The 288,358-nt window shown below is 43.7% G+C and overlaps 2 protein-coding genes and 1 long non-coding RNA gene across 6 annotated transcripts; 2 read left to right on the top strand and 1 right to left on the bottom strand.

The window, feature by feature from the left end:
• Nucleotides 1–45,569: 45,569 nt before the first annotated feature.
• Nucleotides 45,570–46,308, top strand: LOC120396723. The gene is made up of 3 exons (XR_005593324.1): nt 45,570–45,635; nt 45,963–46,110; nt 46,290–46,308. It is a non-coding gene; the product is annotated as an uncharacterized LOC120396723 (long non-coding RNA).
• A 26,146-nt stretch (nt 46,309–72,454) lies between these two features.
• COLEC12 (collectin subfamily member 12) lies at nt 72,455–214,841 on the bottom strand. Its single transcript, XM_039527330.1, has 10 exons — nt 214,463–214,841; nt 201,293–201,343; nt 104,191–104,313; nt 94,118–94,216; nt 88,570–89,616; nt 83,414–83,893; nt 82,860–82,996; nt 81,246–81,355; nt 79,409–79,554; nt 72,455–77,243 (listed from the first exon to the last, which is right to left on the bottom strand). The coding sequence occupies exons 1-10, from the start codon at nt 214,467–214,469 to the stop codon at nt 77,239–77,241; spliced, it is 2,205 nt and encodes a 734-aa protein (XP_039383264.1). The 5' UTR covers nt 214,470–214,841; the 3' UTR covers nt 72,455–77,238.
• A 47,328-nt stretch (nt 214,842–262,169) lies between these two features.
• CLUL1 (clusterin like 1) lies at nt 262,170–288,035 on the top strand. 4 transcript variants are annotated; one of them, XM_039525422.1, is made up of 11 exons: nt 262,170–262,228; nt 262,461–262,629; nt 266,433–266,479; nt 272,755–272,864; nt 274,131–274,279; nt 277,058–277,225; nt 278,871–279,309; nt 281,618–281,755; nt 283,381–283,595; nt 284,968–285,152; nt 287,200–288,035. In XM_039525422.1, exons 3-10 carry the CDS (start codon nt 266,451–266,453, stop codon nt 285,145–285,147), a joined length of 1,428 nt encoding a protein of 475 aa, XP_039381356.1. In that variant the 5' UTR covers nt 262,170–262,228; nt 262,461–262,629; nt 266,433–266,450; the 3' UTR covers nt 285,148–285,152; nt 287,200–288,035. The 4 variants fall into 4 exon arrangements, with proteins under 4 accessions (XP_039381356.1, XP_039381355.1, XP_039381358.1 ...); XM_039525421.1 differs by lacking the exon at nt 266,433–266,479 and having other exon boundaries at nt 262,176–262,629; XM_039525424.1 differs by lacking the exons at nt 262,170–262,228; nt 262,461–262,629; nt 266,433–266,479 and adding an exon at nt 265,689–265,722.
• Nucleotides 288,036–288,358: the final 323 nt, after the last annotated feature.

The raw sequence follows: 288,358 nt of genomic DNA, 5'->3' as shown, positions 1-288,358 counted from the left end.
GCTGCATGGTTTCAACGCAGAATTGGAAAAGCGGAACCTCCAGCCAACTCTCCACAGAGTTTTGGGGGTACATCCTCTCCCCAGAAGATGTTATGATTGATCCAAATAAGGTGGAAGCCATTGATAAATGGGGCGAAGTTGGAAGTCCTCAAGAAGTGCAGCGCTTCCTAGACTTCACTCATCCTGTGAAATCGAGACATGCTGGCTCTCAGTGAAGCTTAGATGGAAAACCACGCACCCCACACAGAGGTTGGAACCACCCACTCCCAGGTTGTCCTGAGGAGCCATGATTTCTCCAGGAGCTGGGTAAAGGGACAAATTTCCAATCTAAGGCTCGTTTGGGCAAGGGACAAATGGAAGACAGATTTCAAAACACACGATGGACATTTTAACGGTCTGATATGCTATTTGAGCTAACTAACGGTCCCCTGACCTTGAAACACTTCATCAGTGATGTATTTGGGGACAGTGTCATCTATTGGGGTGACATACGTCTCTTTTTGGAGAACCCAGAGCAGCACGCGCAGCACATCCGAACCTGGAGAGGTTTCGGCTGCATGGTTTCAATGCAGAATTGGAAAAGCGGAACCTCCAGCCAACTCTCCACAGAGTTTTGGGGGTACATCCTCTCCCCAGAAGATGTTATGATTGATCCAAATAAGGTGGAAGCCATTGATAAATCGGGTGAAGTTGGAAGTCCTCAAGAAGTGCAGCGCTTCCTAGAATTCACTCTTCCTGTGAAATCGAGACATGCTGGCTCTCACTGAAGCTTAGATGGAAAACCACGCACCCCACAAAGAGGTTGGAACCACCCATTCCCAGGTTTACCTGAGGAGCCATGATTTCTCCAGGAGCTGGGTAAAGGGAAAAATTTCTAATCTAAGGCTCGTTTGGGCAAGGGACAAATGGAAGACAGATTTCAAAACACACGATGGACATTTTAACGGTCTGATATGCTATTTGAGCTAACTAACGGTCCCCTGACCTTGAAACACTTAATCAGTGATGTATTTGGGGACAGTGTCATCTATTGGGGTGACATACGTCTCTTTTGGAGAACCCAGAGCAGCACGCGCAGCACATCCGAACCTGGAGAGGTTTCGCTGCATGGTTTCAACGCAGAATTGGAAAAGCAGAACCTCCAGCCAACTCTCCACAGAGTTTTGGGGTACATCCTCTCCCAGAAGATGTTATGATTGATCCAAATAAGGTGGAAGCCATTGATAAATGGGGCGAATTTGGAAGTCCTCAAGAAGTGCAGCGCTTCCTAGACTTCACTCATCCTGTGAAATCGAGACATGCTGGCACTCAGTGAAGCTTAGATGGAAAACCACGCACCCCACACAGAGGTTGGAACCACCCACTCCCAGGTTGTCCTGAGGAGCCATGATTTCTCCAGGAGCTGGGTAAAGGGACAAATTTCCAATCTAAGGCTCGTTTGGGCAAGGGACAAATGGAAGACAGATTTCAAAACACACGATGGACATTTTAACGGTCTGATATGCTATTTGAGCTAACTAACGGTCCCCTGACCTTGAAACACTTCATCAGTGATGTATTTGGGGACAGTGTCATCTATTGGGGTGACATACGATTCTTTTTTGGAGAACCCAGAGCAGCACGCAGCACATCCGAACCTGGAGAGGTTTCGGCTGCATGGTTTCAACACAGAATTGGAAAAGCGGAACCTCCAGCCAACTCTCCACAGAGTTTTGGGGGTACATCCTCTCCCCAGAAGATGTTATGATTGATCCAAATAAGGTGGAAGCCATTGATAAATGGGGCGAAGTTGGAAGTCCTCAAGAAGTGCAGCGCTTCCTAGACTTCACTCATCCTGTGAAATCGAGACCTGCTGGCTCTCAGTGAAGCTTAGACGGAAAACCACGCACCCCACACAGAGGTTGGAACCACCCACTCCCAGCTTTTCCTGAGGAGCCATGATTTCTCCAGGAGCTGGGTAAAGGGACAAATTTCCAATCTAAGGCTCGTTTGGGCAAGGGACAAATGGAAGACAGATTTCAAAACACACGATGGACATTTTAACGGTCTGATATGCTATTTGAGCTAACTAACAGTCCCCTGACCTTGAAACACTTCATCAGTGATGTATTTGGGGACAGTGTCATCTATTGGGGTGACATATGTCTGATTTTGGAGAACCCAGAGCAGCACGCGCAGCACATCCGAACCTGGAGAGGTTTCCGCTGCATGGTTTCAACGCAGAATTGGAAAAGCGGAACCTCCAGCCAACTCTCCACAGAGTTTTGGGGGTACATCCTCTCCCCAGAAGATGTTATGATTGATCCAAATAAGGTGGAAGCCATTGATAAATGGGGTGAAGTTGGAAGTCCTCAAGAAGTGCAGCGCTTCCTAGACTTCACTCATCCTGTGAAATCGAGACATGCTGGCTCTCAGTGAAGCTTAGACGGAAAACCACGCACCCCACACAGAGGTTGGAACCACCCACTCCCAGCTTTTCCTGAGGAGCCATGATTTCTCCAGGAGCTGGGTAAAGGGACAAATTTCCAATCTAAGGCTCGTTTGGGCAAGGGACAAATGGAAGACAGATTTCAAAACACACGATGGACATTTTAACTGTCTGATATGCTATTTGAGCTAACTAACGGTCCCCTGACCTTGAAACACTTCATCAGTGATGTATTTGGGGACAGTGTCATCTATTGGGGTGACATACGTCTCTTTTTGGAGAACCCAGAGCAGCACGCGCAGCACATCCGAACCTGGAGGTTTCGGCTGCATGGTTTCAACGCAGAATTGGAAAAGTGGAACCTCCAGCCAAGTCTCCACAGAGTTTTGGGGGTACATCCTCTCCCCAGAAGATGTTATGATTGATCCAAATAAGGTGGAAGCCATTGATAAATGGGGTGAAGTTGGAAGTCCTCAAGAAGTGCAGCGCTTCCTAGACTTCACTCATCCTGTGAAATCGAGACCTGCTGGCTCTCAGTGAAGCTTAGACGGAAAACCACGCACCCCACACAGAGGTTGGAACCACCCACTCCCAGCTTTTCCTGAGGAGCCATGATTTCTCCAGGAGCTGGGTAAAGGGACAAATTTCCAATCTAAGGCTCGTTTGGGCAAGGGACAAATGGAAGACAGATTTCAAAACACACGATGGACATTTTAACTGTCTGATATGCTATTTGAGCTAACTAACGGTCCTCTGACCTTGAAATACTTCATCAGTGATGTATTTGGGGACAGTGTCATCTATTGGGGTGACATACGTCTTTTTTTGGAGAACCCAGAGCAGCACGCGCAGCACATCCGAACCTGGAGAGGTTTCGGCTGCATGGTTTCAACGCAGAATTGGAAAAGCGGAACCTCCAGCCAACTCTCCACAGAGTTTTGGGGGTACATCCTCTCCCCAGAAGATGTTATGATTGATCCAAATAAGGTGGAAGCCATTGATAAATGGGGCGAAGTTGGAAGTCCTCAAGAAGTGCAGCGCTTCCTAGACTTCACTCATCCTGTGAAATCGAGACATGCTGGCTCTCAGTGAAGCTTAGATGGAAAACCACGCACCCCACACAGAGGTTGGAACCACCCACTCCCAGCTTTTCCTGAGGAGCCATGATTTCTCCAGGAGCTGGGTAAAGGGACAAATTTCCAATCTAAGGCTCGTTTGGGCAAGGGACAAATGGAAGACAGATTTCAAAACACACGATGGACATTTTAACTGTCTGATATGCTATTTTAGCTAACTAACGGTCCCCTGACCTTGAAATACTTCATCAGTGATGTATTTGGGGACAGTGTCATCTATTGGGGTGACATACGTCTTTTTTTGGAGAACCCAGAGCAGCACGCGCAGCACATCCGAACCTGGAGGTTTCGCTGCATGGTTTCAACACAGAATTGGAAAAGCGGAACCTCCAGCCAACTCTCCACAGAGTTTTGGGGGTACATCCTCTCCCCAGAAGATGTTATGATTGATCCAAATAAGGTGGAAGCCATTGATAAATGGGGCGAAGTTGGAAGTCCTCAAGAAGTGCAGCGCTTCCTAGACTTCACTCATCCTGTGAAATCGAGACCTGCTGGCTCTCAGTGAAGCTTAGACGGAAAACCACGCACCCCACACAGAGGTTGGAACCACCCACTCCCAGCTTTTCCTGAGGAGCCATGATTTCTCCAGGAGCTGGGTAAAGGGACAAATTTCCAATCTAAGGCTCGTTTGGGCAAGGGACAAATGGAAGACAGATTTCAAAACACACGATGGACATTTTAACTGTCTGATATGCTATTTTAGCTAACTAACGGTCCCCTGACCTTGAAATACTTCATCAGTGATGTATTTGGGGACAGTGTCATCTATTGGGGTGACATACCTCTTTTTTTGGAGAACCCAGAGCAGCACGCGTAGCACATCCGAACCTGGAGATGTTTCGGCTGCATGGTTTCAACGCAGAATTGGAAAAGCGGAACCTCCAGCCAACTCTCCACAGAGTTTTGGGGGTACATCCTCTCCCCAGAAGATGTTATGATTGATCCAAATAAGGTGGAAGCCATTGATAAATGGGGCGAAGTTGGAAGTCCTCAAGAAGTGCAGCGCTTCCTAGACTTCACTCATCCTGTGAAATCGAGACATGCTGGCTCTCAGTGAAGCTTAGATGGAAAACCACGCACCCCACACAGAGGTTGGAACCACCCACTCCCAGGTTGTCCTGAGGAGCCATGATTTCTCCAGGAGCTGGGTAAAGGGACAAATGTCCAATCTAAGGCTCGTTTGGGCAAGGGACATATGGAAGACAGAAAAACACACAATGGACATTTTAACGGTCTGATATGCTATTTGAGCTAACTAACGGTCCCCTGACCTTGAAACACTTCATCAGTGATGTATTTGGGGACAGTGTCATCTATTGGGGTGACATACGTCTTTTTTTGGAGAACCCAGAGCAGCACGCGCAGCACATCCGAACCTGGAGAGGTTTCGGCTGCATGGTTTCAACGCAGAATTGGAAAAGCGGAACCTCCAGCCAACTCTCCACAGAGTTTTGGGGGTACATCCTCTCCCCAGAAGATGTTATGATTGATCCAAATAAGGTGGAAGCCATTGATAAATGGGGCGAAGTTGGAAGTCCTCAAGAAGTGCAGCGCTTCCTAGACTTCACTCATCCTGTGAAATCGAGACATGCTGGCTCTCAGTGAAGCTTAGACGGAAAACCACGCACCCCACACAGAGGTTGGAACCACCCACTCCCAGATTGTCCTGAGGAGCCATGATTTCTCCAGGAGCTGGGTAAAGGGACAAATTTCCAATCTAAGGCTCGTTTGGGCAAGGGACAAATGGAAGACAGATTTCAAAACACACGATGGACATTTTAACTGTCTGATATGCTATTTGAGCTAACTAACGGTCCTCTGACCTTGAAATACTTCATCAGTGATGTATTTGGGGACAGTGTCATCTATTGGGGTGACATACGTCTTTTTTTGGAGAACCCAGAGCAGCACGCGCAGCACATCCGAACCTGGAGGTTTCGCTGCATGGTTTCAACGCAGAATTGTAAAATCTGAACCTCCAGACAACTCTCCACAGAGTTTTGGTGGTACATCCTCTCCACATAATTTGTTATGATTGATCCAAATAATGTTATATCCATTGATAAATGGGGCTAAGTTGGAAGTCCTCAAGAAGTGCAGCGCTTCCCAGACTTCACTCATCCTGTGAAATCGAGACCTGCTGGCTCTCAGTGAAGCTTAGACGGAAAACCACGCACCCCACACAGAGGTTTGAACGACCCTCTCCCAGATTGTCCTGAGGAGCCATGATTTCTCCAGGAGCTGGGTAAAGGGACAAATGTCCAATCTAAGGCTCGTTTGGGCAAGGGACAAATGGAAGACAGATTTCAAAACACACGATGGACATTTTAACGGTCTGATATGCTATTTGAGCTAACTAACGGTCCCCTGACCTTGAAACACTTCATCAGTGATGTATTTGGGGACAGTGTCATCTATTGGGGTGACATACGTCTTTTTTTGGAGAACCCAGAGCAGCACGCGCAGCACATCCGAACCTGGAGAGGTTTCGCTGTATGGTTTCAACGCAGAATTGGAAAAGTGGAAGCTCCAGCCAACTCTCCACAGAGTTTTGGGGGTACATCCTCTCCCCAGAAGATGTTATGATTGATCCAAATAAGGTGGAAGCCATTGATAAATGGGGTGAAGTTGGAAGTCCTCAAGAAGTGCAGCGCTTCCTAGACTTCACTCATCCTGTGAAATCGAGACATGCTGGCTCTCAGTGAAGCTTAGACGGAAAACCACGCACCCCACACAGAGGTTGAAACCACCCACTCCCAGCTTGTCCTGAGGAGCCATGATTTCTCCAGGAGCTGGGTAAAGGGACAAATTTCCAATCTAAGGCTCGTTTGGGCAAGGGACAAATGGAAGACAGATTTCAAAACACACGATGGACATTTTAACTGTCTGATATGCTATTTTATCTAACTAACGGTCCCCTGACCTTGAAATACTTCATCAGTGATGTATTTGGGGACAGTGTCATCTATTGGGGTGACATACGTCTCTTTTGGAGAACCCAGAGCAGCACGCGTAGCACATCCGAACCTGGAGGTTTCGCTGTATGGTTTCAACGCAGAATTGGAAAAGCGGAACCTCCAGCCAACTCTCCACAGAGTTTTGGGGGTACATCCTCTCCCCAGAAGATGTTATGATTGATCCAAATAAGGTGGAAGCCATTGATAAATGGGGCGAAGTTGGAAGTCCTCAAGAAGTGCAGCGCTTCCTAGACTTCACTCATCCTGTGAAATCGAGACCTGCTGGCTCTCAGTGAAGCTTAGATGGAAAACCACGCACCCCACACAGAGGTTGGAACCACCCACTCCCAGGTTGTCCTGAGGAGCCATGATTTCTCCAGGAGCTGGGTAAAGGGACAAATGTCCAATCTAAGGCTCGTTTGGGCAAGGGACAAATGGAAGACAGATTTCACCCGGCTTCGACCTCCGGCCTGGACATGGACGCTGGCTCCCGTTCTGCCTGCAAACACTCAACACCCGGCAGCAGTAGACAGGCCCCACCATTAATCAAAGCCTAACCCCGCCCCATGACCCCTTAGTCCCTCCCACCTGTCTCCGGAAGTCCCGCCCCATGGGGGTATTACTTCGTGGTCAAGGCAGCCACACGACTGGAAGCCAGGTGTGTCATGTGACCCCTCTAAGAACTCCTCCCACCACCCTCTACCAATCAGGATGGGTTTCCTCCCGGAAGGACCACCCCAAGAGGAGACTTGACCAATCAGGGCGAGCTCTGGGGTAGGAGGGTGACCTATCCCGACGTGTGTCTTGTGACCCCTCTAAGAACTCCTCTCACTGCCCTCAACCAATTAGGATCGGTTTTGTCCTGACAGGACCACCCCCAGAGGGGATCCTGACCAATCAGGGCGAGTTCTGGGGCAGAGTGACCCGTCCGGGAGTGGGCTGTTTGACCCCACTAAGAACTCCTCCCAGGACCCTCTGCCAATCAGGGTGCAGCACCATCACCTCATAACTCCCAGTGCTGGTCGGACGAGGCCATCTCTCGCCAAGGACACATGGTTTAGAAATCGTGGGAAGGCTGCTGAGAGGAAACCTGGACTCCTTCGCCACCCCCGTGAGAACTTCAGACTCTGTCTTCACCCCGAGGGTCTTTGACCATCTGTGGAGTAAGCGCTACATCAGCGACAGTCCCGAGCAGGAGGAGGGAGCGACCGAGGGGAGCCCTTTGGCCCAGCTGTTGATGGATACGCCGGAACCCGAACCCAAAACCCAACGAGCACCCCAACGAGCATGGTGGCCTCTCTTTGTTCACCTCCTTAGAGGTGGAATGCGACTGCGGCTAGGGGGAGTCACCGGCGCACAAGGTGAACACAGGTAAAGGAATGATTAAGTCAGGGGTGAAAGTAACTTCCAGGACTTACCGGTACTGCCGGAGTCCTGAGGGGGCGTGGCCTCAACCCGAAGGAGCAGGGCCTCTCAAGATTTAAAGATCCTGGAGCATCGGCTGTGGCTGGGAGCCCCACGGCATTTAAATTCCCCCCGCAGCTCTGGCAGCCAGGTTCGAGCGTGGATTTAATGGGCCTGGAGCTCCTGCCGCTGCAGAAAGCTCTCAGCCCTTTAATTCCCTGCCCCAGCCTGGGTGCTGGAGCTGTGGGGGGGGGCAATTAAAGGGCTCTGGGATCTACGCAGCCATGGGGAGCGCTGAACCCATTAAATGCTGGCTCCAGACAAGCTGCTGGAGCTGCGGGGGGGTGGGGGGCGAGATTTAATGGGCTCTGGGTTCCCAGCAACTGCCAGAGCTCTGAGCCCTTTAATTCCCGGCCCCAGCTTGGCAATGCTCTGGCTCCCTGCAGCCGTGGGAGCTCCACGCCCTTTAAATCCACATCTGAACCCAGCTGCCAGAACTGCGGGGGAATTTAAAGGGCTCTGGGCTCCCCGTAGCCGTGGGATCTCTGAAGCAGAGATTAAAATAAGCCATTACAGTCCAATACGGCATACCAGGAAGAGACAATATGCCGTGCTGGACCGCTCCGGCTTCCTCTGCAGGGATTTGAATGGCTCAGAGCTCTGGCGGCTGCAGAGAGCTGAGAGCCCTTTAATTTTCCCCCGCAGCTCTGGCAGCCGGGCTGGGGCCAGATTTAAAGGGCTTGGTGCTCCCTGCAGTCATGGGAGCTCCGGGCCCTTTAAATCCACACCCGAATCCGGCTGCCGGAGCTGCGGGGGGGGGGGGGGAATTTAAAGGGCTTGGGGCTCTACGGCGGCCTGAGCCCTGGGCCCTTTAATTTGCCCCTGAGCCCAGGGTTGATTTAAAGGCCCTGGGGCTCCCAGCCGCAGCCGATGCTCCAGGACCTTTAAATCTTGAGGCCCCACCTCTTCCGGTTTAGGCCACGCCCCCTTAGTATTCATGCAGTACCAGTAAATCCTGGAAGTTACTTTCACCCCTGCTGTGAGCCCATTAATTCCCGGCCCCAGCCCAGCTCCTGGAGTTGCGGGGGGAATTTAAAAGGCTCTGGGCTCCCCGCAGCCGTAGGAGTTCTGAGCCAGAGGTGAAAGTAAGCCGGTACGGGCCAGTACAGCGTAGCGGCAAGAGCCAGTACGCTGTGCCGGACCACATCAGCTTCCTCAGCGGGGATTTAAAGGGTTCAGAGCTCCGGCGGCTGCGGGGAGCCCAGAGCCCTTTAAATCCCTCCTCCCCTCCCACCGCAGCTCCGGCAGCCAGGCTGGGGCTGGGAATTAAAAAGCTCGGTGCTCCCCGCAGCGGCAGGAGCTCCAGGCCCTTCAAATCCCGGCCCCAGCCCAGAAATGCTCTGGCTCCCTGCAGCCGTGGGAGCTCTGGTCCCTTTAAATCCACATCTGAACCCGGCTGCCAGAGCTGCGGGGGTATTTAAAGGGCTCTGGGCTCCCTGTAGCTGCGGGAGCTCTAAGCCCTTTAATTCCCAGCCCCAGCCTGGCTTCCGGAGCTGCGGGGGGTATTTAAAGGTTTCTGGGCTTCCCGCAGCCGCGGGATCTCTGAGCCCTTTAAATCCTGGCCCCAGCTCAGCTGCCGGAGCTGCGGGGGGAAATTAAAGGGCTCTGGGCTCCCCGCAGCCGTGGGATCTCTGAAGCAGAGATGAAAATAAGCCATTACAGTCCAGTACGGCGTACCAGGAAGAGCCAATACGCCGTGCTGGACCGCACTGTCTTCCTGGGCAGGGATTTGAATGGCTCAGAGCTCCAGCAGCTGCAGGGAGTCCAGAGCCCTTTAATTTTCTCCCGCAGCACTGGCAGCCGGGCTGGGTCCAGGATTTAAAGGGCTCAGAGCTCCCGCAGCTGCGGGAAGCCCAGAGCCCTTTAAATCCCTCCTCCCCTCCCACCGCAGCTCCAGCAGCCGGGCTGGGAATTAAAAAGCTCTGTGCTCCCTGCAGCGGCAGGAGCTCCGGGCCCTTCAAATCCCGGCCCCAGCCCGGCCAATGCTCTGGCTCCCTGCAGCCGTGGGAGCTCCGGTCCCTTTAAATCCACACCCGAACCCGGCTGCCAGAGCTGCGGGGGAATTTAAAGGGCTCGGGGCTCCGTGGCGGCCTGAGCCCTGGGCCCTTTAATTTGCCCCGGAGCCCAGGGTTGATTTAAAGGCCCTGGGGCTCCCAGCCACAGCCGATGCTCCAGGACCTTTAAATCTTGAGGCCCCCGCCTCTTCCAGTTGAGGCCACGCCCCCTCAGGACTCCAGCAGTACCGGTAAGTCCTGGAAGTTACTTTCACCCCTGCTGTGCAGGGCCGCCCAGAGGGGGGGGCAAGAGGGGCAATTTTCCCCAGGCCCCGGGCCGCACAGGGGCCCCCACAAGAGATTTTCGGGGCCTCTGCAGCGGGGTCCTTCACTCGCTCTGGGGGGCTCGGAAAACTGTTGCAGGGCCGGGCCCAGGAGCTTCTTCCACTCCCGGTCTTCGCCGGCGGGGGGTCCTTCCGAAGCGTCAGATTTTTCCCAACTCTCTTTAGAATGCCGTTCTTTTACCGCCCCCCACCCCCCTGGGGACACAGCGTCCATCAGTTTTCTGAATGAACCATCAAACTGTTCCCAAATACTAGAATATAGGGGAGCGGTGACGAGCTTATGGTTTTGGGAGAATGGTTTGTCAGTCCTTGGTGTTTTATTCACAACCCCTAGAGCGCATGCTCCGGGTTTGTGAATGTGTGTGGTTCTGCGCATGTTCAGAGCCCCTCGAGCGCAAGCTCCAGGTTTGTGAATGTGTGTGTTTCTGCGCATGTTCAGAGCCCCTCGAGCGCATGCTCCGGGTTTGTGAATGTGTGTGGTTCTGCGCATGTTCAGAGCCCCTCGAGCGCAGGTTCCGGGTTTGTGAATGTGGGTGTTTACTCAGGGTTTGCTGTGGCAGTGGCCACTGAGGAACTGGAGTTGTGGTTCTTGTTTACCACAGTCTTCTTTTGCCCTTGGGTTTGACGGATATGAGGTTTGGACTGCCTGGGTGCTTCATCTGCACTCTTGTGCTGGTTTGCGTTGTTAAAGGTCTCCAAGCAGATTCCTGGCTCTTTGGTGGTTCTGGAGGAGGTGTCCTTGTAGCGCGGACTAAGCGTTGTCAGAAAAGTTGCCCAGGCCTATGGGGGGTGGGGGGAACCATTTTACAAAACTGAACTTTACATTCTTTCTCACCGACACCTATGTATTCACTTCAAATACAAAACCTCACAGAACAACCCAACCAATAAGCAAAATATATTTACTGGGCTTCATCCATCCATCATCAGTCACTGATGCTGGTGAATTTTCCCTTTCAGCTGTCTCGTTCCCTTTTCTTCTGAGCTTGTTTTCCCTCTGCTCTAAGGATCTCTCATGTTTCCACCGTACTGTGGAGCAAACAGCATTATTATAAAACACAGGAAACCGTCTGGTAAACTTCAAAACTAAATATTCATTAGGGGAGTTTTCTGTTTAAAAAGTCACAGCTTTAAAACAAATCATCCAGTTCAGGCTGTACAACAAACACCGGTTTTGAGTTTATTTCTACCACTTAAAACATAAACCAAAAAACAACAAACAAACAAACAACAACAAAAACCTCAAAAACATTTTTTTAAAATGCATCTCATTTTGCAGAATAAAAACCAAACTGCTTTTAAAATCCATTTTAAACCACATTTTGCACAGGAAAAAAACCCTGTTGGTTTGAAACAAACCAAGTACTTTTAAAACCCTACACCTATGCCTTGCCCAGACCCCTCTCACACACAAATCAGCAGCTTTAGAAACACACCAAACCAAGTTTGCCTCCCTATACTGTTCAATAACACCCCTTACCATCTTAGCCCATTGTTCAAACAGACTTCAGCAGAGTAGCTAGCAGGTTAATTTAATCCCCACAGCTCTGAACTAATAGATCCTGAAGGACTTTAGGCACCCCTCCCGCAGCACCCCCTGTGGTGATCTGGGGTGGGGGGACCAAGCTGTCTGCACAACAGGGCTTTTTTTTTTCTTTTTTCTTTTTTTCTGTAAGTTAAAATAAATGTTTCTCTGGGGCCTTCTTAGAGTATTGAACAGTCCCCATTTCCAAGCGGGGGGCCCTTTGCAGAGATCAATGAATGTCTTGGGGCTTGAGGTTGTTTTTTTTTAAACACGTTTCTTTCATGCTTAAAGTTTGGGGTGGGGGTGTTTTCTAGAAAGAACGACCCAGAGCATTCAACCAACTCCAGGGCCATATTTAATCTGTCCAATAGTGTTCCACCAACTCCTGGGGTCATATTGAAACTGTCCAATTGAGTTCTGCCAACTCCAGCAGTTATATTGAAACTGTCCAATGGCATCTGCGAATTCCTGAGGTTTTATTTCATTTCATATTAATCAGAACTCACCATCCACCCCCACCCACCCCCATCAAATTTAACCCTATGGCAGCAAGGGTAAGTAATCAGTCACCTTGGCTATTCAGTGAGGGGGGGTTGGGTTTAAAACCACTCAGTTCAACAGGTTAAGTCAAGTCTATTGTACACAAACACAGGTCTGAACAGCCTGTTTGTTTTACTGTAAGCACATTTCTTAGGATTTCCCCCCCCCCAACATACATTTCAGCTTTTTGCTGTAAATGGGTCACTTTTACACACAAAACCCACAAGCACTAGGTTCTCACAAACAATTGATTTTTGATTGAAAAGACATACAGCTCCTTGAAACCAAACCAAGACGCTTCATTAACACTTCTAGCTCACTTAAGGGCCAAAGGCCTTCGAACAGAAACACAGATAGTCACAAAGCCCTTTTCAATAGGGTTTTTTATTTTTAATTTACAGCTACCAAGTTTTCTATCGCGTGTTTGTCCCCTCCCCATTTTCTAGCTGAATCCTTTTAGATTTCTTACAAATAGTCTTTTCCTTAAGCAGGGATCTGTAACTTTTTGTGCAGACTAGACGGCCAATATCACGCCGTGTCGTGGAAAAACGACCCCGCGTTGTATTTGGATCAGAATCACCCGAGGCCCCTTTATTACGAGCATGCCGGGGGGGGGGGGGGGCAGCAAACTGTCATCCCCCTGAATAGAGATTTTTCAACAGGTTTTATAGCAAAAAACCCACAATTCGTGATACACACGTCCTTGTTCACATGATTGCCATAACTGGAGAAATGCTGTGCAAGTGAGTGGAGACCCTGACTGTGTTTTAAAGAAAATGAACCAGAAGGTGCCTGCAATTTTTCCACCCCAGCTGTAAGCAGGTTATTTTCTTTAAAACACAGTCAGGGGCTCCACTCAATTGCACAGCATTGAACAAGGTCCCCCCTTGCGCTAAATGTTCTTGGCTTAGGCACAGACATTGCACAGCAGAACCTCTGGCAATAATGGTGTTTAATCAGCTTTCCCTACCCAGCTCAGCACATAGGCCCCGGAGATTGCAGTTGATATCCACTGAAGTCCAAGTCACCCAGTCATGGGCCGTTGACCTGGCAAATCTATGACACGTCCCTCACATTCTTTACAAAGCTTTTCCCTCAGGCAGTGCTTAAGGGCAGCATAAACAGCAACACGTACAATAGTCCACGTGACTTTTTTACGCTCACGACGTGGCACTGGCTCAGTTAGTTCTATGCCAAGCCTCCTCTGAAACACCTCATGGCCATCATCCTCAGAGTCCTCTCCAACAACTTGTATCGGTGTTGAGCAAAACCAAGGTGGGCCCGGTTATCTTCCCTGCTTGATGCAACGCTGTCCAGGGTTTCTAGGCCGTCTAGAAAGGCATCATTGAGCTGTTGATTTTCATAACAGAAACAGTGTAAGCAGCCCACTGCTTGTTTTTAGATTTACACAACCCCCGGTTCCTTACCCATTAAGAAGCGATTGCTTCTTAATCATTCATTTACCTGTGTGACGTCTTTTCTGTTCACCTTCTCCACCGGTGACACCCCTGAGCCTCAATCGCATTCCACCTCTAAGCGGGTGGACAAAGAGAGGCCACCATGCTCGTTGGGCTGTCTCACAAGCAGTTGGGTTTGGGGTTCCGGTTCCGGTTTATCCATCAATGGCTGGGCCGAAGGGCTCCCCTCGGTCGCTCCCTCCTCCTGCTCGGGACTGTCGCTGATGTAGCGCTTTCTCCGCGGATGGTCAAAGACCCTTGGGGCGAAGACAGAGTCTGAAGTTCTCACGGGGGTGGTGAAGGAGTCCAGGTTTCCTCTCAGCAGCCTTCCCACGATTTCTAAACCATGTGTCCTTGGTAAGAGATGCCCTCATCTCTCCGGTGCTGGGCCTTATGGGGTAATGGTGCTGCACCCTGATTGGCAGAGGGCCTTGAGAGGAGTTCTTAGTGGGGTGATACGGCCCACTTCCGGATGGGTCACCCTGCCCCAGAACTCGCCCTGATTGGTCAAAATCTCCTCTTAGGGTAGTCCTATCGGGTCAAACCCATCCTAATTGGTAGATGGCGGTCGGAGGAGTTCTTAGAGGGGTCACACGACCCACTTCTGGATGGGTCACCCCACCTCAGAACTCACCCTGACTGGTCAAATCTCCACTCAGGGAGGTCCGTCTGGGATGAAACCCATCCTGATTGGTAGAGAGTGGTGGGAGGAGTTCTTAGAGGGGTCACATGACACACCTTGCTTCCAGTCATGTGGCCACCTTGACCCCGGAGTTAAAACCCATCATGGGGCGGGACTTCCGGTGACAGGTGGAAGGGAATAAGGGGTCAACGGGTAGGGCTTGGGAGGGTCAAGGGGAGGGGTTAGGGTTTGATTGATGGTGGCGTTCCTGATAAATACCAAGATTACATGGATACCGGAGAAAGAAATGTGGACTCGTTACCTCCGGACTGGGACTATGACTGCCCTGTTGACCTACCACCTTGGCTGAAAGCTGCTTTTCCCGGTATTTACGCATTGTTGGGGCCAGAATTAGTGGATCTCCCTGCGTACAGTCATGAGAACCAGTCCTAAGAGCAGGCCCTTTTGGGGAAGAAGAAATGTGGGACTCTGCTAAGCCTCTATTTAGACAATCAGCTCTTGAACAAAGTGATCATTTGAAACCATTACCCTCTGCTGTGAATCCCACACTTGTTGGCTCACAGGAAATCTGCAAAGGGTTTCATCAAACTTCCTCTGCAAGGATTTCAAATCTAAGGCTCGTTTGGGCAAGGGACAAATGGAAGACAGATTTCAAAACACACGATGGACATTTTAACGGTCTGATATGCTATTTGAGCTATCTAACGGTCCCCTGACCTTGAAACACTTCATCAGTGATGTATTTGGGGACAGTGTCATCTATTGGGGTGACATACGTCTCTTTTTGGAGAACCCAGAGCAGCACGCGCAGCACATCCGAACCTGGAGAGGTTTCGGCTGCATGGTTTCAACGCAGAATTGGAAAAGCGGAACCTCCAGCCAACTCTCCACAGAGTTTTGAGTGTACATCCTCTCCCCAGAAGATGTTATGATTGATCCAAATAAGGTGGAAGCCATTGATAAATGGGGCGAAGTTGGAAGTCCTCAAGAAGTGCAGCGCTTCCTAGACTTCACTCATCCTGTGAAATCGAGACATGCTGGCTCTCAGTGAAGCTTAGATGGAAAACCACGCACCCCACACAGAGGTTGGAACCACCCACTCCCAGGTTGTCCTGAGGAGCCATGATTTCTCCAGGAGCTGGGTAAAGGGACAAATTTCCAATCTAAGGCTCGTTTGGGCAAGGGACAAATGGAAGACAGATTTCAAAACACACGATGGACATTTTAACGGTCTGATATGCTATTTGAGCTAACTAACGGTCCCCTGACCTTGAAACACTTAATCAGTGATGTATTTGGGGACAGTGTCATCTATTGGGGTGACATACGTCTCTTTTGGAGAACCCAGAGCAGCACGCGCAGCACATCCGAACCTGGAGAGGTTTCGGCTGCATGGTTTCAATGCAGAATTGGAAAAGCGGAACCTCCAGCCAACTCTCCACAGAGTTTTGGGGGTACATCCTCTCCCCAGAAGATGCTATGATTGATCCAAATAAGGTGGAAGCCATTGATAAATGGGGCGAAGTTGGAAGTCCTCAAGAAGTGCAGCGCTTCCTAGACTTCACTCATCATGTGAAATCGAGACATGCTGGCTCTCAGTGAAGCTTAGATGGAAAACCACGCACCCCACACAGAGGTTGGAACCACCCACTCCCAGGTTGTCCTGAGGAGCCATGATTTCTCCAGGAGCTGGGTAAAGGGACAAATTTCCAATCTAAGGCTCGTTTGGGCAAGGGACAAATGGAAGACAGATTTCAAAACACATGATGGACATTTTAACGGTCTGATATGCTATTTGAGCTAACTAACGGTCCCCTGACCTTGAAACACTTAATCAGTGATGTATTTGGGGACAGTGTCATCTATTGGGGTGACATACGTCTCTTTTTGGAGAACCCAGAGCAGCACGCGCAGCACATCCGAACCTGGAGAGGTTTCGGCTGCATGGTTTCAACGCAGAATTGGAAAAGCGGAACCTCCAGCCAACTCTCCACAGAGTTTTGGGGGTACATCCTCTCCCCAGAAGATGTTATGATTGATCCAAATAAGGTGGAAGCCATTGATAAATGGGGCGAAGTTGGAAGTCCTCAAGAAGTGCAGCGCTTCCTAGACTTCACTCATCCTGTGAAATCGACACATGCTGGCTCTCAGTGAAGCATAGACGGAAAACCACGCACCCCACACAGAGGTTGGAACCACCCACTCCCAGATTGTCCTGAGGAGCCATGATTTCTCCAGGAGCTGGGTAAAGGGACAAATGTCCAATCTAAGGCTGGTTTGGGCAAGGTTCAAATGGAAGACAGATTTCAAAACACACGATGGACATTTTAACGGTCTGATATGCTATTTGAGCTAACTAACGGTCCCCTGACCTTGAAACACTTCATCAGTGATGTATTTGGGGACAGTGTCATCTATTGGGGTGACATATGTCTCTTTTTATAGAACCCAGAGCAGCACGCGCAGCACATCCGAACCTGGAGAGGTTTCGGCTGCATGGTTTCAATGCAGATTGGAAAAGCGGAACCTCCAGCCAACTCTCCACAGAGTCTTGGGGGTACATTCTCTCCCCAGAAGATGTTATGATTGATCCAAATAAGGTGGAAGCCATTGATAAATGGGGCGAAGTTGGAAGTCCTCAAGAAGTGCAGCGCTTCCTAGACTTCACTCATCCTGTGAAATCGAGACCTGCTGGCTCTCAGTGAAGCTTAGACGGAAAACCACGCACCCCACACAGAGGTTGGAACCACCCACTCCCAGGTTGTCCTGAGGAGCCATGATTTCTCCAGGAGCTGGGTAAAGGGACAAATTTCCAATCTAAGGCTCGTTTGGGCAAGGGACAAATGGAAGACAGATTTCAAAACACACGATGGACATTTTAACTGTCTGATATGCTATTTTAGCTAACTAACGGTCCCCTGACCTTGAAATACTTCATCAGTGATGTATTTGGGGACAGTGTCATCTATTGGGGTGACATACGTCTTTTTTTGGAGAACCCAGAGCAGCACGCGCAGCACATCCGAACCTGGAGAGGTTTCGGCTGCATGGTTTCAACGCAGAATTGGAAAAGCGGAACCTCCAGCCAACTCTCCACAGAGTTTTGGGGGTACATCCTCTCCCCAGAAGATGTTATGATTGATCCAAATAAGGTGGAAGCCATTGATAAATGGGGTGAAGTTGGAAGTCCTCAAGAAGTGCAGCGCTTCCTAGACTTCACTCATCCTGTGAAATCGAGACATGCTGGCTCTCAGTGAAGCTTAGACGGAAAACCACGCACCCCACACAGAGGTTGAAACCACCCACTCCCAGCTTGTCCTGAGGAGCCATGATTTCTCCAGGAGCTGGGTAAAGGGAAAAATTTCTAATCTAAGGCTCGTTTGGGCAAGGGACAAATGGAAGACAGATTTTAAAACACACGATGGACATTTTAACGGTCTGATATGCTATTTGAGCTATCTAACGGTCCCCTGACCTTGAAACACTTCATCAGTGATGTATTTGGGGACAGTGTCATCTATTGGGGTGACATACGTCTCTTTTTGGAGAACCCAGAGCAGCACGCGCAGCACATCCGAACCTGGAGAGGTTTCGGCTGCATGGTTTCAACGCAGAATTGGAAAAGCGGAACCTCCAGCCAACTCTCCACAGAGTTTTGGGGGTACATCCTCTCCCCAGAAGATGTTATGATTGATCCAAATAAGGTGGAAGCCATTGATAAATGGGGTGAAGTTGGAAGTCCTCAAGAAGTGCAGCGCTTCCTAGACTTCACTCATCCTGTGAAATCGAGACATGCTGGCTCTCAGTGAAGCTTAGATGGAAAACCACGCACCCCACACAGAGGTTGGAACCACCCACTCCCAGGTTGTCCTGAGGAGCCATGATTTCTCCAGGAGCTGGGTAAAGACACAAATTTCCAATCTAAGGCTCGTTTGGGCAAGGGACAAATGGAAGACAGATTTCAAAACACACGATGGACATTTTAACGGTCTGATATGCTATTTGAGCTAACTAACGGTCCCCTGACCTTGAAACACTTAATCAGTGATGTATTTGGGGACAGTGTCATCTATTGGGGTGACATACGTCTCTTTTTGGAGAACCCAGAGCAGCACTCGCAGCACATCCGAACCTGGAGAGGTTTCGGCTGCATGGTTTCAACGCAGAATTGGAAAAGCGGAATCTCCAGCCAACTCTCCACAGAGTTTTGGGGGTACATCCTCTCCCCAGAAGATGTTATGATTGATCCAAATAAGGTGGAAGCCATTGATAAATGGGGCGAAGTTGGAAGTCCTCAAGAAGTGCAGCGCTTCCTAGACTTCACTCATCCTGTGAAATCGAGACATGCTGGCTCTCAGTGAAGCTTAGATGGAAAACCACGCACCCCACACAGAGGTTGGAACCACCCACTCCAAGATTGTCCTGAGGAGCCATGATTTCTCCAGGAGCTGGGTAAAGGGACAAATGTCCAATCTAAGGCTGGTTTGGGCAAGGGACAAATGGAAGACAGATTTCAAAACACACGATGGACATTTTAATGGTCTGATATGCTATTTGAGCTAACTAACGGTCCCCTGACCTTGAAACACTTCATCAGTGATGTATTTGGGGACAGTGTCATCTATTGGGGTGTCATATGTCTCTTTTTGGAGAACCCAGAGCAGCACGCGCAGCACATCCGAACCTGGAGAGGTTTCAGCTGCATGGTTTCAATGCAGAATTGGAAAAGCGGAACCTCCAGCCAACTCTCCACAGAGTTTTGGGGGTACATCCTCTCCCCAGAAGATGTTATGATTGATCCAAATAAGGTGGAAGCCATTGATAAATGGGGCGAAGTTGGAAGTCCTCAAGAAGTGCAGCGCTTCCTAGACTTCACTCATCCTGTGAAATCGAGACCTGCTGGCTCTCAGTGAAGCTTAGACGGAAAACCACGCACCCCACACAGAGGTTGGAACCACCCACTCCCAGCTTTTCCTGAGGAGCCATGATTTCTCCAGGAGCTGGGTAAAGGGACAAATCTCCAATCTAAGGCTCGTTTGGGCAAGGGACAAATGGAAGACAGATTTCAAAACACACGATGGACATTTTAACGGTCTGATATGCTATTTGAGCTAACTAACGGTCCCCTGACCTTGAAACACTTCATCAGTGATGTATTTGGGGACAGTGTCATCTATTGGGGTGACATACGTCTCTTTTTGGAGAACCCAGAGCAGCACGCGCAGCACATCCGAACCTGGAGAGGTTTCGGATGCATGGTTTCAACGCAGAATTGGAAAAGCGGAACCTCCAGCCAACTCTCCACAGAGTTTTGGGGGTACATCCTCTCCCCAGAAGATGTTATGATTGATCCAAATAAGGTGGAAGCCATTGATAAATGGGGCGAAGTTGGAAGTCCTCAAGAAGTGCAGCGCTTCCTAGACTTCACTCATCATGTGAAATCGAGACATGCTGGCTCTCAGTGAAGCTTAGATGGAAAACCACGCACCCACACAGAGGTTGGAACCACCCACTCCAAGGTTGTCCTGAGGAGCCATGATTTCTCCAGGAGCTGGGTAAAGGGACAAATTTCCAATCTAAGGCTCGTTTGGGCAAGGGACAAATGGAAGACAGATTTCAAAACACACGATGGACATTTTAACTGTTTGATATGCTATTTTAGCTAACTAACGGTCCCCTGACCTTGAAACACTTAATCAGTGATGTATTTGGGGACAGTGTCATGTATTGGGGTGACATACGTCTCTTTTTGGAGAACCCAGAACAGCACGCGCAGCACATCCGAACCTGGAGAGGTTTCGTCTGCATGGTTTCAACGCAGAATTGGAAAAGCGGAACCTCCAGCCAACTCTCCACAGAGTTTTGGGGGTACATCCTCTCCCCAGAAGATGTTATGATTGATCCATATAAGGTGGAAGCCATTGATAAATGGGGCGAAGTTGGAAGTCCTCAAGAAGTGCAGCGCTTCCTAGACTTCACTCATCCTGTGAAATCGAGACATGCTGGCTCTCAGTGAAGCTTAGACGGAAAACCACGCACCCCACACCGAGGTTGGAACCACCCACTCCCAGATTGTCCTGAGGAGCCATGATTTCTCCAGGAGCTGGGTAAAGGGACAAATGTCCAATCTAAGGCTCGTTTGGGCAAGGGACAAATGGAAGACAGATTTCAAAACACACGATGGACATTTTAACGGTCTGATATGCTATTTGAGCTAACTAACGGTCCCCTGACCTTGAAACACTTCATCAGTGATGTATTTGGGGACAGTGTCATCTATTGGGGTGACATATGTCTCTTTTTGGAGAACCCAGAGCAGCACGCGCAGCACATCCGAACCTGGAGAGGTTTCAGCTGCATGGTTTCAACGCAGAATTGGAAAAGCGGAACCTCCAGCCAACTCTCCACAGAGTTTTGGGGGTACATCCTCTCCCCAGAAGATGTTATGATTGATCCAAATAAGGTGGAAGCCATTGATAAATGGGGCGAAGTTGGAAGTCCTCAAGAAGTGCAGCGCTTCCTAGACTTCACTCATCCTGTGAAATCGAGACCTGCTGGCTCTCAGTGAAGCTTAGACGGAAAACCACGCACCCCACACAGAGGTTGGAACCACCCACTCCCAGCTTTTCCTGAGGAGCCATGATTTCTCCAGGAGCTGGGTAAAGGGACAAATTTCCAATCTAAGGCTCGTTTGGGCAAGGGACAAATGGAAGACAGATTTCAAAACACACGATGGACATTTTAACGGTCTGATATGCTATTTGAGCTAACTAACGGTCCCCTGACCTTGAAACACTTAATCAGTGATGTATTTGGGGACAGTGTCATCTATTGGGGTGACATACGTCTCATTTTGGAGAACCCAGAGCAGCACTCGCAGCACATCCGAACCTGGAGAGGTTTCGGCTGCATGGTTTCAACGCAGAATTGGAAAAGCGGAATCTCCAGCCAACTCTCCACAGAATTTTGGGGGTACATCCTCTCCCCAGAAGATGTTATGATTGATCCAAATAAGGTGGAAGCCATTGATAAATGGGGCGAAGTTGGAAGTCCTCAAGAAGTGCAGCGCTTCCTAGACTTCACTCATCCTGTGAAATCGAGACATGCTGGCTCTCAGTGAAGCTTAGATGGAAAACCACGCACCCCACACAGAGGTTGGAACCACCCACTCCAAAATTGTCCTGAGGAGCCATGATTTCTCCAGGAGCTGGGTAAAGGGACAAATGTCCAATCTAAGGCTGGTTTGGGCAAGGGACAAATGGAAGACAGATTTCAAAACACACGATGGACATTTTAACGGTCTGATATGCTATTTGAGCTAACTAACGGTCCCCTGACCTTGAAACACTTAATCAGTGATGTATTTGGGGACAGTGTCATCTATTGGGGTGACATACATCTCTTTTTGGAGAACCCAGAGCAGCACGCGCAGCACATCCGAACCTGGAGAGGTTTCGGCTGCATGGTTTCAACGCAGAATTGGAAAAGCGGAACCTCCAGCCAACTCTCCACAGAGTTTTGGGGGTACATCCTCTCCCCAGAAGATGTTATGATTGATCCAAATAAGGTGGAAGCCATTGATAAATGGGGCGAAGTTGGAAGTCCTCAAGAAGTGCAGCGCTTCCTAGACTTCACTCATCCTGTGAAATCGAGACATGCTGGCTCTCAGTGAAGCTTAGATGGAAAACCACGCACCCCACACAGAGGTTGGAACCACCCACTCCCAGGTTGTCCTGAGGAGCCATGATTTCTCCAGGAGCTGGGTAAAGGGACAAATGTCCAATCTAAGGCTCGTTTGGGCAAGGGACAAATGGAAGACAGATTTCAAAACACACGATGGACATTTTAACGGTCTGATATGCTATTTGAGCTAACTAACGGTCCCCTGACCTTGAAACACTTCATCAGTGATGTATTTGGGGACAGTGTCATCTATTGGGGTGACATATGTCTCTTTTTGGAGAACCCAGAGCAGCACGCGCAGCACATCCGAACCTGGAGAGGTTTCAGCTGCATGGTTTCAACGCAGAATTGGAAAAGCGGAACCTCCAGCCAACTCTCCACAGAGTTTTGGGGGTACATCCTCTCCCCAGAAGATGTTATGATTGATCCAAATAAGGTGGAAGCCATTGATAAATGGGGCGAAGTTGGAAGTCCTCAAGAAGTGCAGCGCTTCCTAGACTTCACTCATCCTGTGAAATCGAGACCTGCTGGCTCTCAGTGAAGCTTAGACGGAAAACCACGCACCCCACACAGAGGTTGGAACCACCCACTCCCAGCTTTTCCTGAGGAGCCATGATTTCTCCAGGAGCTGGGTAAAGGGACAAATTTCCAATCTAAGGCTCGTTTGGGCAAGGGACAAATGGAAGACAGATTTCAAAACACACGATGGACATTTTAACGGTCTGATATGCTATTTGAGCTATCTAACGGTCCCCTGACCTTGAAACACTTCATCAGTGATGTATTTGGGGACAGTGTCATCTATTGGGGTGACATACGTCTCTTTTTGGAGAACCCAGAGCAGCATGCGCAGCACATCCGAACCTGGAGAGGTTTCGGCTGCATGGTTTCAACGCAGAATTGGAAAAGCGGAACCTCCAGCCAACTCTCCACAGAGTTTTGAGTGTACATCCTCTCCCCAGAAGATTTTATGATTGATCCAAATAAGGTGGAAGCCATTGATAAATGGGGCGAAGTTGGAAGTCTTCAAGAAGTGCAGCGCTTCCTAGACTTCACTCATCCTGTGAAATCGAGACATGCTGGCTCTCAGTAAAGCTTAGATGGAAAACCACGCACCCCACACAGAGGTTGGAACCACCCACTCCCAGGTTGTCCTGAGGAGCCATGATTTTTCCAGGAGCTGGGTAAAGGGACAAATTTCCAATCTAAGGCTCGTTTGGGCAAGGGACAAATGGAAGACAGATTTCAAAACACAATGGACATTTTAACGGTCTGATATGCTATTTGAGCTAACTAACGGTCCCCTGACCTTGAAACACTTAATCAGTGATGTATTTGAGGACAGTGTCATGTATTGGGGTGACATACGTCTCTTTTTGGAGAACCCAGAGCAGCACGCGCAGCACATCCGAACCTGGAGAGGTTTCGGCTGCATGGTTTCAACGCAGAATTGGAAAAGCGGAACCTCCAGCCAACTCTCCACAGAGTTTTGGGGGTACATCCTCTCCCCAGAAGATGTTATGATTGATCCAAATAAGGTGGAAGCCATTGATAAATGGGGCAAAGTTGGAAGTCCTCAAGAAGTGCAGCGCTTCCTAGACTTCACTCATCCTGTGAAATCGAGACATGCTGGCTCTCAGTGAAGCTTAGATGGAAAACCACGCACCCCACACAGAGGTTGAAACCACCCACTCCCAGGTTGTCCTGAGGAGCCATGATTTCTCCAGGAGCTGTGTAAAGGGACAAATGTCCAATCTAAGGCTCGTTTGGGCAAGGGACAAATGGAAGACAGATTTCAAAACACACGATGGACATTTTAACGGTCTGATATGCTATTTGAGCTAACTAACGGTCCCCTGACCTTGAAACACTTCATCAGTGATGTATTTGGGGACAGTGTCATCTATTGGGGTGACATATGTCTCTTTTTGGAGAACCCAGAGCAGCACGCGCAGCACATCCGAACCTGGAGAGGTTTCAGCTGCATGGTTTCAACGCAGAATTGGAAAAGCGGAACCTCCAGCCAACTCTCCACAGAGTTTTGGGGGTACATCCTCTCCCAGAAGATGTTATGATTGATCCAAATAAGGTGGAAGCCATTGATAAATGGGGCGAAGTTGGAAGTCCTCAAGAAGTGCAGCGCTTCCTAGACTTCACTCATCCTGTGAAATCGAGACCTGCTGGCTCTCAGTGAAGCTTAGACGGAAAACCACGCACCCCACACAGAGGTTGGAACCACCCACTCCCAGCTTTTCCTGAGGAGCCATGATTTCTCCAGGAGCTGGGTAAAGGGACAAATTTCCAATCTAAGGCTCGTTTGGGCAAGGGACAAATGGAAGACAGATTTCAAAACACACGATGGACATTTTAACGGTCTGATATGCTATTTGAGCTATCTAACGGTCCCCTGACCTTGAAACACTTCATCAGTGATGTATTTGGGGACAGTGTCATCTATTGGGGTGACATACGTCTCTTTTTGGAGAACCCAGAGCAGCATGCGCAGCACATCCGAACCTGGAGAGGTTTCGGCTGCATGGTTTCAACGCAGAATTGGAAAAGCGGAACCTCCAGCCAACTCTCCACAGAGTTTTGAGTGTACATCCTCTCCCCAGAAGATGTTATGATTGATCCAAATAAGGTGGAAGCCATTGATAAATGGGGCGAAGTTGGAAGTCTTCAAGAAGTGCAGCGCTTCCTAGACTTCACTCATCCTGTGAAATCGAGACATGCTGGCTCTCAGTAAAGCTTAGATGGAAAACCACGCACCCCACACAGAGGTTGGAACCACTCACTCCCAGGTTGTCCTGAGGAGCCATGATTTTTCCAGGAGCTGGGTAAAGGGACAAATTTCCAATCTAAGGCTCGTTTGGGCAAGGGACAAATGGAAGACAGATTTCAAAACACACAATGGACATTTTAACGGTCTGATATGCTATTTGAGCTAACTAACGGTCCCCAGACCTTGAAACACTTAATCAGTGATGTATTTGAGGACAGTGTCATGTATTGGGGTGACATACGTCTCTTTTTGGAGAACCCAGAGCAGCACGCGCAGCACATCCGAACCTGGAGAGGTTTCGGCTGCATGGTTTCAACGCAGAATTGGAAAAGCGGAACCTCCAGCCAACTCTCCACAGAGTTTTGGGGGTACATCCTCTCCCCAGAAGATGTTATGATTGATCCAAATAAGGTGGAAGCCATTGATAAATGGGGCGAAGTTGGAAGTCCTCAAGAAGTGCAGCACTTCCTAGACTTCACTCATCCTGTGAAATCGAGACATGCTGGCTCTCAGTGAAGCTTAGATGGAAAACCACGCACCCCACACAGAGGTTGGAACCACCCACTCCCAGGTTGTCCTGAGGAGCCATGATTTCTCCAGGAGCTGGGTAAAGGGACAAATGTCCAATCTAAGGCTCATTTGGGCAAGGGACAAATGGAAGACAGATTTCAAAACACACGATGGACATTTTAACGGTCTGATATGCTATTTGAGCTAACTAACGGTCCCCTGACCTTGAAACACTTCATCAGTGATGTATTTGGGGACAGTGTCATCTATTGGGGTGACATATGTCTCTTTTTGGAGAACCCAGAGCAGCACGCGCAGCACATCCGAACCTGGAGAGGTTTCGGCTGCATGGTTTCAACGCAGAATTGGACAAGCGGAACCTCCAGCCAACTCTCCACAGAGTTTTGGGGGTACATCCTCTCCCCAGAAGATGTTATGATTGATCCAAATAAGGTGGAAGCCATTGATAAATGGGGCGAAGTTGGAAGTCCTCAAGAAGTGCAGCGCTTCCTAGACTTCACTCATCCTGTGAAATCGAGACATGCTGGCTCTCAGTGAAGCTTAGACGGAAAACCACGCACCCCACACAGAGGTTGGAACCACCCACTCCCAGCTTTTCCTGAGGAGCCATGATTTCTCCAGGAGCTGGGTAAAGGGACAAATGTCCAATCTAAGGCTCGTTTGGGCAAGGGACAAATGGAAGACAGATTTCAAAACACACGATGGACATTTTAACGGTCTGATATGCTATTTGAGCTATCTAACGGTCCCCTGACCTTGAAACACTTCATCAGTGATGTATTTGGGGACAGTGTCATCTATTGGGGTGACATACGTCTCTTTTGGAGAACCCAGAGCAGCATGCGCACATCCGAACCTGGAGAGGTTTCGGCTGCATGGTTTCAACGCAGAATTGGAAAAGCGGAACCTCCAGCCAACTCTCCACAGAGTTTTGAGTGTACATCCTCTCCCCAGAAGATGTTATGATTGATCCAAATAAGGTGGAAGCCATTGATAAATGGGGCGAAGTTGGAAGTCTTCAAGAAGTGCAGCGCTTCCTAGACTTCACTCATCCTGTGAAATCGAGACATGCTGGCTCTCAGTAAAGCTTAGATGGAAAACCACGCACCCCACACAGAGGTTGGAACCACCCACTCCCAGGTTGTCCTGAGGAGCCATGATTTTTCCAGGAGCTGGGTAAAGGGACAAATTTCCAATCTAAGGCTCGTTTGGGCAAGGGACAAATGGAAGACAGATTTCAAAACACACAATGGACATTTTAACGGTCTGATATGCTATTTGAGCTAACTAACGGTCCCCTGACCTTGAAACACTTAATCAGTGATGTATTTGAGGACAGTGTCATGTATTGGGGTGACATACGTCTCTTTTTGGAGAACCCAGAGCAGCACGCGCAGCACATCCGAACCTGGAGAGGTTTCGGCTGCATGGTTTCAACGCAGAATTGGAAAAGCGGAACCTCCAGCCAACTCTCCACAGAGTTTTGGGGGTACATCCTCTCCCCAGAAGATGTTATGATTGATCCAAATAAGGTGGAAGCCATTGATAAATGGGGCAAAGTTGGAAGTCCTCAAGAAGTGCAGCGCTTCCTAGACTTCACTCATCCTGTGAAATCGAGACATGCTGGCTCTCAGTGAAGCTTAGATGGAAAACCACGCACCCCACACAGAGGTTGGAACCACCCACTCCCAGGTTGTCCTGAGGAGCCATGATTTCTCCAGGAGCTGGGTAAAGGGACAAATGTCCAATCTAAGGCTCATTTGGGCAAGGGACAAATGGAAGACAGATTTCAAAACACACGATGGACATTTTAACGGTCTGATATGCTATTTGAGCTAACTAACGGTCCCCTGACCTTGAAACACTTCATCAGTGATGTATTTGGGGACAGTGTCATCTATTGGGGTGACATATGTCTCTTTTTGGAGAACCCAGAGCAGCACGCGCAGCACATCCGAACCTGGAGAGGTTTCAGCTGCATGGTTTCAACGCAGAATTGGAGAAGCGGAACCTCCAGCCAACTCTCCACAGAGTTTTGGGGGTACATCCTCTCCCCAGAAGATGTTATGATTGATCCAAATAAGGTGGAAGCCATTGATAAATGGGGCGAAGTTGGAAGTCCTCAAGAAGTGCAGCGCTTCCTAGACTTCACTCATCCTGTGAAATCGAGACCTGCTGGCTCTCAGTGAAGCTTAGACGGAAAACCACGCACCCCACACAGAGGTTGGAACCACCCACTCCCAGCTTTTCCTGAGGAGCCATGATTTCTCCAGGAGCTGGGTAAAGGGACAAATGTCCAATCTAAGGCTCGTTTGGGCAAGGGACAAATGGAAGACAGATTTCAAAACACATGATGGACATTTTAACGGTCTGATATGCTATTTGAGCTATCTAACGGTCCCCTGACCTTGAAACACTTCATCAGTGATGTATTTGGGGACAGTGTCATCTATTGGGGTGACATACGTCTCTTTTTGGAGAACCCAGAGCAGCATGCGCAGCACATCCGAACCTGGAGAGGTTTCGGCTGCATGGTTTCAACGCAGAATTGGAAAAGCGGAACCTCCAGCCAACTCTCCACAGAGTTTTGAGTGTACATCCTCTCCCCAGAAGATGTTATGATTGATCCAAATAAGGTGGAAGCCATTGATAAATGGGGCGAAGTTGGAAGTCTTCAAGAAGTGCAGCGCTTCCTAGACTTCACTCATCCTGTGAAATCGAGACATGCTGGCTCTCAGTAAAGCTTAGATGGAAAACCACGCACCCCACACAGAGGTTGGAACCACCCACTCCCAGGTTGTCCTGAGGAGCCATGATTTTTCCAGGAGCTGGGTAAAGGGACAAATTTCCAATCTAAGGCTCGTTTGGGCAAGGGACAAATGGAAGACAGATTTCAAAACACACAATGGACATTTTAACGGTCTGATATGCTATTTGAGCTAACTAACGGTCCCCTGACCTTGAAACACTTAATCAGTGATGTATTTGAGGACAGTGTCATGTATTGGGGTGACATACGTCTCTTTTTGGAGAACCCAGAGCAGCACGCGCAGCACATCCGAACCTGGAGAGGTTTCGGCTGCATGGTTTCAACGCAGAATTGGAAAAGCGGAACCTCCAGCCAACTCTCCACAGAGTTTTGGGGGTACATCCTCTCCCCAGAAGATGTTATGATTGATCCAAATAAGGTGGAAGCCATTGATAAATGGGCAAAGTTGGAAGTCCTCAAGAAGTGCAGCGCTTCCTAGACTTCACTCATCCTGTGAAATCGAGACATGCTGGCTCTCAGTGAAGCTTAGATGGAAAACCACGCACCCCACACAGAGGTTGGAACCACCCACTCCCAGGTTGTCCTGAGGAGCCATGATTTCTCCAGGAGCTGGGTAAAGGGACAAATTTCCAATCTAAGGCTCGTTTGGGCAAGGGACAAATGGAAGACAGATTTCAAAACACACGATGGACATTTTAACGGTCTGATATGCTATTTGAGCTAACTAACGGTCCCCTGACCTTGAAACACTTCATCAGTGATGTATTTGGGGACAGTGTCATCTATTGGGGTGACATACGTCTCTTTTTGGAGAACCCAGAGCAGCACGCGCAGCACATCCGAACCTGGAGAGGTTTCGGCTGCATGGTTTCAACGCAGAATTGGAAAAGCGGAACCTCCAGCCAACTCTCCACAGAGTTTTGGGGGTACATCCTCTCCCCAGAAGATGTTATGATTGATCCAAATAAGGTGGAAGCCATTGATAAATGGGGTGAAGTTGGAAGTCCTCAAGAAGTACAGCGCTTCCTAGACTTCACTCATCCTGTGAAATCGAGACATGCTGGCTCTCAGTGAAGCTTAGACGGAAAACCACGCTCCCCACACAGAGGTTGAAACCACCCACTCCCAGCTTGTCCTGAGGAACCATGATTTCTCCAGGAGCTGGGTAAAGGGAAAAATTTCTAATCTAAGGCTCGTTTGGGCAAGGGACAAATGGAAGACAGATTTCACCCGGCTTCGACCTCCGGCCTGGACATGGACGCTGGCTCCCGTTCTGCCTGCAAACACTCAACACCCGGCAGCAGTAGACAGGCCCCACCATTAATCAAAGCCTAACCCCGCCCCATGACCCCTTAGTCCCTCCCACCTGTCTCCGGAAGTCCCGCCCCATGGGGATATTACTTCGTGGTCAAGGCAGCCACACGACTGGAAGCCAGGTGTGTCATGTGACCCCTCTAAGAACTCCTCCCACCACCCTCTACCAATCAGGATGGGTTTCCTCCCGGAAGGACCACCCCAAGAGGAGACTTGACCAATCAGGGCGAGCTCTGGGGTAGGAGGGTGACCTATCCCGACGTGTGTCTTGTGACCCCTCTAAGAACTCCTCTCACTGCCCTCAACCAATTAGGATCGGTTTTGTCCTGACAGGACCACCCCCAGAGGGGATCCTGACCAATCAGGGCAAGTTCTGGGGCAGAGTGACCCGTCCGGGAGTGGGCTGTTTGACCCCACTAAGAACTCCTCCCAGGACCCTCTGCCAATCAGGGTGCAGCACCATCACCTCATAACTCCCAGTGCTGGTCGGACGAGGCCATCTCTCGCCAAGGACACATGGTTTAGAAATCGTGGGACGGCTGCTGAGAGGAAACCTGGACTCCTTCGCCACCCCTGTGAGAACTTCAGACTCTGTCTTCACCCCGAGGGTCTTTGACCATCTGTGGAGTAAGCGCTATATCAGCGACAGTCCCGAGCAGGAGGAGGGAGCGACCGAGGGGAGCCCTTTGGCCCAGCCGTTGATGGATACGCCGGAACCCGAACCCAAAACCCAACGAGCACCCCAACGAGCATGGTGGCCTCTCTTTGTTCACCCCCTTAGAGGTGGAATGTGACTGCCGGTCGGGGGAGTCACCGGCGCACAAGGTGAACACAGGTAAAGGAATGATTAAGTCAGGGGTGAAAGTAACTTCCAGGACTTACCGGTACTGCCGGAGTCCTGAGGGGGCGTGGCCTCAACCCGAAGGAGCGGGGCCTCTCAAGATTTAAAGATCCTGGAGCATCGGCTGTGGCTGGGAGCCCCACGGCATTTAAATCCCCCCCGCAGCTCTGGCAGCCAGGTTCGAGTGTGGATTTAATGGGCCTGGAGCTCCTGCCGCTGCAGAAAGCTCTCAGCCCTTTAATTCCCTGCCCCAGCCTGGGTGCTGGATCTGTGGGGGGGGGCAATTAAAGGGCTCTGGGATCTACGCAGCCATGGGGAGCGCTGAACCCATTAAATCCTGGCTCCAGACAAGCTGCTGGAGCTGCGGGGGGGTGGGGGGCGAGATTTAATGGGCTCTGGGTTCCCAGCAACTGCCAGAGCTCTGAGCCCTTTAATTCCCGGCCCCAGCTTGGCAATGCTCTGGCTCCCTGCAGCCGTGGGAGCTCCACGCCCTTTAAATCCACATCTGAACCCAGCTGCCAGAACTGCGGGGGAATTTAAAGGGCCCTGGGCTCCCCGTAGCCGTGGGATCTCTGAAGCAGAGATTAAAATAAGCCATTACAGTCCAATACGGCGTACCAGGAAGAGCCAATATGCCGTGCTGGACCGCTCCGGCTTCCTCTGCAGGGATTTTAATGGCTCAGAGCTCTGGCGGCTGCAGAGAGCCGAGAGCCCTTTAATTTTCTCCCGCAGCTCTGGCAGCTGGGCTGGGGCCAGATTTAAAGGGCTTGGTGCTCCCTGCAGTCATGGGAGCTCCGGGCCCTTTAAATCCACACCCAAATCCGGCTGCCGGAGCTGCGGGAGGGGTGGGGGAATTTAAAGGGCTTGGGGCTCTACGGCGGCCTGAGCCCTGGGCCCTTTAATTTGCCCCTGAGCCCAGGGTTGATTTAAAGGCCCTGGGGCTCCCAGCCGCAGCCGATGCTCCAGGACCTTTAAATCTTGAGGCCCCGCCTCTTCCGGTTTAGGCCACGCCCCCTTAGTATTCATGCAGTACCAGTAAATCCTGGAAGTTACTTTCACCCCTGCTGTGAGCCCATTAATTCCCGGCCCCAGCCCAGCTCCTGGAGTTGCGGGGGGAATTTAAAAGGCTCTGGGCTCCCCGCAGCCGTAGGAGTTCTGAGCCAGAGGTGAAAGTAAGCCGGTACGGGCCAGTACAGCGTAGCGGCAAGAGCCAGTACGCTGTGCCGGACCACATCAGCTTCCTCAGCGGGGATTTAAAGGGTTCAGAGCTCCGGCGGCTGCGGGGAGCCCAGAGCCCTTTAAATCCCTCCTCCCCTCCCACCGCAGCTCCGGCAGCCAGGCTGGGGCTGGGAATTAAAAAGCTCGGTGCTCCCCGCAGCGGCAGGAGCTCCAGGCCCTTCAAATCCCGGCCCCAGCCCAGAAATGCTCTGGCTCCCTGCAGCCGTGGGAGCTCTGGTCCCTTTAAATCCACATCTGAACCCGGCTGCCAGAGCTGCGGGGGTATTTAAAGGGCTCTGGGCTCCCTGTAGCTGCGGGAGCTCTAAGCCCTTTAATTCCCAGCCCCAGCCTGGCTTCCGGAGCTGCGGGGGGTATTTAAAGGTCTCTGGGCTTCCCGCAGCCGCGGGATCTCTGAGCCCTTTAAATCCTGGCCCCAGCCCAGCTGCCGGAGCTGCGGGGGGAAATTAAAGGGCTCTGGGCTCCCGCAGCCGTGGGATCTCTGAAGCAGAGATGAAAATAAGCCATTACAGTCCAGTACGGCGTACCAGGAAGAGCCAATACGCCGTGCTGGACCGCACTGTCTTCCTGGGCAGGGATTTGAATGGCTCAGAGCTCCAGCAGCTGCAGGGAGTCCAGAGCCCTTTAATTTTCTCCCGCAGCACTGGCAGCCGGGCTGGGGCCAGGATTTAAAGGGCTCAGAGCTCCCGCAGCTGCGGGAAGCCCAGAGCCCTTTAAATCCCTCCTCCCCTCCCACCGCAGCTACGGCAGCCGGGCTGGGGCTGGGAATTAAAAAGCTCTGTGCTCCCTGCAGCGGCAGGAGCTCCGGGCCCTTCAAATCCCGGCCCCAGCCCGGCCAATGCTCTGGCTCCCTGCAGCCGTGGGAGCTCCGGTCCCTTTAAATCCACACCCGAACCCGGCTGCCGGAGCTGCGGGAGGGGTGGGGGAATTTAAAGGGCTCGGGGCTCCGTGGCGGCCTGAGCCCTGGGCCCTTTAATTTGCCCCGGAGCCCAGGGTTGATTTAAAGGCCCTGGGGCTCCCAGCCACAGCCGATGCTCCAGGACCTTTAAATCTTGAGGCCCCCGCCTCTTCCAGTTGAGGCCACGCCCCCTCAGGACTCCAGCAGTACCGGTAAGTCCTGGAAGTTACTTTCACCCCTGCTGTGCAGGGCCGCCCAGAGGGGGGGGCAAGAGGGGCAATTTGCCCCAGGCCCCGGGCCGCACAGGGGCCCCCACAAGAGATTTTCGGGGCCTCTGCAGCGGGGTCCTTCACTCGCTCTGGGGGGCTCGGAAAACTGTTGCAGGGCCGGGCCCAGGAGCTTCTTCCACTCCCGGTCTTCGCCGGCGGGGGGTCCTTCCGAAGCGTCAGATTTTTCCCAACTCTCTTTAGAATGCCGTTCTTTTACCGCCCCTCCCCACCCCCGTGGGGACACAGCGTCCATCAGTTTTCTGAATGAACCATCAAACTGTTCCCAAATACTAGAATATAGGGGAGCGGTGACGAGCTTATGATTTTGGGAGAATGGTTTGTCAGTCCTTGGTGTTTTATTCACAACCCCTAGAGCGCATGCTCCGGGTTTGTGAATGTGTGTGGTTCTGCGCATGTTCAGAGCCCCTCGAGCGCATGCTCCGGGTTTGTGAATGTGTGTGGTTCTGCGCATGTTCAGAGCCCCTCGAGCGCAAGCTCCAGGTTTGTGAATGTGTGTGGTTCTGCGCATGTTCAGAGCCCCTCGAGCGCAAGCTCCAGGTTTGTGAATGTGTGTGGTTCTGCGCACGTTCAGAGCCCCTCGAGCGCAAGCTCCAGGTTTGTGAATGTGTGTGTTTCTGCGCATGTTCAGAGCCCCTCGAGCGCATGCTCCGGGTTTGTGAATGTGTGTGGTTCTGCGCATGTTCAGAGCCCCTCGAGTGCAAGCTCCAGGTTTGTGAATGTGTGTGGTTCTGCGCATGTTCAGAGCCCCTCGAGCGCATGCTCCGGGTTTGTGAATGTGTGTGGTTCTGCGCATGTTCAGAGCCCCTCGAGCGCAGGTTCCGGGTTTGTGAATGTGGGTGTTTACTCAGGGTTTGCTGTGGCAGTGGCCGCTGAGGAACTGGAGTTGTGGTTCTTGTTTACCACAGTCTTCTTTTGCCCTTGGGTTTGACGGATATGAGGTTTGGACTGCCTGGGTGCTTCATCTGCACTCTTGTGCTGGTTTGCGTTGTTAAAGGTCTCCAAGCAGATTCCTGGCTCTTTGGTGGTTCTGGAGGAGGTGTCCTTGTAGCGCGGACTAAGCGTTGTCAGAAAAGTTGCCCAGGCCTATGGGGGGTGGGGGGAACCATTTTACAAAACTGAACTTTACATTCTTTCTCACCGACACCTATGTATTCACTTCAAATACAAAACCTCACAGAACAACCCAACCAATAAGCAAAATATATTTACTGGGCTTCATCCATCCATCATCAGTCACTGATGCTGGTGAATTTTCCCTTTCAGCTGTCTCGTTCCCTTTTCTTCTGAGCTTGTTTTCCTCTGCTCTAAGGATCTCTCATGTTTCCACCGTACTGTGGAGCAAACAGCATTATTATAAAACACAGGAAACCGTCTGGTAAACTTCAAAACTAAATATTCATTAGGGGAGTTTTCTGTTTAAAAAGTCACAGCTTTAAAACAAATCATCCAGTTCAGGCTGTACGACAAACACCGGTTTTGAGTTTATTTCTACCACTTAAAACATAAACCAAAAAACAACAAACAAACAAACAACAACAAAAACCTCAAAAACATTTTTTTAAAATGCATCTCATTTTGCAGAATAAAAACCAAACTGCTTTTAAAATCCATTTTAAACCACATTTTGCACAGGAAAAAAACCCTGTTGGTTTGAAACAAACCAAGTACTTTTAAAACCCTACACCTATGCCTTGCCCAGACCTCTCACACACAAATCAGCAGCTTTAGAAACACACCAAACCAAGTTTGCCTCCCTATACTGTTCAATAACACCCCTTACCATCTTAGCCCATTGTTCAAACAGACTTCAGCAGAGTAGCTAGCAGGTTAATTTAATCCCCACAGCTCTGAACTAATAGATCCTGAAGGATTTTAGGCACCCCTCCCGCAGCACCCCCTGTGGTGATCTGGGGTGGGGGGACCAAGCTGTCTGCACAACAGGGCTTTTTTTTTTCTTTTTTCTTTTTTTCTGTAAGTTAAAATAAATGTTTCTCTGGGGCCTTCTTAGAGTATTGAACAGTCCCCATTTCCAAGCGGGGGGCCCTTTGCAGAGATCAATGAATGTCTTGGGGCTTGAGGTTGTTTTTTTTTAAACACGTTTCTTTCATGCTTAAAGTTTGGGGTGGGGGTGTTTTCTAGAAAGAACGACCCAGAGCATTCAACCAACTCCAGGGCCATATTTAATCTGTCCAATAGTGTTCCACCAACTCCTGGGGTCATATTGAAACTGTCCAATTGAGTTCTGCCAACTCCAGCAGTTATATTGAAACTGTCCAATGGCATCTGCGAATTCCTGAGGTTTTATTTCATTTCATATTAATCAGAACTCACCATCCACCCCCACCCACCCCCATCAAATTTAACCCTATGGCAGCAAGGGTAAGTAATCGCAGTCACCTTGGCTATTCAGTGAGGGGGGGTGGGGGTTAAACCCACTCAGTTCAACAGGATAAGTCAAGTCTATTGTACACAAACACAGGTCTGAACAGCCTGTTTGTTTTACTGTAAGCACATTTCTTAGGATTTCCCCCCCCCCCCAACATACATTTCAGCTTTTTGCTGTAAATGGGTCACTTTTCCACACAAACCCCACCAGCACTACGTTCTCACAAACAATTGATTATTGATTGAAAAGACATACAGCTCCTTGAAACCAAACCAAGACGCTTCATTAACACTTCTAGCTCACTTAAGGGCCAAAGGCCTTCGAACAGAAACACAGATAGTCACAAAGCCCTTTTCAATAGGGTTTTTTATTTTTAATTTACAGCTACCAAGTTTTCTATCGCGTGTTTGTCCCCTCCCCATTTTCTAGCTGAATCCTTTTAGATTTCTTACAAATAGTCTTTTCCTTAAGCAGGATCTGTAACTTTTGTGCAGACTAGACGGCCAATAGCACGCCGTGTCGTGGAAAAACCACCCCGCGTTGTGTTTGGATCAGAATCACCCGAGGCCCCTTTATTACGAGCATGCCGGGGGGGGGGGCAGCAAACTGTCATCCCCCTGAATAGAGATTTTTCAACAGGTTTTATAGCAAAAAACCCACAATTCGTGATACACACGTCCTTGTTCACATGATTGCCATAACTGGAGAAATGCTGTGCAAGTGAGTGGAGACCCTGACTGTGTTTTAAAGAAAATGAACCAGAAGGTGCCTGCAATTTTTCCACCCCAGCTGTAAGCAGGTTATTTTCTTTAAAACACAGTCAGGGGCTCCACTCAATTGCACAGCATTGAACAAGGTCCCCCCTTGCGCTAAATGTTCTTGGCTTAGGCACAGACATTGCACAGCAGAACCTCTGGCAATAATGGTGTTTAATCAGCTTTCCCTACCCAGCTCAGCACATAGGCCCCGGAGATTGCAGTTGATATCCACTGAAGTCCAAGTCACCCAGTCATGGGCCGTTGACCTGGCAAATCTATGACACGTCCCTCGCATTCTTTACAAAGCTTTTCCCTCAGACAGTGCTTAAGGGCAGCATAAACAGCAACACGTACAATAGTCCACGTGACTTTTTTACGCTCACGACGTGGCACTGGCTCAGTTAGTTCTATGCCAAGCCTCCTCTGAAACACCTCATGGCCATCATCCTCAGAGTCCTCTCCAACAACTTGTATCGGTGTTGAGCAAAACCAAGGTGGGCCCGGTTATCTTCCCTGCTTGATGCAACGCTGTCCAGGGTTTCTAGGCCGTCTAGAAAGGCATCATTGAGCTGTTGATTTTCATAACAGAAACAGTGTAAGCAGCCCACTGCTTGTTTTAGATTTACACAACCCCCGGTTCCTTACCCATTAAGAAGCGATTGCTTCTTAATCATTCATTTACCTGTGTGACGTCTTTTCTGTTCACCTTCTCCACCGGTGACACCCCTGAGCCTCAATCGCATTCCACCTCTAAGCGGGTGGACAAAGAGAGGCCACCATGCTCGTTGGGCTGTCTCACAAGCAGTTGGGTTTGGGGTTCCGGTTCCGGTTTATCCATCAATGGCTGGGCCGAAGGGCTCCCCTCGGTCGCTCCCTCCTCCTGCTCGGGACTGTCGCTGATGTAGCGCTTTCTCCGCGGATGGTCAAAGACCCTTGGGGCGAAGACAGAGTCTGAAGTTCTCACGGGGGTGGTGAAGGAGTCCAGGTTTCCTCTCAGCAGCCTTCCCACGATTTCTAAACCATGTGTCCTTGGTAAGAGATGCCCTCATCTCTCCGGTGCTGAGCCTTATGGGGTAATGGTGCTGCACCCTGATTGGCAGAGGGCCTTGAGAGGAGTTCTTAGTGGGGTGATACGGCCCACTTCCGGATGGGTCACCCTGCCCCAGAACTCGCCCTGATTGGTCAAAATCTCCTCTTAGGGTAGTCCTATCGGGTCAAACCCATCCTAATTGGTAGATGGCGGTCGGAGGAGTTCTTAGAGGGGTCACACGACCCACTTCTGGATGGGTCACCCCACCTCAGAACTCACCCTGACTGGTCAAATCTCCTCTCAGGGTGGTCCTTCTGGGATGAAACCCATCCTGATTGGTAGAGAGTGGTGGGAGGAGTTCTTAGAGGGGTCACATGACACACCTTGCTTCCAGTCATGTGGCCACCTTGACCCCGGAGTTAAAACCCCCCATGGGGCGGGACTTCCGGTGACAGGTGGGAGGGAATAAGGGGTCAACGGGTAGGGCTTGGGAGGGTCAAGGGGAGGGGTTAGGGTTTGATTGATGGTGGCGTTCCTGATAAATACCAAGATTACATGGATACCGGAGAAAGAAATGTGGACTCGTTACCTCTGGACTGGGACTATGACTGCCCTGTTGACCTAACACCTTGGCTGAAAGCTGCTTTTCCCGGTATTTACGCATTGTTGGGGCCAGAATTAGTGGATCTCCCTGCGTACAGTCATGAGAACCAGTCCTAAGAGCAGGCCCTTTTGGGGAAGAAGAAATGTGGGACTCTGCTAAGCCTCTATTTAGACAATCAGCTCCTGAACAAAGTGATCATTTGAAACCATTACCCTCTGCTGTGAATCCCACACTTGTTGGCTCACAGGAAATCTGCAAAGGGTTTCATCAAACTTCCTCTGCAAGGATTTCCAATCTAAGGCTCGTTTGGGCAAGGGACAAATGGAAGACAGATTTCAAAACACACGATGGACATTTTAACGGTCTGATATGCTATTTGAGCTATCTAACGGTCCCCTGACCTTGAAACACTTCATCAGTGATGTATTTGGGGACAGTGTCATCTATTGGGGTGACATACGTCTCTTTTTGGAGAACCCAGAGCAGCACGCGCAGCACATCCGAACCTGGAGAGGTTTCGGCTGCATGGTTTCAACGCAGAATTGGAAAAGCGGAACCTCCAGCCAACTCTCCACAGAGTTTTGAGTGTACATCCTCTCCCCAGAAGATGTTATGATTGATCCAAATAAGGTGGAAGCCATTGATAAATGGGGCGAAGTTGGAAGTCCTCAAGAAGTGCAGCGCTTCCAAGACTTCACTCATCCTGTGAAATCGAGACATGCTGGCTCTCAGTGAAGCTTAGATGGAAAACCACGCACCCCACACAGAGGTTGGAACCACCCACTCCCAGGTTGTCCTGAGGAGCCATGATTTTTCCAGGAGCTGGGTAAAGGGACAAATTTCCAATCTAAGGCTCGTTTGGGCAAGGGACAAATGGAAGACAGATTTCAAAACACACGATGGACATTTTAACGGTCTGATATGCTATTTGAGCTAACTAACGGTCCCCTGACCTTGAAACACTTCATCAGTGATGTATTTGGGGACAGTGTCATCTATTGGGGTGACATATGTCTCTTTTTGGAGACCCCAGAGCAGCACGCGCAGCACATCTGAACCTGGAGAGGTTTCAGCTGCATGGTTTCAACGCAGAATTGGAAAAGCGGAACCTCCAGCCAACTCTCCACAGAGTTTTGGGGGTACATCCTCTCCCCAGAAGATGTTATGATTGATCCAAATAAGGTGGAAGCCATTGATAAATGGGGTGAAGTTGGAAGTCCTCAAGAAGTGCAGCGCTTCCTAGACTTCACTCATCCTGTGAAATCGAGACATGCTGGATCTCAGTGAAGCTTAGACGGAAAACGACGCACCCCACACAGAGGTTGAAACCACCCACTCCCAGCTTGTCCTGAGGAGCCATGATTTCTGCAGGAGCTGGGTAAAGGGAAAAATTTCTAATCTAAGGCTCGTTTGGGCAAGGGACAAATGGAAGACAGATTTTAAAACACACGATGGACATTTTAACGGTCTGATATGCTATTTGAGCTAACTAACGGTCCCCTGACCTTGAAACACTTAATCAGTGATGTATTTGGGGACAGTGTCATCTATTGGGGTGACATACGTCTCTTTTTGGAGAACCCAGAGCAGCACGCGCAGCACATCCGAACCTGGAGAGGTTTCGGCTGCATGGTTTCAACGCAGAATTGGAAAAGCGGAACCTCCAGCCAACTCTCCACAGAGTTATGGGGGTACATCCTCTCCCCAGAAGATGTTATGATTGATCCAAATAAGGTGGAAGCCATTGATAAATGGGGCGAAGGTGGAAGTCCTCAAGAAGTGCAGCGCTTCCTAGACTTCACTCATCCTGTGAAATCGAGACATGCTGGCTCTCAGTGAAGCTTAGACGGAAAACCACGCACCCCACACAGAGGTTGGAACCACCCACTCCCAGATTGTCCTGAGGAGCCATGATTTCTCCAGGAGCTGGGTACAGGTACAAATGTCCAATCTAAGGCTCGTTTGGGCAAGGGACAAATGGAAGACAGATTTCAAAACACACGATGGACATTTTAACAGTCTGATATGCTATTTGAGCTAACTAACGGTCCCCTGACCTTGAAACACTTCATCAGTGATGTATTTGGGGACAGTGTCATCTATTGGGGTGACATATGTCTCTTTTTGGAGAACCCAGAGCAGCACGCGCAGCACATCCGAACCTGGAGAGGTTTCAGCTGCATGGTTTCAACGCAGAATTGGAAAAGCGGAACCTCCAGCCAACTCTCCACAGAGTTTTGGGGGTACATCCTCTCCCCAGAAGATGTTATGATTGATCCAAATAAGGTGGAAGCCATTGATAAATGGGGCGAAGTTGGAAGTCCTCAAGAAGTGCAGCGCTTCCTAGACTTCACTCATCCTGTGAAATCGAGACCTGCTGGCTCTCAGTGAAGCTTAGACGGAAAACCACGCACCCCACACAGAGGTTGGAACCACCCACTCCCAGATTGTCCTGAGGAGCCATGATTTCTCCAGGAGCTGGGTACAGGTACAAATTTCCAATCTAAGGCTCGTTTGGGCAAGGGACAAATGGAAGACAGATTTCAAAACACACGATGGACATTTTAACTGTCTGATATGCTATTTGAGCTAACTAACGGTCCCCTGACCTTGAAACACTTCATCAGTGATGTATTTGGGGACAGTGTCATCTATTGGGGTGACATACGTCTTTTTTTGGAGAACCCAGAGCAGCACGCGCAGCACATCCGAACCTGGAGAGGTTTCGGCTGCATGGTTTCAACGCAGAATTGGAAAAGCGGAACCTCCAGCCAACTCTCCACAGAGTTTTGGGGGTACATCCTCTCCCCAGAAGATGTTATGATTGATCCAAATAAGGTGGAAGCCATTGATAAATGGGGCAAAGTTGGAAGTCCTCAAGAAGTGCAGCGCTTCCTAGACTTCACTCATCCTGTGAAATCGAGACATGCTGGCTCTCAGTGAAGCTGAGACGGAAAACCACGCACCCCACACAGAGGTTGAAACCACCCACTCCCAGCTTGTCCTGAGGAGCCATGATTTCTCCAGGAGCTGGGTAAAGGGAAAAATTTCTAATCTAAGGCTCGTTTGGGCAATGGACAAATGGAAGACAGATTTTAAAACACACGATGGACATTTTAACGGTCTGATATGCTATTTGAGCTATCTAACGGTCCCCTGACCTTGAAACACTTAATCAGTGATGTATTTGGGGACAGTGTCATCTATTGGGGTGACATACGTCTCTTTTTGGAGAACCCAGAGCAGCACGCGCAGCACATCCGAACCTGGAGAGGTTTCGGCTGCATGGTTTCAACGCAGAATTGGAAAAGCGGAACCTCCAGCCAACTCTCCACAGAGTTTTGGGGGTACATCCTCTCCCCAGAAGATGTTATGATTGATCCAAATAAGGTGGAAGCCATTGATAAATGGGGCAAAGTTGGAAGTCCTCAAGAAGTGCAGCGCTTCCTAGACTTCACTCATCCTGTGAAATCGAGACATGCTGGCTCTCAGTGAAGCTTAGACGGAAAACCACGCACCCCACACAAAGGTTGGAACCACCCACTCCCAGGTTGTCCTGAGGAGCCATGATTTCTCCAGGAGCTGGGTAAAGGGACAAATTTCCAATCTAAGGCTCGTTTGGGCAAGGGACAAATGGAAGACAGATTTCAAAACACACGATGGACATTTTAACGGTCTGATATGCTATTTGAGCTAACTAACGGTCCCCTGACCTTGAAACACTTAATCAGTGATGTATTTGGGGACAGTGTCATCTATTGGGGTGACATACGTCTCTTTTTGGAGAACCCAGAGCAGCACGCGCAGCACATCCGAACCTGGAGAGGTTTCGGCTGCATGGTTTCAACGCAGAATTGGAAAAGCGGAACCTCCAGCCAACTCTCCACAGAGTTTTGGGGGTACATCCTCTCCCCAGAAGATGTTATGATTGATCCAAATAAGGTGGAAGCCATTGATAAATGGGGCGAAGGTGGAAGTCCTCAAGAAGTGCAGCGCTTCCTAGACTTCACTCATCCTGTGAAATCGAGACATGCTGGCTCTCAGTGAAGCTTAGATGGAAAACCACGCACCCCGCACAAAGGTTGGAACCACCCACTCCCAGATTGTCCTGAGGAGCCATGATTTCTCCAGGAGCTGGGTACAGGTACAAATGTCCAATCTAAGGCTCGTTTGGGCAAGGGACAAATGGAAGACAGATTTCAAAACACACGATGGACATTTTAACAGTCTGATATGCTATTTGAGCTAACTAACGGTCCCCTGACCTTGAAACACTTCATCAGTGATGTATTTGGGGACAGTGTCATCTATTGGGGTGACATATGTCTCTTTTTGGAGAACCCAGAGCAGCACGCGCAGCACATCCGAACCTGGAGAGGTTTCAGCTGCATGGTTTCAACGCAGAATTGGAAAAGCGGAACCTCCAGCCAACTCTCCACAGAGTTTTGGGGGTACATCCTCTCCCCAGAAGATGTTATGATTGATCCAAATAAGGTGGAAGCCATTGATAAATGGGGCGAAGTTGGAAGTCCTCAAGTAGTGCAGCGCTTCCTAGACTTCACTCATCCTGTGAAATCGAGACCTGCTGGCTCTCAGTGAAGCTTAGACGGAAAACCACGCACCCCACACAGAGGTTGGAACCACCCACTCCCAGATTGTCCTGAGGAGCCATGATTTCTCCAGGAGCTGGGTACAGGTACAAATTTCCAATCTAAGGCTCGTTTGGGCAAGGGACAAATGGAAGACAGATTTCAAAACACACGATGGACATTTTAACTGTCTGATATGCTATTTTAGCTAACTAACGGTCCCCTGACCTTGAAATACTTCATCAGTGATGTATTTGGGGACAGTGTCATCTATTGGGGTGACATACGTCTTTTTTTGGAGAACCCAGAGCAGCACGCGCAGCACATCCGAACCTGGAGAGGTTTCGGCTGCATGGTTTCAACGCAGAATTGGAAAAGCGGAACCTCCAGCCAACTCTCCACAGAGTTTTGGGGGTACATCCTCTCCCCAGAAGATGTTATGATTGATCCAAATAAGGTGGAAGCCATTGATAAATGGGGTGAAGTTGGAAGTCCTCAAGAAGTGCAGCGCTTCCTAGACTTCACTCATCCTGTGAAATCGAGACATGCTGGCTCTCAGTGAAGCTTAGATGGAAAACCACGCACCCCAAACAGACGTTGAAACCACCCACTCCCAGCTTGTCCTGAGGAGCCATGATTTCTCCAGGATCTGGGTAAAGGGAAAAATTTCTAATCTGAGGCTCGTTTGGGCAAGAGACAAATGGAAGACAGATTTTAAAACACACGATGGACATTTTAACGGTCTGATATGCTATTTGAGCTATCTAACGGTCCCCTGACCTTGAAACACTTCATCAGTGATGTATTTGGGGACAGTGTCATCTATTGGGGTGACATACGTCTCTTTTTGGAGAACCCAGAGCAGCACACGCAGCACATCCGAACCTGGAGAGGTTTCGGCTGCATGGTTTCAACGCAGAATTGGAAAAGCGGAACCTCCAGCCAACTCTCCACAGAGTTTTGGGGGTACATCCTCTCCCCAGAAGATGTTATGATTGATCCAAATAAGGTGGAAGCCATTGATAAATGGGGCGAAGTTGGAAGTCCTCAAGAAGTGCAGCGCTTCCTAGACTTCACTCATCCTGTGAAATCGAGACATGCTGGCTCTCAGTGAAGCTTAGATGGAAAGCCACGCACCCCACACAGAGGTTGGAACCACCCACTCCCAGGTTGTCCTGAGGAGCCATGATTTCTCCAGGAGCTGGGTAAAGGGACAAATTTCCAATCTAAGGCTCGTTTGGGCAAGGGACAAATGGAAGACAGATTTCAAAACACACGATGGACATTTTAACGGTCTGATATGCTATTTGAGCTAACTAACGGTCCCCTGACCTTGAAACACTTAATCAGTGATGTATTTGGGGACAGTGTCATCTATTGGGGTGACATACGTCTCTTTTTGGAGAACCCAGAGCAGCACGCGCAGCACATCCGAACCTGGAGAGGTTTCGGCTGCATGGTTTCAACGCAGAATTGGAAAAGCGGAACCTCCAGCCAACTCTCCACAGAGTTTTGGGGTACATCCTCTCCCAGAAGATGTTATGATTGATCCAAATAAGGTGGAAGCCATTGATAAATGGGGCGGTGGAAGTCCTCAAGAAGTGCAGCGCTTCCTAGACTTCACTCATCCTGTGAAATCGAGACATGCTGGCTCTCAGTGAAGCTTAGACGGAAAACCACGCACCCCACACAGAGGTTGGAACCACCCACTCCCAGATTGTCCTGAGGAGCCATGATTTCTCCAGGAGCTGGGTACAGGTACAAATGTCCAATCTAAGGCTCGTTTGTGCAAGGGACAAATGGAAGACAGATTTCAAAACACACGATGGACATTTTAACAGTCTGATATGCTATTTGAGCTAACTAACGGTCCCCTGACCTTGAAACACTTCATCAGTGATGTATTTGGGGACAGTGTCATCTATTGGGGTGACATATGTCTCTTTTTGGAGAACCCAGAGCAGCACGCGCAGCACATCCGAACCTGGAGAGGTTTCAGCTGCATGGTTTCAACGCAGAATTGGAAAAGCGGAACCTCCAGCCAACTCTCCACAGAGTTTTGGGGGTACATCCTCTCCCCAGAAGATGTTATGATTGATCCAAATAAGGTGGAAGCCATTGATAAATGGGGCGAAGTTGGAAGTCCTCAAGAAGTGCAGCGCTTCCTAGACTTCACTCATCCTGTGAAATCGAGACCTGCTGGCTCTCAGTGAAGCTTAGACGGAAAACCACGCACCCCACACAGAGGTTGGAACCACCCACTCCCAGATTGTCCTGAGGAGCCATGATTTCTCCAGGAGCTGGGTACAGGTACAAATTTCCAATCTAAGGCTCGTTTGGGCAAGGGACAAATGGAAGACAGATTTCAAAACACACGATGGACATTTTAACGGTCTGATATGCTATTTGAGCTATCTAACGGTCCCCTGACCTTGAAACACTTAATCAGTGATGTATTTGGGGACAGTGTCATCTATTGGGGTGACATACGTCTCTTTTTGGAGAACCCAGAGCAGCACGCGCAGCACATCCGAACCTGGAGAGGTTTCGGCTGCATGGTTTCAACGCAGAATTGGAAAAGCGGAACCTCCAGCCAACTCACCACAGAGTTTTGGGGGTACATCCTCTCCCCAGAAGATGTTATGATTGATCCAAATAAGGTGGAAGCCATTGATAAATGGGGCGAAGTTGGAAGTCCTCAAGAAGTGCAGCGCTTCCTAGACTTCACTCATCCTGTGAAATCGAGACATGCTGGCTCTCAGTGAAGCTGAGACGGAAAACCACGCACCCCACACAAAGGTTGGAACCACCCACTCCCAGCTTGTCCTGAGGAGCCATGATTTCTCCAGGAGCTGGGTAAAGGGACAAATTTCCAATCTAAGGCTTGTTTGGGCAAGGGACAAATGGAAGACAGATTTCAAAACACACAATGGACATTTTAACGGTCTGATATGCTATTTGAGCTAACTAACGGTCCCCTGACCTTGAAACACTTAATCAGTGATGTATTTGGGGACAGTGTCATCTATTGGGGTGACATACGTCTCTTTTTGGAGAACCCAGAGCAGCACGCGCAGCACATCCGAACCTGGAGGTTCGGCTGCATGGTTTCAATGCAGAATTGGAAAAGCGGAACCTCCAGCCAACTCTCCACAGAGTTTTGGGGGTACATCCTCTCCCCAGAAGATGTTATGATTGATCCAAATAAGGTGGAAGCCATTGATAGATGGGGCGAAGTTGGAAGTCCTCAAGAAGTGCAGCGCTTCCTAGACTTCACTCATCCTGTGAAATCGAGACATGCTGGCTCTCAGTGAAGCTTAGACGGAAAACCACGCACCCCACACAGAGGTTGGAACCACCCACTCCCAGGTTGTCCTGAGGAGCCATGATTTCTCCAGGAGCTCGGTAAAGGGCACCGGGATCAGCCTCTCAAAGGTAGGGGAGGGTCGTGTGAGGAGAGGGTCTGAGAGGAGGAGCGTGGGCTAGGCTCTGTATTTGGGCTTGGCAGGGATCGAGAGAAGGGAGAGGGCTGTTAGAGGGCAATGCGAGGTGGGAGGGGGGTCGCAGATGGGGGCAAGGCCTGAAAAGTTCAGCTGCTTTAGATCAACTGTGCGAGAGAATCACTGGTTGAAGTGACTGAAAGCTCTGAGCTGGGGCTGGCCAAAATCCTCCCCCTCAGATGGGAACATCCCAAAAGTCTGCAGAAGCTCAGCCTCTGAGGTGAACGTTGTGGCCCAAACCTCTCTTCTCTGTACCTCACAGGATTCCAGCCGGCTGTTCCAATCCAGGAGGACACCTGTGCCACCGAAGTCTCCGAGCACCTGGGCAGTGAAGTGCCATTTAATCCCGCCGTGATGCACAGACCTTGCCCTGGCTGTCTGCACAGGGCTGAATTTCACCCCTTCCGAGTGTAAGGAAATAATTGGCTGAAGGCCTTTTTCTTTCTGGACGTCTGTCTAGTGGGAAAGAACCATGGGGATTTGTAACCTGTTTCGCTCCCATGCCTAGTGCTTCAGTGATGCAGAGAAGGGCTGATGCATTGGTTGATTTCCCCACCTTTTAATCTACTCTCTTCTTCTCCTTTAACAGTTATTCTAAGGGCCCCCCCATGCATCATATGGGCATTCTTCGGGGTGCAGATGGCATCAGACCTGCACCTGAATAAATAATAGGGACTGAAATATGCAGACACTAAAGTACTGCAGCCAAATTCTCAGGAACCTTCCTCTTCCATGTAGGATCAGGATTTTGTTTTGAATTGTTTTATTTTTTAAAAAAAGTGCTAAGCAGATGCTACCCTGTAAGAAGAGGAAACAGAAGCAAAAACTGAAAGACTGTTACTAAAACCAATGAACAGCTGCAGAGAGTGGAGACCCAGCAAAGCAGACAAATGAATACTGTGAATAAATAACCTGAAAGCAAATGGGGAAGAAAACCTCCTCTGGGTAATTGTGGCTCTTGGGACCAAAATCAGGTTCCTGGTACGTAGCCTGGCTGAGATCATCCCTTTTCCCTGGATCCCAGACCTGGGATTCAAATGTCATTCTCTGTGTGGTGTCCTTATTTTATTCCTAGGGAAAGGATCCCCAAAGGAGATGTAAGGATCCGGGACTCTAGTGTCTGCCAGAAGCTTCAGCCACCTTCACAGGTAGAAGTCACTGGCTTTCCTACAATGCCACTAGTGCTCTTCCTGCTCGCCAGATCTGCTCCCTCCAGCAGGACAGAGACACCCCTTAACTCCCTGAGTCCTGATTTCCTGCCATTCAAGGGGCTGAGGGTTTGCATTGCCCCCACCCCAACCATCAGAGACTTTTCCTATGGGAATCTCCCCAGAGCAGGGGAGAAATCTGTTCTTCCATTAGAACCAGTCTGCTCAGTAAATCAACCCACATTGACCTCTTCTCAGCTGCTTTGTTTATCCGACATTAGTCTTAGCGTGTTGGGGTGTGAGGTGGAGCAGGGGATGCAGGAGCTCCAGCAGATTCCCCTGAAGGACACCACCCTGTCTTTCTCTGGTCAGGTTAGAGCTCGCCCTCCATTGCGGAGGTGAAGACCGGATGGGAGCTGCTGGATTGACCTTGATGTGCCATGTCCTTGTGTGGATGAAGGACCTACATCTCAGGGGTGGCCAGCAGCAGATGTAACACACGTGTCCAGGAATGGGCTAAATAACCTACATTGAGAGGCAAGTAAAATCATGGCCACATGTAGACATCACAGGAATTGACCCAGGGTCCTTCAGCACAAGCCCCTCTCTCTCACTGTCAACAAATCCAGCTCCACCCGCTAGACCACACCCCATTCCAGAGCCCCAGAACCCAGGAGCCCTGATTCTCAGACTCAGGCCTCACATCACAAGGCCAAACCTCCTCCCGTTATGGGTGCTGCAGAAGGGACCATTGGCAAAATCCCCCTCTACATTCCCCCTGTCAGAGACTGCAGCCACGGGTGACAAGTGAATGAGCTGAGATCTCCCCTGTGGGAATCCAAGGGGCTGCACATTTGGGGTTTCACAGGGACGGCCTCTGGCAGCCATTGACAGAGTGTTCCTGGGAGGAGATTTTCCATCTCTAACAAAGGGTTTCTGTTCCCCCAGATCTCAGCCGCTCAGCAGAATGCGGGAGAGCCGAGTGCTGATGGGCTAGAGGGTCCCAGGAGTCGCTGTGCAGCAGGGGCAGGGTCTGCAGTCACCGTGGGCCACACCCTGCGCTCCAGACAACCCAGGCTGGTTCCCTGGATTGCAAAGGGGACTCTGGCTTGGGGAATCGGTGCTGGTGCCTGTGTCCACAGCTGGGATGTTTTCCTGAGACTACTCGATAGTCCAAGAATCGCCGTGAAAGCAAGAGGAGAATGGACATTAGAGAGCGAGGCCGGGACCTCTGCGGGGCTGCTGCAGTCAAACATCCACAGCCAGAAGAGAGACGATGGGAAACGCGCTTCGATGGCTGGCCACAGCCGCAGCAGCTGTCTCAAAAAGCTCTGCTCATGCTCCAGCCAACAGAGGCAGGACAAAGAGCCACACAGGGAGAGCCTGGGTTGCAATTAGCAAGTCGCGGTTTTTTCAGTGGATTATGCTGCCCTGACCGTCTATTTCCTGCAATGTGCACATCCAGCCTCCCTGGCTGACCTCAGTGGGAGTTAGGTTCTCCGTGCCCACAGGACAGGGCTGGCCTTACCATGAGGCGAACTGAGGCGGCTGCCACAGGTGCCAAACTGTGGCAGGGCACCACTAGGACCCAGAGAGTAGAAAATTGTCTGGTGCTGGTGCATATGTTTTCTCTCTGCTGTAGATGCACAGAGCTGGTGGAGTGCTGTGCTGGAGGAAGGGGGCACAAGAGACATAACAGGCAGGCAGGAGAAAAGGGGAGAGGGAATAACAGAAAGCAAGAGGAGGTGCAGGGAGAGAGAGGAGGAGAAGCCTCTAATGTACCTCTTGAGCACCCCCAGGAGTCTGGACTAACACCAGCTTGTCAGGGAGCTTCCTATTTCCTGCTGCTTCCCTGAACCCGCTTGAGGAGAACAGGCAGTCAACTGAAGTAGTAGGAGCCGAGTAGGCCCTTAAGACGCTGATCTCTTCCCTCGCTCAGACCCTGCTACCAGCCTGCTTATTTGTCCCCTGCCACTCTAGCTGGCACAGAACAGCAGTCATGAGTGAAAGAAGAAAACGCCCCTCTGGGGCAGCATTCAGAAAAAGCAAGAAAGCAAAGGAAGCTTTTCTGTCTAAGCAGGAAGGAGCTCTCCTGAGATACATAGACACAAATGTTCACGTTGAGCCTTCCGGCCCCAGTGAGGATGTGAGTGGTGAGGAGATGCCTGATCTTCCAGGTAGTCAGAGTGCAGGAGACCTGGCAGCTACTGCAGCATCCATATCTCCATCTCAGATGGATGGAACCATGCACATTCCTGGAGAAAAGTGTAGATCAGAGAAGAGTGTGGTGGAGGCACAAGAAACAGCTGCTGCTGAGTTCAGTTCCTGAAATCTAGATGATCCAGGACTGTGGACCCACTTGAGCAGTAGCCTGAGGACTTCCTCATACTGCCTGGGCCACAGCGAGTGAAAAACTTCATGTTCCCCAAAGACAATGAAAATAGAAGTTTCCATCCAACACATTCCTGGTGTGAAATCCCCAATGGTGACAAAGTGGAGGCCATGGCTTACGTACTGTGATAGACCCAGGCCAGTTGGGTACAGCAGAGTAGCAGAAGGCAGATATACTGGCCACTGGATTAACAGTTTTCTGTACCCTGACTGACCAGAGCAGGGGCTGCTCCAGGCTAATGAGAACACCTGTCTCTAATTAACCTGTAACGAGTCAGGTGAGGCCATTAAGCTAATGTGACCACCTGACTCTAATTAAGGCCCTGCTGATACTATACAAAGGGCTCACTCCAGTCAGGCAGAGGAGCCAGGGAGCCAGAGGAGAGGAAGTGCGGCTGAAGGGCTGGTTACTGAAGACACCCTCAAACCATTGTTAAGGGAGCCCTAAGCTAAGGGTGAAGAAGGGAGAAGCAGGAGAGCGGTGGGGAAGTGGCCCAGGGAAATGTAGCAACTCTGGCAGTGAAAGGCTGGCTGCCAACAACTGCTACCATTAGGGTCCCTGGGCTGGAACCCGAGTAGAGGGCGGGCCCGGGTTCCCCAACCCACCACTACAGGAACAGCTCCTGGGAGGGAAGTCAGGTCCCTGTCAGGACAGGAGGCTGAACAGAGACTGTGGGAGTTCTCTCACCAACCTCCTTGCAGCCTATGATTAAAAGGGCTCAGTAGACTGTAACCCTGACCCTGGAGAGAGAAGGGCTACGTGGAGGGTCACAGTGAGCCACTGAGGCAGCATAAACCGCCTAGACGTGCAGGACCCACGGGAGCAAGGGCAGAGCTCTGCCACAGTACTCAAAACCCCAGAATGCTGCATACTGTTTTGTTGCAAACTCTTCCAGTCTAATGTTCCAGCCACACTGAGTTCTGCAGGAACAAAGGACTGGATAAATCTGGCTAGGAATGGGGCATGCCACGAGAAGGCAGCCAATCAGCAGAGAGCATCCAGAGGTGGGAAGAGCTTGAGATGAGCCTAAGGTTAAAGGCCACCAGAGATGATGAGCATCAAGGGAAGATTGCATCAGAGTTCTGAAAAGGCTCTTTGCCATTGTGAGGGGGCTGGCTACCCAAAACCTAGCACCGCGGCACTTCAGACCAGCTGCATGTGGTTTGGACAGTACTTGCTTTTTAGGCAAAACAATGAATGATGCAATCTGAAGCTGGTATTGCGTCATACATGATATGCATTGCATCATGTTATTCCTAGAAGTCATGGATGATGCAATCGTAACGAAGCTTACATCACTCTGCTGAACAAATTGCCCTATATCAGCTCTAGAAATCATACAGTGTCGTGCTCTCTTATTTGTCAGTGTTTGATTTTGCAAAGGGACACATTTCTGTTTAGCCAAAGTGAGCAGAGATGCCTCGTACTTGTGTGAACAGTGCAGATAACTTCTGCTATGTTTGTGGTGAAGTGACTTTTGCATCACAAAAGCGCAGTATAACCACTATGGTTAAGAAAGCCTATCACCTTTATTTTGGCTGCAAAATTGGAGATCAGGACAAGAGGTGGGCCCCACATATATGCTGCAACACTTGTGCAACAAATCTTCACCAGTGGTTGAACAGGAAAAGGAAATCTATGCTTTTTGCAGTGCCAGTGATTTGGAGAGAGCCAACAGATCATACCAGCAATTGTTACTTCTGCATGGTGCCTCCAGTTGGGAAAGGTGTGTCAAAGAAGAAAAAGTGGACATTATCCAAACATTCCATGAGCTATACGCCCAGTACCCCACGGAGAAGGACTGCCGGTTCCTGATGCACCAGAATCATTCTCACTTGAGTCAGATGAGGAAGAGGAAGAGGATGAAACTTCTGGTCCTGAACCATCAATGTCACAGGACCCACATTTTCTCCCATCCTCCTCCTCTGAACCACACCTCATAACACAAGGTGAACTGAATGACCTTGTCAGGGATTTGGAACTACCCAAGAATAAGGCAGAGCTGTTGGGCTCCAGACTACAGCAGTGGAATCTCCTGGCAGGTGATGTTAGGGTTTCCATGTTCCGTGACAGTCAAAAGGCTCTTGTCCCATTCTTCTTCATGGAAGGTGATCTTGTAGCCTGCAACAACATCGATGGTGTGATGGCAGCCCTCAACATCGTTCACGATCCAGATGAGTGGAGACTGTTCATTGATTCATCGAAGACGAGTCTTAAAGCTGTTTTACTGCATAATGGCAATGTTTTGCCATCAATTCCAGTTGGTCATGCAGTCCATATGAAGGAAACCTATGACAACGTGAAACAACTTTTGAGGTGCATAAACTATGACCAACGTCAGTGGCAGCTTTGTGGCGTTTTGAAGGTTGATGCTCTCTTGCTTGGTCTGCAGACTGGATACACAAAGTACTGCTGTTTTCTCTGCGAATGGGATAGTCGTGCAAGAGATTCCTACTACATCAAGAAAGATTGGCCACTCCGACAGTCATTGGAGCCTGGGAGGAAAAGTGTTCAGCATCCACCACTTGTTGAATCAAGGAAGATTTTGTTACCACCCTTACACATCAAGCTGGGTCTGATGAAGAACTTTGTCAAGGCCATTGACAAAACACAAGCAGCTTTCAAGTACCTCCGTGGACAATTTCCAAGGTTAAGTGAAGCTAAGATAAAGGAAGGTGTCTTTGTTGGTCCTCAGATTCGTGAACTTCTTTGAGATGATGCATTTGACCATGCACTGCGTGGCAAGCAAAAGACGGCATGGAAAGCCTTCCAGTTAGTGGCAATAAATTTTCTTGGAAACAAGAAGGCAGACAACTACAGGTTGTTGGTGGAAAACCTCCTCAAGGCATACAAAAGCCTTGGTTGCAACATGTCACTAAAGATACATTTTTTGCACTCTCATCTAGATTTTTTTCCACCAAACTGCGGAGCAGTGAGTGACGAGCACGGCGAGAGATTTCACCATGACATTGCAACAATGGAGAAACGCTATCAGGGCAAATGGAGCCCATCAATGCTTGCAGACTATTGCTGGACAGTGACAAGAGATGCTCCATTTAATGAATACAAGAGACAAGCCAAGAAGCGCTGAGTAGACACTGAATAGGACTAAACTATGTACATAATAGTTTTTTGCCTTTTGTTTCATAATAAATTTTAGTTAGATAACCCTTTTGCTGATTTTTAAAGTGTTACATAAACAGGACAGGTGAAAAATTATCATGTAAAGCAATCATAAACACATGAGAAGACCTAGGTTTACAATTTATGATTAAAACTCTACTATCTACACAATATACATAGACATAAAATGTAAAAAATTAAATATCTAAGAAACAGTAGCCAATCAGTTGTTTTAATTGTCATATTTGAATTCAGCACATCAAAATACATAATAAATACCACATTTTATCTCTGAAGCTGACGACTTCTCAAAAATTGCAGACCAGTGTAATTCATAATAAATGACTATTCATCAGAAGAAAGAAAGAACGTCCTAGTTCTTACATCTCCTGCTTTCTTTGTATGTGTCAGTCTTCCTTAGATCATAGAGGCTTTGTATCAGGGAGTGTCCTTACTTTCTCTGTCTTGTAAAGTGCACACTAGTGACACTGACCAGATAAATAATGGAGACATCGCACACACAAAAAAATAACCAAGCCCTTTGTTATGGAGACTGTTCTCCTCAGTAAAGCAAGCTATAAACATTAGGAAATGCACAGAGGACTAAAAGGCTGCAAAGTAAAGCACTCTCAAGTTAGGAAATACCAGAATGAGCATTGCCTGTGCAACCTTAACTCTGCAAGAAATGAGGCAGGGATCCTACAGGCAACAGACTCCTTCAATACCCAGCCCCAGAGCAGAAACCACTGTGCACTGAATAAGGAAGGGGTCCTGTGGGAAAAAAATACTATGGGATCATGTCATTAAAGTCTGCATCATCCTGCAAATGCGCAATAAGACTGAATTGAGGGTGCCAGGGCAACACTTCTTTGGACAAGGCTACTGCTCAGGCAGCACCAGTGGGCAGCAAATGTGTGATGTGTGTGTGTTTGTGGCGGGGGGAGGCTTTCCCAGTGCTCCTCTTTTCACACATTTCCTAAAGAAGCCAACAACATAACTACCCAGAATACACAGTAATGGTGATTCCACCCGCATGGTAATTAGTCACTGAAATTTGATTCAAATCCCGCATGGCATGTTTAGAAACAAGGGTTCCAAAAAAGGAGAGACCTCGATAAACAGGAAATGTTGATGCTCTGGTGCACTTGTGGTTGTTAAAACTGAATACTGTGACTTTAAATGTTGGGCAGGGTTCCTGGGCGTGCTTGCATGCTGGGGAGCGCGGTAGGGCAGCACACAATCGGGGCGTAGCAGCAGCCAGTCAGCAGGTCCCCAGTGAGTTGTGCCTCTCTGTTATAGGCAGTAGCCTGCGTTCTCTCCCTCTGAGTTTTGGGTTCTTATGTGTTATTGTTCTGGCTCCTAAGAAACAAATTAAGGAGACCTTGCGAACGTCCAGCAAAAGTATTTTATGATGTTCTCAGTAACCAGCTCACAATCCCAGCACGATACCAGGTCCCATCCTTTTCACACACCAGGGGTCCCCCACTGTCACCCTAGAGACAGGGACAGAAATAGGGGTTTGGGGGTGGGGTCCAGGCTCCATAAGGGCAGTGGTGGGTTCTCTATCTCTCGATGGCTTCACATCCCCACTGGCTGCCTTTCTGGGAGATGCTTTACCCAGACGCAAGTCCCTGGGCTCAGTGAAGGGGTAACCGGGTCCAGTTATGGTCCGGGGTATCCAGGAGGTCAGACTGGATGGGCTGATGGATCCTGCTGACTTTATACTCTATGGCGCAGCCTCACGCTAAGAGGTGTCATGTCTGAACGCTGGGGAATGAACTCAGAGCTCAGCCCCTCCATCCAGGACCACGGTTTGGTGGGTCCCACTCAGAGGTGAAAACTTTCTGAGTTGCTGGGGGGGGGGGTGCTTGACCCCCCTTCCACCCCAGGCTCCACCCCCACTCTGCCCCTTCCCCCAAGCCCCCCATGCCTGCCCCACCTCTTCCTCTTCCCACCGCACTCTGCCCCCTCCCTTGCCTCTCTCTGCTCCCACCCCCTCCCCTCGCCCCTGCATCTTCTTCATGCCACTGAGCAGCTGATTGTGGTGGGCAGGAGGCGCTGGGAAGGTGGGGGAGGAGCTGATTGGTGGGGCTGCCAGTGGGTGGGAGGATTGGGGGGAAAGGGAGGGGGAGGAGCTGAGCCATGGGGCCCCGATGGTCCCATTGACACCCAACACCAAGTCAACAGGGACAATGGGCCAGGAGCAATGAGGTGGGGGGGTCCCTGCAGCACCCCACACAGAGAGGGGGTCTCCAGGTCTCCTTCTGAGAACCTCACCCAAGCAAAGTCTTTACAGCCTTGCATGGACCCGGCCCACATCATGTCCTCTGTGACGGGGCTGTAACTCGCAGGCTTTTTTAATGCTTCACGGAAGAGACTGTTGCAGCTCATGGAGCCTACAGCGAGCACCTCCACCTCCTGCAGCGGCGATGGGCGGGAAATACCCGCTGGAATGACGGGCCCGAGGGCAGAGTGACTCGGGTGGCGTGAGGGGCGGTCACACTACAAGTTGTCATATTAAGGATCTATAAGAAGTTCCCTGCTCTGGGAGGGGAGTGGGGTCCAGTGTATTAGAGCGGGGGTTGGGGCTCAGAGCCAGGACTCCTGGGTTCTAGCTCCACCTTTGGGAGGGGAGTGGTGTGTCTAGTAGATTGGAGAGAGAGAGAGAGGGTGTGTGGGTGGGTGGAGGGGGAGTTGACCAGTTTAACACGTGCTAAAGGCAACAACCCAGATTTTAAAGGTATTCTAGATATTGCTCTGCTCAGCCTTGCAGCCCTGAACTGATTTTGGAGCCTAAATCATAATACAGACACATGGGGCCAGATAGTCAAAGGGAGTTGGGCACCTATGGGTGCAGGAAGGTGCCAAGCGGGATTTTGAAAAGCTCCTAGGCACCTATAAAAGCTGGCACTTTCGAACCTAAGTATAATAGAGTCAATGGGAATTAGGCACTTAATCTGCACAGCTACCTTTGAATACCCTGTAAGGAGCACAGCTGCACCATTAAGTGCCTAAATCCCTTTGACGCTCAGGCCTGTGGGGCACGTTTGACAATTTTGAGCCCCGTCCACACACAATTTGCCCTGGTTTGGTTCAAGGGGGTTTAAATCTCTGAGCTGATGCTGCTCAGTTCCAGGTCAGGCCTAACACAGGGCCCTGAGGCTATAACTAGGTGTGTGATTTGATGCTGCTGGGTGCCATCTGCTGGCCGCCTCTGAGATTGCTTCCTGTTGGTCTGGAGCCGGCATGTGTGAATATACAGATGCAAACTCCACCAATAGGTGTGGTTTGTGTGACAGATTGTGTCACAGAGACCCCCTTGGGCCTGCCACCTGATGTGCTGAGACTGCCTCTGAGCCTGTTTTCCCTGCCAGCCTGGGACTCCAGAACCCTGCTAATATGAACCATCTTGGTAGAACTTTAACTCATCCTATCTTCATTCTGCCACTATGTGAGAAAGAAAGAAAGAAAGAAAGAAAACCCACAGATTCTGTAGCACCTCAGCCTTCATTTCACAAATTAATTCTCTAGCCCTCATGGCTGCAAAGAAAGCCATCTAACCGGTGTGACAAGCACCAGCATCTGCAGAGAGCCTGACACAACAGCTCTGAGCAGCGAGAACTGGCTGCATTTGCTCCATGGGTTCGTTCACACTTGAAACTAATGATGTCACTTGCTGGCACATCAGTGTACCTTGACCTACTGATTGCTTGGGTGGATGAGGCAAGAGAAGGGGATGGGGGTGATACCTATGTGGGGTGGGACAATTGGGAGTGGACATGGAGAGACCAAAAAAGGATTCATGTCTTTAGCTTAACTCCTGTTGATTCTGAAGCCTAATGATAACCCTTTAAATGTTAGTTTTTACCCTCTCATTGCTGGTGGTTTCAGCAGATGGGTGGGAGAACAGGGTGGAGAGTGGTGCCCATGTGGGGTGGGTGGCAACTGGGAGCTGACACAGGGAAGTGTCATATCTATCATATCCCCCACTGCTGACTCTGGAGTCTAATGATGACATATAACAATAACAGTTGTCACTATTCCCCGCCTGATCATGTTAGTGGGAGTGGAAGTGGACCCACTGGGGGAGGGGAACTGGGAGCTGCTACAGGGACGGGGTGGGGCAGATTCAGCCCCATAATTCAACCCAATTTAATTCTGCAGCCTAAGGAGGATGCTTGAAATCATGAGTGCCAGTAATTTTTTTAATTAGGGCAGCATGGAGACCCCAGCCACGATCAGGGTCCCCGCCAGGCCAGGCACTGCACAGACGCCTGCAGCAAGATCAGGGCACTAGCTCATCTTCTCTGCTCCACCCCATAGCCCAGGGCAGAGGATTCCCCTGGCTCCCCCTGTCCTGAGCCCAGGAACGGGTGTTTGGCTGAAGCAGCTGTTCTATCAGGCTGGAGGGGACCCCACTAAAGCCCTGAGCAGGACTATTTTTTAAATCCCTCCCTGCAATACCCACTCCCACTCGAGGGTTGCCAGCTCAGACCGGACACTATTTGCAGTAATGGTCTGACCGAGCTGGCAACCCAATTGCACTGCCAAGTGTTCCTTGCACTTGTATCCTGTTCTCACCCGCAAAAACCTGACATCGGGCAAATCCTGCAAGGGAGACAGATTTTCCCCTGCTGAAAAAGAAAGAAAGAAAGAAAGAGTTAATATATTATAAACACGATTCAGACACAATTTTTACCACTAAAAGAATAAAACAAATCTTGCTTAAATCATGTAAAAAAGTCCTGTTGGAATAGAAATCAAATCTCTTTTCTATCCCTTGCTTAAATGTAAGTATTAAACGCTTTATTTTTTAAAAAGGGGGAAACTTGCTTTACGTTGCTGAAATTCTGTTTGTGACACACGGCTGTCACGTGTAGCTCACACGGAATGTGACCCAAATTGCACCACAATTTTGCCGTAAAAGGTGCAGATGGTTTTTTAATGGTTATAAAAAGTAAGTTGTTTTTTTAAAAAACTGGATTATTTTTAACCTGCTTCAGCACCGTTTTTAGGCCTTTGAAACCTCCCAGTCCAGTTATGCGTATGTCGGGGTCATTCATGCTTTTTGAAAACCATTGGGTGGAAAAACTGCTCACAGCGTTGCGTGCAAACTGCCACACCTGTGCCTCTGATGAAGTGAGTTATAACCCACCAAAGCTTATGCCCAAATAAATGTGTTAATCTCTAAGGTGCCACAGGACTCCTCGTTGTTTTTACACCTGTACTGGAGCAACAAAATCTGGGAGTATGATCCTCTGATCTGACTTGAGCACGCAAACCGCAGATCCGGAGTAGGTGACCAGATGTCCCGATTTTGTAAGGACAGCCCCGATTCTGGGGTCTTTTTCTTATATAGGCTCCCATAACCCACCCCCCTCCTGATTTTTCGCATTTGCTGACTGGTCACCCTAATCCGGAGTGAGAGAGAGAAACATGCATGGGAAAGCCAAGCTCAAAGACACTAAGTAGCAACTTCCCAACTAGGTAAAACAATGAGGGGGTCCTTGTGGGATCGTAGAGACTAACACATTTATTGGGCATGAGCTTTCCTGAGTTTGAACCCACTTCATCAGCCGCTTGGAGTGAAAATGACAGCAGGCGGGTGTAAATAGACTAACACATGGAAAGATGGGCTCCTTTTGGTAAACCAGGATTTAGTATCTCCCAGCCAATTCCCAGAGTCTGGGTGGGTTTTTCCTCCACCTGATTAACACGATACACTGACTCCGCCTGCTCCTGCCAATAGGCCAGCTGGTCCTGTGGGGCCCACAGGCATAGGTGGCAGGTTCGTATAATTTTTGGTGGGGCCCAAAATGGTGGTGTTCCCCCCCCCCGCTCTTACCCTGTAAGCTGATATAAAATGAAGCTACAATGCGTCAGCACTACAAGATTACAAGGGTCAATTAAAAGTGGAAAGTCAGAAGCAGCACTTGCCTGCTTTAATATACAGTATTAAATTTTGTTGCACCTGTTGTGACAAAGTGGGAATGTTCTTAATGTTTTCTCTGAATACTGTGTGGGTGCCTCAGTTTCCCCTGCAAAGTGCCAACTGACGGTGTTGGGGACAAAGAGATCAGGTGGCCTCCTTGTCCGGAAGAGACACAAAGGCCAGATGAGGGAGTGTCAGTTTGGAGCTGGCTGGGGAAATCGGGAGAGGCCCAGAACTTGGGTCTGAGCTCCCCACCCCCCAAGATGGACCTGACTGAGGGGTCCTGTTTTCTGTACCTACAAGCTCTGTTTTAGACTGTGTTCCTGTCATCTAATAAACCTTCTGTTTTACTGTCTGGCTGCTGGCAGCCGAGGACCTGGAGAGCCCCCTGGACCTGCTGCTCTTCAGCCTCACGGTGCCCTGGCCCAGCCCCGGCAGGAGGGAAGGCAAGGATCTCCGGCTGCGGGGCTACCTGCTCAGCACCGACGAACCCAGCTGGCCGCTCACCTCCTCACACACTCCAGGAGCCCCTCGCCGCCATCGCAGCCCGGGCTCGGCTCCAGGGGACCCTGTTTCCGTCCCTCCCCAGCTCCTCACACACACTGGGTAGGGCCGCCCAGAGGATTCAGGGGGCCTGGGGCAAAGCAATTTTGGGGGCCCCTTCCATAAAAAAAAGTTGCAATACTATAGTAACATGTATTTGGAAATGTAAAAAATAACTAGTGAAAATTAATTTGTAATAATTTGAAAATACACCAAATACATTATTTAAAAACATTAAATGCTTTACTGGTCTGTCTACATTTGCAATTACATAATGGGCTGTTGCTGGGTGATGGTTGGTGCCAATGGGCTGTCACTGCCTGGAGGTGGTGCTGCTGTTGCCCAGGGCTGGGTGGGGAGCTGGGCTCTGGGGGGTGCCTGGCTCACAGGGGCTGGGCTCAGGACTGTGGGAGATGGGGTTGGAGGTTGTCTGGCTCAGAGGGGCTCGCCTCGGAGCTGGTGTCAGGGCTGTGGGGGGAATGAGTACAGGTGGATGTCCGGATCAGAGGGGCTGGGCTCGGAACTGGGGGTCAGGGCTGTGGGGGGAATGGGGTCAGGGGGGTGTCTGGATCAGAGGGGCTGGGCTCGGAGCTGGGGGTCAGGGCTGTGGGAGGAATGGGTACAGGGGATGTCCGGTTCAGAGGGGCTGGGCTCGGAGCTGGGGGTCAGGGCTGTGGGAGGAATGGGTACAGGGGTGTCCGGATCAGAGGGCTGGGCTCGGAGCTGGGGTCAGGGCTGTGGGGGGAATGGGTACAGGGGGATGTCCGGATCAGATGGGCTGGGCTCAGAGCTGGGGTCAGGGCTGTGAGGGGATGGGGCCGGGGTGTGCCCAGGTCCGAGGGGCTGAGCTTGGAGCTGGGGGTCAGGGCTGGGTGGGGCGGATGGGTTTGGGAGGGTGCCCACCTCAGAGTGGCTGGGCTTGGAGCTGGGGGACAGGGCTGGGGGGGGAGGCTGGGTTTGGGGGGGGTGCCCATCTCAGTGGGGCTGGGCTTGGAGCTGGGGTCAGGGCTGGGCCTGGGGGTAATGGGGTCGGGGTGCCTGACAACCACCTCCTGAGACCCCCAATCCAACCCCTTCCCTGGCCCCTGACCGCCCTCCCCACAGAACCTGTGCCCCTCCCTGCCCCTGAGTGTCCCGGGACTCCCTGCCCCTTAGCCACCCCCTGCCCGGCTGCTTACCCCGGCTCACCGCGCGCAGCCGCATGGCTCCAGAGGGCTGAGCTCTTCCCGCTCAGAGCCGCGTGGGGAGGCGGGGCCATGAGCTCCAGGCTGAGCTCAGCTGCCCCTGCTCGGCCCGGAGCTTGTAGCCCCGCCCCCTGACCACGCAGCTCTGAGCGGGGCGGAGCTTAGCCCCCCCCTCCCCCAGCCAAGCTGCTGCTGCTGCGCTGTGTAGGACCCGGGGAACAAGCGGAGGAGGAGCGGCCCGACCACTGCAGCCAGGCGGGGCCGCGCTACCGGTAAGGGGCCATCCCTCTCCCCCAAGCGGAGCCGGTAGCGCGGCCCTGCCCCGGCTGCAGGGGACGGGCCGCTCCTCGGCTCGCAGCGGCAGGATGAGCTGGGGCCCCAGCTCTAGGCACCAGCTTGTTTTGCTGGTGCCTAGAGCCGCCCCTGCCGGGCGGGGAGGGGGGAAGCTCCAGCCGTGGTGACGGTGGCGGCGGCGGCGGGGGGTGCGCTCCAAGCAGGGGAGAAAACATTGGTGGGGCAGAGCCCCTGCTTGGGAATATTCCTGGGGCTAAAGCCCCAGAGCCCCATATAAGTCGGCGCCTATGCCGAGCGAGTCAGTAAGCTTCGCCATCTCCCCTTGAGACGTCCGAAAGCACACTCCACCACCATTCTGCACTTGCTCAGCCGGTAGTTGAAGAGCTCCTTGTCACTGTCCAAGGTGCCTGTATAGGGCTTCATGAGCCAGGGCATTAGCGGGTAGGCTGGGTCCTCAAGGATCACTATAGGCATCTGCACATCCCCAACAGTTATTTTGTGGTCCGGGAAGAAACTACCTTCCTGCAGGCGTCTAAACAGACCAGAGTTCCTGAAAACACGCGCGTCATGAACCTTGCCTGGCCACCCGACGTTGATGTTGGTAAAACGTCCCCTATGGTCCACCAGTGCTTGCAGCACCATTGAAAAGTAGCCCTTTCGGTTAATATACTGGCTGGCCTGGTGGGCCGGTCCCAGGATAGGGATGTGAGTGCCATCTATAGCCCCACCGCAGTTTGGGAATCCCATCGTGGCGAAGCCATCTATGACGACCTGGACGTTTCCCAGGGTCACTACCTTTGAGAGCAGTAGGTCAACGATTGCGTGGGCTACTTGCATCACAGCAACCCCCCCGGTAGATTTGCCCACGCCAAAGTGGTTCGCTACTGACCGATAGCTGTCTGGCGTGGCAAGTTTCCAGAGGGCTATGGCCACTCGCTTCTGCACAGTTAGGGCTGCTCGCATCCGGGTGTCCTGGCGCTTCAGGGCAGGGGCCAGCAAGTCACACAGTTCAAGGAAAGTGCCCTTACGCATCCTGAAGTTTCGCAGCCACTGCGATTCATCCCAGACCTGCAGCACTATGCGGTCCCACCAGTCCGTGCTTGTTTCCCGGGCCCAGAATCGCCGTTCCACACCATGAACGTGACCCATTGCCACCATGATCTCCGCGGCGCGGGGTCCCGTGTTTTCTGAGAGGTCTGTGCCACTCTGAGACTTTATGTCCTCACCGTGCTGCCGGAGCCTCCTCGCCCGATTTCTCAGCAGCTGACTGTGGAAGAGGTGGACGATAAGGTGCGAGGAGTTGACAACGGCCATAAGTGCAGCGATGATTGCAGCGGGCTCCATGCTCGCAGTGCTGTGGCGTCCGTGCTGTCACTGACCAGACAAGTGCGCGAACAGATTTCCCGCCAGCGCTTTCAGGGAGGGAGGGCAGGAGTGACGGTTGAACGATGACAGTTACCCAAGACCACCCTCGACACATTTTTTCCTCCAGCAGGCATTGGGGGCTCTACCCAGAATTCCAATGGGCAGTGGGGACTGCGGGAACTGTGGGATAGCTGCCCACAGTGCACCGCTTCCAGTGTCGACGCTTGCCCTGTTAGTGTGGACTCACAAAGTTGAATTAGTGTCCTTAGTGTGGATACACAAATTCGACTTTGTAAGGTCGATTCCACAAATTCGACTTAAGTTGAATCGAACTGCTCTTGTAGTGTAGACATGCCCTTAGAGACTAACAAATTTATTTGAGCATAAGCTTTCATGGGCTACAGCCTACTTCATCGGATGCATGCAGTGGAAAATACAGTTGGAAAATATATATATATACACAGAGAACATGAAACAATGGGTGTTACCATACACACTATAAGGAGAGTGATCAGTTAAGGTGAATTATCAGCTGGAGAGAAAAAGAACTATTTGTAGTGGTAATGAAAATGGCCCATTTCCAGCAATTGACAAGGAGATGTGAGGAACTGTGTGTGTGTGTGGCCAGGGCGGGGCGGGGGGGGGGGGGGAATAAGCATGGGGAAATAGTTTTACTTTGTGTAATGTCCCATCCACTCCCAGTCTTTATTCAAGCCTAATTTAATGGTGTCCAATTTGCAAATTAATTCCAATTCAGCAGTCTCTCGTTGGAGTCTGTTTTTGAAGCTTTTTTGTTGTAATTCTGGCCAGAATCACAGCCCCTGTGGTAGTGGAGTACAGGGCCGGTTAACAAGATGCAACTCCCCAGAAACAGCTCACCTGAATGGGGCAACAAAAGGTAGGGAATTGGTGCAGGTATGGCCCCATTCCTTTCTGCTGACCAGCTGCATAGTAGGGGAGGATACTGCACCTTTTGAAGGGATGTTACTCTTTGTACTTCCTGTATTGCTAGTAGACAGGTGCCAGCTCTTGCCAAGGCTATACATGTCAGCTGAGCACTGACAAATTCATAGCTGGAAGCCAGACCAGCTCACCTAAATGTTAATACTGTTCAAGATTGGCGTTAGACTTGTAAAGAGGTGTTTAGTGTTTAGACTCTATAAAATGCTTGTAAATTGCTGCATGCATTAATCTTACTTGTAATGTCTGTATCCCATGCTATAAGGTAATATGGAAGTTTTGCTTTATAACTGTAAAAATACCTGCTCTGAACTTGTGAGCCAAGGCGTCAGGAGTGGTTTCTCCTCCCATCAAGCAGGATTATAAAAACTAAGGGGGCCATTGTGAAGCATCAAACTACAGAAACTGGGCTAACAGCCCTCTCTCACCCATGAAGATGCTACGTGCAAGGAAGCTCATCCCATCAGCTTGAATTCTGAAAAAAGGACAGCTGCCATGAAAATCTTCATCTCCCTCTCACAGGGCTGGAGCTAGGAAACAAAAGCAGAGTGCCCCAGGGTCAACCTGGGTTAGCTCTAAGAGAAATTCAGAGCTGATTGATTACTACAAACTCTGTCACCTTTTGGAACCATAGATTGTTATTCATTTGTGCATAAATGCTGCCTGCTGTAACCTGTAAAAAACGGTCTCATTTCTTTTTCCTCATTAATAAATCCTTAGTTTACTATAGGATTGGCTACAAGCATTGTCTTTGGTGAGCTCTGAGGTACAAACTTATCTGGGGTAAGTGACTGGTCTCTTGGGACTAGAAGCAACCTGAATACTTTGTGATCTTTGGTAAACTTGACAATTTATCACTAAGTCCAGCTTCCCTGGGTAGCAAAATAGACTGGAGTGCCTAACGGGACTGTCTGTGACTGTCTGGTGCTTGAGGAGTTCACATTGGTTACTGGGTTGGTGAAATCTAATGATAGAACACACCCGCCAGTTTGGGATGTCTGCTCTGCTTTTGACGTTCTGCTCTGAGGTTGGCACGCACGGTCAGCGACCACTTCAGACAGTGTGACACTTCCCACTCCGCCACAGTTTAGGTCTGCATTCCCCCTTACCATGGGCAATGTGCTCTTAGCACAAAGTAGCCCACCACCAGGTTACTATATTGGTGCCAGACTAGTGACAAACCAATCACTTATCTAGCAAATGCTAGAATCACAGCCAGTTGTTACATGCTTTGAACTGGTTTCATAACTGAGACAATCCTGTACTAAAGAGCTTTTGGGCTCCAGTTGATTCCTATACTAATTTGGCATGCTACATTGACTGTGGAATTAGGAGCAGATTTACCAGTCTTTTAAGTAAAGTTTTGTATATAGAACAACTGAAAACCACATTGATTTTTAGCGTATAAACTATTCATGCCATTGTACCAGAGTCTGATCACTGTATAAATAAAACCAGAACAAAGACTCGACAGTGACTCCACCCTGTGGTTGATGTATTTTTTGTCTAGGTTTGTCTTCTCAGACTGTAATTACCTCAGAGCAGAGAGTGGCCCTGATTTTGCCTGCATGTCAGTTTGATGCCATTGTATCTCCTCCTACTTTCATGGAGTCACTTTAGATATGCACTGATGTGAGAGGAAAAAAATCTCAGGCTTAGTATCTCATGTGGTATTCTGTACAGCACTGAACACACTGTGAACACTTAACGATTAAACAACAGTATTGTGATTTTGTTTAATGAATCCCATTGGCCACAAAGTCTGTGTTATTCCTTAGTTAATAGCCAAAGAATTAGTTAAATCCACGGTTCAGATCCTTCACTCATTTTCTTCATTCCTTTCTTAGCTAAATACACTTTAATATTAGTTAGGGCCTGACCCCACAAGGTGCTTTGTATGCAGCAGGCTCTTGGGAGCTGCTGACACAACTCTCGCTGAGGTCAGTGGGAATGGAGGGCACTCAGCACCCTCTAGGAGCATTCAGCAGATTGCAAGTTGAAATTCATCCCTTTGCAGAAGGCCATCACAAGACCCAGGCGCTACTCAAGCTAAACACTCACAATACTGTTTAAGTGGGATGTGCAGAGCTGATGAGAGGAGGGACCGGGGAGACAATTGTATTGGGCCCCGGAACTGAACAGGGCCCCCAAACCATCTGTAACTGTGGTGAAATGGGAGGAGGTGGGTCCCCAGAGAACATGATGTACTAAGGCCCCAAATTTCTCTCAACTGGCCTGGGGACTTGAGTGTCCTTGTGCTGGCCCTCTGCCTAGAATATCATTCCTCATGATTCCTATGGCACACACGCAGCACGACTTGCAGGAACAGGAGCACTGGAGGAGATTTAGAAATTGCTAGACTGGTTTGTCCAGCCTCTTACACCATGAACACTCATTTTCACTCGCTATTTATTTATACAGAGCACTGGAAATATTCCTGGCTTTTTGTCTGGTTTCACTGGCCATATATTGTTCCAGTGTTTATCTTGGTTAGCTTGATTACATGGTAAGCAGTTCAGTAGCCCCCAAAGTAGAAGGAAACCAGCAAATCAAAACACGTATCAGTATCCTTGACCATGGTGCCAATTTTTGCATAGTTGTGGAAAATGCAATACACATGCTTTTGTTGTTTGTGATGGTAAATGAAGAAAAAATATACTACTATATCATTTCAATATACTGTACCCACAAAGTTGAAGCAACCACAAGTGATGCTGTACAGATGGTTTTCTCTTGCCAGTGAGCTGTGTGCTCGGCCCAGTTTCTCTTAAACTATCGTAACTATACTCTAAAACATACAACTGCAGTCAGACTTGAAGACTTAAATAGGTTTTCAATTGCAGTGTTTTCCCCACCATCATGGACTTCATTCAAGGTCTGGGCTGGATAAAACAGCTGTTCTGCTTGAATTGTTATATTTTTAGCCTCTTCTCATATATGAAGTGCCAAATTCTGCATGTACTCTGAGACTCAGTAATAATGTCTGCTAAATAAGTAAAGAACTTCTAATGACATTTCAGTGAAACATTCTGCCTGGCATACTTTCTCCCTTATTCAAAATTGTTAACCCACACAGCAAGAGAGTTGATTTAAACTAATAAGACAAAACTGGGATTTTCATCCACTTATTCCCTTTCAAAACTTTCAGGGTTTGGATAAAATGGGATCTAGATTTGAACTACCTCACATTTATTTTGGTTTTGGAAAATTAAATCCCCAACTGATGAAACTTAAAAGCTCCAAACCAACCCACAGTTTTATCCTTTTCTGTTTCATATAGTGTTGGGATTCCCTCCAAGACCTTTCCATTTGGCTTATCCAGAATGCCTCATCCAGTTCTGGAAGAACACTTCATCCAGTTTTCTGGGATCCATAAAACCTCAGTTCAACTCCAAATCATCATCAGGTTACTTTATTAGGCATGTAACAGCTCCTTGCTCATGCTGGCCAGGTCCAGGCTGCTACTACATCTATACTTCTTGCATGTAAGGGCCAATCACTTTGCAGGCAAATTCATCAGTTCAGGGTGTTCCTGCCTATTTTGTTTACTATAAACATACCCACAATACCTGAGATAGTTTCTGCCTCCCTTGTTTCAGCAGTTAGTTATTCAGGCTTGTCTTGTCTTGGTCCTGCTCCTGCTCATGGCAGCTAAGTTAGCCTTACATCTTGATTTTGAATGAAACTAAGGTCACCTCTCCACCATAACTCCACCATAACTCTTATCCAAAAAGACCCTCTAGTGGATTGGAAAAACTAGGATCTGGAGCCGAACTTTTTCATAACCAAAAGTAGCTCTGGTTTTGGTTAAAGAATTCCTCTTTTGCGTCTTCCTGGATGTTCTTAGTGGACTTCAAGATTCCTAAGAAGGTGACACTTTTTTTCTCACTATATCCAAGAATGTGACACTTTTTTCTCATGGTACAAGTGACCACCTGTACACAATTTTTTTTAATGCTGTATGGGGCGGCCTGCTATTTCCTTTTTCTGCAACCTGTCTTCAAAACTCTAGTTCAGTGAGTGGCACATTTAACACAACTGAAAAACTGGGAAAATCACATATTTCAGAACTTATTGAGGAAGGAAAGGATGTGCATACAATAATTTTAAAAAAACAACTAAGTTAGAAACACCAGGAATTTCTGCTTTTGCTGAGAAAGGTGTTTTGGCTTCAGGGCACCAACTGGCGACTGCTTTCAAGTGCTGAGGTTCTATTCCTTTCACTTTTGATGAGAATGAGCATCATCATCATCATCAACACCCATGAAAATGACTCACTGTGCTGTCTCTGAGAAGGGAGCTCCTCAGTGGGTGATCTTACTAGAGCTGTAAGAATAACTGATTTTTTCCTTTTGCTGCCCGTTTAAAAAAAAAAATTCAAGTCAACCCGAAACAAACTTTTTCATATGTTTTGGTGAACCAAAAAGTTGGGAAAAAAATTCTCTTTAGGTTGAATGAAGTGTTTTGTTCTACCGGAAACAAAACATTGTTTAGTTTTCAAGCTTCTTTACATTTCTAACTTTTTGAAAATAAAATTGAAATACATTTTGAAACACAAAGTCATTTTGACTAAAAAATAAAATCAAAGTTGTGTTTCAAAAATGTCAAAATGAAGCTTTTCAGGGTCCCCACCTCAACTGAAACCATTTGGAGCATTTCCCATGAATTGGTGAAATATTTTGGTTGACCTGAATTTGCATTTTTTGGCCAAAAAAAGTTTTAAACAACAAATTTTACCCAGTTTGGAAGGGACCATCATGAGAATTTCAGTGCAGGTCTCCCTCTGAAATAATTCTCTATCCCTTTTTCGATTTCTCCCAATTCTTTTTCCAGTCCTCTCCTTACTCTTTCCTATGTCCTTTCCTCCCCTAATCTCTGTAGCTCTTTGCCCTTTTTCCTTTCTCCTTCTCATTCTTCTTAGAAAAACAAAACAAAAACAACTTTAAAAACATTTGAGGGACACTACATGCCTAGTAAGATTGCCAATGACCTCCCATGGTTGACAGTGATAAATCTGCTGTTGAGAGCTTAGGCCACAATAAAGTTCTATGCTAATATCAATAAAGCTTTAGCTATTTATTACTAAAACTTACATCAGGGGTTCTCAAACTTCTTTGCACCGTGACTGCCTTCTTACAACAAAAATCACTACACGCAGGGCCGGCTCTGGCTTTTTTGCCGCCCCAAGCAAAAAAAAAAAAAGGGGGGGGAGGGGTGCGGAGCGTCAAAGCAGGAGGGGAAAAAAACAAAACAAAACAAAAAAACCTGTGGCACGGCCGGAGCAGCAAAGTTGGCGGGCACACCTGCAGCGCCGGCCCGGAGCGGCAAAGAAAACAAAACAAAAAAACTTGTGGCGCCACCGGAGTGGCAAAAACCAACCAAACAAAAAAAACCTGCAGCGCGACGGGAGCAGCCAGGGGGAAGGGACCTGCACTGCGGCCGGAGCGGCAAAGCAGGGAAACAAAACAAAACAAAACAAAAAACCTGGGTCATGGCCAGAGCGGCACAGCAGGGGAAAAAAAAAAAACCAGCACGGCCGGAGCGGCAAAGCTGGGGGGAAAAAACAACAAAAAACCCCCTGCCGGGCAGCCGAAGCCAGGATGCAGGGGGACTCCCTGTGCTGCAGACGTGCAGCGGAGTGCGCACCCAGTCTAGCGGGGAGGAAGGGGAGGGAGCGGGGGAGAGAGAGAGCAGGGGGGCGGCCAGGGCTTCAGCAGGGCGCTTGTCCCGCGGTCCCGACCACTGTGCTGCCTGCCAAGAGGGCTCCGCGCCGCTCCAGTCGGCGGAGAGGGAAGAACAGGGGCTGCCCTGCCCAGTTTGCTGCAGGACGCTCCCCTCCTCCGCACTGCTGCCCCCTACAGGGTGGCTGGAGCGGCAAACCAAAAAAACCCCCCAAAAAACCTGGCCGTGCTGCCCTAGGATTGGGCGGAGTGCCGCCCCATAGAATTTGCCACCCCAACCACCAGCTTGCTCAGCTGGTGCCTGGAGCCGGCCCTGACTACACGAATCCAGGAGGGGGCACCGAAACCTGAGCCAGCCTGAGTCCTGCCCTGGGTGGGTGGGGCAGAGCCCGAGCCCCACTGCCCTGAGTGGGGGGCCCAAAGCCGAAGCTCAAGAGTTTCAGCCCCAGGCAGGGGGACTGTAACCGGACCCCTGCTGCCCAGAACTGAAGCCCTCAGGCTTTGGCCCCAGGCGGTGGGGCTTGGGTTTTGTTTTGGCCCCAGACCCCAGCAAGTCTAAGCCAGCCCTGGTGACCCCATTAAAATGGGGTTGTGACCCACTTTGGGGTCCTGACCCACAGTTTGAAAACTGCTGACTTACGTCAATTATGTTAGCAGGTTGTGATGCTGTCAGGAGTCAGGTCAGGAACATTTTGCCTGGTTTAACTGTTACAGTAAGAAGCTGGAAAGCTTGAGATGTTTTTCTCTCAGGCCTGGTCTACACTAGGAGGCACCTTATATCGATTTTAATGGCTCTTTAAACTAACATATCGGATTAGGTTAGTGTGGCAGTGCACCAGTGACCGCTCTGGACCGCAATCTGAACTCGGATGCAGTGGTCAGGTAAACAGGAAAAGCCCGCGAACTTTTGAATATTTCCTGTTTGCCCAGCGTGGCAATGCAGTCCGAAATCAAAATAAAAAGAGCTCCTGCATGGACCATGCGGATGTGATCGCTGTAAGGGCAGGCAAATCCGTTCTATCAGCGCTCCGTTACAGAAGATGAAATTCAGAATCCTTTTTAAAAATCTCCAGACAGACGCCATAGCAGGGACTCAGCGCACTGCAGCGTGAGCCAAAGAATCAAATGGACGCTCATGGACTGGAGGACTGAAGCTATCCCACAGTTCCTGTAGCCTCCGAAAATTATTTGCATTCTTGGCTGAGCTCCAAATGCTTCTAGGGTCAAACACAGTGTCCGGTCAGGCATAGCTTGGCAATCTACTCACCCACCCCCACCCAACCCCAGAAGCGAAAGGTAAAACAATCCTCTGACTCTTTTACATGTCACCCTATCTTTACTGAATGCTGCAGATAGACGCGATAGTGCAGCACTCAACACCAACATCCTTGAAATCCATCCTCATCATCAGCATCAGCTGATTGTACAAAAAGCTGGAAATCCATCCTCATGATCAGCCTCAGCTGATGGTGCAATATGGCTGGTAACCATCCTCATCATAGCAACAGGGGGCTGAGCTCCATCAGCCCCCACCCTTCATGTGTAAAGAAAAGATTCAGTTGCCCCTGGACTAGCAGTGGGATGCTGGGCTTCTCTCCTACACACTGCTTAATGTCCTGTCTGGACTATCATAGCAGCTGGAGGCTGCCTTCCACTCATTTCTCACTAACAAGTCAGTGTGTCTTATTCCTGCATTCGTTATTAATTCATCACACAAGTGGGGACAATGCAGCCAAGAAAGGCTGGGGAAGAACGGAATCAACAGGTGGGGTTGTTACAGGAGCACCCCTGTGAATTGCATACAGATAATATTTTCTGCAGGCTCTGACACAGAGCAGCTGTGCTCTATTGTTCTATGATACGGTGGTTCTCTAGCAAACTTGCCTATATTAGGCAGCTCTGTTTCTATTTTTAGAAACCAAAGGAGGGATTGACTCAGGAGTCATTCCCTGGCTGATCGGCCAGGGCACTTATGACAGCAGCTAATGGTACAAAACGATGGAAGGTGCAATATGGCTAGTAACCAATCTTGGCCTGGCTGATTGGCCAGGGGCACTAGCAGCAAATGGTACAAAAGGACTGGTAGCCATGATCATCCTCAGTTCCAATTTATGGAAGGGTTTGGATGGTGCAATATGGCTAGTAACCATCTCTGCTGTCATGCAAAACAAGCTCCATGATTGCCATGCTATGGCATCTGCCAGGGCAATCCAGGGCATTTACCCAGAACCACCGCGACAATGATTTTTGCCCCATCAGGCACTGGGATCTCAACCCGAAGTTCCAAGGGGTGGGGAGGCTGCGGGAACTATGGGATAGCTAGGAATAGCTACCCACAGTGCAAATTTTATAAATTCTGTTTTACAAAACCGGTTTATGCAAATTCGGAATAATCCCGTAGTGTAGACGTACCCTCAGTTGCTACTTCCACTGCCAGGTTTTTACTTGCAGAAAACAGTCATAAATTACACTTCTTTTACTATCAGTAAACAAAATATATCTCCTCTTTTAAGTGAATGTAGTCAAAGTGAGGCTGCAGAACTAAAGAAATATTTTCTTCGCAGTCTGCCTGGGAGTCCAAATGCCAGGGATGCAGAAACATCCTTCTTTTCAGTTGTACATTCAAACTTTTAACACTCAACATAGCACCTGGGTCTGTAGTTTGACTCAAAAGTCCTGACAGTTTGGAAGCAGCCCTAAGTACCTGGAACTTTCCCAGCTGCCTGAGTCTCCAGCCAAAGGCCTTTGTTTAATCAACTAGGATACTTCAGGCTGATGGAATCAGAAAATTAACCACTACAGGCCATGTGATGATCTCAAAGTTCTTTTGAAGATCCAGACACTGATTCAGAATTCACACCGATGAGAATCAGTATAAGTGAGATCAGACTCAGGTCCACAGTATCATTCATTAAACATTTAATAAACCCTATGTCACCTGCTTTAAAAAAAAATCTAGGACAGCTACATTGGAGCCAGAGGATAAATTAGTTGGGCATGGGCAGGGGAGTGAGGAGCCAATCAGCTCCCCTCTCCCCCTGGATGACTAATGGGAGTCAGAGATCCCATGGGGAGGGCGGGGAGACACCCCTGAATTCCTCCAGCCTGTACTCCTGACTCCTTCCTTTTTCTCTCGCTTCTGTCTCCCTTCCTGCTGGTCTTGTCAAATTTTCCACACTTGTTGATTCAGGTCTGGGGCATTGTTCTTAGGAGAGTTTGTTTGCTCACATCATTCCTTGGTTGTGTCTCAAGATGAATGAAACCTAACTGACCACTGCAATTACATGACATAACACAGGATTAATAGCTGTTTTGGAGATGCAGTGTCAGTCATTAACCCTTTCATAGACACTGCACGTAGTTCACTGCTTGTGCCTTTCTGCTGGGCTCATCCTGCTCTGCAGCACCAGCTGTTGAGTTCTGCTCCACAGAGTGATACATGAAATAGCATACTAAAATCACCTGCTTACACTGGGAAAGCAGCAGTAGCAGTGGTGTTACTTAAGTTAGGACTAGGAGGAAAATAGGGGAGCAAACTGTTAGGTGTGGGTCACACCTAAAAATTATTTAAATCTGTTTTTCTGATATAACAGAGAATTGATTTCAACAGAACTATGGGCCTTTAAAAATCAGGCCCTAGCTAACTCAAAATGGAGACACTCAAATTTAATAGAATTTAATCTCTCTCTGCCTCAGTTACTCCATCTGAAAAATGGGGATTAGAATATTTACCCACTTTAGGAAAGCACTCATAGACACTGAGATCTTTGGATAAGAAAACCCTAAACATATGCAAAGCATTATCATCTAATAAGAGTCAACTGTGTATTATGTTTCAGGAACAGCTTTCAGATAGGAGTACTGGGTGCAAACAACCTAACTAGTTTTAATATGGAACTTGATTAAATTTATGAGCAGGATTATATGACGGGTTTGCCTGTGAAGACTGGACTCAGTGACCCAGGCAGTCCCTTCCAGCCCTATATTCATATTATTTGACTAGTACTGTGGCTTTTATTGGTATTAGAATAAAGAAAATTCTCACACAAATTTTGGAGCATTAACCATAGTTTATTTTGAAAAACAAACAAAATTTTTATCTTCATCACTGAGACAGAAAAATATTGGTTCCTAGAAAAAGAAAACAAATTAGAATTTTTTTTTCCAAAACAGAGTTTCTTTATTTTAGATGCCATCAAACAAGTGAGGGGGAACTTAAGTGAGGCAATGAATTGCCAGGTGGACTGGTAGTTCCTAAGAAGTCCCATCTACTGCAGAGCAGCCTTACACAGTGAGACACAGTAAATGAGGAGCTGTACTCTAGAAAGTTAGCCCAAGACATAGTCAATTCTAATTCTCTTTACATATTCTTCTGGTAATAATGTTCCAGCTGGGCCTTTACTGTCAGCTGGCTGTGACTTTCTTTTAATTTATGTATGTACATTACTTTGAAAGTGTCAAGTACTAGACAGAGTAAGTGATATCAGTATTACCATCACCAAAAGGCTCAGCCAGGAAGTCAAAAAGGTGTGTGTGTGTGGTGGGGGGAGATCAGTTTCCAAATCCATATTCTGATGTCAATGGGGGAATAGTAACAACTTCTCCTCCGAGTGGGAATATAAACAAAGAGGAGAAAGAAAAGGAGAAGGAAATCTATGGACTAAGGATGGAGAAATTCCATTTCTTTTGTATTTTACATGCTGACTTTGGCTGAGACCGTTGTGATTTTCAACTAAGGTGCTTTAATAGGGCTGAACATTTTTGTTTAATCATATATTCTTAACAAACTAGATCTCCCAGATGGCTTTGCCTCCATTCTAGCTAACCAGATTCCTTTGCTTGGCACCATGCTCCAGGCAGCTTATCATAATTCCATTAATAACATCAAAGACTAATTCTTACCGCTTGTTAAAACCAAAAGAGGTATCTAGTGAAAAGAAAAATTAGAACAGCTGAGCCATTTGATATCTAGGAAAATAGCAAGGTTGGAACAGGCATATCTGTTTAAACAGTACAGTGAAACTAGACTGAACTATAGCTTACTTGGGTTCTGGGCCTGCCCCATTAAAGCCAGCAGATATTTTATCCTGGATCCCTTTTCCCAGTTCCGAGTTCCCTAGTAAGGCTTTATGAAGATGAGTTGTATGTTTTTTCTCTTAACCTTTTAAATGACACATTTCTAGCAGCTAGATACTGCAGGAACAGAGAATTAAAAATTCAAGTCACTAGATAAAATAGATAATAGTGTTTAGAGATACCATCTGCTTGATTATGATCTACCTTACAGCAGTGTAAATAAGGAGTAACTGTACTGTGGTGTGAGAGGAAAATTTTTATTTGGAAGAACTATTCTTTCATTTAAGTTGGCTTTTAATACATATGCAATATTTCTGACAATTTGTATGTACCCATATGCACAACTGCCAACTTTGCTATATGTGTAGACACAGAATATGCAATACTTACTTTAGTGTCTCCCACTTAGTGCTTCTTTCATTGGAACAATTTCAGATGATATTTATGGAAAATTGAAGGGATGTGAAAAGTTCTAATCAGCTGAAAACAATTCATAACAAATCAGTGATATGAGCAAAAGAGAGTTTTTAAAAGATCTAGCATTTGATGCTGCTGTAAGGCACAACTTTTCCCCCCATAACATCTACAATGCCAGTCACTTAATTATTAAGGGTAGTTATACTATCAGTGAAATAACATTTAGTTTTTATGTTCAATTTAAAAAAAATGGAAATGTACATTCAGTATGTCAAGAGAATACAGACAGTTCCGTTTTAGCTGGATGTAGCTTCCCAGACATTGCTAGAAGTGGACAAAATAATTTTCTCATGCAAAAGTAACTTTCTGCACAACTTGTGCTGTCATTCAAGCCATAGAGAAGATGAATTTACATGAAATTTACCAGACCCCACATAGCAACTCTGACTTCCATGGCAATCTCTTGGCCTCTCATGGCATCCAGTCTGCACTCTTGCCAATTGTCCTCCCTATCATGACAGTTTTCTGACCTGTACTGGTGACTTCCGCACTCCTTTTGAGATTTCAGTCTTCTTTTTCCACTTCACATTTCCCTTTCTCTCTTATATGAATGCTGGCTAAGATGGACAAAAGGGTATTTGCTTTATGAATCTGTCTTAGCTCGCCTGCACTCTGCAGGCCAAGTTTTCAAAGATGGTTGTCTAAGTTGTGCATGCAGAGGGCATCTACTTAATGTCACCCACTGAATCCATCTCTGCTCCAAGCATAGGCACAGAGACCCAGATCCTCAAAGGCATTTAGGTATCTAATTCCCTTTGAAATCAATGCAAGTTAGGTGCTAAATATGTTTGAGGATGTGGGCCAGGATAATTGAGAATCAGGCCTATTGTATCTCTGACTCAGGAGTGGGTAATGAGAAACACCACTGAATGCAATCTCCATCTAAATTCTTCATATAATAGTTATTATTCAACAACATTTTACAGCCTTAAACTGGCTCAACTCACTATTCTAAGCTGCTGGTAGTCTGAGAATGGGAAATGTCCCTGAATGGAAGAAAATTGGTCATGGGAGGATCACTTACTGAAATGTATTTTCATTTGATGAGCACTGTAACACACGAGCCATAGGGAAAAATCCATCTTTTCAGAAAGAATGCCATATGTCCACTGCCACAGGAGATGAAAGATGGTCTTGCGGTAAAGTCTCCCAGTCCTGTGCTAAGAGATTTGGGTTCTAGTCACAGCTCTGCCTTGGACTTGTATAGCTATGAGCCCAATTTGTGTCTCAGTCACACCAGCGGAAATCAGGAGCAACTCCACTTAAATCAGTAGAGTTATACTGATGTGAGGTCAGAATGAAGCCTACCTGTTCCAGACAGTATGATGGAGATATGAAAAAGATACTGCGCTAATGTTATCACCATAGCTATTGTATAAATATATAAACACAGCACTACTATATATTTATACATTTTTGTATATATAGGTACCATATAATATTCATAGATCATCTGATTGTTATTCAATACATGACAAAAAGAAAATTCCTCAGGTAATCTAACTTGTTCTAGGAAAAGCATTGCCTCTGAAATGGCTTTTCATTATTAACTGTATTTGTGGATTGTGCTGTTATGTTCATTTTTCATACCCATTATGTTCTCTATGGATTTCTGCATTTCACTTTCCAGGTAGTTTCTGGGAATAAATTATAATTGACATTAAGAAAGAGGAGGATGAACTTTGGAGAGAATATGGAATTTAGGCCCTGGGAGCTCTAGAGCCAGTAAGGCAAGGAACTTTAATTGGTTACACTTATAAGCAATGCCTGAAAATATGAAGTACAAAATCTTGTCTCCTTCCAGCAGAGCTGGAGTATTTCAACAGGCCTATCCATACTCAGCCAAGGTAAACTGGAGGTCACGAGGCAGTAAAAAAACAACTCTCTTCCACAAGGGTACAAAAGGACATGCATGATGGTGTAGCATGTGGCCTCAGAGAATACACAAAATAGAAACCAAATCACAAGGATTCTGCTAATAAACTTTAACTGTTTGCTTTTTTTTTATTGTTTAAGATAGGCTATGCTGCTGCTGTCTAGGCAACAGCTCTTTAGGGATATGGAGGAAGTGGGTTGGACAGTGATATCATCCATTAACCATACTAAATTCTGGTGGTGGCATTCTTAATTTTGCTAGTTTTTTGGCAGGGGAGGATTGGGCCAAGGAAGTCACAAGATTAATTTATATTAAAACATTTTAGAGAAATGCAGGTTGACTTGACCTTTTAGAATACATCATGTTTTATTACCACATTTTAAAATCCAGCTTTAAAAACCCCATCACATTTCAGTATGCTCAAATTCTTTGTTTCTGTTTTATAAATGTCTTTTAATGTCTTCTTAGTTTGACTTTCAGTAGTAAGCAGCACCTGTTATGGCAGAGCTCCTAAAAACTGCTTTGTAATAGAGGAATCATTAAAACATTAAAAAAAGCTAGCATCTTAATTCTGTGATATTTTTCTGTAGACAGAGAAGGAGGGAGGGAAGTAAGGCAGACATCACAGTGTCTTGTGTTAACACGACCCATATAGTACAGCAGTACATTGATGGTTCACTGACTGTGATTATGGCTATCATGAATATCTAGTCCCTGATCTACTTAGCTGTTGCTCACACAGAGTAGACTTGCATAAAAATCAGCTTCAAAGTTATTTAATCAGAGTGGTTCATCTGGGAAAAAAACTTTTTTTTTAAACTGGAAAATATTTCTCTATAGCTGAGCAGAGCTAAGTCTGACAACAGCCTGAATTATTATTAGTACCTTTGCTGTTTTCTTTGGCCCCTGTGCACTATATTTGTTTTAAAAAAAAAGGACAATAAAAAAGAACAAATGTAAAAAGCAAATATTTTGTACAAAAATACAAAGTTTTAAAAGCTCTTAAAAGTATATTCCATATTATTGATAACAACTTGACTATATATATATTTATATAAAATCTATATACTATATGTGTGTATCTGTATAATTTTCCTATATTTGGGATTTTAGCAAATGAAATGTACTGTTTACACTGTAGCTTTATAAGTATTTCCTATAGCTCAATGACCAAGAGTCTCACTCAGACTGCTATATTTCATGTTTTTGAAGACAAAACTTGTACACTTGTATGGTCACTGGTTGACAAAAAAATGTAACTGATTCAGTCCAATTGCATTTCCAATAAATGCATTGTGCTGTGGGTCCAGAATCCTTGAATAATCACAAGATGGCAAAGATGAGTTGCGGCTGAATTCTTTTTTTTGCATTAAACCAGTCTTCAGTGCTTCCTTTTCAATTTTGTTAGGAGATGATGAAGTCCCATAGGATTTTTTAGTAATTTGTATTTGTGTCTGTAAATTCACAGCCTATTACAATCCAGGTGTCTAGGCTACAGTGAGAGAAAGAAAGAAGGAACACAGGTGAAAGGCTTGTAAAACAAATTATCAGCAAGGAGGTTTATTGAATTCAAAGAATCTTGGAAAATTCTATCATATGAGTCTAGGTGTTCAAGAAACATAACTTTTTAAAATATGACCCATATGCAGATATTGTAGACCTCCAACAACTAATATTTTCAAACCCTAAAGTTCTGCTAACATAATACATATTTATCTAGGAAGAAAAGGGAATTCTATGCACAAGCAATTCCTCAATCTGCACAAACAGATGTGGATTATGCACCTGAAGGGTGTACATATGTTTTTTGTGGACGCTGCCTAAGAGCCAGTATCTGAACGTTTGAATCCAGCTGGGAGTTTCTACTACATCCTATGAAATTCTATCTATGTATTGGCAATCATAGCAGCCAGGCATTCATGACACACACAAAAATATTTCTGAAAAAAGCTTTTAAACAATTAATGTTTCTGGCACACTGTAAAATAGTTTCTTTAAACAAGGTCATCATCAGAACAAAAATATTATGGGCCAGATCTGAGCTCTGGCAATGATCATGGAGCAGAGCCCTAAGCAGCTCTGTGGCGCAACAGGGTTCTATTGTGAGTGCGTCCCTAGATCTAGAAAGAGACTCTGCAGTACCTGTGTGTCTGCTCACAGGCTGTGATTCCACCCTGCCCAGCTGCCATTATGTGACACAGAGCTGTCAGCTAGAGAACTTGGACAGGACCCACACTCCCCTCCAGCAGTCAGAGTGGGTGGGTGGGAGTTAAGGAGAGAGGCCCTGCAGTTGCCGAACACTTCCCAGCAGCAGGGACTCCTCATGCCAGTTGGGGCTAGATCTGTGTAGAGCTGTTACAGGCGATAGAGTTTTCCTCCCTGTAAAGCAGCTCCACAGCATCTGTCCATACACAATAGGTATGGATCTCCTCCCCCACATGGTGTAATCATTACTCCTAAGAACATTCTGTGCCAAAAATATAAAAATTCTGCAAAATTCTGCAAATTGTATTTGTCAAATAAACGTGGAGGCTCCTGCATGTCACCGGGGAGCACAGGCCACTGGCTGCACAGAGGTAGGAGATCACTCTGCAGCTCCCCCCGGGACATAGCTCAGCAGTGAGTCTGCACCCAACCCTGACACAATGCAAGGACCGAGCTTGCCCCAGAAACACCCCAGGACCTTGCCGCTCTGTGCCAGGTGCACCAGGTGTGGGCAGGCAGGCTCAGCCGGCAGGATCCAAGTGTGGAGGGGCTTAGTGTGGAGGGATCCAGGTGTGGATTGAGAGGGTTCTGTGGGGGACAATCTGGGTGCAGGAGGTGATCTAGATGCACAGGGGCTTGTTTGGGGGTTCTGGGTGCAATGGTAATGGGACTCTGCAGGGGGGTCCAGGTGAAGGTGGTTGGGGCTCAGCAGGGGTGTGTGTCTGGGTGCGTGTGTGGGGAGATAGAACTTGGATGTGAGGGGTTCAGTGCGGGGTCCAGAGGCTGGGTGAGTGGCACTCAGTGAGGTGGGGATCCAGGTGCAGCTGGTTGGGGGTGGGTGGGGTGGGGATCCAGGTGTGGATGGCTCATTGGGGTGGTCCAGGTGCAGGGGGAGTGGGGCTTGGTAGGGGGGTTCTGGGTGTGTGTGTGGGTGAAGCTTAAGGTCTGGGCACGAGGGGGTCTGGATGCATGGGGGTTGGGTGGATGGGAGAGAAGCTCTCCGTGCATTGATTCCTCCCCCTGCAGCTGAGAAGGGATGTGTGGGGAGTTTGCAGAGCTTCCTGCACCCTGAGGAGAAATCTGGGGGTGGGTCTGACCCATCCCTGGATGCCGTGCAGGGAAGAGGAAGTCCTGTCCTCCCCAGCCCAGTCAGGACTAGCGGCTGAGCCCAGCATAGGGTAGGAGCCACCAGTCCCATCCCTTGCCCCACAGTGATTTACCTCTCTGCTGGCTACCCTGGGCACCCAAAATATACTGCTGGGGAGGGCTGCATGACTGCTCTTGTGGCTTCCCTTTGCTTCCCCACCAGAAAGTCATTTTTTTGCAAGGAAGCAAAGAAATCGGTGGGAGACATGAATTCTGCACATGCGCAGTGGCGCAGAATTCCCCCAGGGCTAAATCATGGCTCTTTGTCGCTATGATGAAACTCTTTTAATTGAACACTTAGCTTACCTTTGTCCATGTCTTTTTCACAAATAAAACTGTTAACATCTTCACATTGAAAGTCATTCCAGAGCCCAGCAGAGATTAATCCAGCACAATCTTCCCCTGGCCCTTGCCCAGTACTCCAGTTATCAGGCTGCCCACTTTTCCAGTTTCTTTCAACAAAATAAGAAGTAGATGTTAAATGACACCACATGATAGTTTTCCATGCACAACAAAAGAGACTAGCAGAAAGTATCATGAGATCAGCTCTGAACTGGAAATACACTCTTCAACAAACATTACATGACTCTTACTGAAAATGGAAAACAGAGACAAGAATCTACTCCGCCTTTGCCTGTCAAGGCTTAAAGCTTAAAATTAGACCAATAAGCTCCATTTTGGTTTGTGGATGTACATGCAAGTGTGATGAGAGTACATGCCACATGCACATGGCACCTTTCCTCCACTGTGTCTGTCTAGTTCATTCTTACCAGCAGATGGTACTGAAACATCCAAGATTCTGCCTAAGGGATTCTTGTGTATTTCAATACCTTGCCTGCTAAAAAGAACACAAAAGGGACATAGAGGGGGAAGGTGGCAAAATATGCACCTGTAATTGCAAAGAAACTGAAATCCTGGCTTGATTGTGATGGGCCTCTCCAGTTGCAAAGCAGGGATTTGTCTATCTTTCAGACCTCAGTTTGGATGGAAAAATTAATTTTCAGACACATAAGGAATTTTTAAAAGTTGGCTTAATTTGGAGGCCAGTAACCTCGATAGTGAAACTTGACCCTGTACTTAGTGTCCTTGCTTGGTGGAGCAAAACTCTCGATTCTGTTTTCATATAATAAATGAGATGTGCTTCCAGTCTCAAAACAAAAGCTCGGTTTTCTTAAAAATACAGGTTGTTGAACAGAAGCTTTGGTTGCTGGCTGAAATGGTGCCATAAGCAGCTAAATAACATGCCTGCTTGATACAAAGGGTCTGACCAAGCATCTGGGAAGAAACACAGACTTCCAGAAATAATGAATCACTTTCAGTGACAGACAGTTCTGAGGTCACTAGAGGACACCCTAAAAGCACAGCACAAGAGAAATCTCCAGTGACACCGGCCAGAGGTTTGCTGTAGCCATCTGAAGTTGAGAGAGGTATAATGGTAGGATTTACCAAAACCAAATCTTTTTTCCATGTTCCTCATGAAAGTGGCCACAAATTAGACACCTGCAAATCATTTATAACAAATACAATGGATTTAGCCTGTTTTTCTGGGGCACTGCATGCTGGGATTTATAGTCTCTGTAGTCCACTCCACTGTATTAAAAATTAAGGCGGCTGCATTTAATACCAATTTGGTGCATCCCTTGGACTTGTGGCTACCTACCAATGCAGCCCTCAGCTTGCCAAAGTTTGGACATACTTGCTTTATACCTTCTCCTTCTGTTTCATACCTTCCATTTGGGTTTTATCTAATAGTTAGTCCTTTCATTTTTTAGTAAGAATGAGCTCTCTATTTATGGCCAGTTGTAATGCAAATGAGGAAAATTTAAACCAAGACCAAAAAGCTGCCTGGGCTTTCCACCCCCACTTCGTAAAAACACTGGCAAGCAGTATCATGCTGCACGGTTGTATAATTCTTTCATTCAATATTAAATTTTCCATTTTCCTTCTGGCAAGGAGATAAAGCCTTGTGCATGGAGAAAGGAGGGAGGTAGGGAAAACAATATTCAGTAACACTTCCAGATAAAGTATTGCTTCACTGGCATCCAGTAACTCATCTCTAGATACTGCAGATCTCTAGTAAAGTGGCGGCAAGAACAGTAGCACTCTGCAGAAAATAAACAACATGGTTCTTTTCAACACATACGTGTACTCTGGTAAGGTTCCATCCAGCCATCTCCACTCATTCTCTTGCTCTGAATCTGTGAGCCCAATCCAGAAGTTGCCTTTCCCAGCAATCTGTCTTTTTATCCATTGCTGCAAGTGAAAATGCAATCACAGATTTCTGTTCTGTTTCTCAGAGCACACAATTACTTGCTTTGTGTAGATTTTGCTTTTAGAAGCTAGAATAAGAACAGTGCTCTTCTCCTTTCCATTCCCAATGCTCAACCACCTTGCTTCCTTGTTGGTTACCTCTTCCTTCTAATTTTGGGTCTTACCCTCTGTTGTCACTCCTAGTATGCTGCTCGCACTTCTGGTAGTGAGTGCAGTAATCAAAGGGTAATTTGGTCATTATTTCTCCCTCTTGTCACCGAAGAATGCTCTCTCCTGAAAAGGTTCCTTACTGGCTGGAACTTTCTTCCTTCCTTCCCTCCCTCCCGCAAAGGTAGACCTTAATTTGTAACAACATCCGAGATGGTATTTATGGTTCACTCCAGAGCTAATCTGTAGTACTCCTGCTTTATGAGGGATCACCATTGCTAATGTACAGATGATTATGGAAGGTTTATGCAGCTCTAGACGTGTTTGAGGGCCTGATTCTTCAAACTTAACTGACAAAAAGGCACTATTTGTCAGTGAGTAAAAACAAAAAGGCACTAGACTCAATGGCACTATTTGCCTGTGGGTAAGAACTCCTCGTGAAAACTGGGCGGTTGGAAGGCCACCACCAATAGTATTTTTTTTTAACTAAGGAAAAGAATAAGCAGTTATACTTTATTGCACCACTGCTGCCGGGCAGGGGCATGTCTGGCTACCAAACAATAATGTAAGGTACGGCTTTTATTCATTATCACTGCTTTGCCTATAGAAGACCTAATAGACTTTATTTAAGATCATAATAAAGGCTTAAGTTGTCTATCTGAAAGATTGAATTAAAAAATAACTATTTGCAACACGGAAAAAATGTGTTTTAGATAATAGGCCACTAACAATTGGCCTGATTCTGAAAGGGGCTGGGCACCCACAACTCCCATTGAATTTGCTGGAAGTGGCAGATATTCAGCAATTTCAGGATCAGGCCCACTGCCTCCTATGTTGCTCCTTTTCACAATAAGTGCTGAGCAGACATGGGAGTACAGCATTCTGAATGGGGTAACTTGGTGTTTTCATTTCACCATATGAATCCATGATGTTCTCAGCTTCCCTATCGCTGTTTAGTTTCCAGACTCAAAATACCTTCAAACCTTATAGCAGGGGTAGGCAACCTATGGCACGTGTGCCGAAGGTGGCACGCGAGCTGACTTTCATTGGCACTCACACTGCCTGGGTCCTGGCCACCGGTCCGGGGGGGCTCTGCATTTTAATTTAATTTTAAATGAAGCTTCTTAAACATTTTTAAAACCTTATTTACTTTACATAGAACAATAGTTTAGTTATATACTATAGACTTATAGAAAGAGACCTTCTAAAAACATTACAATGTATTACTGGCACGCGAAACATAAAATTAAAGTGAATAAATGAAGACTTGGCACACCACTTCTGAAAGGTTGCCGAACCCTGCCTTATAGCTTTCAGAACAGCAGGTGATGCTATTTACCTGCTCTTCTTTGTTGTTTATGATAACCAGATGTGAGGACTTCTCGTCACAGAAAACTTTTGCATCTTCGAAAACTTCTCTTTCAGATGAAAAGTAGTAGCATTTTTCTGTAAAGTTCTTCCAATGAGCAGAACAACCTGTGACATGAAACCCTGTTGTTAAACTGGGGATTTCAAACTGTCCTACAGGATGGTGGCATCTGAAATAATTAGGTGCTGAGTCAACGAATATGCACATATCAGAAATCTGCACCAGAATGCAGAATATAACTTAACCTGCATGTCCAGAGAACTGCTCATTACTCATTGCATTGCTGCCATCTCTTTAGAGATGAGGCACTTTAATCAAATTCCAGAGCAGCTGAAAGAAGTCAGGCAGACACAGGTAGGTAAGCTGGAGTTTCACACTAAGAATCTTTGAGAACTAGTGTGTCTAAGCAAAAGATAACAGAGATTAATGTTAGCCCACTATCATAGTGGCAGGTGCACTAAAAACAGCTACTTGGGCAGATGGGCATGTAAACAGAAAAGTAGGCGGGTGAGTAGATAGCTTACCGTTAGCCTCAGGTATTGATGTTGGCTCACTTTTCAGTGCCAGAGGCATCCCTGGACCTGGTGGCCCAGGCGGCCCAGGTGGCCCAGGCAGCCCTGGTATGCCAGGCAGACCAGGCAATCCTCGAGGTCCAGGTACCCCAGGCTCGCCAACAGTTCCTTGCAATCCTTGAAATCCAGGTGGACCTGGTGGACCTGGAGGACCATCTTTGCCAGGTGGTCCTGGTGGTCCAGGGTCTCCATTAGGTCCTGGCAGACCAGTCTTGCCAGTAGAACCTCTCTGACCTTTGGAGCCAGGTGATCCTCTTGAACCTTTCCCACCTTTTTCTCCTGGTGGCCCGATTGGCCCAACTGGGCCCTTTTCACCGGCAGGTCCTGGTGGCCCTGGCTCACCTTTTTCTCCTTTTTGCCCTTTTAGGCCAGTGAGACCAAAAGGCCCTTGGGGTCCCCTCTCACCTTTAGGTCCCCTTGGACCTGGAGGGCCTGAAACAATTTAAATATGCAGAGGAGGAAAACAAAAAACAGGAAGAGTGTTCAATAAACCTGAGATTAAAAACGTTGGATATTCAATACACTACAAGCAGTAATAAAGCCCAAGCTACTCAAGTAGCCAATGTAAAAATACAGTTGGTTTAGAAAAAGGAGGTGAATCTCTTCACAATCGTTAGTTATATAGTATTTCTTACTGAACCTCCTCAAGACACTTAATGCTGTAGAGGACACAGAAGAAAACATGTCAGACAGGACTTGTAATTTACATTAAACAGACAAATAGTACCCCAGATAATCAGATGAGCCTCAGTTCTCAAAGAGATACGGTTATCATTTGTTTTCTATAAGTCGTGTTATGTGCTTTTTGTCTTTGGTGGATTGACACTGATGGGCTTCATGGCAGCCTTAAGAAGGGATTTGAATAAAAAGAAAGAGCGATTGTTTGGGACACAAGAATAAAGGTTTTTTAATTTGAAGGAGCAGCATGAAAGAAGGGGTAAAGACAATAGTGGAAGGGGGTGGCAAAAAGGATGTTTAGGAGGGCAGTTTGGAGGAGATTAGCAGTCTGTATGTAGGTGTGGGGGGATGGAGTAAGGAAGTGTGATCTAGGACATGGAGTGGGGGCGGGGCAGAACTGTGCAGGGCTTAAAGATGAAGATCTCTCTCAATTTTTAATAGGTGCCTCCCAAAGCAGCAGCCATTGCGGATCACTGACCCCTGATATATGAGGCTTACTGCACCATGATTTCCCCCTAATTCTATCTTCTTTACCATCTTATCCTTTCACGTTTCCTTCTGTTCTCTTTCCTCCTCTACTCCCCCTTTGTTATGTTCTTTCTCCCTTTTTTCTGTTCTCCCTGTTGCTTCCAACCACGCCTCTCCTTTCACTCTAACAGCAAAATGTAGTCAGTGAGAGCAGCGCTGTCTTGGTGTGGAACCTGCATGGGATTTAGCAGTGACATGTTGGGATAGTGGAACAAAGGTAAAAAAAAACAAACAAAAAAAAAAATCAAAAGCAGAATGCCCCCACAATATCAGGGAGACTTGAGAGTTATTGCACCACATGTTTATTACGAAGCAAGAAGCAGGCTGGGAGTGAACCATAGACCAGCAGAATGATGAAAGGGAGAAATGAAGGAGCTATGGGCTATTTGAGAATCATGGGACGGATGAGTAGTGAGAAATAAGCCAACTGGAGGGTTAATGGAAAGACTTACAGAATGCTACCTGCCTATTGGATATTCATAGAAGGACAGAGCACCAGTCATAGCAGGAGATCAGAAAACAGTGAGGAGTGGTCGTCCATATTTGATCATTAAAGCAGGTTTGGATACTGTTCATGGATAAGCACATCTCAGTAAATTTTAATTCTTTTTTTCCCAAAATCTATCCCGTTTAATCTCCATCAAGGATAAGCTCCTAACATGTCTCTGAAAATGCAGGCAGCTACTTCTGTGTGAAATGAGAGCAGGTAAGAAAGGTGCTCTGGACTCACATGCATCATGAACCGTGCTTGTATCTATTCTGAGGGAAGGTTTTATTTCTGTGACCAGTAGTGTTGCCAATTTTGGTTGGACGTATTCCTGGAGGTTTCATCACATAAAGATTAATATTTAATTCCTGGAAACTCCAGGACAATCCTGGAGAGTTGGTAGCCTTAGTGATCAGGGTTCAAGACCTGGTTCAAATCAGGTCAGCAATATGGAGTATTAACTTCATTTAGAAGAATACTTGGCTTGGAAGACCACAAAAAAAAAAAAGTTCAACAACTTTGTGCGTATATTTACTTCTGAAGAAAATAAAGTATCCTTTGATGAAAAGGAACAGGAGGTTTCCCAGCCTGCTCCCAGCTGGCTTAAAACAAAATAGTTTTACTTTTTCCACTAAGGGTGACCTCTCTGGGAATGATCCAGTTTTGTATTGTTCAGCTATTTCCTCCTTAGCAGGAATTGGTTTCTTGAGGTTTCCACCCTCTCCACAATTATTATGGTGTACTTTAGACCAGTGTTTCTCAACCCACGTCCCAGTCAGCACACAGCTGCAGGCCATGTGACATCCTCAGGGCCATACAGGTAGTATATATATTGTGTCAATATGGCCCACATAACACAGATAGAGCTGTATATGTGGCCCACAATGGTAAAGAGGTTGAGAACCACTGCTTTAGACGATAGTTCAAAAGCAGACCCAACAGTCAGTATAAAATGTAACCAACCTAGAACTTTCTTTCCTGACATTCCAATTTCAGGCCGGTAAAGGAGGGAAGGGAATATTGGGTGGAAAAATTTAAACCAAATTTACATCTCCCAGGTTTAGGATTAGATAATGGAACAGATAAGGTCTTTGTCCCAGCATAAATTGGAAAAAGGACTTTCATAAAATGAAAGACTAATTTTTGTTGATTAAAGGTTAAACTCTGGCAACGATGCAGGGAGAAGCCAAAGTCCCAGACAGCACATTCCCAAGAGAGTAGGTGATAACACCTGTGTTCTCCTGGACAATGTTTCCTTTCTTAGGGCTAGATTTTACCAGAGGTGCTGTCAGACACATTAGAGGGGTTAGGCAGCAGCCAAAGCCCTGGTCACAGGGCCGACAGGAAGGGCTGGGCAGGCCAGGCCAGGCCTGGGGTGGGGAAGTCCAGGAATGGAAGATTTGCACTGTGCAAATGCTCTGGATGTTCACCTTGCAGAACAGGGCAGCAGGAGCTCTGAGAACTACCGCAATCTTATAGCAGTCACACAGTTAAGAACATAAGAACATAAGAAAGGCCGTACCGGGTCAGACCAAAGGTCCATCTAGCCCAGTATCTGTCTACCGACAGTGGCCAATGCCAGGTGCCCCTGAGGGAGTGAACCTAACAGGCAATGATCAAGTGATCTCTCTCCTGCCATCCATCTCCATCCTCTGACGAACAGAGGCTAGGGACACCATTCTTACCCATCCTGGCTAATAGCCATTTATGGACTTAGCCACCATGAATTTATCCAGTCCGCTTTTAAACATTGTTATAGTCCTAGCCTTCACAACCTCCTCAGGTAAGGAGTTCCACAAGTTGACTGTGCGCTGCGTGAAGAAGAACTTCCTTTTATTTGTTTTAAACCTGCTGCCTATTAATTTCATTTGGTGACCCCTAGTTCTTGTATTATGGGAATAAGTAAATAACTTTTCCTTATCCACTTTCTCAACATCACTCATGATTTTATATACCTCTATCATGTCCCCCCTTAGTCTCCTCTTTTCCAAACTGAAGAGTCCTAGCCTCTTTAATCTTTCCTCATATGGGACCCTCTCTAAACCCCTAATCATTTTAGTTGCTCTTTTCTGAACCTTTTCTAGTGCTAGAATATCTTTTTTGAGGTGAGGAGACCATATCTGTACACAGTATTCGAGATGTGGGCGTACCATGGATTTATATAAGGGCAATAATATATTCTCAGTCTTATTCTCTATCCCCTTTTAATGATTCCTAACATCCTGTTTGCTTTTTGACCGCCTCTGCACACTGCGTGGACATCTTCAGAGAACTATCCACGATAACTCCAAGATCTTTTTCCTGACTCGTTGTAGCTAAATTAGCCCCCATCATGTTGTATGTATAGTTGGGGTTACTTTTTCCAATGTGCATTACTTTACATTTATCCACATTAAATTTCATTTGCCATTTTGTTGCCCAATCACTTAGTTTTGTGAGATCTTTTTGAAGTTCTTCACAATCTGCTTTGGTCTTAACTATCTTGAGTAGTTTAGTATCATCTGCAAACTTTGCCACCTCACTGTTTACCCCTTTCTCCAGATCATTTATGAATAAATTGAATAGGATTGGTCCTAGGACTGACCCTTGGGGAACACCACTAGTTACCCCTCTCCATTCTGAGAATTTACCATTAATTCCTACCCTTTGTTCCCTGTCCTTTAACCAGTTCTCAATCCATGAAAGGACCTTTCCTTTTATCCCATGACAGCTTAATTTACGTAAGAGCCTTTGATGAGGGACCTTGTCAAAGGCTTTCTGGAAATCTAAGTACACTATGTCCACCGGATCCCCCTTGTCCACATGTTTGTTGACCCCTTCAAAGAACTCAAAGATTAGTAAGACACGATTTCCCTTTACAGAAACCATGTTGACTATTGCTCAAGAGTTTATGTTTTTCTATGTGTCTGACAATTTTATTCTTTACTATTGTTTCAACTAATTTGCCCGGTACCGACGTTAGACTTACTGGTCTGTAATTGCCAGGATCACCCCTAGATCCCTTTTTAAATATTGGCGTTACATTAGCTAACTTCCAGTCATTGGGTACCGAAGCCGATTTAAAGGACAGGTTACAAACCTTGGTTAATAGTTCCGCAACTTCACATTTGAGTTCTTTCAGAACTCTCGGGTGAATGCCATCTGGTCCCGGTGACTTGTTAATGTTGAGTTTATCAATTGAGTTGAGTTGAGTTGCTTTGCTGCTGCTCCTTGGACAACGTGGGGAGTGTTCTTTCTCCCCATGCCCTCACAAACTACCTCTCTGCCAAGCTCAGCTATTCAGGTTTTGTTCAGGAGAAGATAATTTAACCCATAATAAAAAAAAAGTTGAAGTATTTTGGTTTTATTTAAAACAAGTAAAACCCATATGTTGCTATGAGGTACAACTTGAGGTATAGACTGAAATTTATCTTACCTTGCAGTATTGTGAAGTTCTTGATGAGCTGGCCATGTTTGGAATCTACCATCTTCATTTCTTCCATAATTAGTGATAAATTTGCAACTTCAATATCTAATCTTGATCTCATCACATCCTGTTGCATCCTGAGAGATGTAGAATCTAAACGAATATTGGCTAGTGTGTTGTTCATAAAAGTCAGGTCATCTGTGTGTTTACTTAAGGTGTCTGTACAAGTTGTCCTGACCTCATTGAGATTGCTAGTCAGTGTCCGCAGGTGATGCGCAGTATAGCTGATGTTGCTAATGATATTGACTATATCTGTCTCAAAGAGCTGAAAGCGCTCTTCTAGCTGGTTAAACTTGGCAGAAGTTCTGTTCTCATAACCTTTATGATGCTCCTGCAGATCCTTAAGATTTTGTTCATTGGCTTGTGCAACTGTGGTGATGTTCTCCATTTGCCCACTGAATGAGCTAAGTTGACTGTTCATGTCTTCAAGTGTATCATTATTAGCTTTGGCCAAAGCTGAGTTGTTGACTGCTAACATCTGTAAATTCTGCACTTTCTCCTTAAGCCAATCAGTGTCCTTTCGTGCTTGAAGGACAACCTGTTGCAGATTTTGAAAGTCATTCTTGATTCTTTGGATAGCCTGACTTGTATCATCCACAGACCTCTGCAAAACACTGATAAGATTTCTTTGCTGAACTTGTGTCAGATTTAAGTTGTTTAGATTCATGATGACCACATTATGAGAATGCATTTGGCTTTGCAAATTTGTTTGGATATTACTTGTGTCTTGCTGGAGATTGTTGATATAGCCAGTGTATGCTTGGAGAGTTTTATTGACGCTGATGATCATGAAAGAGTTGCTATCCAAGACACCTTTCATTTGGCTCTGCCTGTCATCTAATACCTTTCCAGAATCTTGTAGCTTCTCCAGTGTATCATTGTTTTTGGTGGTTTTCTCTGCAATCTCCTGAAGCTGCTGGCGAAGAGCCAGAATGTCAGATCTGAAGCTAGAAAGTTCTTTGTTAGTGCTCATATCTTTTTGTCCAGTTTGGTCATCTATTAAAGAGGGAAATTTTGAAAAGCATTAGCTTTGTTTGGTTTATGTTAAGCACAATATAAAAAGACCCTTTCCTGCACTGTAAATGCTGTATCTAAGAGTGGTCAGGCAATTAAAGCATTCACTCGGTGAAATATTCTATTGTCACTTTTCTAAAAACAGATGCTGTCGGGTCTAATTCTGCCCCCAGACACATGAACTTAACTGCTGTTGAAGCCAATGGAATGTGACCCTTTGTCTTGCCCAGGGAATAGAATGATGGCTCTATTGTCACTACTGTTTATATATATTCATTTAAACATAATTGTTTTACTTTCTTTTAAAAATTAACTTTTAGAGAGAGTGGTGAATAGGTGTAGTCTAGTACTGCTACTGTACTGAAGAAAAAAATTGGATGATTAAGTGGAGTTCAATAAGTTGAAGGGGTAAAAATAAGTAAGTAGCTGATGGTCCTTTCTGGCGTAAGGCAGAGCAGGCTCAATCCCAGGCCTGCAGAGCTGCCAGGTAGTGGGCACCCCCCTGTTGCTACCTAGCAGCAGCTATAACTAGCTTATGTTCCACCACCCATGACCTGCTGTGGGTTACAGACCAAGGATCCTGGATCCTTCCAGCTCAAGTGCCACTTCTTGCTTGTTACGCATATCCCAAATTCCTCACAGTGCTGCTCACTAATCATGCCTGCCTCCAGCTATGCCCTAGGGCAGTGTTTCCCAAACTTGGGACACCGTTTGTTTAGGGAAAGCCCCTGGCGGGCCGGGCCAGTTTGTTTACCTGCCGCGTCCGCAGGTTCGGCCGATCGTGGCTCCCACTGGTCATGGTTCACTGCTCCAGGCCAATGGGAACTGCTGTAAGCGGCACGGGCCGAGGTTTGGGAAAAACTGCCCTAGGGTTACCACCTTTGAAATACCACCTCCCTAAAAAGAAAGAAAATCCATCCCCCAACAAGGCAAGCCTGCCCAAGTCCAAGCCCCCCAACCACAAGGAAACTCCTCAACCCCTTCTCTCTCCCCCTCCCCCACCACTTCAACAGCCTTTTATAGTATCTAGAGAGATAACACATATAGATAAGATTGTTAACATCATTTTCTTACTTAAACTATGAAAGTGGGAACACTGCAAGCATCTTTAGCTGGACACAAAAACTTTTAACATTAGATTAACATTTTAACATTAGATCCCAGTGTATTGTGAGGATATTGAAAATCTTTAGACCCACGTAAAATAAAAACAAAAACAAACAAAACAAAACAAATAAAAACAAACCCCGGCAGATAAAATTATTTTTCTGGCAACTGGCAAATCCAATAAAAAACCAGCCAGGCTGGTCAAATACTGGCCAGGCGGTAATCCTTCTATGCCCCCATACACCCCTACAATCCTATGACCTGTCCCACTGTGATGGGGTGTTTTTACACCACAGAAGGCCTGAGTAAGTAAAAAGGACCAGTTAACCCTGTGATGGCTGCACCAGGAGGAGAGTCAGGACTGATAAGATCTAATTGATAAATCCCAGCTGGGCAGGGGCATGCTGAGGTGGTATAAAACTAGGAAGTGGCAAGGAAGAAGGGGGTCGCAGGAAGCAATACTGTAGTCACTTCCTCTAGAGGAGGTGTGTTGGTAAGAGACCAGGAGGCGGTCTAAGGGGAGAGTAAACCCTAGGATTCTGCCTCAGACTACAGACTTTGGCAAGAGCCTGGAAACAGGGAGCCCAGGAAGCGCCAGTGGTTACCCAGAGGGGGGCAGAGCTAGAGAAGAAAGGTAGGAAGGAGCCCAGTGTTGTATCAAACAGGCAAGGTACTAACAAGCTTCAACAGGACTTTATTTTTACAGTGGAAACCCCTTTAGCAAGCTGCTGCTGCATACTCTGTAACTCTCACTCAGCCTCCTCAACTCCTCTCCTCTCCTTCCTGTTTCCTGTCCTTTTAAACTCCCAAGAGCCAGTGCTCCCAGTTCTAATAATTACAAGCAACATCTAAACACCACAAGTAGGCAAATAGCAACAGGGTCAGGGATGGCTTAGGCTGTGGTTACTAGACATAGAGTTCTTGGGCTGAAATCTGGAGTAGAGGGTTGGCCTGGGTTCCCCTACCAGCCCCTGGGAAAGAGGGAGCAATTAGGTCCAGCAGGAGAGAGACTGGATGAGCAACAAAATAAGTCAGGTTGAGAGCTAAGCCCCAGCTGTAGCCACAAGGAGGTGCCACAGTGGTGAGTAGTAAACCATCTGACCCTCACATTTTCCCCGTGCGAGCCCCACCATGACCCTGCTCCCCCCAACTCCCCTCCTAGAGCCCCCTTGCTAATATGCCCCACAGATATTGCCCCCATGTTTTAAATGTTTAAACTTTTAAAACTTTTTAAATGGGAGTTGACTTAAATAGGAATTGATAGGGCTAATCACCCCTTAGATCTGGCCCATATGATACATACTACAGAGTGCAAACAATGCTTAGAAATTAATTTGATCACAACAGTTCCAGACTACGATTAACTTAAATCACAGAACAACAGAAGGCTGTATGGGCTTTTAACTGTAACATTCCCGTCCTATGAATGCAAACACAGGACATTGACTGACTTTATTAACATACAGTTTATGGACATCTTTTATTGAGAAGCCAGAGTTTTTTTATGACTGAACTGCAAAGTAAAGAGCTTTCCTAGCAGCAAGGACCTCACTTAACTTACTGTAAATATCTATAAAACCTTTCCAGATCCATGGGTCCTACACATGCCTCTGGCAACATGTGGTGTACCTCATCCAGTGCACTAAATGCTCCAATAACTACGTAGGTGAAACCAGACAATCACTACAGTCTCAAATGAACTCACACAGGACAATGATAAAGGACAAAAACACCACATCAGCTGTGGATGAACACTTTTCATAAAACAATTACTTTATATCGGTCCTCAGTCCTCATCCTCAGAGGAAACACTTTCAAAAGATGAGCCTGGAAGCGTACATTCATAGCTTTGCTAGACACTAAAAAGCATGGTTTTAATAAAGACACAGGTTTTATATCTTATTACAACAATCTGTAACCCACTAATCTCCCATTTTTGTCTTATGACTATAGGGGTATTTATGGGCTACGTCACTTTGAATGGTCCCTTAGTTTAGCATAAGTAGACATATTGTATCTGTTCAACCTGGTATTTAGCTGTGACAATCTGAGTACCTTTCCCAGACGTGAAGAGCTCTGTGTTGCTCAAAAGCTTCTCTCTCGCTCACCAAGAGAAGTTGGCCCATTAAAAGATATTACCTCACCCACTTTGTCTCCCTATAAAACTAACAACCTATTTCAAGCAGTAAATATATATATGAAGAAAATATATCACTTATATCTTCTTTTCTTCAAAGTTGGGAGTGTGATATCATGCGGGAGATCTACATTCATAACTGCATGACATGCACTTCCCATGAGGACTGACAGTGCTCAGAGGGGTTTGAAAAATTGTGTGTGTGGGGGTCTCATCACCCCTCCCCCATCTGCCTGTCTCTCTGCTCAGCAACTAACCCTGTCCCCTCAGCCTGAAATCGATCTGTCTCTGTGGTCCCCACATCAGCTCTGCCCCGCTACGGCTTTCCCCTCGTCCCCCATCAGTTCTGAATCCCCTGTAGCTCCTGGGGTTCGTCACCCCACACTTCCAGGCCTGAAGGGGGCTGCAGTAGAGAGCCCGTTCCCGGGCTGGTTTTGCAGGGAGAAAAGCAGAGGAGCCATCCTGTTGCTCACAGAAGGGGAAGGGGGAAGAGGAAACAGAGCTACTCTGAGCTGCTTGACTCTTTCTGCTCTTTCCCCTCCCCCAGTCCTCCTGGGAGAATGATGTTGGATTGCTAAGGGAGTAGGGGAGAGCTCTCCCTGCTTCCAGCAGCCAGTCAGGGGTCTGTCTCTCCCCACTCCAGGCAGTATTAAAACTGTGCCCTTCAGCGACCTGGCTTGCTTTTTAGAAGTCTTATTTCCTGGGTCTGTGACCTGTTTCCACCCAGCACACTTTAAGCACTATTGACTGATGAAGTTCATCTCCTACAAGTTATATTTTTGCCTCTGAGAGAGGGTTAAACATACGTTATTGTTTGAACATCTCTTGGCATGGACTCCAGATTTGGAACTTATCTGCTAAACAACATCAGCTCAAAGATTACTGGGTGGGTGAAACTTTTGTTCTTAAGAGTCTCTTCTTTTGTCCATCAGTGTTTGCATCACTTTACAGCTCTGATTCAGAAAATCATTCCTATTCAGGACAGCTTGTAAGTACATCCTGAAGTCCCTTGGATTTCAATGTGGTTTCAGTGGGAATTCAGGATGTGATTAAGAGCTGTCCTGAATCTGGAACTAAAACTTAAAGATTGAATGGATATGCAGGTACCTTGGCCACCTGTTCAGACAGACCTATGGAGATCAGATCAACTCTTCTCCACTGATATATCTCCCACAATAATACCACACAAGGACATGCAGATAGGATGCCTTATCTGGCTTTCGGTTATGTGGAGATTACCTAATTTCTTCAGGCCACTCTCCACTTCTGAGAGTTTCTCAGTGTATCTTCTGTGGGATGTCTCCATGCCACCTGTAACGTTGTCCATTTTTTCTACAACTGGAAAATTGAGAACAGTGTTAACAGGCATGTGTAATTTTTGTAGGTATCATTGTGAGAAGTTCCAACTATGAGATATGGTGTAAGTAATAAGATTTTTAAAACAAGTTATATAGAAGAACAGTAAACAAGAGTGTAGTAAATAATGAAAAATACAAAATATTTGGGGTCAAGCATAGAAAATACTTAAAAACAAACAAACAATTACCTTGCTTTCCACTTAACTCCAGAGTTAAAGTACTCTGCATAACATCAGAACAATGTGTTCTCTTCTGCTCATAGGACTGTGCACTCTGCTAAGAAGTTAACCACTATGCTTCAACCAAATATTTCTTTTGATAATAAACAAATTCATCTCATGAATGAAGATTCTTCTGAGTCTTCCTCTTAAATATTATAAAAAATTAATTGATTGAACTACTAAAGGTGCCTCATTGTCTAATGAAAGTATCCTGTATGCTTGAGGCTTGTTACCTTGCTAGCAACAGACTTCCTCTCACTCTCCTGTGGGCCACTTCCATTTAGATGGACCAAATAATTTTCTGATCCTTTTAATCATTATGAACTGCATCCTAACTACTAAGTGTGGAGGCTATAGAACATATATAAAGTGCTGTTCTTAAATAATGTCTTCTGAAAAATGACGGAGCTTTGAAACCTCTTGCTAACAACATAAGGACATGTAATTAAACAACGTTTTTTAAATAATTCTGATTTGCAAGGGTTTAAACTATGGTCATTCAGCCCAGCCTGGACATATGGCTGTTCCTGATTTGCTCTTAGCTTGGGGAGGTTTGAATTGTTTTCCTGGCAGTTATGCATTCTGTTGCTTTTCATGGCAACAGTATCGGTATGGAAGAAGGAGAGAGCCAGAAATGAAGTGTTCCAGAAGGCTCAAAGTGCTAAATATGTATTTATAAATTGTTACAAGCAAAGGAGGAAATTGAATGCTTCAGATGCTAGATTCTGCCTTGATAGGGTTGCCAACTTTCTAACTGCACAAAACTTAACACTCAGGCCCCACCCCTTCTCCAAGGCCCTGCCCCCACTCATTCCATCCCCCCTCAGTCTGTCACTCTCTCCCCCCCACTCTCACTCACTTTCACTGGGCTGGGGCAGGGGATTGGGGTGCAGGAGAGGGTGAGGGCTCCGGCTAGGGGTGCTGGCTCTAGGATGGGGCCAGAAATGAGGGGTTCAGGGCGTGGGAGGTGGCTCTGGGTTGGGGCAGGGGGTTAGGGTGTGGGAGGGGGTGAGGGCTCAGGCTGGGAATGCGGGCTCTTAGGTGGGGCCAGGGATAAGGGGTTTGGGGTGTGGGAGGGGGCTATGGGCTGGGGCAGGGAGATGAGATGCAGGAGGTGGTATGGGGTGTGGGCTCTGGGAGGGAGTTAGGGTGCAGGAGGGGGTTCTCACCTGGGGCAGGAATTTGGGGTGCAGGAGGGGGATTTGGGGTTTGGCTCCAGCCAGGCAGCACTTACCTCAGGTGGCTCCCGGAAGCGGATGGCATGTCCAGTTCCTATGCGGAGTGGTCAGGGGCTCTGCGCACTGCCCACGCCCGCAGGCACTGTCCCTGGAGCTCCCATTGGCCCCAGTTCCTGGCCAATGGGAGCTGCAGAGCTGACGCTCGGAGCGGGGACACTGCGTGGATCCCCCTGTGGCTAATCTTGTGCCTAGGATCCGGGCATGCCAGCCACTTCCGGGAGCGGTGCAGAGCGGCAGAGAGACTGCCCTAGCTCTGCTGCACTGCTGACCGGACTTGAGGCAGCTCAGTCAGCGATGCTGACCAGAGCTGCCAGGGTCCCTTTTCAACCAGGCATTCCAGTTGAAAACCAGATGCCTGGCAACCCTATGGCTTAATCTTCAAGTCCATGTCCATTTTCAGCTTGTTGTCTGTGTATTCAAATCACAGACAAGGCCAGAAGGTTCTGTCCTATACCCAGCTTATTTGCCTCTGGGCAGGGAGGATCTGCACCACCCCACGAGGGGTTCCAGAAGACATTGTGCTGCATTGTGTCACTCCTCCAGCCCCCAAGCATGCAGAAGAAGAGGTGCTGCACCACGCCTTTGGATGAGCCAGTGTGGAGGTAGGGGACAAAGCCATAGCCCTGCTTCCTCCCTTGGCCTTCCCACCCTCTTTGGGGTGATCTGTAACCTGGCAGGAACTACAAAAGAGCAGTCCCTATGTTCCCCCAAGCACAAGTTGCAGGGACCCTTGTACTGGGAGCAGCGGTGGCTCCAGGCACTAGCACTCCAAGCACGTGCCTGGGGTGGTAAGCTGCGGGGGGGTGCCCTGCCGGTCCCTGCGAGGGCGGCAGTCAGGCTGTCTTCGGCTTGCCTGCGGGAGGTCCGCTGGTCCCACATGCCTGCCATGCTTGGGGTGGCAAAAAAGCTAGACACCCCTGACTGGGAGTGTAACTTCATGAGCCCTCCTCCTACTCTGCATTTATGCAAAGGTCATACACAACCTGGCACTTTATTTTGTGGCAGCCAAGGGGTCCTTGTCCCTTTGTTAATCTTCCATTTTATTGTTTTGAAGATACATACATGTATATAGGAGGATTTTCATGGGTCCATGCTGCTTCAAAAACATAAACCGAACAGACAGCTAGGGCTACATTCATCCCTGGGCTAACTACACTGAAGTCAGGGATTACTTTAGTGTGGTGAAGGCCTTAATGGGCATTATCACATCAGTTATGGTTCTTGTTAATCCCTGATGAAAGCAATAACTTATTTTTTCTATATGCCAGTGGTTCTCAAACTTTAGTAACCCAAGGACCCCCATTTTGAGTTAAAATTTTGCCATGGACTGCTAAGTCTCCTGCTCAGCCCCAGGCACCGCCCCCGCTCAACACCTTCCTCCAAGGTCCCACTCCCACCCCACCTCTTCCTGCCTCTGCTCCACCCCGCCCCTCTTCTTCCCCATCTCTTTCCACCCCCTCTTGCAAGTGAGCACGTTCCCCCTCCTCCTCCCTCCCAGCGGGCAGGAGGCGCTGGGAGGGAGGGGGAGGAGTTGATCAGCGGGGCCCGCGGACCCCCTGGAGTACCCTCGCAGCCCCCCAGCTGTCCACAGACCCGAGTTTGAGAAATGCTGTGTTATGCAATACTGATGTATTTGGGGAATGAACATATATTAGTGTTAATGTAAGTACTTTTTTTATTTTTAGGGATCCCATCAAGTCAATGTAGACTTCAAATAAACAATAAAAATGTTTCCATGATTCTTAAAAAAAAATTATAAATGTTGTTTATGTGGATTATTGCATTCTCCTGAAGTGTTTTAACAGAAAGGCTACCACACTGGTATACATGTGTGCTGGGAAGTGACACTGGCAATAAAGAACTGTCTATTCTATTTTCATTATCTAAACTCAATAACACAGAGAAAGAAAAAGCACTTTTTTTAATAAGTGTTCTCTATGTGGAACTCCCACTAAAATCTGTGGAAGAGCTATGTCTGGAGCATTTACAGGTTTAGACCCCAAAAGCATAAATGGTGAAAAATAAATGATTTACTATTCTTTCAGCTACAATAATATATATTGTATTAATAATAATATGTATATTGTATGTTATTAATAACCCCAGGTGAGGGATTTCAGTTGAGTTAAACAGATAGAAAACAGATGTAATGTGGTGGTGAATTAGGCCCTTGATATGTAAAGACAGACAGTAGGTGAAATTTTTACCTTCTCTCTAGCCTGTTTGCACCAGATAAAATGGTAGAAGCAGCATAATAGAGCTCTAAAAGTCTCCATTCTGGCTGAGGAAAAATTCCCCCGGTGCAAACACTGTGGAAGACAGCTGCAAGGCTGTCTTTCTAAGCCCCCCTTGTAAGCCCTGGCATCCAAGGCAGGAAGGACATGTCAAGGCCAGATGCATAGCACACAGTGCTGTGGAGACAGTGGCCAGTATTGAGGCCTGGAGGCCAGCCCCGAGGGCTATCTAAATTACCCAGGAGCAGGATGAAGAGGTGGTTTAAAGCCACTGATGCTAACAGACCAGGTGACAGCTCATGCCAAGGCCCTCTAGGCTTCACTGAACACTGACAACTGCATAGCTGGAAACCAGTCTGGCTCACCTGTGTGTTAGCATTGTTAAAATAGATCTTATGTTTATAAGACTGTGTTTTAGTGTTTGGATTTTATGAAATGTTTGTGAGTTGCTGCATGCATTAATCTCACTTAGAATGGCTGTATCCCATGTTATGAGGTAATATTGAAGTGTTTGCTATGAAACTGGAAACCCCCACAGTCAGGAGAGAAGCATGAACAAGTGTGAAATACTAGTTTACCACAAGAGGTGTCAGCTCCTGCCAACAATAGAAGGCCCATAGACATCAGATGAACCATTTGGAACATCAGAGGACAAAAGACTCTGTTGATTGCTCCCCCCACACCCGTAAAGAGGGGACATGTACAAATCTTTGTCCCATCACTGTTTGAACTCTGGGGAAGGGAATAAAAATCCCTGAGCAGAAGGATCTGTATCACTATGCTGCCTGGAATTTGGAGAGGCAGTATTTCTATGCATAAGCAAGGGATCCCCAAGCTGCTTAGCTAGGGTTAGCCCTAAAGGACACACAGAGCTTGCACATCACAGCAGCTTCTTTTCCGTTTTGAAACCCATGACTGTAACTCATGTGTGTATATATGTTTACCTGCTTTAACTTTGTAAATAACCGATTTCTTTTTCCTAGTTAATACATCTTTAGTTAGTGTACCATAGGATTGGCTACAAGCACTGCCTTTGACCGATCTAAGATATGATTGAGTTGGGGTAAGTGACTGGTTCCTTGGGACTGGAAGTAACCTGAATATAATTGTGATTTTTGGTGTAAGGGACTATCTATCACAAAGGCAGGCTTGCCGGAGTTGCAAGATAGACTTGAGTTCCCAGAGGGACTATATGTGTCTCCATGTCAAGGCTGTTATAGTGCTTGAGGAGTTCACACTTGATACTTGGTTGATGAAATCTAATTGTAGGACACAGCCAATCCAGGGTTTGTGCCCTGGTTTGTAATAGTCTGCTCTGAGGCTGGCACTCACATTCATGAGTTACTCCAGATAACCTGACTGTCACCATAGCCCCCTTCCCCTTCTTAGAGGCACAGGCACAGAATTTCACCCAGGGTATATTTAATATTGTTGCTGAAAAATACTGGAGCATATTTGGGATGTTGAAGTAGTTTAGGCTCAAACTTTGGTACATGTTATAATCCATTGTGGCCTCAAGGAATTGGTGGAAGTCAAATCTGCAGAGACCTTTAAAACTAGGCTGGGTGCAGCAGAGCGAGGAGACTGTGGGGCAGCTGGTTATAGCTCCAGCAGGCAGATTCTAGGTCTGGTTTTTATGCCAGCCTGGTGTAAAATAGAGAGACGTGGAATCTGCTTTAATCTTTGCAGACTGACTGGCCCCTTGAGCAGGGGTGGCTCTAGACATTTCGCCGCCACAAGCAGGGCTTCACGCTGCGGGGGGCGCTCTGCCGGTCACCGGGAGGGTGGCAAGTGGCTCCGGTGGACCTCCCGCAGGCGTCCCGCGGCTCTGGTGTACCTCCCGCAGGCATGCCTGCGGAGGGTCCGCTGGTCCCCCGGCTCCACCGAAGCCGCGCTGGACCAGCAGACCCTCTGCAGGCATGTCTGCGGGAGGTCCACCGGAGCCGCTTGCCACCCTCCCGGCGACCGGCAGAGCGCCCCCCGCGGCATGCCGCCCCAAGCACGCACTTGGCGTGCTGGGGTCTGGAGCCGCCCCTGCCCTTGAGGTGCTGTCGGCTAACCAGGGAATGGCCAAGTGCAGAATGTTCCAGCCATGCCCCTTCCTTACCCTGATATGATCCTTACACTAGTGGTGGCAGTAGGGTGTGACATGAGCTAAACCATGCTGGTTATATACTTGCTAGGAACCAGCTGGTTTTGGAGAAGCTAAAGTTTTTGGATTTGTAACTTTCATCAGAAAACAGTTATCGACCTTTGTGAAATTTGACTGGCTAGCACATTAGGTGTAAATTTAAAAAATGATTCTAATAACGGACAAACTGGAGACCTGCCCATAATTTATATTTTTTTGCCAAAATAAATAATTTCCTGAAGGGGTATAACAAGAGGCCTTATAGAAACTAGATGCAACCAGCCAAGATGGCAGTGTCTGAGCTAGGTCCTTAAGCCTTTGAAAGATGTTCATCATCATTAAAGGATTTGTATCCTCAGTGGTCCAGTTCCTAGAAAATGCACGAGTCTAAAGCCTATGTGTGTGTGTAACTGGAGATAAGTTTTAAGTAGCAGCCCTGGATCAGATGGGCTAGATCAGAGAGAGCTCTGGACACGGAGAGAAATTTTGCTGTACACTGCAGCATGATGCTCAGAGGACCACTAAAGAGGGCAGTAAGCTGTTAGCTATTTACTTCATTAACTGAGACTACTTCATCTAGTTTAGCTGATGAAAAGTGCAAACCCAGCTATGTTATACAAACCACTTATTTTGTTTTCTGTCTTTAATAAACTTTGTTTTTGTTAAGATCACTGCTGTATGGGCAATTTTACACAGACATCCCTTGAGATGCAAACCTTGCAACCAATTGCTGAAGGGTAGAGAGTGTCTGGATCCTACTTCGCGCTCTCAGTCTCAGATAAGAAGCATGGACAAGTGTCCCATCCCAGTGAGTTGGGTTACAGAAGGACTAAGCAATAGATGAGAGTTGTCGTCTGTATTAGTCACAAACCTAAAGATATAAGCTGCAATATAAAGGTCTACTACGAACTGAAAATAACCAGAAATTCAAATTTCAGGCTGATATTCAAAGAATGTTTACTCCCTCCCCCCCCCCCCCCCGCTCCCCTCTTTTGCCATGGAGTGAGCAAGAGTATAATCATTAACTTTAAATAGATTAGTTTTACATTGACTGGTGCCAGAGGAATCTTAACTACATACTTTTGTATTTAGTTTCCTTAAGAAAACATCTGGAAAACCAAGAACACTATTTTATTAATGTTTTTAACAGAAAGAATTAAGTTTCATTCCAAAGGGAAAGGAATAGTAAACTCATCTTGCAATCCCTTTCAGACCTTGATATTTAATTCATGTTTTGGTTTCAGCTTTCTATGGTTTGTTACAGAGATTTTACAACTAATTTGGAGATTTATTCTGTTTATTTTGTATCCCATAGAGTTATTTTTCTTGCCAACCAAATTTAATCCATTAATTAGTAGTTCTTGACTTTTTTTTAAATATAGAATAGCTAAGTACCATGTAGGAAACTAAAAGTTTTAAAAGCAGCTTTGGGTATTATAAATATAAACCAGTGTATTAAAAACAATTCTAATGGAACATAGCTAACAGATTGGAAGAATTCCTGATGCTAGCAAAATTCTGTCTTTCATTGTAGTATTACCATACAAAGGAGAAGCTGAACTCTGAGGTAGAGGGGACTGTTGTAAAAATGTATTTCACTTTTATTTTGTGTCCAAGATTTAAGGCCTAACTCCTTAGAAACAAACAAAAGTATCATAACAGCTCATTTGGGAATCAAAAATCATATTTTTTCTCATAAACTGGTATTTCTTCTGATTCACAGTGATCGGTAAGGTCTATGTAAAAAGCCAGCTGACTAGTGCACAGGATTCAAGTGTGAGGACAAAAGGACAAATTCATCCCCAGTGTAAGTCCATTCACTTCAGTGGAATTACTCAAGAGATAAATTTGACTCAAGAAGTCAGTGTCTTCTGAAATGCAGTGGAACAGACAGAACTGTAAGAAACATGCTCTGATATTCAACCTTCACAATGAAAATAAATATGGGTGACAGGAGGGATGCGGAGAGTAGAGAAACAGGAAGTTGAGGAGAGTGCTGGACTGAGAATGGATTCTGGGCCAATGCTATGCTTACCTCCCCTGAAATTGGATTTGGTGGGCCCCCAAGTATGACGACTGAATGAGATGTACATCTTCACACAACCTCCGGTTTTTTTCCTTGCGACAATGGGCTAAGAAATTCCTCTCAGTGATGCCAATGAAAAATCCCAGTGAGTATTACTGAGATGGAAAGACGACAAAATGGTTGTAGTCATCCATGGAAGTACATAATGGAATGTAGTGAGGAAGTAGAAAGAGAGAGGAAGGCCTTGAGCAGAGTAAGAAAGCCAGAACTGGAGGCATGTGGAGAGAGAAGCCTGAAAGTGTAGGGTAAGGAAGAGTGAGAAACATTTAGGTAATGGTCTCCTTGTTTGCTTATTCCCATTCAGAGGTTTCATGAAGAAACAAAGAAATTGCCATAGCAGGTCAGTTCAGATGCCTTATAGTGACAGACACAAGGAGCTCTATCTATTTAGCTTAACAAAGTCAAGGCTAAGGGGTGACTTGATCACAGTTTATAAGTCTCTATGTGGGAAACAAATATTTGATAATGAGTTTTTCAGTCTAGCAGACAAAGGTATAACAAGATCTGATGGCTGGAAGTTGAAGCTAGACATATTCAGGCTAGAAATAAGATCTATAATATAAAACCAAGGACAATGAACCATTGGAACAACTTCCCAAGTGGTGGATTGGATGTTTTTAAAAAGAGATGCTGTAGTTCAAAAGGAAACATTTTGGCGGAGTTCTATGGCCTGAGTTATACAGGAGGTCAGACTGGATGATCACAATGGTCTCTTCTGGCCTTGGAATCCATGAATTAAAGGTCCAGCTGGTATGCTATCTCTGACAGTAAGCAGCAGCAGATTCTTCAAATGAGTATGTAAGACCCTGGAAAAGACAGTTATGCAATAGCATGCCTAATATGGAAGCTTCTTCTGAACCTCAGGCACTTAGTGGCTGGCTTAACATGGAGGACTGATATCCCATATAAGAGCCAGATCCTCAGCTACTGTAAATTGATCTATGCCAACTTAACCTACTAAGGGTCTGGCTCTGTTTTTATCCAGCTAATGTAACTGGGAACACCCAACTGACCTTTCGTTTATATTCATAGTTCAATACACCAACATTGTGTCTTCTCTTATGAAATCTTCTCTCTAACCCATCCTGATCATTTTAATTTTTCCCATACAAAAGTCCTTCCAAGCCTCTAAACTGTGTTTGCTGCCTTTCTCTGTCCCTTTCCTATTTCTACTATTTCCTTTTTGAGGTGATGTGAACAAAGCACAGAATCAAAGGAGGGGGACTCAGTGTAATAGTTTCAGCATTATTTTTCCCTTTTCTTAATACAGCCAAGCTTTTAACTGGCTTTCTTCCCTAACCAATACTGCACAGTGAGCAGATGTTTGCATTGATCTGTCAAGAGTGATGCCTATATTATTTGGTGGTGATAGCTGAATTGAATAACAATATGTATGTGAAGATCAAATTGTTCTTTCCAATGTGCATTACTTTGTACTCGTATATAATTTTCTCAGGCAAAACATTGCTTAGCATTGTTTGATTCTTTGGAATTTCCTCAGTCTTCAAAATATTTTTAGAGTCATCTTAAAAACTAATGAATAAGCAATTCATCAGTTTTGGCACCACCCCGTTTACCCCCTCTTCCAGATCATTAAGAACAATATTCATTATATTTTTAGCACCTCAGATAAAAAGTATTAATACATTAAGTGACACCATTCCTGGCCCCTCCTTTACACAAGATGAACTCTAGGGGTGGATCCTGGTACGTGTGTGGAGCCTTACTGAAGTTCTTGGCTCTCCAAATTAATATGCTTCCATATTGAAAACTGGTAACTTAATATATATATATTTTAAATCTCCACAAATGTCTAATCTAATGTGAAAGCTTGATAGATGTTTGAAAAAGAAACTTCAGAGTTTGTCTAATGTAGACTATACCAAACATACAATGAATCATGTTAACAGAAGTTTAATTCTGCAATAATCTCATAACTGAAAATAAAATAAATTCATTCTCCTCTCAATCTCTTTCTAATACTTGGAGCTCTTGCTTGGATTCCTGTTTGAAAGTGAAATGCTGTGACAGATATGGTACATACCTTTGTATCCCAGAATGGCTACAGTTATTGTTAGCAAGGCACACAAAATATATAGTAATATGATGGAGAACTTCAGTGCCCAGTTATTTTTACATTTGGTACATTGAGTCCCCTCCTGAATACCTGCAAAAGAAGATGGGACTTTAAAATGGTGTTAAAGAGTAAATCTCAGCTTTTATTATGGTTTCTTTGTCTAAACCACATACACAGATAATAATTGTACATATACTTGTCTACAGTGCAAATGATGGCTAACATTCCATGGACTCCAGGCTCACTATAGCCATACTTTAGTGATATGTTCCTTTTAAGGTTTCAGATGAGTAATAACTGGATTCAATTTAACTGGAAAACCAGATGTGGCTTTATTTGGAAAACCCCCCTACTATTATCATGAGTCTGATAATGACACTAGGTTGCAATTAAGCCAAAAATTTATGGTAATATTCTCTGTCTAGATCCTGATGGTAATAATTCAGTTTTAGCATTCAACTTCCCTGTGCTGTTAGCAGTGGGACACACACACACACACACACACACACACACACACACACACACACACACACACACACACACACACACACACACACACACACAACCTGAAATTAAGTACTACTCTGAATGTCTGAAAGGAAACTTTTGCCCTATTTTGCAACCTTTATATTGACACATGGACTTAGAAGGAAAATATTAGCACTTCATTTTATTTGCACTGTGTAAAATAAGGCTCATGGGATTTAGGGCTTGTCTATATAGGGAAATTTAGCAACGTAGTTAGACTGGTATATCTCCCTGTGTGGATACCAGCAGGAGTTATATCAGTATAATTATGCTACTTGTACCATTTCCCCACATAAGTGAGTTCTAAAAAAAAAAAAGAGAGAGAATAGGAAAAGGAACTCCAGTTGTGAGAGAAAATGAACCTTTAATATTTGGTATTTGGCTTTTTACAGAAGATATTGATGTCGGCCTGTGGTGGGACTCTTCTGTCAATGATCACAGGTTATAGCACATACATAAGCATTGCAAGCTTTCATTAGATTATCAAGAAATGCTGGGGAAACAGGGACATATAAAAAACATTAGAATATGAAGACCATGTTGGAATGAATGGACCAGATTGAGCCCTCACTAGGCAAGGATGACTATAGCTCCCAGCATCTATTAAAAATGAACTTCCTTGACCTTTTACCCTATTTGTTTGCTACTAATGGAGTCACCAAGGAGAGAGCTTTAGTAGGTTGTGTGTACCAAATTACTGATCTAATGAAAACTTGCTCAGCAATTTTTTATGAGAAAATTATGTTTCCCATGGGGATCAACCAACCAGCTGATTTTACTTTTCTCCAACTTGTGATCTTCTGCACAGTGCAATTCTTCAGGGAAATGCACAGGCAGCTTCAGCTGTGTTTATTGAGGACTCTTGACAGAAATAGCAAGTTAAGTCAACTCTTGTGATCTCAAGGAGTAACAAGTTCTAGTGGTTTTCTTAAACCTGAAGTGCTTTAAAAAGGGATTTTCATACTGAGGCAAATTCAAGAAGCGAGATTTATACATAAAGTAAGTTTATTTGATGAGTTATTTTCTCAGTCCCCTTTGCTAGTGTTATTTCATATATCTGGCTTGGATAAGACTGAAATGAACACCTCACAGGCCAGCTCCTTCTTATACATTACAATTGTGTGGTGAAGTCACACCATAATCTTATGGTTGTGACATCACATTTTGTTACAATGGGATGGATGTGACGTCATGAATTCAAAATTATGAAGTCACTGTAGGACATAGAGGAGAAGCGCAGTTGGGAAAGAGCAATTCCTTTTTCAAATAGAGATACAAACCTCTCAGTAAATTGATAAATGTCGCAAAAAACAGTGGGAAAACAAGTTAATACATTTATGTTCTAAATCTAGGTTTGTTAGCATAAGCCATGTGGCCAGAAACTCCAGAGGGGAAAGGGCTCTCTGCTCCCTCTATTGGTGGAAAGAGAAAAGTCCTGATAAAGAGAGCTTTATTTGCATAGGCTATCTACCCACAATCCTGCTAGTGACACTGGGAGTCACCATAACTAGACATGAACTTGGATTTTGGGGGCAGTGGGCTCCCAAAGCAGCTTGGAGAGGGGAAGGGGATTTTATCTTGTGACAAAGCCTGTTTGTACAGAGTCTTGAAGTATTTGTGAGAGGGAGGAGTTCTGCCTGTTAATGGTCTGAAGAGAGGGAACACAGTTTTCTGGGAGGGGGCTTGGGCCAGCTTACTTATTTGTCAAGATCACCACCAAATACATTAAACACAGATCTTCTTGCTGTCATTAACGGCTTGGAGGGAGGGTTACTTTAGGTGCAGTGGAGTGTATGGTGCTTTTCAGACAAGTTTGAAAAGAAAGTCCTTCCTCTGAGAGGTTTATAATTTAGGACCTAATTTTGTAAGTTTCTGTATGCTCTAATTATCCATGGAAATTAATGGGAGTCCAGGGCACTCAGCACATCACAGGATTGGCCTCTACTTTATACAGGTAACCGAAAGCTTGATCCTCTCTCATTAACTTTAACTAAATGAGATAATGAGAGCAAGATCAAGCCATAATAGGAAAGGGCAACAGAGGTACAACACAGAGAAGGAGGCAGAAAAAAAATGCATATTTGATATCACCTGTACGTTGGAAATTTGTATTAAAGTCCCACATTAAGGTTACTCATTTTCAACTTAGGATCTGTTTGCTGACACTGTACTTAATTTGATTCCCTGTGCAATGTAACAGGCTGCAACTCTCACTGATGTCCCTGAATTTAATACCATTCATCATCTAGCACCATATATGTACTAATATTTCGCAAGCCACCTGCTTCCTTCTCTTGTTTTTTTCTCCCCATGTATGGTCCAGTTAAACAATACTTGTGCTTTATGGATCTTTCAGTTTCAGAGTATTTCAAACGGACAGAAAAATAGCACCTGAACATGAGACAGACTCATTTTTTTAACAATCCACTGTCAGTATTGAGATAACACAAACACTACAGCAGCCACAAAGGTTTACATGATTTACTTAAGCAATCTGGGTTTAAATTCTGAGTCATATTTTGTGTGTGCGTGAGAGTGTGTGTGAGAGAGAGCTAATCCCATTCTTGTCAATTCAAAATTAATTATATTGTAATCTAATCTGCCCCAAAATCTAACCTGCATAAGAGCTGGAGCAGAGAATCAGGGAGTTGTAAGGGGGTCCCTTCTTCCCCAGCCCCCCCACTTTGGAGCAGAGCACTGCAGAGAATCTGGCCCAGAGAGCTATATCAATTTAACCTCTTCTGGGCTGTTATTTGTCTTATGTCAGGAATACATGGATATTCATTTTGTTCCTGATAGTGGCTGGCCTTCTGATTAACTAATTAAATGGAGAGGACTACTAAAGATGATGAAAACCTGGATCTGTCTCAAATGAGAGAATAGGTATTGAACTATTTCCAGTATCTCTGCTGGAGCTTGAACAGTTTAGGTTCGCTTTGCTTAAGGTCCATCCAAAGTTGGTTGATCTGGTACATAAGAGGCACTTGGTATGCATTGTGAATGTGGTCTCATTAAGGTTGCCTTGTGGTTTGTTAAAGTATTTTCCTTCATAAAGGAAACAGCCATATTAGTCTGTCAGACTAACAAGAGACAACATGGGGAAGGATTTAGAGTGAGTGTAGGGTATATGTAAAAAACTGCAGCTTGGCATAAAGTAGGTACCCTCTCTCAACCTTTATCATGGGAGCACAGAGTCATGGCTTGAAGTCCATATTCGATCTTTAGCCAGGCAAAACTTCCACTTGAGTTAATGGCATTTTGGCTATTTAGAGCCTGAGTATAAAGACTACGAGATTTGGCTTATAGTGAATCAGTGTTATCTGGCTAGGTTTGTAATATCTCATTTGGAGATCTTTAAATTAACTCAGTGGAACCAGTGTAGGACATTTTCCTACAAAGGGAACATATGTAAATCACACAGAACTGGGCTTAGCTTGAATCAGATCTTTGTTGTTCCCAACACAACATACTCCACTATGCATTCTCTACACATGGTTTTAATGCTGATCTGCTCCCAGACATTTGTCACTAGCTTTGCATACCAAAAAGTCAGGGTCACTTCCGGATGATGAGCATTGCTCACTGCTGACTTTATCAACATTTAATAAATATCAGATGTGACATGCTGTGCCTTGTTTCACTTGACACACTTTTCTTTTTCTTTTTCCTGACTTATTTTAATACAAGCTTTGTTTTTTCTATCTCACTGTTGGGAAGACATCTGGCCAAACAGACAGCAAGTCAGTACAAAGGGATCCTGCTGGCTCACATGTTTTGGGGACCTCCATCTCTGTGAACCAAGATCGTCACAATAAACGTGTGAGAGAGACATCCCCCTGTTACCAGCCTTTGTAGTATTTGTTTTTATAACATTACATTCTAGTGACTGGAAACTTTGTTTTCCTGCAGGGGGTATCCATCTGCAGACTCTTTTTGTGCTACAGATAAGGCAGGTGTTTTTTTTTTAATTACAGAAGGCTAAACGCATATTCCCTTTGTGAGTACGCAGATACCTTATCAAAAGCTAGATGCCTCAAAGATATTCTGTTTTAAGGACCATAATTTTGAATGTTTGAGTACAACATGTATACTGTACAGATTTGCCTGCCAAATACTTCTTTTGAAATATTTCCCATTGAGCTCTCTTCTTGGCTCTTGCTTCAGGAACTTAGGTGGCCTCATAAAATCTGTGCTACAATGTAGAGTTGTGATGAAGACACAAGGTTCCCTACATAACCATGACAAAAAAGCATTGGTAAGATAACTGAAATATTGGAAGAATGTAGTTCAGGAAGCCAAAGTCAATGCACTATTTAGAAAAATTCCTTTCCAGTGTGATGCAATATTGATACTGCATCTCTTGTAGCGTGCAAGGAAGGCTTCAAGTGTAGTTTACAGGCACCTTTACAGAACATTATCTAGAATCATGGATAACTAGAGTCATGCACCTAAATCCATATTTAATCTACTTTTAAAGAGGCTCAGTATAAGCAATTCCCATAGAATAAACTCAGAGAAGCAGATTTTTAAATATATTTAGTTGCCAAAAGAGGCAGATAGGCACCTAGTGGGATTGTCAAAAGCACCTAAATGTTTAATTTCCTAATGCCAAGGGGAGTTAGATGTCTCAGTGCTTTTGAAAACCCCACAAGGCATCTATCTGCACATTTATACATCTACAATAAATACATTTAAAAATCTGATCCTAAGTAACTAAAATCAGGGATGCACGTTTGAAAATTTTAGCTGGTGTACTTGACAAGTAAAATCATGATGCTTTAGCGTTAAAGACTGATAAATCTTGATAAATACCTTTAAGCATTAGGAAGGCGGTCTAATATCAACAGGGCATAAAGAGGCAATTTTCAGACTTTGGGTCTTATATTTAGGCATCCAGATATGCATTTGGGTGTTTGTATTGACATCCCAGATACTTTGTTTGTATTGACATCCCAGATACTTATCCCCTAAAATAAGTATCTGACTGCCTGAGTGACAATTTGAGCACTGAAGGGGAAAGATTAGGTGCTCAGACATGAAAACTGGGCTCAAAATATTTAATATTTGGATCTGCTGGAGTATTAAGGGAACAAAGGGCATATTGCATTCATATGTTCTATGCTCAGGCTACCAATATTAACCTTCAGTAAAGTTTGGAGATTGTAGAATCCAGCCAAACACAAAGTTTTAGCTGAGATTTATAACTTTTCCCTTCATGTGGTTTTACAGGTTATTAACCTACTGCTTCATGGTATGAATCCATATAATCCCAAGTGAATAGTTAGGTTATAAATAGCAAAACTGATGATTCAGATAAATTCTGATAGTTAACATATTTTAGAGAGCAAAATGTCTGTAAAAAACATTTAAATCACTGATTTTCTAAAGTTTACAAATTACAAAAATAGACTGATTTTTGTTGATTTTTTCAGGAACAGCCGGTCTTTGTTATTTTAGAGGTTGATTCTGCATCATAAAGGCTACAGTGGGCATGGAGGGTACTCAGCAATCCCAGGATCAGGCGCTTAGACTATGGTTATTAAGTACTGTAATTTAGGGCCAGATTCTGCCACCCTTACTCAAGCTGAGTAGTACCTTACTCCACAGTTCTTCCCTTTGATTCCATAGGGCTCCTCAGAGAGTAAGGTACTGCTCAGAGAGAATAAGGTTGGCAAAATCTGGTTGGCCCTTAGTTTATATATTAAAACACACAAAACATATTGTTAAAAGAACACATGGTTGCAAAGTCAAACACTCAAAAGTTAGGTAATGCCAGAATTAAAGTTGCCTGTACAATGCATTCCCAGCCTCCTCACCCAGCCAATCCCAGCTTCCATTCTCACCCCTCGCTCCTGGTCCTGATCTCCTTGCCTGCTGGTCCCAGTCTCTTTGCCCAGCCAGTGCCAGTCTCTCTCCCTGCACCTGCCTCTGATGCTGGTCTCACAAGACTCCTTCTCCCAGTCTATTTTTTTCACTCCCCACCAGGGGCGGCTCCAGGCCCCAGCACGCCAAGCGCATGCTTGGGGCATCATGCCGTGGGGGGGCGCTCTGCCGGTCGCCGGGAGGGCGGCAGGCAGGCAGCCTTCAGTGGCATGCCTGCAGAGGGTCCGCCGGTCCCGCGGCTCTGGTGGACCTCCGGCAGGCGTGCCTGTGGAGGGTCCGCTGGTCCCGCGGCTTCGGTGGACCTCCCGCAGGCGTGCCGACAGAGCCCCCCGCAGCATGACGCCGTGCTTGGGGCGGCGAAATGTCTAGAGCCGCCCCTGCTCCCCACTGGTCTGGCCTTTGTTCCCTCTGCATTTGAATCAGATTCCTGCTCCATGCTGCCTAGGTGTCAGCAAGGAGGTCACTGAGAGCACAGGTGAGATGGACTCCCTGCTCTCAGTTCCTGTGCCCAGCCACACATCAGCCCAGAACAGCTGGGAGCAGCTGTTACAAGGAAAGTCCAGCTTCACACCTCTACCTCTGGGCTGGGGCATGCTCAGTTGCTGTGTGAGGATGATACATACAGAGTCTGGTCAGAACTAGGAGCTGTGAGAGTCCTGAGCATGCTCAGTGAGGACAATCTTTGGATATTTTAGCTGCTAAAATAGAAGTCTCTACTGAGCATGTTCAAACTCTGATTTTTCAAATTCTTAATACATGGCCAGATTTTCATGGTGATAGTAAAAGGCACAAAAGCCACCCTCCTGCCAAATTTTGAGTTCTTGCTCCAAAGCATGGAAAAAGTCACCAGAATTTTTTAACATGTACAAAACAAAGTATTTTCCCCTAGCCTTGTTCTTAGAAATAGATGAACCATTTTGGCTGAAGTTTTCCAAGTTTTCAGAAGACACCTGGCATGGAAAAAAAAAAAAAAGGGTCTAGCTGCACTGGTTGCAGAGAAAAGCTTGAAAATGTGAATTACAAAAGCTCAAAACCAGAAGGCAAATAAAAGAATCCAGCATTTATTATTTTTTTAATGTAATGATTTTAAACCAATCTTATGACTGGGGGGCCTGAACCCTATTTTTTGAATACTGGAGATGCTTAATACTTCAACTTCTGTTGAGGTTAATGGGAACTGAAGGCACTTAGCACCACCCATGAACCTCTGAGGCTGTCAAAGGCATCCAAAGGAATTAAGTAGAATTCCAGTAGGATTTGGGAGCCAAACTCACTTTGGCCATGTCTACACTTACTGGGGATTGATGCTGCTGCGATTGATGCCATGGGGGTTGATTTAGCAGGTCTTCCCTAAATTGACCACAGAGAGCTCTCCAGTCAACTCCAGTACTCCACCAGAACGAGAGGATTAAGGTAAATCAACGGGAGAGTGTCTCCCGTTGACACAGCGTGGTGTTAGACACCAGAGTAAGTCAACCTAAACTACGTGAATAACTTAGGTCAACTTACTGCGGTAGTGTAGACAAGGCCTTAGACACCTTTGAAAGTCCCAGCCTCAGTGCTTTGCTGGATCAGGCTCTAAATTTTGCACATGCGAAAAGTAGGGAAAATTCTTCACTTCAAGATCTATTCTGTCACATTTCGTGGTCCCTTTCCATGAATCTATTATCTCACTTCTGATGTAATTTAGGCCTGGTCTACACTGGCGGGGGTGGGGGGAGAAGAGGTCAATGTAAGATACGCAACTTCAGCTACGGGAATAGCGTAGCTGAAGTCGACGTATCTTATTTCGACTTACCTCCCGTCCTCACAGCGCGGGATTGATGGCCGCCGCTCCCCTGTCGACTCCACTTCCACCGCTCGCCCTGGTGGAGTTCTGGAGTGAACGGGAGCACGTTCGGGGATCGATATATCGTGTCTAGACGAGACGCGATATATCAATCCCTGATAGATTGATCACTACCCACCGATACATCGAGTAGTCTGGACGTACCCAAAGGTTACCAAATGGCTGGCATTATTTTCTCTGGAAAGCTCCCAGCAGCAGAAATACTTTATTATGTGCAGTATACACAATCCCTTTCATTAAAGGAGGGAAGAACACTTGTGATTCAGCTTGTCCATCATCTCGTACTTATTTATATAACCCAGCCAGCATTTTGGCTTTGTACTTGTTCATTGTAGAATACAGAATGAATTGTCAAGGTTCCTAATTATACACCTCAACAGCCATAACCATTTAATTATATAGTATTACCAAACAATGTTTTGCAGTGATTAAGCATTCAATACCTTAATTAAAAGGGTACAGAAAAGGCCTACCCACAACACAGGCAAACCACTGAGTGTCTGAATGGTATGTTACACAAATATTATGAGGAAAGCTGTAGGATTGTCATGATAAATTTTGAGGAAAATCATAGATTTGTTATAGTACAATGTCAAGCCATAGAAATGTGGTAAGATTATTAAACACTCAGGGGACATGAGATCTTTTAAACCGTTATAATAAAACCATGCATCCAGATCCAAGATCAATCCCAAACAAACAAGCAGCAAATGAGGGTACTTTGAAATAATAGTCTTCAGCGGGTGAGCTATCACTGTATTCAGTTAATGCAAGTCAAGCAGATGATCACTGAGTGCACTGCCCTGGAAGTAAGGAAATCCAATTAAAACCACTCAGAAGGAATAAAAACTAGAACTACTAAAAGAATTTAAAATTGTGTTTGAATTAAGTGTACACTGACTCACAAGACAGCCAAAACACCAAGTAGCATTCCAGCTAAACATTTTTTTCAAACTGAGCCACATGTGTGCACACATGCACGCAGAGGAGATTTAGGCGGAATAACTGAAGAAAATTCCAAACAGTAAGATTCATTGGATTGTGCAACAGTCTCCTTTGAGAAGAAGTGGAGCCCTATTGTTTGAGTAAAAAAAACCTCAACTGAACAAAAAACTGGAAAATATATAGAAGGGAGCTGTCCTACAGAGGCAGGGCATTTAGCCAGATGGCCTAATAGGTTTTTTCTTTCCTTAAATCTGTATAATTCTATGATCTTCAATTCTTAATCAAAGCAAGGAGCTTCATCTTGAGTGTCCGCAATGGAATGGAGTTCCTAAATAATGTTGTATAATTTGAAGACCAATCAAGGGTCTTTGTTCCCTAATTTAACGTAGCTTTTGTTTTTCCTTCTGTGTAATGTATTAGACTTAATTTATATTAGTCTAAATTTCTATATCATGGTACTGGAGTGAGAGATTACAGTAATGGTATCTTGGTAGTTTTAAGGCAGAAGAAATAAGAAATGCTTGCTTCGCTGCTCTTGAGCTCCCTTTAACAGGCCAGGTTAAAGAAGTACCATCATAGTCCCAGGAGAAGCTGTAAGTGTTCTTGATTATGATGTTGAACACCAATGACATTTGAATGGAGAAGGGGTTTATTGGGGAAACAGTGACCTTGCTTGGGGCAGATGAAATTCCCAGGACCCTATCAACCAACCTTTGCATTACTATTTCCAGACTCTGAGTGCTCTACTTGGCAGCCTTAATGTTCTTTTAACATAGATTTTTAAAAAATAGAAAAAATGAAAGCATGTGCCACTATTTTGTAAAGCACAGAGAAACACTCTCTCCCCCAATATCTATACACAATGAGGCAAGGGCTTCTTCTTTCACACACATTGTCACAGGCTATGTTCCATAAGCCACATATATTACAACTAAGAATTCATTCAACTTTCTTATGCATTCATGTGCAAATCAAAAGGGAATACTAGGAGACTAACTGTTCTGTAGAAATGTCTGTAAAATTTACATATATGCACATGTGCAGTGTTAATGGAATATTGTAGTTTTATTGTATAACAATACCCAGTGTGCATCCATGAACTATGTTTTTAAACTCTGATAACAACTCAGAAGAACCAAAACAAATTTTCACCAGACCAGTGTAAGACATCTATTCCTCTGGGAAGATATTCCTGACAAACACCAAGCTTCCATCACTTCCCACTGCCACGCTACAACTGTCCAAATAAGGTCCCAAAATATTTTGCAGCAGAACTGCATTGTCTCTTTTTTTCCATGCTTGCAAACTGCAGAACCATCTTTACTGAAATTTTCAGACTGAACAAATGTGCCACATTCCAGTTGAAAAAAAAAAAGAAATAATTAACATGATTGGGTATCCTTAACTATAGGCTTCACAGTATAGTCCACCTAGGATATAGTAATGGAAAACTGACAATACAGAACTGGAGTAAGTAAATCATGAGTCAACAGCTTCAAATTAATATATAGCCCTTATCCTGTTGCCACTGAAGTCAATGGCAAAATTTCCATTGACTTCATTGAAAGTATGATTAAGTCCATAATGTAGGAAATACTTTTTTTTCCATATGAAAAGTCTAATGCAGGGTGCATATAATGAGGTGCTTGAAGAAGACCAATTTGAGCATAACAGGACCTCATATAACAACATGAATATGGAAAACACTTGGACTCCATCAACTATGCATCATTTATTTATCAGGCTATGGCTGTGGATGTGCATTGTCCAAAACCATTTTTGACTAGCCTTTCCCATGGTGTCACCAGCATGCTCCAGCTCCTAATAGTGCATGGTTGCACTTCATCACTGAATAGAAGAGGAAGATCTCTAGACACATTACGTCAAATTCATCTTAATGGGGTGGTTACAAATCCATTGACTACAAATCCATTCCTAATCTTAACAAACTGCATGCCCACCTACAGAAAGAAGTTCAGCTCAGCTTTAAATATTGTTCTACTGAAAAAAGACTGGGTATTAACTTCTTTGCTCTCTCAGTTTCCTGGCAGACACACTTCTTTAGTATCCAATTACCTTGCTATAGAGCAGGCCCGCACAACTCGTAAAGCGGCGAGGGCCACATTCCTCCAAAGAAAACAGCCGAGGGCCGAAACCTCCCGGCCCCGCAGAAACACCCCACCCCAGGGCCGTCCAGCCCTGCAGAAACAAACCCTCCTTCCCCAGCGCTGCCCCACCAAAACAGCTGTGGGCCAAAAAGGAAGGTTGGGGGTGGGGAGGTGATACTTTATTTTAAATCAACCGGGGGCTCCCAGCTGAAGAGGTGGCTGGGAGCCCTCAGGGTCAAATTAAAGGGCTCGGGGCTCTGGCGGCTGGGGGAGCCCGTCAGGGTCGGCTCTAGGTTTTTTGCTGCCCCAAGCAAAAAAAAATTTGGCTGCCCCCCGTCCCAGCCCTGGGCTCCCCCCTTTGCCCCCCTGCTGCCCCAATCCTGGGCGCTCCCCCCACTGACCCACACCCCCTGCCGTCCCAGCACTGGGCTTCCCCTGTCCTCCCCACCAGTGCCCTCCCCCCACCCTGCTGCTGCCCCAGCCCTGGGCTCCCCCCCACCAGTGCCCCCCCCCACCTCCTGCCTCCCCAGCCCTGGGTCACTGGTAACGCTCCCAGGGCAGGTCATTCAGCAGGAATTTTGGATGTGCACAAAACACAGACAGGATTGGTTCCATATGGTTACAGAGGTGCAGTAAAGTGGAACAATTTTCAGCTTGTGTGATTGGAAGATATCTGGATGCATATTATAAGACTGTCCTCCATAAATGAGGAAAAGTTGAGGTGCCTTTACTATTCTTTTGTTCCACTCTTTCTTTCTATGGGGAATTTGCCAATGCAATATCACTGTCTTCCTGAAACAAACAAAAAGGCAATGGCTGTTGAAAATAGCAATTCCAGCGCTAATAAGCATTTCTTGCTCAGTTTTATCCTGCTTTTTCTACAACAAGTTACAGTGGATCAGTATATTTGATTTGGGAGAAATGAAGTAACAGCTGCCCAAACTGAGCTTGAGCACTTCTGAATTTTGAGGTGTTCAAATTTGGAAGGCAGGTGCTGGGGGGGTGGGCTGGGGGCTCCGCGGGGGAGCATGGCAGCAATGTGTCTGGAGCTGCATAGAGCCAGACACGCTGGTCTGAGTGGCACGGTAAGGGGGCTGAGGGTTGGAGAAGGGGTAGGGAGTTCCAGGGGGCAGTCAAGGGACAGGGATCAGGGGTGGTTGGATGGGGCAGAGGTTCAGGGGGGCAGTCAAGGGACAGGCAGCAGTTGGATAGGCATGGGAGTCCCAGGGGTTTATCAGGGGACAGGTACGGGGTGGGGTCCTGGGGGAAAGTTGGGGGGGGTCTCAGGAGAGGGCAGTTGGGGACAAGGAGAAGGGAGGCTTAGATAGGGGCTGAGGTCCCAAGGGGCAGTTGGAGCAGGGGTCTTGGGAGGGAGCAATCGGGGGACAAGGAGAAGCAGCATTTAGATCAGGGGTGGGGTCCTGGGGGGCAGTTAGGGGCAGGAGTCCCAGGAGAGGGGTATCAGGGGATAAGGACCAGCGGTGTTAGATAAGGGGTGGAGGTCCTGGGGGGCAGTTGGGGCAGAGGTCTGGGGAGGGGGCAAACAGCGGCCGCATGCCGGGATTCAAACGGCTCTGGGCTGCCTGCAGCGGCGGGGAGCCCTGAGCCCTTTAAATCCCAGCCACAGCTGGGAATCTCTGCGGGCAGCCCAGAGCCCTCTGACTCCTGGCCCCGGCTGGGATTCAAAGTGTTCTGGGCTCCTAGCCGCTGCGGGCAACCCAGAGCCCTCTGACTCCCAGCCACGGCTGAGATTGAAAGGGCTTTGGGCTCCCCGCGGTTGCCGGCAGCCCAGAGCTCTTTGCTTCCTGGCCGCGGCCGGGATTCAAAGGGCTCTGGGCTGCCCGCAGAGCGCCGTGTGCGGGGGATTTAGAATCCCCTCATGGGCCGCACAATGAGGCTCCGCGGGCCGCATCTTGTGCAGGCCTGCTATAGAGTAAGCTCAGCATGAGCTTCCCTCAGCAGACCAGAGCCTTTTTCAGGCAATTGTGCCAATGCACAATACATGTTCCAACGTAAGGCAAGGAAGCCACAGTTCTGATTAATGGACTTCTCTCTGTCCATAAGTTTGGGGAATTATCGGCAATTGTGATTTTACTCATTTTAAATTCCTTTATATTTTGGGGTGGTAGTTTTCATGGCACTATATTTCATAAAGTGTTGTATGATGCTCCCAGCACACTGGCAGAACAGGGACTAATAGATACATTTCTTGTTTTTTCTCTTAATTAAGTTTTAGGAATAAGCAAATGCCGTATTCTACCTTTCTTTGCAAACAGCTTATGAATCATGGAATTAAATCTGCTTCTCACATGCTAGAAATGAGAAAAAAAAAACCATTTGATATGTGGAATGGTGTTCTGTGCAGTTTGTATTTACAGTCCAGGTAATAAATAATAACATAAACCCTGTGGAAATAATATATTTACTATGTCCCTTACGCCAGTATCTTTGAATTTGTATGTAAAGGAATAAGTCTGTTAAGTAGATAAAAATCCTACTGCAAATGGTAAAATATTAGTCAACAAATCTGCAAACGTGTTAAATGTGTGCACATCTGCTCAGCAACAATTTGTCACATTTATACATAAGGAAAATTCATTGGTCAGCCACCTAATTAAGCATAAACATGTTACCGCAATAAAAATAAACCTTACTATAGTATGTGCTGGCTGATAAGTGTGTTTAAAGAACATATAATAACCCTTACTTGATAGTTTGTGAAAGCTTGAAAAAATATTAATTGTAGGTTTTCTGAAATATCTTTTATCATCTGAAATGGCAAGGAAGGGAGAAACTGTATTTTTACTTTAGTAAAGAACATTACTGAAAATTTTGAAAAAAGGAAATGTTACAGACAAGACAAGATCTTGGCTCATGACTGGATGAAAGCAGTCATGTGGTAGGTCTGAAAAGTATGTTTGGTTACTTGGAGGTGAATACTACTTGGAGCAAAGCAGCCAGGAATGTAGGTCACTGCACTAAAAAAACCTCAGGATCCCAATTCTGATCGGACTTATACAAATATAGCCTCCCTGGTTCCAACAGTGTTACCTCTGATTTATATGAATGAATGCAAGTGAGATCACAATCAAGTCTTCGCTCTTCACATTTTCATTTTTAAAAAAACCACACCAAACCAAAACACTAATGCACAAGCACAGCAACCTGTTTATAAAACAAACTAAATTGCCTTCATGTCTTCAATATTTAGAGTCACTGAGTCCCCATTATTCTTTCATGCTCAGCAAAATTTCAGTTGAAAAATAATTTTGGTTTATTAGGAGTGCAAAAATTGTCTAAAAATGTCTGTTTCCAGGGTTATAGGTTCTTTTGTAGTTCTATTTAACATAAAACGTTGTTTGGCTGGATGCTTGTATGTCAAGCTTCAGCTCAGAGTGAATTTTTCCATGGCTGAGCTATACACTCCTAAAAAGAAGGATGGGGAAATGCTGATAGATTATTAACTATAGCTAATGCCACACCATGAACCATACCATGAACGGCACAGCTTTCAATGTGATGTTGAAGTGTTCACATGTGTTTCATAAAATATGTATTTCGTTAAATATATTTCACAAATCACTCCCTGTGACATGTGAGCATCTTATTCAAGCCTGCACAGGATGAAAATGTTTGAAGACCTAGGCAGAACACTTTCACAGCAGCGACTATTGTATTTGACTACTTTGCATGCTTTTCTTGTTCCTTACTAATGGCTTGATGAGCAAGAGAAGACAATTTCCTGTACATTGGTTAAAACACAGCATTGCTCGTTTGAATAACTTTTGTCTTGCATACTCTTAATAAAAATATATTGAAATGTTTAAAGGTGGACAGATTCAGCTCATATAACTGCTGTTGTGATAGTATTTTAACTGACAAGATCCAAGGTGTAGTTTCTATAATTGTATAAAACCAAGTAATTAGGATGCAGAGTTGCACAATTAAAAGTGTCACTTTGACATGGATGTAACCTTAAAATAGATGCAGCCAATAGACTAACCTTGAGCATCTCTGTCATAGTTGTGCTAATCTCTGTCAGCTGGAAAATGTTCTGGCAGCTCTTGTGTCATAGAATCAGATGTGGCTCTGGCCAGCCAAGGTATCATGCTACCTTAGAACATCTAAGGCTGGTCTAGTCTGAAGTACGGGCTCCCTTTCTCTTCCCATCCCTATTTTCTCAAGATCTCTGTTCAAGTGAACAGTGTTTTTTCAGAACTGCGTCTTCCTAAGGATTTTGTCAGGGATGCAGTAGCAAATTTAGGGCAAAATCTTGCTGCATAGGAGAAAGAAGCTAGAAGATAGAAGAAGAGCAGTCATATTTTAATAGCCATTTAATTGCCTATTAAAAATACTGTATTTTATTGAGCAAAGCTCAGTGGTCCAAAGCTCCATGGGTGTGAGCGGCACAAAGTGTCCCTCTTGCAACCCACTCAGCAGTGGACACAAACTGTGCAAGACACGCAAAGGGAGACAGGCCACAGCTTACCTCTCCATTGGCTTGGTGTGCAAGAGGGGTGCTAGCTACACTCCTAAAGGGATGGAACACCTGGTGTGCTCTGCATGCACACTGGCGATCTCCTGCTGGTATGATTCAGCACCACATCACCCCAATATGGGGATGTGATTCAAGGCAAAACAGAGCCCATAATTAGTATTGGAAAAGAATAATGAACACCACCCATTAGAGATTTGAAAGGGACTCCAAATAAAGGGGATGAGTGTAGATCAATGGCTGGTACTCAGTACCCTGAGACATTGAATGATTTTACTTACAAAGACCATAATAAAAATGTTTGTTCTAGGAACAAATAGGATGAATCAGAAGATATGAACTCCGGATATGAATGAAAAGCCTGTTTGTTTCTAGCACAATTGAAGATATTGTTTAGGAACAGGTCATCCATGTGAAACTATGACCCTGTAATACTGCCAAGGTCTGTGAGAGCTTTGGTGAGTAAGCTCTAGTTCTGCATGCTAATATTGCAGAGTCGAGCAATCTTATCTGCTTTGTTTTCTCCAGGGAACATGTGCAAGTTGTAATGTGTAACACAGTTATGATGTTTATTTGGGCATAAGCTTTCGTGGGTAAAAAACCTCACTTCTTCAGATGCATGGAGTGAAAATTACAGATGCAGGCATTATATAATGACACATGAAGAGAAGGGAGTTACCTCACAAGGGGAGAACCAGTGCTAACAGGGCAAATTCGATCAGCATGGATGTAGTCCAATCCCAATGATAGATGAGGAGGTGTCAATTCCAGGAGAGGCAAAGCTGCTTTTGTAATGAGCCAGCCACTCCCAGTCCCTATTCAAGCCCAAATTAACGGTGTTAAATTTGCAAATGAATTTTAGTTCTGCTGTTTCGCTTTGAAGTCTGTTTCTGAATTTTTTTTGTTCAAGTATAGCTACTTTTAAATCTGTTATAAAATGTCCAGGGAGATTGAAGCGTTCTCCTACTGGCTTTTGTATGTTACCATTCCTGATGTCCAACTTATGTCCATTTATTCTTTTATGTAGGGACTGTCTGGTTTGGCCAATGTACATGGCAAAGGGGCATTGCTGGCACATGATGGCATATATCACATTAGTAAGCATGCAGGTGAATGAGCCCTTGATGGTGTGGCTGATGTGGTTGGGTCCTCTGATGGTGTCGCTAGAGTAGATATGGGGACAGAGGAGGCAACGAGGTTTGCTACAGGGATTGGTTCCTGGATTAGTGTTTCTGTGGTGTGGTGTGTAGTTGCTGGTGAGTACTTCCTTCAGGTTGGGGGGCTGTCTGTAAGCAAGGACTGACCTGCCTCCCAAGGTCTGTGAGAGTGAAGGATTGTTTTCCAGGATAGGTTGTAGATTGTTGATAATATGCTGGAGAGGTTTTAGCTGGGGGCTGTACGTGATTACCAGGGTGTTCTGTTATTTTCCTTGTTGGGCCTGTCCTGTATTAGGTGATTTCTGGGTACCCGTCAAGCTCTGTCAATCTGTTTCCTCACTTCCCCGGTGGGTATTGTAATTTTAAGAATGCTTGATAAAGATCTTGTAGGTGTTTGTCTCTGTCTGAGGGATTGGCGCAAATTCGGTTGCATCTTACGACTTGGCTGTAGACAATGGATTGTGTAATGTGTCCTGGATGGAAGCTGGAGGCATGTAGGTAAGTATAGAGGTCAGCAGGTTTCCGGTATAGGGCAGTGTTTATGTGACCATCCCTTATTTGCACTGTAATGTCTAGGAAGTTTTTACCCACGAAAGCTTGTGCCCATATAAATCAGTTTGGCTTTAAGGTGCCACTGGACTCCTTGTTGTTTTTGTGGATACAGACTAACATGGCTACCCCCTGATACTTGACAGTTATTACGGGCCAGCTTCACCCACTGTTTCTACTCTTTCCGGGTGCTTAAAAGAGGGCAAATTTACAATTCTGAATTTCTGGGTGGCCCCTCTTCCTATAAAGGGCTGGGCCAAAGCCTCAGAATTGGATATCCCTGAATTTTGGGGAAGTTTGTATCCAGAATCAGATCCCTAATCTGTGGGTTAGGCCCATCTCCAGAGTCTTCTTCTGAGCCACTCACCACATTTTAAAAGGAAGATTTTGGCTATTTTGTTGGAGTGCTACTTATTTCTTGACAAGAATACAAAAGTGGATGGAGGGGAAGAATGAAAGTTCTGTGAATGAGCTGTCAGTATGGATTGGGGAAAGAGTATAGGAACAATGGAGCCCTAAATCGTGCTTTCTGCAACTGCACAAGAAATCAGTCAACAACACAGGGGCGGCTCTAGCTTTTTTGCCGCCCCAAGCATGGCAGTCAGGCAGCCTTCGGTGGCTTGCCTGCAGGAGGTCCCCGGTCCCACGGATTCGGCGGCTTGGGTGTACCCACCACCGAATTGCCGCTGAATCTGCGGGACTGGCAGACCTCCTGCAGGCAAGCTGCCGAAGGCTGCCTGACTGCTGCCCTCGCAGGGACCGGCAGGGCACTGCCCGTGGCTTGCCGCCCCAGGCACGCGCTTGGAGCGCTGGTGCCTGGAGCCACCGCTGCAACAATGTGCCCTGTAATGCCAGTGATTGTTAAAAAGCCCAGTAGAGAAAGTGGTGCCTTTGGGCTACAGTACTAGATAGTAGCTGATTCATTGTAATTTATCTTGGCAGACATTCTAGAAAATTTGGAAGGTGGCAACTTTTTTACATGGATGTAGAAGATATTTACTGAGGAAATCTTGGTTAGATGGCATTTATTGATAGTCAGTCAATTAGGTCTTTATAATCCTGTTCTGACCACAGTGGCTATTGTGACCATGTTTCTTGGTAACAGAAATAAAAGTAAATGTTGCATTCTAGAACTATTTGCCCAATAAGCTATAATTAACATTATATAAATCTAATAAGTAACAGAACACATTAAAAAATGATGAAATGCTGTATCATTTTCTGAAATATTGGACACCTTTTCATGAAGGGAGCAGTATGAAAATATGTTCTATTGGGGACTTGGGGATGGCTCCCTTAGCCTTTCCATCTCAGTTCTCTCCTAAAGCAACTTGTCAGTTTTTTGACAGGGTAATTGGTAAAGTTTTCACTGCAGCTGCCTTTTATTGCCAACAAATGCGAGTCCCAGTGAGCTGTAGCTTTAATTATTCACTATTCTAGTCTCAGAGGGAAAAAAATTGCTCTGCTTTCAGCTATAACTCTCTCCCATGCCAGGAAGGGAAAGTGAAACATGCCTTTTAGGATCTGCAATGTGGTTGTGACTCTGCTGCTTCTTCCTTCAAAAGTGACCTAATCAATTTAGGGATTGTATGAAACACATATGCCTGAATGTGGCAGGTTCTGGAACACATCTGGACCCAGCCCAATTCTTATAATGGGCATTCGACTGGAGAAAAGCTCAAACAGATGGTTGTCTTTTTAAAAAATATATAGTTTCCAAGATTTCTTGCAGACATGACATCATTTTTTCACTTGCTCATCCAACAAAGAAGATAAGAAAGAAGAAAAAAAGAGGAAACAAAGAAAAGAAAAATCTCTAGAATGCGGACAGATGAACCCTCTTTTGGACACAATTATGCTTCATTACCTCTGACGGCTGTTAACTGCTTATATGCCAGAGTAATATTGTGGATGCCTTAGATTAACAGGTCATTTGCTGCATTTCCCAAGGATGCCTAAAATGCTGTAAAGAAAAGGATTAAGGACTGTGTCTTCCAACTTATCTGTACAGTGCCTGGGAAAACTGAACAAAAGAAGAAAATCCCTTTGAATTCTCATTCGGTTTCAATGTTGGGATTCTATGCCAAGTCCCAGTGGCTTGAATCTAAGAGTATTCTGGTTCATCAATACTACTTTCATATGGAAGCTGAGCTAACTTCTTTTCACAATTACTCTTGTGGATCCCCACAGATGTGAATGGTACTGCTCCAGTGTATCCGAGAGCAAAATTTAGCCTGTCAACTCTTGCCTGTCAATGTTGTCTGACTGCTTTGTAAAACTTATAGCAAAAGCACAAGCTGAAAATGATTCAGTTTTGCTGAATCAAGTTACCCCACACACTCTGTGTGGCCTGAAAAAACTAGCTGGTTTCAAGAACTGGTAGTTGTTTATTTTAAGAGAAGATTAATGCTGGATTCTTTGCATTGTCTGCCTCTAAAAATATATAAATATTTGCTTTCTTTGATTTAGACTTTTAAAAATCTGTGCTTACATTTATTTAAGTGGACTGGATTTGTTTATCAGCCATTACTGACTGAAATTCTGTTTTCTTAAAAGACTATTATGCTAGATAGGTCAATAGCTGATGGGGTAACTTACCCTACAGGTTAAGTTAGTTTTGGGATGTGCATGCACATCCCATTAACTTCCAATTCAAGCCAATGCACATGTACTCAAATTGGCAGGATTTGTCCCTAACTCTGCATTTGTGTGATCAAAGAAGCAGTTATAGACTCTCAAGTGAACACATCATTGCAGGAGGATTTGTAATGTGGATTTTGAAGACATTTAAATCTGAATATTACTATTAAAATTAAAGTGTAGGTATTTTAAGCTTGGCCCCCTCTAAAACTCTTAGTGTAACTCCACCATGTAAATCAATGGCGTTATTTGCTCACAACTGATAGTCCTTGGTGCTGTACAGAATATGGAAGAGAAGTGATCCTTGTCCCACAAGTGGTTTACCAGTGAAGGCTCTAATCCTGCAACCCAATACATGCTTCCCACTGGAAGCAGTCACAGGAGTAAGCATTGAGCCCAACAGGCAGTGTTTGAAGGATCAGGCTTCTGTAGAAATGTCATAAGACTGTAGATAGAATTTGCTTCCTTCACATGGAGTTTCTTTCTTATGTTAAATTCTGACCTCCTTTACACCAGTGTAAATCCAGAAGAATGCCACTAATTTCACTGAAGATACTCCAGAGTACATTGGTGTAGATGAGTGCAGAATTTGACTCAGTACATTTAAGATATTACTTTTCAATATAAACTTTAGAAGCCCTCTTCAGTAGCCCTGGTATCCTATTTTAAGGAATTTTAGGCTTTTGCTCAGCAGGGTCAGTTTCAGAACTAAAATAATGTTCAAAATTGTTTCATATTCCTCACAGCCAAATCCAATAGTTCTTATTCACTCCCTGTCCAAGCAAAACTCCCAGCGATGTCAGCTGGAGTTTTGCCTGAATCAAAAATAAGCATGGTAGGATCTGGCCCTCCAAGAGCAAGGGAATCAAAAATGAATGAGATCATGCTGACAACCACTTCTCAGGGGAGGAAGATATTGACATTACTTGTTTGAGGAATTTCTATAAAAGGGGTGAGGTCATAATAATTTGTTTTTAAAAGTTAAATAAATGCAAAATTGAGTCTCAGATTGATCACTGTGCCCATTTGTGATGTCTCCTTTATACTAACGTTTCAAAAGTCTCTTCCTTTATCACACACCTGCTGTACTTGAGAAAAATACCCACAGACCGTTCCTACTTAGGGTAAACAAGATGTAGATGATAAACAGAGCATTTAGAATGCTCTATAATTAACAACATATTAATTAACCACACGTCTTTGTTACTATTTTCTTTTCTAAAAACTGCTTCTCTGAGGGTACTCAGAGACCACTACATAATGTGACCAAGGGCTGTGCAAATGTCCTCCTACTGCTCTACCAATAAACTTCAATCCTGCTACTCCAATCCTGGGCCTCTCTTTGGCAGAAATGGCAACTTTGCCAGTCTAAGTGATTCATCCCAGACCTGCAGTACTATGCGTCCCACCAGTCCGTGCTTGTTTCCGCCCCGCCCCAGAATCGCCATAGCATGAACATGACATGACCCACCATGGTTAAATCGAACTACTCTTGTAGTGTAGACATACCCTTTAAGGGGTAATTGTAGGATGTGGAGAAATGAAGACAAGGCTGAGAGCAATAAGCTCTTTGTTACCAGACTCTGAATACTAATATGAGGAGGTAAAAATTGTGTAGGTCACAAGGATGCATTAACTCACTAGTCAATTATCTTCAATCCTAGTCACACTTTGGAATCACCCCTCCTTTCCCTTTCTTTGCAGAAAGTATGAGCCATCTTATGGGAGCTCTTGGGGGTCTCTTTGGCACTTTTCTAACAACAGCAGTCACACATCTAAATCCTCCTGTATGGAGCTGAAAATGCACAAGGACCTAGATATTACACACCACTTCTGTCTGGTATTCTTCATGCCTGTGGAGTCTGAATTCCAGAACAGATGAAAAACAAATTTATCCACCAGAGAGTTAAAGCTCTAGACAACGTGGGACTAAAAATATCAGAAGTGTTTCCAGTAGAAATTTCCATATTGTTAATTTCCATCTTGTTTCAATATGGAAACTATATCAGCCATATATTTCCTGCTCGCTTATGAATAAACTCTCATACTTTTAACTCACTACGTTTTATTGTTTCTTTCTTAAAACATCCCTAAAATGAGCTTTCTCTTTACATCCCTTCCACTAAAGTCCTGGTCATCTCTTATCTCAAATACCAAATCCTCCTCATCACTGGCCTCTTTTCATCTCTCCTCAGAGCTTTCCAATGTATCTGAAATATTACAGCTAAGATCATTTTTCCTGCCCACTGTTCTCACTACATCACTTTTCTCAAAGGCCTTCAATGCTTTCCCCATCCCTCTGCATTAAACTAAGCTGCTCACCCCCATCTTCATAGCTCTTCATTATTACACCTATAAATTTGATCTCTTTTCCACCTCCATATGTTCTTCCATTTCTTCTCTCCTAAATGCTCTCTTTTTCCTCTCCTACCTGTGACTTTGTACCTCCTTTCACTGAGACCCAGATACAAATCCCACTGAAATCCATGGGAGCTGGATCAGCACTATGGGCTAAATCTACAAAGGGATTTAGGCTTTGCAGAGCTCAGTGTTACAATGACTAGCTTTTTAAGCACCCTCCCACACAGCAGAAGCCTCAGATCCAAGTTAGGTGTCCAGACTCCCTGTAAAATGCATGGGGAGAGTTAGGTGCCTAAGAATAGGATTTATTGAAGCCAGCTCACTGAGCACAGAGCCACCTAAGATAGCCAATAGGAAATACCAAGGAGAAGGGCAGGGCTTAAATCTAGTCCCTCATAGATGGGTAGGCACCTAACTCTGGACCAGCGGAATGTGGCTATCTCTGCTCAGGATTCACAGCCGTGAACCCTTTCCTGGAGTTAGGCACCAAAGCCTGGTCAGCCCTTTCTCACAAGAAACCAGAGGGAAGAGGGAAAAAAAACCTCCACCCCATTCTTGCCAATAGCCCAATGGTTAGGGAATACAAGTGGGAGTGGGGAGGCCTGCTTTGAAACTTAGATCTGAACATAAATCTCTCACATCCCAAGTATGTGCCCTAGCCACCAGGCTGGAATTTCATTCTCTCTCATAATCAATTAATATTTGATTATTGTTACCATGTGGAACAGCTTCAACAGCACAGACAGAGAGAGAGCTCTGCCCCTGCATAGCCAGTAGTATGGGGATTAGGGCACTATCCTACGAGGGGAAGACCCAAGTCTCTACTCCAAATCAGGCAGAATAGGGATTTGAAAATAGGTCTCCCAGGTGAGCACTGTAACCCCATGGCTACTGTGTACACACCTACCCACCCCCAGCCTTGAAAATTCATGATCTGGCTATCCCCAGCTGCCTTTCTGTGGTAGGAATGCTCTGTAAAAGCAGAACATATATAGGCAGGCGAATGCCTCATTTGAGAATCCTGACGGGGCTCAAGGGTGAGCTAGAATGGCTGAGCAGTCTAGCAGCATCAGGACATAAGTGGTTTTGCATGTGATCATCAATGGAAATGTAAGCACCTAGTGGACTTTGCTGGCAGAAACTTAAGTGCCTAGGGAATTTAGACATGTAAAGGGTTGTGAGACAACTCGGGGAGGGGACGGTTTGAGGATCTCAGTGATGCCTAAATATTAGATTTTCGTGCCCAAAATGGCAGTTAGGTACCTACATCCCTTTGAGGATTTAGCTCTAAACCCCCTTGGCCTGGAGTAGCTTCTCATTTCTTACGCACCAATTACTCTCCCTCGTCACCTTCAAACTCCACTGTGACACCCTGGAACCCCATATTCACCACTGACATATGTAAGATATCATATGAAAAGTCATGATCTGTGGAAACCCATTGTTCTGTCCCGGGGTAGACAACCTATGGCACACATGCTGAAGGCGGCATGTGAGCTGATTTTCAGTGGCACTCACACTGCCCGGGTCCTGGCCACTGGTCTGAGGGGCTCTGCATTTTAATGCAATTTTAAATGAAGTTTCTTAAACATTTTAAAAACCTTATTTACTTTACATACAACAATAGTTTAGCTATATATTACAGACATAGAAAGAGACCTTCTAAAAACATTAAAATCAGGGCCGGCACTCCAGGTCTTCGGCAGAAATTCTGTGGCGGGTCCTTCACTCGCTCCGGAACCCGCCACCGAAGTGCCCCGAAGACCGGGAGTGTGGAAGGACCCCCCCGCCACAGAATTGCCACCAACGACCAGGAGCGTGGAAGGATCTCCGCCTAGGGCGCCAAAAACCCTGGTGCTGCTCCTGGTTAAAATGTATTACTGGCACGCGAAACCTTAAATTAGAGTGAATAAATGAAGACTCGGCACACCACTTCTGAAAGGTTGCTGACCCCTGTTCTGTCCAAACGTGTATATTGTTAGTGTGTATCAAGTTATGAGATTTTGCTGTATGGTTGTTACTGAAATATGTTGCAAGTTTGCTAGTGGCATACAAAGAAAGCAAATCACTCACAGGAGGGTACTCGAGGATAGAGTGTACTCAACAACCATTAACAAGCAGGAAAGTTATAATCCAGGGTTTTACTATTCAAGGATAGTTGCGCAAGCACCACACAATGGGGACTGCTTGACCCCATGACCCCATTGCACAAGACCACACCAGAGGAATTGCTCAACTGAGCGATTCAAAGAAGCCCTCCAGGACATGCTGGGACAAGTTTCTTCTAGGCACAAGGACTAAGGATCTAAAAGAGGGAACAGTGGCCACATGTTTGGCCTCACTCCCTCCACAATTTAACACCTGGTAAAATACTGGAGGACAAAGATTGAATGGGGGAAGGTGGTCCCGGGCTGGAGGAGAGTTCCAGCCTGTGTATTGAAGATCTGTATCCTACTTGTACTATCTGTCAGGGTGAGACACTGCTTGATTCAAATCCTGTGTAGCAGAGCCATAACAAGGAATTTTTGTGCCCGAGGCAAGGGCCGGCTCCAGGATCTTCAGCGGCAATTTGGCGGCAGGTCCCTGAGTTTCTGTCAGAGGGAAGGACCTGCTGCCGAATTGCCGCTGATGCTTCATTCATTCTTTAGCGGTAATGCGGCAGCGGGTCCCTGAGTCCCTCTCGGAGAAAAGGACCTGCTGCTGAATTGCTGCCAAAGCGCCACCGATTGCAGTAGAGCTGCTGCCAAAGTGCTGCCAATCGTGGTACAGCTGCTGCCCCTCCGCTTTGCACACCCAAGGCAAGTGCCTCACTGGCCTCACCCTTGTTACGGCACTGCTGTGTAGTTTATATAACTTAAATTGCAAATCTATTGTATTTCTTAGGTAACCAACTTTGATCTCTATGCTCACTACTTATAATCACTTAAAATCTGTCTTTCTGTAGTTAATAAACCTATTTTATGTTTTACCTAAAACAGTGTATTTTGGGAACAAAAACTGGTGCATGTCATCTCCACATTGAGGGAGGGGTGGACTGGGTTATAAATGTACAATGGTCAGGCTTCTGACCAGGGCAGGATAGTACAGGTCAGGGGAGCAAAGCTGAGGAGCTGGGGGGGAATTGGCTGGAGTCCCTCTATTGTTAATTCATGAGTGGCTGGGAGAAGTGTTCATGTAACTCAGCTGGGTGTGTCCCTGCCTGCGGATGTCTGTGTGAAAGCAGTACCTGCCAGAGGTTTGCAGCTTGTCACAGCATCACAGGGTGAGAGGGAGCCCAGGTTGGTGGGACAGAGGTCTCAGCAATACACCAGTTCCAGGTAGCACCCAGAGACACCCGTCACACCCTCCTCCAAATTCACTTTCTTCTGGGCTGCCTTCCAGCTCCAGTGGTCACCCCTCACATGGTGTCTGCCGACACACTACCTTTTCATTGAGTTGTGTATTGTATTGTATCCACTCATGGCTTTAGACTGAAAGCTTTTCAGGCAGGGACTCTGCTACTTGTTTTGAACATTGTGCCATTTGTACAGGTCCATGTACACCTACAGCACTATATAAATGTAATGCCATGCCTACTCCAATTGCCAACTTGACAACCCAGGCTCTTGATGCACTGTAGAACCACATTCTTCATACACAACATACAAAATAGAAGAAAAACAAGACAACAAGTTAATCCAGCCATTTCCACTAAACATTCAGAGGAAGTTTTGCTTCTATCAAGTGAGTGTTATTGTCAACTAAGGATTCAGGAAAAGAACCAGATGCTTCACTGAACCAAGAGTATATAAAACAACATTTATGAACTTGGCATTTCAGGGCTGTAGTTGTTAAACAAACTTTTGTGACAGCCCCAGAACTTATTTGATTGTTGGAAGAGCCAGCAATAGCAAGATGCAGACCACAAATACTTTTCAAATGCCTATCTAGTCTGCAACTAGGTGCATGGGGGAAAAGGGATGGGACTGTACAATGTAAAACAAGTGAATCTTCAACAGGTTTCATCCTGGTCTGTATGTCCTGAACATAAATTCAGTGCTGATATAGTGTGCACTCCTGATAAGGGCAGGTCAGTTCTACAGAGCAATCTGGATTGCATGGTAAACTGAACTCACTTGAACAACATGCATTTTAATGCAACTAAATACAAAGTCATACATACAGGAATCAAGACTATAGGTGGGGGACTGTGTTTTGGGAAGCAGTGACTCAGGAAAGGATGCAGGGGAATGGTGGAGAGCCAATCAAACATGAGCTCACACTGCAATGTGATGGCTAAGAGAGCAAATGCAATCCTTGGATGTATAAGAGGAGGATTATCAAGTGGGACTACGGTGGTGGTATTACCTCTGCATATGGCATTAGTGACACCATTCCTGGAAAAATGTGTCCATTCTGGTATCCATGCTGGAAAAAGGTTGAAAAATTGGAAAGGGTTCAGAAAAGAGCTACAAGAACGATCTGAGGTCTGGAAAATATGACCTAAAGTGAGAGGGTACAGAAGCTTAATATGTTTAGCTTATCAAAGAGAAGGTAAGAGATGACTTGATTGCTGTCTATTTTATATCTACATGAGGAAATGATTTTTGGATAGTCCAGGGATCTTTACTCTAGCGAACAAAGTCATAACAGCATCCAATGGTGGAAGCTGAAGCTAAACAAACTCAGATTAGAAATAAAATGCAATTTTCTAATAGTAAGGGTAATTAATCATTGGGACAATGTATCTAGGGATCTGGTGAATTCTCCATTGCTTGACGTTTTTAAATCAAGATTGGATGTCTTTCTAAAAGACATACTATAGCTCACATAGTAATTCCTATGTGAAACCCATAACATCTATGTGAAATTCTATGTCCTAGATTATGCAAGAGGTCAGACTAGATGATCACTGTTAACCCTTCTAACTTTAAAATCTATGAACATACAAGTTATTTGTAAGATTTTTTAAGATCTTGGAAACTATGAATTGCACCAAATGTCATAATTTTTGGTGATAAGGAGGAAATACAGTCTTGTGGTTAAGTCACTAGACTGGGACTCAGGAGATGTCCCTTTTGTCCCTGGATCTCCTATGCATTTTCTGTGTGACCGTTGTGACAAAGATCTGTCCTTGTCTCCATGGGTCCTGCATTTCCTGATGGATTTCGCTAGCCTCAGAGGCTCACTGTGACCCTTCACTTAACCCTTCTCTCTCTAGAGACAAGGGTCACAGTCTACTGAGCCATTTTCATCATAAGCCAGCGAGGGAGGTGAGGAGAAGCTGTCCTCCCTTGCACAGTCTCTGTTGTCTTCCAGTCTCAGTGATTAATCAGGGGGGCAAATGGGGGAAGCCCAGGCCCACCTTCTACTCTGGGGTCCAGCCCAGGGACCCTAATAGTATCAACTATGGTAGCTGACCTTTTAGGAACAGGACACGTACAATTCCCTGGGCTACTTCCCCACAGCAGCCCCCACTTCCTCAAGCTCCACTTCATCTTTATCTCAGGGCCTCCTTCCTTGTGCCTAATATGATGTGTATAGCTCAGTCTCTTCAACAGCACAACTTCTCACAGCTCCTGACATGCTCGCCCACCTGACTAACTGGGAGGCTTTTAACTACTTTCAGCCAGCCCCTGACAGGGCTGCCTGGTGGGGGGGCAAGTGGGGCAATTTGCCCCGGGCCCTGCAAGGGCCCCGCAAGCCTTGGCCCGGCGGTGGTCTGGGTCTTTGGTGGCATTTTGGTGGCGGGGGGCCCTTCAGTACTGCCGAAGACGCAGAGCGACTGAAGGGCCCCCTGCCGCCAAAATGCCGCCGAAGACCCGGACTGCCGCCGGGTGAGTACAAGCGCCGCAGCTCCCCCACTTTGCCCCAGACCCCCTGAACCCTCTGGGTGGCCCTGGCCCCTGATTGGCTTCAGGTGTCCCAATCAACCTAGCATCCTCCCTGCCTTCTGGAAAGCTCTTAATTGGCCCCAAGGTATCTTAATTGACCTGTAGCAGCTGCCATTTACTTATCCTGGTACCAGGGATTTGTTTAACCTGGGTCTAATATATCTATTTCCCATTACTTTTCTTTAGCCATCTGGCCTTGCCCCATCACACCATCTATGTGTGCCCAAGTTCCTCACTGATAGCAAAAGAACAGCTGCTCAGCTACAAGTCCTCCTTCCACTTTAGAACAACAGGCGCTTTCAAGTCAGGAGGGTTTGATTAATTTTAGATCTACTGGGAATTCCTGTGGTTGACAAGGACACCGATACATCTTTCTGCTTCCTATAATTTCAAAAAGCCAAACTTCTTTATTTTCATCCCACATGTACAATGTGAACAAAACCTTTCTTCTGTGACATTTCTTGGATGGTCCAGTGGTTAGGGTGTGAGCCTAGGACTTGGGAGACTCAGGTTTAAATACCCTGCTTCACCACAGACTTTGTGTGTGACTTTGGGAAAGTCAATGGGCACATCTACTTTGCAGCTGTGAGGTGTGATTCCTACCATGGGTAGATAGGCTCAAGCTAGCATGCTAAAATACCAGTGGTGTGGATGTTCTAGCATTTGCGGCAGCTGCCCAAGCTCAGGCCCAGGGAGTCGGGTGGGCTTGGACTTGAGCAGATAGCTGAAGCTGCCACCAATGCCGCTTTTTTAGCACACTCGGGTCTGTCTACCTACGCTGTGAATCACATCTGCCAGCTGCAGTGCAGATATACCCACTTAGGCCAAGATTTTTGAAAGGTATTTAGGCATTGCTCTGCTCAGTATTGCAAGTTTAACCTAGACTAATTAGGCATCTAACCTGCTTAGGTACTTTTGAAAACCCCACTAAGTGCCTGTCTGCATTTTTGAGTGTCCAAATACTTTTGAAAATCTGGCCTGTAAGCCTTGCAAAGCTGAGCAGAGCAATGACTAAATGCTTTTAAAAATCTGGCCTTCAGCCTTTCTATGACTCAGTTCCATCTGTAAAATGGGGATAATAGCTTTTCCAACTCACAGCAGCGTATGAGGATAAAGCCATTAATGACTGTGAGGTGCTCGGATACTATGGTAATGGGGACAATATTAGTAGGACAGATAAGATAGATGTTTTTATAGGGCCTGATTCGCCAACCTTACTGATGATGAACAGCATTTATTCAGCTGAGTAGCCCAGCTAAATCAGGTCCATAGTGTTTTCTTAATTTATGATGTCCCTTCATTGAAATATATGCAAGAAATACACATGGTTACCAAAAGCAACTGTGTGAAAATGGTTACCTATATGATTGTGGGCTCAGGGGTAAATGGTAATCTATAAAAAATGGTGTGGTGTATTTTAAACATTTTGCAGGCTTTTTAATCAGACTCATTTCTTCTTCTAAAAAAAAGGCTCAGTTTAAGTCCTACAGTGTCTATTACAAGCATGAAGAACAGTGATTCCAAAGAAAAACATACTGTGGGCCAAATTCTTCTCCCTCAGGCACATGTAGATGGCTCACAGTGAGCTCTGAGGGACCCCTGTGTACACATCTGAGGGGAAGATCTTCCCCTGTGTTATGTTACTGCTGGCCAAAATTTGGGCAAATGTAGGTTTCAACTAGATAAAATGCACAAGAATCTACAGTCCACCCCTCCTAGAGGTAAGACTCATAACTATGGATGTTATAAATCTGAACTGCAGGGTGCTGGGTAAAACACAACAGCTACATGAAGCAAACAATGTAAGCATGTACCAATGAAACGGAAGAGCCCCACAGAGACATACTGTGCATACCAATTTACCTGTGTACATCCTAGGAAAGTATAATTGGGGAGATTGTATATGCAAGTTTAGAGACGTTTTATGGACCAAAACAAACAGGAGACCACCCTAATGGAATATACATTTTGAAATATATCAGGTTCCTTATCTTTGCAAAAGAAGATCCACACTTTTCTTTATGATTGGGTCTCAAATGCCTCAGTCTGCATGATCTCTTTGGGCCTGATTCTGCACTAACACTGCTGTAAAACAGAAGTAACTTCATTGACTTCAACAGTTACACCAGTGTAAATAGCAGCTTAAGTGGGATCAAAATCAGGCTTATTGAAAGTAGGTGAAAACAGTATTTATTTTACTCTCCTTCTGTGCCTCCCTCTCTTGAAAAGCAAGCGGTCACATCTGCTTGTTATCAGTAGTTATCTCACAGCATGCCTCTGAATCATTTAGAAAACTCAAAGCACATGCTTATTCCTGCTGAGGAATCAGCCATTACCATGCTATTTACAGGCCCTTTGTGACCTGAAGCACACTACATGGTGTAGAAGACCGCCAAGGTTTTCACCTCAGAGGTTCTCACTGCCGCTAGGTTTAATTACTTAGCTAGCCGTTTTCAGAGATGCCACTCTCCAGACTCCCGGACACTAAACGTTAGCACCTTCTTCATGAGGAGCAATGATGGGACATTAGGTGCATGTTCATACGTATTTGGGCTTGTGTGCATACATGCACATCAGAATCTGAAGGCCACTGGCTGATTATAACTGTGAATAGACAGTGTGCCCCTGGACACAGAAAGATTTAGGTCCCTTCACTCAGAAAAGGCCATGAACATGCTTTTCTCTACTTCTTTCATATTTACATGAGCTTTATGTAACACTCGAAAGGACTCTACCATCATACAGAAGGGATCCCACTTGCTCTGAGACACAAGATATGATCTTCTGCCCACTGAGGTCAATGGCAAAGCTCCCACTGACTTCCATGGTGCAGGATCAGGATCAGAGATTTGTCTATCAATTCAGAGATGACAGACAAACCTCTCACCTGCACTTTCCCACTCATTATTCAAAAAAGTTAATGTTAATATATTTTAAAAATCTGATCTCCCAGAAAGTCAGTATTTCAGCCTGAAACTGTTCCCAATCAAGTCAACGGGAAAACTCCCATACCTGTCTATTTCTGGAGCACAAGGGGTCAGATTTTAGTTGCTCCTTGCTCAAAGATGGGAGGTGGAGGGTTCTTTGAACAGAAAGCCAACATGCTTATCAAATTCTGCCAAATAATCTTTTGCAGGGTTAATACACTGTGTTAGAAAAATGCTGACGATTTTTTATTTTTATTTTCAGAGAATATCACTATGACCAGGCATATAAGGTAGTTAACTACAGTACACTGGGTATGATCATCTTTGTGGGTGTGCCAACCCTTGCATTAGGCTACTTACTGTAGCCTACGCTGTGTGTAATCCCCTGCTTTGCCACAGCCTTCCTGTGACAGCTTGGGCAAGTCACTTAGCCTCTCGGTGTCTTGGTTTCTCATCTGTAAAATGGAGCTAATAGCACTTCCCTGCCTAATGGGTCTTATGAGGATAAATATATTAAAGACTGTGAGGTGCTCAGATATTATGGTAATGGGAGCCATGCAAGTACTTAGACAGGCAGATAATTTTATAAATCTATGTTACAATTATAAATGGAAATATCTACCACAATCTTTCCACAGTATTTCTGAAGTATCTATTACCTTAGTTAGCATTAGAAAAAAGTGAATTCCACCAAAAACTAAAGAGATTCAATAAAAAAAAATAATTCAACCAAATGCAGCAGATTGAAAACATCTGAATGTTGCTGAGATTTCCATGTCTCCATGTGGAAATATCTGTAGATGACAGCTTTAACCATACATTTTGCACACTGCTTCATTTCACGCCATGGGGAAGGAGGGGAATGTTTATATATCCACTTAAAAGTGTCAGGTACTTAAACAGCACAATATGGGGAACTGTAAAAGTGGAGAAAGAAAGCACTCAAGATATGGATAGGTCAAAATCCAAATGTAAACCTAACCTAAATAAGTCTGAATTCCTACACTCCTATTACCAATCTAATATAAAACAGTATGTTTGACTAACAACATTTCTGGCTTTAACTCATGAAAACCATGGAAATTCAAAGTTGAATTCAAAGCTACTTCATCCACAGAATATGCATTAGAAAAAATAAAATACAGTTTTCCGTCTATTGAGTAATCTTGTATTCTGGCAATTTTTAAAAGTTTGTTTTATGTGCTATACAGACCAATAGTCTCTATAAAACATCTAGTTTATCATTTAAATACATATTTAAAATTTAAAATTATTGACTCTTGTCAAAATAATATTAGAAGCAATTAGGTTAGAGGTGAAAAATACATTTAGCCAATTTATTTTGTCCATCCCAAGGCAAGCTATTTCCCTCTAGCATTTACATACAGATTTTTCTTCCCCAAGGATCTCTATTGTGAGATCTGAAAAGCTTGATTTAGTCACTCCTCCAGTTCAACATGTGATTGGGGCAACATTGTCATCAGTAGATAGATGGGATGTGGATCTTTGCTTGTTTTCATTAGACCTGGATAGTGTGGTTTCTTTGCTTTCCCAGTGCCTGGCCAAGAATAGAATTTGGATCATAGTAAACTGGCTAAGACTCAATCCCACAAGATGATATTGGTGGGAGCGGAAAAGATCTTGAGGGAACAGAAGGGTTGGTTTCTATCCCTGTTATTGAAGGGTTTTTTTCCACCCTTTATGCAAGAAGTTCACAATTTGGAGGTGGCTTTGGACTCGCCATTAATCCTAGTAATCCAGAGTACCTTTTTCATCAGCATCTGGCTAAGGGTTCATGACCTTTTCTGTCAGATCTTGGCCTTGACACAATAAACCAAAAGTTTGGATTTTTTACTTTTAGATGCAATTATTGCAAAGCTCTTTATTTGGTGCTATCTATGAATATCACATGGAAACTAGAGGTGCTACATACCTGCAGCTTCCTACCTGTTAAGCAGAATTTCACTATAGGCAACCTATCATAGCAGCTCTCCAGGAACTGTGTTAGTTTCAACATGCAATATAGACATTGTTTTATAAACCCCTGTATTATTTGGGTCCAGGCTATCTGAGAAAGCCATGTGTCACTGTGGCAGTTGAGGTGATCAAACTAGCTATCGCTAGATTTAAGAATTTGGTGGCTGGTTGTAGGGCATTCTCCGTAAAGGGCATTTGACTCCAGAGTTCACTTCCCCTGCTCGCTCAACCAAGGCCAAATCTGTTGAGCATTAGGGCACAATGTGAGGCCCATCTCTTAACCCAAGTATTTGCTTGAGGAATTGGTCAGGGGACAGGGGAAAGACATTACTGGCTCTTTCATAGATGATTTTTGGAAAAGAGGCAAACATATGTTTTTACACATGCCCTGACATGCAATGAATTTGAAAGGAAAATCTAAGGATTTCAAATTTTCCATTATAAGCAGGTATGCTACCCTTAAAAAAATAGGCAAATGCATTCTAGGGGTGCATTCCCCCATGCTCTCCTAATCAAAGTCTTTATAAGATATAGTGAGTACATCTGAATTATAACTCCTAAAAGTAAAGGCTTATAATGGAAAAACGGACATAGCCTTAATTATGTAGAGGCTCTGTTTTAACAGAAACCATCAGTCCTTGGCATAAGAACACAACCATAATTGTCTGAATTTAGGTGACTTGTTTTTTATCTGGGTGCACTCCCTAACTATAGTCATTCTGTGGCTTTGTTTATTTGCAACAATATTTAGGAGTTTGGGAAAAGAATCAAACGACAAAACATGTCTGTCATTCTTTAGCCTATAGTTCACAGAAGGCTTTAGCATACATTATAGTGTTGTAAAACTCCAGAATGTCTTTGTATTCTTTAAAGGCATTACCAGTCTGCTAGCAATTTATGCATTGCTGGGGAGCTGGCAACCTTGTAAACTGGCACATTTTTTGACAGTCATGAACTTTTGTTGTTTCACACATAGGAATAGTCCTAAGAGTGTGGCAGACCCACCCATGGATTACGGCAAGTGTATCCAGATCATTCATAATTTCTAGCATCTTGAAAAAAAGATTATGAGCTTTGGGTGGGAGGGAGAGATGATAAGGTGAAAAATTAAATATTTATATTAAAATGTTTTGGTCCTTTCCCAAAAAAGCAAGTGGGATTTATTCCATATGACTATGGTTTTCTTTTTTGCATATAACAATAAAAATATCTCTATTTTATGCTGGTTTATTCTGAGTTTTGCTTCTGTTATTCCTCCTCTGTGGTCCACCAATGGCACCCACTTAAAAGGTTTCCGACTCTTCAGCCACCACCTCTCGTGGATGCAGTTCCATCTCACTCTTCCTCCTGACTGGGATGTTAAGGCTGCTCAGCCTCCTGATTTATCCTGTGGTATTTCCAGCAAGCCAGGCTGCCTAGACAGGCCAGCACCTGATCTTTGCTTCCTCTCCAGAGGCTATGAACAGAGTAATTGCCAGTGGACACAAGTTACCACACAGCTCTTTCTAAGCAAGCACATTTATTCTTAAGGTGAAAGCATTACAAAGGAAAAATTAAAAAAAATGTAGCAGAACCTACACACATGCTAAAAACCTTACCAGAAGTCACCCCAGCTCCAATCTTGGGCTCTGGTAGCGTCAATCCTTCAAAACCCACAATTGCATTTTCCCTGTGGTTACAAGTTCATGGCTGTCTCAGATTCAAAACCAGAGCATAGGCTGGGAAGTTCAGCTGTTTCTTTATACAAGCTCAGGCCTTTGATCTTGTCTCCAGGAAAAAGGAATCAGCAGACAATGACCCACTCCTCCAGGCATAGCTTCAAAAGACTGGGTTTTGCATAACCAAAGATGGGGGAATTTGCATTACCTCTCCCTAGGTATTCCCCAGAAAATCCACTATACACCTATTGTCCCAAAAGTTCATTCTTGTCTGGCATATTTTCAATATAGCCCTTTGAACTCCCTGACCACACACTGTGTCTCCCCCTCGAGAGGTTGCATGCAATCCCAGCCCACAATGATACACAAACTTTGCATTTAATTCAATGGACCCCATACTTAAACTTAATTCAATAAGGTCTCCCAAGGATATGCAGGAAATTGCCATATCTGTCACAACTTTCTTCCCTCTTTTGTTCACATCTGGAGTTAGGCCTGATATCATGAGTATGGTATGCCATCTGCCTCATCTCCCCTGGTATAAATGAGGAAAATTACTTAGTACTCATCACTCATTCACAAGTCTAAATGCAACATGAAACTGTTCAGAGTGGCTTATCCATTTTGGCCAGGTTGATTTATCTACAGAGTTAAAGCTCTTTGGAAGGATGACAGGAAATATTAGCTCCATTGCTCCTGGAAAAATAACTTCTGTCTCTTTATAAACTTTATTTTAATTCCTCTCTCCCCTCCCACATTTGTGCATTTATGGTGGATTGTTTTTTCTCTCTGCTATAATGGAGGTGGCCCCTCCCCGCTCCTTTTCTCTTTCAGGGGGATCTGTGTCTCCTTGATGCAGCTGCTCTGTTTCAGCCTAGTTTCTTAGCAGAGTCTTCTCCTAAAAAATGTTTACTTTTTTCTACCCTTCTTGCTTCATTCTTTGTCTCTTCTTCATGCTGGGTCTTTCTTTTTCAGTTCAGCCTGTTTTGTCCTTTCGTGTTTGGGAACACACAAGCCTCCTCTTACTGAAAAGGTGATTCACTTACTTAAGAGAAACTTCCGTGTTCCCTCTCCCCTTTCTGCTAATAGGATCAGGCCAGTTCTGACACTGAGTTAAGGTGCAGGCTGGAGCAAAGAGGGGCATACATGATTACAACAGAAATAATTTCTTTATTAGTAAGGACCCAACAGCTACACAGAAAATTCAGCACTATTTCCAGGTGTAAAAAGGCCTACAGCATTAATTCTTAAAATGCCTTCCAGTCCTGTATTCACCTTCTGCGGGTGCAGTTGGTGTTGATGATGCTCTCCTACTTTAGATTTTCATTCTTGATGATGGCAAGGGACCACAACTTTTAATAAGCATTAAACAAAGCAGGTTGCTTGGAGGGAAGATACAAAACTTGTATTATATACATGAACACACAATTCATACTGAGATTGCTCAGGTTTCTGGATACCTCTAGGTCACACTTGGTAAACTCAGAGGCATAATACATCTATTGTAACAGTCACTCTCATATTGACATTAAGTCATTCATTAGCCTAATCACTCCACTATCAACAATCTGATATCCATCCTTAGAGGGATGTGCTAAGTCAGTGAATCCACAGACTGCCCTAATTACACCCCATTCCCAACCAGCACCACCCATTTCATGGGCAGCACTAGCCTATACCCATATCTGAATGGAGAGGATGCTAATGTTTTCTGATACTTTAACCTTCCTTTTGTCAGGCTTCTGCCTTGGGGGACAAGCTGGCATAACAATTAGATGAACCTGACTCAATGGAAGTGAAAAGTTTCTAAAGTTGTAATAGTTACGCTAGATTCATAACCTCTATTCAGTGAGCTGTGGGTGTGAAGAGTGTGTCACCGCTAAAGTAGGCAGTGGAATTTTGCCTCTGCATTCTCCTGATTATTTTTTACATTTAACTCAGATATTCTTTTAGGGTTCTTATTGTTTTAGAGGTACAGTATTTTCAACCTTAAAACCCCCCCTAAAATAGAGTTATGTTTAGAAATATAGATATACAGGACCAGACCCTCAGCTGCTGTAGATCACTGGAGCTATGCCAGTTTACACCGGCTGAGGATGTGACCCACAGAGTTAATAAAGACAGCATCTTAAAGCCCAGTTTGCTAGTCTGTCTGAAAATAACAGTTAGGTATGTAATTTGCATTAATTCTGGACACTGATATCAATTTACCAATGAGAATATGCTCATTCCCAGAAGCCATCTGGGAATAATTGTGAAATTAATCTGCATTGAACATGTTCAAGGAACCTACAAGAGAGGATGACACAAAACCTTTATTGGAAAAGATTAGAGAGTCTGATCCCGCTCCCATGGAACCCAATATGAGTTTTGCCATTGACTTGCAAGGGAGCAAAGTCTGGCTCTAGGATTGGCCCTGAATACTTTTAATCCACATGGTCTGACTCCCATTTCTAAAATGAGAGGAAGTGTTCTTTTCATCAGTTTAATACATTTTCACATGGACACAGCCAATCTCTCTCTTGGTATGCTGGGAGCATGTTGAACTATTCTCCTCAGAACCAAGTGAACAATGGTTACTAAAGCAGCAGTAAACTACATGGCTATGTTTAAACATCACTGGCCTGATTTCAACTGTTAAACCTTACTTGCTTTCCGGGTATCTAGTAAATTAATATGGGATAGGATTCTTTTTAGTGTTATCAACTGCTGTGAAGAGTTGGCTTTATTTTAAAATAAAGCCAAGATTATTGGAAATCATGCACAATCCATGTATCTTCATACAGAAGCTGTCCTTAATTAGGAATCATGTTTGTTTAGCAGCCACACCCTCACCATATGGTGTTCAGTTGCTGCATTCTATCAGTAGCCATGTTTTTACACACCAGCTGCAGGGGAAAGTAATTGAATTGTAACAGAAACCACCCTTGATTTAAAGCTGCAGGGGGAAACTAATTAGACATAGTTGAAATCATGGATGCTAAAAAAATATGCATGGTATCTTAACTATTTTGCAAATCTGTCATTATTTCTTTCAGTTTAAGATATGTAAAATATGCTTAGTAACCTCCCATTCCCCAAAAACCACATGGTCTTGGAAACTAAAAGTATTAACAATTAAACTCATATATACACAGAGCTATATTATACATATTACATACATGCTATATAGGTACACTATAAAGTGTAACATACAAAATATAAAATATGATCTATGTATATATGCATTTTGTTTTTAATATTAATGTGTGCAGGCACGTGTGTATCTATGTATAATTATGCCCACATGAGACAAATATGTAATGACATTATAAAACTATAATAAAGTGATGTCTTATTTTCCACATGGAGGAACATTTTATTGTCACACATGGAACTTATTCTTCTGAATTGAATAAACTTTACACAACCAGTCTTCATTTAGAAATCATTCCTTTCAATCATTTTCTTGTAACAAAAGAACAGGCACTTTCTAAATATACAAAAAATGACAGTTTTGAAACTTGGAAAGGAATGACTTTAAGATTAGGATTGAATTATCCATCATGGTTATTTCAAATTTAGGACTCAGCAAGGAGTTCAAATACTACATTTTCACAGGGAACAAAAAGAGGTAGGGCCAATTCACAAGCAAAACCAGAAAACTAACCGGAGTTTGTTATCTGACTTTTATTCAAAATTTCTTTAAGCAGAGGAAAATAGATGGAGTTGTACCTGAATTCAATTTGACTTTAACTGTCCCTATGCACATCATGTTCAGTACCATCAAGTCTTAGCACCTTTCTAAATCATATAAATAAATGTAGGCCTGCAAAGTCCATATATATATTTCTTTGAAGTCAACCCTTTTTTAAATGTTGCAAGCATTTTAAAATCAGAAACCTTCATCTCCTTAAATCCAGCATATTATCATGATTTTCTAATTAGATTATATGATACAGGCAACATTAAAAAGAAGCGTGTGTATAAAAAGGTGAAAAAGTGGTTATGAAATAAATTAGCAGGGATTCCTGGATTAATGAAGAACACACTTTTAGCTCCTTGGAGGTCCATTGTATTCTGCACAGAACTGTGATGATTTTAACCCAAAATGAATTCCTCCACCTTCCAGAGTCAGTCAATGGCACATTCCACATGCTGGGAGAGTCATTATTGAGCTATATTCAGTACTTTCTACTTCTGGGGCTGAGCATAGTGACTCCACAGTGCTCCTGCACAGCTGAGCACTTTATCTTAGAGTTTCAAAGTTTTTTATGAGAAGAACACACCTTCCATAGTAAGATAGACTTGAAATTTAACACAGCCTATGAGAAGAGGGTCCTTATAAGGGTTGCATTCAGCTCTGTAGAGTCTTGCACATTAAAAATATAAAGTGATGCCAGACATTTTTATTTGCTTCCAAAGAAACAAATTAACTAAAATTATTTCAAGTATCAGGGGGTAGCCATGTTAGTCTGTATCCACAAAAACAACAAGGAGTCTGGTGGCACCATAAAGACTAACAGATTTATTTGGGCATAAGCTTTCGTGGGTAAAAAACCTGAAGAAGTGGTTTACCCACCCATGAAAGCTTATGCCCAAATAAATCTGTTAGTTTTCACGGTGCCACTGGACTCCTTGTTGTTTTTGTGAAATTATTTCAAGTTCTGAGAGATAAATGGGTGAAATTTTAACTTACTTTCCCTGAAGATAAAAATGGGCTAGGTAAAGGTTTCTGCATATGGTGAGATGGGATTTCAGTAACATTCCCAAATGGATTTGACCACTGGGTTTCTGAATTGGCCTTACACATTTCAGGGATGAATGTATTGTGGAGGATTATGTGTAAACTGCACCCCAAGAGCCAAAAACTCGCTTAAAAATTAGATGCTCCGATGATCTTAAATACTGGGATGTCCCAGCAGCAGCAAGGATGCAAGCTTGTGATATAATCTTCCCAAACACATTAGCAAGGCAGCTCTAGTGTCTCAGAAAATTGTATCTGATCATGATGTGATGAATTTTGGCTGAATATATCAAGGCAGGTTGGTAAGGACTCGGAGTTCATACAATCTTATCTCTCCCCTCTGTACAACACAAACAGTGCTGTGGCGTTAAAAGCTGAGAAGGAAGGTAAAGAAGTCGTTCATTCTCTCTTACTCATGCACTCAGCCAGGCTCCATCATGCCTGTGAGCTCATGAGAACTGCACTCTGGGTCAGACCTTTGTAAGTTTATTCTTTGCTCAGTCTCTGCAATTAGGGATTTCCAGTAGTGTGGAAGTTTTAATAAAGCATTTTCTATCTATTTCAGATTTCCTATGCTGAATGCTCTGGCGTTGCAAATAGAGCTAACAAAAGGCCAAACTATTATTATTTTTGATTGCATCATATTTAGGTGTTCTATAGTCTCAGAAAGCCACTGAGAGTCATGATACCCAAGAGAGAATTTATACATTACAGATGAAGCTGTTCTGACCTCAGCAGTGAGGCAGACAGGAAAGTATTTGAAATAGTCCCATTGATGCACTACTTGATAGGATGACTTTTCAATTTCTATTTTATGAACAAATTCAAACTCTATTTGGGGAAATTGAATGGCAAGTCCCTTGCCATTTCTACACGATTCCCCTCACACTTTGGGGTGTGATCACTTTCAATAAACTTGAAAGTCTCAGTCTAGGCTGTTGCAGGACACTTTTGCCCATAGCTATCAATCCAGTTGTTTTCCTCCTCAGTTTTTAATCTCTGTCATCACTTCACTATTTTAGAGCACTGTTGACCACTCAGAGCTATTATTGTGGTACAGCCCTTTCTAACGTCAGACATTGAAGAGACAGCAACCTAGGGTTATTTACCTTGGGTACTTACTATGGCCTTCAACAGCATAGTATCTCTTTAACATATTTATCCTCTTAGGGTTACCAGGTATCCGGTTTTCAACCGGAACACCTGGTCGAAAAGGTACCCTGGTGGCTCTGGTAAGCTGACCAGGCCGTTAAAAGTCCAGTCGGCGGTGCTGCTGCACTAAGGCAGGATAGTCCCTACCTGTCCTGGCTAGCACTGTGCTGTGCACCTGAAGCGGCCAGCAGGTCCAGCTCGTAGGTGTGTGTGGGGGTCCCACAGGGCACCACCCACTGCCCCTGCCCCGAGCACCAACTCCGTACTCCCATTGGCTGGTTCCCAACCAATGGGAGCTGGGGGACGGTCTCTGCAGGTGAGAGCAGCGCGTGGAGCCTCCTGGGCCCCCCATCTAGGACCCGGACCTGCTGGCTGGTTCCAGGGTGCACACAGCATGGTGCTAGGACAGGCAGGCAGCCTGCCTTAGCCCCCCTGCTGCACCCCTGACTGGGAGCTGCGTGAGGTAAACCTCAGCCTGGCCCTGGCTCTTGCCTCTGATTCTAGCCTAATACTATCTCTGGTCTCTGATCCTGGCCTGACCCTGACTCTTGCATGCAGAACCTGGAGGAACTGTAAGAGCCAACTATGGCCCCGTCAGGGCCGGCTCCAGACCCCAGCGCGCCAAGCTCGTGCTTGGGGCGGCGTGCTGCGGGAGGGCGGCAGGCGGCTCTGGTGGACCTCCCGCAGGCGTGCCTGCGGAGGGTCCACTGGTCCCACGACTTCGGTGGAGCATCCGCAGGCGTGCCTGTGGGAGGTCCACCAGAGCCACGGGACCAGCAGACCCTCCACAGGCACGTCTGCAGGAGGTCCACCGGAGCCGCGGGACCGGCGACCGCCAGAGCGCCCCCTGCGGCGTGCCGCCCTGCTTGGGGCGGCACAATTCCTAGAGCCGGCCCTGGGCCCCGTGACTACTGTTGTGGTGGGTAGGTCTCAGCCCAGCTGTGATTGCTAGGCCAGACTACCTACACCCCAGTCTCTTAGAGGAGGATAGCTAATGTAAGGCCAATTTTTTTAAAAAGCTTCACAAGTGATACTGGAAATTACAGGCCGGTAAGCCTAACTTTAGTACCAGGCAAACTGGTAGAAACTATAGTAAAGAACAGAATTATTTGACACATAGATGAACGTGATGTGTCAGGGAAGAGTTAACGTGGTTTTTGTAAAGGGAAATCGTACCTCACCAATCTATTAAAGTTCTTTGAGTGTGTCAACAAGCATGTGGATAAGGGTGATACAGTTGATATAGTGTACTTGGACTTTCAGAAAGCCTTTGACAAGGTCCCACAGCAAAGGCTCTTATGCAAAGTAAGCAGTTGTGGGATAAAAGGAAAGGTCCTCTCAGGGACCAGCATCTGGTTAAAGGATAGGAAACAAAACATTCATAAATTATCAGGAGAAGCTGGTAAAGCTGGCAGATGATACAAAATTACTCAAAATAGTTAAGTCCAGAGCTAACTGTGAAGAGTTACAAAAGAGACCTCATAAAACTGGGTGACAAAATGGCAGATGCAATTCAATGTTGATAAATGCAAAGTAATGCAGATAGGAAAACATAATCCCAACTATACATACAAAATTAGGGGGTCTAAACTAGCTGTTACCAGTCAAGAAAGATCCTGGAGTCATCATGGATAGTTCTCTGAAAACATCCACTCAATGTGCAATGGCAGTCAAAAAAGCTAAACCCCATTAGAAAAGGTGTAGATAATAAGACAGAAATCATCATAATGCCACTATATAAATTCATGGCATGCCCATACCTTGAATGCTACATGCAATCCTGGTTTCCCCATCTCAAAATATATATATAAGACTTGAAAAAGGTACAGAGAAAGGGCAACAATAATGATTGAGGGTTTGGAATAGCTTCCATATCAGGAGAGATTAAAAAGACTGGGACTGTTCAGCTTAAACAAGAGACAACTAAGGGGTGGGGAGGAATATGATAGAGGTTTACAAAGTGAATATGAAGTGTTATTTATCCCTTCACATAACACAAGAACTGGGGTCACCCAATGACCTGAATAGGCCGCAGGTTTAAAACAAAGAAAAGGAAGTACTTCTTCACATAACACAGTCAACCTGTGGAATGTGTTGCCAGAGGATGTTGTGAAGGTCAAAAGTATAACTGGGTTCAAAAAAGAATTAGATAAGTTCATGGAGGATAGCTCTAACAATTGCTATTAGCCAAGATGGTCAGGGATACAATCCCATGCTCTGGATGTCCCTAAATATCTGACTGCCAGAAGCAGGGACTGGATTGACAGGGGTTGGATCATTTGATAATTGTCCTGTTTAGTTCATTCCCTCTGGGGCACCTGGCATTGGCCACTGTCAAAAGACATTGGTCTGACCCAGTTTGGCCATTTTTATGTTGTTAATTCATGTGTAACACATTGGTGCGCTTTAGAAATCACATCTCTGCAGTGAGTATTATTGCCCTTTGTAGACAAGCCCATAGAAAGTGATTGTATTAGCCAACACATGAAATGATAAAATATCTAACCACAGTTTATGAAAGAGTTTGTCAAGGATGTGGGAATGCAGACCGTATCTAGGTTTCACTGACTCTGAGCACCTTGAGTCCACAGTAGAGGACACTGTTTTGAACATAATCCAACCAATAGGTCTATAAAGGACTACAAACATTGATAATCCCTCAAAATTTCCAAACACATGAAAAAAGAACAGAAATCCTAACAATACTATACATAACAGGATAATTAAGGACAGTTTCTTCTGATGATGAGATATTGTGAAACTACAGCTACTGTAGTTGAATAAAGGGAAAGTATTTGTGGGTAAATTATTCAACAATCAAAGGAAGTAAAAAGTCTGAATAATATTTGAATATTTTTTATTAATCATCAAAAGAGCAGTCAAATAATGGAGATATTTGTTCACAGATAATTTAATGAAACTTTTTGGATAAATTATCTAAAATGAATAATTTGACTAGTTGTAAATTAATTCTCAGGAATGTGAGAATGGTTTGCATATACTGTTGTTCTGATAAGCCAGAGGGAAGAGGGAAAGGAAGCATGTTAAATTTGGAATTTAAATAGACTCTCATAAATAAGAGACATCAGCTGCAGATCAACAACAAACTCTCTAATGTGTTGATTTTCTAAAGAGAAAATAGCTGCAGATATTTCAGACTTTTTAAGGTAGGCTGTTAAGGATAACGTCTTCCTTTTTTTTTGCAAAACTACAGAGAAAACCAATAACTAGCTGCTGGAAATATGACATTCTGTATCAGAGGATAAACAAGACTTAGATAATTGAAGTTTCACTTTATATGGCATAGGAAAATGTTCTAACGAGACTTAAATTAAGGTGGGTGAGGTAATATCTTTTATTGGACCAACTTCTGTTGGTGGGAGACACAAATTAAGCCCTCAGTTATAGGCTTCCACCTGCTGGTAGGGAGCAGTGACTACATTCCCAGATTTGCACAGGGATAGTAATTACACTCTGATGTTCAAAATATGTAAGGGTCACAAGGCAGTGCTGCTTTTAAGTATGTTGAACAAATCACTGTAAACACACCATGGACCAAATTTTCAATGTACCTCTGTTTTGCATACACACAAAACTTCCATGTGTGCTCCTAATTCAATTAACTGATTTGCACCTGAAAATGTGGGTCTTACCCACACAAACAGGTGATAGCACAACAGAAGCCTTTGAAAATTTAGCCCTTTTTGATTTAGGACGCACTAAAGAGAGACCAATAAATAACCATAACTAAAACATATTCAGAGGCTGACACATGAAAAGGGACATTGAAGGATAGACGAGAAATATGATTGCAAAGCAGTAGCAGCAAGGCTTCTAGTTCTTACAAAAACAAATGAGACAATAGGAAGGATGCCATATTGTACTCGGCTCCTGTCTCAAGATAATCCCACATTATAAATATTGATGCAGCACTTGTGGCTGTTGCCTCCACAAGACTTAATGCAGTATAATGTAATGCATCTGTTCACTACCTATTGGGGATGTGGCATGGGAGACTGTACAGTAAAATATGAACAAGAAATTGAAAGATTCATTATACACTGATATTCCTCTTACCCATCTCATGCTGTTATATGACGATAGTGGAAAATATTTCCTAATTTTTAAAAAGAGTGATTTTTTATATTTCCAAAAAAGTTACATTAGTTGAGTTCAAAATAAAAAGAGGTGGGGGTGGGGGGAAAAAAGTGGACTTCATTCTTTGACTTTCTGTAATCATGTAAAGTATTATAGTTGCTTATGATTTTCATATGTGATGCATATGAAGTGAAAAGATCACAAAGTATACATGTAAGTTTAAAGGAATAAGGAAAGAGAGTCAGGAATTATGCCTGATTTTTAAGTCTTTAATTTAGGAAGTCAAGGGATGTAATCGCCAGTTTACACAACCTAAGTAATGCACATAGAAGGTATGTGTGTTAACCATGTTTAAAAAAAAATAAAAAATCTCTGTGCCACCCACAATGCAGATAAGTGGCACTTTATTCTTTCACTTTAAAGACACCCTTTAAAGATTTGTAGATGTAAAAACTGACCTACTTTGACAATGGTCTCATCTGGAACCCATATACAATATTGCTTTCTTAAAACAAATCATGTTATAATTATAAAAAAAATGTTAAAAGCCACAATTCACTGTTACACCAACAATAAACAAATCAATGTTTGCACAATATATGTGACGAAGTGCATTTTGGTTACTGCGGGTCTGTTAATCTCACATTACCAAACTGTGGTTCCTTCTAACCCTATGATTCTACATAGTAGTTTTTAAAAATGTTTCCTGGCAGCAACAGTTTGAAATGAAAAATACATTGAGAAGATAATTAAAGAAAGCTCTTTTGGCTTCTATATGGGATCACTATCAAAGAATGTCAATTTGTGGAGCTACCAAAGTTAACAGTGTTCTTTTTGAAATAACACTTTGGTTGTGGCACAATAAACTTTTTTAGCCTCAGAATATAGCATCTCTCGCCACTCATTTTATTCTTATTAAACATTTATATTGTGATAGAGCCTACTGGTCAACCAAGTTGAGGCTCCATTGCACTAAGAACTGTAGAAACATAAAGGAGGATTTTCAAAGGCACAAAGTGCAGGCAGGTACCCATCTTCTTTTAAAGCCAATGGGAGTTGGGCACTGTGAAAGGGAACACTCCCCATCAGTGCCACCTTGCGGTCTGGCAGGGGTTGGGCAGGTTGTCTCCCTTCTGTTTCTCCTTTCCCCCTTTTCTGTTCTGTCTTGCGGCTCAGTCCTCTGCAAGGGTCACACATTCTAGTACACCCTTTTCAAGGTATACAAAATAAAGTCCGATATTGGGGAAGTCTTTCCAGGCCAGCAACGGCTTCAGGGCTGTCTCCTTACTTCAGGGACTTGGAGTATGGACCCTTGAGGACTCAGGATCTTCCTCTGCTGGATTCCCCACCAAGGTAAAGGCTCTCATTGTTGTCCTGTCTTGTGGACTTGGTAGGAGACTACAGGCCCAGCCTCTTGAGTCAACAGTGTGCTCTTGTTGCCAAGAAAGCTAAAAGCATTTTGGGCTGTATAAGTAGGGGAGCTGCCAGCAGATCGAGGGACGTGATCATTCCCCTCTATTCGACATTGGTGAGGCCTCATCTGGAGTACTGTGTCCAGTTTTGGGCCCCACACTACAAGAAGGATGTGGAAAATTTGGAAAGAGTCCAGCAGAGGGCAACAAAAATGATTAGGGGGCTGGAGCACATGATTTATGAGGAGAGGCTGAGGGAACTAGGATTATTTAGTCTGCAGAGGAAAAGAACGAGGGGGGGATTTGATAGCTGCTTTCAACTACCTGAAAGGGGGTTCCAAAGAGGAGGGATCTAGACTGTTCTCAGTGGTACCCGATGACAAAACAAGGAGTAATGGTCTCAAGTTGCAGTGGGAGAGGTTTAATTTGGATATTAGGAAAAACTTTTTCACTAGGAGGGTGGTGAAGCAGTGGAATGGGTTACCTAGCGAGGTGGTGGAATCTCCTTCCTTAGAGGCCTGGCTGAGATGATTTAGTTCCTGAGATTCTACGATTCTCCACCATGCTCTGATCCAGCACCTGCCTACCTAAGTCCTCTTTTACCCACAAGGTAAATTAAAGTTTCTGCCCTTCACAGTCAGTTGCCAGTCTCTTCTTTGTCAGGTCTGTGTTGCTAGGTCTCTGCCTACAAGAGCTCCTAGGCCATACTTCCCCAGAATGCAAAATGAGTCATACTGAAAGGTGAACTGTCAGGCTGGAGAGAGGTTACTAGTGGAGATCCTCAGGGATCGGTCTTGGGACCAGTCTTATTTAACATATTTATTTCTGACCTTGGCACAAAAAGTGAGGCTGAGTAATAAAATTTGCAGATGACACAAAGTTTGGAAGTATTGCCAATACAGAGAAGGATTGGAATATCATACAACAAGATCTGCAGAGCCCCGTGCAGATACAAATTTATAGCCGCATCTGCAGATATAAATTGGAATCCACAGAAACACAGGGCTCTCGCGGGAACCACAGTGATGAGAAGAGCAGAATGTGGGGCCGTTGCTCCCAGGAGCCAGCGCCCCATGCCGGGTGGGTCAGGCTCATCGGTAGCTTACCTGGGTTGCGCTCTTGTGTTCAATGTCCTGTATGCCCCAGACAGGAGATGCAGGCAACTGTGTGGAAGGGCTGGGGGCAGGGCTGGGGGCGGTCCAGCCGCGTCGGAGGAGCTGCTGGCATGGGGTGATGTCTCCTGAGAGCAGCAGCCCCACATTTTGCTCCTTTTGCCACTGCCATTCCTGGGAGAGCCCCGTGGATACTGATTTATATCCGCGGATATAAATTTGTATCCACACAAGGCTCTAAAGATCTGGATGCTCTTGTAAACTGGAGTAATAAAAATGGGATGAAATTTAATAGTGAAAAGTCATGCATTTAGGGACTAACAACAAGAATGATTGCTATAAGTTGGGTACTTATCAGTTGGAAGGAACAGAGGAGGAGAAAGACCTGGGTGTAGTGGTTGATCACAGGATGACTATGAGCCATCAGTGAGATGCGGCTGTGAAAAAGACTAATGTAGGTGAGGTATTTCCAGTAGAGACAGGGAAGTGTTATACATTATACAACGCAATGGTGAGACCTCATCTGGAATATTGTGTGCAGTTCTCGTCTCCCATGTTTAAGAAAGATGAATTCAAACTGGAACAGGTTCAGAGAAGGGCTAGTAGGATGATCCGAAGAAGGGAAAACCTATCTTATGAGAGGACACTCAAAGAGCTTGGCTTATTTAGCCTAACCAAAAGAAGGCTGAGGGGAGATAATGATTGCTCTCTATAAATACATCAGAGGGATAAATACAGGGAGGGAAAGAAGTTATTTAAGTTGAGCACCAATGTGGACACAAGAAAAAATGGGTATAAACTGGTCATCAACAAGTTTAGGCTTGAAATTAGGCAAAGGTGTCTAACCATCAGAGGAGTGAAGTTCTGGAACAGCCTTCCAAGGGGAGCAGTGGGGGCAAAAACCCTAACTGGTATCAAGACTGAGCTTGATAGGAGGAGATGGTATGATGGGATAGCCTACAATGGCATGTGGCCCATCGGTGACTGCCAGTAGCAAAAATCCTCAGCAGCTGGAGACGGGACATTAGATGGGGAGAGCTCTGAATTACTACAGAGAATTCTCTCTCAGGTATCTACCTGGTGAGTCTTGCCCCCATGCTCAGGGTCTAATTGATCGCCATATTTGGGGTTAAGAATCAATTTTCCCACTGGGTCAGATTGGCAGAGACCCTGGTGGTTTTTCGCCTTCCTCTGCAGCATGGGACATGGCGCACTTGCAGGTTTAAACTAGTGTAAATGGTGAATTATCTGCAACTTGAAGTCTTTAAACCATGATTAGAGGACTTCGGTAACTCAGCCTGAGGTTATGGGTCTATTACAGGATTGGATGGGTGAGATTCTGTGGCCTGCATTGTGCAGGAAGTCAGACTAAATGATCATGATGGTCCCTTCTGACCTGAAAGTCTATGAGCAGAGGTCTGCTCCCCTCCACTGCCTGCTTGCCTGCCTTCCCCTGAGCTACTCTGCTTCCCTTTTTTAAACTCTGCCTCCAGCTTGTGCCGGCTTTGCAGGTGCGGCAGGGCGGGGCCGCCTGGACCCAGAGCTGCTCCTTACCCTCTTGTTCTCCAGTGTGCAGTTTGTACACCCCGTCACAGGCACCTAACTGTCCCTTCTGCCTCTAAAAATAAGTCCTTTGCCCCAAACAGCCCAAGGATGGTCCAGAATCAGACAAGATTTTGAATTTGAACTTTACCTGCCCAGAAGGAGGTGGTGGGTGGGGGGAGCAGGAGCTGCTCCCAAAACCAGGTGCAATAGAGAGCCACACTACCGGGTCCACTGTCACTTTAAAAAGATTCTGATGGACAAATGATATATAACATGTCTGACTTGGTAGAGAGGGTAGAGGAAATATATTATGATGGATGAAGTTAGGTAGATTCAGCATTTTTATGATGGTCTGTACATAAATCTGAACCATGATTTATTACACAGTCAACAAGGCATTTTTAACACTCATTCTGTTTGGATTCTGCATGTGAACAATGTTGAATTTTTTTCCATATTGTAATGGTGCCTCTGAGGATATCAAATAAATCTTTCAATTGTTAGAGAAAATTAGAAACAGTTTAAGGGCAGTTTGGCCATGCTATTAGCTCGAGGCTTTCACTACATAACCCTTTAGTAATGGTGCATGACCTGGAAGGAGACATAGTCTACCTCTTGTGGGAAATTAGACAATTAGTTACTCTAAATGATACTTCAAGAAATATGAACTGAAACTAACCATACATGTAAATAAGCAGCAAATGCGCTCTCTCATCATACGTTTGTTTGAAAAGTTTTACCTACTCAGCACAATGACTTCACAGGTATGAAATAAGATTGTAATTATTTAAACACTATCTGTTAGAAAGGCAGCCAGTTACTTATAAACAATATAACTTCCTAATTCCCAAGAGCCTGATTCTTCTGTTTACACATCTTACATACAGTACTAATTTTTATCCAGGACCATTTTCAGACTTAGTTATGGACAAACTGCTGGGTTCACACAGCACAGAATATGAGTTAGGACTGTGGTAAGGGCAATATTGGGAGCATGTCTCACTACATAATAATATATTCATTCAAAGATGAGTTAATAAACAAAAAGGCTATCGACGGAGAGCAAGTAGTCCTGATATGCTGGTCATTATTCAAAGTAATTAAGGGTATCCAGCTTTATGCTCTAGATTCTTTTCTCTGGTTAGAAGAATTGAAAAGAAACGTGAAATGACGAAAATATACCATCCCTAACCAGAACTGTAATTTGTGTTTAATACTACTTTCATGCAGTCAGTGATTTGTGGGTGAAGTTTTTAACGTACAAATTATAGCATGTGTCCAATTGTGAAGGTAAAAGCTAAACAAGAATTGACTGACTAACTTAGTTACATTACCTTGAAATAACTAGTTATCCATCCTGCTTCACAGCTGTTAGTCATCATGCTCTCCTCTTTAAAAAAAAAGATATAATTCCCAGGGTACATTATTCACTCTTTTCTATTTATATTACAGATGGGCCTGGACTGGAAGGGCACAGATGAACCAAGAGTTCATGAACCACAGAGTTCAGACCCAGCACTAAAAGATGAATCTGAACTGGAACACTGGATCCAATACCCCTTGGTCTTTGGAGAAGTTTTGATCTAGGCTGATATCCATTTTCAGGACTCAACATAGCAGCATAGGCTCTTTTCTAATTAGCAAGTAGTCTGCAATGTTTAATGCTTCAACCAACTCTTACATAACATACAATCCTGGTTCTTTTCCACCAATATTCATATCAACACTGAAGAGTATTTATGTTTAAAAAGGAGGGAAATGTGATAGTCATTTATTGCCCCCACACTGCTATGAAATTCCAGGCTTTTATGTGCAGGAAGCATTGTGTTGATTTTGGCTTCCCTATGGGTTAAAAATCTTGTTTAAATGATGCAGACTCTAAATGCTCTTTGAGGTTTTTCAGTGTTGTTTTATGGAAAGGCTTCTGCCTGATTATCTACAGATGCTGTCTCTGAGAAAGCCAAAAATAGTCCCCTACTAATTCTGAAATTTCAGCTTGCACTTTTATTATTTTACTGTGTAACCAAGAAACATTGCTCCGGGTTCTTTCATTTACATAGCAAAGTGGAGCCTTTTAGACCTTCTGCTGGCATCATGTGCCAGGACAGTTCAGAGTAGCTAACTGCAGCTACAAACACAGACATTAAGGCCCCATCCAGCAGATATGCATCTGCTATTGCCGCTTGCCCAGTGGCCTTTCTGGGTGACATTGCCACAATGGTTCCTCCCTATTTCAAGATGGTATTCTCTCCCTCCCGCCCCCACCCCCCATCAAACCATGTAGTCTGGACAAGAGAAGACTAAGAACAGTTTTCAAGTACATAAAATGTTGTTACAAGGAGGAGGGAGAAAAATTGTTCTCGTTAACCTCTGAGGATAGGACAACAAGCAGTGGGCTTAAATTACAGCAGTTTAGGCTGGACAAAGGATGAATATAAACAAACAACACAAGTATGTAGGAACAAAATTAGAAAGGCCCAGGCACAAAACAAGATTAAACTAGCTAGAGACATAAAGGGTAACAAGAAAACATTCTACAAATACATTAGAAGCAATAGGAAGACCAAAGACCAGGGTAGGCCTGTTACTCAATGGGGGTGGGGGAAACAATAACAGAAAAATGTGGAAATGGCAGAAGCGTTAACTGACTTTTTTGTTTCAGTTTTTACCAAAAAGGTTAGTAGCAATTGGACATCTAACATAGTGAATGCCAGTGAAAACGAGGTAGGATCAGAGGCTAAAATAGGGAAAGAACAAGTTAAAAATTACTTAAACAAGTTAGATGTCTTCAAGTCCCCAAGGCCTTAATACATCCTAGAATACTGAAGTTGCTGACAGAGAAGATATTTGAGCCATTAGCAATTATCTTTGAAAAGTCATGGAATACGAGAGAGATTCCAGAAGACTGGAAAAGGGCAAATATAGTGCCCATCTATAAAAAGGGAAATAAGGACAACCCGGGGAATTACAGGCTAATCAGTGTAACTTCAGTGCCCAGAAAATTTATGGAACAAGTAATAAACCAATCACTTTGCAAACACCTAGAAGATAATAAGGTGATAAGTAGCAGTCAGCATTGACTTGTCAAAAATAAATTGTATCAAACCAACCTTATAGCTTTCTTTGGCATGGTAACAAGCCTTGTGGATGGGGGAAAGTAGAAGATGTGGTATATCTTGAATTTAGTAAATCTTTTGATACTGTCTCTGATTACCTTCTCATAAACAATCTAGGGAAATGCAATCTAGATGGAGCTACTATAAGGTGGGTGCATAACTGGTTGGGAAATTGTTCCCAGAGAATAGTTATCAGTGGTTCACAGTCAAGTTGGAAGGGCATATCCAGTGGGGTCTCACAGGGATCAGTTCTGGGTCTGGGGTTGTTCAATATCATTCATCAATGATTTATATAATGGCATAGAGAGTACACTTCTTGATGATACCAAGCTGGGAGCGGTTGGTTGCAAGTGCTTTGGAAGATAGGATTAAAAGTCAAAATGATCTGGACAAACTGAGATGTGGTCTGAAGTAAATAGGATGAAATTCAATAAGGACAAATGTAAAGTGCTCCACTTATGAAGGAACTATCAGCTACACATGTAGCAAAATGGGAAATAACTGCCTAGGAAGGAATACTGCAGGAAGTGAACAGAATCTGGGGGTCATAGTGGATCACAAGCTAAACATAAGTCAACAGTACAACACTGTTGCAAAAAAAGCAAACATAATTCTGGGATGTATTATCAGAAGTGGTGTAAGCAAGACACGAGAAGTAATTCTGCTCTACTCCACATTCATTAGGCCTCAGCTGGAGTATTGTGTCCAGTTCTATGTGCCACATTTCAGAAAAGATTTGGACAAATTGGAGAAAGTCCAGAGAAGAGCAACAAAAATGATCAGGGCTGGCTCCAGGGTTTTTGCCGCCCCAAGCACCGAGGGGGGGGAAAAAAAAGCTGTGATTGCGGTTGGCGGCACTTCAACAGCAGCTTTACCGTGCTGCTTTCTTCTTTGGTGGCACTTTGGCGGCAGGTCCTTCCCTCCGAGAGGGACTGAGGGACCCACTGCCGAATTGCCGCTGAAGAGCTGGACGTGCTGCCCCTTCCCCTTAGTTGCTGCGCTGGTGCCTGGAGCCAGCCCTGCCTATGAGGAAAGTTTGAAAAAAAATTGGGTTTGTTTAGTCTGGAGAAGAGAAACCCGGGGAGGGGGAGCGGAAAAGGAGGGACATGATAACATTTTTCAAGTACATAAAAGGTTATTACAAGAAAGAAGGAGAAAAATTGTTCTCCTTAACCTAAGAGGATAGGAAAAGAAGCAATGGGCTTAAATTGCAGCAAGGGCAGTTTAGGTTGGACATTAGGAAAAACTCCGTCAGGGTGGTTAAGCACTGGAATAAATTGTCTACGAAGGTTGTGGAATTTCCATCACTGGAGATTTTTAACAGCAGGTTAGACAAACACCTGTCAGGGATGGTCCTCCAGATAACACATAGTCCTGCCATAAGGTCAGGGGACTGGACTAGGTGATCTCTCAAGGTCCCTTCCAGTCCTATATATCTATGATTCTATGATTTTGGGAACTACCTGGCCACTCAAGGCTTCCTCTTTCTTGGAACCATCCTGGATGTCAACCAAGGAAGATTTTTTTTAAAAAGCTATATGGGACTAAGATATTTCTTTGATTGATTGAGCTCCATTATGAAGCTAGCCATTAGACCAAAGATTTCCCCAAAGGTTGTCCAAACCACATAGCAGTGTGGAAGCTGAGAGGAGCCACTCATTCTGACAATCAGGGGGATCCCCACACAATGGCCATAGGATGGGTGAAGACCCCAGACTTCTTCCATGGTAATTTAAGGAAAGATTCTCCCTTCCTCCACTCAAATCAGCATCAGAAGAGTTGCACTTCACTCACTGCCAGAAGTTATCTCTAACTTGATATATAAGCGGTTGGTGCCTGTTTTTCTCCCCATCTCGGAGCCAGGGATGCATTATTCTAGTCCTCCAGCTAGGGTAGCTTTGGGGATCCCAGCGAGGGACAGGGGGCAAGTCAGGTTAGGGACATGTGAAACTAATTTCCAGGAGTTCTACTTTACCCACAGCTTCTTAGCTCCTGGGTGTGCTGGGTTTTGAGTACAAGGACTGTGCCCCTGCAAAGTAGGCCATATTGTCTTCTGAATAGGTCAACCTGCTGCCTAGAAAATATCTGCAGCCTGTGTGGCTTTGAAGGTTAAGGGTGTTTTCTGAAAGCAAGGCTTTCAGTATTATTGATTTTCTGATACATTTTGCATATATATATATATATACACACACACAAATGTCATGTAGTTGTCTTCACTATAGAATTTTTTAGTTAGTATAATATAGAATGTAGTTGTCCCACAGTTTTGTTAAATACGTTTTACATGCAATGTGGGCTTCATTTGAGCCTCCTCACCCCGCAATTCAAAAATAAATTTTTGCACTTGTAACATTCATAGTGGCTGGAGATGTATCAAGGAGATGTTTGGTTTGGTTACACTTGAGAGACCAAATCATGGTCAAAAGAGGGCTAAAAATGAGATTTGGATTTGATTATGACAAAATTTCACCATCTTATGAGTTTTCTGGCATTTTGAATTGCATAAATGTCATGAAAGCAGACACAGTTTTAAGATTTTAGCTTTCTCCAAACTGGAGACAGAAAATAGGATTCTTTTCCAGATGTGGCCCTAACCTAGAATCAAAGTTTTAAAGGTTGATTCTGATCCAATCTTGAAACCTGACCCCTTCCTTCCTGAAATGTAAAGGAGCTAAGATTCCGAATTCTGGGTTCAACTCACCCCTAACCACAGGTGCCAGCTTCCTCCTTGCCCCGGGAGTGTTCAACTCCCACTCCACCCCAGGTTCTTCCCCCACTCCACCCCTTCCCCCAAACTCCTGCCTCTTCGCACCCCACTCTATCCCAGGCCCTGCCCCCACTGACTCCACCCCTTCTCCCAAACTCCATCCCAACCTGCCTCTTCCCACCTCACCTCTTCCCACACCCTCCCCCAAGTGCGCCCCCTCCTTCTCCCCCGTCCTGACACCGCAGAGCAGCTGATCACAGTGGGTGGGAGGCACTGAGAGGGGGAGAAGTTGACCGGCGGGGCCACTGGCAGGCGGGAGGCGCTGGCTTCACAATTTTTTTTCTGTGGGTGCAAATGTGAAAAATTGGGACGGGGGTGGGGGGTAATAGGAGCCTATATAAGAAAAAGACCCAAAAATTGGGACATCTGGTCACCCTAGCTGGAGCACCCACAGAGTCAGTGCCTATGTCTCTAACAGTAATATAAGCAAGATCAGTCCAATCAGAATCAAGTATAGGTGACAATGACCAGTAATATATCAGAAAGTCTATCACAACACATCTGAATGTTCCATCAACTGCCACGCAGGGCCAAACTTGCAAGTGCATATGGCTATTTTCTACTCTACAAAACTTTCATGAGAAACTCCTGTGTATATCAGCCTTCTGTTTGCACAAAAAAGGACTTGTACACGTTCAGAATGCATTTTTTGCTTGCAAAAAGAAAAAAAATGCCTCTGTTTTTTGCACGCACAATTACCCACTGTGTTTCTGATCCCAAAGATTTTTGCTGACCATTTACCTTAAAAAGCAGTTGAGCATTTCCATTCCTTTTTATATGCTGCAGGTGGGACTGTCTTATGAAAAATAATTCCTCAAAGAAAATTCTCTTATTGTTTTGAAATCCCAGGACAAAACTAAAAATTTGCAAATGTAGAAACAATTTTAGGCAAGTTGTTCTGATAAAAAAAAATAGAGTGCTTTCCTAATTCTGTACATATTTCTGTTTTCATCACTGCTATATTCAACATTTGTGGCTGGTAGCCGTACATTTTACAATCTTTTTCTGTCATGAATGTGCAGTATTACCCAAAACCTGAAAGTAATGTTTTTGGCTAACAAGCAAAATAGGATGTCTTTCTGAACAATTTGCTATCTGCAGTAGCAAGGCTCAGCGTCAAGCCAGAGAAAGTGGAAAAAGAAGGAAGACGAGGGATAGTGCATGCGACTGAGAAGTGGAATGCTTTTGGGCCTGACTCATCACAATGTTACTATTGTTTTATGTTGGCATAATGCCATAGTAGTCAGTCAGTGGAGTTACTCCAGAAAAAAGCTAGAACAAGAAAGTGGTGAATTTGGCCCTCTATTTCTGAGGTTTTTTTGTCCCACCTCACTCCTCTACACAGTCATTCTATTTTTATAGGTTTTGAAATACTAAAGGGAAACCTGTCCAGTATTACAGGCCTGGGGCAAATTTCATTGACAAGGCTAAATTATGACCAGAGACTAACACTGGTCTTTCATGAAAGCACCTGAAGGACTAAATTCATCAGTGACGAACTGTGATGTAAGTTGCTTGTTGTGTGTAAGTTAACGGGCTCTCCCTACTTTGCAGAATTGGGTCTCATATAGCATGACCAGATGTCCCGATTTTATAGGCACAGTCCCAATTTTTGGGTCTTTTTCTTATATAGGCTCCTATCACCCCCCACCCCCGTCCCGATTTTTCACATTTGCTGTCTGGTCACCCTAGTCTCATATGACCAATGGGACTTTCTGACAGAGAAAATAGGAAGTATTGTTCCATTCATTGACTCAGAAACCTTCCTTCACAACAAGAGTTTGTGCCAAGAGAATGCTTGGAGCATACTGATAGTGTCTGCTCTTACCATTTGGTTATACAGCTCAAAGAATTCCCTGGAAATTTCACATCCTTCCTTCTGATAACAGACAAAAGAAATCCTTTGAAATGAAACCTAGTCCTTAAATCATGGGCATGCTAAATAGTGACGGCAAAAGTCTCTTCTTGTCATCTTGCCAGCCAGTTGCTCTAAGTAACTGGTCAACCCCTCCAGCTTAGTGTCACTGTTTCTACCTCATATCTGCAGGGAATTTAAGCCAAAATTAATTAACCATGACTACCATGCAGAGTATGTCAGCCAGACCATTTCTCTGCAAGCAATAGTCTCTATTGTGCATCAGCTCTTGCCTTCCTATCTTTGCCATCCAGCTCTGTGTACCTTGATAACTTATGATACATGTAACATGTTTTGAACAGACAGAACCCCATTGAACAATCTATAATTAAATCCAGGTCTCAGAAAGAAGGTTTGTTCTCTCTGTCAATGATCTAATAGCTAAAGCAGTGTACCATAAATTGAAGAATGAGAAGTGCACACTGAGGTGATTATAACACCAAGATACACATGCTAACAGCTGGAAGAGATCATGGATTATTCAAATTACATTAGCTTCAGGATGGCCACCTGCACTACATTTTCAAGAATCCAAAATTCCTTTCCATGACCAGGCTGATGTGTCCTATGACTATTTTCCTCCAAGTTTGTTTTCATCATGAGAATACTTTACAAAGGTGGGAGAGAGATGCAAAAAGTTAGTAGCTCAGGGTCATACTTTAATAACTGCAAGTCAGTGGTATAGCATAGTGAATTCTCTCTTGTTGTGTAGCTATATTTACTTAGCAATTGTAGAAAGTTGCTAGTGGGCAAGAGCTTAACAGTGGATGAAGTAGGTTAGGTGAACTAAATCAGGTGGTCATTTCTTTGAGTGGAAGGATCAGAGTGCTTAGCAAGAGTTTAATGGAGACCCAGAACTGAGCAAAGGAAAACCCGAGCTTGGATTTACATTCTTCTTCAACCAAAACCACGAAAATTGAGAGTCTCTGGCTGCTATACTCTTTATTCACATACACACAATGAATACCGCACACAAAACAGAAAATTATAAAACATCAAAGGTAATACTTTTGTTTCCCATGAGCTGTCTCTCCTGGCTTTTGGTCAGCACAAACACCTCTCTCTGACCTGGGAGTAACCAAACCCCTCTTAAATATGTTAAGATTAAGAAGGATTAGCTACACCTGATTAGCTCCCATTTGGGAGCACCGCCCTGACCTGACTAAAATCTTACTGGCAATTTAACTCATCAAACTCCAGGTCACACTCTGGCTCAGCCAGGCTTCCATCTCTGGGCTGTTCTGGGGCAGGATGCACCAGGGCTGCAGGACTCTTCACAGGGCTCACCAAAAGAGCTGTGCTCTTTGTCACACCAGTGTTACCCAGGACTAGGTCTGAGGAGAAATGTAATAATGGTAAACGGTCACAAAACAACAGTTGCCGGGATACCTGCCGGCGATTCCTAGAAAACTGTGATAATCAATTAAATCCAACAGGAAAGTCTGATGCTAAACTTTCCTGTGTGGCAGCCAGGGCCGGCTTCAGGCACCAGCTCAGCAAGCAGGTGCTTGGGGCGGCCAAGGGGAAGGGGCGGCACGTCTGGCTCTTCGGCGGCAATTTGGAAATGCCGCCGAAGAAAAAAGCGGTGCAGTGGAGCTACCGCTGGTCGAGACTTTTTTTCCCCCACCCCCGCCGCTTGGGACGGCAAAAACCCTGAAGCCAGCCCTGGTGGCAGACTGTCAAAGAAAAGGAAACACAAGCATCTGACTATGAAGGATATGGCAGATGGAAAGTTTCTTTCCAGAAATTGTCTAATACCAAACTACCACAATAAACTGCATAAAAATTCCAAATCTGTAGAGTATATTTTATGATAACAGGTGAAATTTAGTTGTATTACATTCAAATTAAAAATGAGAAACTATTTTTTTTCTTTTTAACAATTTTCAGATCCATGGATCAATTATAGGGACCCAAGTGCACTTAGCTCAGGCAGACACCCCTTGATTTCACTGGGAGATGTGCCCATTTACACAAGACTGAATTTAGCCCAAAATTGCAGCCTTAATTCTGAACATCCTGGATTCTGTCAGGAGGAATTGCATGACAGAGTCAAATCTCACTTGTTACTTTCTTCCTTTATTATGAAAGTCACTGTTCATTTATTTCTACTGAAAATGGTTTTACCACATGGAACTTAGCACTTTGGTGTGAACATATAACAGATCAGTCAAACCTGGCCAGTGCAATAATTTTCATGTGATAAACAGAATAAGTTCAATACCAGAAAGTGTAATAATGGTACACCTCTCCTTTCATCATGGTAAAAATCTAATTTCAGCAGATTCCATCTTCAGCAGGTTTTAGATCCTCTCAGCAACAACATTATCCTCCTGTTCTGGAGAGATTATGCTCCCCCCCCCACCCCCAACTACCAGTAAATTCCACCAATAGAATATTATATATAAATAAAACTGCCTAGTTTATCTGAACTTGATCACAAAGGGCCTGATTCAGATCTCACTTATGCTGGTATAGATCAGGAGTGACTCCTTAGAAGAACAAGCATGATGTGAGATCAGAATCAGGGCCAGAGATGTTAATTAGCTGTAAAGTGTTTTCTGAGGCTGTGGTATGAATTATGCTACAATTATAAACACATTTAATTGTAGAGCCCAGATTCAGTTTTCCTTTATGGATATGTCTGACCACTTGTGTGTGTTGTGGGAGTATCTGGGAGTAGCAGTAGCATTAGTTGTCTACATATTTTCATTGAGGCTATCATCAGGTTGCACAGGTGACAGCTGGATATTTAGTTCTGATGTTCTCACTCTGCTTTACAAAGCAGTAAAGTCTCTTGTTGAAATGCCTTTATGCATAATTCCAGATTATAAAACCTAACTACAATACTACTATCAGCACTTAAATACTCTCACTGCCCTGATGTACAAGTAGAGCTGGACACAATGGCTGCAAAAAACAAAAACAAAAACCACAGACTAAGCAAAATGAAAGAAGAAAACATCAAATTCAACATTTTTTTATTTTTTTTTTAAATTGTCAAAACATGTTTCAACATTTTCTAAATAAAACAATTGTGGTTTTCCAGTTCAGAACAACTTTATGTTTTGAAATTTAAGCTACTGAGAATGAAAACATATTAAAGTTCAAAATAAAAGTGAAACATTTTGATTGACATGACCCAAAATATTTTTCCTTTTTTAGTTCATGGAAGTTTGAGATTGACTTTATCTCCTGATTAGATACAGTAAAAATTTTCAGACTCTTGAAAATATTTGTGAGATAAGAAAACATTTTCCCACCCAACTCCAGCTTAACATATAAATAATGAGTAATGGTAAATATTCTGGATTTTATATGGGACAATATATTTTTTTGAAATGAAAGGTGTTAACCCATGGAGGCTGAAGTTAACTGATATCTTTTATACCTGAGGAAATGGTTAAACTAAGAGAAAGTAAAGAAGTATAGAGATCTCACTCAAACACTGGAAAGGGAACAATCATTAACTCCAAACAAATCACTGAAGTCATTTTCAGGTTCTTTATGCATCTGAGAAACACAGGCTGTATAAATCATTTCAGAGTGTAATTCTACAATAATTTTAGACAACCTGCTAATAATTAAACCACAAAGAAACCATGTGCCTTTTAGAAGTAAGTGTTTACTAGATTTAGTCAGAAATTTTCTGTCAAACTTTTTTCAATAGAAAAATATAGTTACTGCAAAATTGAAATTTTCAGCAGAAAAGTTCTGATCTTGCAGATTTTTATTTTCTATCAGGAAATTGGAAACAAAATGTTTCGTTTCAGGCAGTCCTGAATCAAAACATTTTTGTTTGTTTAACCAGACAAACATTTCTGGCTAAACAGCTGCGATGCATCATGTTAGTCTGGCCAGGAAGTCTGGCCCTTACAGGGAAATGGCGGCATGATGCACCTGAACTACATCGCCCATGAGGGACTGTGGCAGTTCCAGTGGATGCAGTTTGGTATCAGACTGAGCTAAAACTAAACATTTTGATTCAGGAATGACTAAACATTTTACTTCAGCTGAAAACACCAATACAGAATATTTAGACATTTCCAAACTGAAATTTTTCTGAACTCTGTTCCGTGAAAAAAAAAAAAAATTTTGACTCTGCATCCTGATTCAAAACAAAAACAGTTGTTGTAGTATTGGAATTTCCTGTGGGATGGGGGAGGGGAAATCCTATTTTTGACCAGCTCTAGTGTTTACAGTGAAGGTATTTTAGAGCTCTGATCATTTTAAACAAAGCTATTTCCTTTTAAAAACAAACTAATAGCACTTGGAATTTAAGATGAATGCAGCCCCATGCGGCAGGCCAGCACAAAACTCATTCACCACTTAAATCCCATTTTAACCCTCAAAATAAGGTTTAAATTGTGCATGGGCCTAGTGATTTAGAGCGTCTGTCTCACAACGCAAGAATAAGGGGATATTCAATGACATTTCAAGGGAGTGGATCAAAAAAACCTTTTCCACACAGAGTGCACATGAACTGTGGAACTCTGTCAAGAGCCTAGTCCCTCTGATAGGGTTGTGTACTCATTCACCTCTTGTTGTCCAAGTTGGGGGGCGGGCTAGCATCACAAGCCCAATGGCGGAAACTCCATTTCCTCTGGAGTTTGCCCCCCTCCCCTTCTGGAGTCAGAGGACAAAGAGATGAAGGCAAGGAAGAGAGAAACAACCAACCAGCCCCAAATGAGCCACCTGGCTCTTTTTTTCCAGGGGGACGTCGGGCAAGCTGCAGTCTGGCTCAATGTCACCTGGTTAACTATCGGGTTGCCAACTTTTTAGTCACACAAAACCGAACACCCTAGCCCCGCCCCTTCCCCCAGGCCATGCTCCCTGCTCACTATATTCTCCTTCTGTTGGTGGCTCGCTTTCCCCCACCCTCACTCACTTTCACTGGGCTGGGGCAGAGGGTTGAGGTGCAGGAGGGGGTGAGGGCTCCAGGGTGGAGCCAGTAATGAGGGGTTCAGGGTGTGGGAGGGGGTTCTGGGCGGGGGCCGTGTGTTGGGGGTGTGGGAGGGGGTGAGGGCTCTGGCTGGGGGTGCAGGCTCTGGGGTGGGGCTGAGGGGTTTGGGATGAAGGAGGAGGCTCCAGCCTGGGGGATGGGGTCAAGGGATTTGGAGTGTGGGGGGGGGGGCTGCGGGTTGAGGCAGGGGTTTGGGGTATAGGAGGGGGTGAGGGCTCTGGGGTGGAGCTATAGATGAGGGGTTCAGAGTGTGGGAGGGGGATCTGCGTTGGGGGAAAGGGGGCTGAGGGGCTCTGGGATGGGGGTGCAGGCTCTGGGATGGGGCCAGGGATGAGGGGTTTTAGGTGCAGGAGGGGGCTCTGGGTTTGGGGGCAGTTCAGGGCTGGAGCAGGGGCTCGAGGTTGGGGCGTGGGCTTACCTTGGGTGGCTCCTGGTCAGTGGCACAGCGGGGCTAGCCTGCCTGTCCTGGCACCATGCTGCACATGCCCTGGAAACAGCCAGCAGGTCCGGGTACTAGGCGGGGGGCAGGAGGCTCCACGCACGGCTCTCACCTGCAGGCACCGCCCCCCCTCCCCCGCCCAGTTCCCATTGGCCAGGAACAGGTAGGGGCTAGCCTGCCTTAGCACCGCAGACCAAGCCTTTAACAGCCCGGTCGGCAGTGCTGATTGGAGCCCCAGGGTCCCTTTTCAACCAGAAATCGGACACCTCGTCACCCTGGTTAACTACCAGAAAGTGTCTTGAGGTAACCGTTTATAATCCAGCCTGCTCACAGTGCTCAGACAGTTTGTAGGCATGGTCCTGGGCTCTTCCCTCCATCAGGCCCCTCCCTGGGCACTGGGGACTAGAAGTCTATATCCTCCCAGGGCTGTTTCCTACTGAGCTGGGCTTCTCCTCTTTTGAACTCTTCCTCCAGCCCAGGTATGTCTTGCAGGTGTGCTGGGATGGGCTACTTGATCTCACAGCAGCTCCTTAACCACTTCCTGTTTGGTGTAGTGTTTTTAAAAATACACACACCATCACACACTCATTGCCACAGAATCTAATTCAGGCCAAAAATGCAAGATTCAAAAATGACATTTATATGGATAGCAGAAATATCCAGAGTTACAAATAGTTAATACTAACAAACTTTGGAAGTTATATTAAACCTCATGATTCAGGGTTTAAGCCAGTCTCTATGACAAATTAAGAGAATATCAAATGTACGGGGTAAATTATTCTACATTCTGTAGGTTTCCCTCTGCGCTGAGCTGAATAGGACTATTTTATAGAACTTTACTTATTCAAAATGCCAAACAACACTAAATAGATGTTTTTAACCGGAGATTAGACCAATATGTTTCTGTTAGTTTAATGAGGTGTCATTTGCTGCTGATGTTTTGCTTTTGTGGCACAATTTTGCTTTTGATAATATCCCCCATATAACCTTTTTCTTCCTGTCAGGTTTGAGGCTTACCTCATATTTGGAGATAGGTGACTGATTTCAGTTTTACAGGGAGCTGTGGCTTTGGATTTTAACTTGGCTTTGGAAAAATAAAACTTTTGCTCCTGTAACCCACACACCTTCTGGGTGTGGTGTTCTGTCCCCTCTAGTGGCACTGAGACTACTTAGAGAGAGAGAAAATGAGTCTGGGTCTACAGCCTTAACTAAGTGCCATATAGCTGTTAGCTCATGTATTTAGCTCCAGAGGTCCCAGATTTGATCCCGCTGGCCAACAACCGGGGGTCTGTCAGCGTTACACTCTTTCATTACACGTGTTTTTTTTTTAATGTGGTATGCGCCCTAAGATAGGTACAAGAGAAAGAGAAAGCAAATACATGTGGGAGAGGTGAGAGTCAGGCTGAGGGATGGAATAATAGGACAATTGGTTATTTTAAAATATACAAACTGGGGTTTAAATAAAGATTGTCAGAATAAATTAGATAGGGTTGATTCTGTTTTTACCCTAGTGTAAGTAGGGTGAGGCCTGTGTAACAAGGGTGAGGGGGGCAGGAACAGGTGCTTTGAAATGAAATCTGAATTTCCTTATGGTTGCAAACTACAATGCTAGTCTCTGATTTGTCTTTGTTCAGGAAGCGCTAACGTCCAGAGAATCGGATGCACAACATTTTGAAAACTCGAAGGAAATTGTATGCCTTGTTAGAAGTACTTCACCTGTGGCTGCTAAGGGTATCTCTTCTCAGCAGCTGGAAGTCAGCCTTCCGCCCTGGGTAGAGACACTCAGGCTAGCATGCTAAAAATAACAGCATGGATGTTGCAACTAGGCCTGCAGCTCAGGTTCAAGACTAGGGAAGCTTTCAAGCCTTTACCTGAATCAACCTACTTGCTTGCTAATATACACTTCCTTTTAAAAAGAGACTTTCTTGTGATCGTGTTCATTATAACTCTTCACTGACATCAAGTGATCACAATGCAAATAAGATCAGTTTGATTTTATCAAGTAAAATAGTGATAAGGCATAGTTTTACAAAGCAATCATTGCATGTTAGAGGAGAAATAGAGCAGTTGCCGGGTTCACAGTTTTATTTATACTTGATGCAAATAGGCTAGTTGGCATATTGGTTCATATTCTCATGTATGCACAATAAAGTTTATGTGAGATACTTTTGGAACTTTTGAATATGGAGATCTGCTTGGGGTGGGGCAGGAACATCCCATGGCCTCCTCCACTTACCAGGTGTTAAGGCCTCCTGAGAGGACAGGCTGAACAGCAGATCCTGATCATCCCAGCCAGCAATGGGGTATCCTTTCCATTCCTACCTCTTGGCTTCCTTGCTGTGGGCCCTGAACTTAGGCCTGAGTTACTGAGGGGAGAAAATCCACACTGGAGAGCAGGGAGAGGGGGAAGGAGGAAATAATTCTCCGGCAGGTGTTTTTTATTTTATTGGCAGTTGCTTACTGGTTTGGACTGTTAGAAGTGGTCCCACAGGAGTTGGGTTAGTGTGCATAACGTAGTGAGGTAGCAATTTATCACATAGTTGTCTTCACCATATGTAGTTTATCTATCTGTCTCATATTAATGTATAGGGAATTAGTCTGTCCTTATAATTCTAAAATGTAGAAAATTAGAAATGGAAAAAAAAACCCAAACGCTACAGGCAATCCTGTTAATATCTTCATTACTTTTCTTTTCAAAACCAAGACAACTATTTTGCCTAAGCAATTTGTAAAAGCGTTCTACTTGGCCACTCATGACTGCAAAATGTCTTTATTTCCATTACTGAGATAGGACATTAGGCACGTCCTATTGTCTTGAGTCCTTGCATTAGGACATTATGAAGACATCTGAACTTGCCTTCAAAATACAAGAAAACTAAAAATCAGCTTGTGTAAAGAAAGCAAACAAAAATAAAAACAAGCAGAAAACTAGACTTCCTTTTACTCTATATGACCAATTCCCTGTTCTAATGAATTGAGTCTCGACACCAGAAATGGATCTTCAGAGCTTAGTGAAGAAGGGCACTTGTTTCTCCCTTTGATTTCTCCTTATTAAAACTGAAATCACTGAGTTAGAAAGTCTTCCTCAATTATTCTTAATTGCTGTCATTTCTGATTAATGTCGACTGTCTTGATTCTGCAGCAATCAGCAAGAAGAACAAAGTAGGTGCCCTTTTCTACAGTCCTTTCACACACAAAACTCATTACAATTTCAATGGAAATACCATAACTGGAATGACCAAGATTGGGTTCATGATATGGATGACATCACATCTGCAGCCAGGTTTTGCAATAACAGCATGGTTTCTATTTCAGCCAATTATTCATTATTACGACTTTTTTTGGTATGGTAGCAAGTAGTGTGTAAAGTAGGGCTGTCGATTAATGACAGTTAACTCACGCAATTAACAAAAAAATTAATCACGATTAATTGCTGTTTTAATTGCACTGTTAAACAATAGAATGCCAATTGAATTTTCTTAAATATTTTGAATGTTTATTTACATTTTCATATATGTTGTATTGTGTTGTAATTGAAATCAAAGTGTATATTTTTTATTGTAAATCTTTGCACTGTAAAAATTACAAATAAAATAGTATTTTTCAATTCACCTCACACAAGTACCATAATGCAATCTCTGTCATGAAAGTGCAACTTACAAATGTAGATTTTTTTTGTTACATAACTGCACTCAAAAATAAAAAAAAATGTAAAACTTCAGAGCCTACAAGTCCACTCAGCCTACTTTTTGTTCAGCCAATCTGAAGTGCCTTCCAAAATCTGAGAGGGACGAGGTGTGGAGCTTGCTTTCAGAAGTCTTAAAAGAGCAACACTCCGATGCAGAAACTACAGAATCTGAACCACCAAAAAAGAAAATCAACCTTCTGCTGGTGGCATCTGACTAAGACAATGAAAATGAACATGCATCGGTCCACACTGCTTTGGATTGTTATCGAGCAGAGCCCGTCATCAGCATGGATGCATGTCTCCTGAAATGGTGGTTGAAGCATGAAGAGACATATGAATCTTTAACACATCTGGCACATAAATATCTTGCAACACCGGCTACAAGAGTGCCATGAGAATGCCTGTTCTCATTTTCAGGTGACAATGTAAACAAGAAGCGGGCAGCATTCTCTCCTGCAAATGTAAACAAACTTGTTTGTCTGAGAGACTGGCTGAACAAGAAGTAGGACTGAGTGGACTTGCAGAGACTACAATTTTACATTCAAAAATAAAACAATGCAGTTTTTTTTGTATATAATTCTACATTTATAAGTTCTACTTTCATGATAAAGTGATTACACTACAGAACAGTAACTCTTCTCTTAACGTCCTCCCACTTAACGTTGTTTCGAAGTTATGTCTCTGCTCAATTAGGGAACATTCTCGTTTAAAGTTGTGCCATGCTCCCTTATAACGTCGTTTGGCTGCCTGTTCTGTCCACTGCTTGTAAGATTCTGTGGAAGAGCAGTGACTTTACAAGGGAGCATTGCACAAGTTCCTCTTCTCCGCCTCCTCCCCCTCCCTCTCAGCACTTCTCGCTTAAGACTTTCGGGGGAGGGAGGGAGGGAGGGAAGAGGAGCAGGGATGCGGCATGGTCCAGAGAGGAGGTGGGCCTGGAGTGGAGCTGCTGCTGCAAAGGTGCTTCCTAGTGTCCTTGCCTGCAGTGGGCTGTGCCTCTGTGGGGTAAGTCAGTGCACTTCCCAACCACAGTACAGTACTGTATAGTACAGGGGTTGGCAACCTTTCAGACGTGGTGTGCCGAGTCTTCATTTATTCACTCTAATTTAAGGTTTCGCATGCCGGTAATACCTTTTAACGTTTTTAGAAGGTTTCTCTCCATAAGTCTATAAACTATTGTTGTATGTAAACTAAACCAGTTTTTTAAAAATGTTTAAGAAGCTTCATTTAAAATTAAATTAAAATGCAGATCTTATCAGTTTAGTGCAGTGGTTCTTAACCTGGTGCCCTAGGCGAAACTTCCACCTTGCGCCCCCACCCCCCTGCACATCAGTTCACTGGGGGGCAAATCCCAACGAGCCTTTATAGACCCCAGGGGCCAGCCATGCCCAGGGGCTGCTCCCCAGACTAGGTTCCCCCATCCCCGCCCCCTGAACTCCCCTGAAGGGTGCACCCCCCCCGTGAGCCCACCCCACCCCGAGTCTACTCACTGGCTTTGCTGGGCTTGGGCCGCTGCAGCAGCTCGGCAGGAAGGAGCCGCCTTCTGGAGGCACCGGAGAGCCAGAGCGTCCCACTTGCAGCAGCAGCGAGCCCCAACCATGGAGGAGTTGGTGCGGTGCAGGGGGCAGCAGCCCTGCAAAGGTGGTGGCGGTGCTAGCAGAGAGCAGCCATGCCCCCCCCCACCCCTCCTGCCCAGGCTGCGGCCCAGCGCCCCCCCCCCTGCGCAGGGGCTCCTGAAGGCTGCAGTGGATGTATGCGGGCACCAGCCCCCATGCGCCCCCTGGCTCCCCCCTCGCCTAGGGTTACCATATTTCAACAATCAAAAAAAGAGGGGAGAGCCCTGCCCTAGCCCCGCCCCCATCCACTCCCTCTCACTTCCCACAACAACTGCCCCTGTCAGAACCCCCAACCCGCCCTGCTACTTGTCCCCTGACTGCCCCCTCCTCAGACCCTCCCACCCTAACTGCTCCCCTAGGACGCTACCCCCTACCTGTCCCCTGACTGCCCCAACCCTTATCCACCCCCCCACCCCCAGACAGACCCGGGACTCCCACACTCCATCCAACCACTCCTTGCCCCCTGACAGGACCCCCAGAACTCCCAACCCATCCAACCCTCCCCCTGTTCCCTGACTGCCCCCTGGGACTCCCCTTACCATGCCCATGCCTGTCAGATGCTGGCTCCACATGGAGGGAAAACTCCACGTGGAGTGCTGAGTCAGGAAGAGCGGGGGGAGCTGCGGGAGGGGCAGCAGTAGTGGTGGCTCACACTTCCGGGAGCCGCAGAACCCGAGCACGGTGAGGAGGGAGCCGGGGGGCGCGCCTGCCTGGGCTGCAGCCCAGTGCCGCCCCCAGGGGTCTCCTGCAGCAGATGCATGGGGGTGGCGGTCCCCGTGCACCCCCTGGCTCCCCCCTCACCATGCTCGGGCTCTGCGGATCCCGGGAGTGTGAGCCGCCGCCCCTCCCACAGCAGGCTCAGGGCTCCGTGCTCCAGCAGCTCACATTTCTGGGAGCCGCAGAACTCGAGCGCCATGACGGGGGAGCCAGGGGGCGCACCTGCCACCAGTCTGGGGTCCCAGCCACCGGCCCCACTCAGCCTCCTGCCGGCCTGGGTTTCCGTTCACTCAGACGGCAGTGGGCTGAGCAAGGTCGGCAGCCAGGACCCCGGCTGGCAGCCACGTGCCAGGCAAAATTGGCTCGCATGCCACCTTTGGCACGTGTGCCGTAGGTTGCCAACCCCTGGTATAGTATATAATGCCTTTTGTCTGCTCCCAAAAAAAGTTTCCTCGGAACCTAGCCCCCTACATTTACATTAAATCTTATGGGAAAATTGGCTTTGTTTAACATTGTTTCACTTAAAGTTGCATTTTTCAGGAACATAACTACAACATTAAATGAGGAGATACTGTACTTGTATTAGGTGAATTGAAAATACTATTTCTTTTGTTTTTTTACAGTGCAAATACTTGTAATCAAAAATATAAAGTGAGCACTGTACACTTGTCACCGAAATCAATATATTTGAAAATGTAAAAACATCCAAAAATATTTTAAGAAATGGTATTCAGTTACTAACAGTGCAATTAATTGAGTGATTAATCTTTTGAATCACTTGATTGCCCTAGTAAAAACATGTTTAAACTCAGTGACTGTTTAGGGCTGCATGGAGCAAGTGAGGTTTTCAGAGGGATTGGAATGAGGAGAGAGGATTATTTTGTTGAAGGGAGCTGAGAGGGCATAGCTTTACCACTGCACAAAACAGAGGAGCTAAGATGGGCAGAGCTGTTTTTACCACACCTCAGGATTCTGTATATCCTTTCATCCCAGTTAACAAGTGGCAAGGGGCAGACTGAAAGATCATTCAGTAGACTGTGTAAGAAACAGAGATAGGGCTAGAGCTGCTGGATGCTACGCATTTTTGAACACCTGGCCCATCTCTCTCATCACACCTCTAAAGTCTGAAATACTCTCTCATGATATCAGAAACATAAGGGGTGGGATATTGGACATGATCAAAGGAAATAGATTCTTTAAAACAAACAAACAAACAAAAAAAAACCTTAACCCCCCCCCCCCCCCCCCCCACACACACACACACACTTGAGATTAGAAAACTATTTGGAATATTTTCTACTTCTGATTTACTTGTTACCACATGCATTAATATCTACACATGTGGCATATTTCGCAAGAGAGAGAACTGTCCAACTTCAGCTCTTAGAGGCACTAGTAAATGTGAAATTGTCATCTCAAAGGACAAAAGGCTCTTTTCCAGCCAGCCATTCTTCTAGACAAAAGATGGATTATTGAACTTCAAGTGAGACTCTCTTTTATTAAATCCCATAAGTGACTTATGGGATTTAATACAAAAAAATCTAAAATCTAAAATGGGATTCACTTTATTATTGCAAGACTTTAGAACGTTCACAATGAAGGTCAATACTTTGCAGCTATTCACATTATTTACAAAGTGTTTGTGTATGTCTTCATATATTCCAGGACTGGGTGGTAGCTGGATTCCCAGCTATGTCATATCACTATAAAATATTTTCAGTTGTACAATATTTAAGAAGAAAGGCTCCTGATAGGACATGGTGTGAGATGAAAGGGGCAGTTCTTCATTTATTTCAATGGGACTGCACCAGGTGTAAATCAATGCAGATTGTGATCCTCTTCCTAAATAAGTGCCTAATCCAAATCCCATTGAAGTTAAAGGAAAGAAGTGATTGGCCTTTAAAAAAAGTTTCAATTACATCCTCAGTTATACTGTTACTTTTCAATTGGGTGCCCGGGTGTAATTTGAGATAGAATTTGCAGACAACAAGGTTGCACAAGGCATTGTTTGGCTAGCAGAATCTTTATTATGGGTGATTCATCAGAAAGAAAGAACTCAGATTGACTTTCAGATACCAGGGTACTTTTCCAGCTATTTACTGGTAAATAGAATGAATCTGATCTGAAATCAGTGAGATACAGTGTATCAGATTACAACTTTTTTAGAACGGAAGCACATTTAAAACCATACAAGACATACCATAATAATCCTAGACAGATACCATAGTGATGGGAATGGTATAAAATCCTGGATAAATAGGAATTCATATATGAAAAACAAAACAAGGAAAACACTTCACCTACTCTCCCAATGTGATTACCATTTCACACCTAGCAAAGGCAGGTATAATTCCAGTGGAGTGAGTGGAATTGTTTTTATTACACCATTTGAATCTAACCCAAGAAGTCATTACTGAGAGCTAGTCCAGAAACCTCAAGTATGCTCAACTTTCTAAAGATTGCTTTTAGAACTATTACAAGATTGCTTTAAAATAAACTTCATGAACTTTAATCTCAACCCCCCCCCCCCCAAAGTAACAACACACATACAGAATGTAAGTACTGGTTCTTTGTTAAAAGTGAAATGCAATCAACAGTATTTCAAGACTAGGAAACTGAATGGAAAAATTAAAGTTTAATCACACAAACCTTGAATTGAAAAGACAAAAAGGGCTGCTTTGGCTATTCCATCTGCAGAAGGAAGCAGCATATAAATTACAGATTCCCGCCACATCCTGCAGTAATACCAGTTCAAACATTTCAAAGAAGCCACTGGGAGTTAAACGTAGGTCTAGTTTACTGGAAATAGGCTAGCAACTTCTTCATGAGTTTGTTCAAGAACAAGCAGTGCAACTTGCAAAGTTCCAAAACAGACATTTTTTAACCGAAGTATGCTGATTAGATCTGCTGACCCTCCGTAATGGTGAGCTCTAGCAGCTAAACATTTTGAGAACACACAGATCGTGCCACAAAAGTTCAAAGGCTGATCAAATGGCACTGCCAGATCTCCATCTATCAAACAAGAAAGGAACACAAACAAACAAACAAACAAACAAAAAGCTAGTAGGAAAATAAGATTTCTCTTAGCCACAACCCAAAGAAGTTAGCAGAAAACACTGAGAAGACAACATGGGGCTAAGTTCCCACTTTGCTGTATGTAAGGGAAAAATGAGGGAAACCTGCTTCAATGCAGGGGCAAAATATATTTTACACATACACTTGGGGCCAGTAGTGCCACGTAGCCAGAATCTGTAGACCCAATGGTATCAGTGGCTCTCACTTAATCCATCTAATGTTTAAGAGCTTGGTGGCAAAATTAGATATCTTTCTTGACCATCCCATCTATAGCTACAGGCAGGAGGACCCAAATACCCTCATACCCTCCAAACAATATTTTTTTAAGCTTCACTGGCAGCAGCAGATGTATTCTTCACATACCACCTTCTCTCACTGGAGGAGGGAAACTACTACAGTCCTGGCAGGCTTCTTGCTGTTTTATCTCCGCTAGTAAACAGTGTTTGTCAGAGTTATCCTAGTTACCCTAGAAGATGGAATAATTCATGCACCTACAGCCCATGTGTTATCTACCAGTCTGGGAGGTCAGTATCTATACAGCTGATCTGTAGACAAAATGGGCCTTTTCTCAACCCACAACTCTTAGTCTTTGCTGTCACCACATCAGGTACATTCTTTTTTAATGTTGCAAAGAAAACATAGGCAGAAATCTGCTCAGAATGTGTTCTGTTAAAAATGTGGTGAAATGTATGGACAATGTGCTTTCTTCCCCCCCACCCCCACCCCCAAGAAGAAAAGATACTGAACCTTTTTAAAACTCTGGAGTTCAACATGAATAAATCCTCCACCTAGAGCCTTAACTGTAATATTCATTTTGTGCAGCTTTTCTAAATATCATGTAGGGATCCATATAATGACATGCAATGATGTTTACAGACTTGTATATTTTCTCGAGGCATGAATTAATGCGCTCATAGGTAAGGGCTGTCCTTTCTAATTGCTCTTATCTAGGTTTTGGATTTTCAAATATGTAAATGAAGGGAGTGTGAACCAAGTTTTGAAATCAATGGAGACAAGCTTTGAGTGGTTAAACCTGTAAGTGAATAAAACCTATTCTGGGAGCTAGCTGTGTAAACGTGAAAGGGGGGAGGCTAAGCCAGCAGTTCTTAGCCTGCTGACACAGCTGTACTAGGATAACTCATTCGCTGGAGCTCAGAAGGATATTCAGTTACAGTGAAGAAATCATAACAAAGACAGGAAACAGATCAGCACTCCCTGGATTTAACACCCTCCCCAGGGACTGTGTTGATTTTCAAACTGCAGATGTTTTTAACCCTGTCTTGAAATATGTCTGCACCACATACTCCAATCTGATGAAGTCAAGTACAGTATATAAAACAATACAAGTCAGGGCAGAAACAGCCTTAATAGACACCAGTTGGAGCAATTGGAAACATTTCATATTACTTTCTGTGAATGAGCACAAAAATATGTATTGAGCTGAACTGTGTCCAAATAATAGTAGAATAACTCTTATAATGAACAAGCTCAGCTAAACTTTGCTTAGCAAAAAACATTTTTTACATTCTGATTTAAGTGCTTTTCACTGTGAACGGAAGTAAGAGACTTCCATCAAGATCCCAACTCTTTCTACAGCCGCAGCGTGTCTCTGTTGTGTTGCAGCATTGTCCTCCATTTTTGCTGCTCTCATCACTACACATCAAACATAGGGAAGGAAAATTAAGCTGCCTTCATTTACCTTTATTAAACTCAGTGCCAAGAATAACTAGATCCTGGACTGTTTAATGTTGGTTATTGAGTTAAATGTAACATATCTAGCCTAATGTAACAGGTAGCCTTTCATAAACTAGATTAACTCTACAGTGTTGGGTGTATTTAGTTTAAAAAAATTAAACCAAGTTGTATAAACTTGTCATAGATTTCATGATTTGCCTTGGCTTTTCATTGTGGTAAAATGATTGAGGGCCAGATTCTACTCACAGGATAAAATACTACTCAAGGATGGTAGACTAGGGCCTCCAGATCATAAACTCCTTTGGACCTGGATTGTAGATGGCTGTAACTAGCACAATGAGGTCTCCAATACCGATTGAGGCACTGGGCATGATAGTAATATTAAGACCATTTTTATGGGGATATCATTAAGCCACCTTGAAAATGAGAGAGTCTACAAGTGTATGAAAAACAAAGCTGTATTTGGGGATTTATCTGACCAAAGACTGCATGATAGAGCCAAGGATGGGGTTTTCCTAAATGCCACCAATACAAATCTCATTGTTAACAGAATTTCTAATTTCCTGTGATGCACCATTTTGCAAATGTACTGCCTTGTACAGTACACAGAGTTGTGGGACTTTCTTAATTCAACTTCCATTGAGTCAAAAGCACCTACAGACATTTAAAAAAGAAAACATACCTACTATGAAAGTTTCTGCTATTTGCTGATTCTGTGACTATCTCTATTTCAACACACCCTAAATCCTTTTTACATATCTCCTGGGAAGGTATTATGGATTACTTATTTTGCTTTCTAAAACAGGATTCAATAAGTTTCTAAAAGGGGAAAAAATAAAGTTTGTGCCACATCACTGTAATCCGCAAACATGAAAATAATAAAACTAAGATGGTGTAAGTGTATTTTGATAGATGATGTCATTTAACCTCACTGAGAGCTTCTCTGCTCCCATGTAAAGAGGAACTCCAACTTGGCTTTTGCTTATTCTCCTTCACTGCCTAATCTCCTGTACAAGTCATCCACTTAGACCATATGCCTCGAAAAACACCCTGGGTCCTGGCTTACCTGAAGACTTGTTTGGTTGCTTGATTTTCCCTTTTGTGATCTAGTTTAATTCCATGCATGAAGCAAGAGACTTAGCAAGGAGTCTTGTTGACACTGGAGATGTAATTAATGTAACTGCCACTCAAACCAAATGTGTTACAAAGTGACAGCTGCCAGCAATACAGCTCTGTATTAAACCATATTACCACTAACTGTAACCTCTTGCCTAGACATTTGAGAATAAAAACACAAATATATGATGATGTATTTCACAAAAGAGGCTTGAGAAAAAGCCAAGAACACTAGCTTCGCAGGAGTCAGGATACTAAGCAGCAGCAGGGAAGCAGGGTAGCTATCATTGTTAAGGTGTTCCCTAGTTTCACACACTCATTTCAGATGTCACTATGCAGGATGGTTACAGGCTGAATAGGGGGATTAAAGCTTTTTCTGACTTTGACTCTTCATTGGCTCCTGGCTTGTTTCAAAGATGGGGATCCCTAAAAAGCCATTCAGTTGGAAAGCTGCGAGGCCCAAGATTCAGTGTGCAACAACCACATTTTCTGCCCAATTTCTGCACCTTTCTCAAACTCCTGTGCCATACCATCTGGCTAGGCCTTGGATCTGCTTTCTTCAGGATAGTCCAGAACCACACTGAGTTCACAGAAAGTGTCAAGGGAATAAGAGATGGAGATTTCTTGTTAAACAGGAAGAGAGGAGGAGCCTCCTCTGATGTGCCACAGCCAGCACTTTGGTAGAGTAAGGAACATTCTGTTGAAGCATTCTGGTTTGCTAGTGGGCATCACAGCATAACATCTGCACAAAGAAGTTTGTTCTCCACACCCTGTGGTACTAAAGCATGAGTAGCAGACACCACACAAATCAGTGGGCCCCCATCGCATAGGGTCCCCCCACATGCATAGCTTTGGAAGCATTGTCTGAATTGGATTTGTTTGTACCTTGGCAAAGATTTGCCTAGGTAACAGAGCCAAGATGGAATAAAATATACTTCCCTTTGGAGGACCATGGTACCTTCATTACATCATGTAGACACACTGCAGAAGGTTTTCTAGGGGGGAAAAAACTTAATCTTTGTTCTGTATTTGATATATTCAGGTTAGTCCCACTCCTCTTTATGGTGTTTATGACTATACTTCTAATTCCTGATCTCTTTCAGTTAGTTCAGATCCCACTTCAAATCCAACTGATGACTGTAATGGGGCCTCACAGTCCCTAGCAGCCTGGTGCAGCCCTGCAATTTCCCCTCATGGGCTTTCAGTAAGTCCAGTGAGGCTTATGTATATTGAGCAAAGCCCTTTCAGGGATCTAGTTTATTTCACCCAAAGGCAGAACATCAGATAAATATGCTTCCAGCCCATGGTCCTAGCGGGACCGCATTAACCTTAGGCCATCAACCCCCCTTATGAACAGGTTCCTTACTAGTGAGGCCCTCTTGATCCACAACCCTCTTCTGGCCTTTTGCCACCAAATGGGGAAAAGATCTCTCCTCTTGGGTCATGGTCCCCCCAGAGTTAAACCACAATGACCCTTCCTCAGAAAACAGTTCCTTTGATCTGGTGCTGGTGACACCTGCTATTAGGACCAGATTTCAGTGAGACTTGGCATTCATAGCTCTTCCCTTTTGGAGCCTCTCCCACCTAAGACCATTCTTCCTTGGTTTCCTTTCCTGGTGAACTCCCTCACCAACTTCCCCTGAGATGCCCTTCCCTTAGGAGCTCTGTCTTTCGGTGTTCTGGGGACTTACTTTCCCCAGGAGCATGTTCTCCAGCCTACCCTCAGAGAAGCTCTCCAGCCAGCTCCCCTGAGAAGTTGTTTCCCCAGGGACTTCCTCCCTGTGTTCTCTGTTGCCCGAGCTAACATAACCCTTTGTAAGGTCCAGGTGTTCCCTTAACTAATTAACTACTGCTCAGCTACTTGGGCAATCAATTATCCCCAAATGAATCTGGGCTGGCTCATTCTCTTTTAGCAAAGCCTGACCACCTCAGGGGCCAGCCACCCATGACAAGGACTTGAAAATAATGTTTAAGTTATTTTTTAAATTAAAAATATTACCTACAAAATGACTAACCCTTTAAAAAACTTTCATTTTCAGTGTAATATTTATGGAAAGTCTTTTTAAATCCTCTGTAATTAACAGAAGCACGAGCTGTTGGACTGTTTTCTTTTAAAACTGAGTCACACACAGCGTTCTCGCTCATCTTATTCTCCACTGCTTTTCACAAAGTGTTTACTAAGGACACAGTGCCTGGGTCTAAGGTATGCATATGTTGCATTTCTTTGATATTTTCAACTAGTAGGTACCATTAATCAAGCAAAAGTCCAATTTCCCCTTAGGAGACATTCAAATAAGTTAAGGAACAGCGAAGGCTTAGCCTGGTTTAGGAAAATTCACACACAGTGTAATGGGAAAACAACCTCTGCATTCCTGGCCGGGAATTTGGAAGTCAAACAAGAAAAGCCACCCCATTTTTTTCAGTTATCAGGCACTGGGAATGTTGGGTCAGGACTTTGGAGAGAACATTTTCAAGAGGAGCCTAAACCTGGCCTACATTTTTCTGTACTTACTTTTGCACACTTGTGTGATTGTATTTAAATACACAAACTCAATTTGAACGTATAAATCAAAAGAAAATGAGGATGATTCCTGCACATTTTCTCTTTCCACTACAAGTAATGGTGTGGAAAAGCTCTTGGGGCCTCATGACTGTGTGATGTACACAGTAGCTATGTTGAAAACTTGATGCTGGGAGTTCAACTATACTGTGCAGAAAGATATTTTAATGAAGGCTGATAGTGCTTTAATTCAAGAAGCGCTCAGTTACATGGGATGTTGAATACAGAATTTCTATACACATCAATAATAAAAACTAGCTAGCAAAGTATGCCACTTGTGAATGGCATCTGAGGTAGCTTTTACCAGGGCCAGCTCCAGCTTTTTTGCCACCCCAAGCAGCGAAGGGAAAAAAAAACAAAAAAAAACAAAACCAAAAAACCCCACCCTGATTGAGCTGCCACTGAAGAGGAAGACAGGGAGTGAAGGACTTGCCACCAAATTGCTGCCGAAGACCCGGACGTGCCGCCCCAATAACGGACGGAGTGCCACCCCTTTCTATTGGCCACCCCAGGCACCTGCTTCCTTCGCTGATGCCTGGAGCCGGCCCTGGCTTTTACAGCAATTTTCCATTTGTGCAAGAACTGCAGGAGGGGAAAAAGGCGGTTGCTTTGCCATGTGGCTCAATTAATATAGGAGTACTTGGTGACACCCAACAGGAAGTACACTTACAAATACATCATATAATGCAGGACAATGTGGTTGAAGAATCTTTTTGCTACCAGTGGCATTATAAACACAGCAGCACTGTATGAAATGCTTGGTTTGAGTGCAGGTTCCAAATTAACAGAGAGTCATTTCAGGTTGACCCAAAAATAAGTGTTTCAAAAATTTTCAATGAACTGAAATATGTAAAATATTTTTTCACTTTTGAGATTTAATAGTTTTTTAAATTAATGTTTAAAATAAAACTGAGGGAAATGCCAAAACAAAGTATCTTTCCAAAATGAAAGGTCAAATTGTTTCATTTTGGAAATGCCAAAGTGAAGTGCTTGGACAGTTAAAAAAAAAATCCCCTCCAACTGAAACAATTCACAAATTCAGGTAAGTCTTGTGAATTGTTTCAGTCAACCTGAGTCTGCATTTTTCAGTGAACAAAGAGTTTTTGTTTTTGTGGGGTTTTTTTGGAGGGGGGCGGTGGCAGACAACAATGTTGTCTGGCACGAATACACAGGTAACCTGAAAAAACATCCTGAAACTCTACCTTCAAACAAAATACAAATTCTTCATATCACCACCCACCACTGAATAGTTTTAGCCTACTCATTTGAACAAGCTGTGCAGGAATTTAGCTGAAGTCAAGGCAATTTCCACTTCCACTTCCATGAATTTTGAGGCTATAAACGCTCTAGGATTTTCCCCTTTGCAGCGTGAGGCACACAACCTCCGTATCAGGTACAGTGCAACATGACATGAGCTACTAAACACATTCAAAACCACACCACTTTTAAAGAGTTACACCTCTACCTCGATATAACGCTGTCCTCAGGAGCCAAAAAATCTTACCGCGTTATAGATTATATCGAACTTGCTTTGATCCACTGGAGTGTGCAGCCCCACCCCCCGGAGAACTGCTTTACCGCGTTATATCAGAATTCGTGTTATATCGGGTCGCATTATATCGGGGTAGAGGTGTATATTCAAGGTTTAAGTTTCAGTGTATAAAATATGCAAAGAGCCACTGTCACAGGGTCTTCTACTCACCACTGGGGTGGCTCATATGGGGGATTCGCTCTTTGTCAGTCTGATACCCTCCCCTCTGGTTCCTTGCTCCATGGTCTCTCTCTCAGCAGTCAGGTTACTCCTTTGTGACGTCGCCCTCTGGCCAGGTCATTATAGTCCTCCCCTTCTGGGATATCAAAGTTCCCATGAACAAACTGTTTCAGCCAGTTTTCTAGTCCACTGCCCAGCCTGCAACATTTCCCCAGGGGCTGGAAGGGGAACAAGCCTCCTCACTGCTCTAGGTTCCAGCCCAGGTACCCTATGTCTAGCAACCACGGTCTACACAATCTCATACCTTGTTGCTGTTTCCCTGGACTCCTTCCTCTCATTTCCCCCTCTATTTTCTAGCCCTCCTCTGGATTATCACTGGAGCTTCCCCTGCTCCCTCAGGCTACTTCACCAAGTCTCGGGTTCTTGCCAGAGTCTCTATTCCCGGGCAGTATCTCAGAGTTTATTCTCCTCCTAGAGCTCATTCTTGTCTCAAGCTAACCCCCATCCCCTCTAGAGAAGGGATGCAGAGGGTCACTCCCTGCAGCCCTCTTTTAACACCAGCTTCCTTTCGTTATAAGATAATCCCAGCTCCTTTCCCTGCTGGACTTCATTGGCCTTTATCAGGCCCTGGCTCCCCTCCAGGCGCAGGCTATAGGTTAACTGGCTTGTTTCACCTGTTCTGGCCTTATGCAAGGCATACACCTCATCACAGGCACCCGAAGAGCTCCTAGTGCCTGCCATCCTTTAAAAGCACAACTAGTCATCCTCACTCCTTCATAAAACTGCCTATCATCAAATAACTGTCAGCAGAGCAACACCCCATAGTATCCTCTCCCCACTATGTCCTATCCATTCTTAAAAGCCCATCAAAACAAACAAACAAACAAACAAAAAACAACAGACATTCCAATGGGTCCTAACTGTGGAAAGCTGAATCGAGTTCCCCTCTCTATCTTCCTCCCACAAAGATTCCAGTTTGGAAAAAAGGGTGGATATTTAAAACAAAAATAATTAACTTTTATTTTTCTAGGGCATCTTTGGTCTTATTTCTTGGCTTGGGGGTGGGGAGAGCAGGGTTTTCCGGATACATCTCTGAACTGAACGGTGAGTTTCTGTAGCACACATAAACTATCAAAGCACTGATTGCTCAACACTCCTCCATATTCCGTCTGTACACCAGGCAGGGCTTCTTCCATTTCATGTATCTTTCACAAGTGTGCTTCCAGTCATTCCAGAATGTCAGCACATTCGCTTAACCCAAAGTAAAACAAGCCAGATATTTTTTCTGCATTGATAGCTAAGCCAAGCACCATGAATACTAACAACGTTGATAAAGAAAAGAATAAATAAAATTTATATCCCAGCTCTTCTTTGGCATATCTGTAGCATCTCAGCACATGGACTGTGATTTTGTTTTAATCTCACTATACTGAGAGCAAAACCACATAGGCTTCCTCCCCCATTGTCTGCCACAGACAAGTCCACCATAAAGACTTTTATTAGCTTTATTTGGCCTATCCACAATACCATGTTCTTCCTCAGGCATATTTTTCTAGGTCAGCAGGCATTGCCAGCTTTTCCAGACAGTGGCTGCATGGAATTCCTTACATCTAACAGTTATATAATTTAATATCGAGATCTAGAGTTGAAGGACAATAGTAACCAGCCCCCATATAACATACCCATTGACTGAGGACCAAAGCAATGAAGTATCGCCAATATTGAAAATACCTCTCTCAGTAGGGAAGTGTAGAAGGTGCACAGCCACCGACTGTGCTGTCTGGTGGTCAGGCGGTGGTTGGCAGGACATCTCCATCTTGAAGTAGAGCCCTCTCCTTCAGCGCCCCTGCCTCAAGGGTTTCCAGTCTCCCTTTTAGCACAGGGGCTTTGAGGGCTGGGCCCTTGAACTGTCTTTTCCAGCTGGCCTCTCATCAGAGGTGAAGGCTCTTGTTATTGTACTGTCCTCTCAGAGTGGGTAGAGGAGCCCAGGCCCACCCTCTCCACTGGGCTCCAGTCCAGGGCCCAGTGGCGAGCAGCTCCATACAACACCTTGGGGTGGCAAACTGCTGTCCCTCAGACCACTTCCTACTCTAATCTCCTTCAGCTTCCCAAAGTAACTGACTCTAATCAAGCCCCTGACCCACCCACTCCATGGTCTGCTTCTCCTTTGTGGGTTAGCGGAGGTCTGTGCTGTCAGGTCTGAGGCAATGAGCTCCTGGACAGTACTTTCTGAGCTCAGAACAGCCACCTGCTCCCTTTCACTGCCCACCTCTGAGCTGTTCTGCTCCTCTTCTTAAAGCCCTGCCACCAGCTTGTGCAGGCTTTGCAGGTGTGTCAGAGTGGGGCTGCATGGGACCACAGCTGCTCCTTAACCCCTTGCTCTCCAGTGTGGGGTTTGTATACCCCATGACAGGAAGTCATTTATTTCTACCACTTAATGTGCTGAATGAATCTTGAGGCATGAAGTTAAATCTCTTCAAACCCCCACTTCAAAGGTTTGCCATTTATAGGAATACAATTTATTAGATCTGGCCAGTCAGCTGTCCCAGATAATTGGCTAGAAGCTAAGGAGCCAATCCTACAAGGTGCTGAACACATTATTATAGAATTATAGGGCTGGAAGGGACCTTCAGAGGTCAAGTTGGGCAGCCCCCACACTGAGGCAGGACCAAATAAACCTTGATCATCCCTGACAGGAATTTGTCCAACCTGTTCTTAAAAACCTCCAATCATGGGGATTCCACAATCTCCCATGGAAGTCAATTCCAGAACTTAACTACCCTTATAGTTTGAAAGATTTTGCTAATATCTAACCTAAATCTCTCGTTGCCCCTTAGACTGATTATTTCTTGTCTTATTTTCAGTGGACATGACGGTCACCATCCTCTTTATAACAGCCCTTAATATAGTTGAAGACTTATCAGGTCTCCTCTCCATCTTCTTTTTTCAAGACTAAACAAGACCAGTTTTTTCTAACCTTGCCTCATAGATCAGGTTTTCTAAGTCTTTTATCATGGTTGTTGCTCTCCTCTGGACTCCCTCCAATTTTTCCATGTCTTTCCTAAATTGTGACACCCAGAACTAGACACAGTACTCCAGCTGAGGCCTCACCAATGCCAAATATAGTGGGATAATTACCTCCTGTGTCTTACATACAGGACTCCTGTTAATACACCTCCAGAATGATATTAACCTCTTTTTGCAACTGCATCACGTCGTTGATTCATGTTCAATTTGTGAGCCACTATAACCCCTGGATCATTTTCAGAACTTCTACTACCAAGCCAGTTATTCCTCATTTTGTAGTTGTGCATTTGATTTTTTCCTTCCTATGGGTAGTATTTTGCACTTGTCTTTATTGGATTTCATCTTGTTGATTTCAGACCAGTTCTCTAATTTGTCAAGGTTATTTTGAACTCTAATCCTGTCCCCTAGAGTCTTTGCAACCCCATCCAGCTTGGTGTCATCTATGTGTTTTATAAGTTTACTCTCCACTGCATTATCCAAGTCACTAATGAAAATATTGACTAGTACTAGATCCGGAACTCACCCCTGTGGCACCTCACTAGATACAAGTTTGACAGCAAACCATTGATAACTACTCTTTGAATGTGGTCTTTCAATGAGAATGTCATGTGGAACTTTGTCAAAAGCCTTACTAAAAATCAAGATATATCACATTTATTGCTTCACCCTCCCCACCCGCAATCCACTAGGCCAGTAAACCTAGGAAGGAAATTAGGTTGGTTTGGCATAATTTGTTCTTGAGAATCCATGCTGGCTGTTTCATATAGCCCTGTTATCCTTTAGGTGCTTACAAATGTTTAATAATTTGTTCCAGTATCTTTCCAAGTATCAAGTATAGGCTGACTTGTCTATAATTCCTCAGGTCCTCTTTGTTCCCCCTTTTAAAGATAGGTACTATGTTTCCACATCTCCAGCTCTTTAGAACCTCACCCATCCTCCATGAGTTTTCAAAGATAATTGCTAACAGTTCCAAGATTATGTCAGCTAGTTCCTTAAGTACCCTATGGTGAATTTCATCAGGCCTTGCCAATGTGAATACATTGAATGTATCAAATATTCTTTAATCTGTTCTTTCCCTATTTTGTCTTGCATTCCTTCCCCTTTGTTTTAAGTGTCTGGTCACCATTGACCTTTTTAGTGAAGACTGAAGCAAAATAGGCATTAAACACCTCAGGCTTCTTGATGTCATCTGTTATTGCCTCCCTTTCCCTACTAAGTAAAGGACCACCTACACCTTCCTTTATCTTTCTATTGTGCCTAATGTATTTACGGAACCTCTTCTTATTGCCTTGTATGTCCTTTACTATGCATAACTCATTTTATGTGTTAGCCTTTCTGATTTTGTCCCTACATGCTTGTGCTATTCTTTTGTACGTCTCTTGAAGAATTTGTCCATGTTTCTATTTTTTGTAGGATTGCTTTTTGATTTTCAGGTCTTTAAAGAGCTCCTGATGGAGCCATATTGGCCTTTTATTAGTCTTCCTATCTTTTCTTTGCATTGGAATAGTTTGCTATTACACCCTTAATACCAAGTCCTTGAAACTGCCACCTTTTCTGAATTTCTTTATCCCTTAGATTTTCTCTTAGCTACCAGTTCTCTCAGTTTGTTAAAGTCTACTTTTTTGAAGTCCATTATCCTTATTCTGTTGATCTCACTCCTTCCTTTCCATAGAATCATGAAATCATGATACATTTCATGATCACTTTCACCTTCAGATTTGCAACCAGTTCCTTCCTCGCATATGGGAGAACGAGCATGAGTCATACAGCACTACAGATGCTTGAAATAATATTAAATGACAAAACATTATGACATTTTGTTTCTACTTATTTTAATTTTACTTAATTTAATCTGATCTACCCCCTTTACTAGGACATTTCTGAAATGGAGAGCAGGAAGCAAGATGTCTGCTCTATCTACATGAAAAAAGTCTGGCTCAGACACCGAGCAAGACATCGACAGAATCTGAGACGTCCTAAATGGACTGTCAGGTGCTTATTGTGTTAATGTATATGAATATAAATTCATTTATCTGGCTAAGTTGTTCTGAGTGTTAGTCTTAGCAACTTTGGATTGACACATCCAATTCTTTTGCTGCTTGCATTGTTTGTTGCTCACAACTTACTGACACAAGGAAGCAATAGAAGTACCATAGCTTTACGTGGGCACGGTTTGGTTGGGGAAAAAAAATTGCTAGCTCAGCAAAGTCCTGATCCTTTGAGATGCTTAGCACCTCCTCTGAAGTACACTACCCTCAACATTCAATAAAGCCAGAAAGTATTTTGTACCTTGGAGAACTGGGCCGCAAATACTGAGCTGACATTTCTGGAATTTCAAGCTTTTCCACTATGTCTGATAATGTCCCTGTTAGAGTTTCCTGGTGTTTCGAAGGGCCTTCCAAGGAAGGAAAAGGAATCTAGGAGTTTAATGACAGCAACACCCATGACCAGCTGATGTAGGGTAAGAGTTTTATTCCTGATTGTCAGTACAAAACATTTAGCCTAAGTATTTCATATGCCCTTGTGACGATGCGGTTCTAGCAGGACCCAGCTGAGAGTGCCAATTCAGGACCAATTGCTCAAACAGGGCAGTTACAGCCCAAGGCTGGGGTTTTTCCACCTCTAAGGCAAACCAAACCAGCCAGACAAAAATGACTTCGGTTTCACCCCACTGGCTAACCACAAGTCACACAAGCAATTTCCTTAGACACTCCAGTCTCCCAGTATCACCACCAGTGCCACTCGTCCTGGGGATGAACGGTTATGAAAACCAACACCCCAATAAAAGAAAAAGGTTCTCTCGATCCCAAAAAATCAAGCCCCAGACCTAGGTCAATATACACATCAGATCTTACCCACAAATCACTCTGTTGCCAATCCTTTAGAATCTAAAATCTAAAGGTTTATTCATAAAGGGAAAAAGGTAGAGATGAGAGCTAGAATTGATTAAATGGAATCAATTACATACAGTACTGGCAAAGTTCTTAGTTCAGGCTTGTAGCAGTGATGGAATAAACTGCAGGTTCAAATCAAGTCTCTGGAGTACATCCCCCACTGGGATGGGTCAGTCAGTCCTTTGTGCAGAGCTTCAGTTTGTAGCAAAGTCCCTCCAGAGGTAAGAAGCAGGATTGAAGACAAGATGGAGATGAGGCATCAGCCTTATATAGGCTTTTCCAGGTGTAAGAACCTCTTTGTCCCTACTGTGGAAAATTACAGCAAAATGGAGTCTGGAGTCACATGGGCCAGTCCCTGCATACTTTGCTGAATCACAAGGCGTGTCTGCCTTCTCTCCATGGGTCAATTGTGTAGCTGATGGTCCTTAATGGGCCATCAAGCAGGCTAGGCAGGGCTAACACCAACTTGTCTGCGGTGTCACCCAGAAGCAGAGCACAATACAAAATACAGACAGTACAGAGCCAATACTTATAACTTCAACTACAAAATGATACACAGACATACAGACAGCATAATCATAACCAGCAACCCATAACCTGGTCTTAGACACCTTATATGACCCCCTTTACCTAAGATTGGGTGCCACTACAGGACCTTGGTTGCAACCCATGATCTATATGGTCCCAATTTATATCAATAACGTCACAGCCCTCTAAAGAAAGAGGCACTAATTTTTAAAGTTAAAGGGTGAATACCACTTATCACCAGATACCAGCATCTGTTGAACAGCTAGGTTACATGCAGTAAATACAACACATTGGCTTCATTACTTGGTATGCTTTTGTAGGTGATATGCTAGATAGAGCAAGTCCATAGTACAGTTCTGAAGTATTTTTTTATATAATGGCAACTGTGTCGTTAGTGTAGGTTAATGAAGAGGGGTAGATAGTAGCAGTTGGCTGTATGTACATACTGTTAGTTTGAATGATGTTTAAAGATGCTCACCAGTGATGTCTGGAATTACAAGAAGTATTGAAAACATGAACCTAACAGACAGCTTCCCAGTGTGTCATTTTCATCTATCTTTAATTTCCATTCCTTTCACTGTTTTCATGTTATCAGAAAGGTGCTGATTGCAGATGAGACAATTCTTAGTCCCTGTGTAAAGCAGTCTATTTCAGGGAATCACTGTAAGCACATGAACATATACAGTATCATGTGTGACTGGGTGGCTCAGGGCAGGGATTTTGGTAGTGACCAGGTGGTAAGTATTTCGTTATCTGTCCATCGATAATATTGATTTAGTGGAAAAGCAAAAGCAAAATCTCCAAAATATGATGGACTACATATTCAAAATTTTTCATTCCTCTGGTATGTAAAACGCAACAGTCAAGCTCATGCATCTATTTTCCAACTTCAGTACAAAAAAGGGCACAAAATACACAATATTGAGTGTATGTCTCTCATTTCAACACATTTCAGAAATGGATGGAAGGTGCTCAAAAGCAGGTAGGTGGTTAGGCATGCAAATGAAATATGCACAACTTTGTGAACAACTTTCATTGCATTCAGAAATTCTAATAGACTAAAACCCTCAAATAAACAAGAACAAGAGGCTATTTGGGGCTCTTTCCACATATTTATGGACACAGTCACCAACCACGCTGGGAATATTTCCTTAGTCCTGAGGAGAGGAGAAAAGTCAACGCTGGCTTCTGCCTGACTGTCCCTTTCTGACAAAACGGTCACTTCAAATGAAAGTTCTAATCCCAGGGCCGCCCAGAGGATTCCGGGGGCCCGGGGTCTTCGGCGGCGGGAGGCCCTTCCGTTCCGGGACCTGCCGCCGAAGTGCCCCGAAGACCCGCGGCGGGGCCCCCCTCCGCCGAATTACCACCGAAGCGGGATCCGCCGCCGAAGCGCAGCCCGGTCTTCGGCGGTAATTCGGCGGAGGGAGGCCCCGCCGCGGGTCTTCGGGGCACTTTGGCGGCGGTTCCCGGAACGGAAGGGCCCCCCGCCGCCGAATTACCGCTGAAAACCGGGCTGAACTTCGGCGGCGGGTCCCGCTCCGTCTTCGGCGGTAATTCGCCAGCGGGGGGTCCTTCCGCCCCGGAGTGGAAGGACCCCCCCGCCGGCGAAGACCGGGAGCGGCAGAAGCTCCTGCGCGGCCGCACAAGAGTTTGCCGGGCACCCTGGAGCGAGTGAGGGACCCCGCTCCAGGGGCCCCGAAAAACTCTGGTAGGGGCCCCCGTGGGCCTCGGGACCTGGGGCAAATTGCCCCTCTTGCCCCCCCCCCGGGCAGCCCTGTCTAATCCTAGCATGAACAGCAACACAAAGTTTCATTCAACATGGCTTTAATTATCATATAGAAACATTTTATAATATGATTAATAGATTCATAGATTCTAGGGCTGGAAGGGACCTCGAGAGGTCATCGAATCCAGTCCCCTGCCCTCATGGCAGGACCAAATACTGTCTAGACTATCCCTGATAGACATTTATCTAACCCACTCTTAAATATCTCCAGAGATGGAGATTCCACAACCTCTCTAGGCAGTTTATTCCAGTGTTTAACCACTCTGACAGTTAGGAACCTTTTCCTAATGTCCAACCTAAACCTCCCTTGCTGCAGTTTAAGCCCATTGCTTCTTGTTCTATCCTTAGAGGCTAAGATGAACAAGTTTTCTCCCTCCTCCTTATGACACCCTTTTAGATACCTGAAAACTGCTATCATGTCCCCTCTCAGTCTTCTCTTTTCCAAACTAAACAAACCCAATTCTTTCAGCCTTCCTTCATAAGTAATGTTCTCTAGAAATTTAATCATTCCTGTTGCTCTTCTCTGTACCCTTTCCAATTTCTCCACATCTTTGTTGAAATGCAGTGCCCAGAACTGGACACAATACTCCAGGTGAGGCATAACCAGCGCAGAGTAGAGCAGAAGAGTGACTTCTCGTGTCTTGCTCACAACACACCTGTTAATGCATCCCAGAATCATGTTTGCTTTTTTTGCAACAGCATCACACTGTTGACACATATTTAGCTTATGGTCCACTATAACCCCTAGATATCTTTCTGCCGTATTCCTTCCTAGACAGTCTCTTCCCATTCTGTCTGTGTGAAACTGATTGTTCCTTCCTAAGTGGAGCACTTTGCATTTGTCTTCATCCTGTTTATCTCAGACCATTTCTGACCCTAGCCTCCAAAGCAATTGCAATCCCTCTCAATTTGGTAACATCTGTAAACTTAATATGATAAATATGACCAGATCATTGAACTGGAAGGAACTTGCCAGACCTTCCAGGCTTTGTTATTAATGGCAGCCCACATAATTTTACTAAATTTGCAAACACATACATAGAAGAATGCCCTCTTGATTTATGCTGTTTGTGGGGACTGAAACTCTCCACCACTGGCCTTTTTCAGACCTAGAAAACAGTCAACTCAAACTTTTAGAGCTTATATGCTTTTCCCCCTGAAGGCTTAAGGTTTGTGTGCATGTAGTACACATTGCCAGACTGATGCCAGGCATTTTTTTGCATGTTATTATAGTTTTGAACAATTAACTGGATTCATCAAGGGATAAAGAGTAGATTTCTGGGCTGGAGGGGGTGGTCTGTGCAGTGTTTAATGAATAAATGCTCTTTCTGCAACTGAATAAATGCTCTTTCTGCACCTAGCAGAAAATGCCAAAGGAGGAGTTTTAACTAATGCTTACAGTGATAATCTCGGAACTATGTTATTTATAGTAAAAATGTGTACAGTATCAGTATATCCAAAGGAGTGCCACAGGGATATGTCCTGGGTCTGGTGCCAGTCCACATTTTCACTAATGATTTGGATAACTGGGTGGAGATTACACTTATAAAATTTGTGGATGACAGCAAGGTGGAAAGGGTTGCAGTCATTTTGGAGGACAGGATTAGAATTCAAAATGACCTTGACAACTTGGAGAACTGGTGGTCTGAAATCAAGATGAAATTCAATAAAGGCAAATGCAAATTACTACACTCAGGGAGGAAAAAAAATCAAGTGCACAAACTATAAAATGGGGAATAACTAGCTAGGTAGTAATACTGCAGAAAATGACCCTGGGCTTAGAGTGAATCACAAATTGAATATGTTCCAATAATGTGATGCAGCTGCAAAAAAAGACTAATATTCTGGAGTGTATTAATAGGAGTGTCTTATGTAAGACACAGAAGGTCATTTTCCCACTCTACTTGGCACTGGTGGGGCCTCAGCTGGAGTACCGTGTCCAGTTTTGGGCACCACACTTGAGGAAAAGATGTGGACAAACTGGAGAGAGTCTAGAGAAAAGCAACAAAAATGACGAAAGGTTTAGAAAACTTGCCCTATGAGGAAAGGTTGGAAAAAATACTGGTCACGGTTAGAATTGAAAAAAGAAGACCGAGGGGGGGACCTGATAACAACCTTCAACTATGTTAAGGGCTGTTATAAAGAGGATGATCAGTTGTTCTCCTTGTCCACTGAAAAATCAGACAAGAAATAATAGGCTTAATCTGCAACGAGGGAGATTTCGGTTAGATATTAGGGAAAGCTTTCTAACAATAAGGATAGTTAAGTACTGCAATAGACTTCCAAGGGAGTTGTGGAATTTCCATGGTTGGTAGTTCTGAAGAACAGGTGGACGGTCAGGGATGGTCTAGGTATACTTGGTCCTGCTTCAGTGAAGGGGGCTGGAGTAGATGACCTCCCTTCCAGCTCTACATTTCTATGATTATTAAATGTAAAATTTTGTCTCTCTCAGAGTTCTGGTTTTCCATTGTAAGTTATTGGTAGTTTTCATTTCAAGTTTTCATTTGTAATAACTTCTATTGAAGGTGGAAAAATAGTAAACAGCATTTTTCTCTATTTATGTATAAAATATAAATCAATATTTAAGAATTAGTCATTGAATGGATCCAGTCCAATTGTTCCTTGGCCACTCATCACAAAAAACACTCTTTTTAAATGTAAGATATATATGTTTTAAAAAAACAATGTTTAAGTTGCAGGTGCCATATTTCTGTATGATGTGGTCAGTTAGTGGCTCTCAATTTTGGAACAGACGCTGACATGTAAATTCTACCTAAGGCCTAATTTAGATACTTAGGTGCACCGATGTAGTACCTATCCATGTCATTATTGTAAAATGAGTGAGATCCTGTATTAGTGCATCAATGAGTAGGAGGGGCTTGATTTGCATAATGTGCCCATATGGAAGAGGCCATACAGGGACCTTCCACTGTGTGAACCAGTAGCTGTTATGCAGTGACATCCAGAGTGCTATTGACAAGGTTAAAAAGAAGTTTATAAAGCCAAAGAATAGAATTCTCTTACTAGCCCCCATCAGCTGTGCCTATTGTGGAGTCACAGGTCTATTGCTTACCAACTAAGAAAAAAGATTTTTCATACCATGTTGTTCATCTGTTGAAAGACCAGTGCTCAAATATATCCTGCTAAAATGTGGGTGTCTGAAGCACTGCAAACCCTGTGCACTGCATGACAGCACTACACGAGAGTTAAACTGGGACATGAATACTTCAGACACTGAGCTTTTTCTCTCTTATGCACACATCACTGCTGCACATGCACAACTGCCAGAAAGGAACATGCTCTAGTCGCATTAATCATGACCCATTCCTTGTTTGCATGCCCTGCATGTGCCCCAAACACTGACAAAGGAGTTTTAGTCCTTTTACAGTAACAACAAACGATCCCAGTATGCAAGTCACACTTCAGATGGTCATGCTGCTTGCAACTACATCACTATTCCACCCTTTGTATGGCTGACAAATTGGTCCCTACAGGTGTCACATAGTATGCTTTTAGAAGTTCTATTGCTTGGGTGAGATGTTGAAATGAGGTCCCTTCTTGCCCATCTCTGGTGTGCTGTCTAGGTGGAAGTTCAAGATCCCTAAGGACTTTTCAGAAAGAGGTTATACTTACCCTTTGTGACATTATGCCCCATATTTCATAAAATATGCTTCAATATGAATATGGCATAACTAAGATGTATTTTATGCAAGATGGGTCATGTGAGATTATTGGAAAGGTTATGATTTACTGAATATAATTATCTTATTTATATACATATCTCAATTTTGTATCTAAAGTTAGGACTATGAACTATGTAACAATTACAACTGTGTTTGCACCTGGGGAACACCTACTAGACAGAATGCAATCAGCCTGGAATGGGCCATTACAGAGAAAAATCGGACTTTGAAGATGATAATCTCCCTGCTTCCTGAGAAGTTTCCTGGGATGCTGCTTTGACACTGCAGGGTCAGATAATCATGTCACCTGGTACTGGACACCATCTTGGACTTATAATGTTTTTCCATTAAGAGGTGGTGGGGGTCAAACTGGGAAACAAAGGATTCCTGCCATATGTAAATCTTATTTAAGGCTGGGGAGTAATCTTGGTTTGTTCTTCTCTGAATCCCCACCCGAGATGACTGCCTGAGACATCTAAAGGTACGTCTACACTACGAAATTAGGTTGAATTTATAGAAGTCGTTTTTTTAGAAATCGTTTTTATACAGTGGATTGTGTGTGTCCCCACACAAAATGCTCTAAGTGCATTAAGTCGGCGGTGTGTGTCCACAATACCAAGGCTAGCGTCAACTTCTGGAGCGTTGCACTGTGGGTAGCTGTGAGTAGCTATCCCACAGTTCCCGCAGTCTCCGCTGCCCATTGGGATTCTGGGCTGAGATCCAGTGCAAAAACAGTGTCTCAGGTGGTTCTGGGTACATGTCGTCAGGCCCCCCTCCCTCCCTCCCTCCATGAAAGCAATGGCAGATAATCATTTCACACCTTTTTTCCTGGGTTACCTGAGCAGACGCCATACCATGGCAAGCATGGAGCCCGCTCAACTCACCATCACCGTACGTCTCCTGGGTGCTAGCAGACGTGGGACTGCATTGCTACACAGCAGCAGCTCATTGCCTTTTGGCAGCAAACGGTGCATTATGATTGGTAGCCATCGTCGTCATATTCCTGGGTGCTCTTTTAGTCGACCTTGGTAAGATAGGTCAGGGGTGCCTGGGCAGACATGGGAGTGATTCAGCCTGGTCATTCCCATCTTCTGCCGAGCACCCAGGAGATGATGATGGCTAGCAGTCCTACTGCACCGTCTTCTGGAGAGCATCCAGGAGATGACGATGGCTAGCAATAGTAATGCAGCATCTTCTGCCAAGTACCCAGGAGATGACGATGGCTTGCGGTCGTACTGCACCATCTACTGCCAGCCTAAGATGTAAAAAATAGATGGATCAAAACAAGAAATTAACCCGATTTGTTTTATGAAATCAACGGCCTGCTAAACCCAGGGTTTTGAGTTCAATCCTTGAGGGGGCCATTCTGTGTGACAGTTGTTTTTGTTTCTTCTTGATGCAAAGCCACCCCTTTTGTTGATTTTAATTCCCTGTAAGCCAAGTCATCAGTCGCCTCTCCCTCCATCAGAACAACGGCAGACAATTGTTTCGCGCAAAATCAGGAGAGGAGGCGATAGCAGCACGGTGATGAGAGGGACATGGTCATAGACTTCTCACAAAGTACGGGCCGGGCAATGTGCCTCAGCAATGTGCATATCATGCCGATGAGCTCTGCGAACACGCTGGCCAAACAGGAAATGGAATTCAAAAGTTCGCAGGCCTTTCCCTGTCCACTTGGCCAGTGCATCTGAGTTTAGAGCGCTGTCCAGAGCAGTCACAATAGAACACTCTGGGATAGCTCCCGGAGGCCAATACCGTTGAATTGCATCCACACTATCCCAGATTCGACCCAGCAAGGCCGATTTCAGCGCTAATTCCCTCATCGGAGGTGGAGTAAAGAAATTGATTTAAAGAGCCCTTTAAGTCGAAAAAAAGGGCTTCGTTATGTGGACGGGTCCAGGGTTAAATCGAGGTAACACTGCTAAATTCGACCTAAAGTCATAGTGTAGACCGGGCCTAAGAAACAAAGACAAAAGGGAAATGCTGTGTGTGTGGGGGAGAGTACTGAACCCGGGCTGGGAATGGTGTCTGGCCTGTGAAGGATATACCTGGAGTTTTAAGCTGTAAGCAAGAGCTGTCTGGTCACAAAGAAATTCTGCAATCTGCTTAAAACAACATTTAGGATGAGAAATTACTATTTATAGCCAGTTTCTTTAGTACACCTCTACCCTGATATAACGCTGTCCTCAGGAGCCAAAAAATTGTACCACGTCATAGGTGAAACCGTATTATATCGAACTTGCTTTGATCCACCAAAATTCGCAGCCCCTCCACCCCAGACTGCTGTTTTACTGCGTTATATCCGAATTAGTGTTATATTGGCTCGCATTATATTGGGGAAGAGGTGTATATTGAACGTAGTTTGCGTTTGTTTTAATTGCTCAGTAATCTGCTTTGTTCTGTTTGCTATCTCTTATAATCACTTAAAATCTACCTTTTGTAGTTAATAAACTTGTTTTTTGTTTATTCCAAAACGATTTGTGTAATTCATAACGGGGTGGGGGGGAGGAAGCTGTGCATATCTTCCTCCACATTGAGGGAGGGGGCGTATTTCATGAGTTTACGCTGTACAGATTTCTGTGCAGCACAAGACAATATAATTTTGGGATTACACTCCAGAGAGCAATTCCCTAGCTGAAAGTCTTCCCATGCAGCACTGATTTCAGTACCAGTGTCATTCTTCAGCTGGGTGTGTCCCTATCTGTGTGTGTGTATGCAGCAGGACAGAGTGAGGGGGCCCAGGCTGGTGGAACGGGTGGGCTCAGTGGAACCCCAGTACATTAGGTGGCACCCCAGAGGCAGGGGGGGAAACCAGTCAGACCCTTCTTGCAACTTTTCAGATGCAGATGGCAGGACTGTTAATTCAACACAAGGAGATAGGACTTACATTGTCCGCCTCCTTATTCCATAATGTTAGCTCCATCTTTGGGCTTCTGTTATCAGCATGATTTCATATTTTTCATGTCATCATTCATTCCAACTTCTTCTGTTTCCAAAAACTTTGCCATAGGTTCCATAACAAAGAATGATAAGTCCAGCATCCTTGTTTTGAATTACCCAACAGCATGGAATAAACTGTATGATGTATAACTTTGTATTGGATTTTGTACATGCAATCTCAGCATTATATATTTTGTAATTTATCAAACGCTATAAATTAAAATTCTCTTCCCCACACCTGTCACCCTGAAGTCGTATGAACTCTGAACACAAACACAGGAATTGCCATATATACTGGGTCACACCTGGGGTACAGCTAGTCCAGAATCCTAACGCTGATAGTGGCCAGCAACAGATGTGGTGAGGAAGGTGTAATAACCCTGCAGTAGGCAGATGTGGGATATTCTCCCTACTTGGGCCTCTTCCTGGTGTGTAATAGTTAGACATTGGTTTAATCCCTGAGGCATGAGGTTTAATATCCCTTCCAAAATGTTAATTCTGTGTTCAACTGAAATCAACACTTTTATTTGTGGTGTAAGATTTGCCAGTATGATCTCAGTGTTAGACATGTTTGTTTGACTAAACGTTGTTAACTTTATAAATTAAAAAAAAACAACAAAAAAAAAAACCTAAAAAGAAAAACAGTTTATACTATAACTCCTCATGTGAGTTATTTTTCCCATATGTTAAACAAGCCTTTGGCAAGTAAACTCAAAACCTGTGGAATTAGCTTACAGTGGAGTTCAGAGATGCTGAATTACTTTTTTGTAAATCAAAATTAAAGAAGCTAATTTAAAATGACATCATCATCTTAAAAAAATTACATCTCTAGCTGAAAATTTTCACCTGTTCTTGTTAAAAGTGACACCTAATATTATAACTCAGAGAGAGTTGTCTCTTTTGTGTGTGTGTGTGTGTGTGTACACACTCATTTTTACTGCTGCTCTTGGTATAATCAGTTTCCTGTGTTTACCTAAGTCTTTCATACAGCAACAAAGGAAAGGAAAATTGGTTAAAAAAAATTAGGGAAATGTAGTTGTAAAACCACTAAAAAGTGCAAGGGAAATTAAGAGCAGGTGAAGTACCTGATAATTTTAATAACCCACTATTTAAAAGTTACTAGATTTAAGATTATCCCCTTAAACAGCCTGTAAAGGTCCATACATAGGAATAAAATTCACTTCTGCAGAGGGTTCTATATAAATTCCTTTGTGCCACTTAAGTGTCCCTTTAAGGACATATAAGAGCTTGCCTGGGTTCGCTGCATGAGGCTGAACTGGAACATAAGTACACATTATATTGCATATTAATTTATTTTTTATTCATTCTCCCATTTCTTTGTTCCAATTCTTGCGTTTTTGTTCACAGTTTATAAGAAAATAAACAGGACCACTGACTGTAGAAGTTATCTTTTATAAGAAATTACTAACTAGAGCAGGGATGCACATGAATAAAAAGTTGGCTGCTTTTGGAAAGGCATTTTCTGTGCCCCCCACAGTCAGAGGAGCTGGCTCTCCTCTGCCCCTCCCCTTCCCCAGAGGAGCTGACTTAGGGTTGCCAACCCTCCAGGATTGTCCTGGAGTCTCCAGGAATTAAAGATTTATCTTTAATTTAATATTATGCCATGTGCTGAAACCTCCAGGGATCCATCCAACCAAAACTGGCAACCCCAAGCTGGCTCTCCACCCTTCCTCCCCCTGCAGCCAGTGGTGCTCACTCTCCCTGTGCCCAGTCCGGAGGAGTTCTGTGCCCACACTGATTGGGGCGGGGGGCTTGCCCCTGCTTGCCCCCCCCCCCATACACACACATGCCCCTGAACTAGAGAGGTTGTCAGATGTGTGCCTTTGAAAGGATGGCCTTCAAACTTCATTCATTCACTCTGTTCCTAAAGGAAAAGATGGAAATTCCTGAAATTCTGACAGGATAGGGTTAATGTTGCTGGTAGTTTTCTAGAGGAAAACAATGGAGGGAGCAGTACCTTGATATATGGATTAGATGACTTCAAAGTAGCTACACACTATGACTGACAGAAGCAGCAATGGTGACAAAGTAGGTTTCTTATGTGCACTCTCACCACAAGAGTCAAAAGCAATGGAAAGCTGAGTCAGCAGATAGGTCACTCTTGGCAGTTTTCTTGCATAACTGCAGCATCCATTGAAAGGAAGTAAACACCTCAACCAACACTCAGTTGGAAAAGGACTTTTCCTCAGCCTCCCTACAGCAACTTGTTCTTTGCTTAAAAACAAAGGAGAAAAATATACACTATTTTTTTAGCATCTTGAAGTAGGCCAGCGTATGCCCTGGTTGTTATTTAACATGTTTGTGGCTTAATATAGTTAGCTAATGTTTTGCCAGTTGAAAAGACTGGTAACACCATAAATTTTTTAAAATTAGCTTACAGGAGAGGGTGGGAGGGAAAGACTCAGAGAGGAGAAGTGGTTTGTGTCTATGTCGGCAGGGAGGGGCAGTGTTTAGTCTGTTTTTGAAAGGCTTTTCCCCAAAACACAAGGTTTTCCCCAAGATGTCTTCCTCCTCCACTGAACATCAATGAAATTGGGTGCAGAGAGTAACAAGGTTTATTAGTCTCTCTTCCCCTCATCCATTTGTAACTTTACAGATCTGTTCTGTTTGCAGAATGAACTAATGGCAACAATAACCAAAACCCAATGTCACTAATAATAATAATCTCTTTTGCTGAACTCTTGAGAAGCAGTTTGGTCAAAACTTTGCTTGCCAAACATTGACCAACAACTGTTCCCAGCTGCCAGCAATTACTCACTATAAGCCTTTAAATACACTAAGCTTCTACCAGTGTTTTTCATGAAATCAACAGTGTTCTGGCTCTCTTTCACTTTTCAAAACATTTTATGTTCCAGAAAAGACAAACAAACCCCACCTCCCAAAAAGGTGGAGTCAATGGCACTTGAAATCAACAGCAGTTCTACTAGTTCTGAAGCAACATCTGCCTCACTCAGAAAAACGAAGAACTAATATCACAGCTATGTACTATTCACAGTATTTTAGAGTAAAATAATAGCTCTTATATTAAGGACTCATGGAGGATCAAAGCTATAGTGTCCCTTATGTAAGTCAGTAGCAGTAGGATTTCATTGATTTTCATTGCATATGCACTCTCAACATTAACGTAACACATAAATAACAGAAAGCCTTAGTACTTGTACTCTGCTTTTCCTCTTCAAAGACCTTCATAAATAATACCTAATCCTCATGACACCCTGAAAGGTAAGAAAATGCCTATTATCCCCAATTTTACAGATGGAGAAACGGAGGCACAGACTTGACCAAAGAGGGAATAAATATCACAGCCAGGATTTCCTGGACTTCCTGATTCCCAGTCGGGTGCTTAATCTACTGGTCTATACCTGTGCACCTATGGTAAGTTATAGTGTCCAGGGCTATGGCAAGGGGTTGGGGCCCTGGAGGGAGTCAAGGGTGCAGGCTCCAGGCAGCGCTTACCTCAAGCAGCTCCCAGAAGCAGCAGCATGTCCCCCATCCAGCTCCTTCGCAGAGGCATGGCCAGGCGGCTCTACACACTGCCCCGTCTGCAGGTGCCACCCCTACAGCGCCCATTGGCTGCAGTTCTGTGCCAATGGAAGCTGCGGGGGCAATGCTTGGGGCAGGGGCAGCGCACAGAGCCCCTTGGCTGCCCCTACACTTAGGAGCCAGAGGGGGGACATGCCGGCTGCTTCCCAGGAAACCACTTGCTCTTGCACCCCCTGGTTTGTAGAACCTATGGCTACCAGTAAAGGTTTTTGTAAGACCTGTTTGACTTCATGTGAGTAATAAGAAAGAGCAAAGTGAGAGATTTGTTGCTACTTACCAAATCTCTTGTAACCGAAGGACTGCACCTCCTCCTCTTCTGCAAAGTCGTCTACAGAAAGACAGATGCACAGATTTAGTACCAAGATTAGATATGAAGGCACAAAAGTTTGAGAGTATACAACAACAGGTATTGTATTTGAATGGTGAATTGGTTTTATCAATATTACTGCTTGCTGATGTATGAAAATATCTCAAACTTTCCTCTTTCCACTATTAATCTTCCACCCCAATCTTTGGCTACCGCGTGATATTTCGATCCTTTTTTCTCTCTGAGTCACCAGCAGAAATCCAATTGATAAGTTATCATCATCTGATGGCTGTTCAGGGACTTTTATTAAATTGATTGCTAGTCTTAGTACAGATTTTAGCAGACAAATAATCCCTCATCACAAGTGGCACTTAGTGCATCTTTGTTGGCAGTCTCAGCAAGGCAAAGGAATAAGTAGGCACAGAGACTGAACCACCTTTTAACCCGTACATGGGAGTCTCCTCCAGGTCAGGGCAGAGGCACATTAGCAAGGTCTTTTGGGCTAGCTTTCACTACTGCTTGCCTGTGCTGTGCTTTTCCTGTGAATAAAGAGAAGGCTTCAGTTGCTACGGCTGTCAATCCATCACCTTTCATGAACACTAAATTCACTTGAAGAGATAAACCTCATTCAGACACGGGCAACAGAACTGACAAGCTGGTCAAGTTCAAAAAGGTAGCAGAAATAAGAGTATTTAGTCATTTTCATCTTGACTTGGGCACAGGGAGTAAAAGGTTGGTATTTAGACCTTTAGCTTGCCATTAATTTCATCTCTCCCCTCACTTCCTCCTGCCAGTAACAGCACAAAGGAAAGGATTATGACCAACACAAACAAGCAACATCACTACTTTAAAAAAAAAAAAAAGTATACAACATCCCTCCACCAACCCTTCCCTTTCTCCCATCCCCAGGAGGGCATTTCCCATTTGCAGCCCCATTTTCCACTGCTCTGGAGCAGAGTTTCACCCCTTCCCACATCAACATCGGCAATGTGCCCAGATAGGGTGTACGCATACCTGCCACACCTAGGGCATCTGGAGCAATTACAAATCTTCACCAAGAGCTCACCTTAGGTCAGCCTCCTAGGAGGCTGACACCACTCTCTAGGCGTGTGACACACACAGAGATGACCATCGCTACAAAGTACACTAACCCCCACCGACGTCCTTCCCAAGACAAGTCATAACAGAAAGAAGTAAAACAGGAATACGGGCCAGTATCTGGACAGAAGGTCACCAGAAAGCTTCATTCAATCAGGTGCAATCACAAAATAGGTATGTTATACAGGCCCCAAACAAACGCTCAGCCTCATGCAGTTCAGTGCAAAATCTGCGTTCAATAGGCCATTCAGTCTCATTGCCAATGAGTCAACCAGCCAGGTCTGCATCACAGAAATCTGTCTGGTTGACATGGTAGACAACTGCTACCTCACCTGGCTTTGCGATCCCCTCCCAGGATACGTTATTCACTACACAGCCAGACCTAGAGAGGACAAATCTGGAGATGGAGCATAGTCATTCATTTCCCTTTCAGGCTCAAGATCAAGAAAAGGACACTCAAATCAAAATCCTTTGAGGGCATCCACTTACTCTTGCCCAGAGACAAGACTAACCTAGGCATACTACTAATCTATTAACTTCCAAACATCAAATGCTCGCAGGTGAGGTGATGGAGAAATTGCCTGACATGGCGATGACGTTCACTGAATTTATCACCTTGCAGGGCTTTATCAGTCACACAGCTAATGCCTCTGATAGGACAGATCAAAACCTCCTAATTCTAATTCTTCACCTTGCATTTCTTACAGGCAGTGCCCACCCATCACACAGCTGCCCATATCCTGATCTGGATCCTGAGTTGGATGCGTATGTAAGGAATGCAAGAACTTGCAGCAGCTTCTTAAAAGACTTTTCAAGGCAACAAGAAACCATGTCCTCAATCTCTCCTGAAACCTGCCAAATTCCAAAATTTATACTTTGAAAACTCTACCCAACAAAGAGGCCGATCATCTCATGGCAAATGCTAATAAATCAAAGTGATCACAAATCAGTCAACATTCAGCTTCCTCACACACCCCAACCGTGCTCATTCACTACACAGAGCTTTGGAAAAACTGCCACTCTGGTGTGCAAGAGCGAGCTGCATAACACAGGATTCAGTTCAAGACTGAACTCGTTTCTCTCCCAATTTTTCTATCATGGTGGACAACACAACCACATGCCTGGTAACTCAAGGCTACAATCTTGACTTCATATTTGGCTTGGCCTTCCACTTTGACCCACACAGCCAAGCCATGGCTAAATCTTGCCGCTTCTTCCTAAAGATCCCATCATTCCTCTCTCCCAAAGTCTTGTGCAAGCCCTGATCATCTTGCCCCTTAACTACTGTAATCTCCCCTTCTCCGGCCTCAATGCCACGACAGTGTCTCCCTCAAATCCAAGTGCTGCTGCTAGGATCATCATCTCTGACTCCTCACCGGGAAGAGACCTTGATAGGTGTTGAATTAGGCTCTCAGAGAACTCTTGGGGGAAAAAACAGGTGCTTAGAAGTGACAGACTAAAACTTAAGAATTAATATAATGATAAATAATTTAAATGGACAGGTTGGGCAGGGCTGAAAATGCCACTCAGAGAAGGGACTCACTGTTTCAGATTTACTGTATCTGGAAAGATTAATGGAATTAAAAGTATTTTCTTTTTCTTGTTAAAAAAAAAAAAAGTCTCCTAGAAAGACACATGAATCAGATCCAAAAGGACCCAGGGGTGAGAAATGTTCATACTTCCTTTAGAGAAATGAATGTCTTTTTTGTTGGAACTAAATGTCAAAAAGATATACTTCATGTGGAAAATTGTTATTGTGCTCCTTTTATGAAATGTGGGCCAGGGGAAAGCCTAGGTGGCACCTTAATGCATAACTGCCCTATTCAGCTGGAAACAAATCTGTCTGCATTCCTTTCAGACCCTTTTAGCATATTACTGCTGATCTGCTTATTGGTTGTAGTTTTCCCATTTTCCCATTGCAGTTCTAGTTGAAAGGCAAAATTTGGCCCTGGTACAAATTAGCAAAATTCCATTCAGGTGATATTTATTAGCTACAACAAAATACACATAGCTATGTTTGAAGTGCAGTTCTGCTCTGTGACTAAAATATGGCATTGTGAAGTTCCATGTTTACTGTCTCAATCATTTAAACATCAGATGTGTTCAGTTTACAAGTGTAAAGATAGGAGGAAGGGGTTTAGAACAGCTAATCCTGCAAACTCAATAGGGATCTGAGAGTCAAAATAGAATTTTCCCCCTTCTCACATATCAGATAAGAACATAAAAATGACCAGCCTGGGTCAGACCAATGGTCCATCTGTCCCAGTATCCTGTCTTCCAGCTGTGGCCAGTGCCAGATGCTTTATAAGGAATGAAAAGAACAGGGCAATTATTGAGTGATCCATCCCCTGTCTTCCAGTCCCAGCTTCTGGCAGTCACAGGTCACAGTCACAGGGACACCAGAGCACGAGGTTGCATCCCTGACCATCTTAGCTAATAGCCATTGATGGCTCCATGAACTTATCTAAATCTTTTTTTAACCCAGTTATACTTTTGGGCTTCAAGATATCCTTTAACAACAAGTTCTACAAGCTAACTGTGCATTATGTGAAGAAATACTCAATTCTGTTTGTTTTAAACCGACCGTCTATTAATTTCATTGGGTGATGCCTAGTTCTTGGGTCATGTGAAGGGGTAAACAACACTTCCTAATTCACTTTCTCTACACTATTCATGATTTTATAGACCTCTATCCTATCCCCGCTTAGTCATCTCTTGTCCAAACTGAACAGTCCCACTCTGTTGCCCTTCTGTTGTAACTTTTCCAATGCTAATCCATCTTTTTGGAGATGGGGTGACCAGAACTGCAGGCAGTATTCCAGGTGTGGGCATGCCATCGATTTATATGGTGGTATTATGATATTTTTTGACTTATCTATCACTTTCCAAATCACTTATCTATCACTTTCCCACTGTACACTGAGCAGATGTTTTCAGAGAACTATCCATGACTCCAAGACCTTTCTCTTCAGTGGTGACTGCTAATTTACTCCCCATCATTTTGTAGCTAATTTAATCACATGTAATAAAGATTCAGCAGACCTAATTGAGCCTGATAGCTGTGCACAGATATAACCAATTGAAAATTAGCAAATAAGTCATTTAATGATGCATAAGAAGAAACAGAACCTCTCTCTCTCTCTCTCTCTCTCTCTCTTTCTTCTTTGTCTTGGCTCTGCAGTGCCAATATGAGTTAAAAGTAGTAAACAAAATATATTTTGTCATTAATGTAGGCAAATTCATGTCTAAATATATAAAAAAGAATGGTTATGTTGAACGAGATGTCATTTATATAGTTGTTTTTCTGAGGCAAACAACTTTCATACAGTACAATGAAAGTGCTGACGAATCAAAGAAGTTTATGGGTGATATTCAGTTAATTAGCTATGCTTGTTTGCTGAAAGTCCTACCTCCTTCCCCAAAACACTAGATGGACTGTATAAGTCATTTCATTACTCATGTTTTGCCCAATAGCATTGCCAGAGATTTGAACATACAGAAGAAAGATCCAGTCAGAAAAATGAAGAGACATTCTGAGAGAGACTTTTCCATCAGTGATATAGGTACATCCTTGCATTTCTACACCAGAACCTCACTTACTGCTTAGCCCTGAACTGCTGAAGACAATGGGAGTTTTGCAGTTGGGATGGGATGACAATTGGATCTGAATAGGATAAGAACCTTGTTGGGAAATCATTGGAAAGCAAGGGCTCAGATTAAAAAACTTTGAAACACTTAGGCTGCAACCACACCTCACCTGACTCTGATGGTAAATTTTGGTAACACTTCAGATATAAATTGTTATTCTTGCATCTTTCATAAACATAGTAAGAGAGTTAACGAAGTTACAGTACCAAGCTTAAAAGGGAGAGGAAATAATATGGCAGTTCAATGGGGGATTAACACAACTAACAGAGGGAGTTCATTTAATCTAAAACAAATTAATCAAACCAGAGTCTAATTTGCTGGAACCAAAGTAAAAATCTGGTGAGTAGAACTATGCAGTTTCTGCTTCCTTGTTTTTAGAATCTTCAATATGTTATTCATGGGCCACTTGTGACTCAGTTTGAACTCAAGAAGAAAGATAGATTTGGGCTGGAGCCATAAAGGATGCCAAACCCATCCTAGTCATATAACCCATAACCACTCCACTTCTCTCTCTCTTCACTGGCAGTGTGTCAGAGCTGTAAGTTCTTTGGATCCAATATGACTTTAGTGGAATTGTTACAATTTTACTACTGTGTTTTATGAATGTCATTCAGAATGTGTTATGGAAAGCTAGTGTGCATGTCCAGTTGCCACCTCTCAAAAGCAAACAGCCAAGTGACTTAAATATATTTAACTAATGAAATAATATTGAGGACCTGAAATACTTTTGGACCAAATTCTACCTTGGTAGACTTCTAGAACACATGTACACACATTAACAAGGGTATAATCTGACCCTTGGTTTAAACCGTTTAAGTTAAAACAGCAGAATTAAGGAAACAAAAAATTTTCCACACCAGATTTCAAAACCAAGTAAAGATACAGTTCAAGGAATAATGAAGAGATTGGGACTGAAAACTGTGATGCCAGTTTCAGTTCAGATTTGAACAGCTAGTTTATAAACCCCATAAAAACTGGAATTACAGTATATTTGTTACTCAGTCATAAGTACTGCATTGGTAATTCACTTTAATAATACTAATTTCTAGTAATAATGACATCCACTCTGTTTCCTTTAAAATAAATCTTTCTATAATGTCAATTTTCAAACAATTTTAATAGTTTTGACCCTGAGTTAAGAATTCTCTACTAGTGTGTCTCATACCCAGGCAGGAAGTACCAATTCTAGTGGCAAAAAGTTCAGTCTCTACTTATTGAATCTTAGGCCTTTTTGTTAAAGGTGCAAACATGCATGACTGTGTATTTTTGTAACACTAATATCTGTGCACAAAGAGGACAGACACAACCAATTCATTTATTACAAGTTGCTGAATAGTCATCAGATATATACGTACTTGTGGTGACTATTAACCTACCCCAGATTCTCAAAGATCCTTGTAGTTGGAGTTAGGCACTTAAATAACTTTGAGGATCTGGGCCCTAGTCCTTCAAAACACTGACCTAGAGATGACACTGAGCCAGCAGGAGCAGAGACAAGCAGCTGCAGCAGGGATTTTTGGTTGCTGATGGTGTTTTCAGTGTTCAGCTGCTTTTCACAGCCACATGTTCTCTCCACTGTGCGTGGATTGGCTGTTCTCTCCATTCCTGCCATTCTCTCCTCTGCAGACTCTTCACTTCCACCTTACTGCATCTGCCCTTCCACGCTCCCCTTCCTCCCTCATTCTTCCTTGCTACCTACCATTAAAACCCCTCTCTTTTCCTTTGTTTAGCTAATCCCCTCCCAGCAACCCCCCCCAATTAAAAAAAAATCAGTAGCAACAAAATCATGAAACTAACGTGCCATTTTCAAACACATCATTCACTCTGCTTATGTCTTATAGTCCTTCTCCCCAGACCGTTGGCTGACTTGTTCCTTTAGATTTTAAGCTCTCTGGGGCAGGGATTGTCTCTTTTTCTGTGTCTGTGCAATGCCTAGCAAAAAAAGGCTCTGATCTCATTGGAGCCTTGGCACCCCTGTAATACAAATAATTAATGATGAATAGCTGAGGCTCAATTGCTCATTCCCAATTCTCTGAGTCATCTCACCCTCCAAGAATCCATCCCTCAACCCCTATTGGTCTCACTCACACAGAAATTCACTTTTGTTCTTAAAGAAAAAAAAATCCCACTAAAAGTTTTACTTAGGAGATCCATCCATAACCACACATCAAACACAGAGAGAGGCCATTATATAATGAAGACTAGAATACCTCTCTTGAGCAAACCAGCCTCTTCGCCGATCAGTGCACTATGTCAATCAGTGCTGAGACCAGGAGCTGCTGCACTGTGCAATGTCAAAGTTTGAAACTAACAATTAGAATCTAAAGCCTGAATTTTAAATCAATTTGTATTTCAGAATAATAATTTGAGAACAGATCCCCTAGGTCTTATTTATGAACTGAAAACTATCATTTTCTATGAGCAGTTTATAGGACTCAATTAACAACATTAAAGCATGGGCTACATTTTCCTGATTAATATATTGCTATACTAATTCCATAATTCATCTACTTGTTTCCCAGTCATGTCTCAGTCTTCACCTCCAATTTACAAACCAAAATGGATTGTAATTTTAGAAGGGGGAAGGTTAACCCCAAAGAGAATTCATGTTATGTTTAGTCCATGCTTATATAATGCTACATTCAACATATTAAGGGGATCAGATTAACTTCTAGTACCTGGTAGACACATTTAATATATTTTTGCTCTACTGGGTGGTCATGTCTGTCTCTTCAAGGGAGAACTGTGGAGCACAATTATCCTAGGAATCTCCCACGATGACTGGACACCTGTATTGTGGGGTATTTTAAAAATCAATATTGGATTTATCTTATCTTCCAGCCATCTTTAATTCCAATTATTTTACGTTTCCGTTAGTTTCAACATGCATATATTCACTTGCTGGCCTGGGGATTGCACCCCTATGCATGACTGCATGCTTCCCTCCTTGTCTTAAAACTTAAACAAGCAGTGATGTTTGGACTGATTTTGCTCTAACAGTGCAGATCTAAACAAATAGGCACAGAAAAAGATTCATAACAATGGGCCAAATTCTGCTCTCAGTTATACCAGAGTCAGTCTAGAGTAATTCCACTGACTCCCGTGTAAAAGAAAAAAAAAATCCCAGTGGATCTAAATTCTAAGGCCCTATTCTCCCTACATTGCTCACAGTCACAGCTCTGCATGCCTAGGGAAAATAGAATATTGAGATCATCATACACAATTCTAATTAATTCTGAAAATCCTTTGTGATAATTAATTTGCACGCTACTTAATTATATTTAACACCATTTATATACAGTAATTTTCCTATCTGCATTATGTCCAGTATTTATGTTGTTCTTTTTTTTTGACCTCATGACAATGTGCCTTCTTGTATGTTGCCAAATGAGAATACCCTTCAAGCTCATGTTTGCAAGATCCCGTCTCTCTCTCTTCCTGTCAGAAATTTCAAAAACCCTTCTATTCTGCCAACCCATTCCAGCTATAATGACCATATGCTGGCAAAGCTTTGGGTTTGTTCTGTGTTGTATCATACGTTTATTGTACCTGCCCATGCCTTTAGATTGTAAAGGCTGCATCCTGTTACATGTGCAGCACAGGTGGCTCATTGTACATGCATGCCTGGTACATTTATGGCACTACACACATATACTAATCTATATGAGGAGATTCCAGGATTGTCACTTGAAGCTCTGAATGTTTGTTGTGTCTGTGTGACATGATGGAAACAGCTCCAAGCATGGTTGAGAGTTCCTTTTGTTCAGAATATCACCAGAATGAATCATCACTAGGATCTGAGATCTGTTACTGTCCAATTTTTAAGCCATTTTACAAGTTACGCCTGTGCCAGTGCGGGCTTTCAGGTACAGCAAGGCAAGAGTCCTAGACTAGTGTTTCTCAAATGCGGCCACCATGGCCCCATGTGGCCACCAGCGGCTTTTCTTGTGGCCACAGCCTCCTGGGCAGTGGTTGGAGTGGAGCAGCGGAGCCACAAACACCAGGGGAGCAGGCAGCCAGTGGGAGTTCCCCACCTTCCCAGGGATGGTGGAGTTCAGGCTTCTGGCTTCAGCTCTGGGGTGGCAGGCTCTGTCCTCCGGCCACACGGCAGCAGGCTCCACCCTATGGCTGCGGGGCTTTGGGCTCTGGCCCTAGCCCCGGGCTCACTACCCCATTGCCCCCTGGCCCCTGCTACCTCTCCTGGCCCCCTGCTGCCTCCCTACCCACCTCCCCATCCAAGACTTAATTTGTCCTCTAGCTTATCAGGGCTGATTAAGTCTGTTCTGAAAAGTGGTATTTGTATGTTTGTTAATTATCACTTTTCACTATCTTCTAACTATCAAGTCTGCTGCTGTGAAAAGTGATATTAACAAACATACAAATATCACTTTTCACAGAAGCAGACTTACTAGCTAGCAAGTCATAAAAAAGCAACCAAAAAAAGCAAAACACAAAAACAACTAAGAACAAAAGACAAGAACACGCAAAGCACTTTATTTGTGTTTCTATTCTGTTTAGATCCAGTAAAGAAGACATACAACTGTACATTATTTTTATTATTAGGTCTGCAAAAAACCCTACATAAATAAATTACACTGATTGGCCCTGTATATGTGCATATTTATTTGTTTTTTTCCTAAAGTTAATTAAGTATTTTAGGAAAAAGTGTGAGAGAGGCCACCAGCAAGCATTCATGGCCACAATCTGAGACCACCAAAATTTTTGTTGTGAGAACCCAGGTCCTAGACCATTGTGATATCAGAGGAAAGTCAACCACAAACCCCTGTTACTCTACAGCTAATTTGCATGCAACAATTTCACTGGTTGTATAAGAAAGTAATGCTCCATCTGTGCAGTCTAAGCCCAACCGCCACAGTTCTTACAGCAAGGTCTTTCAGCTACTAGTACTATAACAGCTAAGTTAAGGTTACTGGGTCATTTCACTCTAATCTTCTGATTTCAGTTGCTGATAACTTTCCATATCTTTTATCTACTGGGCTGAAATTTCTGAAATGTTGTCTCTGCCCAAGAAAGATGCGTTTGCAGAAAGACCATGCAGCTATTTTTGAATACAAGGAGAATGAAGGAGATACACTTGTGTCTTAAATTTTTTAAAAACAGTTCTATCACCAGAGTGCCTGGGGACAGAAAACTGAAATTTGGAACGGAAATAGTAATCATGTAAGAGAATTCTTTGATCGTTAAAAATATATCTTTATACAATGATTGGCTGCATTTTGTATGTACGCATAACAACTTTTGGTGCATGTTTAAATTTTAAGAGAGAAAAAGGTTTGCTCGTGAAATGTCTCATGGCTCTATGCAAGATCATAACAGGAGTGACTGTAACTGTAGGAGCCAGACCTCATTCACTGTCCAATAAAATGCATACCGAATAAAGCAAAGAGTGCACATAAGCTTGGTTTATTGAAAACTTGATGTACCACGTTTCTTCTAAAGCAAGTCAATGCACACTAATGAAGAAGGGCTCTGAAGCAGCAGTTCGCCAGATTCATCCCTGATATAAACTATTGACTTCAGTGGAACTATACCAGGGATTAATCTGGCCATGTGTCTCACTGAGCGTGCAGTTTTTAATTTGAGAGTGCACTTTGCATGGGGCAGGTCATTCTGGTCACATACTTTTCCTCAAATAATATATCAGACATTCCTCACCCCCACCAAAGACCTTTGATACACATGTAGTATCCCATAATCCTGTGTATGTCAAACAAGCAGACTTCAAGAAAGTAAGTGATATGAGAAGTACACAGTAAACCATAACATAGTACTATATTTGACATCAGAACAATTGTGATAAAAGTGTATTGCCTACTGATTCATTTGAAACAAAGAAGTTCAGAAATATCCAGTTGAACACTCAGTTTTAATGGCATCTTCTTTCCCTGTGTTAAATTGGGCGCAATGTTTTTGAACATGAGTTGTTGTTTGAATACGTGAAAGTTGTCTTAGACAACAAGTACTGCTTCATAACTCACAAAACATCTACAATTTTAGAAACTGAGAAATATTATTAGGTAAAGATACAACTAACCCTAAGGCAGTCAAATCCCTTTATAAATAATGTGACATTATTAAAAAGCAACATTTATGAGCTCGGTTTAGTTTACTGGAAATAAATCTGGCAGTAAACTAAACATATATTTCAATTTATTTTACTGATTTAAGACCCAACATATTAAGAATTCAAGCAATGGAAAAATATAATTTATTCCTTACAAATATCTAATGATGTAATTATTTTGATACTCTTCTGTTCTCCAGGGAGGGTAGATACGGGAATAGAGACAGCTGTTTACCGCATTCAGTAGATCAACTATGTGGTTATTCATGAGGAGAATGTGTGATTACACTAGGTTCAAAAGCTCTAGCATTATGCAAGCACCAAGTTTAAATGGAGAATGTGGCAAGCCAAAATATGTATGTTAAAGAGGCAATAGGAAAATATAGAGGCAAAATTTTACTTTGGCAGTATTTAGGACTTCTATAACTCTTGCAGTACCAGTTGATTTGATGTCTGATGTTTTCTATTAATACTGTAGTTTAAAGATTTTCTTTTACAAGGTTTATTATTGGTTTCCATTGTTCTGAACAAAATAAAAAAAATCAAGCCGTTGTAAAACTTCTTAAAGAAACATAGTGGTTAGGGACTAAAAAGGAGTGTGAAGCTTTCCAGTAATGCTGCATTTCTGGAGCAACCAACACTAATTTATCGAAGCCATAACAGCGTCTCAGAGTGACATTTCTGCCTTTAGCAGAGAAAAGCAATGGGCTACAAATCATACCAGCTCAAATTGCATATCCATTGTAAATCAATGGCAAAACTCCTGTCAGCTTCAATGGGTGCAGGATCCTGTCCAGTGTAGCACTCAGCAAGGTACTTCCCCTTCCCCTCACCCCAAAAAAGAAACAGCTAGAAAATAAGTGAGCAAAGCATCAATGCCAACATGAGAAGAAACACTGAATTAAAGATTGTAAAATCAAACACATATGGTTTTTAATTTGCTATTTCCACTATTTAACTTTGTTTTTGCCACTTGAAATCTGCCAGTGAAAGGTGCTATATAAAGAGACAAGGATGATGATGGCGAGGATTACACTAGTGCTGCTAGCAATAAGGCAGTGACAAACGTTTGGCACTAGTGGTCTGTAAATAAAAAATATTGTTAATAAACTGCAGGCTCCCCTACAGACACCTTGTCACAATGCCAAAAGTTATTTAAGTAGTGTGTGTGGGTTCACAAAACAAAAATAAAAGCAACCACACTCATCCCTTTAGGGAGCTACTCTGGCATGTGAATAAATGATCACATCGCTTGCTGTACTCGGCTCTGGAAACTAAGTGTAACTATCCTGATGTTTCTGGCCTGTTGGCATCTAAGTTCTAAACTGGTGCCCAACTGCAGGTTTGCTGGTATTTTTAAAAGTTTATTTTTGTCTCTGAGAAAAATTGAACTTGAATCTTGCAAACTCACAAGTACTTCCTAAATGTTCTCTAGTGTTCTTGGATGCTTTCTTTGTAACCTTGCCCAGAGTATAGGGTTCTATGCTTCGCTGTCAGCTCTCACTTTTCATAAACAGGAGGGCTTCTTGCAAAGCCCTAGTACATCTTTATTAGATTAGAACGATAGCAATTTGCAGAGCTACTTCTGTATTCGATTTTAAAAGCTCACTATCTGATCCCTCTTAGTCACAACTTTATAGGACACGAGCAGGGCCAACTGGTGTGTTGTGTAAAAGCAGCGGGCGTTTCACCCATTTAACGCCGGGGGATGGGAGACGACTTTAAGTTTCAGCTTTAACAGATGCAAAAGACCAAATATTTTCCAGTCAGTGGATCTTGGGGTGAAGGATGCCAAATACATTTCACAAGCCAGTTAAACATCCACTGGCACCTAATCATTGCCAGATGTTTAAAAGCAACACCAAGAACATCACGAAACACTGGCCAAAAAAAGAAAAAGCTGCTCTGTTTTCTAAAACTTCAGGGGAGTGGGGAAAGGAGAAAACTAAAAGATAGGTGGTCAGGAAATACGTGCTGGGGAGAGCAGAAACGGTAGGGAGGGCGAGTGCGCCCCTCTCCTGACCACGTTACATTTGAAGCAGGACGCCGTAAACAACTGCTTAGGGACTGGTCTCAAGTTTGCTTTAGAAACTCATCCAGGGCAGCTTTCCTCATAAGTGTAAAGAGAAGGTGTGTGGGGGGGAGGTAACCCTCCCCCTGGCCAGTTAGTGCAAGTTATCACACACACACACCCCCCTCAGGTTTGCAAAGAGATTTCCCGGCACGGCAGGTATCTCCCAGCGCAGCAAGCCCCGCATGTTAAAGCGCGGCTAGATCCCCGCACACCGCTCCCCATCCCCCCCGCTTACCTTTCATGTTGGCACAGGAGCCGGGCACATAGGAAACTTTCCGAGCCTGGGGAAGCGAAGTTTGCTCCTGAGCTCCCTCACTGCACTTCCATGGTGGGCACCCGCGGCGGGGGAGCTGGCGCAGGAGCCTCTCGCTCTCCCTCTGCCTCTGGGCTCTGCAGCCTCCGGGACCTGGAGTTTCCAGCACGAGCCCGACCCGCCTGAACTCACACGACCAGCCCCCGCCCCTCCCCTCCGGCTCAGCTGGGAAGAGGAGAGAGCTCAGCCGCGGCGCTCTTCTTGTGGCCACCCCGCTCCCCCCTGGGGCAGGAAAGCGAGGCCGGGAAGCCCGAGGGGGGAGGGGAAAGCCGTCCAAGGAAGTTCTCTTGACACCCCCCGCCCGGAATGGCCCCAGAGGAGGGAATGGCTGAGCCCGGCCTCAGCCACCACCTGGCTGCTTTTCTAGAGGGGGCTCCTTAGACGGGGTGGGGCTGGAAGGCAAGTGAGGTCCAGGCAGAGGCTCCCCCCACACTGTAAGGAACGGGGAGCAGACCGGGTGGGGGAAGAGCCCCCCCCCCACCTTCAGTTGTGTTCATTTCCAGTATTCCCAAGGAGCACCAAGGAGCTAATGAATGCTTTGTGCCTTGACAGCCCCTGTCACCTGAAGATCTCAAAGCACTTTACACATCCAAGTATTCTTTTACAAATGGGGCACCTGAGGTACAAGGAGATTAGGGTGGGACCTCCAGTGAGCTCTCCAGAGATGGACCCCTGCACTTGCATGGACTCAGTGATGCACCGCTACTCAGCCTAGTGCAGGATTGAGACCTAAGGTCCTGATCCTGCACCTTAGAACACACAGGCCCTAGGTCCATGCATCCTAACTCACATGATTGGGGCCTCAGTTATTTGTTCAAAGTCACAGATCAAATCAGTGACAGAATTAATAGGACTTTTTGATTAGATACTAAATTCACCAGGATGGAGATATAAAGTTTATTAGAGAATATTTAAAAATAAATGATACAAAGTGTTTGAAGCGTCAGTTGTTGTGTCATTGGGGGTAACATACAGGTTGTAGGGGGATGTTAGCATTTTGGTATTGGACGGCATATACATATACACAGTCTGTCATGTCCCCAATGTGGGGTATATGGTGGGTGAGTTCAAGGTACAGCCAGCAAGCAGTGAGGGTACATCACTCATACAAACATGTTATGGATAGTCGTGGGCATGAATAAGTGAGCGGACTGGGTAATGATGATAGGATGACCCTCACAGGGCAGAGTTCACTTTGGTTGTTTCAGGGCTCAGGGGATAAAGTCCAACAGGGGAAGTTTACAGGTCTCTTCCCCCTTGTGGGTGCACGAAGTCACGCCGGCTCACTCTTGGTATTGACGGTGGCCGGTGACGTGCTCTGTGTAAATGTCTCTGGACCACCGAATAGCGTCCGAGACCGTTAGGCATCTCATGAGCCGCGCATAGCGACGGCTCACCCCACAGGACCGCAGCACGCGTTCATTAAGGGGGTCCCAGGCGCCCAAGGCCCCAACGATCAGAGCGTCGGTGTAGACCTCGTAGCCCTTTGCTCGCAGGGTGTCAGCCAGGGGAGCGTACTTTTCGAGTTTGCGGGCTCGGGCTTGGCGGAAGGCCGTGGTCCTATTCTCGAACGGGATCGTCACGTCGACGAGGATGGTCTTTTTCCGGTCCTCATCCGTGATGACGATGTCTGGGTGCAGCAGGCTGTCGGTGCCGGGGATGGCGCGATTATAATATAATATAATAATTATATTATAATACCATCCAGTCCTTTGTTATAACCAGTAGACCACCCTGTCTCTGCAAAACATTGTTCTTTACCAATACAAAATAAAAATCTACTTCAAGAAGAGGAAGAACCATTCATATCTATACCACATGCATCAGAAAGACTTGTGCCCAGACTCTGAAAAGACTGACACACATGCTTAACTTTACACATCAGGCTTGTCTACACTGTGTCACAGTTCAGACTTAAGGGGGTGGGAATTGCAGAGCCCACGAAAGTGTTAGAATAAATGTCCCATAGTTAGCACTAACATAGTCCTCTTTCAAATAGGACTGTTAATGAGACAGGTACCTTTTAGTTCACACCAGCAGCATCCACATGAGGAAGTTAAGTAGCAAGGCTTTTGCAATTCACACCCCACTGCATAGCTTTCACATTGCCACTGTGAGTAACCCTATTGAAATTAAATGGATTACTCACAGTGCCAAAAGTTAAGTAACTCTTTGCAGAATTAGAGAATTAAAGGCAAGCCATCTTTTATTTCTTTAGCTCAAATATTCTGGCAAAACTGCTATTACATCAAGTGGAGTTTTGCCTGGATAAGGAGGGGAAGATTGGATCCCCCAAATAATTTTTAATACAAAGATTTTTCTTAAAACATTAGAAATTATAATTATTTTAAACAGTGTCCTGACTATAATTGGTTCCAACTGATCCCTCCTTCTGCTAGCTCAGAAAAGGTCCTTGTTCTCCCTTTCTGCAGTATTGGCAAAATATTTGCATACCACTTAAACTGGGTGTGGTTAGCCCAGTAATTGCCTTTTAATTTAGGGTCAGGTGTTGGGTATCAAAGAGATTGCAATTTATTTATATTACACTAATTTATTGGGGTTTTCCTACATACGTGTAATGGGCAAAGCACTTAAATTCAGCCCCATTCAGCAAAGCCTTGAGCACATGCTTAAGTGCTTTGCTGAACCAGGGCCTTAACAAGAATTTTAATCTGCAAAGGCAACAGCATTGATGGTATTTACATCAGGGCCGGCTTTAGGACGTCTGGGCCCCCCAATTCATTTTTTTCGGCGGGGGGGGCAGAAAAAAAAAAAAAAAAAAAAAAAAAAAATTTCTTCATTTCTCTGTAAAAGTTCTGTAAAAAAGTTGCTTTTATGTGTATTTTTTTGTTATTTTTTTGTACTAATAGGGTTACCATTTTAAATTTTTTTTTTAAAATTCTCCGGATGGGATTTAAGAAGAAAAAAAGTGGGGAAATGGAAAATAATGTTAATGTGTTAAAAGTTAAAAAAAGTTCTTTTTTAAAAGATGCCTGAAACTAGAAATGAGCTCTGTGTCACATGTGTGGGTCCCCACACTCCCTGGGGTGTGATGTGGGTGACCAGGATGATTTTTTTTTTTGGGGGGCTTTTTTTTTTTTTTTTTTCTATGTTTCCCACTCTGTTCCCCCTTTTCACACTTTTTTTTTTCACTGTCTGTGTCACACCTAGTGTGTGTGTGTGTGTGGTCCCCCCCCTCTCCCCCCCCTCTCCTGTCAGGTGTGTGGTGTTACTGCCTGGGGACTGCAAGCAGGCAGTGGGGACATGGGGGGGGCTGCAGGCAGGCAGGGGCTGGGGGGGGGGGCTGTGGGGGGCTGGCTGGCAGGGGGGGGGGGGGGGGGGTGGGCTTGGGGGGGCTGGGGGGGGGGGTGGCCGGGGGGGTGCGGGGGTGCCAGGCAGGCCCGGGGGGGGAGGGCAGGAGGGAGGGGGGGGGGGAGGGGGGGGGGGCAGGCTTCAGGCAGGGGAGGGCGGGCAGGGGGGGGGGGGCTGCAGGGGGGGGGGGGGGGTGCAGGGCTGCTGGGGCGGGGGGGCTGGGCAGGGGCAGGGGCAGGGGGGTGGGGGGGGGGGCAGTGGCAGGGCAGGGTGCAGGTCTCCCTCCTCCCCCCTCCTCCCTCCCCCACCAGGCCCTCAGCAGCTCTGGGCTCCCTCCCTCCTCCCCCCCAGGCACAGGGTCCCAGGGCAGGGCCCGGGGCAGGGGCTAGCCCTCCAAAGGCCAGGCCCAGGACTCTTCCTAGAGGCAGGGAGCCGGGGCAGGAGGGCAGCCTGCCCCCCCTGGGGAGGGCCCTGGGGGGGGGCCCTGGGGGGGCCCCCCCTGCTGCTCTGCACTCCTGGGGCTAGGCTGGGGGCCTGGGGCTGGGGAGGGGCCCTGGGGGCTGGGCTAGCAGAAGGGCAGCCAGGGGGCAGGCAGCAGCCCGGGGGCTATTTTAAAGGGCTGGGCAGTGGTTAGGGGCAGGAGGCCCAGGGGGGCGCCCCCCCCCCAGGGCTCCAGGCTGGGGCTCCCCCCCCCCCTGGGGCCCCCCCTGCACCCTGCAGCTGCTGGGGGGCCCTGCCCCCCCCTGCAGGGGGGCGGGGGGGGCGGCCTGCTGGGGGCCACTGCCTGGAGCAGCCGGGGGTGGGGGGCCGGCCCTGATTTACATACCAGTACAACACTTGATCAGATGTTTAGCTTAAATTAGATCCTGAGTCAACCCCTAATTTTTGATTTTGTGGAATCTGAATTGTTATGTATTCAATTGCCAGTATTAATAACTATTTAGAGCCTGATCCAAAGCCCATCAAAGCTGATTCCAAATGGGAATCTTTCCAAAGACTTTGATGGGCTTTGGATAGAGCCATCATTGAAGAGGTTTAAATTCTGAATTAAAGTTGAGCAGCTTGGCTAATGTAAAAATAATTAATGCTGCTGTAAAATAGTGATATTAGTGAAGAACCTGGGGGCTCATTCTTCAGGAAGGAAACCTCAAAAGCAACTTTTTGTTGATAGCATGTGCAATTGCCAAGAGCTTAAGAAACTAAAGGACAGCACATAAACAAACAAAATGTTGCTGAGTATTGCAATGAGTTAGCTGATCTGGCTGGGAAAAAAACTGGAGAAGAAGAAAAACTAGAGAATTTGCAGACATATGGACCATGTTTTTAGACATTTATGACTGATCCATTAGGGTTTGAATCTGTTGTGTATTTTCCTGTGGTTTAAAAATATACATTTATTTATTAAAACTTGTATCCATTGTGGAACTTCATGTTTTTTAAGTGTATATCCTTCCTTGATCATCTGAATTGTATACTCTTTTTAATTAAATATATAATCCCTGCCGATCTTTTGCTAATATTTAAATAGCTTTTAAAATCTCTATTAGTGATGAGTAAAGAAGTTCAGAAAAGATAAGAACTTGCCCCAAGTCTCAACTCTTTCCTCTGACATAAATCCTTTTATGGTTCAGACTGCTTGAACTAAGTACTTCCTTTTTCTTCCCCACAGAACACTCTCCCAACTCCTAATCAGACCCCTGGATTGTGGAAAGTTATTACCACGGTCCTTGTTAACTCTAACATTTATGAATCCCGTTGAAAGTCAACTGTTTGGACTTGTGGACGTTCCATGGAGACTCAGGGACTCTAGTGGACATAGTTAGTGTATTTTTAAATTTGTTTCAGGGAGGTTTAACTCTGGCTTCCTTGGCTGCAAGGATTATTGATATAGAAGTACGTATATTCTAATAAAAAGATCCCTTCCATCAAAGACTGTTTGATTAGAAAGATCGACGTCTGTAGCAGACTAAAACACTCTGATAACATACTGTAGAAATGCTGGCTGTTGGTGGGGTGACAATATCTCCCCCAAAAGTGATGCTGTGCCCCAGCATCTTGCATTTTCTCCCATCTTCATCTGACAATAATGAGAAATGGGGGTATGGCACAACCATCTAGAGTAGAATCTCAGACCTCAGCTTGTATTTCCCTTTCCTGTTGTCTGGGGATTATGGAAACCGGTACCATCCAGCTGTTGAACCAGGAGTTAACACAGTATGCAATAATAAGGGTACATTACCATGCGCAGAATGTTCTAGGCAGTTACTGAGCTGTCTGTCTTTGTAGCTTCTGAGTCTTGTTTAAGGGTATTGTGCAATTTGCTAAACATGACTACAGCTGTTTCCTTATAAAAGTTGTAAAACTTCCTTATAAAACTGTTTATGTTTTCAGAAAATAACTCCTCAAACATGCTTTTATTTTATTTTAGGACAGTGCAAGTACCTAGGTTGACTATCCTATAGTAGCATCTGATTTAACAGAAATATTTCATTTTAGAGATTTTGTTTTTGTTCTAGTTCAATAGATGATTTAGAGACCCACTTTTTCATCACATAGAGTTCATAGAGAACTACAAAATACTGGTAGAGGGACAGTCTGCTATGGCACTGCACTGTCATAAAGTGTCATGAACTAATATCACACTGTGGCCAAATGTAGAGGGGATGGGCAAATGTAGAGGTGGTGCAAATTACACTCCCTTAGTCTTATACCCATTTACTGTTGCTTGAGCATTAGGGTATCTAAATTCGTGCAGTTTACACATCAAGTTGAGAAAGTTGCTGGACTCAATTCAAAATGTTCATTAAAAAAAAAAGTTGAGTATTATAATGTATTTTGGAGATACATCTTCTTTCTCCTCAACAATTTCCTATTGTAGTTAATGACCTTTTTGGAGCTGTGCCCAAAACAAAGATATTATCCTTGGATCTGGGTAATAAGTTTGTAAATGATCCTGAGCAAATGATGAAGTTATTTACTAATCATTTTGTAAAGTCTACAGATGATCTTTTCCTTAATCTGGATCATGTAGTCTCTTCTGTTTATCATCAGAATTTGGAAGTATTTAATTATTTGGACTTGTCCTGTACAAATGAGTTTGTTTTCAGCCGCCCCGCACCACTCTTTTTCATTCTCTGAACATTTGAAGTACAGACGGGCAAGTCCAGAAAGCAGTGAGCCACCAGCTTAGTCCTGAGTAGCTCAAGCTAGGCATGGATGTAGACTTCCATTTTATATGTCATTCCCTCTACATTTGAATGTTGATGCTGCTAAGACCCACATCCCAGTGGAAACTTGTCAGGCTTTCCTTGCTGTGAGCTCTTCCTTTTGGAGACTGTACTTTGTGGAGTATCAACATTTCAAATCCTGGAAGCCTAAGAGATAGATTGGATGCTCCTATTGCCCGGATTTAAATAAAAACAAAATGCTTGAATGGAATTAAAACTACAATCGTTATAATTAGCTGCAGATGACATTTGGAAACCACTAATTCATATTTTTAGTATTTGATGAAGCACTTCATTATACTTTTCATATTTGGAAGCAGGAATGAATTTTTCCTGTTCATTAAGTGTGGAGAATTTTTTCCTGGCAATTTATAAACCAATTTCCTTGCTTAATATTCCATCAGAATAATTGGAAATGATTGCATGTCTAGTTTGTTGAATATCTGAACCAACAAAACATTTTGTATTCTCTGAAATCAGATTTTGTAGCAAGTAATTCCATGACTACTACATTGTTTACACCTCTACCCAAGTCAAATAATTAGTGCCATATTCTCAATTTTTCATAAAATATTCACCAAAATGGCTCTTTATGCATTAGTAATAAAATTGCGTCTGATCATAAGCTCAGTTTGTTTCAACACATAATATAAAATAATTCAGACTTTCACCATGATGTATATTACATTTTGTCCAAGATCTAATAGACTATGCTCTTTAGTTGGATGGCAATAGTTAATAATATCCAAAAATTGCCACCAACTGTGACTTGATATATATTGGTGAAAAGAAACAAACAATAGAAGACAGATCCTATAATGTTGTGAGCATCTCAAAGTGTTGAGCACCTTCAAGACCCTTTTGCCTTCAATAGGAGCTGGGGATGCTGAGCCCCACTCAGAAGATACTCAGCTCCTTGCAGGAGTGGGCTCTAGATGCATATAGAAGTATGGCTACATCCAAAGATACCAGGTTGTGTTCTCTGCAATAGGAAGAGAATTTGAAATGTTCTGCATACCCCAATCCTATTTTGTAACTTCTTTTAGAGACTAGGCAAATTCAGATGAATGTCTATGTAAGCCTAAGTAACATTAGAGAGCTGGTATAATGTATAACTTCTTCAGGCATCCTAGGGTGACCAGATGTCCTGTTTTTAAAGGAACAGTCCCATATTTAAGCCCTCCTGCAGGCGTTCCAACTTTTTCTTTAAAACAGGCAATTTGTCCTGTATTTTCTGTCTCCCCCTCCCATCTGTACTGGTGGATCCTGCTGCTGGCCAAATCCCTGCTCGCCCATCAGCAGTGTGGGGAGGAGGAGTCCTATGCCTAAGGATGGGGTGGGTGTGCAAGTCTGGTGGCAGGGCAAAGCTGGGCTGGCCGCTTCCCCTGCTGGTCTATCAGTGCAGCCCCTGCTGTGTGCTGGCTCTCAGCCAACAGCCCGCCCCCCCCCATTTCCGGATAGCACTGGCTGCGAGCTGTGGTGGCTGGTGAGTATGGGCAGGTGCCAGGTGGTGGCTGGTTATATGTCACCTCTGCTTCCCACCCCTCAGCCCTTTATGCACTCCCCCTCTCACTGTCCTCTCCTTGCTTTGCCCCTTCACCCCACCCCCAGCCCCACTGCTCCTCCATATCCCCCTGGCTCCCAGCGCTGTGTGGAGAACCAGCCCCTGGTCGGAGTGCTGAGCTCAACAACAGCCTGGCCAGCAGGCTCCTTCCTTCCCCCACTGCCTCCGGCTGGGCTGGAACCCTGGGAAAGCCTAAGACCCTCCGTCCCAGGGCACTGGCCAGGAGGAGCTGAGCCCTGCATGTGCTAAAGCACAGCGCTGGCACAGGGAAGCCTCTTCGCCCCTCAGCTAAGCTCTGGAGTGGCAGGGACAGGGAGGGGAAGCGATTTCCAGCTTGTTTGTGTCTTGACCCTTCAGGCTCCACAGCAGCCCCCGGGCAGGGGCTTAGCACCCTTTTCACACACACACACCAGCTCCCTGCCCTAGGTCCTGCCCCCAGGGAGTGCGGGGCTGCTCCGTCCCCTAGACACCCTCACCCGCTGAGCCACCTCTCTGGTGGCATTCACTGAAGCCACTGCAGTCAAGTTTCCTGGGCCCTGGTGCACAATGCATCCTTAGGGCATAACTCCTTCCTCCCCATGCTGTAGCCAGGGGACAGGAGGCGTCTGGGTAAAGTCAGTGGCCAGCAGCAGCCTGGAGGTGTTAGCTGCCTTTCGACACTGTGCAGGCAGGAAGGGACAAGTTGCTTCCAGTGGGGAGGGGAGGGAAGAGATGAGCTCTGCAAAGACACAGGCCAAGTCATCCCTTCCCCTCACCTCCCCCCAAGGCTGGCAGGAATCTGGGGGGGAAGAGAGGCATGTGCCCCTGTGCCCTGCCTCCCCCCCACCACACACACGTTGCCTCGGGAAGATGCGGTGCCAGGTACCAGAAGAGGCTGGTCCGTCCCAGGGGCCCAGCCAGGCATGGAGGGCGGAGAGTGCAGGGCAGGGAGGGTCGGGTTGGTCGGTCATCCCCGCTGTGTGAGAGGTGTACAGGAGTGTGTGTGTGTGTGACCTCTCCCTGTGTGAACCCAACAGCCTTAAGGATAAGAAGGTAAATAAAAAGAATCCAACTACGCAGTATTTCTTTTTAACAGGGGCTCAGTCAACTTGATGTTAATTTGAATGTTTGTACTGCATAGTTCTGATTGAATGCTGTTGAACTCACCTGAATACAAGTAATTTTACCAGGTGTCCCATATTCAACATGGGGAAATATGGTCACCCAATCCTCAACATGCAGCTTACTACTACTAGAATGTAGCTTAGTTCCTCTAGAATTCCATAGCTTTATTACCTTCCCTAGTTTTATTAATGAAGACCCACTTACAAACGTATAACTTTCACTCCCCCTTACTCATCACCTCTGAATTTGGACCACAGAGCCTAACAGTCTAAGCTGGTATAACTCACATGCTGATTGGCCCGAAGAGAGAAGATTAGGAAGAAAAGTAACTAAACAGTGTACCCTCCCTACTCTCACTTAACCTTGTTACAACCTCCTGCTTCATGGAGCAGCTGGTACAGGAACCCACAAGGGGAGAGGCAACTCTAGATTTAATCCTGAGTGGAGCGCAGGAGCTGGTCCAAGAGGTAACTATAGCAGGACCGCTTGGAAATAGTGACCATAATACAATAGCATTCAACATCCCTGTGGTGGGAAGAACACCTCAACTGCCCAACACTGTGGCATTTAATTTCAAAAGAGGGAACTATACAAAAATGAGGGGATTAGTTAGACAAAAGTTAATAGGTACAATGACTAAAGTGAAATCCCTGCAAGTTGCATGGGCCCTTTTTAAAGACACCATAATAGAGGCCCAACTTCAATGTATACCCCAAATTAAGAAAAACAGTAAAAGAACTAAAAAAGAGCCACTGTGGCTTAACAACCATGTAAAAGAAGCAGTGAGAGATAAAAAGACTTCCTTTAAAAAGTGGAAGTCAAATCCTAGTGAGGCAAATAGAAAGGAGCACAAACACTGCCAACTTAAGTGCAAGAGTGTAATAAGAAAAGCCAAAGAGGAGTTTGAAGAACGGCTAGCCAAAAACTCTAAAGGTAATAACAAAATGTTTTTTAAGTACATCAGAAGCAGGAAGCCTGCTAAACAACCAGTGGGGCCCCTTGATGATCAAAATACAAAAGGAGCGCTTAAAGACGATAAAGTCATTGCGGAGAAACTAAATGGATTCTTTGCTTCAGTCTTCACGGCTGAGGATGTTAGGGAGATTCCCAAACCTGAGCTGGCTTTTGTAGGTGACAAATCTGAGGAACTGTCACAGATTGAAGTGTCACTAGAGGAGGTTTTGGAATTAATTGATAAACTCAACATTAACAAGTCACTGACCAGATGGCATTCACCCAAGAGTTCTGGAAGAACTCAAATGTGAAGTTATGAACTATTAACTAAGGTTTGTAACCTGTCCTTTAAATCGCTTCGTACCCAATGACTGGAAGTTAGCTAATGTAACGCCAATATTTAAAAAGGGCTCTAGGGGTGATCCTGGCAATTACAGACCGGTAAGTCTAACGTCGGTACCGGGCAAATTAGTTGAAACAAAAGTAAAGAATAAAATTGTCAGACACATAGAAAAACATAAACTCTTGAGCAATAGTCAACATGGTTTCTGTAAAGGGAAATCGTGTCTTACTAATCTATTAGAGTTCTTTGAAGGGGCCAACAAACATGTGGACAAGGGGGATCCGGTGGACATAGTGTACTTAGATTTCCAGAAAGCCTTTGACAAGGTCCCTCACCAAAGGCTCTTATGTAAATTAAGCTGTCATGGGATAAAAGGGAAGGTCCTTTCATGGATTGAGAACTGGTTAAAGGACAGGGAACAAAGGGTAGGAATTAATGGTAAATTCTCAGAATGGAGAGGGGTAACTAGTGGTGTTCCCCAAGGGTCAGTCCTCGGACCAGTCTTATTCAATTTATTCATAAATGATCTGGAGAAAGGGGTAAACAGTGAGGTGGCAAAGTTTGCAGATGTTACTAAACTACTCAAGATAGTTAAGACCAAAGCAGATTGTGAAGAACTTCAAAAAGATCTCACAAAACTAAGTGATTGGGCAACAAAATGGCAAATGAAATTTAATGTGGATAAATGTAAAGTAATGCACATTGGAAAAAATAACCCCAACTATACATACAACATGATGGGGGCTAATTTAGCTACAACGAGTCAGGAAAAAGATCTTGGAGTCATTGTGGATAGTTCTCTGAAGATGTCCATGCAGTGTGCAGAGGCGGTCAAAAAAGCAAACAGGATGTTAGGAATCATTAAAAAGGGGATAGAAAATAAGACTGAGAATATATTATTGCCCTTATATAAATCCATGGTACGCCCACATCTCGAATACTGTGTACAGATGTGGTCTCCTCACCTCAAAAAAGATATTCTAGCACAAGAAAAGGTTCAGAAAAGGGCAACTAAAATGATTAGGGGTTTAGAGAGGGTCCCATATGAGGAAAGATTAAAGAGGCTAGGACTCTTCAGCTTGGAAAAGAGAAGAGTAAGGGGATATGATAGAGGTATATAAATCATGAGTGATGTTGAGAAAGTGGATAAGGAAAAGTTATTTACTTATTCCCATAATACAAGAACTAGGGGTCACCAAATGAAATTAATAGGCAGCAGGTTTAAAACAAATAAAAGGGAGTTCTTCTTCACGCAGCGCATAGTCAACTTGTGGAACTCCTTACCTGAGGAGGTTGTGAAGGCTAGGACTATAACAATGTTTAAAAGGGGACTGGATAAATTCATGGTGGCTAAGTCCATAAATGGCTATTAGCCAGGATGGGTAAGAATGGTGTCCCTAGCCTCTGTTCGTCAGAGGATGGAGATGGATGGCAGGAGAGAGATCACTTGATCATTGCCTGTTAGGTTCACTCCCTCTGGGGCACCTGGCATTGGCCACTGTCGGTAGACAGATACTGGGCTAGATGGACCTTTGGTCTGACCCGGTACGGCCGTTCTTATGTTCTTATGTTCTTATGTTCTCAGTATGTAAATTACACCTGTGTAGACTTACTTACACACCAGCAAGTGGGTGTCAGTAGGTCTCAGGGAGTGTTAAGTTACAACACTTCACCTCTGAATTTGGCCAGACAATATAAAAATAACTTTGAAAATAATGAAACATGATTCGGACCATAAATTATTTTGCTTAGTATGCAGAACACATCTGTGATCTATGTAAATGATAGTTTATAGAAAACATTGAACCTTTGAAGTTTTGCTAGTTGAGGTGTAATGATAATAACCAATAGCTGCTGTAATAAGAATTTTTAGTCTTATTTACTAGGTTTACATTGGTCTTGCTTTTCAGACTAAACGGATTTCAAAAGGAATAGGTAGACTAAAAGATAGGTGGAGATAAATTGTCCTTTGTATATTGCTTCTGAGATCATATTATCAACAGTTGCCTCTAAAACAATATTTCTGTGTTCTTTCAGCTTGATTGCATACTGCTAGTTATTCACTGGAAATATTAATTAAAACTTTCAGAGGAGCATGTATCTTGTTTCCAGTATCAAACTTTATATGTATTACACACACAAAAAGATGTACTTCTACAAATGAGACCACAGGTTCTCAAGTCAAGCACCAGAAAACAAGGAAGACACAGTTAGTGAACTTTTGTGAAAAGTTTGGTTTAAATGACTTGCCGAGCATCATATAGAAACAATGTGGCAGCATTCAACTGTCTTAACCATGAGGCCATCCTTTCTCTTCCTGCAATCTCCTAACTCAGTCACTACACACCTTCCAACTTCTACAATAAATGAAGCAGGGGTCCTAGTCTCCTTTATTACAAAACACAGATTTCATCCCCAGATCGTGTGCACTGAATGAGGCAGGAGTCCTGTGGAAAGATAGTATGAGATCATGTAATTAAATACAGTATTATAATGCATATGGATAAGGGGTGCAAACTAAGGTTGCACAGGCAAACTTAATTCTGGCATTTCCTAACTTTTGAGTGCTTGACTTTGCAATCTTAATAATGTTCTTTTAATGTAGTTTTTGTGTGTGTGTAATTTCCTGGGTTTTTAAAAAAGCAAATGGAAAAAAAAACCTAAATTCCATCATGTGCCATCATATTGACACCCACATGAATCATCAGCAGGGTTGAAACCTTTAGATGCACTGCACACCTCTGCCACTTGAGCTGAGTAAGTGATAGCAATGGTAGATTGTGACCCTCTGTGTGGACCAGCACTAATTGGGGTTGGGACACTTTGCCAGTGGGTTATAAAGAGATTTGCTGACAACAGAAGAATGGTGAAATTAATGGATCTTGGGTTACATCCAGGCTCTGGAGGGGAGTGTGCTCCAATCAGCATAGACTCTTCTGCCCATTTCCCCCAAATATGATCCCTTCTGTCCCATCTCCTCCAACCTGTTCCTGCCTGTCTTTTCCCCATCCCTGGCTTCATTGTCTCAATCCTATTCTCCTCACTTGACCAGTTCCAGTCTCCAGTCACCAGGCATCTCATCCCAGTCCCAGTCCTTTTGTGCAGCAACTCCTAATCTCACCCTTCCAGGTTTCCTGGCCCAATCCTGCTCTCCCTTCCATTCTCCATCTCCTTGTCTGGACATTCCTAGTTCTCCCACTAAGCCCCCAGCTCTTTCTCCCCAGTGTCCGTGCCCAGCCAGTCTCAGTTCCACCCTACCCCTTAGCTCCTTCTCGAATATGCTTCTCTATTCCACTTGGGCCTACAGTCACCCCCTAGCCCACATTTCCCTCCCTGGGCACTTTGTCCAACCTCGGTGTCCTCCCCCTGGCTCTTTGCCCCAGTCTCTTTGCCCATCCAGTCCCAGTTCTCCTCTGAACACCGGCTCCTCAATATGTGTCTCCTCTCCCACTTCAATTCTTTCTGCCACATCACTGGTTCTCACTCCCCGTGTCCTTGCCTAGCCAGTCCCAATGACTCCCAGTTCCCACTCTCCCTGTCCAGCCAGCACCAGTCTCGCCCCACTTCCCTGTCCGAATCTCCAGTCCCAGTCTTTTCTCCACCTTAACTTCCAGTCCCACTTTTCCCCACTACCAGCCTCCAGTTTCAGTCTTTCCTGCAAGGGTCCTTGTCCCAATTTACTTCTCTGCTTCCAGGTCCTTCTGTTGTCCCTCTGCATTTGAATTAGGCAGTTTCCTCCTCCACACTACTAGGAGTGTCAGAATGCCTCACTGCTCCCGGTCTGTGCATCACTCGGGCGTAGGCGTCTGGGCAGCAGGTGGGGGCTGCAGTGCACATGTTCACAGGCAGAAAGAGAGGTGTTTAGGGAACTTTTACTATGAAAATGTAGGCACCAAGCTATTTTAGGCACCTACAGGGCTCAGGGGGAACTGAGTGGGGTTTTTGTGAATCCCTGTGGGGCCTAATTCTTGCAGTTAGGCACATAAGTCCTTTTGTGAATCTAGGCCAGAGTGACTTTAATCCCCCCCTCCATCGGGAGGCATTGTAAAGGAACAATATAACACAAAATGTGTGCGGTGCTGTGTGGGGCATTCCTAACTGTCAGGGTGGTTAAGCACTGGAATAAACTGCCCAGGGAGGTTGTGGAATCTCCATCATTGTAAATTTTTAAGAGCAGGTTGGACAAACACCTGTCAGGAATGGTCTATAATACTTAGTCCTGCCATGAGTGCAGGGGACTGGACTAAATGACCTCTCGAGGTCCCTTCCAGTTCTATAATTCTATGATTCTGTGATCAGGGCAGTCAGGGTCTGAGTTTACTTAGTGTCTACCAGGGGTGGCCAAACTGTAGCCTGCGAGCCACATGCAGCTCTTTTATCATTAAATTGCGGCTCTTAATGCCCCCACCCCCAGCCCATTCTCCCCCTACCAGCCTGTAGGTGGGGGAGCTCAGGACCTCTGCCTTGCAGCAAGGTGGTGGGGTAGGGGCCTCTGCCCAGTAGGAAAGGGAGTCTCAGGGCTTCTGCCCAGCAGGGAAAGCGGGTCTCAGGATTTCAGCCCTGCAGGGCACACCTGCCAGGGCTCAGGTCTTCAACAGGAGCAGGGCTGAAACCCCGAGCCGCAGCAGGCATGCCCCAGCTCTCAAACTTCTGAAGATTGTCATATGTTGCTTGGAGGATCAGTAAGTTTGGCCCCCTCTGGTGTATACCCTCAGCAGTTCATGCTGACAGGGCTTCTGTGCAGCCCCAATGCAACGTACCCCTGGTGGAAAACTCCAAGGGACAGTAGTAGCAATACTACTTAGTGTGAATGCACTCTATGCTACTTCTTAGCGCTTCTTAGGGCAAATCCACCCCTTTCCAGGGCATAGCAAGCCCAGTTGGTGCAAGGAGGCATAGTTTAGACCTTTCTCAGCCTGCCTCAGTGAATCTGGCCCAAAGAGATTAGCTTTTTTTAAAAAAAATGTTGACTGCGTGTGATTCTAGTTAAGGGAGGCTCGGACACATAAGCAGTTTTCAAACTATTTCAGCCCAATAGCAGTTCATTTTGTAGACCTAAAACGTGGAATGAAAACCTTTTGTCAGCTGCTGACATAGTCTGCCCAGTCCCTGGGTTAAGGGAGGGAATTGCTTCAAGTTGTTCAACAACAACCCTTGGGGAAAATAATCCCATCCACAGTCATTTCAGAGAGGAATTTGAGGTTTGGATGATGTAAAGTAGAGGAATTAGTATGTGGGAGAGGATTCCACAGGGCTCTGATGTGGATACAGAGGAACCCTCAAAGAGGGAGACAAAATTATATCACTGCTATAATTCTTATACTTCTTCAAAGAAAATTAAAAATTCTAATTGAGGAACTACATAACAAAGGGATATATGGGCTGCTTTTCTGTCTATATATTTACATACTTATGTGGCCCCCATGACCCTAATGTCTTAACACTAATTATTTAAAAATATAAATAATAATAATGTCTCTCTTACTTTTCTCTTTATTCAAGAGAAAGCGACTGAATACTTCCTAATGTGCGTGTGTTTGTGTGTGTGTGTTTGTGTGTGTGTGTAGAACTTACAGAGGGAAATCTAAGTAAAAAACTTGAATTTTGGATGTATCTCTGAAAGTGATGGAGTCTGTAGTCATTCTTATCTATCGTGATCCATAGTCCTGGAGTGAGATCCATAGTCCTGATTCACCTCTTGTGAATATTCTGTCTCCAGCAGTCATGAGCCTCCACCTATTGTTTGGCAATTGCATTGTTCCAGTAGAATGTAGCTGTTGTGGGAGGTTATGATTATGGTGGAAGAGGTATTCTCTGAGGTAGTTATGTAAGTTTTTGACTATCAGAACAGAGACCTTGAACTGGTCGGCGAGTGTAGAATTGGGATGATGTGTTTCATAGATTCATAAACTCTAAGGCCAGAAGGGACTGTTGTGATCATCTAAGGTGAACTCCTGTATAGCACAAGCCAGTAAAACTTTCCCAAAATAATTTCTAGAACATATCTTTTAGAAAAACATCCAATCTTGATTTATAAATTGTCAGTGATGGAGAATCTACCACAACCCTTGGTAAATTGCTCCAACGATTAACTACTCTCACCATTAAAAGTTTACACCTTGTTTCCAGTCTGAATTTGTCTAGCTTCAAGTTCCAACCATTGGCTTGTGTTATACCTGTCTCTGCTAGATTGCAGAGCCCATTATTAAATATTTGTTTCTCCTGTAGGTACTTATATACTGTTATCAATTCACCCTTTACGTAACAGAATATACACCAGTTTTCACACCCTACACACTTTTGTAATAATCTATGTACAAAGTATGCCTTGTAAAGTATCATCTGAAAACTTATAATTTGCTGATCAATATCCTCCTGATAAAATATATGTGGCAACATTACATGTGAAGTTATAAGATTCCACTGTACGGTGCTATTAACACATGTTCCAAGCTGAAGTTGGCAAACAGGTCTGTCTCAAACAAAGGAATGTGTGGTCTGCTTAATGTGCATTTAAGCAGTAAGCAGAATCATCAAGCAGAAAAGGAAATGTAGCTCAACTGGGTGAAAAAAAAAGCAGCAGGGAACATCTTTCCCCATAGAGCTTTTGTCTTCTGGTACCCAGCTGGAAATGTTTTTCAAGAGGAGACTGAAACTACAAAAATGAGGGACAAGCACCCCAAGGCAACTCCCCCACCCATAGATTCACTGCACCTGAATGGATAAAGGAAGCAGCTGTTGGACTGGAGAAGGAGTCTTAACATAAGAAGTTTAATCATGAAAGCATGTGGTGAGAACTTTGCTTTGAATTTAACATAGTAAGTTAGGCACCAGTAGCATTTTACCTTTATTTTTCTTGTAACCATTTCTGACTTTTATATCTCATTACTTGTACTCACTTAAAATCTACCTCTTTGTAATTAATAAATTTGTTTTATTGTTTTGTCTAATCCAGTGTGAAGTTTCTCGGAAACTCTGTCTGGGGTGGTGAGTTGTGTGCATATTATTTCTATTGGAGAAATAATGGACTTTATATAACTTGTACAGCACAGGAAAATGTTGGCCAGGCTGTACAGGCCATACATTTCTATGGGAAAATCTAACACTAGGGGTGTGTTGATGTCATTCTGCAGTATAACTGAGGCTGTTGAGAGCCAGAGTGTAATGCAAGCATGGCTGGCAGGCTGCAGATACGCACTCTCAGAGTGAGGATTGTATGCTGGAGGCCTGTTTGTGAGCAGCCCAAGTGGGAGCTACTTCAGCAAAACATTGTAAGGCACCCCTAATTTCAGGGCAGGGGTTACACAGTTGCTCATTAGTCTGGATTGTACCCTGGTATGTCTTCTCTTTGTTAAGCTAAATAGATTGAGCTCCTTGAGTCTATCACTGTAAGTCATGTTTTTTAATCGTTTAGTCATTCTTGTGGCTCTTCTCTGAACCCTCTCCAATTTATCAACATTCTTTTTGAATTGTAGGGACCAAAAGTGGACACAGCATTCCAGCAGCAGTTGCACCAATGCCAAATACAGAGGTAAAATAATCTCTCTATTCCTACTTGAGATTCCTCTGTTTATGCATCCCAGGTTTGCATTAGTTCTTGTGGCCACAGCATCACACTAGAAGTTCATGTTCAACCGATTTTCCATCATGACCCCCAAATCTTTTTCAGAGCCATTGCTTCCTAGGATAGAGACCTTCATCCCATAAGTACGGCCTACGTTCAGTGTTCTAGGTCATGTGTTGCTAAGCAAATGGGCTGCTTCATTTTGTACCAATGGAAGTTTTTCAGGATGTATGGCTTCATTCTCAAATATAATAAGTTGCCATTATCGAGTGTAGAGGTCACAAATGTACCTTCTGTGTCTTGTTCAGCACTATATTGGCAAGCACTATATTGGCAATTAATTTATAATCATAAGATAGTAAGTGTGATTGAGCATTTTGTGACAGATTAAAATGCACTCTAAAGTCTCTGGCACAGATCCTTGACTGTGCTGGGGCTGCTTTGTGCTGGCAGTGCAAATTGGTGTTAAAGCCAGCTTAAGCAGCCCTGGGAGAATCATCACCCCAGTGTATGTCCTGGTGGCACAGAGTCAGCAAAACCACTCCTGTGCCACTCTCTCTTCCTGATTTTGGGGTAGAAGATGTGGCCAGGGCTTCTCTGAGCTGGTTATCACTGGCTGCTGTAATAGGCTGTTGGCAATCAGTGTCTGCTCTAAGTTACACCAGAGGACCAGACCAATATGCACCCAGCCCAGATTGGGCAGCACAAAGGTGGCTTCAAGCCACATTTTCACCCTCTTTCCTGAGCTGCACTATGCATTACTCTAGCACAGCTGAAGATTGCGGCCTGTAGTCTTATGTGGCTAACTTTCAGTTAGGAATTAGTTGTTCATGCAGCCAGTAGTTTTGTTAAGATTTTCCTTGGCAAGAGTGCATTGAAATAGCTTATGTATAATTACACAATTTTACTTTGACTTGTATTTCCTGATTATATTGATAGGCAGGAGTCTTGGCTATTAAGAAACATATGTAATCTTATACTGCATACAGTGATACTGTATGAATTGATATTGGAACAATGTCTAGAATTCTTTCCCAGCCTATTAACAGCATTCTGAGTGTAAACAGTTTTGATTGAACACCTGCTCATACATATGCCATTGTACAGTCTAGTAGTGCTTCTTGGAAAGATGCATTTTCTTCTTACATTAACTGCACGTGTAAATACTATTCTGAGACAGGATGACAGTTTATTAAAACTCAAATTGCAAGGACTAATAGAAATGATCCAGGCCTCTAGCTAAAACACTACATGCTATTGTTCCTCAGGGCAGATCTAACACCCATTAAAGCCAATGGAAAAATTCTCATTGACTTTAAATGGGATCTGGATCAGTCCCTTATACCATTAGTACTTTAGCCTCCTCTTTCTTTTATGGTTCATATTAGCATTAGATCCCCTAAGCATTAGCATTAGATCCCCTAAGTGAAATATTGGCCCCATTGAGGTCAATCGGAGTATTGCATGGATTTCACTGAGGTCAGGATTTCACCCCATGTTGAGATGTTTACCATTTTTGTTTTTTACTAGCAGAAAGGAAAGCTGTGATGCTCCTATACAGTTAAATAAACATGCAAGCAGTTTGGATGAATAACTCCACATTGGAGGCAAATTGGGCTAAAATGTATCCTACATTCACTAGAAATGTGAAATAATAACTAATTCATAACAAAATCCTAAACTGTTCAAAATCCAGAGTACTCTATACATTGATGAAAAAACCAATACTGGGCTGATTTGGTGTGAATTTCCTTAAAAGCATGTAGATTTTCAAGCTAGTTCTGTGAAAATGGACAATTTTTTTTAGCAAATGTGGGCCCATTTTAACTCATTTTTACTTTGAAATGGCCTCATTTTTAATGAAAAGACGAATTTTACAGTAAAAATAATCCATTGAACTAGCCATTTTGTCAAGATTGCAAAATTTCACAGAACAATTATTATTATTACTTGTGTTAAAATAGAACATAGAGGCCCCAATATTAAACATTTCCATGAATTTCCATTAAACAAAAATTATGAATGCCACTCAGCTTAACTGTTCATCCACATTACAATTATTTGCACTGTAGTAGTGCCTGGAGATCTGAAGCAGATCGGGGCCCCCTCATGGTAAGCACTGTATAGACTGTAGTGAGACAGCATGGCCTCCCTCCAAGACTAAGGGGAAGAAACCACTCTCCGCCCCCTGCTTGTTGGAGCCAGGCAACCCCAGGAGACAGAGGTACACTCGGAAGGGAGTAAAGGAAATACCCCAGAGGAACCAGACCAGACATTAGTCCAGTTGGGTTGCCAGAGTCTAGGTCAGTGTGTTTCAGTGGGATCTCTGCTGACCCAGGGGTGGAGCCCTGTGCCACTGTCAGGCCCTGGCCTGGGACCTGGTGGAGTTGGATGGGCCCAGTTCCCCCAGCTCCTGCTGCCAGCCTCGCCTCTGGGGGCAGCCTACCCATCTTAGGCCAGATGACCTGAGTTGGCTTATTGCTCTGCCATGACCAGAGGGTCAGAGCCCCTAGACTTCTTGTTACTCTGCCTTGCCCAGAGGGGCCAGAGCCCTTAGATTGCTAATTCCCCTGTGGAGCATTGTACATCTAGGCACAGTAGTGAGGGTGCATGGCCTCCCTCTGACACTGATGAGGAGGGACCGCCACGGATCACTACATAGACATAGTGCAAAGTCCTGCCCCAAAGATCGTGAAAGAATTGTGTGCTTTTAAAACATCTCTTGCATGACAGTACCAGAAGTCAAGGATATGTTTTAACTTTACTGCAAGAAATGTAACACAGATTTTGCTTTTTGTGAAATATTGCTTGTGGTGGACTGTGTAACTTGACCAAATTAGAAACATAAAGTGCAAACCCTCTTTTGCAGGAATGAGGGTAGGCATTAAAATCAAAATCCTCACTATCAGGCCATAAGTAAGACCTTGCTTTATTTGATTCTAAACACATTTTTGTCATTATGATCGTTAAGCTTTTCAGCATTTTTTTAAAGGTTTGCCATACTGTTATTCACATTAAGTCACTGATTCCCACTTGGTGGTGAACTAATAACAAGAAAGACTTCTGTCATCACACTTGAGGAAAAGAGAAATTTTGAGCCACAGGTATTGAGGATTTCAAACCTCAGGTTGGCACTTTAGCCTATTTAGCCATTTAATTATACATGGTTTTTGTGCTCCCTCCTGAGACACCTGCTCTCTCCAGTTATGAGTGCAGAAGAGAGGACAGAATTTCAGGAAACCACAGTAGTGGGGAAAGAAGAAGGAAAGTGCAACCGAGATAATTTTTTTTTTTAGATAGTTGGGCTGATTTAGATGGACAGTTTTGCAGTAAATGAGTCAAAACTGCAGATGGTCTTTAAGAAAGAAGAAGCAAAGTTGTTGATAGTAAAGTCAAAGCTGTATCCATAGAGCATAAGACAGGGTGTTTGTGATTGAGTGATATCAAGGGTGTTAAGAAGTATAAAAACTTGGGCCCTGATCCAAAACCCATGGAAAGCAATGGGAGTCTTATCATGGGTGTTTCTTCAGATGTTTGGAGATCAGAATCCTTGCATTTCTTTTTTCTCTCTTCTTTCTATAAATGAGACCAAAATGTGGTATCTTTGTTTCAATTTACATGCCAAGCTTTTCGTATACAGTAGCCCAAATTATGCTTTTCAGGCAATGTTTCATTAAGAAGGTGCCTTATATCATTTGGAAGATTGGTCCATGTACCCTGTGGATTAACTATGACTGTATGCATGGGCAGCACGTAATGGATGCTGGGCGAGGCTAAGCCTCCCCAAACCTCGTGCTGCTGGTGGGGGAGCAGTGGTGGGTTACTGCATGCTGTGCCCAGGGGCCCCAACCAATTAGGGGCCCCAGGAAAAATCTCACCCTACCCCGGCCCCAAGGCTGCCACAGCCTGGTCTCAGGGCCACAGTGAGGGGTGGGGGCCAGAAAGGAGTGAGCTTGAGGTGGAGCCCCAGGGGAAGATGCAGAGTGGGGGCGGAATGGGGGTGGGACTGTGGGCAGAATGAGGGAGGGACTATAGGAGAAGGGGAGGAATGGGGTGGGGCCATGGGTGGTGCTGTTGGCAGAAGGGGAGAAACAGGGGAGGGGCTCTGGGCTTGGAGCTCTGGCTAGGGCAGAGAGCTCTGTGGCAGTCCCAGCCAGGGCTGAGCTCTCAGCCCAAGTGAGAGGGGCCTCGACCGGAAGAGGCGGGGTAGGAGGCTAGCCTCACCAAGGGGAAGCTTCACCCGCCGCTTATGATTGTACGTGTTCTATTTCTTTATTTATTTCTAAGCTGCAGTAACTGGAAGACCAAGACTCACTTAAATAACAAGAGTGTAAGACTGACCTCTTTTCAGTCATCTTTTTCACAAGTAAAATCTAACTGCTAAAGAATAGATGCTTCTTTATGATGGAACACCTTTGTCTTGCATGGTTTGCTTTGTCTGTGTGCTTGCAGGGGCACACACCTCTTAGTTACACCACAGAGATGGAACGAGATCACCAAAACACATGCAACAATTCCATATAATGTCTTGGAAAAAGCTAAAAGTATGTATTTTATTTAAAAAATATGTATATGTGTTCTGCATATGAATGTGCTCTGGAAGTACTTTTTCATATTTCTCTTCTAGATGTGGGCCATTTGTTAATAGTGTTATAAGAGCAGAAAGCCAGATGGCTTAATTTTGAATTGTTATAAGGCTTTCTTTTTCCACAGTGACTAATAAAAACTCATTTATGAAGCAAAAGAAAAAACACATTACATTATGTAGCTATTAGTTCATCACTGAACAAAAGCTATTTGTGATTCCATGGAAATATTATTGGATCAATGAAGAAAATAGCTGGCTTAAAACAAACATTGGATTAACTGACAGCTGCTAGAATGGCACCTTGTTGGCCAGTACACATATTCCTGGGAAGAGTGACTGATGTTGAGTGCACAGCATCTGTGCTTTCTGAGCGGAAAAACTTCACAGCTTTTCAAAGGCAACTGGAACGTCTAGAAAATTGATAATGCAGCTGCTACATAAGAACTCTGGATGTTAGTAAAAAATGCCCTTGTGTTACTGGGGTTTCCTTAACTTCTACTGCATATAGGATCCACTACAGCCCAGAATCCTCATGGCACTGAACTCTATATGCCTGTTTCCTCCTGGCCCCAGACCCGTCCAGGCTCATTCCCTAGACTGTGATTGGAGACGTGCAGCATAAGGACATTTACATAGGCCCCACACTGCAGAAATTCTACCTCAGCCAGCTGTAGCTTCTTTAATGCCCCCAATATGCCAGTGGAGCAGCATAGAGAGGTCAGCATGGAGGCCAGAACTTGGCTTCATTATGGCTAAGGATGGAGGGTGGTACCGACCTTCCCAGATTTTCTAGGCAGCAATAAACTCTTCCAAGCTATACATGGAAGTGTTTAATGCTAAGGAGGTTTCTGAAGATGCCTTTTTTCTAGTCCTTTCAGGTCTGAGCACCATAAGCCAGAGCAAAGTAATAGAACTATTGCAACTTGTGTTTCACAAAAAGCTTTCTTCAAAGTAACTATCAGGGCACTTGGGTTCTAACGGCCATTTAAGTCAATAGGAATCTTTCCACTCACTTCAATGTATCAGGCCCTTGAAAAGGACACTTTTTATGCTGTTACTCAGATGTGGAAGCTGAGGCATGAGAGGGTTAAATGACATGACTAAGGGAACAGTAAGCAAGTAACAGAGCCAAAGCTAGATTGCAGGTTTCCTGGCTGCATGCTTGAACCACTAATGATTTTTCTATTTCAATCAAGGAACTTTATCTAAAGGGCTATCTCTGCTACAAATCATGACACTTTCTCTTCAGATACGTCTATATAACCTTTCATCTAGTGTTTTGCAAACATTAATTAATTAGACTGTACGCTAGTGGCTTACAACCAGGGGTATGTGTAACCCTAGGGTTACAGAGAAGTCTTGCAGGGGGTACATCAGCTCATCTGGATATTTGCCTAGTTTTACAACAGGCTACATCAAAAGCACTAGTGAAGTTAGTACAAACTAAAATTTCATACAGAAATGTGTTTGTATGGCACAGAGCACAATGGGGTCATGATGGGGCTCTATGCAATAATACTGTACTACTACTACTAAATATTATCCTGGCAACACCCCATGAGGTACGTAAGTAGCATTATTCTCATTTTATAAATGAAGAAAATGAGGCACAGAGGGCTGAAGTGTCACATAGCGTGACACAGGGAAGAGCCAAGAATAGAAACCAGACCTCCTGACGCCCAATCCCATGATCTCACCACTAGACTTCTCTCTCCTTTCCTTTGACAATGTTGATGGTTTACTGGAGAGGAAAATCTACAAACATTACACATTCCACTGTCAAAAAAAAGTCTTTGTTACTTGATATAGGAGGTCTTTTAATACTGTGGTAACTTCTCAGCATGAGGTCTCAAAGGGCAAATTTGTTAGCAGCATTTATTAGCAATCTCTCCATGGGTGCTCACATGTACAAGATAAGTCCAAAGAATTGGTTTGACACATTAGAGTTTATAATCATGAGACAATCTAGCTCAAGAAAAATAAAATGCCAATAACAGGTAAAGTAACATACTATTTTACTGGGGATAGGCAAACTGGTGCCAATACAATGAGAACTGACCTGATCCTTCATCTTCTACAGTTTAAATCACACCCAAATCCTTTCCCGGCTCTTATTTCTTTAGTTTCTGGCTTCAGATGGAATGAGAAACAGAGGAATCTAAAGAGAGACCCTAATCTTGCAAAATTTTCAGACTCATGAGTTTCAGCTAAGCATTTTGCATCTACATCACACTGACTGTACTTCAGTAGTTTGTTTGAACTCTGTAATAAATGCATGGTTATTTGCATAAATGTTTACCTTGCATTTATATAACTGAATAGGCTATTTGGGTAGTTGCTTTAATTTCTTGTGATCATTTTCATTAGCAGTGTTTTCATTTTTCATGAATGTTTCTATTCACTTTTATACCTTGTATGGATTAAACAACTTTTACATTGAAAAAATAAGAAAAATCAAATCTAGAACATTCACTTGCAAATCTATAGTGTATATTAAAATGGTCTAGAAGAAAAGAATAAGGACCTAGTTATAGAAAAAGATGTAACATTTACAAAAACCTGAGTCCTGATGCGTCTCCATCTGAAGTCAATGGAAAAGTTCCATTGCTTTTACGTCTCTACATAAAAGAATAAATGGACACAAATCAGACGTCAAGAATTATAACGTTCAAAAACCAGTTGGAGAACACTTTAGTCTCGCTGGCCACTCGATTACAGACCTAAAAGTCACAATATTACAACAAAAAAACCTCAAAAACAGACTCCAATGAGAGACTGCTGAATTGGAATTAATTTGCAAAATGGACACCATTAAATTAGGCTTAAATAAAGACTGGGAGTGGATGGGTCATTACACCAACTGTTCCTCACAACTTCTTGTCAACTGCTGCAAATAGAGCATTTTGATTACCGCTACAAAAAGTTTTTTTTCTCTCCTGCTGGTAATAGCTCACCTTAACTGACCACTCTCGTTAGAGTGTGTATGGTAACACCCATTGTTTCATGTTCTCTGTGTATATATATATCTTCCTACTGTATTTTCCACTGCATGCATCTGATGAAGTGGGCTGTAGCCCACAAAAGCTTATGCTCAAATAAATTTGCTAGTCTCTAAGGTGCCACAAGTACTCCTGTTCTTACTGCTTTTAGTGAAGTTCTGCCCACTTACAATAGCAGTTAATTTGGTTCAATGAGAGCAGGATTTGGACCAAAAGTTGGGAGAACCTGGTGATCCACTGAGTGGTAAAAACTGATGAAATACAGAAGCCCAGAACTAGCAGTGTCCTTAGAGCCACATGACACCCATATCTCCAAAGTTTTGAGCTCTGTTCATAAGGCTCAATCCCGCCAACCCTGATATGTCGATCTTCAGTTCATGTGAGAGGGCCCACTGATTTCAAACGAACTACTTACTTGAGTAATTCTGCTCACATATATCAGTGTTTGCATCACTGGGGCCTACATGAAGTGCCTACTACATTCCTATGGGTCATAAATTTAGCAAATTCAGGTCACTTTTTTTAAAAAAAGGTTCATATTAGAAAAGTGTTTGGCATCTAAATAATCATGTCAAACAAGATCTATAGTAATTACTGGTAATGTCCATAATAATATTTCTTATCCATATATCCCAAAGTGCTTTACAGAGATGGGTAAGGACAATTGTTATCATTTTACTGATGAGAAAACTGAGAAACAAAACAGACAAACTGAAAAGTCAAAAATTTGTCTCTGTTTTGATTTTGAACTCCTCCCCACGTTTAATTTTTTTTAAAGGTAATTTTGAAATGAAAAAAACTCATAAAAAGTTGAAAAAAATCTCATTTGGAAAATGTTGAAACACGATGTTTTGACTTTTTCACATTTTCTGAAAAAAAAAATTTTTTTTTAAGTTTTTTTTTTCATCTGAAACAATTCACTGAAATCATCATGAATTTCTGAAACATTTTGGTCAAACCAAATCTGCATTTTTTGCTGAACGAGTTTGGTGGAAAAATTTCACCCAGATCTATACTCACGTCCTTCAAGTTAGGCACATGCTTAAAGGATCTCGCTCATTTGAGCACCTAAGGTCCTTTTCCTGCAACTTGATACACATAGTTGGGACCCCTGTGACCATATGGATCCCTACCGATGTTAATGGGGCTCCAAAGCAGATTGGGTGGGGGTACATGTATATGTGTCTGTCTAAAATAGCTAACCTTTCTAGTTGTTTGTATAAATATCCTATTGTATCTGCACATAAAAGGTGTTTTAATCTACCTTTACTATACTGAACATGTGAAATGTTTTGGATCACAAGGTCAAGTATTTTAATGTATGGAAGGTCACAGTTGCTACTTCCCCTAAACACTAGTGGAATTTTTCAATATCCTTGGAGTACATCCCCTTTCCAAAGCAGTAAACATTAGTATGACAGGATGTCAAGCATGGATTTGATTCAAGATTATTTACTTACAATTAGACAACTGTGCTGGTCTCATAGAGAGAAGTCAGCAGAATCAACATTATCTGAAATAGCAGGGGGAACAGCTTGAGTTTTAGAATCCATGGAATGTGGTTTTCCTAAATTCCTCAGGATTATGAAATGCTACCACACCAACTACCGGTAATTTGTTCTTTAAAGAGTTGTTTTGGACAATTTTACATGTGCTTCCATTTTAAAAGGTTTCTACTTTAAGAAGGAATTGTGAATAATTACTTCTCAATTTTCACACTTATAAGATAAACTTTTTTCCATTATGACCAAACAAATTTTTTCTTTTCTTTAAAAATTGGAGGGAGGGAGAAAAACAAACACCTCCACACACACATACAAACCCATACCAGCACTGTAGTGCCTGCTGGGAAAGAATTAAATTCTCAAATGTAAAAGGTAGATAGTTTGACATACTGATTCCCTTTAGTGCCACCATTACTGATTTTCAGTATTGTCATTTTGATTGTGCTTTGAGAATGAAGTAAGCTGCTACTTTTTAATAAGCATTCCTTGTAAATCCTTGAAGTGTGATTAGATCTTTTGTAGGCTTTAAAGGCAGAGGAAAGTGTCCCCATGCCTACATTTGTGCAAGTAAATAGCTTAATATTTTCTTTCTTGTCAATCTATGTTTTAATAAGATCTTAATTATTCCCGTCTATTGAGGATAATAGATGTATTTCTTTTGCGAATACAATGTAATAACACAACAGATTTTTTTAAGGCTGGGCAGACCTGAAAAATAAATGCAAAGCTTATGTCTGTGTTAAAAAATGTGCGATCATATAATTATACACACAATAGACCAGGTCCTCAGTTGCTGTAAACTGGCATAGTTGCACTGAAGTCAATGGACCTATGTCTATCTATACCAACTCACTATCTGGCATAATATCGCTACACTGTAAAACAAAATGTTAACTAAGCTGTAAAAACAATTTTCAGACTGAAGATGGCAAAATCATTGAGCTCCATAAGGGATGTGGAGGATCCTTCAGGGAAGAAAGTTACTATATAATATTTACATTCCAGCTGGATCTCCATCAAAGAATGATTTCCTTTCTTAATGTCTAATGTGACATATGGCACGACTAATAGTACAAAAATGACTTGTACTGCACTGTCAGAACTCTGGATTAGCCCAGATTCTGTGTGGGATATGAACATATTCATTTCTACTGCATATAAATCTGCAGAGTAATCATTATTTTGTAGTTTTTAATTATGTCTCAATGAAGCCCAAAATCTTACCTGTTATTTCTGAAGTCTGTTCACAATATGCTAATGGGTACTCAGTTTAACTTGCTGTTTTCAGAATTTGCCCGTGGTGCAGCATTATACTTTAACCATGTTCTACTGCTAAGTGGAATTAAATCCTACAGTAGCGCCGGTCAAGCACTGTGCATAAATGCTTGTTGTGGGTAGCGAATCAGATTAATCAGTCTAATCTTGATTTTTCTAAAATAATCAGAAAATAAGCAGGCATTCTTTCAGTATTTCTGCTTGACTCCTTAGGCCTCCAATCTGTGAGGTGCTGCATGCCCTCAATGCCCATTCACTTCAATGGGTGTTGCAGTGCCTCTGCACCTGGTAGGATTGGGCTCTACGTGAACCAGAGTGGATGAAGTTTAAATAAAATGTCAGCTACAGATTACAGAAGAGAGTGTAAGAAAAGGTGTAGAATGAGTGGAAAATATCATACAAATGCCAAAAGAAATTGTTCAAACTCACAAAAAAAACCAGGAGTCAGATGTAGACTGCAGGACTTCTGAGATATGTCAATACATTTACGTGATAAGCCAGGTAGGTGTTGCTAAAACATTAAAGAAATATTTTTATTCAACATTCTCATAATGATGGAGAAACGGTTGCCAGAAACAGTCTCAAGGAAGGAAAAAGAATCACTGAACCAGGAAAAAGAACAGGAGGACTTGTGGCACCTTAAAGACTAACAAATTTATTTTAGCATGAGCTTTTGTGAGCTACAGCTCACTTCTTCGGATGCATAGAATGGAACATACAGACAGGAGATATTTATACATACAGGTGTATAAATGAAAAGGTGGAAGTATGCATAACAACAGGAAAAGTCTATTGTTGGTATGCATACTTCCACCTTTTCATGTTCTCTGTATGTATAAATATCTCCTGTCTGTATGTTCCATTCTATGCATCCGAAGAAGTGAGCTGTAGCTCACGAAAGCTCATGCTAAAATAAATTTGTTAGTCTTTAAGGTGCCACAAGTTCTCCTGTTCTTTTTGCGGATACAGACTAATACGGCTGCTACTCTGAACCAGGAAACTAGGCTTATGTTAGAGCAGATAATTAGAACATCTAAGGAGAGACAAAATCCCAGTGCCAAAACAGCTTCCTCCCAGATTCCTAAGGATGTAGCCAGAAAGATGTGACGTAACAAAGACCTCAGCAAGCATACTTTAAAATTCAACTTGCCTTTGTCTAGCTAGCTGCTCTGCTGAATTCTGGGTACAATGAACCAGAGGTCACAACTATCTTCTGTGTTTCCTCTTTATTCACACCCATTTACTCAATATTCACCTTCATAATTGTAGTGTCTACCCTCAGACGCTTGCATGAAGGCTTTGTCTATCACAGGGATTTACCTCAATTCCAGTAGATGATGGCCAGTCACTATTGTTGCTGCACAAGTGCAAACCCCATTTGTAGACAAGGAAAGCCACAATTAGAACTGTACTTGAAACCAAGCTGAGATCCATTTGCTATTTTTGCATCAAGGAACCTGAAACTGTTTGCAAGTAATTCGCAGAAGATTCCTTTGTGGGAACTCCCTACTGGTGCAGATATGGTGGCTCCAACCCTGCTTCCTGGCATCAGGTTGCATCAGGGAAGAGAGAGGGTAGGGGCAGAAGCAGGCAAGTTAGGGTGCAGTCCTGCACTGCCCCATTAGTTGTGCAATTTAAAACTACCTGTCAGCAACTTTATTTGTGGCAAGGTTGAGGCTGGTCCTGATCATCAGGAAGCTGAATCTGACTCCCTCATTCCTTTTCCCACCCATCCCCATTATATTTTCCATTTTACAAATCCTGGGCCCTGGCCTGCCCTCAGATATGCTTGCACAACTCCCACTGAAGATAGTGGGAGTTGCACAAGTGTATCTGAGGGCAGAACTGGGCACATTGCATGAAATTCTGTATACTGCTTTGTTGACAGGATATCAGAGATGGACAAGTGACAGGAGAGGGAAATCAGATGATGCAGGAACTTAAACTTCTTAGTTAGTCAAAAAGATTAAAGGCATTGGGCCTGTGAACTTTCAAAAAGAAAAGATTCAAAGGAATCTAAATGATGTATACAAAAATAAGAAGAGACAAGGCAGATACTAACAGCAGCTATGAGTTCGTGCCAAATACAAGAATAAGGGCATAGATTTAATCTATGGAATGACCAGACACAAAAGGAATTCAGATGGAATTTTTTCTGCCTGGAGAGTGGTCGATAGAGTATGTAGAAAAAAAACATTAGGTACTAAGAGCATAAGTAGTTTGAAAAAAGCATGTTATGCAAGTGTTGGATAAAAACAAATTATTGTGGAGTTTATCTATAAACATCAAGGGGGGCATAATAGACTTAATTATAAGGGATTTCTAGTTTCCTTGTATCCTAAAATGTCTCGTTTGCTATTTAGCAGCTCAATGGGGTGTATGAGATACAATTACTACTTTGATGAAGGAATTTCAAAACTTCACCCTAAGAGATTAAACTTGTCACTCAGAGCCTAGTACTGCAACCCTTACTCAGCAGTCCTACGTTTCTTTGGATAACTTAGTTGTGAGTGCTCAGAGTTTAAAGTCAATAAGTTGTTACTTACACAAGAGAATGCAGTAACATAGCTCTCATCTACGAGCAATTCTCCGTAAGTAGTGTGCAACATAAGGCTGAGCAAGGCTTATATTTTTCCCCACGAGTTCATTTACCTCACAAAATACTTGGATGAGGAAAATGATATTTCCTATGAATTTCCCACCTTTCCTAATATGACCATCATTTCTGATTTAATTCCCTATTCACAGCTCTGAACAGAGGAAATGACGCAAATGATCCTATTCTGTAGCTATGTCAACATGTCTGATACTTCTCTGCAGACTAACTACTGCCCTGACTTACATCCTATGCAACATGATTGCTGTGTGTGAAACGGAACTAAACAGTTATGCTCTTCAATAATTAATAAACAGAGATGTCAAGGTAATGTACATCAAAGGTATTTACAATGAGATCTTTAAATTAAAAGAGATCGTCACTTTCCTTTATCTGAATAAAGAAAATGGAAAAACTTACAAAGTTCAATGTTTCGGCCACTTTGCCTTCCTTAGGAAACTCTGCTGAGTAAGATGTTGAAATGTGAAACTTTGTTTCTCTTCCAATGGGGCTGCTCAAGGAATTACTTACATTACAATCAAATGTCAGCTGGGAAAGAAATACCATTTAAAACCTTTTTTTAAAAGTCACTTTGATTCTTTTTAGATATGCAGGAGATTCAATATCTCTTTCTAAGATTGTGGCTGCCATAGGAGGGGAACTAAACCTATATTACAATAGGAAAAGGAGAGTTATCTGTTGCTGTGGATATGAATAAGACTTAAAGCTTATAGATACAAACTACTATGATATGGCTAACGAGGTACTAACACATCTCACAGACTTCTCCATAACAGACTGAAAAAGGAAGCAAAGCTGCCCAGAAATAATATGATTTAATTTGTGATGTAAACCAAAGAGCTAAATGTCAGAAGCAGATCTGTATTTCCAACCTTAATGATGAGGCCATTTCTGGGGGGTCAAAATAGCCTAAAATGTAAGTCCTGCAAGCTAAATTCTGCCTTGAGATCTGATGGTGGGACTTCCTTTGTTGCCTTCAAGTGGGAACCTGAGATCCTCCCAAAGGTGGAATTTGGCTCTCTGTGGCACAGAATTCATCATTTATGATTTTCAAGAATGCTTGGGTCTAATAATTCTTCCCCCATATGGGAAGTTGTAGTTTTTCTGCTAACCAGTGAGTCATTCTTCTGTAAAGCGTGATCTCTTTTTTTTTTTTTTTTTTTGGTGGGTGAATGCAGTGACTCTATATGGTTTCCATAGACATCTCCCAATTGTGGATTCCCTAGGCAACAGGAGGATAATACTGTTTTCTTACCTTATCAAAACATTGGCTAGAGTTTGGAAAGCAGGACATTTCCCCCCTCAGATGCTTGCCTCTCTACTGCCAGAGAATTTAGGCTTGGTGTCCCCTGCAAACAACATGCAAGCAAGTGGCCTCCTCCTGAGTTCACTGTAGTTTAAGAAGACTAATGTCTATAGAAGGCAAAGCAGGTTTTTCTCTTTGGAGAAGAGTTTCAAAACATATATGGACAAAATACTACAATACTTAGTCCTGCCTTGAGTTCAAGGGACTGGACTAGATGACCTCTTGAGGTTCCTTCCAGTCCTGTTATTCTATGATTCTATGAAAATGTACTACTTGGAGGATAAAATGGATGCTATGGAGGCACATTTAGGAGAGTATGATGAAGACAACAGTTAAACAGATGGTCACAATAGACTATAAACTAGGGGCACTGGAAAATGTGACAAGGGACAGAAGTATCCTCATTCTGAGGGTATCAGATGATGTAAATACCTCTGTCCTGGCTGACCTGGTGGAAAATGAAAAGTTAAACTTGGCTACATTGTCAAAGAGAAAGCAGCTTTCTACCTTTAAGGATATCTTCATTAATTATTATTCATGGACTACATTGTTTTGGTCTTCGCTCAGTTTTTACTTCAACGGGAGTTCTGCTTGCATAAGGATAGAATAAAAACTGAATAAGGACTTCATGATTTAGTTCACTGTGTCTCTCAGAAGCTTCAAAATGCTTTATAGAATTACATACTAAATACCATAAAGGGATCACATCTCTTCATTCACCACCAAAATGCAGCCACTACGATGCTGCAAGCATCAATACACAAAAATATAGGAACAGGCAGTGGAGAAAAATACTTTGTCCTATTAAATAAATGATTACTTAGGCAGATGGAATTTGTTTACCCATTTAATGGAATTTGTTCAGGACACTAGAACAAACACCCCTACTCTTGTGAAAATAGCATGCTTGTGAATGATTGGGAATGCATTATTGTACCTCATCCTAACAAATGCTCTTTCTGGCAGCTTGGTGCCCTTTAGTATCATGCAGAATCTTTGACTTAATTCTCACTCAGAAAAGAGTGCTCCTACTAATTAACCAAAACCATTTCCCGCAACACTAGGGTTTTTCCATGGAAGTCTTCCATGCTATGCAAGTACTAAATAGGCTCACTCCTACTTCCTTTAGCTTGTGAGATTTCACCACAGACTCACTGATGAGTGAATCACCCTGACAATTCTCCACCAGCGAAACTGAAAGTGATTTATAAAGACAACTTTTGGGTATAATGTTCAAAGGGCCTAGGCTTCAACTATAGCTTGCAAATCTGCATTTGCAAATAACTGATTGCTTAATTACCCATATTTTCATCTGACAATGTGGCTTTCATAGACCCACAAAATAGAGACTCTTTGTAAATTTAGACCTGTCATTTTAACATCAGTTTCTTGACTACTCAAAAAAAAATGAATAAATGGAAGACCAGGACCCTAGAGGACTCAGCTGTTGAGTGATAAATGGATAGATTATGTGCTAAGAACATACAATTGATATTTCTGGCAAAAGTCCACATTGAAGAGGACATGGGGCTGTACATATGATATGTGTAAGTGCTGGATATTGTTGGCAAAATTTAATTTTATAGTTTCTTCAGTGGTTTGTAAAATCCCTTTCTCTATTTTTGCAAGAAGATTAAGCCCTATGCTTAACAGCAGATGCTGTTTAAAAGCAAACAAACATTAGAAACAAAACCTGGGTAACATTTTATGGAACAAAATAGTTTTAAGTATAGTGCTGCTTCTCTAAGCATAAATTCAACTGAAGAATGTTGACAGAAATTTCAACTTGATATTGAACAATGTTGAAATAAGTAGTTTTAAGATTATGGATGCTTACTCTCTGAAACTGTTTCCTGCTATGATAGAGGTGATTATAAGCACTTGAGATCCACCAAGAATCTGATAATGAAACTGCTAATTTGGTCACAGATGATGTGTAAAGAAGCAGGACACCTGGTAGATGAATCCATAGGAGGTTCAAAATGCCAATCCAAAACTGGGCCCACATGTCTTTGGACAGGAGGTAAAGGAGCTTTTTCCTCTTTGGAAGAGAGGTTCATGGTCACAGTATTCACAGCTGGTTCTTTTAGTAAAAGGAATCAGTGTCTGCTGAGGAAGAAGGAAGCTAAGACTTAGGGTATATCTACACTACAATACTGTCATAGCTTTGTTGGCAAAGCAATACTGGCATGTAGCCCTATAGTGTAGAGGCAGCCTACATCAAAAGAAGGGATTTTTCTTTTGGTGTAGGAAAACCACCTACCCAAATGACATCAGCTATGTCTACAGAAGACCTCTTCTATTGACATAGCTGCATCTACACTGGGGGTTATGTTGGCATACCTACATGGGTCAGGGGCATAGGAGCTGGAACTAGAGTGCAGGGGGTGCTGCAGCACCCCGACTTGAAGTGGCTTCCATAATATACAGAGTCTACAGTTTGGTTCATTGCCTCTCAGCACCCCCTCTATACCATTGTTCCAGCACCTCTGGTCAGGGATGTGTTTTTTTCACACTCCTTGCTGACGTGGCTGTGCTAATATAACTTTTCAGTGTAGACCAGGTCTTAGGGAACTATCTTACTTAGCTCAAGGGAGTGGAGGGCGGACATGTCCACGTGCTTTTTAATGAAGCAGTATATAAACAGAGCAATCTATAAAGGGGAGCCCAACCTTCAGTTCCTAGAGCAGGAGAGGGAGATGTGACTACACTAACCCTTCACATTTTTGTGTATACACTGTTATGAGCTGGGAGAAATCTTATTATGAGTTGAGTTAAAGCCTCGTTCAAAGTGATGTGAATGCACTTGTCATGTAAGATAGTCATAAGAGACAGTTAAGGGACCACATTTAACACAAGGTCTAATCAAGTCTGCCCAGAAACTAGCACTATGTGGATGGGGGGTTCCACTGGATGTTGTGATCAGGTGGATGTGTGAGCAAACACACAGAAACTGAGAAAAGACAAGAACAGAGAGGGAAGCAGAGGCCAAAGCTAGGAAGCCAAGCAGTAGCCTGTGAGCACAGTGTGACCCTGGAAAAAGCTAGAGAGAGTTTTTGGGTCTGAAGGCTAAGGAGGTTTTGGGCTGAAAGCTAAAAAACTGCTCCTTTTGTTCTTGGTTCTTCTTGTGTTCAGAGAAGCAGGACTTTATAAGGTCCTTGTAAATAAGCAAGATTACACCAAAGAAAATACCAGATTCCATCAATGTCTACTTCCAGCTGGAACATCCACAGGCCCCAAAATGTGACCGGTTGTTTGGGTCGAAAATGGGTAATAATATTTTTGAAGTCTCTTATTTGTGTTTTCAGTTGTAATAGTTTTGAATAAGCATCTCACAGGCACTGAGAATTCTGGATTGTGCTGGCCCTCTTCACAAAAAAGGTCTCTCTACAAAAAAGGTTGTTTTCTTTCACTTCAAAACTACCTCTGTTCTATGAGAAGGAATCTGGACCTGGACCTTGGACACACACCCCCTGTTATTAAAATAATTAATATTTTCTGATGCCGTATCTGCTGCAGGGTACTAATTTAGAATTTCTTCAGCTATCATGCAATTACTTTCTGGATTTCATGTGAATGTATATTTTTCTTCTGTGATCAAAAGCTCCTAAATCTGCTCCCTTGGTGTCTATGTATGTTCTGAAAACACTTCAAAACAACAGCCTGCACTGGGTAATGTCATGTTGCGGTGCAGGGAGCATACAGAAGCATATGATGGTTCAACAAGGGTAAGTGCTTTGTTATCACTTCCAGTTTGTCACTAATACAGAGCGTTGGCCCTACTTCCGGCTGTACTGAGACTTTGTGGGGCCATGGGCAGGGTGTGCATAAATCAAGCCAGAACCTTAGGAGAAGATTCTGGAGGAGCCGGAAAAGGGGCTATAACCTGGCGTACTCAAGATAAACATGTGCAAGAGTCTCCCTCACACCACAAAAAAGGCAATTGTTGGGGATGGGGTGAACCATGCCAAGTGCACACCTGTGCTCACAGCTCCATGAAAGAGCCACCAGCTGATATCCCCGGCGGGCCGTGGAACCAAGGTGGAACAGGCTGGCCCACAGGGGTTTCTCACCCTCTGCAGATGGCAGAAGGCCCCACCACTGGTTGACAGTATTCAAGTGCAGCTGATCTGTTTGTGTTGGAGCTCTGATAACAGAACTGTATCTCTGAATTGTGATCTTTGCTATTAATCCCTCTGCAGGTAATTACAGGAACTATGCACATTCTAACTAAAAATAAGGTTTGGCTCTCTGTTGGGGCCAAACACACTCTGAGGGGTTAGAGTTACTGCAGGATTTGTCTCCCAAAGAAAGCTAAGTACAAATGCTATCGATGGATATCAGGGGTATGAACAGCGACTTTACTCTTTACTCAGCTTTATTGTCTCATGCATTATTAGATTAAGGAACTCATGTTATTAATAAAGGAAATGGTGAACAGTGAAAACTACAAGTGACTGCGGTGATTAAGGTATGTACATCTGTGATTTTAAAACCCCCACAAGTTTTATTTTGTTCCTCCAAAAGATTGACTGAAAGCCAGAGCATGTATTTCCATTATTATCTGGACTTCATCAGATTACATCTATGCCCCTTAAATGAAATGGAAACACATTTATATTACCTCTAAAAGAACTATGGCTTTGCTTCAATTTCATTATCGTGGAACAAAAAGACAATTTTCCTGTACAAAGCAGAACACGGAAGCTTTTTGAAAATGTCTCCATCTGCTGGTGTTCAATTGTTTCTGTTTGACGGTAATCCCAAAGTTACCTTTCAAAGCAAGCCAAATGGCTGTGTATCAGAAGTGATCCGTCATGTTCTGCTTTGTTCAGCCAGCCAGATTAAAGTAAGTTGTAACACATACAGACACCCCTTTAACATAAGAAGTATAAAAAATTGCAGATACTGTATTTGCATTTTAGAAATATTCATCTGATTTAATCTTTTTCTGTATGGAAAGATACAGTACTTACCCCAAATATTTCAGCTAAAGACTAATGGAATAATGATGCTGCCTTCACTATTATTAGAAGTAGTTTAGGCTGATTAGTCAAGATTAACCTACTTGTTTTGACAAGATCTTCGAGTTTACTTCCGTTTTAACAAAAGTATAAAGCTCTCCGCTGATGTTTATGTAGTTTGAAAACACATTTTCCTTTAGTTGCAGTGAAAAGAAACGACTGTTCAAAGGTTCCAAGCAAACACTTTAAGAATAACATTCAGAATAAATGACATATATCTAGTTTTCCAAAAATCAACGAATATATCCAGTCAACGACAATGCAATGTCAGGAAGAGAGTCAAGATCAGACGTATTGGTTTGTACATTTGTTGGTAAAAGATTAGATATTGTTATCTAATAAAGAATGGGATAAAGACAGCATGATGAAAGGGTACAGAAAAGAAAGTGATAAGAAAGTACAAGTTGGAATGCTGAATAATAAACATTTCTTAAACTTTGCTTGACCTTGAAGAATTTGAAAGGAAATCTAAATTCTGAATGTTATTCTGGGCCTCACAAATGCAGACTGAGGCTTCAGTGATTTTCAAATCTTTGTATCAAACAAACTGAATTTACTGTGAAGACATTTTCTTTGCCTTCTAACTTCCTGGGCCTTGGACAGATTTCCTGAGACACCCTCTCTCCACAACTCCTGCCCCTTTAGGCAGTACTAGTTAATAAGAAAATTAAATCCAGGGAGGCATCTTACTTATGCAAGTCAGGACAGGAGGTCTTTTATTTGATAATGCAGAACAGTGGCTAGCAGGGGGCTAGATCACCCAGGAGTTATGGTCCTGACACTAAACAGGTGGATGAGGCACTGAGTTCCTGTGCTGTTGTCTACAGATGTTTTCCATCTTCCTTGGGCTCCCCTTTTAATTAGAGGATGTTTTGCTGTGGATGTCACCACCTGAAAAATCATGCCACATCTCTCTGTGTGCTTTAGTTTCCTCATCTTCAAATGGGGACAATAGTACTTACCAACCTCCACAGAGACATAATTCCATGGTGTTTTAACCAACTGCTAGCCACTGTCAATCAAAAGGCCTCCTGTCCAGACTTGAATAAGCAGGATGCCTTCCTGGAGATAATTGTCTTCAGTGGGAGATGTGGGGGCTGAGCACCTCTGAAAATCAGGCCATAAGTGATTTGCCCAAAATCTCACTGGAAGGATGGGGCTTAGCTAAGTACAGGACCCAGATCTCCCTTCTCCTTGTCAGTGCTTTAAGCATCCTTTCTGGGTGCCTTGTTTTTCTGGGATGATTTATAATGGGCTGTGTTAGTAAAGCAGCCTCATGTAGTCCACATGTGGAAGTTATTAGTATCTGACTAATTCTGTTTCCGTAGTCACAGATTCATAGTTGTCCATCTCTGCCAATACTGGATTATTCCCTACAAAACATTTTCCAGGGTTTTGTCGAGTCTAATTTTAAGTGTCCCAGGAATAGGAATTCCAAGAATTCCCTGGGAAGATTATTCCACAGCTTAATAAATCTCTGTGTCAGGATGTTTTCTCTGATCGGCTAATTTTTCTCATGTTTTCTCATCCTTTGGTTCTTGCAGTACTTTATATAATTCCTCTTTCTCATTGGCCATTACACCCTACACCTTGTTAACACATTCCCTCATAGACAAGCTATACATATTCACCTCTTTTTAACTTCTCTTTGCAAGTCTGAACTTCCAGTCCTGTCATTTTTTTTTCCACTGAATGGTCTCCAGTTTGTCTGTTTTTCCAGTAAAGAGAGAAATACAATCATATTTTTGAATGGGTGGGGAAGCAAGGAAGGTGGAACAGAGTTAAAGGTGGGGTTCTGTTGGTACTCCCTTAAAATAGTTTGAAATAACCAGGGCAATTTCCTGCATTTTGGAAGACATGAAAACATATTTTATGTACCAAAAGTCAGCCTTCTTCTCTAGAATTCTCTCCCCGAATAACTTGCCAATGGTAAGTTACATTTTATTAAAAACCAAACATGCATCACTTCTAATGGTCTCCAAACACACTCACTTATTTTCCACCAGACCCACATGAAAACTGATTTTAAAACTTGCATATTAAGGGTTTTTTAAGGCCAATATAACCACTGGAGGGGAAAACCCTGAAAGCCAACCAAACAAAAACAAGCCTCTTTCTCCTTCACCAAGTGAAGTCGGTTATCCTCTTCTCCATAGGTAGGAATATTAGGCTTCTAGAATCATGCCCCTGATATCCGATAAACTTCAATATTTATATGTTCATATGTACATGTTCACTGTTTTCTATCTGACACAGTTCAGCTTATAAGGTAGATCAAAATGCCACTGATGTAGCATTCTCTAGTGACAGGTTTCAGAGTAGCAGCCGCGTTAGTCTGTATCAGCAAAAAGAACAGGAGTACTTGTGGCACCTTAGAGACTAACAAATTTATTTCTCTAGTGGCTACAGCAGGAGGCTGAGGCAGGACCCCTGGGTTCTATACTCTACACTGTATGATCAACTCCCCTTGCAACGTTAGGGAAGTCATTAAGGTAATTTGTGCCCATCATTTGTTTGCATCAGTATCAAGGGTAACCAGATCAGAGCCAAGGAGACCTGGATACTAAGGAAGTCAATGGGAAATGTGGGTGCTCAATACTTCTGAAAATCAGGCCTGTCATTCATGCATCTAGATACGGATTCAGGTGCCTAACTTTAGGCACCCAAACTGAAAAAAGTTGGCTCTCATTCTTTTTATATGTGTTCAAAAAATACTTAGCCATGGTTGTAGGTTTTCTGGCTGGCAAATGAAGAGAAGATTTTTTCTATCTATGCTTTTACGTCTTATAAAGTCATAAGAATGTATGTACTCACTATGAGAAGAGCAGGAGACAAATAGGTTTTGTCCCTAAAAAAGACACAAAACAATTGTATATAAATATCACTGTCTCAGACTATACATAAAGATGATCATGCCAACAAAAAGCAAGTAGACTGAACTGGTGTATAATAGCTACTGTAACAAACTGGTATATTCCTCATTCCTCAACAGTTTTCAGCATCTAACCAGCCTCCATATATTTATTTAAGCAGTCAGGAAATGGCAGAAATGTTAGATAAACACCTACCTAATCATGATAATGGCTTACATTTATAAAGTGCTTCTCTTCCAGGAGACTCCGACAGCACTTTATAAAGTGGATATGATAAACCGCAGTTACCCACATGGAATGGGGACCTGAAACTAATTCAGACACATTCAAGCAGTTCTGATTACCAGAAGAGTATTTGACGTTATAGTGGATAAGAGGTTTCTAGATAATCTAGATCAGATAAGTGAAGTTTCACAGTGCTGCTGTCACCTGCTGGCATGCAGGCACCTCCAGGATGAAGTGTAGTGACTACTATTTAACAGCATGCTGCAACATTACATAGGAAATAAAGAAATCTGTCCCCAACTGAAACTATAATGAGCATTATTTTTAGGTAGAAACAACTAAGATAGGATATGGCTTAGTCATTTTATGATCATGTGTTTAACATTTTATCTCATTTGTACGGAGTAAATATCAATGCATAAAGAAGTTATATTTTGCAAACTGCATTGATATTTAAACCTGGATCAGCTCAGCATTATTAAAGACAGGTGTTTCTGCAACTGTGATACACTGAAAAATTTGCACTATTAATTGCTTTCAAACTCATTTATATGTAGGGTCTAATGCTGGCAGTGGGCTGTCCTAAGGAAGCATGTTGCACACTAGCTTATTATACTGCTGAAAATTTTTAACAGTGTGGATGGGATCCTCACATTTCTACCAGCTAAGGATCTGGCTCTTTACGTGGTTCTTTCTTCCTCTTTCCTCATTTAAAATCTTGCTGACATGTATGTAAACCTGTCACAGATTCATGATGATCTGAATTTTGTTCTGGGTAATGAACAAGCAATTTGCTGAAGTAGGAAGGAAGACAACTACCCTACTTCCGTCTAGGTAGTATGGCATGTTTAAAACCACAGTTTCTGACTTTTGGGGTGTCTAGTCACTGATAATCTTTCTGTTTAGTCCTGAAGAAGTTCACTAGGCCAGGGGGAAGTGTGAGTGTAACCGACTCATTTTAACAATATTGCAACATTATTGCACCACCAAAAGTACTACCATGAAAGTAAGAGAGAATGAGGCCTGGTCTACCGTACAAAGTTAGGTAAACATGAGCCGCCTTTCACTGACCTAATTGTGCATGTGTCTACACTTAAATTTGTCTCTCATTGATGTAAGCTCTCCATTACACCGACATAGAAGCACCACCTCCCCAAGTGGCATTGAGCCATGGTTGGTGTACTGAGGTTAATGCCTTGCAAATTTAGACACTGTGTTACCTATGTCGACCCTAAGAATCCTCCAGCAGCTGTCCCACAATGCCAGAAGCTGACCGGTCTGGTCACAATTGTGAACTCCAATGCCCAGGGATCACCGAGATCACGTAAAGCCGATCCCCACTTTAAAGCCCTGTGAATTTTTGAAATGCCTTTTCCTGATTGTCCAGCTTGGCGAGCACACCTAGCAGCTCTCCATTGTTATGTGAAACTGCCCAGCTAACACACTCTCCGGCTTGGAGTAGAGGCTGCCATAGAAACATGGACATCTGTGAGATTTCTCAGGGGTGCAGGAAAAGGGGTATGACAGGGACCCACAGCAGTGCTGCATGAAGGCAAAGGAACTGTGGCAGGCATAGGAGGAGGCCAGGGAGGCCAACAGTCAATCCAGTGCTAAGCTGAAGACCTGCTGCTTTTACAAAGAGCTACATGCCATACTTGGTGAAGACCCCACCACCACCCCATTCACTACTGTGGTTACCTCCGAGAAGCCCTAGTCACAGGGCGGATGAGGAGGAGGTAGAAGAGGAAAGGAGGAGAATGGGGCATATGCAACTGTGAGTGGGGGGAAGGATCCAGCTATGCCACAAGCCAGGACCTATTTGAGACTCCACTGCTGTCCAGTCAGTCCTGGCAGTTGAGCATAGGTGAGTCTGATGAAGAGGAAGAAAACTGTACAGTTAGGCAGGGGCATGCGGTGCAGTTTGCTAAGGTACACAGGGATGTCCCTTGAATCATCCTGAGTGATCTCAATAAAACTTCCAGGTCAATGCTCTGCAATCCTCTGCCGAAGGTTTCTATGGATGGCAGTCGTATTTCTTCCTCCCCCATAGGACACTTTCCCATGTCAGTTGGCAATAGCTTTGGTAGGAAACATTGCAGCACACAGGCTAGCAGCATATGAGCCTGGGTGATTTCAGGATGCCAGCAGCAGCTGTGCTCTCTGTGCCTTTGTTACCCTCAGGAGTGAGATATCTGCAGAAATCACCACCGCCTGTGGAAAATGGTGTCAGTATTAAGTGCCATTGCTCATCACTCATAGTTTCATGCAACTGAGCAATCCCTTCCTCATTTCCCTCACCCTTAGCAGGCCATACTCACCATGGCTGGAGCTGTGAGTGGTATTGCACAAAAACACTCTGAAGCAAAAGTGTCAGTAAGCATGTATTGCTGAAAGCTTTTGAGGAGCAAGGGAAGGGAGTTCTGAATCTTAACTTTGCTTTCCACTGTGAGTATACTGACAATGGTACCTTTGTTTTCTCTGTAGCTGCTGTCATTGCAGCCTTGAGCAGTTTCACCTCCACACCTGCATAATGCTTGAGCCAGATAAGGAGGAGTAAGAAGAGGATTCGGGATGACAGGAGACAGGCCCAGAAGTCAGAGAGGGAGATGCACCAGAACGTTATGGGACTTCTCTGGCAACAAACACAGATGCAGCAGGCACTCTTGTGGATCTATAGGTTCAGGAATCCTGGGCTTGCCTCCCTTTACAGTCCATGGAGAACTGCGGTATAGCACCTTTCTGTGCCACATGGAATGTTGAGGGGTGGGAATCAAGGGTGACATCCTACTCCTACCACTCCCCAGCAGGGGCCATTAAGGACAACCACAGCTTCACATACACTGACCTGTGAGAGGCACAGTTGATGTCTATATTGCTAAAATGGACATGAATGTTCCTTCCCCTTTGTTAAGCTCTGTTCCATAAACTTATTATGGTTTTAATGTATTTGCTTTTAATTTGCACAGAATTTTTTGGAAGTGTTTTTGCTACTTGTTCAGAAAATAATTCATGTTCATTAGTTCCCAGCATATGCAGCTGAATGGCTGGTTACACTGAAAGCACCCACTTACTTGTGATAGTAAGCTTTGACACAACTCATAAGATCAGTGACAAAAGTGTAATAATCATAAATGTACAGCAAGCACCACAAAATTAGTAGATGCATTGTCAGTGTCACATTCATAGATGTGCACCAAGCACCACGCAATTCCTAACAGCCTCAGATTGCAGGGCCAGGCAGACCACAGCACATCACAGTGCATTACTGTGGCTCACTGTTAAAGTGCTCTTTCAAAGCTTCCCTGAGCCTTATAGCTCCAATTAAGCTCTTTTGATAGCCCTTGTGTCTGACTGTTCAAACTCATCAGACAGCCATTCCATCTTTGCCCTCAGTCCCGGCAGCAATTTCTCCCCATTTTGCTTCACAGATATTGTGCAGGAAAAAGCTGGTGGCTATAATCATTGGGATATTTTTCTCATTGAAATCTAAACTTGTGAATAAACAATGCCAGCACCCCTTCCATCTACCAAAAGCACATTCAACAGTCATTCTGCTTCTGCTGAGCCAGAAGTTGATTTTTTTCCTTGGCACTGTCGAGGTGGCCAGTGTCCATCTTCATGACCCAGGGAAATAAGAGGTAGGCTGGGTCCCCCAGGATCACTATTGGCATTTCAACATCACTAATGTTAATCTGCCAGTCAGGAAAGAAAGTCCCTGCTTGTAGAGTTCTGAACAGTCCTGTTTTCTTAAAGATACAAACATCATGCACCTTCCCTGACCACCACACATTGATGTCAGTGAAGCATCCCCAGTGATCCACCAGCACTTGCATAGCCATGGAAAAATAGCCCTTTCAGTTGATGTAGTCTGTGTCAAGGTAGTCTAGTGCCAAAATAGGAATACACGTGCCATCTATCACTCCACCACAGTTTGGGAATACCATTGCTGAAAATCCATCCATTATTTCCTGTCCATTGCCAAGAGTGACAGTTCTGTGTAGTAGGAGATGACTAATGGCCCTGCACACTTGCATGACAATGGCTCCCACTGTGGATTTTCAAAATGATTTACCATTGACCAGTAGCAATCCAAGATGGCAAGTTTTCACGTCCCATCACCACTTGCTTCTCCACTGTCAGTGCAGCTCTCATTCTGGTGTCCCTGCACTGGAGGGCTGGGGCAAGCTCAGCATGCAGATCCAGGAATGTGGCCTTGTGCATCCGAAAGTTCTTCAGCCGCTGCTCATCATCCCAAGCCTGAATTGTGATCCCACCCATCAGCACTCTTTTCTCAATCCCAGAAGCAGCGCTCCACTGTTTGCAGCTGCTCCATGAACACCACCAACAATCTTGAATTAGTTCTTGCTATGTCCCACAGCAATCTGACCTCCAGGAAGTTGTCGTGTTCCTCCCGGCTCTTCTTGCGGCTCTGCAAATACTGGAAGATAGTGAGTCCAGTGCTTGCAATGCTCATGATGATAGTGAAGAGCTGTGCAGGCTCTGTACTGCTGTCAGAGATGGCAGACAGTAACAAGTCCCGCACAGGTTTGTGGGATTTTTGAAATAGGCATAAAATTATGAAATAGAGATGGCACTGTGGGGTGGAGAAAGCTGCATGATGGGAACTTGATCCCACAGTCCCAGTCACCCCCGCACGACTCATTTCTGCCTCACCATGCACTGCCAAAACTTCCCAAAAGACAATGTGCTGGATGGTGGCAAGTTGCATACTGGGATACCTATTCCTGGTAGAAAACATTGTGCATTGAAACAAGTATTCCTGGTGAGTACGTGCAGTACTAGTGCAAGGAGCCAGGTAGGCATGTGCATAAGCAATATACTAACTGTACCGGCTTCATGATGATGTAACTTGTGTCAGCAGAGGTTTGTAGTGTAGACATGGCCTAAGGGAAAAAGCACCAGATTACTTCACTATTCACTACAGAAAGATAAGGTGGATTGGAGGCAAAATGGAAAAAGTAACATTTCACCAACTATAAGCCACATCCTTCTCACCTGTAACTAACTTTAGTTGTCCCCATTAACTTTAATGGGACTATAAAGGTGAAAGGATATGCCCTGTGGATATGTTTATCTACTCAAGTTTTTGCAGATTTAAATTTCATGAAGATGCTATTACTAGTCTTTTGTGAGTAGCTCTGTTTGTTGTCATAAATACATGGGTCTATTTACTCCAAACTCACCGACATTGTCATCATACTCTCACTGATTCTGATAGAAGTTTTATATAACCTACAGTCTAATCCAATGCCCTTTACAGTCAATGGGAATCTTTCTGTTGACTTCAGTGGGATTTGTAACAACAGGCTCATAGATAGGAAAACAGACTCTCTTCCTCCCCTTGCTTTTGTACTGTATTCAGCACAGTTAACAGCCATATGTGTTCATTTTTTAAGCCCTGATCCAGCAAAGCATTTAAGACCACTGATTTCAATGGAATTAGTCTCCTGGTTATCGTTAAGCACTTTGCTTAAATAGGGTCTATTATTTTTAATGTTCTCATTTACTTTTTCTCCTTGTTGATGATACTTGATCTCTGCAAAGTGTTAGAAGCACACTATTCAAATTAAATAGCCCAGCATGGCGTCATGTGGTTTGAAATGCATGATTTTCATGACAACTGTGTTCAAAGCAAAAGGAATTCTGACTGATGGATACCAGTGGCTTTTTGTATGTTATTTTCTTTGAGGAAGTACTGCTTTTCATTATTGTCAATTCCATTTGCTGCCCAGTTGTGTGTTCAGCAGTGCCCCAAACTGCTTGGCACTGTGTTTGGTTTCCTAAAGCTAGACATGGAGAAAATTATACATGTATACACATTTGTCTTTTGTTAGTCTAGATCAATACTCTTTCACTGAAATCAATAGCCTATGCTAGTTTACACCAGCTAAGGATCTGGCTCATTATCTATCCCAGTGTTTCTCAAATGCGGCCACCATGGCCGCATGCAGCCACCAGGGGGTTTTCCTGCAGCCACGGCAGCCTCTTGGGCCGTGATGGTACCCCAAAATTTGGACCCAAGGCATTCCAGTACCGGCTTGCCTATCATCATAAATTGATAATCAATTTATTCTGCCCAAATAGGTAATAAGGTGGTGGTGCATCCTCAAGGATGCACCAGGATTTTGTCAGGGGGTTTGTCTCCAACTCACAGAGCTGGCTAATTCTACTAACCCATGGGAGGACACATACAACCCTCCACTCAAAGGATTGATATTCAAGCAGTAATTCTTCAAAAATAAAGTATCATTTATTTAAAGGAAGTAAGCAGTTACAATGCATTCAATAAAGCAAGAGGGAATATATTATAATACATAAGATAGTAAAACACTATGAATTCTTATTTAGAGATTATTTTATTGCGCTGCTTTAATGTATAAAGACACAAACTACACAGAACATGTAACATACACAAATCATATAATGGTTACAATGTGATACTTAAGGCACATGGAGACCCTGCATATATATGTATACAAACTCTACTACAATGCTGATACATAATATTGCGCTTGTTACCATGTACCAAACAGAGACGCTCCACGCACACATTACACACACACACACATACACACACACATACACACTACAAGTTTGTATATGGAAAAAACAGTACAATTTAACATTACCATTCATCAGCAGTGATCAAACAGTCACAGAATGGGGTGGGGTGGATATCACCCAGAAGCAGGCATCCAGCTTTATTTACAAGCACCCCAGACAGTCTTTTAAAATAGACAGAAAATCAGACTTACACTCCCTATGAACCATCTAGGGTCCATCCTTCTGTCCTGTCCACATAAATTGCTGTTGCTGTCTCAGATCTGCTGCTGTTTCTTCAACTGCTGTTGCTATCTTCTCAAATCTTCTACTTCTTCCTTCTCCTCAGCTCACACCCAAACAGCAGCCTGTTGGTTGTCAGCCTTATATTCAGTCCCTAGCCTTCTCTGATTGGTTGCTTTTCCAAGCTCAGAAATCAGCATAGATCCTCCCTGCCTAATTATACCAGCTCAGCCAATCAACTTGAATTTATTAGCATAGACCCTAATCCTGTCTTGATCCTCCTTCTAGCTATTAGCATAATTTCTCCTCCTAGCTCCACCCTTCAGGCATTTTGGAGAGGAAGCTGAGTCATGCTTGTTGAACTCTATTTCACCCTTATCTCTTATCTGTTATTAGTCAATTTAGTCTGTGTCCTTCATTTTGATGTTTCTAATAGAGAATTATTGCAGTAGCTATTTTGGATTTTTCACTATAAATTATCATGAATTATTACTTATCTAAAGCTATAATTCTATCATTCTAAGCTAAAGCATTATGATACTGTCACCACCATTGTTATGCAAATTTGGAGAGGTGATTTTCACAATGTTTTTAAACCCCTCACTAGTTTTCCCCCTCTGCATATCTCTGTCCTAGGTGCTGCAAGGTTTTTCAGAACAGGTAAAAGCAAAATCTCTTGTATCAGTGGTGAGGGAGCAGGGGCAGGGCAAAGCATTGGCCTCTCCACCTCCCTCTCTGTTGCTCCTGGAGGTGCAGCCCTGCACCGCCCCTGGAGACAGGTGGGGCACAATGCTGCAGGAGCAAGGTGAGTCCTCTTCTCTACCTATGGGGCGGGGGTAGTGGGCCTTCCGCCCTGGGGTGGTTGGGAGGCGGGCTCCAGTGGCAGGACTTAGGGAGCCTCGCTGTGCAGACCAGGCTTCAGCCATGGGGCTTTGGGCGCCAACACCCGTCTCCAGCCTCAGCATTTCAGGCACTGACCCCCAGCTCTGCCACATGGCTTCATCCACAGGGCTTCAGTTCAGGCTACAATCCCTGGCTGTGAAAAGTAGCAGCAGAATCATACAAACAAGAGACACTGGCAGGGTTGTACAACTATATCCTCATTGCTAGCAAAACATTGCAGAAGCTCGCTTTTGAGTATTTGTGAGAAATCAAGTAATTTTGCAGCCATAAGATGTTTTCACTCTGATGCTGGTGAACTTTTCCTATGGGAAATTCAGAAAAGTCTGAGTAGGATTTTACAATTTCCCAGCCTTATGGGGGAAGGGTGGAAGCTGTGGGCCATAGCAAAGATGGGCTATTGACTGGGGTAAAACTTGAAAATACTCATGAATCTATGTGAATTGTATTATTATTTGTATTACAGCAGCACCCAGAAATCCCAGCTGGACTCGGGGGCTCATCATACTAGTTACTGTACAAATACATACTAAGGCTATGTCTACACTAGCACTTTTGTCCATAAAACTTTTGTTGACCGGGGTGTGAAAAAAACACCCCTCTGATCAACAAAAGTTTCACCAACATAGCTACTGTCACTCGTTGGGAGTGGGTTTGAGAGGCTACATGGGAGACCTGACAGTGGCTGTGCCACTATAAGGTCCGTAGTGCAAACATAACCTAAGTCACATGGAGAAATTTATCTCTGCAGTCTGGCCTTTTTGAACAAGCTTATTCATAGAACAAAACGGCTGCAGGACAGTCTAATCTGTATGCAGGTGGCCATCTACAGGAGGCACAGAGGTAGCTCTGCTGGCTCTGCATTCCTGCTCCTACCAGAGGCCCTTGCAAGGGGATGAGTGGCCAGGGCAATCTCACATGGTGATGATTCTGCATTCGTGCAATGGCTCATAAAGGCTAGGGAGGGACACGAGCTAGAGCAGCCCTGAAGAATGCCCTAACCTGCGCCAGGCAGGAGCAGAATATGGGAGATACAACCTTCCTCCTCTCTGCCCCTGTAGTGGCCTTTGTGCCTGTCCAGGGGTGAATCTAGCTCATAGTTCTTGCCCTGAAGAGTTTGACCTAGTTTAAGATTCAATACAAGTGGGTGCAACAGACAAAGGGGAAGGGACTAGAGCAACAATATAAAAACATACGGTCACACAGACTAGCTGTGTTCACCAATGGCTGGATGTGAATCATTCAGCAGGGTTTTTTCTTTGTAGTAAGTTATGTGAATAAAACAAAAGAAAAAATAATATTGATATCTGTAATCCCTACTGGCCATTGGCCACCTGCCTAGAACTGAAAATGTCTAATGTTGCACTAGACACCAGTTTATGTAGCTGTCCCAAAATTCTGAATGTAACTTAATACCAAAGAACAACTAAACCAGATTTTAAAAATGTTCAAGTCTAATTATAAATTCTATTAATTTATGCTTCACACAAGAGTTTTCTTCTACATTTTATGAATGTAACACATTGATCCAAGTTTTCATCAGGCTTCTGATTTACATGTGACAGTTGCTATCTTAGTTCACTCTGGAAATTGAACAGGGGATCTCTAGAGCAATAAGCATTCATTTCTACAGCTTGAGCTAAACAGCCAGACAATAGCTAGGGGCTGTAACTGTCTCACATCCTATGTGGATCAGAAACAGCAAGGGACATGTAAAACACACTGATTTGTGACCTAACTTGTGCTTCAGTTTGTATATTCAGAACCTATCTATACCCCTGTAAACCAGAATTTTTGCACGCACAAATCTGGTAGTTGGCTTGGCAAATTTGTGCAGGAAAAAGCAGGGTTGTGCAGCCTCTGTGTTGAAGATTTATAATACTTATTTTTTATTTTATGGTGTCCAAAAGTGTGCTGGGCACTTCAGAGCACAAACAAACACCAAAGTCTTTGACCTAAAAATTTTACTATCTGACTAAAGATGTGACCCAAGAAGTAAAGTTAGATGGGGAAGACGGGTGAGGAACTGCAAAGGTTACACAGTTACTCGGGTTTTTATGCACACGTTGATCAATACTTTTCAATTTTTTGTTGTTTGGATGAATTATTTCTTATTTGTAGGTGACATGGCAATGTACTGTACATTGTATAACTGCATAGCCTGTTCATCCTTAAAAATGATTTCCTTTTAAATTCTGGTGCTTTGTGAACTCCACCCTCTTTCTTTCTCATTTCCCCTTTTTTTGCTTCTTTTGTCTCCTTCTCTCTCTCTCTCTATCTTCCTTTGTGTTTCTTTTTCTCCCTCTTGCTTAGAGGATTCATCTCCCTCACCGCCTCCTGATCACTCAAGCCAATATTTCTATCATAGAACCTCTTTTGGTATTATGAAACAGATGTTATGGGTAGCATAGCATGTATATAAGAGACAGCTGTAAAAACATACAAGATGGTAATTGGACAAGAACTTCTAGATGCATAAAATCATTAATTCTAATTTGCAGTGAAACTCTTTAGAAACTTTAGCTAATATTTTAATGAATAGGGGGAAAGTTCAGCTTCAGGCTGCATTCCAGCTCTGCTTCCTGAAACAACTCCATTTCCTTTTCACAACAAAGTATGGAGTTGTGATTGTCTTCTTACTGGACATATTGAGGAAACTTTATCTCTACACATCCCTCTTTGTGCATCCTCTCCCTCAGGCACTAGAACAGGTTTCACCCTGAGTTCAACAGAAGCAAGTACCCAAGAGTCTAGCCAAAGACTTTTTAAAAGCAATTTCCAGTGGTCTTCACTGATTGTTATTAAGGCCTGATCCTACAAAGTACTGAGTGCTCTCAACTACATCTCAAGCAGCTGAGTGCAATTAGCAGCACCTCTCAGGATCCTCACAGGATCAGGCACTAATTCACTCATCTTCAGTTCATTAAACACCAGGGTTGTTTCCAATAAGTAGCAATTCCAGGAGTAGCTGATACTGAGCTGAATGCAGAATACATGTGTAAGTGAAGCAGATGAGCATGCAACATGGTTTCATTCTAACCTGTCCCTTTCAGTGTCACCCCCAAAGCTGATTTATTACATGACTGCATGTAATAAAACTTCTTTGTTTTAACTATCCTAGGGAAGCTTGAAACTAAACCCTCACAAAACATCTGGTTGAAAACTTTAGCATTTTCATATTAAATGCTTCCTGAAATCTATTTGTATAACTGCTCCATGCAGACTTGCCTCATAGGTTTGGAATAAATAGTTCCTAACTCATTTTGTTATCCTTGCACTGGCTTTGATCTCTCCTGCTGATAACATAACATTTGTAATGGTATTTTTCCAACTTCAACAGTTAGCTGATATTCCAGACACAATTTCTGAAGACACCATAGTATACTTTCAGATTTCAGCTACATATTGTATCACTTTTCAGGTGTTTATAATACCCCTTTAATGTTTTTAAACTCCTTTACCTAATACATTTGTCTTTCTCCATTCAATAAACATAATGCAGCATTTTGCTAATGCTTTAGGAGACAATGGCTCCCTTTTTCTGTGTAACAGCTTTGTGGAAGATACTAACAAGAGATTTCCATACCTTTCTGAATAGCATTTATTGCTGGGACTGGTATTTAGAGTATTATGCCAAAGCCCTGGGTGGCTTAAAAAAAAGAATTCATCAGGGGAGTGATAGATTCCCTCCCCTTCCTTCCCCTTTAGATGCTTGGAATCTAGAGGATGTCTCCTAACAGACTGTCAGTTCTAAGGTAAGAAACGTTGATCTTAAATTTGAATTATATTTATACTATTTATATATCAATTTCCAGTCTGAATGGCTGCAAATCACTTTACCTAATATAAATCTGTCACCATGAAATAGAGCAACCCACCTGTACACATCATTGTACACATTAGTGTGTGAAGGAGAAATGTTAGCCAGAGACCCTGGCAAAACCTCTTGTGTCTTTTGCTCTTTACACATTATACCTAGTGTGAGGGAAGCCCCCTGGGCACAGTGGGGTCCAAATAACCATGTTTACTAAATATATATAACATTCAGGGCCTAGCAACACATATACGCTGCTCCTCTGGCAGGGTTCTGGTGGCTTCTGAAACACAGAAGACAGAGAGGGCCACTAGAGGGCTCACAAACTATTTGAAAGTTTACTACCCATTCTACACAAAAAACCCATTAAGGCTCCAACCCTGCAAAAACATTCACATGTTCTTAACCTTAAGCACATGAGTGTGCCCCTTGACATTCCATTGGATTCCACTTCAATTCAAGTCACATGTTTAAGGTTACACATAAGTTTTTGCAGGATCAGGATCTATTTCTTAAAAGAACCTTGGGATCTTTGATGTCATTATATAGCACTTAATTTATTGATCCTGAAAGACTAGGTTGATACTGCCTAGTTAAGAGAGTATAGATATTCCAGACTTGGTGTTTAGACCTGTAGGCTATCCCAAGTAGGAGTTTGAAGATGCCTGGTATGAAAGCAACTCTTCTATACTATGAACAAATTATGTTCATACAATGTAAATGAAAGAAACTTACAATGACTCCATACTGCAGGAAATTCCTATATTTCAACATTTGTTTTTGTCCTGAGTCAAGGCAAAAAGTTGAAATAATCTTAACAGATTTACATTATTACATCTAATGGATCAATAACAGGGATAAACTGTGGTGCACAATGGGAATTGTTATCTGGCTAGGGAGAAGGGCCCATAGTGCAAAATGAGGGCACAAGGAACTCAGCTACAACGCCCATGAATCACTACGGTAGCTCAGGCTTACAGAGATTAATGCCTACCAACCCTGAAGTGAAATATTTCATTTGAACTTTCTGAACATAAAATTCCCCCCAAATCAATCCTATCTTGTGGAAAATTTCAATTTAGCTGAAACCCCATTTTCAAACAGGAAAATGTTTCATTTGAAATGTTTTGACCAGCCCTAATTGTAACATATTTATTTTGATAAAATATAGCATTAGTGGGATTTCAGACTATGAAAAACAGCCCAACCCTGCAATCCTTTACTCATACAAATAGTCCCAATGGGCCTAGAGGCATGAATAAGTGTTTCAGAATCATTCAATGATTAATAGTAGCAGAAATGTGGGCTGAATTTTAGGATGTTACAGAAATTTTCTTGTTATAGATGTAGTGCATTCAATGCAATGTAAAAACTGAACAGGGTAATAATAGTGTGGTAAAAAATGATATGTTGTGGATGAATATATTGTCCAAAGTCAAGATTGCAGTATTATGAGAAAGACCACTGCAAACTGTAGGCAACACATAGAAGATTTGTCAGCCCAAGTTCAGAAAGGTTTGAAATGTTCATAATAGGACAGGGCAGATAGAACCTGAAGAGTTAAGAAAGTAAAGTTATGAAACTTGCTGATAAAATTTGTGTAAAGTTTGCAAAGTTAAAACTCCAGAGTGCTGCTTTGAGATTAGTAGGACTGCACATTAATAACAGGACTTTCTCAAGTGTGAAATGATGAGTCCTTTGGAGTCTCCTCAATCCAAAACTTAGTTCTTTAGATCAGTGGTTCTCAACCAGGGGTCTGCGGTCCCTTGGGGGCTGAGCTGGTTCCAGGGGACCACAGGGTCCCACGGCAGAAGCCTGGCGCCCCCATGGGGCTGAAACCAGGAATGGAGCCACAGGGAGCCCCAAGCCCCGGCACTCCCACAGGGACTAAAGTCCCAAACCGGCACTCCCCATGGGGCTTAAGGCGGAACCACGGGGCTGAAGCCCAGAGCCTTGGCACCCCAGCAGGGCTGAAGCCCGGAGTCCCGGCACCCACACTGTCTAAAGCCCAGAACCACAATGCCCCCAAGGGACTGAAGCCCTGAGCTCCCCCCCTGAAACGGCGGCACCCCATAGGGCTGAAGCCCCAAGGGCCTCCTTTGCCTGGTGGCTGAAGTCCAGAGCCCCAAGCCCCCCATTCTGTGGCTGAAGCCCCAAGGACCCTTCCCACCCACCCCCTGCCACTGGGCCCTGGAGTTCTTATAGCATGTTGGGGGGAGGATCTGAAAGAAAAAGGGACCCCTGCTTTAGATTAACTCTGATAAAATATTTGATTTTTCCAAATGATCTAATATTGACCCTTGTCCTCATCCATGCCAATATTTCTTTATTTCCTGTTTCATCTTAACTTGCCATCCTATATTTTGCTAAATTAACTGATTTTTTTTCTTTTCCCAATCAGCTGAATTTCTCTCTAGAGATCCCTTGGCTGCTTAGCCCATCACTTTGCCATTATATACTTGTAAATAATAAAAAAGCCAAAGGCCAGATTTTATTTTCCTCATAGAAAATGAAGAACATGAAACTAATCCCCATTTGTGTTTAGACTACATAATGGGTTAGTAAAACATAAACAAACATTTCTCAGTAAAATTTGTGTAATTTCTAAGGAGATGTAACATCCAGGGTACTATAATGTATGGCTAATGTGTGATGTTGACTCTTCAAAGGAAGACATGCACAAGGAACTCTGCACCAGACAAGGGTTTCAGCACCATAAAAGTCCTACTATAGATATCCTTGTGGGGCCATAACTCTGAATGCCTCAGAGGAGTGCTTGGCACCAGCCCTAAACAGGGCTTTTGCCAAGAAGTTCTATTGTGAATAAGCAACTGGTGGACCCAATGTCTCCAAACTTCTATGTGTAGGCTCAGAAGAAAGAGGCATTGCAGCTCTTTACTGTCCCTGCAATGTGGGGGTGGATTCCTTCCTCCCAACTTGCCATGGTTGACCCACACAAAGCTTATAACTACTGACCATTTTTGACTGAATGGAATATGTTTCTCTCTAGATAGAGTCGATTGGCTTTTAACTGGCCAACACTAGACTCACCATATGAACAAACTGAAAATAAAAAAGTGAAAAAGAGAGGGGATATAGTCATTTTTAAAGGGAAAAAAATTAAAATGAGAGAAAAATCTTCCCTGATAAGGATCCTGTTTGGGCTGTCAGGCCAATAATGTACAATTCAAAATCTTCACTAAAGAGTCCAGACTCTCTGCCTATGTGAGCATAGCTTCTACAGACATTGAAGGGAGGAGATACAGTGAGTGCCAAATCCTGACACCAGGACTTGATCCAAGTAGACAGGCTGGCTGTGGGCTCTTACCCAGAACTCTCACAAGAGGCAGGGGTACAGGATATGTGTAGTAGTGAATCCTATGGTATTTGGTTCATTCCCTCGAGTTCTCTGTGATAGGCCAGACACCACACCCCCAAGAACTCAGAAGTCCTGGACCTCTGGAAAGGCATGTTTCCTGACTGATAGCAGAATAACAAATGATCAGTAATTCAGCAGGGATGCTGCTGTCAGTGAGTCAACATTTAACATATACCAAGGCCAAAATTTTCAGACTACATCAGCGATTCATGGAGTTTTAAGATTTGGCTGTCCAACTTAAAACACTTGCTTTTCAGAGTACTTGAACACCTGCAGTTCCCACAGACTTTGATTGCAGTCACAGTGCTCAATATTTCTGAAAATCAGGCTAACGTATCTCAAATGGGGCATCCAAAAATGGAGGCACCGAAAATCTCTAGAAACTTTTGGCCCAGATGGCTAAGTTTTGCAATGTAGATCTGGAGGCAGATTCCAGTACAAATATGTGTTTAAAAACAAAAACAAACAAACAAAAAACCACCTCCCTAAATAGTGTGGATTATGTTTGATCTTGACTTTCATTCACGACATTTAGTTGTTATGGCCTCTAAGGTAAAAACATATTCAGGACATTTTAAAATGTGATTACAATACAAGAACTTTTTACATTTTGTGTATTTTAATGGATTCCCACTTCTCTCCTCCACTTTGACTTCAGTAGGGAACTGCACTTGCACATCACAATGTGGAATATAGATTGACAGTAACACATCATAGAGATGCTATTAGTTAACTTAAATATTTGATTTCAATATTTAGCAACATATGTACCTAAGATTCTGCAAATCTTTCGCACGTGTTAATTTGCATAGTAATTAAAAATCATGCAAGTATAAACATAGAGCTGTAACAATGTACAAAATGATAAAAAGTGTTCATGTCCTATCAGACCATTCTCATATGTATTTGGATCAGGAGTTCTCTTGATTCCTGAATTTTATTTGCCGTTTTTTGTTGTTGTCTTACTGGATATTTTTCTAGCATATGAAAATGAAAGTATTTTAAAATAACTAAAGGTAGAAATAATTTTTAGCTAAAGTAATTTTAATAAATTCACTCAGATACCCTCTACCACAAGCTGTAGATCTTTTCTGACTTAAAAAGGAAATAATTCAAGAAGCCACTCGTCAAAAATACTAGGGTCACTAGATAAGGGGAAATAGAAAATCCATGTTATGTCCAACACTCCCTCTAGTGTTTATTTTTGCTTGTAAGCATGGGCAAGTCTTAAATCTGAAACAGAGGGAAATCCTATAGCCTAATCACAAAATGTCTCATTAATAGGATTAAGTACCTTGTCATCAGATAAGTAGAACATGCAAAATCCCTGACACACATGAAAATTAGATCAGAACACAGTCTGATTCCTTCTTGACGCTGGGAACAATTTTTACAAAGGAGATATTTCAGTATTAGTGGTAAATATATGCTATTTTCTAGATTAATTTGGTTAACTAGTTTGTACTTCTTTGCAAAGTTATTGCTCATCTGCTATTAATGGAAATATAAAAGTGAATCCATGCTATAAATATACTTTAATTTATATATAAACTTGTAACTGATATCATTACTCTTGCTTTGGAAAGAGTGTATTGTCTAAAAAAAAAGAAGTGTAAGTATTGTCTTTCATTTGATTAAATGAAAACTTGTAACTACAAAATAAACCCCTTTATGCTATAGCTGTGTATGAAGGGGAACTAAAGTAAATGAAATTATTTTTCCTTAACTTACTGTATAGAAATATGTTTCAGTTCATTGATGTATTTTTGATTCATATAATTAATTCATTTCCCAATTTCTTGCCACATCTATTCTTTACTTTCAACACATTTAGCATGATTTTGAATGACAGTGACAAATACAATTAGGTTACAAAAGAACCACCTTTTTGGAGATGAAGAAAGAAGTAATAGCTTAGAAGATTTTCTTTTGTAATATGGCATGTGTATATAGTAGAAATACATGTATATTCCTGAACTAGTAACTAAAATGAGTACAAATAATTCATTGTGGTGTCAGTATTTAAGATTTTTTATGAATTGAAAGAAAGTAAGAGTGAGCTGAATAAATTTACTATACTCTATAATAAACTAATATAAAAAACAAGGGACCTGATTCTGATTTCAGTTACACCACTTTACACTTGACTCAATGGATTTACACTACTTCAAGTGTGATCAGAATCCAGCCTGCTGGATAGAAAGAGAGATCTTTACTAATATGTTTTAATTAATCATAACATTAATTATTTTTATAATAATTTATAATGAATCATAACATTCAGATGTGTATTATATAAAAGAGAAAAAATATTCAAGACGTTGGGCTTTAATCACATTTTTAACATTATTTAATAAGTTTGGAAATAGAATTTTTACAGACATTGCTGCTGCTTTTATATAGGTATAATTCTGAGTGCTCATTTGAAGTCTAGTATTGGTGCTGTACAAGATCTACAGCTACTGTATTTGTATTGAGTGAAAAAGGGCCAGTCTTTGAGATGTCCCAGAAAAGAGCATCAGAATGTTTATTCGAGTAATTTCATGGAGCACAAGGAGCAAAAAGGGCATTTTTGGCAGAAATGGGTTGCCTGAATTGGGCCCATTGACTTCAATGGCAAAATTTTCAGATTCCATGGTAGCAGGATCAGCCTCTTGTATTACAGTACTTGTATTACAGAATCTTAGGACTCACACTTACTAATATGAGTAGCCCCACTGAAGCCAATGGAACTGCTCCTCATGGTAATAAGCACTACACTTGATAGTAAGCATTTGCAAGATGGGTCTCTAATGTTTTACATTTAACTTCTATTAATTATTCTACTCCTTATGCAGAGAGAACATGAAGTTGTGTTGGCTATTTCTGATATACCTGTTATGGCTGAGGGGCCATCAGTGTGCACCTATAAAGGAGGAGGAAATCAATCCATGGGAACACCTGAAAAGTATGTAAGCTTTTACTATTAAGTATGGATTGAAAGCTTCTGGGCCCATTTCTGCAATTAGATCTGCATGGGAGGGCTTTTGCTCCCACAAGGAGTCCCACTGAAGTTGATAGGGTTCTGCACAAAAGTCTGCCCATGAAGATCCAATTGCAAGTGAGGGGCCTTAAGATGTGTGACATTGGTAGTTTCTAGTGATGCTGAAATAAAGCACCCACAAAACATATTCATTGTAAATTCCCATTTTAAGGGGTCCATAAAAATTTAAACTATACAAGGGATCACTGAAGGTAGCTCATTTTTCCTTTTTATTTCTTATTTTCCAGGTATAATTTTTTTAAATAGTGTCTTTCTTAAATTACTGGAGTAAAAACTGAAAACTAAATTGAATTCAACAGGGTTTGGATTATTTTATTTAATTTGTTTAAACGAAATTTTGCAAGTTTTCTAGAACAATATGCTGGACCCTTTTGCTGTTAAAAGTTATTAAAATGGTAAAAATACTTTGGTTTAAAAGCATGTAGAGTGCATTTTGGAAGTCTTTTTATTTTGCCGCTTACTACAAAAAGGACCATTTATGAACATATAAACCAGACTGGAGCAAAGAAACATACATATATCAGACAAAAAGTGAGAGGAAAGAAAGATATGAAAAGAGAAAAGAATAATGTATGAAAGTGCATTTTATAATTTCATATGTGACATATACTTCACTTGTTTTCTGTAGTTCCCATTGATGTCGGTGGGATTTCTGTACAGGGAACAAATACAGATTATGTCTCAAGCATGATAGCATGATTTTTGTTTTCAAAACATGGGCCAAACTGAGTTGCCACTGAAGTCAATGGTCATTTTGCCATTGATGTTCAGCAGGAGCGTGATAAAGCCCTATATTCTTATCGGAATTGAATTAAGATTCTTCTAAACTATATTTAAAAAAAAAAGTTAAGAGAAGTAGTTAGGATTAAAAATAAATATGTCAGCTAAGTAGAAACAGGTGGCTGAGGATTAACCCGAACTAGATCACATTAAGCTACAATAGGAGCATATATCTGATCAACAGAAGGCTTTGGGCCAAATCCTCAGCTGGTGTAAGTCATCTAAGCAACGCTAACTTCAGCTTACACCAGCTAGGGAGATAGTCTTTTGTCTGCTTAGAAATGTAGAGCCGTTTAATTATCCCTTGTTATCAGAGAGTATTACGGCAATACAGCAATTAGGCCCCATTTTAAAATTTGGTTCATTTTAAAATTTGGTCTGTTTTTTAAGTTTTATCTGAAGTTGGTGAGAAATATGTAGACGAAGAGGTAAAGAAAGCTCTGGTAGGCGTTAAGCAGATGAAAGTTATGATGGAAAGAAATGAAGATAAACACGTACATCTGATGAAAACCTTGAAGAAGAGCAGTGGAGAAAAGCAGGTAACTGTAAATGGTAATTAAAATCTAAGGCATTATATATGATCATTTTTATATTGTTACTTGTCCCAATCAGAGACATTATGTCTCACTTTGTGAGACAGCCCATAGTAAGAGGGGCACAATTATATGCTCCCCATTGAACAGCCAAAAAAAATCTGTGATTCAGGAAGTCATAATCTCCCTCCTGGTTTCTCCATGCCCCCCGGGGGAAGGAGGTAATGTATGCCTGGTGCAGTGTATGCCTCCCGACATGGCAACACAGCTCCGCCACTGAGCACCTTGGGGGAGATAGAGTCAAAGCTCTGCTCATTTCTGCCCCCTTCCACCGCTTCCCAGCCATTTGCATGGGGGGATCGGGTCATAGCTGCTCTGCATAGCCTACTACTCCCAGAGCACTAGAAGCAGCAGTATGGCACACCAGTGCAACGAGTGCCTTATGTCCCCTTACTCTCTGGTACTGGAAAACAAGATGAACCGCATTCTGGCCCTATACAATTACATTTCAATATTATTTAGAATACTAACTCTCATATTTGCCAATTTCTTAGGGAAGAAGACTAGGTCTTCCCATATGTATGTTTGCAAAACAGGGATCCAATTGTAATGAGGCCCTCTAGGTGCTAGAGCAATATAAAGAGTAAATGATAATATTGCGCAAATATCTGTTGGACAATTATAACATCTTTCAAGTTTTGTTGCATTATTCATTATAAATAAGCTATCTGTGAACTTTCCCTTTGACTCAGAGTATGGGATTTGCAATCTGTGTCACATAATACTAAATTTTGCTCACTGATTTGGGGACTGAAACATTTTAAAAAGGAGACCAACAAATGACATAACAAGAATTCTTGTTCATGTACCAATACCCTGATCTACGTGCATTCATAAGAAGAACAATCATTCCAAAAAGTCTGTGCAAATACACCACCGTTCATGTGAATGGTTGTAAAGGGTAAATAAAATGTGGCGCAACACTCCTGAGCCAAAGCTGGCACTAGGTTTGCAGTATTTGATCAGCTTTAGTTATGTCCCTCATTTGTCTACGACTTCCGCCTGCTAGCATCAGATACTCAAGATGAAAAAATCCAAACCATTATATAGTTTAGGATTCCTTAGTTCAAACCTGACAATTCAGAGCCCTGTTCCCAAACTGGATGAGCATCATTCGCACTCAAAGTCCATGAGCATTACTTCATTCAAGTCACATTCAAGAGTAATGAAAATATATAAGAATTAATAGAGCTTTCATGGTACAAAACATTTCTTATATATAAGAAAGAGAAGTTAGAAAAAGGGCAGTTCAGCAACAACAAAAAAGGTTAAATAGGCAAGTTGTTATACAAGGCACAATTACATCAAAGTGGACTCCCTCCATAGGTTTATAAACCCCCCAGATAAGGAGTTCTGAACTGGAAGTGGGGCGTCATGAATTTACACTCTAAAAGGATGTAGTCTCTAAGGCAGTCATTGCTTTACAATGTTATCTCCTCTCAGAGCTGACTGTGCATATCCAGGCTGCCCCTCAAGTAGCTGTGGGAAATGAGTCCTGCAGTAAATGCAGCCATTAGACTCTGTTGGTGGAACTGAAAAAATACAATTGCAGAGAGAAGGATCTGACAGTGTAACTGTGTGCTGTGCTGTATAAAGTGTTCAGTGTACTGTTTATTCTGAGGATCATGATTTATTTACAAAGCAATCCTTCCCCACCAACCAAGACTACATTAAAATATAGCACAAATGAGGACACATAAAATTAATAACATAAATAACAAGCGCTGTTAACCCCCCTCCCTGCCCCCAGTGTGCTCTTACAGTGTATACAAGTTCTTTTTCAAGGACCTTGTCCCCATTGTAATGAGCCAACTGTCTCCTGCTGCCAGAATCCAGAAAGGAACAAGCCTGGCTAATAAATAAGTTAAGGGGAGCATGTGTACTTCCGAAGGACCTGGAGTTTTGTTTGGAAATTTAAAGTATTAAGAAGTGCACTGCACTGGCAGAGAGAGGCCACCCACCTCTAACCCCGGTCTGGTGCAGAGAGCTTTCCCTTCTGTTCCAGTGTCAGCTTCATTTTGAAGTGCTTATCCTAATCAGTGCTTGGCTTTGTGCGCTAACACATGTAGAATGAAGCATAAATTAGAACAAACCCTGTAGAAAGTACCATGCATGTGTGCAGTGCAGAAAGAGCTCCTAACATCTGGCAAATGGTAGGGGAAGAAATGCTCTCACTCCAGGCTTTTAATCAATAAAAGCCAATAGAGGGGAAATTCAATACTTCTCCATATTTCTTTATAACGAAGGGGTTTACAGACAGCAGGAGCTTAGATCACTGAAATATTTGGGCTGAAGGAATGCAGAATTAACAAATGGAACAAAAGGGAATATTAGCTAAATGGGAGAATGTTCTGGAATACTGTATGGGAAAATAAAGATTTGAGGTTATAAGGCATGAGGGGCTGAACTGGGGCCTCTCCATAGCCTTGGCCTCAGCATACCCTCTGAAATAGAAATGGATCTCAGAGATCTACTGGGTTTCGTGAGCTATGGCCAGTAAGGGAAAGACACCAGGGAAACTATGTAAGGGGAACTTTACAGAGTTTCCAGCCTCCTCCACATGCAATTCAGGCAGAGGGGCTATCTGGCCCTTTGTTAGGGATGAAGGATAAACCACAAATAACAACAGAGAACTTAATTACTGGTGGGCTAGGATGAGTGTTTCACTAATGTGAAAACTGGAATTAATTAAGTGAACAAATTGTGAACCTTTTTCTCAATTAGGAAGCTCTGCGGCTTATGGACGAAGTGAAAGAACAATTAGAGGAAGAAGAAAGACAATGTCAGGTGTCTCTGAGAAATCTCTGGGATGAATGTAAAACTTGTTTAGAAAGTAACTGCATGAGATTTTATACAACCTGCCAGCATGGTTTGTCAACATTTACAAGTAAGGTAAGAAGAAAGTCAGCCTCCGGCAAGCACTCTTCCTTTAGTTGCTGCTTCACCTAACCCTTTTAAGTGAGCACATCTTGTTTTCTCAAATGGGCAGATATGCCATTAGTACTGGGTAATCAAAAACAATTTGACATTGGGATCTGGAATCATGGACTTGGGCAGAACAGATCTCATTTGGCTTCAGTTCACTGCACATTAAGCCTATTCTGTGACACTGGTGTAACTCAGGAGTGACTCCACTGAAATAATGGAGTAATTTGCTTCAGTGGAGTTACTCCAGATTTATAATGGTGCAACCCACAGTAGAATTTGAATTAAGATGTTCAGTAATTATTTGTGAAAAATACCACAACTTTTGTTTTTCTTCTGAGAAACAACACATCTTAAACTGTGGTTATGATCAATAAAGTGACCATTTAAAAAACTGCTTCTTCCTACACAACAGTTCTCCTTCATATGTTTATTCCATGTCATGTCTACTACTTTTGAAGCAAAGATAAGTTTTTTACTACTTTTAACTCCTGTTAGCACTTCAGAGCCAACACAGTTCTGAGAGAAAAGATAGATTTTTTCTTGGCATGTTCATCATCAACAGAATTGTTATCTAAATTCTAACTGCAAAATCTTTACCTCAAAGCATACATTTCAATTACACCTTAACTTCATCTGAATACACCTCAGCTGAGCCAGAGTTACTAATGATAATGCACAACTCAGAAAGAACACAGTTTGCTTTTCAACTCCGAGGGCATGTTTGCTATTTATTTTTTACTGGTTAAAAGAGCACAGTTGTTCTGAAAGGCACTAAGAGACAACAAACTTCAAACCCCATCATGCCATTTTTACAAAGTAATATTTTTTAGAGTCGTATCCTACTTTAAATACACACACACTGTAGCATCATGCTGTCTTTGGCATTATTTTGGTAATCTCCACAGTGAACTCTATGGGTTCAATGAAATCGTCACATTGGTAGTTGTAATGACAAGCTTATATTGATAAAAAACAAATTTAAAAACAAGGAAGCAATGTGTATTTGAGGCCAAATTCTGAAGTTCTTTCTTGGGCCAATCATCCACTGATTTCAAAGGTTGTAGCCTAGGGTGACCAGACAGCAAGTGTGAAAAATCGAGACGGGGTGGGGGGTAATAGGAGCCTATATAAGAAAAAGACCCAAAAATCAGGACTGTCTCTATAAAATCGGGACATCTGGTCACCTTATTGTGACCAGAGTAAGAACTTGAGGGTTTGGGCCTTGGGGAGAGAATTGTTGATATCTGAACAGCAGAGAAAGAACAATTGCCTTCTGTTCAACATGTATTTACTACATTACTATAATGCAGCTCACAAAGGTGATTCTCAGATGAAGACCAAAGTTTGTTAGTGATGCCCAGATTTAATTTTGGGGCCCTGTTGCAACTATTAACACGAACTGAATGGCTCAGTAAATTAGAGGCCAACTGGTTCAAAGACAGACATCCTCTTTAGTGGGGATTTAGTGTAAATATTAACACCCTGTTGACTAATTAGGGATGCATTCCCTTCATCTCTGAACAGTTGAAGAAATTCTTTATAGCAGCTGCCCTAAGAGGATGAAGATCTGATAACTTGTCTGACAGTCGATATATTTTTGCATATACAGGTTGAAGATTTTTTCAGGAAAATGTCTCCGTTGACTTTTACTTTTCATGAGGATCAAGATCTCCAGTTAAATGAAAAGCCCGAGAAAGAAGACGCCCAGTTAGTACAAATGGAAGATTTATTTAGCCAGCTGTTATCGGATGTGAGCACAATATTTGATAAAAGCTTTGCTTTTTTCAAACAGATGCAAAAAGAATTTGATCAATCTTTTCAAATATATTTCATGTCTGATCCGGACTTAACTGAGCCTTACTATCTGCCTGCTTTCCCCGAGGAGCCTATAAGAAACAGTGGTTTGCAGAAAGACTGGGGTATGCCAGGCTTCCTTCAGGTATTTTTTGACTTCAGCAAGACTCTGTTTGAAGGTATCAGCGAGGTGATTACTGAAGCATTTGATGAATACACAGACAATACAAGAGATTTGCCAGAACAAGCCAAAGGCAAGTGTTAGAAGAAGTTAAAACAGACTTTGGTACCAATAACATCAAACTTTCACAAGTGTTAGCAATAGTTATTAAATGGTTAGCAATTCAGTTTGAGGCTATAAATAGCATAACACATGTTGTGATAAGGTCTGAAAACCCTCTTGGATAAGCAGATATGGGTCAAACATAAATTTATTGGCCAAATTAAAATTTGGAATAATAAAATAAAAAGACAGAATGCCAAATCCTCCAGGTCCATAGAATGCTAGTTAAGGGCTTATGCTACTGTCTCCATAGAGCCTGATTCCTATAATAATTCTCAAAGCATTTGCAGGAATTCCTGGGTGTTCAGTGCAGATTTGGATTTTCATGTGGCTGACTGACAAATCTGATCTCAACATTAATCAGGAAGAACCACATACTGTGCTGATGTGCTTCCATTGCTCCTAAAAGGTTAAGACACGTCACCAGCCCTTACAAAATTTAAGGAAATAGATGTGTCAGTCAGTTGTGAGACCTGCTTGTAGCTGTAACAGGCATCTAATGTGCCAACAAGAAATAAAGACATGAAGGGCTCCAGCAAATGGGAAGAATTCCATTTAGGACAGTTAAGTTTGTTTGTTTTTGAGGGGATGACAACAGTTTTCAAGGGTGAGGAGTGGAGGAGAGCGTCATAAGACAGGCTGTTGACACTACCCACACTCCATTTATAACCATGCAGAGGAGATAGTCAAACTTTCTGCAGCAGTAATGATTTGCAAAAACAGAGTGCAACTTTGGGTTGCAAAGTTGATCAGCAACCGGGGAGAGAAAGACGAGGGCTTTGCTCTCTGCCGTCAGTAACTTTCTGTAACTTTGCGCACTATAAAACAAACACAAAAAGGTGTGGATTGGGGAGTGCTTTTAGTTAGTTGCTTTCTCACTGAGTTAGCTGACATCATGTGCAGCATATGTATCAAACAGCCACATGTTGAACCAGGCAATTATACAATTGGCCAGGAGCATTTGTTTATAAGACTTGATTTGCCTCACTCTGAAGCATCAAAGTTATAGGCCACTGCTGAAGGCATAATATCAGACAAGATGATCCAATGATACACTCTGGTAGAGCAAAACTCATGTTTCTAAATTATTGGAATGGACAACTTTTAGCTTTGGCCTCTAGCATATTGGTTTTTAAAATTACTCACCAAGAGTTTAGATCTTTTAGGACAAGATCTGAAACCATGTCATGGTTCTTTAAAATATCTTAAATAATTAAAAATATATTATTATACATTTTTGGTATGTATACCTTTTTTTCTTAAAAGACCTCCATTTTAGCAGAATCAAAGCCAACAAGTAGCCTAATAAATGACATCTGATGATGTATTGGTTGGCAGACTGAAGGGACCAACTAAAAAAGTAAGTATGTTTGCATGTTTCAGTTTTTTAAAGAGACAATGTAGGTGAAGTTTATCATTTATTCGACCAACTTCTGTTGGTTGAATCTTTTGAGCCACACAGAGCAAACTATGGAAGATATTGGTTTTTTAAAGACAATTTCAAATTAAAGTACACAACTCAGAAAGGTATCAGTGCATGGACTCTCTTTTGCAGCCCATGAATATGAGTAGTTTGGTATGAACTCCCTGACAGCTTTTTTCTTTAAATAAACAAGAAAGGGAAAAATATTCCAGATATACTTCTACAGGAAAACTGAGCTCTCTAAAAAGAAAAGGGAGTTTTAGTTTTAATGGACACAATCTTGAGTCCAAAATATGAAAATTTCAAGAGTACATATAAAAATATTCTTCATATTTTAATAATGTTAAGGGAGAAACAATCATTATTTAAACTAAATATATGCTAGTACTTGTCTAAAAAGAAAATCCCTTATTTAAAAAAAAGCTAGATTACTCTACAGCAGTGGTTCTCAATCTTTCCATATAATTGACCACATATTATCACAGTAATCAGTTTTGTGAGCCCACTCTTATCTAGCAGTAAATAAAGGGACAGTGGTTGCAACCCCTCTTGACCAGTTAATTACATCCTTGGAAGTCGCAACCTGAGGATTGAGAACCATGTTCTACAGGATTGAGAACCATGTTCATGCAGAAAAATTTGGTATATTTTTATAAGGGATCATATGATAGTGACACATACTGTTTCAAGGGAAGCATGCTTTGGTTACTATTGTTCTGGTCTTATGCTCATTCATTTTGAATTCAGGCCTGGAAGTTTTATTGGAAAAAAACAATGGAGTAGGAAACAGCAATAAGAAGATATCAACAGGCCCCTAACTTCAGTGGGCTCACTTTATACTGTATATTCACTCTAGATTCTGACAAAAGTGGCATGTTTTCAAAGATCATACCAGGACACAAGAGAGCTCTGTGTAAAGAGCTCCGTCAGAATTCATCAGGATGCCCACAGTTTCATGAGAGATGCCAGAAATGTCAGGATAACCTGATGAGAGGTAAATCATTATTTTCTAGTGTGTTTCTATAATATCTTGTCCATGATGAAGCAGGGACCTTTCTTTCTTTTTTGCAGATATTGGTGCTATAATTTTCTACTGTCATATCTACATATTTTTGGAATTAACTTTCAGCTTCTGCAGATTTACTATTACTGTGAATTCAAAAGCCACAGAGTTGATCCAAATGATTTCATTTCCCCTTCCCCAATGTCTCCACACAGTGTCAGTATAACTCAGTTGTTAATACTCTTGCCTCATTTCCAAAGTGATGTTCCACACCAAGATAGTATGTATTCTATTGGTAAAGATGCCATCCTCCAGAGAAAACAAGGGGCCAGATGTGATCGGGCCTGCTTGGGTGCAATATTGCAGAGGGGTTACAAGGTGACTCTAAACCGTTCCATGCTCTGTGTGCTCTGGCACAGTGCCAGGCGTAATTTTACTTGGGATTCATTTCCTCAAAGGGAAAGTGAAAAGTGAAAGCAGAGCTGAGCTGGTGAGTGGTAACGGAGAAGGCACATTGTACTATGTAAAAGGGTGGCAGAGCTCTGGCACACTCTCCAAGAGACTTTAGAGGAATTCTGGCTGAATCAGCCAGAATTGCTATGGAGACTCCTGCTGCTGGGTGGTATCTATGTAGCAGGGCCGGCTCTACCATTTTTGCCGCCCCAAGAAAAGAAAAAAAGAAAGAAAGAAAAAAAAAAGCCACCCGAACTGCCGAAGCAAAAAGAAAAAAATAAAGCCACCTGGACTGTGCCGCCCCAAAAATGGACGGAATGCCACCCCTTAGCATGTGCCGCCTCAGGCACGTGCTTCCTGCACTGGTGCCTGGAGCTGGCCCTGCTCTGTAGCCACCCCACCCCATCTTCTCCCAAACTAGTGATGCCTTAAAAACCATAGTGATGCCTTATAAGCACCCCCCTCTATAATTAAAAATATAGCAATCCAAAATACTGAATGAGAAACAAGAAATACAAATGTGACTGATCAGTTTGAGAGACTTCACTGGGAGTTTTAATGATGTTAGGATTGGGCCAATTTTATTTACTAGCACAGAAATTAAAATTATAGTGACAAAGAGTTCTCTGAAGGGGTTTTTAATGGTACTTTGTGGGCCACATTCTAATCTCATGTGCAATGAGCATAGCTGTTTACAGAACCTAAAAAGCTATCATTATGCTTACATCTACAAGTTCAGTAACAGTTTAGTCTTGTTACATACTAATGTTTATTGCTCCTCTGAAATAAAATTAGGCCTTAAAATTCAACAGTAATAAAAGCTAACAGCATGTATTATAGGCTCACTTGCAATGAACAGATTAAGCGCTACAGGCAATTAAAGGAAATGATAGCCAATTTATACACTAACATAAATCTCTATATGTTGTAATGGCAAGGTTTTTATTTAGCATACCACAGTGTCCAGTTACTATAAAGGATAAATGACTCTAGGTGTCATGTATCTAACCTAAACTCATTGAAATACTTCAGCTAAAATTACTTTGGATTTTTTTTTAAAACCCATACTAGAAATAGAACCCAAATCTGTACTTTTATACACATACATGTGTAAAAAATGAATGCTTTCCAATAAAGCTTGATGTCTGTTTTTTTTAAACCAGACTGTCCAAATGTCCCTGAACTACACATAAAGTTTGATGAAGCCTTTAAGCTGGTTAATATCTCGGGTGAACAGTATGAGCAGATCCTCCAGGTGATTCAGCGTCACACAGAAGACACTTCCTACTTGTTGAGCAAAATGAAAGAAAGGTTCGGGTGGGTGTCAGAACTATCCAACATGACCATCGGACCAGAAAACATTTTCAATATAGTAAAGGTAAAGGCTAGTTCTTAAAAGGGAAGTAACTATTGCACAGTGATGCCTGTGTTCTATATTTCATTCACCCTTAAGCTTCAGGACAAGTTGGGAGGATAGTGTGTGTTTTGTGTGTTATTTTTGGTCTTTAAAACATCAAACTCTTACTAAGGTTGATTTTAAATATACTTGATAATCCCTTGATGATCTAAAACTCCAGAGATTAGAAACTGTTCTACTCTAAATCCTTTTAGTTTGATGAATAACTGACAGGGCCAACCTAGATCACTGCCTGACAGGAGTAAATTGGCACTAATAGGTTTGATTGCCCCCAGATTACCTTTCCAGAAGAAGGGAGGCTCTGCCAAGGGGTAACACAGAACACATACATCTTTATTAGATCAGTATAACAAAATTAGAGCTCCAAGTATCGAAAATGTAAAGAATTTTATTACATCGGTTGCATGGCACACAAAAATAATCCAGTAAATACCTTATAAATAACCAGAGCTCTTTCACATGATGATAAAACAAGAATAAATAATACTAACTAGTACTGTTACAGGGACAAATCCTTCTCTCTTTTTGCAAAACACTGCTGTGAGCCTGCTGTTATCTCTACATTGACTCTATGTAGAATCATTGGCTATGCCATTACCACTGCACAGTGAGCACATACTCTTTCCTCCATAGCATCTCTCAGGACTGGGCTCTTATTTTTCCCAGTATTATATGGTTTGATCATGTAAAAAAATTTGACTGTATTCCAGTTTCTGAGGGCTTTAGTCCTAAGACAACCCCTCACACTGGTAGACTCAATATAGTACAGTTGCCTTTTGTTTAAGAAAAATGCAAAAAGAGGAACACAGAGGACAAACAATACTTCTGAACATTTTTTCAGCCTGACTTCCAATTGTCTGCTTTGGGAAATACAAAGGCAAAACTTGAGTGTGATTCTGTAAACATGCCAGCATGAGTAACTAATCACATGAATCATCCACTGAAATTAATAGAACAACTCCTGTATGTTTGCAATTTTGGCCCCTTATTGTCATGTGTCTAAGAAATAAGAAGACAGACTTTTTTTTTTAATGCAACAATACTTAGCATGAATAAAGCACTGTACAAACATTAATATGCACATCTCCATCATGGTGGTGCAGTGCATTACTGCCACACCTGCATTATTGCCACCCGTGCCAAAATGTATATTGACATGAACCTAAAAAGCTAACGCTCACTTTAGAAGAAAGCCACTAGTGAAAATACCCGTGTTTAAAAAGGCCCTCCCTTTTCATTTTTCATTCTAAAAGTGAGAGGATGCAAAACAGGTATTAACAAATTGACAAAGTGTACTGGGTTACAGTAACCAAACCAGGTTATTCTATTTCAGGTGTCACCAAGTGTCCAAGGAACAGATTCTTCCAGTCTGAATGAAACAGTGGTGCATGTGAATATTCTGACTTCACCTACTTTCACAATTAAGGTTCCTCATGATTTAGTTATAGGGAGCTCTGAATTCATTGAATTTGTAGCTGGGAAAGCTTTGCAACTTTACAAGCAGAATTTTTAAGGACGGTAAGTTGTTTCTCTTTGTATAGTGAATTTAAAACTTAGTAGCATCCACCTATTTTTTCTGCATTGCAATGGATTTAAGTTGGAATAGGATTAGGTCCATGATACAGTCTATGCCTGTATCTCCATTAGATAGATGGAAGATAAAAGTGATATGAAAAATAAAACCAAATGCTTAGTGTTTTGGTCTGTAAAATTCAGACCTGTCGTGCTAATATCCATAGACCACACTTATTTATATATTAGAGCCTCCAGCTCTAAATAATATCTAGAACAAGATAATACTGAGGCAAGTGTTTGGTCCAAAGATAACTGTGTCACAACTACAGAACAGCACACCAGGGCTCTGGCATTAAATACCATGCCTTCATGTCCATTAATCGAAGATAAAAGACTGCTAATTCGTCTGATCATAGTTTAGGTCATCTTGCTGTGCTTGACACTTTTTAAACATAGAGAAGGACAAATTCAGAACAGATGTAGTGACTTGTAAGAGCTCGTTGTAATATTGTGCCATACAGTCTTGGGATAAATACTGCTCTCTAACTAATGGGTATATTCTAGATTCACATACAAAGGGGAAGTGTCACATGTTTCCTCCCACCATCTGTGTAGAAGGGGGCTTGGCCATCCTCCCTCCTCTGGGTCTCACAGAGGCTGCACTGCAGGTGTAGGGATCTCCAGGAGGGAAGGGCAGGCTGGAAAGATGCATAATGTTCTCTAACCCTGAGGAGAACATCCAGAAAAGATACTTATTATTTCCTCTGTGGAGCCCAACCATCCTCTGCACAGTTCCAATGGAGTCACACTGAGAGAGGGACCTGCTCAGGGCCAGAACCTCTGAAGGCACAGGCCTCTATGCAAATAAACCTGGCATCCCATGCATCCACTAAGGCTGGGGCAGGCTCTGTGACCTTTGGCTAGGGATGAGGTGGGAGGGGAGGGCAAATCCTATCCTTGACAGAGCAATGTGGGGGGAAATCTTTGTGAGTGGGTGAGGGGATTCTCTCAGAAATTGCTTGTGTTGCCAACTCATAATTTTAATCACCAGTGCAATATTGGGTGTTTTTCTTAAAGGCCCAGGTCGTGGAGTTTATGATTATTTGAGAATCTCAGCTTTTGTTTTTTAAAAAAAAATTTCAGGTCTACAGAGAAAAAGCTGGAAAACACGGCCTGAGCTCATTAGAAAGGCTCAAAAGCCAGCAGGAAAATAAAAAGAACACAGTATTTAGTATACTTTAAAATCACGTGATGTTAAATGCAATCTCATGATTTTCTGGGGCCTGATTCATGATTTTTGAACACTTGGGATTGGCAATACTGGATTACTTCCCCAGAATCTCTTCCTGCAGAAGAGGATGAACTGGGTCTTTGAATTTATGCATAACAATAAAAACAAGACTACCATCCATGCTGGTCTGGCTATGTTGGTGCACCTAAATGCACATTACATCAGAAATTGACCTAGAAGTGAGTCTTTTGACAGGAAAATAAGACAACCCATTTCACCATGGTTGTTTCTTCATAGCTATTAGCAATATTCACTCTTTTTTCACCTCACCCAAACCTAAAATTGGGAAGGGATAGTAATACTCTTAACTCCCATAGGGAAGGTCTGAGTCCTCGTCCCATAACCTGATCCTCCTGTGCAATGCACATTTGTGGTCATTCTTATACCTGAGTGAAATGAGTGAAAAGATGGTATAAACTGCTACCAAATCATAATGGTAGCATTTTACATCTACTTTGCACAGGTGTACATGACTACACACAGGCCTTTTAATGGCATGAGAGAAAATAACCAGTGGGGAATCCCAGAGGATCCTTTGTATAAAAGGAAAAAAAGAACAACTACACACTTCACTGTGTAACCAATTGGATTTTTTTGTGTTGTATGTTCACTCAGTAGGAAGATGTATCCATTATTTATGTTATTCGTTTATATAACACCCTTCTTTAGTACAAAAATAGAAAAAAGTCAGTTTGTTCAAAAACACACTATGGTCACTGACAAACTGCACAATGCAAACCTTATTTTTTCCCCCTCTAGACAAGAAGATCTGTGGAATATCATCCACTTCAAATCCAGCATCCTCTCCTTACAGTGAAGTACTCCAAAGTTCAGTGGACAGAGAACTGTTCTATGAATAGGGTTTTAAAATGTTTGCTTACAAACAATATATTGTTTAATAAGTATTGTGACATCAAGTATTCAATATTTACAGTAATTTAATTGCATGGCAAATTAAAATCCATGTCAATTTGTATTCCTTTTAAATGAAAAATTATATACATGTATGGTACATTATGTGATTGTTGGTTATCACTTATGATCCCAGTCTTACAAAGATGTAAGCATATGCTCAGCTTCAACCATGTAAGTTGTCCCCATTGCCCTAAATGCTATTACTTGCATGCTTAAAATTAAGCACATGCTTAAGACTTTGCAGGACTAGGGCCTAAATCCCTTGTACACCCAGCTAAAATTGAATCAACCGAGTCTGAATGTATATGTAACACATTAATACATGTATTCTGGCATTCTGTTTCTTCTTCCAGTTGCTTTTACATTTATAATGTACATTAAATGGCTTTTTCTAAATTTGTGATGCACAAATTCTTCAGCTTTTTGCATAGTTTACTTGTAGTTTGCCACTAAAGTAATTTTTTAACAGGGCAATAAATATTTTCATTGGAAAAAAGCTTTTGTCCATTTTACATGTTTGCTTGAACGTCATGTGTAAAATATAGTAAAAACTAAAATCCTTATGCTATAATACACTCAGTCCTAGGCAGAGCTCTGAGTGATTTCAGTTTCATTTTCTGTGCACACCAAGATTGGTACATATCCCAAAGAACATTTCCCCATTCTCAGCTGTATTTTTTCCTAACTCACTTTCTTTATTTCTAAGTGCACAAAATATTAGTTTCTACGATAATAAAGCTGCACCTTTTTGTTTATATCATATTCTGCTTGTTCACTCCTACTTACCTAAAAAAATTAACAATTTTAACCAACAGAAAGGACAGGCTTTTCAAGAGTCCTCTTTATTTTCTTTATTCAGCAAAATATATTGTTGGGACAGGTGAAGGTCTTTCCAGTGCAAGGCCCTATGCACCACTGAAAGGAGATTAAGCCTTAAACATAGCTAGTACCAATAGGGGCCTAACCCTGAGAAGTGAAGAGCAGCCACAACTCCCATGTGAAC

The sequence above is a fragment of the Mauremys reevesii genome, linkage group 2 (assembly GCF_016161935.1).
Source record: "Mauremys reevesii isolate NIE-2019 linkage group 2, ASM1616193v1, whole genome shotgun sequence".
NCBI lineage: Eukaryota > Metazoa > Chordata > Testudines > Geoemydidae > Mauremys > Mauremys reevesii.
Note: the sequence above shows the minus strand (reverse complement) of the source record. Positions and strands in the feature narration are given on the sequence as shown.

Coding starts and splice junctions, on each gene's coding strand:
- CLUL1 (XM_039525421.1), top strand. CDS start 262,382: ATGCAAATTTGGAGAGGTGATTTTCACAATGTTTTTAAACCCCTCACT. Junction 277,226..278,870: donor TGTCAACATTTACAAGTAAG/GTAAGAAGAAAG, acceptor TTGCATATACAG/GTTGAAGATTTTTTCAGGAA. Junction 283,596..284,967: donor ACATTTTCAATATAGTAAAG/GTAAAGGCTAGT, acceptor ATTCTATTTCAG/GTGTCACCAAGTGTCCAAGG.
- COLEC12 (XM_039527330.1), bottom strand. Junction 89,617..94,117: donor GAGTGGCCTGAAGAAATTAG/GTAATCTCCACA, acceptor CCTCTTTAATAG/ATGACCAAACTGGACAAAAA. Junction 79,555..81,245: donor GGAACCTTACCAGAGTACAC/GTATGTGTTGAA, acceptor TTTTGTTGAAAG/AAACTGGAAAAGTGGGCAGC.